This window comes from Hemitrygon akajei, chromosome 13 (genome assembly GCF_048418815.1).
Source record: "Hemitrygon akajei chromosome 13, sHemAka1.3, whole genome shotgun sequence".
NCBI classification, from domain to species: domain Eukaryota; kingdom Metazoa; phylum Chordata; class Chondrichthyes; order Myliobatiformes; family Dasyatidae; genus Hemitrygon; species Hemitrygon akajei.
The window spans coordinates 33,256,436-33,544,793 of NC_133136.1; the positions used below are offsets into that span (position 1 = coordinate 33,256,436).

General features: G+C 39.8%; 1 protein-coding gene and 1 long non-coding RNA gene across 2 annotated transcripts; one reads left to right on the plus strand and one right to left on the minus strand.

Moving 5' to 3' along the window:
• Positions 1-76,698: 76,698 nt before the first annotated feature.
• Positions 76,699-234,365, minus strand: fgf10a (fibroblast growth factor 10a). The gene is made up of 4 exons (XM_073064376.1): positions 234,286-234,365; positions 196,583-197,722; positions 85,049-85,152; positions 76,699-78,174 (listed from the first exon to the last, which is right to left on the minus strand). Exons 2-4 carry the CDS (start codon positions 196,869-196,871, stop codon positions 77,956-77,958), a joined length of 612 nt encoding a protein of 203 aa, XP_072920477.1. The 5' UTR covers positions 196,872-197,722; positions 234,286-234,365; the 3' UTR covers positions 76,699-77,955.
• Positions 234,366-237,252: 2,887 nt separating this feature from the next.
• Positions 237,253-251,563, plus strand: LOC140737755 (uncharacterized). Its single transcript, XR_012101246.1, has 3 exons — positions 237,253-237,479; positions 244,174-244,210; positions 251,348-251,563. It is a non-coding gene; the product is annotated as an uncharacterized lncRNA (long non-coding RNA).
• Positions 251,564-288,358: the final 36,795 nt, after the last annotated feature.

A 288,358-nucleotide genomic window follows, 5' to 3' on the forward strand; every position in this document is an offset into this window, starting at 1 on the left:
TTATTATGGAAGTGCATATACAACCCTTAATTCATTTTCTTGTGGGCATTCACAGGAAGTACAAAGAAACACAATAGAATGAATGAAAGAGCACACACAGCAAGGTGGTCAAACAACCAATGTACTAAAGACAGCAAACTGCCCAGTATAAACATAAATAAATAAACAAACAAACAAATAAACAAATTAGCAATAAGTATCGAGAAGAGGAAATGAACAGTCCTTAAAAGTGTGTCTTTTGCTTGTGGGAACAGTTCAGTGTTGGGGTGAGTAAGGTGAGTGAAATTATCCCTACTGGTTCAAGAGCCTGATGGGTGAGAGGTTAGTAACTGTTCCTGAACCTTGTCACGTGGGTCCCAAGGCTCCTGTATCTCCTTCCTGATGGCAAGAAAAGGCTCAAAGGTTCAAAGGTTCATTTTATTATCTAAGTGTGTAATGAGAATACAACTCTGAAATTTGTGTATTCTCCAGATAGCCATAGAATACAGAAAACCATATAGGTAGGTGAAAGAAATACATCAATCTCCCCCCCCCGCACGAAAAGAGAAAGAAACAAAAACTCACCAACTCTAAATACCCCAACCCCTTCCTTGCACAGAAACTAACAGATCATCCAAAACCCCCAGTCCGCCAATCCACCACAAGAAAGAATGAGCAAGAACATGAATAAAAAACATAGAACTGTAAGAGGCCAATATGCACTACAGTCCAATCCACTAATCTCAGAGAGCGTTGGGAGCCAGCAGAGACTCAAACCAGTGTACTGACTGACATCAGTGACTTGAACTAGCAGGTCTTCCGACGGCAGTGACTTGAACCAAAGAGTATGGTCCGGATGGTGGGGTTCTTGATGATGGATGTTCTTCTGTTGCAACAGCACTCCATGTGGATGAGCTGAGTGGTGGGAAGGGCTTTACCTGTAATTGACAGGATTGAGTCCACTCCTTTTTGTAGTCTTTTCTGTTCAAGGTCTTTGGTGTTTCTATACTAGGCTATGATGCAGCCAATAAATGCATGCTCCACCACACATCTATAGAAGTTTGTCAAAGTTTTAGATGTCATGTCAAATCTTCACAAACTTCTAAGAAAGTAGATGCACTGCCATGCTTTCTTCATAACAGAACTTGCATGCTGGACTCAGGACAGATCCTCTGAAATGATAACACCGAGGAATTTAAAGCTGCTGACCATGTCCACCAATGTACTGTGGCTACTTATCCTACCAATAATTTCTTTAGCCAGAGGGTAGAGAATCTGTGGAATTCATTGTCACAGGTGGCTGTGGAGGCCAAGTTATCGCATATGTTTAAAACAGAAATTGACAGGATCTTGATTAGTAAGGGTTACAGGGAGAAGGCAGGAAAATACGGTAGAAAGGGATCATAAGTCAGCCATGATGGAATGGCAGAGCAGATTGGTTGGGCTGAATAGTCTAATTTTAATTGTGTCGTTGACCTTGTCTTTTGTGTCCCATTTCATCTCAGCTGCCTTTGTCATCTCCAGATTTGTCATTTTCAATGCTCACTGCTGAGCTACCATTTATCAACAGCTCTAAGGCTTTGAGTTATTTGAAACATCCCAGATTATAGGCCTACGGCCTACTCTCTTTTGGCATTGACTTGTGAGAGCAGCTGTTTTTTTAAATCTCGGTAGACGCGGTCCGTCACACTGTAATATATAGTAGGCTATATAGGCCTACGAATAGGCTAGTACTTTGTGATGCTGAAGGAGTTTATAAATCACATCTATTAAATAGGTCTCAAGAAGTTTTATCAACATTTCAGAATCATACTTCGTAAACAACCCTAGTGTCTATGCTTATCTTGAGGAAGCAACTGTTCACTCAGAGTTCACAGGGCAGCACGGCAGCTTCGTGGTTAGCACAACACTTTACAGTATCAGCCACTCCAATGCAGTTTCCGCTGCTGCCTGCAAGGAGTTTGTGTGTTCTCCCATGACTGCATGAGTTTCCTCCGGCTGTTCTGGTTTCCTCCCACCGTCCAATGATGTACTGGTTAGTAGGTTATTTAGTCATTGTAAGTTGTCCCATCATTAGGCTAAGGTTATATTAGGGGTTGCTGGGCAGCGCGGCTCAAAGGGCAGGAGGGCCTATTCCACGCTGCATCCCAATAAATAAATAACTACATTTCAGTAGGGTTTGTGCTTGCTACATTGCTCCGTAAATTTGATATAGAGGTATGTATATTTTTTGCTTATCAGCCAGAAAATCAAATACAGCGCAGGCACTTTTCACATTATTAAGGTAAGATGTTGGTGAAAAGGAGTGTAAAAGCACAAAATTTGGTTCTGTGAAGAGACCTGGGATCATACCAGTTCCACAACAATTAGGGGTATTCCATATACCAATAGGGCGAGGGCATTTGTATTTCCATCTCTGTTTCACACTTCAAAATGTCCTTACAGCTCTAACACCCTTCTCTACGTTGCTAAAAATAGAGTTAGCTGTCTTTGTAGTGAAGTTTTGACATTTGGATTGTATTAGAACAGAGAACATAGAACAATCCCTTTGGCCCACAATACTGTGCCAAACTAATGAAACACCTATCCAAACTAATCCCTTCTACCTACTCAATGTCTACGTCCCTCCCTGTCTCTGCACATCATTGTGATGTCTAAGAGCTTTTAAACTCTAGCAGCCTCTATCATATTTACCTCCATTAACACCCCTGGTAGCTCTTTCCAGGCACCCACCTCTATCTGTGTTTAACACAAAAATGCCCTCTACACATTGCCTTTGAACCTACTGCAATCCTAATGAAGGTTTCAACCCAAACTGCTGACTTAGATCTTTTGCCTCCACATTTGTTGCTTGACCGGCTGAATTCTTCAATTATTCTGAATTTTGATCATATAATCCCTTCTGATTTGCAAGCTGCTCATTGAGTAAGAATGCACCTCTTATTTTCACAAGGTGGCTTGCTGACTGTGCAATACCGTATGCTGTAGCTTACAATGTTGGTTTACAATGTTTATTTCCTGTTAGGTTATATTTTTTGCATTTTATCCAAGTGAGCTGTGGGAAAAGTGGGAAGGAAGATGATGCTGGGAGTTGGTAGATGTGGAATTGGGATTGATTTACAGATTGTCAATTGGATCTCAAGCAACCCTGCCAGGAAATTTCTGCATTGTCGTCTCCTCCGTTTCTCTTGAGCAAGAACAACAATGGAGTTATATAATTAAATGTTTTTACTGAGTCACGTTAGTAATGATACACATTGGGCGACTTACAGTGTGACGGACCGCGTCTACCGAGATTTAAAAAAACAGCTGCTCTCACAAGCCAATGCCAAAAGAGAGTTCCTCCTGTGCGTAGGAGGCCCAATCTTTTTGCAGTGTGATTGGTCAATATGACCCACCTTCCTCTTCTTCCATTTGTGTAGCATGAAGTTGCTTACAAGGTGAAGACGTCATGGTGTTTACGCTGGGCAGAACCCTGCAAACTATCAGAAACTGTGAACACCCCTATGGCAGGCATCCTCCAGGAAGTGATATTCCTTGCCTTAGGGAGAACGTAGCTTGCCCAATATAAATCAGCTGTGCACAGGATTTGAGAGCAAAATTATCAGTGGTTGGTTTTTGTCATCCAGTAGCCACTTTGACTGGTGTATCTGGAAACCCCCCCACCCCCACATTCATTTGAATAGGATTCCAGACGTTTAAAATGCTCATTTCAGATTATGTTTTTGTTTATATTTTTTATTCCTCTAGGTTTTAATTCACGGATTGGAAATAGATATTTAATGTGTTTTTGTTATTTTAAAATATATATACATAATTACTTAAATCCATTCCAACCAATGGTGAACTACCGTTGAGTATCAGAGGTTTGGAAGCAATGAAATAACTTTTTGACAGCTTGCAGCTTCCTCTGCTTGAGAGCTGGGTGCCATTCTACCTCGTGAAAGAGCTGCAGAAAGGAGACTCCTGTGAGGTCCACTTTCCTGGTATTGAGGCAGACAAGAATAGTTGGGATTAGTGAGAGGTCTATGAGAACATGGCACAGAATCATAGAGTCACACAGCTTGGAAACAGGCACTTCATCCCAACTGGTCCATTTCAACCAAGATTCCCATCTAAGCAATTTGCCTGTGGTTTGCCCCCATAAACATTTCCTATCCATATAAAGGTGAGGAGGTCCTGAAGAGAGATTTTAGGGAGTAGGTAGATAGCTGGAAAACTGGACCTCTGGAGTAGTAATCTCTGGACTGCTGCCTGAGTCACGTACCAGTGAGGATAAGAACAGGATGATCTGGCAGGTGAATGTGTGGCTGAGGAACTGGTGCAGGGGGCAGGGGTTCAGATTTTGGGATCATTGGGAATTCTTCTGGGAAAGATATGGAACGTACAAAGGGAACAGATTCCACCTAAATCTGAGGGGTCGAATATCTTGGCGGGCAGGATTACTAGAGTGGTTCGGGAGGGTTTAAACTAATTTGGCGGGGAATAGGAACCAGAGTGATAGTGCTGAGGATGATGTAGTTGGTTTATAAACAAAGGCAATCTGTAATGAGACTCCTAGCAAGGAGGGGATGATGAAGGGGCAAAATTGTAGTCAACAGGATGGGATGCTATGTAAAAGGCAGACCAAATCGAACCGGGTGAATACAGGACTGAAGGTGTTATATTTGAATGTGTGCTGTACATGGAATAAGATACACGTTTGTAGATGAACTTGTAGCATTTTTACAGATTGGCATGTATGATGTTGTAGGTATTACTGAATCATGGCTGAAAGAAGATTATAAGTAGGAGCTTAATGTCCATGGATACACATTGTACCGAAAGGACAGGCGGGTAGATAGAGCGGGAGATGTGGCTCTGTTGAAATGAAATCAAATCATTAGAAAAAGGGTCAGAAGTTATTAAATCATTGTGGTTAGAGCTAAGGAACTACAAGGGTAAAATGACCCTGATGGGAGTTATATACAGACACTCAAAGAGTAACAAGAATATGATCTCAAAAGGGCAATGTCACAATAGTCATGGGGGATTTCAATATCCAGGTAGATTAGGAAAATCAGGTTCAAATGAAATCATCATTCAAACCATACATGGATGCAGTTGAATGAAGCAGCTTTCCTACAGGGCCCAGGTGCATAACATACATTCAAAAGAGCGAGAGAGAGAAAAAACAACACACGTGGTTATGCAAAAAAACACATGCATAGTCCAAGTCCCTGGTTGGAGCTGGATCCCAAGAGGGGGATTTTCTAGAATGCCTATGAGATAGAGCAGTTCATACCTGAGCCAACTAGGGGAACAGCGATTCTGCATTGGGAGTAGTGCAATGAACCAGAATTGATTAGAAAGTTTAAGGTAAAAGAAGCCTTAGGACAAAGTGATCATAATATGATCAAATTCACTTTGAAATTTGAGAAGCAGAAGCTAGAGTCAGATTATTATTATTACAGTGGAGCAAAGGGAATTACAGAGGCATGAGAGCGGAGTTGCTCAGAATGGATTGGAAAAGAACACTGGCATGAGTGACAGCAGAGCAGCAATGGCTGAAATTTCTGAAAGAAATTTGGAAGGCACGGGATATATACATCTCGCAGAGGAAGAAGTATTCTAAAAGCAAGATGACATCACCGAGGTTAACAAGAGAAGTCAGAGTTAACATAAAAACCAAAGAGCGGGCATATAACAGAGCAAAAATTAAAGGGTAGTTAGAGGATTGGGAAGCTTTTAAAATCCAACAGAGGCAACTAAAATGTCATTAAAAAGAAAAAGATGGAATACCAAAGTAAGTTAGCCAATAATATTAAAGAGGATACCAAAGATTTCTTCAGATACATAACTTGAAAAGAGAGGTGAGAGTGGATATTGGACCACTGGAAAACCACACTGGAGAGGTAGTAATGGGAGACAAGTAAATGGTGGACGAAGTGAATTACTACTTTGCATCGTTCTTCACAGTGGAAGACATTGGCACTAGCAGAAATTCCAGACAGTGGTCAGAAGAGTGTGAAGCTGCCATTACTAGGGAGAAAGCTTTTGGGAAACTGAAGGGTCTGAAGGTAGGTAAGTCACCTGGACCAGATGGGGTACACCCCAGGGTTCTGAAAGAGGTGGCAGGAGAGATTGTGGAGGCATTGGTAATGACCTTTCAAGAATAACTAGATTCTGAAATGCTTCCAGAAGACTGGAAAATTGCAAATGTCAATCTCAAGAAGGATGGAGGCAGAGGAAAGGATATTATAGGCCAGTTAGTCTGACGTCAGTGGGTGACAAGATGTTGGAATTGATATTTATGGATGTGGTTTCGAGTTACTTGGAGGCACATGACAAAATAGGCCAGAATCAGCATGGTTTCCTCAAGGGAAAATCTTGCCTGACAAATCTGTTGGAATTCTTTGAAGAAATAACAAGCAGGATAGACAAAGGAGAATATACATGTCCAAGAGACTTTTAAAAGAGGTTAATGTCCGTGCCTCACCACTTTCTCTCACAGCCTATTCCATATATTGAACACTCTCTTGGTGAAAAGGTTGCCCTCAGGTTCCTATTAATTCCCTCCCCTCTCACCTCAAACCTGTTCCCTCAATTTATTGATTCCCCAACCCTGGAAGAAAGACTGTGCATATTCACCCTTTCAGTGCACTTCATAAATCAGTTCACTTTTAAAAGACGCCTCCCCCCAAATGTTCTATGCTTCAATGAAAAAGTGCTCAACCTTTCTCCAACCTGTTCGCCCTCTCTTGATAATTCAGTCCCTCAAGTCCCAGCAACATATTCCAAAACCTTCTCAGCACTCTTTCAGCATAATGCCATCTTTCCTATTGCAAGGAGACCAAAACTGTACACAGTATTCCACATGTGGCCTCAATGATATCTTGTAAGTTACAATTAAGATTTAAATGTACAATAATAGAATTACAGAATAAATTTCAATACTTTTAATGAAGCTATGTGAAATGAATATAAAGAATGCCACCTTGTTAATTCAAAAGGATATTTAATTATGGCTATGTGAACAAGAATGGATAGAATAAGATGCTTGAAGTCAGAAACTGATGGTTAAGAGAGATGTCTATAAAAACTGAATTACACTACTAATCTTGGTTGAGAAGAACATTGGCTGGTAGAATTACTGTGCTGGATCACGTTGCTGCCAGCTTGTGGTTCCACAGGTAATCGCTGAAAGTTGTAGTGGATTTGACAAAGCATTTTAGCCTTTCATATCTGTGCATTGCACCATGGAACATGCTAGAGTCAGGATTCTGTTCACTGTTCACAAGCTCTGCTTCTCTAGTCAATGTTCAGTCCAGGAAAGAACCACTGTGTGGAGTGGCTGGCTGGAGTTTACATTGGCCCCTCTGATATATTACTGTCAATCTTATTATATTATTATTGTCAAGTGTCAAGACACAGTGAAACCTTTTGCTTTGTGTGCCAGGTGGAGCTGCTAGTGTGTTTTTTTGGACATAGTGTCCATGTGGCTAGACTGGGCCAAATGGTCGGTGAAATTTTCTCTTAGGAACTTGAAGGTCTCAACCACCTCTACCTCAACTCCATTGAGACTGGTGTATAGAGACATACAGCACAGAAACAGAGCCTTTGGCCGACCATGTCTGCATCACTCATCATATTAAATCCATTTACTTACATTTGGTTCAAAGTCTATTGTGCCTTAGTGATTGAACAGCTCATAGGGTTGCTTCTTAATTGTTGTGAGCAGTTTATGCTGTCACCTTCATTGAAATCTTAAGTGTAAATAAATGGTACATTTTTGTAGTTTTGTCAAATGTTACAGGTTTTCATGAATTTCCAACAATTAATGGTGCTTTATGCTATATTTTGTAAAAAATCAATACATTTTAATTTGTCAAAAGGAAGAGAAAATCTGCAGATGCTGGAAATCAAAGCAATATGCACAAAATGCTGGAGAAAATCAGCAGGCGAGAATGTTCTGGGCTGAGTCCCTTCATCAGAATCCTTCATCCTGAGGAGGTGTCTCAACCTGAAATGATGATTGATTTACTCTTTTCCATAGATGCTGCCTGGTCCACTGAGTTCCTCCAGCATCTTGTGTGCATTGCATTTTACTTTGTATTAGTTAAAAGTATTTAGTAATAGAAAGTTCTCTAAGGGCTGTTTGGCAGAACCAAGGCTGTCCAGTTGGGTCTGACACTTGAATGATGAAATGGTGGAAGAGACTCGGTTAGCCAAATGGCCTAATTCTGCTCCTTTATCTTATGGTCTTATTTATGTGTCCAAGTACCTTTTAAAAGATGTTAATATCTGTGGTGAACTACATATACCTGTTTGGACACGCCCCCCCCCCCCTCCCCGCTGACTGCTCCTGTGGCTCCTCCCACAGACCCCGGTATAAAGGCGATTGGAGACACCGCCCCGGCCTCAGTCTCCAGGATGTAGTGTGGTGGTCAATTGCTGCTTGTTCTTTCTTCCAGCCAATAAAGGCCTATATCTCGCCTCACGTCTCCGAGAGTTATTGATGGGGCATCAATTTTATTGGCTGGAAGTTTTAAAACATGGAAAGTATTTTATGTCCGGAAAAATTAGACTTGGACCCCCAAGCTCCAGAAGCAGCTCTTGCCTTTGAACTCTGGCTTGCATGCTTCCAATCATACTTGGAAGAGATTCCCGTGACTGAGCCTGCCACAATGCACAAAATCCTCCTTTCCAGTCCAAAAGTATTCTCCCTTATCAGAGACCTGCCGACCTACCAAGGGGCACTGGACGCCCTCAAAAGACAGTACCTGCGGCCGGTGAACACCGTCTACGCAAGACATCGCTTAGCGACGCGGCGAGTCGAGTGCTGAGTTTCTCCGAGCCCTACAGACACTCGTGCAAACATGCGACTGCAGAGGGACAGACGACGGAGCAACATGCGGAGCTGCTAGTACGAGACGCCTTCGTTACGGGGATCAGGTCAGTGTACGTGCGCCAGCGGCTGCTGGAAAATGCCGATCTTACCTTATGCTCGGCGATCGAGACGGCCGACATGCTGGAGGCTGCTCTGCACAACGCTGACGCTGTCCAGCTGCGCGATCCCCCGCCGGTTCCGTGGACACTGCAGACCCCACCACCGCCGCTGCCAGTTGTGAGTCCACGAACTTCCTGAAACCGACCACAGCTGCTGCCAGTTGCAAGAATGCACAGTGTTACTTCTGTGGACTCGGAAAGCACCCCAGAAAACGCTGCCTGGCCTGAGAAGCGATCTGCTCCAGCTGCGGGAAGATGGGCCATTTTGCCAAGGTCTGTAAGTCGGAACCACGAGCGGGGTCGGGCAGCACTGCGTGTGAGACATGGGGGCCGTCATCTTGTCTGCCCGCCTCATGCGAGACATGGGGGCGGCCATCTTGCCTGCCCACCTCGTGCGAGGCATGGGGGCGGCCATCTTTGTCGGCGCCACCTCGCCCCGCCCCTGACCCACCGGTGCTTACTGGGCACCAAGACGGCGGTTCAACTCTGGCCACCGTAACTCTCGACCAAAGAGCCCCACACCAGCTTGCAAGGTCAATGATGGACATCCTGGTGGAGGGGCACAGGACTAGCTGCCTGTTTGATATGGGCAGCACTGAGAGTTTAATTCACCCGGACACGGGCAACGCTGCGGACTCGTGACACGGCCGGTAAGCCAGAGGGTCACCATGGCTTCCGGGTCGCATTCCACAGACATCTGGGGGGGTTGTGTAGCGACATTGGTGGTGCAGGGCACAGAATATCGGGACTTTGCGCTACTGGTCATGCCTCAACTGTGCGCACCTGTGCTATTGGGGCTGGACTTCCAGAGCCACCTCGAAAGTGTGACTATGGCATATGACGGGCCCCTCCCACCACTCACTGTCAGGAATCCTCAGTTTTGTGGGACTTCGTCATATACCCCGCTACTGACCACACACACACACCGACCCACACGTCCCGCCCAGCACCATGCCGACAGCTGCGCTACCGACACCACTTGCAGCCTCTCCACCCTCAAGATCCTTCCCCCACTGCTCTTCGCCAACCTAACCCCCGACTGTAAACCTGTGGCAACTAAAAGCAGGAGGTACAGCGCGGGGGACAGGGCCTTCGTTAAGTCGGAGGTGCAGCGGCTGCTCAGGGAGGGGATCATTGAGCCAAGCACAAGTCCTTGGAGGGCCTAGGGGGTTGTTGTTCGGACCGGGCAGAAAAATAGGATGGCCGTGGACTATAGCCAGACCATCAATAGGTTCACGCAGCTTGACGAGTACCCCCTACCCCGCATCGCGGATATGGTCAACCAGATAGCTCAGTACAAGGTGTACTCGACCATAGATCTGAAATCTGCTTATCACCAGCTCCCCATCCGCCCGGAGGACTGCCCCTACACCGCCTTTGAGGCGGGCGGCAGGCTCTATCACTTCCTGCACGTTCCCTTCGGTGTCACAAATGGTGTCTCTGTCTTCCAGAGGGAAATGGACCGGATGGTGGACCAGTGCCAACTGAAGGCCACATTTCCCTATCTGGATAACATCACCATCTGCGGTCACGACTGGCCGGATCACAACACCAACCTCCAACGATTTTTCCAAGTGGCCAAAGCCCTGAACCTTACCTATAACAGGGACAAGTGTGTGTTCGGAACCACCCGACTCGCTATCCTTGTGTATGTCATGGAGAACGGGGTCATTGGCCCTGACCCCGACCGTATGCACCCCCTGTTAGAACTCCCTCTTCCCACCACCCTCAGAGCCCTCAGACGGTGCCTGGGCTTCTTTTCCTATTACGCCCAATGGGTCCCCCATTATGCAGACAAGGCCCGCCCCCTGGTCAAGTCTACCACTTTTCCCCTCTCTGCCGAGGCCCGCGCAGCCTTCAGCCGCATTAAAGGGGACATTGCCAAAGCAACGATGCATGCGGTGGACGAGACCATTCCCTTCCAAGTAGAGAGTGACGCCTCCGATTTCGCGCTGGCTGCTACCCTCAATCAGGCAGGCAGGCCAGTAGCATTCTTTTCTCGTACCCTTCAAGGCCCTGAAACTCGGCACTCCGCGGTGGAGAAAGAAGCCCAGGCCATAGTGGAAGCTATTAGGCACTGGAGGCACTATCTCGCCAGCAAAAGGTTCACCTTGCTGACCGACCAGCGCTCAGTTGCATTCATGATCAGCAACCAACAGCGGGGCAAAATCAAAAATGATAAGATTTTGCGGTGGAGAATAGAACTCTCCACCTACAACTATGATATCCTGTACCGGCCTGGCAGACTCAATGAGCCACCTGATGCCCTATCCCGGGGAACGTGTGCTAGCGCACAGCTCGACCAGCTATACGCCCTCCATGCAGATCTTTGCCACCCGGGGGTCACCCGATTTTACCATTTTGTGAAAGCCCGGAACCTGCCTTACTCCCTTGAGGACATCAGGACGATGACCAGGGACTGCCAAATCTGCGCTGAGTGCAAACCGCACTTCTACCGTCCTGAAAAGGCACAGCATATCAAGGCCACCCGCCCCTTTGAGCGACTGAGTGTTGATTTTAAGGGCCCCCTTCCCTCCACCGACCGCAATGTCTACTTTCTCAACATTATCGATGAGCACTCGCGGTTCCCCTTTGCCATCCCCTGCCCCGACACCACTGCCACGTCCATCATAAAAGCCCTGCGCCAGCTCTTCACTCTGTTCGGATATCCCTGCTATATCCACAGTGATAGAGGGTCCTCCTTTATGAGTGACGAGCTGCGCCAATATCTGCTGGCTAGGGGTATTGCTACTAGTAGGACCATGAGCTATAATCCCCAGGGAAAAGGACAGGTGGAGAGGGAAAATGCCACAGTGTGGAAGGCCACACTTTTAGCCCTTAAGTCAAAAGGGTTGCTGGTCTCTCGATGGCAGGAGGTCCTCCCCGAAGCACCCCACTCCATCCGCTCCCTGTTATGTACGTCCACCAATGCCACCCCTCATGAGCGCCTATTCTCTTTTCCCAGGAAGTCTGCCACTGGGACCACCCTACCGGCTTGGCTGACATCCCCAGGACCAGTACTGCTCTGGAAACATGCGAGGAGCAATAAATACTCCCCGCTGGTCGAGAGGGTTCACCTACTACATGCGAACCCCCAGTATGCCTACGTGGTCTTACCTGATGGGCGGGAGGACACGGTCTCCGTCCGCGACCTGGCGCCCGCAGGAGCAGCAGACCACTACCCCGAACACTCCACGGTAACTATGAACCCTGTACCCGAGGTGACACTGCGCACACCAAACCCTACACAGACTCCTCATGACACTCCTATACCGGGCGTCTCGCACACGCATATACCAGGCGCCTCGCACACGCATGAGGGATCACTGACGCCTAATGGGCTTACACCTCCAGTCAGGCCGGAACCAGCACAACTTCCATCTCCGGTGCAATCACCACCACCGGCACCTGTGCAATCACAGCTGGTGCTACGTAGATCACAGCAACAGATTCTACCACCTGATAGACTTAACCTGTAAATATACTTGTAAGAAACTTCGCCCCATGGGTACTCTCTTTTAAAACAAAGGGGAGGTGAATGTGGTGAACTACATATACCTGTCTGGACACGCCCCCCCCGCTGACTGCTCCTGTGGCTCCTCCCACAGACCATGGCTCCTCCCACGGACCCCGGTATAAAGGCGATTGGAGACACCGCCCCAGCTTCAGTCTCCAGGAAATAGTGTGGTGGTCATTTGCTGCTTGTTCTTTCTTCCAACCAATAAAAGCCTATATCTCGCCTCACGCCTCCGAGAGTTATTGATGATGCAGATGGTGCATCAATGTCCCTGCCTCATCTCTTGAATTTGACTATCAAGTCTATGGTGGTGGAGAGAGTGTTGAAAAACCCTTGGAGTATGTTAGTCTTATCAAAAGAATTGCCAAGAAATTGTGTTGTGGAATGTGATAATATTACAATTATATCTCCTCTAGACACAAGAACAGAGTGATTTCATATGTTGCTCTGAAATTCTCTGGAATGGTTTGGAACAAAATTAATAACCGCTCTAAAATTGTTAACGTTTTCCTCACCCAATTATGTATTTTAATGAAATCTTTTTACTCAGATGTTTTTTTTACTCTTTTCTCCTCATTTCTCCTCCAGTATAATTATGTTTCAATATTCGTGTTTTTGAAAATCAGTAGCATGTGGGTTCAAATTTTACTTCCCATGTAGCCTGGCACTTCAGTACAGTTTTAAAGGTGTGCTGAATTGTTTAAGTAATGGCGAGATATTAACCTAAGATTCTGTAACCCTACTCAGCTGGTGTGCAAAATGCCTTGCCCCTTTTAAGAAAATCATTTTCTCCTGGCCTGCAACTCCTTCCTTAATGAAAATATTAAATAGCCACATATTGAATTCTGCAATAACAGTGTTCTTCAAGCTGAGCTGAATACTTAATGTTTATTTATAAAACAGTGATTGCACTTCAGAATTAATTATGGAACTTTTTAAATATGTGAAGGAGTGCTCTACATATACAAGTTCTCTCTTTAGTCAGCCTCCAGGCTATTGACTTATCTTGTTATCTTTGTTACTAAGAATTGACATGTTTTGATTGTGAAGGGCTTAGACACCTGTGCCATCAGAAACTCAAGCAAGCAAAAATTCAAATTATTTGCTTCAACAAATTCCCAAATTAAAATTCCACAAAGAGCAATGCACTTCACTAGAAACACGGTATTCCATTTTCCTACAATTATACTTTGTGTTGCGGTAGAATACGTTTAATACCAATTTGAGCATTTTTCCTCTTCTAGCTTATCGCAAATTCCAGTCATATAGAATTCTAAAATATGGGGCCATTCAGCCTGTGGAAACTCTTTAAGTATGTAGAGAATGGAAGGACATAGACGATATACAGGACAAAAGCACTAGTTTAGTTTGGAGTTGTGTTCAGGAAGACATCATGGGCTGAATGGCCTGTTCCTATGCTGTACCGTTCTAAGTTCTTTGATCCATCTACTCCAGCTTGGATCAAACTCATGTTTTATAAAGTGTTAGTAGAACCCCCTGGTTTTAGTACTTTCTGCTTCTATTTAATGTCTGGAATCCATTTATTACCCATTTTCTTAACCTGTCTTGCCACTTACAAGGAATTCTGCATAGGCCTATTTTGAGCTTACTCTGGGTACCTACATTAATGTGTTACCATTTACCATATATTATCCCTTCTTATTTTTACAACCTTACACTTTTCTGCAATGAATTTCTCCCACCTTCAGTCTGCATATCGTGTTCACTTGAAGTCTATTCTTACTTTTTACTAAGTGTCTGAATCTTGGGTAAATTTAATATTTCTGCCTGTGTGCTCACTGAAATCAATGACGTGTTTAAAATTAACAGTGGCCCTGGTTCTGATCCTTGACCATACCTCCATGCAAATCAAAACAGCTGCCATTGATTACAACGTTGTTTTCTAGTGTTTGGTCAATTTTATATCCGTGCTGCAACGGTCATTTTTATCCCATGGCTACAACTTTGCTGAGCAGTTTGATATATGCTTCTTTATCAATATCATTTGAAGTATTGTACATAAAGACAGTCTAAGCTGACCTACTTCTGCTCAACCTCTTACAAGCAGGCTTTTCCCCCTGGGGTTAGGCGAGACTAGAAATGAAGGTCACATGTTTAGGGTGAAAGGCGAAATAGTTAAGTGGAACTTGAGGGGTGACTTCTTCACTCAGCGGGAGGTGCGAGTGTGGAATGAACTGCCAGGAGAGGTGATGGACGTTTGTTCAGCTGCAACATCTGAGAGGTATGGAGGTTTCTGGTCTGGGTGCAGACAGATGGGACTAGGCAGAAACGTGGTCGGCACAGACTAGATGGGCCAAAGAGCCAGTTTCTGTGCGGTAGTGCTCTATTACACTACGACTTGCATCCCTCCAGTCCTTTGGTTTCAGTTTTACCTCTGCAAAGGAATGGAAGAATATGGCAAGAGCCTTCAAATTTTTGAGCTTGACTTTTCTGTCTTTCTCTCATACTGTAAGTACCCTTGATAATTTCGGCTGACCAGAACACTGGCAAATTCCTGTTCATTGGTAAAATTGATTTAAAGTACTCAACTAATACTTCAGCAGGGCCTTTTGGTTCACTAATAGATTTCAAATTTGATCTTGATCAGATAAGACTCTGATTAGTCTTAACGCTCAGCTGATCACTATTTGTATTAATGTACCAATAGAAGCATTCTGTATTTCTCTTTGTTTGCTGTCAGTCTCTAATTGAATCATCTCTCCCTTTATTTTTTTTAATCTGTTCTCTGTAATTTTTATGTACCACCTAATTGTCACATGACATCCAAAGATAAACTTTGTATGCTCATCCTACACTAAAGATGTCATCCATCTCTGGTTTGGATTACCTACTATGGAAATAATTTCTGAAAACATTAATGGAGAATTAAATGGAAGTCTTGATGGTATTAGTATTACTGTTTTCATGTTCTTATCAAAAATGTGAGTGGGAATTTATAAGTTATGTATGCAATCCTTTATTGGGATTATTAAAGTTTAACTTTTGTTAGGAACATTTGAGTCGGTGTGCAGAACATTTTTCCCTTTTGACAATTAGAGATTTTTCATATTTTTATAGAAAATTTATGCAATAATATTAAGTGAATTGATGTTACTTATGTTCCTGCTTGTGCATTTTAACAATGCCATTAGCTAATTCATTTTAAATGTGAGCAATTACTTTTAATTGATGTCAACATGAATTTGGTGGAATAATCAGTGAGATAAAATAGCATGAGAAATATGCCCCTTACTTTATCAGCCACAGAGACATCTGTGAATATGCTTTCTTGATAAAGAAAACTGCACACAAGAAATGAATACTAAATTCAGTTTCTAGGGTCATCTTTAATTGGCAAACAACCCTACAAGAGCCGCTTTCTACTCTATCTGAAATTCTAATATCTGAAACTCCAAGATGGAAAAGAAAGTTCACAGAAACATGATCCCAAAGTTAAAAGAATTCTTTTTGATTATACAGGTAAAAAGATACTAATCCACTCAAGTTTTCAAAAATGAAGAGGTACTTTTCAGTCTCAGATTACAAAAATGAAGCAAATTATGCTCAGGAATTTTCCCTACACTTTTACCAAATTCATTACAAATGAGAAGATGGGAAAACAAGGTTGTGATTTGCTAAAAGGAGCAATTTATGTTCGGCAAAATTTCCTTTCCTTCTTCCCAAAATTTCTTTTTACCTATATTATTTTTTGTGGATCTTTTTTATGTTTCTGCGGTGAGATGAAAAAGACCAATAATCATAGATAGTACACTTAGAGGATTCATAGACTTTAAATTTATTTTATTGGTCTGACACCCACTGTTTTCAGAGACATAGTTTTAATGATCAAATGCCCTATGACCTGCATGAAAAGTTAGAGGATTTGAGTATCATGGTTACACTAATTATTTTCTGTGCTGCCATTGCAGGTAACTCTTGTAGTTCAGTTCAATATTAAAGGCATTGTTCAGATTCCATCACAGGAATCTTCTCAGGTATTAGAGAACAGGAATATCCAGCCATTTTTCAACTCTACTTGCTGTTACTAGTAGGATTCCCTTCTATGAAACCCTCTGACATTGCTACTGAAAAAAAGTGAGGAGTCATTTCTGTAGAGAGTATTTTTTCAGTTTCAGAGAATTCTTCATGCTTATAACAATCATGACTTTCTGGATGAGCTTACAAATGGGAATCTTGTCAAATGCTTTACTAAAATGCATATACATCACATCCACTGCTCTGCATTTATCAATTTGTTTTGTCACCTCATTGAAAACTTCAATTAGCCCTTTAAAAGCTATACTGACCATCCATAATAAGGCTATGATTCTCCTAATGCTCATAAATACTACCCCAAAGAATCCTCTCCAATAGTTTGTCCACCACTGACTAGGATTGACTGGTCTATAATTCTCAGGATTATCCCCATTTCCTTCCTTAAACAACATTCACCATTTTTCAGTCCTCTGGTAGCAACCCTACGGCCCAAGGAAGAGGCAAAGATCATTGTCAATGCCCCAGCAGTCTCTTCCCTCACTTCCTGTAGTAACCTGGGGTATATCTCATCTGATCCTGTTTGTTCTGCCTACTAACCTGCTGCTCAGTGTCCCAGTGGCTATTGACACCTGTAGAATACTCCTGATAGTGTTTGCTTCCTTCCTGTTTCTGATTTACACCCACACTGACTCAATAGATGATTCCTTTACAGCATCCTCCCTTCTGCGGCTGTGATATTAGCCCTGATTAGCATGCTACTCAAACAGCTACACACCACCCACCACTTTTTATCTCCCTCTAGCCCTTTTGAAGCATTCCAGCCCCAGAGCACCAAGCAACCGACTTTGCTAAATCTATTATGGCCACAACATTATAATTCCATGTACCGATCTATGGCCTAAGTTCATCATCCTTTTTCTTCACACTTCCTGCATTGAAGTGAACACATTTTGACTCATCCAACTGACTGCGTTTGTGCCCTATCCACCGACTATCCTTCCCAAGTCTCTACGCACATTAACACCAACTGCTCTATCATCTGACGTATCACTTTGATTTCCACCCCCCCGCTCGCCAACATATTTCAAACCAGCCCCAACAGATCTGCACGGACATTGCTCCCTCTTGAGTTCAGGTTAAACTTGCCCCCATTGTATGGGTAATACCTCCTTGGAAGAGATCCCAACAATCCACAAATCTGTATCCCTGCCCCTTGCACCATTCTTCAGCCACATAGTCATCTTCCACATCTTCAAGTTCTTTGCCCTCACCGGCCTGTGGCAGAAATAGCAATACAAAGGTTTCTACCTTTCCGGTTCTTCTTTCCTAACTTTACATTGCCCGCTTCAGGACATCATCCTTTTCCTATCTATATCAATGTGTGCCATGACTTCTGGCTGCTCCCCTCCCCGTCAAGAATACTGTGGACTCAATACTAAACATCTCAGATCCTAGCCACTGGGAGGCAACAAACCATCTAGGTGTCTCACTCTCATTCACGCTCCTTGACCAATTAATTCCCCTATCAAAATTGCAATCCCTTTCTCCCCCTTTCTCTTCTGAGCCACAGGGCCAAAGACCTGGCCACTGTCGGTCTCCCCTGTTTCTTGCCTCGACCACCAATGGTGCCTGTAGAGGTATACTTGTTACTGAGGAGAATGGTTACAGGAGTGTCTTGTATTGACTGCATATTTCCCCTCCTCCACCCTCACCGATTGTCACCTAGCTGCCTGCTTTCTGCATTCCAAGTGTGATTGCCTCCCTGTAACTCCGGTCTATTAACCCCTCCTAGAATAATCTGGAATTCATCCAGCTCCAGCTCAGGGCCTAAGGTGATCTGCAAGGAGCCGCAATCAGATGCACTTCTTGCAGACGTAGTATCAGGAACACTGGAGGACTCCCTGACTCCCGCATCCTGCAAGAGGAGCAACCCCCCCCCTCTCTCTCTCTCACCGCCCCCCCCACGAGGACAATCTACAATGACCAATTAACCTACTAACCAGTACACTTTTGGACTGTGGGAGGAAAGCCATGCATTCACAGAGATATCGTACAAAATCCTTACAGATGGTGCTGGAATCGAACTCCAAACTGTGGAACACCCCAAGTTGTAATAGCGTCACACTAACCGCTACGCTACCACGGTGCAAATATTGCATACAAATTTGCGGTCAAGTATTCTGCTGATACTAACCAGTGCATACCCATACATCTGTCCCAGTCCCCATAGTTTTCATTATCTATACCATATTCTTTGACTATACAGTTCTGCATGAGAAATGGTTACACTAAGCCCTCACTGTTTGACTTCTCTATTAATCTCAACTCTCTTGTTGCATTCTCCAACATTCTATCTGATATCATGTCTCAAGGGGCCTACATTTTCTCCAGATAAATATTTGCCTATTTAAAGTAATCTTTCTTAGTTATGAATCATTTTATTCATTCATCTCCCTGTCTGAAACAGGAATTGTCGAACTATTTAATTCACGACTCTGTGCTCACCTTCATTGCCTAAATCCACTTCATTTTCAGCTTCTTTTCCTTACACTCTGCTCTCTCCCCAACTATATCTACAGCTCCATTACTTTGAAACTCAGTTTATATAATATTGTCCTTACATAAACTGAAGCATTCACATTTAATTTAAAATGCTCAACCAAAATGCTACACTTTTGCAATCCTCTTGTGGTCCAGCAACATGACTATGGTATTCTTTTATCCAACTGCCCTAATTTAATGTTTTCCCCTGTCTTATATCCTATAGTCATCCTCCTCTTTTGCGTCTCCTCATCTTTGTTCTCTTCACTCTCCCATCACAGATGACACTTTGTCCCCCCTCCCCCCACCACACTCCTTGAAGCTTCCTCTACATACCACTCCCTTCTGTTTGTCTCTGTATCCAGGTTTCTTGAGGAACAAAGAACTGCAGATATCAGTAATACAACCAGAAGAGTGCTGTGAACATCCTGAAGACTTGTCAGTGTCCGTGGAAGGAATGAAAGATTATGTCAGGTCAATGACCCTTTCATCTCTGCCTTCTTCACTCACTGCATTTCCATTCTCTTTCACTCTGGCTGCTGTGGCTCCTATTGAAATAAACTTCGCAATGTGGGCTCACGAAGCTAAAACCATTGATCCTAGTCCTTAAGTTCTTAAGTACTGTTTCCTGCAAAGAGTGATTCAAAATGCAAATGTCTCTTTAAAGTTCTGCTTTAACAAAATGGGCAGGAAAAAAGTACCAACATATCAGTCAGAATTTCCTTGAGAAGCTGGGACAAAGCTGAGGAAATGAAGGAAAGGAGAAATGATCATTTTGTTTAGTTTAAGATTTAAGAGGGAATCCATCTTATTACTACATATTTACCAAAAAGGTCAAATATTTTCTTGACTAAATTAAAGAAGTATGATTTTCTTTATGAAATTGTAAACCTAGTAACAATGTCTAATATATTTCTGATTTTTATGGGAATTGTTGAAAGGCTATAACATTTGAAGGGTATTTGAAAGGTCCAGATGGTGCTGTAAAACAGGAAAATAACCTTGAATAGTTTATCAATGTCATCTGAACCTCAACATGTATTATATCCTGGAAACATTTTCCAAGATGTACTATTATTTCTAATGTAAGCTGGCTGACATTTATTTGGGCAGTTTAATGTCATTTTCAGCCAGATGCTTTTTTTTTTTGGCATTGGTCCGTGCAGTGGTGGAGAACAATAAATGGAAGATTCCCAGAGTTGAGACAGTAATTTGGATTGCAGTGCAACCAATGGTTACTTCACAGCATGCTAAGAAAGAATAAAATGGTCTACGTCCAGAATATAGAGGTACTATACAGCTGTCAGGATCATTTCCAAGCACACTCAGGAAAGGGGGCAAGTGAGGGGACTGTGCAGTCAACACCTCGGAGCCTAATGCCTTCTGCTCTAATACTTCTTAAACCTATTCTTATTAAAAAGAAAGGAACAGAGTAAACCTGTGATTTATGGTACTTAGTTAAAAATATATGTGTATGAAAACACATTCTCACAACATGCAATTACTACCGAGATAATGAAATTTCTGAGAAAAAGTTCTGTGAAATAAGCCGTGAGGCATTTCCTTGGGGATTTTGGGAATATCTAGTCAAAGCTATAAAAAGAAATTGGTAGAGCTGGGCAGAGGTTCGGAGCTGTTATACTTCACTGAGATCCCAGGTTGGAAGTTTCTTGTTTCTTTATGTGGGAAACAACCTGGCAAATAGTGTGTACTTCTGAAAATAAGACTGTAGTAGGTTATGTCCATCCCTCAATTGCAAATGATCTCTACCATGATCCTATGATGGAGCTTGATCTGACTCATCGACATAGTTCTAAATCTACAATTCCATCTTCAGAAATTGCAGATGCTCCCGTCAGAGAGCTGAGCCCAGAGAAGGGTCCTTCCTTTTCCTCCATTCTCTTCTTATGTTCAAGGAGGAGGCATTTCTCTTCAGCTTCGTGGAGATCTTGGCACCAATGAGATCGGCAGATGGCTTGCTCTTCCTGTTCATTACACTAACGTAATGTGTTATGCCTTCATTGTTTTTTTTTAATGTTTCCTTTGAACGTTACAGAATCAATGGCAATAAGGGACATAATGGACATAGGTCTTGCTAAAGGGTTGCACCCCCACACACAATGTCAAAACAATCAGAGCAGCTGCACAATGCCTCATTGCTCGTGACATTGGCTTTTTCTGAGGACAAAGTCTTCACCTATAATATAAAAGGTTTTCCGGAGGCAGCATTGGTAACTGGTAACTGGTTTATTATTGTAATACCTGCCGAGAAGAACTGTTTTGCATGTTTTCTATACAGATAATTTCAAAACATATGTCAGTACATCAAGATAGTACAAAGGGAAAAAGCAATAACAGAATAAGGACATAAGAACATAAGAAACAGGAGCAGGAGTCGGCCATCTGGCCCATCGAGCCTGCTCTGTCATTCAATAAGATCATGGCTGATCTGGTCATGGCCTCATCTCCACCTACCTGCCTTTTCCCCATAACCTTTAATTCCCCTAACAAGCAAAAATAATGTAGAATATAGCATTACTGTTACATAAAGAGTTCACTATAGGTACAGAGTAAAGTGAAAAGGCCATGACAAGGTCAATTGTGAATTCATCTTTATCATACAAGAGGTCCATTCAAGCCTTACAGTAGCAAGTGCAGCTGTCTTTGAATCTTGTGCTAAATGTTTTCAGGCTTTTGTATCTTCTGCCTGATGGAAAGAGGGAGAAGAGAGAATATCCTCGCCAAGAGGGGTCTTTGAATGTGTTGGCTGTTTTCCTGAGGTAGCAGAAACCGAATCAGATTCAGGTTTAATATCACCATATGTGTCATGAAATTTGGTGTTACGTGGCAGTACTATATTGTAATACATAATAATAAAAACTGTGAATTACAGTTAGAAGTGTGTGTGTGTGTATATATATATATATATATATATATATATATATATATGTGTTGTTTTTTGACAATGTCCTTGATCCTTGATTTCAGGGACACTAGAGCCCATGATGGAGCTGGCAGAGTTTGCAGCTATTTCTGATCCTGTGTAGCGGCTCCTCCATGCCCTTTTGAAGCAGGTGGGAACTTCCGACTGTAGCTATGAGTGACTAAAAATGTCTTTGAACACCCCTGTCAGTTGCTTGGCACAGATTTTCAGAGCCCTACCAGATACCCCATAAAATCATAAGACCATAAGAAATAGGAGCAGAATTAGGCCATTCAGCCCATTAAGTCTGCTCTGCCATTCCATCATGTCTGATTCCGGATCCCTCTCAAACCCAGACACCTGCCTTCTCAACATATCCTTTGAGGCCCTGACCAATCGGGAAACTATCAACTTCCACCTTAAATGTACCCCCACGGACTTGGCCTCCACAGCAGTCTGTGCAAGAGCATTCCGGAGATTCACTACTTTCTGGCTAACAAAAATCCTCCTTACCTCTGTTCTAAAAGGTTTCTCCTCAATTTTGAGGCTGCTCCCTCTAGTTCTGGATACCCCCACCATAGGAAACATTCTTTCCACATTCAACCTGTCTAGTCCTTTCATTGGGGCCTGTCACATTGTGAGAGAAAATAGATAGAAGCCATGTGGGGTGGGGTGGGGGTGATCATTGATCTTTGATCATTGATCAATGATCTTCAGTGATCATTCTTGGTGTAAGCAAAGATTGAGGATTATAGTATACTGAAAGCCAATGATGGTACTTTGGAAATGATGGTTTTATAATGAATACCATTGTCTGCATAAAGGAGGTGAGCTGACAGGCCTGCTTCTGTGCTATATGACTTTAGAAACTTTAGAAAATGCTGGCATTCATCTGGTCAGGCAGAAGCCTGATGATGAATTTTGCATGTAGACATAGTAGATACCACCTGACCTGCTAAGTTCCCTCAGCTCCTTTGTGTGTTCTTGTTAAATTTGGCATGGCAGCCAGAACTAAAGGCTTCATGATTTATGGAGTCAAAGCCTTCGTCAGCCTGAGATTCTGACACCCTGATCCTGAAAAATGAATAAAAAGGATTAAAGTAGGTCATTCAGAATAGAAAAACATAACACAGACCTAACGAGCTCAGAGTCTGTTTCTGAACTGCAATAATTTATGGCCATACATGATGAGTTAAAAAATAGAGCCTTTCGGGCAAGTTTCCAGTCATTGAATGAGAATGAAAAGAAGATAGTGCGAACTAGTGTGGATGTGGTGGTGCTTCTTTACCTTCTTGTAATAAATAATATTTGAACACAATTCAGCTTATAATGAAGACAGGTTCTTAAGATCTTAATTGAAAATCGGAGCACTCTGAAATCCTGGCCAGACCCCTTCAAAAGGAAATAGATATTTTAAAAAATGAGCAACATGTTTTCCTGTAGCTATCAGGATAACACCTCAATAGCATCCAATTACTGATTTAACTCACCTCTTGCAGATAAAAATAATGCTGGCATTCCACAACATCTCTGGAACCTCGTCACTTCACTTAAAGAACCAGGGAGATTCAGAAGCATCTCTGCGCCCCCCCAACCTTGACAGCTTCAGCCAATTCGCTACTGCAGCTATTCTCCATGGCTTGATCAAGGACACATCTTACTTTTTATTGTAGAAAAGGGATGCTTAAATCATTAATGAGAGATTTCCTTTCAAGATCTGTACTACGGCAATAGCAAGTCAGCAAGCACTGAAATGAAATTACAATAACTGAAATTCAATTACATGCTGAAGTTATCAGTGTGTGAATGCAGGAATGACTCCACTGTTCTGCCCATCGTAGCTGATCTGTGAACTCATTCTGTGTACTTGTGGAGTAGCTCCAAGTATCTGTGTTTGTATTATCTCCCTTAATTCCATATGTGAACTGAAACGTAACAGCATTGATTTAAAATTAACGGTTCAACTGCCACATGTGAAAAAAATATCCAAATTTCTACTATGATCTTGAGAAATGTGTTTCCTTATGGAGCAGCATTGTAGTATACTGGTTAGTGTAACACTTTACAGCACCAGTGACTAAGATTCATTTCCCACAGCAGTTTGTAAGGAGTTTGTATAATCTCCCCATGACCGGGTGATCCAGCTTCCTTCCATATTCCTCAGGCGTACAGGTTAGGGTTAGAAAGCTGTGGGCATGCCATGTTGGTACTGGATGCACAGTGAACCTTGCGGGCTGCTCTTGGCACTTCTTTGGACTCCTTTGGTCATTGACGGAGAGCAATGCGTTTCACTGTACGCTTCGATGTTTCAATGTAGATGTGACAATGAAAGCCAATCTTTAAACGATCTTTAAAAATCTTTCACCTGTCTAATTGTTCAATCGAATTTTAAAATCTTAAAATTTACCACAAGAGGGTTGGTTATAGGCCTTAGCCATTCTATCCATCTTTCTTTTCATTCTCATTTAAAGATTGGAAACTTGGCTTTTGCAGGTTCAAGAAAACCCCATCAAATTTACAGTGGTGCTAGAAAGTTTGTGAACCCTTTAGAATTTTTTGTATATCTGCATAAATGTGACCTAAAGTGTGATCAGGCCTTCACATAAGTCCTAATAATAGATAAAGAGAACTCAAGTAATGCAAAAAAATATACTTCATCATTTTATTGAGATAAATGATCCAATATTACATGTATTTGTAGGAAACAGTATGTGAACCATTGCTTTCAGTAACTGGGTGTGACCCCTTGTACAGCAATAACTTCAACCAAACATTTCCAGTAACTGTTGATCAGTCCCGCACATCGGCTTGAAGGAATTTTAAGCCACTCCTCCTTACAAAACTGCTTCAACTCTGGGATATTGGTGGTCTTTCTTGCATGAACTGCTTGCTTCAGGTCCTTCCACAATATTTCTATAGGATTAAGTTCAGGACTTTAACTCGGTCATTCCAAAATGTGAAATTTCTTCTTCTTTAACCATTCTTTGGTAGGCCAACTTGTGTGTTTAGGGTCCTTGTCTTGCTACATGACCCACTTTCCAGTGAGCTTCAGTTCATGGATGAATACCTTCACATTTTCCTGTAGAATTTGCTGGTAAAACTCAGAATTCATAGTTCCATCAATGATGGCAAGCCTTTCTGGTCCCTGGCAGCAAAACAGGCCCAAACCATGACACTGGCCAAACACAACACTTCTCATTTAACCCAAAAAGTTCTATTTTGGACTCATTCATCCACAGAACATTCTTCCAATAGCCTTCTGGCTTTCCACATGGTCAATAGCAAACTTTAGAGGAGTAGCAATGTTCTTGGAGAGTAGTGGCTTTCTCTTTACAATCCTGCCATGAACACTATTGTTCAGTGTATGCCTGATGGTAGACTCATGAACACTGACATCAGCCAATCCAAGAGAGGCCTGTAGCTCCTTAGATGTTACCCTGGGGTTCTTAGTGACCTCCTGGAATATGACACGCCTTGTTCTTGGAGTGATTTTGGTTGGTTGACTGCTATGGGCAGAGTAATAAAGGTGTTGAATTTCTTTTACATGAACACTATCTGCCTGATCGTAGATTGGTGGAGCCCAAACTCTTTAGAAATGGTTTTGTATCCTATTCCAGTTTGGTGAACATCAACAGCATTTTTCTGAGGTCCTCAGAAATCTCCTTTGATTGAGGCATGGCGCACTTCTAAAAACCCGTGTGATGAAGATCAGACTTTGATAGTGACGCCCCAGGTTTATGTTCTTTAAATAGGACAGGGCCTCCCACACATACCTGATTGTCATCCCATTGATTGAAACACCTGACTCTAATTTCCCCTTTAAATGAACTGACAATCCTAGAGGTTAATCATTTTTTCTCAATAAAATGAGGAAGTATTTTTTTTGTTATTTATTTCACTGGGTTCTCTTTATCTAGTTTTAGGACATGTGAAGATCTGATCACATTTTAGGTCATAGTTATGCAGAAATAGAGAAAATTCTAAAGGGTTCACAAACTTTCCAGCACCACTGTAAGTCAACCATTATAATTATAAGTGATTAGAAATCACAAATAAGCCTTGAATCCATTAACTCAGTATAATATATTTATATCCTCATTGATACCTTTATTTACTATTCACTTATTTTGGGGGCATTACTTACATTCATTCATTGGCCATCTCAATTTGCCCTTGAACAGAATGGCTTACTAGTCTATTTTAGAGGGTATATGAGAATCGATCACATTGCTGGAGTCAAAATTGGCCATTCAAAATAAGGAGAGCAGATTTTTCATCGTTTTGAACAATGTTTATAAATAGGTTTATTATTTTCACATGTTCCGAGGTAAACTGAACAACGTTGATTTTTCATGGCTTCCATATAGATCATTTACCTATCAGTAAATGAAGGTAATACAAAGGAAAAGAAATAAAGAAATATGGAATAAAAGAGTTATCGATGCAGAGAAAATGCGGTGCAGGCAGACAATAAGTTGTAAGGCTATGACAAGGTAAACTGTGATGTCAAGAGTCCACTTTATTATACATGAGCTTCATTCAGTAGTCTTAAAACAGTGGAATAGAAACAATCCTTGGGCCTGGTGGTACATGCTTTCGATGCTTTTTATCTATTGCTCAATGGTGGGGGGAGGGGGCGGAGAGAGAATATCTGGGATGGGAGGGGTCCTTGACTGTTTTTCTAAGGCACTGAGATGTGTAGACAGAGTCCATGGAGTGGAGGTTGGTTTTTGTGATGTGCGGAGCTCCGTCCACAACTATCTGCAGTTGCTTGTACCAGGGCATGAGACATTGAGATAAGGTGCACCTTTAAAGCTGATGAGGGTCAGTGGGAGCATGCCAAATTTATTTAACCTCCTGAGGAAGTAGAGGCATTTTCTGTACTGGCTGTCAGTGTATTTCCATCAGCCTCATTCCCCACATTTCATGAGAAGCCATTCTCCCACATGTTCATCAATTCCTCCCAGATCTCCTACCATCCATTTACAAGAAGGTTATTTTTTTTCTTCCAAATTAATGTACTGGTACATGTTCAATCCTGTAATTGTAACCCTGGCTGCAGCCACACGGTCAATGGGAGAATGTGCATATCCCCTACAGAGTAGCTGAAGTCACGATTGAACATTGGTTCACTAGAGTTGTGCCACAGCAACACTAATTGCTTCACCACAGTGCTATTGAAATGAATTAGAAAGAAAATGATGGAAATCCAATACTTTCAATGTCTTCATTACTGCCTATTTTAAAAAAAAGTCCAGATTGTGAATTGAAGTTAAATTCAGTTGTTACAGTGTGATTTGAACTCAGGTCTATGGATTGTTAGTTTTTGTGCTATTAACCACTATGACACCACCAGTTTCTTCTTTCTCTAAGTATTTTCAACAGAGTTTGTAAATCTCAATTGCCTCATGATGCTTCTTTGCACTAAAAGTAAGAGACCTTGGGAGAAAACCTACCCAGATGTACGCCCGGTGCAGGTGGGAAGTGAATATGGAAGCCAACAATACCATTCTGTATTTTTTGGAGTCAAAAGCAGCAGTTACTTGCCTTTTATCACCTGGCATCCTCCACAAATAAGCGGCTGAATGTGGGAGTCCCAGAAAAAGGATAGGTCCCTAATTATCACACAGCAAGGCTCCAATGTATTTTTTAGCTTTTGTGAATCTTTGACACTTGAGTATTTGGATAATATTGGCTGACAGAGGAGAGCTTGAAAACTGGCCACAATCCATTCTTCAAATTCTCACTTCTCATCCAAATAAACAGACATAATGTCCGCTTCTACCAAAGAATGTATACGAAGCCTATACCAACCTTTATCTGAGCCAACTTTCCCAATAAGGAAGTATTTCTGGAGTTTTCTAATTATTTTATGTCTGTCCTGCATATGCTTCAAGGCATCTGAGACTTGGGTAAATCTGATACCTTGAGACAATCAAATGCCTCACCTACATAAGACAGACATAAAAATAATGGAATCCTGACCTCTAGTGCTGTCTGGGTAGAGCTTACATATTCACCCTCATGTGCTTCCTCTGGGTGCTCCGGTTACTTCCAACATCCTAAAAGTATGTGGGTTGGTAGATTAATTGTTCACTGTAAGTCACCCATATAGAGTAGGTAAGTGTAGAGTCTGAAGTGGATGGGGGTTTTCATAGGAATGTGGGAAGAATAAAATTGTTTAGGGTAGAATTACGGTAGTCTAAAGAAGGATGCTTGATGGGTGTGGACTCAATGTGACCCTGTTTTCATTCTGTTTCTCTCTATCAATGGCAAATCGATGCATCAACCTAATGCTTCCAGCATCTTTCTTTATAATCACAAAACTGGGTGGAGATTGTACAATTTCCACCTTTGATGCTCTCAAAAAAATTTATAGTGTCAGTGTCAACAAAGAAATCCTTGAGAAAATTGGCCCACAGTTGACACAGATTACGCTGGATGCTTGAAGACTTTACTAGTCGGGACATGTGGCATTCATGCCTTTAGTTCAACTAATTTTGTCGCATCTCCTTTAATCTGTCAGCTGAATTTTCACCATTTCTAAAGAATCAGAATCAGAATTGGGGTTAATATCACCGGCATATGTCATGAAATTTGTTAAGTTTGAGGCAGCAGTACAATACAATACATGATAAATAAACAAAAAAACTGAGTTACAGTAAGTATACGTATGTATATTAAATACCGGTAGTTAAATTAAGATAGGTAGTGCAAGGAACAGAAATTTAAAAAAAAGTAGTGAGGTAGTGTTCATGTGTTCAATATCGGTAGAAATTAGATGGCAGAGGGAAATGAAGCTGTTCCTGAATCACTGAGTGTGTGCTGTCAGGCTTCTGTACCTCCTGCCCGATGGTAACAATGAGAAGAAGGCATGTCTTGAGAGACTGGTTTCTGGAATGAGAAGGTAGTTCTATACAGAGAAATTGAATAAGGTGGCCTATATTTGGCAGAGTCAACGGTAACCTTGTTGAAGCATATAGGTTTCTGGGGCCCTTGATGGTGTTTCTGAGGCACCACTCCTTGAAGATGTCTTGGATACTATGAGGCCTAGTACCCAAGATGGAGCTGAGTTACTTACAACTCTCTGCAGTCTACTTTGATCCTGTGCAGTAGCCCCCCCCATACCAGATGGTGATGCAGCCAGCCAGAATGCTCTCCACAGTACATCTGTAGAGGTTTTTGAGTGTTTTAGGTGATAAACCAAATCTCCTGATGAAATATTGCCATTGTCTTACCTTCTTTATAGCTGCACTAGGTTAGATCCTCAAAGATGTTGACGCCCAGGAACATGAAATTGCTTATTCTTTCCACTTCTGATCCCTCTATGAGGATTTGTTTGTGTTCTCTCTCTGAAGGCCACAATCAGCTCTTTGGTCTTACTGACATAGAGTGCAAGGTTGTTATTGCAACACCACTCAACTAGTTGGTATATCTCACTCCTGTGTGCCCTCTGATCACCATCTGGGATTCTGACAACAACGGTTGTATCAGCAGCAAATTTATAGATGGCATTTGAGCTATGCCTAGCCCCACAGTCATGGGTATAGAGTGAGTTGAGCAATGGGCTAAGCACACATCTTTGAGGTGCCCCAATGTTGATTGTACGCGAGGAGGAGGTATTATTACCAATCTGCACAGTGCGTGGTCTTTCGGTTAGGAAGTCAGGGATCCAATTGCAGAGAGAGGTACAGAGACCCAGGTTCGGTGGCTTTTTGATCAGGACTGTAGGAATTATGATGTTAAATGCCGAGCTGTAGTCAATGAACAGCCTCCTGATATAGGTATTTGTATTGTCTAGGTCAGGGGTGTCAAACTCATTTTAGGTCACGGGCCGGATTGAGCAAAATGCAGCTTCATGCGGGCCGGATCAGTCGGACGCGTGCGAACGCAGCCTTCGTTGCCTCCGTTTTTTCAGCCTGCTCTCATGTGTCTCAGTCTCTGCTATAACTACAAAGTGTTTCACTTTACAAATTCCGTTTCTTATGAAGAAGACTGCCGATCAAGACTGCCGAATAAACACTAAAAACCCTGAAAACCTGGTACCTGAAGAAACTCAGCATTAGCCATATCATACGCCATAGGCGCTTCGATTACTGGGGCCAGCTTTAATAGTAATTAGATATTATCTCGCGGGCCAAAGATAATTCCACCGCGGGCCGGATTTGGCCCGCGGGCCTTGAGTTTGACATATATGGTCTAGGTGATCCAAGTCAATGTGGAGAGCCATTGAGATCATATCTGCCATAGACCTATTGTGGTGATAGACAAATTACGGTGGGTCCAGGTTCTTGCTGAGGCAGGAGTTGATTCTGGCCATGACCAACCTCTCAAAGCATTTCATCACAGTAGATGTGAGTGCTACTGGATGGTAGTCACTAAGGCAGCTCACACTGCTCTTCTTGGGAACTGGTATAATTGTTGTCCTTTTGAAGCTGGGTACTTACGACCGTAGTAGTGAGAAAATTGAAAATGTCTTTGAATACCCCCACTAGTTGGATGGCACGTGTTTTCAGAGCCTTTGCAGATATTCCATTGGGGCCTGCTGCCTTGCAAGGGCTTACCCTCCTTAGAGCCAGCCTAACATCGGCCTCTGAGACAGAGATCACAGGGTCACTGGGTGCAGCTGGGATCCTCACAGATGTAGTGTTATTCTCCCTTTCAAAATAAACATCAGAGGTGATAAGCTCGTGCGGCAGTGAAGGCGAGCCCTTAGCAGACTGAGAACCTCCTAGTCATCCGTGCCTTTTGATTTGGGAACATGCAGTAATTTTTCACAGGCACATATTCTTCCACACATGTTTTAATGAAGACAGTGACAACTACAGCATACTCATTCAGGCTCGAAGACAAAGCCCTGAATGAAGTCCATTCCACTGATTCAAAGCAGTTCCGTAAGAGCTCCTGCACCTCCCTTGTCCATACTTTATTGGTCCTCACTGCTGTTGTTGCAGTCTTCCGTCTCTGTGTATACTCAGGGACGAGAAGTATAACCAGGTGATCAGACTTTATGAAATGTGGGCATGGAAGAGCACGGTAAGCACTCTTGATGGTGGTGTTATAGTGGTTCAGTGTGCTGTTTCCTCTGCTACTACAAGTGATTCGTTGATAGTAGTTATTTAGTGACTTTATCAATCTGGCCTGGTTAAAATCCCTCAAAATGATGGGGAAGGCATTAGGACACGCTGTGTTATGCCTGCTGATTACATTGCTCAGTTCGTCTCGAGCCTGCTTGACGTTGGCCTGTGGTAGAATTTATAAAGTACCCAAATGAATGCTGAAATTTCCTGCGGCAGGTAAAATGGATGACACTTGATTGCGAGCTGTGCCAGATCTGGTGAACAGGAGTGGGACAGCACTGCCACATTTTAACCCCGTAAGGAATTGATCATGAAACAAACCACTTCTGCCTTTGGCTTTAAAAGACACAGCAGTCCTATCTTGGTGGAGTATTATGAACCCATCAATCTGAATTGCTGGTTCAATGTATCTTTCCTTAAGTACAGAAACCAAAACCATGCATAATCCTCCAGATTACCAAATTCCTCTATATCTGCACCAGGACTATACAGAGTAAAAAAAAATGCCCTTATTCACTTCTGACAAACAGTTGTGGACTTTTCCTTGTCCGTTGTGTGATGCTCTTACTGTTCAGTCCCATTGACTATAAAACGAGCACAAAGGATGTGACTAATATTATTCTTGATGAGTTTGGTTCTCTTCCAAAGAATAAAAAACTCTGGTATAGAGTTATAGCTGAGTTGACTTTCTTGAAAATAGTTGTGTAAAGTTCAAAACAATCTAGTTTGATAAAAATCAAGAAGCAAATTAAAGTAGTAATAGCTAAGACAGCTAATTCCTTTATGACATTACAAAATTATTGAATCATGCTTGGATAATGTGCTGTAGTACATTTTCAAATCCCTCAGATTATGTGATGAACTTTATAAAATCTGATGTATGTTTACGCCTGGCAGGAAAAGCCGAGTCAGTAGAGATCTGCAGCAGTCGAAGCAACTCATTAATCAGTACTTTGTAAGAACCTCCAACTATTCCAAATGTGAAAATGTGAAAAGAATGAGAACTGCATACTTTTCAAGTTCTCAAATGGCACTGTTGACGCTCACAGGGGCCATTCATTCAGGAAACATGTTACCTTGATACAAGCGGTAGAGAAGTTCATATTACTGAATAGATTTGAAAATTCCATTCTTAAAATATTTCACTCTTCATAATGTTATAAAGGCATATGGTAATAAAGAATGAATTACAAAAGCAAGTGCCGCACTTCTTAAAATAATCTGTCCTCCGATCAGTCAATCACAGAATCCTTTTGCCGTGTTGTACTCTAGGTATTACTTCATGATTTTCTACAATCTAAATGCTCTACCTGCTGTGCTACTCGTTTTTGCATTTATTTGTCCAACTAGAAGTGAGGGGCTCTTGATTGTGGACTTCTTAATGTCCACTTCCAGTGTCATTCAATGGTCAGCCAACAGTGATCATGATTCATGAGGAAAGAACTAGCCAATGTATTTTTTATCCCCTGAACACTGAATATCTCACCTCTGCAATAGATTGGACTCATGTCAGCATTTTTGTGAGGAACTGATGAATTTTCCTCCAGTGACAAAAAGAACTGTAACCACAAACTGGGGAACTGCAGTTACAGCTTGGTTGGGGATCATATATAACATTGGGCGCATCTGTGCATGTTGCTTTCCAGTTTAATTTGAATTGCTATTTTTCCAAGTAATCTCCTCATTGTAGCTATCAACCACTGCCAGCTTGGCTGTGATCTGGTACAAATTATTAGTACTCAGAAATCTGCTGTGGATTGTGTCGTTAAGTTACATTTATGAGCTCTTCAAGTTTTGATTGAAAGTCCAACTGGACTCATTTAGACTCTGGTCATCACCTTGTAAAGTTGGTCTGAAGGGAGCTAAAACATGCAGAAATAAACTCCTGCAATCAGAAGTCTCATAGAACATAGGAAGCCTCTTGGAAACAACAGTAGGAAAATATCACTTAATATTTCAGCATGCTTGTCCCCTTCACCATTCCTTAACCAAAGCTTGCCACTGGAACTGAATTTCAGATGCAGAGGCCAAAGTGCATTCCATAGTACCAAGGATGTTTGGTGCCTCCAGCCAAGGACAAACATCTTCCTCACTCATGTCTTTTTTGAGAAGTGGTTCAGATATTGGTTTGACTAAACAGGAATGAGTAGATTTCCTTTCTTTGCAAACCTCTGAACTTGTACCTTGGATCTTTATCACAACAGCCCATTGATTCTGTAAATAGCTTGATAATAAAACTCTTCCCCTTGTTTCCAAATCCTGATTATAATAAGTTTTTAGTAGGACATCCCAATTCCTTTCATAATTTCTAATAACATTTTTACATTTTCCCATCCTGTTCATTTTTTAAACTTGCAACTTCACTTCTTTTGTCATTTGACTTCTTTCCATCCTTTCATTTTTCTTTTTGCTCTCTTTTTCTCTATCTCATGCCCCTCAATTTTCTCTCTCTCTCTTAAAAGCTGTTATTATTCCTAGTTCCAGTGAACGTTCAAACTGAAACATTAACTCTGTTCCTCCCTCCACAGATCCTACCTAAACTACAAAGTATCTTTCTAAATTCTGTTTTTCTTTCAAATCTCCATTATCTTCAGTATTTTACTTTTTGCAGATACTGTCAATCTTGTCTCGGACTTACAGCTTGCTGACATGCACTCGTGATATAATACCAAGGTTGATATGATTTTATGGGATTTCTACAAGTTTCGCAGTTCTGTGGGGTTGAGAATATTGTCAAAAAAAATCACCACTGTGCTATTCCAGGAATAATGTTTTGAAATTCAGCCTGATTAGAACCCAACATAATGAAGTGGCTTACATCAGCAGAGTTCTTAGTGGCTCAAAAGCTGATAATTTCCATCGACAGCCTCATGCCTCAAATAGTTTTAATCTTTGGAAACCTTTCTTCCCTTTCATTTAAGACTACTTTGTGGAATAACATTGTTAACAGTTTTGGATTACTGTCAGTTAAGCTGTTGTAAAAGCAGTGATATAAAAGCAATCTTTTCTTTAGATAGATGGGTATTCTATCTAAAGGTATATTTTTTATTGATTACACAATGCTGGACCTGTTATGCTGGGACCCACTTACTTAATCACCTTCTATTGTAAACGTATATTGCCTTCCTTGAGAACATTTTTTTTAACCAGAGTGCATGATTCAATTGAAGGTTTCAACAAATTGAAATATCTTGGTCACTAATCATAACATGAGAGAAGCCTACAACTGCTGAATTGTATAATGGCGTGAATATAGTGTTCAAAGGCAACAGGTACATTAAGTACACATCTAATGTCACAACTTCAATCTGAACATCAACTTTGGATAGTTGTCTTTTAGCACACTACAGCAATTGTTAATTTGCTCCATGAATGTGGACTTCCATACTTAGCTCATCACAATGTTGGAACAAATTGCTTTCTTTTCTTTACTTTCGGTAGATTATCTGTAAAAGTTTGGACAGAATGGCCAAGGTAATCATTAAGCGTCATCAAGTGGTTGTGAAGAATTTATTATTTAGATAGGGTAGAAAACTAAAAAAAACATTACCAGTTCAGATCTACAGTTACTTTGGATTCAACATCCAATGTATTGCATGGTGATCAGATGACTTTTGTATAAAAATTTGTTAATTTAGAGGAGCAAACTGCAGAATAATTAGGTGGATCTGAGCCACCAAGCTATAAGTTATAAACCTTGCTGACAATATATTTGTAACTGGTCAGCCTCTTACTGAAGTTAATCATTTCAAATGGTCATCCATATGTTAGGACAATACAACAGTCTGCAGGTAAAACTCAATTGATTAAACCCATGTATCTGATACATTCCTTTTACTGTTAATGCTTTAAGTTTAGTGGGAATAATTAGTATTAATAATAGCTTTCCATTTTTTTTGTCTTTCTGGTTTCTCTTGTCATACTGAAGTTTTATTTTCTGCAGGAAACAACCTCATCAATTTTGGAAACTGTCTCCGACACCATCACTGATCTCATCAACTCTGGAGAACTCCAATCCACTGCCTCCTAACTCCTAGTTCCCTAACCCCACACTGCTCAGCTCTTCCTCCCGACATTGATGATTGTCTTGGTGTTGCCTCATGCATCCATGCTGAGATGATCAATTTCATCAACTTTGCCTTCAACTTCCATCCTACCCTTAACTTAACTTGGGCCATTTCTGATACCTCCCTCCTGTACTTGATCTCTGTCTCCATCTCTGAAACAAACTGTTGACTGACATCTTCTGTAAACCTATCAATTCCATGGCCTATTTGACTATGCCACTTCCCACCCTGTCTCCTGTGAAAATGCTACTCCCTTTTCGTAGTTCATTTGTTTCTGCTGCATCTGCTCTCAGGATGAGGCTTTCTTTTCCGGGACAGCAGAGATTTCCTCCTTCTTCAAAGAATGGCAGGTGGGGGGTTCCTTTCATCCACCATTGATACCACCCTCAATAGCATCTCTTTCATTTCCCAGACATCTGTGCTCACCCCATCTTCCCATTGCCGTAATAGTGATAGTGCTCCTCCTATCCTTATCTACCACCCCATGAGTCTCTGTATCCAACACATCATTCTCCATAATGTCAAACATTTTCAAAGGAATCCTACTGCCAAACGCATCTTTACCTCCCCCCCCCCACCCCTTCTCAGCAGGGGTCGCTCCATACATGATTCTCTTGTCTATTCATTCCTCCTGGTGCTTATCCCTGCAAGTGTTACACCTACCTATTCACCTCCTCCCTCACCTCCTTTTGGGGCCTCAGGCAGTCCTTCCAGGTGAGGCAACACTTAACCTGCACATCTGTGTCCAGTGCTCCCGACACGCTTCCCTTACATTGGTAAGAGCTGTCGTAAATTGGGGGTCTGCTTTGCTGAGCAATTCAGCTCCTTTTGCTAAAAGCCAAGCATTTTAATTCCAATTCTCATTCCCATTCCAACATGTCAGTCCATGGTCTCCTCTTGTGCTAAGATGAGGCCACCCTCAGAGTGGAGGAGCAACACTTTACGAGGGGTGATTGATAAGTTCATGGCCTAAGGTAGAAGGAGTCAATTTTAGAAAGCCTAGCACATTTATTTTTCAACATAGTCCCCTCCTACATGTACACACTTAGTCCAGTGGTCGTGGAGCACATGGATCCCTTCTTTGTAGAAGTAGTCCACAGCAGGAGGTGATTGATAAGTTCGTGGCCTGGGGTAGAAAGAGATGAGTTATTAACTTCAAACTTTCAACATTATCACTCAAAGAGTTGAACTGCATGTACATGTAACAAGAGTGTCTTGGACCTCCAGGTGGTCCATAGCAGGGGTGATTAATAAGTTTGTGGCCTAAGGTAGAAGGAGATGAGTTAAAGAGCTCACGTTACTTGCATGTGCAGTTCAACTCTTTGAGTGAAAAAGCAGAAAGTTTGAAGTTAATAACTCATCTCCTTCCACCTTATCATGAACTTATCAATCACCCCATGCTGTTGATCACTTCTGGAGGTTCAAGACACCGACTTCTACAAAGAAGGGATCCATATGCTCCACAACCGCTGGACTAAGTGTGTAAATGTAGCAAAAATAAATGTGCTGGGTTTTCTAAAATTGACTCCTTCTACCTTAGGCCACGAATTTATCAATCACGCCTCGTATATTCTATCATCCCACTTTGTTAATGTTAGGGATTTGAGGGGAATTTTGGTCTGCAATTTTTGTTTCTTTTCTTTTTTGTGCCGGCTGGAAGGGGGGGGGGGGGAGTTAATGTCTTTTCTTTCATCAACACTCATGGTCTTTCTGTATTTAATGGCAATCTGGAGAAGTCAAATATCAGAGTTGTATTGTACATGCATACTTTGACAATAAAATGAAACTTTGTATCTTTGAATTCATTTAAAGACTCTTTTATATTGATACACTGTTCCTTCAATACACCCATGCTGAGTTTTTCTGATAATACATGCCTGTCCAAATGATTGCTAATTAAGTCCCTGATTATTATTTCTATAACTTTTCCATACAACAGATTAGCTTGTAGTTATTGTAATTCTGCCCACTACCTTTTTGAACAAGGTATAATCTTTGCGATTTTGCAATCCTCAGAAGGATTATGCCAAGCCATCTGAAATTTCCATCTTTTGGCTAGATAATTTATGCACTCTAATGTGACAGGACTTCTTTGTGCCTCCTCATCAACAATTTTTTTAGCCCATCTGGAAACTCAATGATTTGTGTGTTTAAAGGGACTCCAGAAGCATTTCCTTTCCAGATAAAAACTGAAGTAGAATACACAGCAACACACGGGAAATGCTGCAGGAACTCAGTAAGCCAGGAAGCATCTATGGAAAAGAGTAAACTGCTGACATTTTGGACTGAGTCCCTTCATCAGTACTGGAAAAAAAGATGAAAATTCAGAGTAAGAAGACGGGGGAGGGGAGGAAGAAGTACAAGGTGGTAGTGATAGGTGAAAGTGATAAAGATATGGAGATGGGTGAAGGAGGAGGATCACCAAAAGGAGGGCAAGGGCAAGTAAGGAGATAAGATGAGAAAGGGGAACAGGAATGAGGAATAATGAAGTGGGGGAGGGGGGGGGGGTCAATTACCAGAAGTTCAAGAAATCGAAGTTCATGCCATCAGGTTGGAGGCTACCCAGACGGAATGTAAGGTGTTGCTCCTCCAACCTGAGTGTGGCCTCATCACGGCAGCCGAGGAATGGGAATGTGACATGTTGGAATATAAACGGGAAGTAGAATTGAAATGAGTGGCCACTGGGCAAACCTGCTTTTTCTGGCATAAAGAGCCAAGGTGCTCGGTAAAGCGGTCTCCCAATCTATGTCCCCCTATTTATCCTTGCAAGTAAAACAAGTACCACACCTCCTCCCTCACTACCATTCAGGGCCCAAACAGTTCTTCCAGGTGAGGCAACTCTTCTTTTGTGAGTTTGTTGGGGTATCTAATGCCCCCAGTGAGGCCTCCTGTATATCGGTGAGACCCGACGCAGATTGGGAGACTGCTGAGCATCTTTGTTCCTTCTGCCAGAAAACGCAGGATCTGCTGGTGGCCACCCATTTCAATCGTACTTCCCATTCCCATTCTGACGTGTGGTATTCCTATTCCTCTAGTATTGCAATGAGACCACACACAGTCTGGAGGAGAACCATCTCATATTCCAAATAGATAGCCACCGGCATAATTTCTCAAACTTTTGGTAATTGCCCCTCCCCCACCATTCCTGTCTCCCTCTCTCATCTTCTTACCTGCTCATGACCTCCCTCTGGTGCTCTACCCCCTTCCCTTTTTTCCATCTTCTACTCTCCTATCAGATTCCCCCTTCTCCAGCCCTTATCTCTTTCGCCAATCAACTTCCCCTTCCCCTCACCCGGTTTCATCTATCATCTTATGTTCCTTGTGTTTCTCCCTCTACTCAACCCCCCACCCCCACACATTCTTTCTTGGATTTCTCCACTTCCTTTCCAGTCCAGATGAAGGGTCTCAGCCCAAAACATCGACTGTCTTCTCTTTTCCATAGATGCTGCCTGGCCTGCTGAGTTCCTCCAGTATTTTGTGCGCATTGCTTTGTATTTCCAGCATCTGCAGATTTTTTCTTGTAAAATAAGCACTATGTTTTGCAAACTAGTAACATTCTTTGGCTAGTGATTGGTAAGGTAATTCAGCTTTCTGGTTGGCAGAAGATCTGAGCCATTAACATTTGAAACCTGTCAATTTATTCCTCATATTTTTAATTGTAGCAATAATTATGCTGCAATAACTGTGACAATAAATGATCAGTCACTGTGTTGAGGCTTTAACTGGCAAATTATTCTTAATTATATATTAGCCTCTTTATGGTGTATTTTTCCATTTGTTTGAAACCTGTTTCGGATCATGTCAATTTACCATTATTATTGCTGTTGTTATCAGTCAGTTGGTAACAGCCTCATAATCTGATGCATTTCAGGCAAAACCCTGTATGCAGCACATCAAAATGGAAGTGATACACTAAAACAAGCAACAGAATTTGACACAAACATTTTTTAATTGAAAACAGCAACAAACTCTCTGAAAAGACATGACAGAAACTTAGTAGTCTGGTCAATGCCCCATCAAAGAGATGTCTGGAAGACTAATTAATCCAGGAAAGAAACATACTCCACTACTTCCCATAAAAAAGCTCAAAGCAAGAATAATAAACACATACATCTTAAGTCCTAAACAAAAAAAATCAGTTCAAGATAAACAAAACAACATCAATAACACAAATGCTTCTGTTCAGACTGTGCTTCATTCTATCCTTTTGGTTTAAACTACTGACAGTCCATCTGTTAGTTATTTGCATCTATTACACAGTAGTAGTTGAATAATGAAGTACTAATTACAACCTTTTCACAATCACAACCATTTCCTCAAGGATCCTAATTTGAAAATATTAAAAATCATGCTGGTTATTTTAAAGTTATCTTATAGATTATTAAGATCTACAGTATTTCATTGAAGACATGACTTAAATTGGAACTATTTGATCCTTCTAAAAGCAAATGACTTTTTTTTGGTCACTTTTATTTTTATGTCTATGACAAGGGAGGTAGTGGTTAACCAGAACATAGAATGTACACAGACCGGTTAAAGTCAGTCTCTAATTACTGTGGAGATGGTCACAGAAGCTAGGGAATACAGGAAAGAGAACAGTGATGCCCTCAAATATTTTGACACTATGAAAGAAGAGGTAGTGGTCTTCAAGTGCATATAGGTGGCTATATCCCCTAGTGTATTGTAGAATATTGTAGGAATCAAGGGAAAATATTGCTGGAGCCCTATCAGAATTTTTTTCATTCTATCATTAGCTACAAGTTAGTTACTAGAAGACAGGAGGGTGGCTGATACTGTGCCCTTGTTTAAGAAAGGCTGAAAGGACAAGCCAGGGAACTACAGACCAGTGACTTAATATCAGTGATGGGTAACCTACTGGTGGGGACTCTGCGAGATAGGATCTACCTGCATTTGGAAAGGTAAGGAACAAATGGGGCTATTCAGCATGTACACATGGAAAATTGTCTTATGAATTAATTGAAATTTCTGAAGAGGTGACCAAGAGATTGATGAGGGCAGGGTAGTAGATGTTGTCTACGTGAAATTTCGCAAGGGTTTTGAAAAGACTTGTCATGGTAGGCTGTTCTGGAAAGTGACCTCTCAATAAAATCCAGGGAGAGCTAATGAGTTGGATACAAGATTGAGGCACAAGAGATGGCAGATGCTGATACTAACGGTGAAAAATAATAGCTGGAGGAATTCAATGCGTCAAGCAGTGTCTGTGACGGAGAAAGAATTGTTGATATTTTGGGTTGAGACTCTACATCAGGGCTGAAAATACAGAAGGAAGAGTGTGAATCTAAAGAGGAGGGAGAAGGAGTGAGACAGAGGCCTGTCAGTGACACATGGACTGAGGAGGAGTGAGAAATAATGGATAGATGGAAGGAGGTGTGTGAGGGATGGAGTTCAGAAACAGAGCAGGTGAAACAAGGAGGAAAAAAAATCTGCTACCTTTCTTCATTAATTGTGTTCAAGCAATTGAATGATAACCAGTAAACAAAAAGAGCATGAAAGTAGGAAACATACCCCTCTCATTAAAAACAAAGCATATAAAAGCCTTATAATTTAAAATAACAGTTTGATAGAGTCAGTTAATCTGAACCCTTTTGCACTTGTCTGAAATTCTACAGGATTTAAGGGAGAGCACATAATATATCAATGCTTGGGTTTATTATAATGATAGGCAAAGAAAGAAAATGCCTTATGATGCAGTTTACTGGTTTTGAAGTATGGTTACTGTGGTAACAGAGGAAATATAATGACCAAGTAATTCACAGCAAACTCCGTGAAGAGCCATATGATAAAGGTCAGTTATTCTGCTGGCTGAGGGAAATTTTGGACAGTATAATGAGGATCACCCTGCTTATCTTACAGAGGCTCCCATTGAGAGAATCTACAGAAGGTGCTGTCTCAAGAAGACAGCATCCACCATCCTCACCAAATGTGCCATGCCCTCCTATTGCTGCTACTGTCAAATGCCTGAAGGTCCACAACACCAGGTTCAGGAACCCTACAACTATCCTGTTCTTGAATTGACATGCACAGCCCTAAAACTACCTCAGCAACGGGACACTGCAAATCATTTCTTGCACCACCTTGGACTTGTCTCTGATTGTATCTATTTTTGCATTTATGCTTTGTTTTTGCAATCTTTTTGTCTCTCTCTCTCTCTCTCTCTTTCTCTCTCTCTCTCTCTCTACTGTCTTGTATAATTTATTTATAATTTATATTCTGTATCATCTTATCTAAAAGACAGGGCTTCCAATTGAGTAGTCCTCTACAGAGATGCAACTAAATGGCATTATCACCTGACTTCCTGCAGCTTTCTGACATTTAAGAGAAACCAACACAGATTCTTTTCCTCCTTTGCTGCATTTCCTGCAGGGTGGGAGGAGTGTAGAGGAGAGAGGTAAGGTTGGTGTTTGAAGATTTGTCTTGCTAAGACTGTGCTCTTCTATTTTGCTTCTTTTCATGTCTTGCTGCATTTTCAGGACCTCCAATTGAATTTGTGCCTACTAAGTATCACAAAATTACATAAAACCAAAGATTCTAGTTGCCTAACTTTAATCCTGCACTATATTCCTCCCACCATCTGCATCTCTAAAATCCTCCATGATCCTGGCTCCTCCCCCTTCTCTTGTGCTAGCAACTAGCATAAGCTTATCTGAAACTCTTTAGGTTCATAGCTACTTCTCAACTGGTTTCACCAGAAACCTGACGACTTAAAATCCTCGGCCATTGTATTGACCTAAACATTTTTGTCTTCACATTCTATTTATCAAATTTTTACCTTTTTTTGCTCACAACTAGTGAGAACTAACCCACCATTGAAAAACTATACATTTTAAAATGGGAGCTCATTCAGAACAATGTACCCGATGTTGGGGGAGTCCAGAACCAGAGACCACAGTTTAAGAATAAGGGCCATTTAGAACAGAGTTGAGGAAAAAAAATTTCATCCAGAGAGTGGTGGATATGTGGAATGCTCTGCCTCAGAAGGCAGTGGAGGCCAATTCTCTGGATGCTTTCAAGAAAGAGTTAGATAGAGCTCTTAAAGATAGCGGAGTCAGGGGATATGGGGAGAAGGCAGGAATGAGGTACTGATTGTGGATGATTGGCCATGATCACAGTGAATGGTGGCGTTGGCTTGAAGGGCCGAATGGCCTATTCCTGCACCTATGGTCTATTGTCTATAACAATGAAAAACAATATGATGACTGATTCCAGCACCATAGCTGAATTCAAGAGCGAGCACTTCCCCATCATTTTTAATGAGAACCAGAGATAAAACTCAAGTTGTGCTTGTGGGTGTTTTTGACCACTGGAATTGCACTGGAAGCTCTATACTGGGACGATCATGTTAAATGCTTCAAAGTATCTACAGCCATGTTTAAAAATCTGTTTGCTTCCAGTTCACATTCAGAAAATGGAAATCATTTTCATGATAGCAAGTTGCTGTATTAGTGAATTCATTGATACATAGGGCTCATTTCACCCAGAGGCAGTAAACAGCCAACTTAATTGGAAGCATCCCATTAAACTGAGAAGCCCAGAAAATGTGTGAACCAGCCCCATTTTATTAACTTATCATTGCCTTAATGTTTCAAATAACATTCTAGAAGTGTTAAGCTTTTACTTATAAGAAGATTGCAAACGCATTATTTTTAGAGATCACGTAAAATGCAACTTAGGGAGGGTCTCGGCCTGAAACATCGACTGTTCACTCTTTTCCATAGATGCTACCTGGCCCGCTGAGTTCCTCCAGTATTGTGTGTGTTGTTTAGGGAGGGACAAATGTTTTTTTTAAGGAGTTCATGAATGTCAGCGCAGTACAGGTGTTTCTAGTTAAAAGTTCCCAGGAGATCACTTTAGGTTGTTTCTGTTTCCCTGATGAATACTATAAAAGTGCGTTTTACAACATCAACCAAGGTGCCATTTCTGTGCAAAGGGTGTCCCCATCCTTTAGAAAAAATCATTCATGCTGGCATGTGCAATAACTTTGCCTTTGATCAATTAAACAAATGCTTTTTGCAGAAGGGACTAAGTACTGAGGCCTGAGCTGCTGCTATTCACACCTCTGTCATTGTGCTCATGTTTGCAGATTGGCAGAGGTGAGTGTGAAGTGAGCACACTGCTGTGCCTGATATTATTTCTCTACTGAAGTCATGGAAAAAGGCCTCTTACAACTGAGTAGCTGAAATAGCCTTGTTATTAGTGAAACTCAACAACTGTAAAAGCTTCAACAATATATGCTCCTGCTCAGCAAGACATGCTACTCTATTTGTTTCTAATGTAGAACATAGAACACAGAATATTTTCAGCACAATGTAGTCCCTTTGGCTGAAGATGTTGTGCCAACCCTTTAGCCTCCTCTAACCCTTCCCTCATATATAGCCCTCCATTTTTATATCATTCACATGCCTATCTAAGAGTTTCTTAAGTGCCCCAAAAGTATGGTACCGTGCAAAAGTCTTGGGCACCCTAGATTTTTTGTATGCTTTCAGATGGTATTGCCTCCACAGAGCCCTGATCGCATCACTGAGCCATTTGCAATTATGTGGAGAGACAGAAACAAGCAAGACAACCAGAGTCTGCAGAACTGTGGCAAGTTCTTCAGTCTACCGATCAACACACACAAAATGGAACTCAACAGGCCAGGAGGCATCTGTAGAAAAAAGTATAGTTGATGTTTCAGGCCACAACCCTTTGGCAGGACTCAAACTGCATGACAGTGTACCTCAGAGAACTGATGCAGTTTTCAAGGCACAGGGTGGTCACACCAAATGTTGATTTGATTTAGCTTTTTGCTGCTTACTTCTCTTTGTACTAATTATTTAATATTTAGAAACTTTTCGTTTGATTATTTTTAGAAGCATCTTCGCATTACGGAATCTTTTTCATGTGCCTAAGACTTTTGCACAGTACTGTATCTGCCTCGAGCACCACCCCTATCAGGGCATTCCACACACTCACCACTCTCTGTGTAAAAAAAAGTACCTCTGACATCCCCTCAAGAGTATCCTCCAATCACCTTAAAATTATTCTCCATGTATTAGCCATATCCGTCCTGGAAAAAGTCCTTGGTTATCCACTCTATCTATGCCTGCTATCATTTTGTAAATCTCTATCAAGCCACCTCTCATCCTGCTTCTCTCCATAGAGAAAAGTCTGGTTCAACCTAAAATGCAACTACTGATATCTACCCCAAAATTTGGATTTTCACAGAATGATAAACTTGGATGGAGCTTGTTGTTTGCAATCAGTATGTAAATTGATCCATGCTGTTTGAAAGCACGTACTTTTGATTTTGAACTTCAAGACTTTTTTTAGAGGGTATCTTACCCTGTTTTTATATTATTTCTGTTTTTGCACTATTTTTAATCTATTCAATATACATTTATATACTTACTGTAGTTGATTTACTTATTTCTTCTCTATATTATCTTGTGTTATATTGTACTGCTGCCATGAAGTTAACAAATTTCATAACATATGCTGATGATATTAAACCTGATTCTGATCCTGATTCAAATAACTTCCACAAAACTTCAATGATAATTACTACACATCCATGATTTAAATTACTTACAGGAGTTTTTACTTATATAAAAGGCTTTACCCTACAGTTAATGATGGATCATGGATAACATACATTTTTCATAGATTTTCAGAGCTTGAAAAAATTTAAAATTATGAATAATTGTATGATGACAGTGAACATCCATTTAGCAGAATTAAATGAAACATCGAATATTAAGTTGAAAATCCATATGCTATATTATGACTTATAACAATGAACACTAATATTTATAATGTTGTAGAAAGACGCTTTTTAATTCAAATATAGACCGTGGTTTCCTGCCTTAATTTCTTTGCAGCTGAACATTTCTGTCCAACTCATTTTTTTGCCTCCCTCAGCTATTAATCCAATTTGTGAAAGTTCACTGGGCTGGGAGAATCCAAGGTATTTGATTGTTATTGCAGAGTTCAGACATGCATTTCCTGGAGTTTTATGACTGATGTGACAAAAAATTGTAAAATGATATACGTTTTCATCCAATTACTGCTAGAAGGTTATTAAAGAAAGAAAATTCTTAAAAATAACTATTTGTCACATGTATGTCAAAACATCAACACAGACAGTAAAATGCGATGTTTTGTTTCAATGTCCAACCTGGTGCGTGATGTGCAGGGGATGAAACATCTGCATGTTCCATAGCATGCCCTGAACTGACTAAACCTGACATGCATGCCTTAGGAATGTCGGAGGAACAAGGAGCACATGGAGGAAACACACATGGTTATGAGGAGAATGGGCAAACTCCTTACAGACAATTGCAAGAATTGATCCCTGATCATACAGCTGGTGCTGTAAAAAGCATTATGCTAACCACTACACTACCCTGCCAGTGATGAAATATTATTTTACATTTTAAACAGAAAAGATTTTATATTCCAGATGTTGCAATTAAAATCCAAACTGTTATTAAGACATCAATCTTGAAACTTTGTCTTGGCGCAATCTACCTTTTTGACTCAGTGGTAGATTTATGAACAGGAATTGAATTTCATGCATACTAAACAAAAAGGAAAACACTAAACCTCAAGTGGATATTGACAATCAAATGGGATTTGTGAAATCATGATGGATGAAATTTAACCTACGGCATGATACATCTTGATGGGAACAACAAAAAAAGCAATAAAAAGGTACAAATCTAAAGTAGGTGCAGGAACAGAGAGTACTCCGTGTATACTGTATGTGCACAAATGCTTGGATAGGTTGTGAAAGCAGTTAAAACAATTCAATATGTTGTGTGTTGGAGCAGTGACATAAAAGCAACATGATTATGTTGAACTTCATATAAAGCACTTGTTCAGCTGCAGCTTGATTATTGCATCCAAATTGGGTTACCAAACCATTAGAAGAAGGTGCAGATGACTTAGCAGAGCTATTCAAAGACTGAGTTGTCACGCAGGTGAGAAACTGCTAGAAAATTCAGCAGTCTAATGAACAAGGAGGCAATTAAAAGAGAGAGGGGACTCTGACTTGGACTCTGACTTGCTTTTGATAACACTCTTAATTGTGACGTTGAGAGAGAGAGTACGGCGCCAGCTGAGACACGAGCTGGGAAGTCGCCATGGTAATAGCTCAGAGCGGTTGAGCTAACGGACGGCTGGCATTTCGGGTGGATTATAAAAGTTGATGCTTTGGTGGGATAATGGCAGAGGAGACGCAACATGGGAGAAGTGCGGAAGCTACCTGAGAAACCACTGGTGGAGTTTAAGACCACCACGAGGGTGGAGGCCACGGACCGATTAATTTCGACCCGTGATTACCAGTGGGGGTAAGAGCTTGCCTGTGGGGGGTCTGCTGGTGGTGAACCCATGACTTGGTTAGTAGACCGTTCCCTAGAAGGGGCTCTGTCCATCTGTGTCTGTGTGGGGTTCACATGAAGTGACTCTAAAGACTTCGGAAGCAAGAACATCTAAAGCTGCCAACTTAAACATCAACTCAATTAACTCTCTCTCTCTCCATCAATTCAACTTGATGCAACACAAAGTGAACTGAAACTGCTTAAACTTACCTGACACCGTAAGACTGATATCTACCTCTGGGACTATTATCTTTGTATCCACACACACATTTACGGAGATATATATAATAGTTTATAACCTGTATCGTAATTTCCAGTTTTAATGATATTAATTCATAGTAGTAATAAATATAGTCTTAATTTATAGTAAACCAGACTCCAGGTGTGTTCCATTTCTGCTGGTCCTTTTCAACTTGTCACAGGATTCGTGACAGAGTGTATCTGGACAGAATGAAAAGAGAGGTTTCTTTCCTATTAGTAGTTGGTTTGATAACCAAAGGATATGCACTTGGTATGATTGGCACAAATGCAAAGAACCAATTAACCCAGCCAATTATTACAATCTCTGGAATTCTATGCCCTGAGGGGGGGACAAAAGTACAAATGATTGTTACTTTCAAAGTAGATATGAATAGATTATTGTGAAAGAATGCGTTTACAGTATAAAGGGGAAAGCAGTGTGAAATGGTCTGTCTTAACTTTCTCTTACAGAGACAGGAGATGCTTACCAAGCAGAATGCCACTGCTTTTGTTCTGAAGAAACGTTATGATTCTATATGGTCTGTAACAAATAGTGAGGTGATGGGGGGTGGGGAGTGTGGAGATGGAGTTGGGAAGGCACATACCCGACAATTAGCCACGGTACACTTGAGCGAAACATAGGCAGGTATAGCTAATGTCAACATTTTGCTGTAAAATGCAAGTGTGGACATTGTTATGTAGGCTTGACATCCCTAGTGATGTTGTACTTTGCTCTTTAAGAACACACATGGATAGAACTCATCATCTAAACTTGTACATGAGCAATGGTCCCACAAAGAGGTAGGGTGGATACAGCCAGAGCCTCTGAAATTATGCCCAGCATGCATCAGTGCCCTCCAGACAGGCAAGGACCAAATAAACCTAATTGTAATCAAAACCAAAAATCAATTGCTAACATACTGAAGATATGTCAAATGTTATTAGCTTTCGGAACTGGTCACTTAGTCAAAAGGAAAATGATTATTCTCAATAGCTACTTTATAACTTAACTAAAAGCTGAGAAATACATGACCCTGGTAAGAGTTTATTAAAAATCTTAAAATCTGATTCCAATTAAATGTTATAGATTTGCACATGAGTCAGATTATGTTTTATAAGGTCCATGTCCCCTGTTTATAGTGTAATTTTGTGAAATGGAACATGATGCTCCTCAATTTGATCCAAATGATATAAATGGCATAATACTCTAAAGACTGAATAAGCCAATGACCTTCATAAGAATATGCAAGCTAAATTATCAGACTGAAATCAAAGCTTGCACTTCCATATGGAACCAAATCAATGATGATTTCATTAGCTCATGTTGATGTTTCTTTATGTGTATATTAAACTGTGTCCACATGCATGGATCTGGGCAAACAAATAAACGTATAACAGCAGACAAGCATACACATGGTTTTGTGGGTTCTGGGCTATATAGGGAGGCCAGTATGCAAATTACAGGTTCTTCCATAGTTAGGAAAAGATGGGGTGGGCAGATAGGTAGATTGTGAGGTGGTCTATGTCTTGTGAACTTATGCTGAACCTCTATGTGGTCTTAATGCATTGTCTTGAGATTCTCAATATAGTGTCAAATATTTCTCCTCAACTTTGAGCATTCATGGACTGGGGACTCCCAGAAGTTAGTGGCTCTGTTGCATTTATTCAAGGAAGCTTTGAGCAGTCCTTGAGTCTTTTCCTCTGTTGCCTGCTTCTCATTTCCTAGGAGAGAGCCTGAAAGGAAGGTTGCACAAAGAGACAGACTGTAGAGACGTAGAGTCATACAGCACTACATCACAGAAACAGGCCCTTTGGCCCATCTAGTCTATACCAAACTGTTATTCCATCTAGTCCCGTTGAACTGCACCTGGATCATAGCCATCCATGTTCTATCCAACCTTCTCTTAAATGTTGAAATAAAACCTACATCCATTCTCAGATCATTTCACACTCACACAACCCTCAGGTTCCCCTTAAATATTTCACCTCTCACCTATAATCTATGACCTCTAGTTCTAGTTTCACCAACTTCAGAGGAAAAAGCCTACTTGCATTAATCCTATCTATACCCTTCATAATTTTATATACCTCTATCAAATCTCTCCTAATTCTCTGAAAATCCAGGGAATAAAGTGCTAACCTATTCAATCTTTCCCTATTACTCAAGTTCTCAGGTTCTGGTAACATCCTTGTAAATTTTCTCTGTACTCTTTCAATGTCATGTATATCCTTCCTGTACGTAGGTGGACAGAACTACACATAATAGTCCAAACTTGGTCTCACCAACATGTGAGCATCATTAGCTGCCTAGTGTGATGGAAGAGTAGCTAGGGTCTAAGGGCTGGGAGTGCTGGTCTGGCAGAGGACTCTAATGATGCTTCACTTTTCCTTCAAGATTTTCTAGAGACAACATTGGTGGTATCTTTCTAGTGCCTTCTTCACGTACTTGTCCAGTGTTAGAAGCATATGAAAGGACAGAGATTACTGATGCTTGGTAGACCATGAGATGTGTGCTGGTTCTGAGGTTTTGGTCTTTAAATTGCCAAGAGTCATAGCACAATTCTGTTGTCCAATTTGGCCAAGATGCCTTTCTAAGCTAATCCCATTTTCCTGCATTTGATCCGTATCTCCCTAAATGTCTCCTATCCATGTACTTGTTTAAGTGTCTTTTCAATGTTATTATTATACCTGCCTTATCTCCTATGTCTGGTAGCTTTATTTACATACATATATGTACCACCTTCAGCATGACAAGCTTGTCTTTTATAATCTTTTCCCTCTCATCATTAGCAGTTGACCTCTAGTTTTTGATTCTCCAACCTTGAGAAAAAGATTGTATGCTTTCACTCTATCTATGCTCCATCATAGTTTTATATAACTCAAATGGTCACACTTCAGGCTCCTATGTGCCGAAGAATAAAGTCCTTGCCTACCCAGCTTCTCCCTATAACTCAGGCCCATGTATCCTGACAACATTCTTGTAAATCTTCTTTGCTCACCACTTCTAGCTTTATGACATCTTTCCTAAAACACACCGACCAAACCTGTACCAATAGTCCAGGAGCAACCACCTCAGCATCTTAAAAGCATAAAGCCTTAGACATAGGAACAGAATTAGGCCATTTGGCCCATCAAGTCTGCTATTGAATCATGACTAATCCTTTTTCCCCTCCTTAGACCCACTCCCTGGCCTTTGCTCGTAACCTTTGCTGCTGTGGCCAATCAAGACCCTATCAATCTCTGCCTGAAATACACCCAATGACCTGACCTCTACACCCGCCTGTGGTAACAAATTCCACAAATTCACCACCTTATAGCTAAAGAAATTTCTCCAATCTCTGTTGTAAATTGGTGCCCCTCTATCCTGAGGCTGTGCTCTCTTGTCATAGACTCCCCCACCAAAGGAAATATCCTTTCCACATTTACTCTGTCTAGGCCTTTCAATGCTCGAAAGGTTTCAGTGACTCCCCTCATTCTTCTAAATTCCAGTGAGTACAAACCCGGAGCTATCAAATGTTCTTCATATGATAACCCTTCATTCCCGGTATCATACTTGTGAACACCCTCTGGACTCTCTTCAATACCAGCACATTTTTTCTAAGATGAAGAGCCCAAAACTGTTCACAATACTCAAGATGAGGCCTCATCAGTGCCTTATAAAGCCTCAGCATCACATCCCTGCTATTGTATTCTAGACCTCTTGAAATGAATGCTAACATTGCATTTGCCTTCCTCACCACCGACTCAACTTGCAAATTAACTTACAGGGTGTTTTGCACAAGGATTCCCAAGTCCCTTTGCAACTCAGATTTTTAGATTTTCATCCTATTTAGAAAATTGTCTACACATCTATTTCTACTAGCAAAGTACATGACCATGCATTTTCCAAAATTGTATTTCATTTGCCACTTTCTTGCCCATTCTCCTAACCTGTTCTGTAGCATTCCTATTTCCTCAGTATTACCTGCCCCTCCACCAGTCTTTGTCACATTTTCAAACTTGACAACTTGACATCTTTTCCATCATCTAAATCATTGATATACAGCATAAAAATAAATGGTTTCAACACCAACCCCTGAGGAACACCATTAGTCACTGACAACCAAACAGAAAAGGATCCTTTTATTCCCACTGGCTGCCTTCTACCAATCAGCCAATGCTTGAACCATGCTAGTAACTTTCCTGTAATACCATGGGCTTATAATTTGGTAAGAATCCTTGTGTGGGTGGCTTCTTGTCAAAGGCCTTATGAAAACCCATATATATAATATCCACTGCATCTCCTTTGTCTATCCTACTTGTAATCTTTGAGGGGAATAGCTCTGCACTAACTGCCTATTCATCTTCCCATTCCTTCTCCTGACCCAGCTACCCGCTTTTTATTTCCAAGGAAGATGAGACAGCTTACAGAGGAGAAGTCAACACCCTAATGCAGTGGTTCCAAGAAAACAGCCCCTCCCTCAATGTTGAAAAAATGAAGGAGTTGATCATGGATTACAGGAGTAATGGAGACAGCCAGCAATGACATCAATAGGACTGTAGTTGAGAGGAGATGTAGTTTCAAGTTCCTCAGTGAACACATCACCGAGGATCTCACCAAGACTGTGCATAGAAGCTGTGTGGTGAAAAAAGCACAACAGCACCTTTTTCACGTCAGATAGCTGAAGAAGTTTGGCACGAGGCCCCAGATCCTCAAGATTTTCTACAGGGGAACCATCGAGAGCATCCTGAATGCCTGTGTCACTGCCTGGTACAGGAACCGTACTACCCTCAATCACAGGGCACTGCAGAGACTGGCGTGGACAGACACATTGATCTGATTGCATATTCGATTGTATATACATGTATACAAAACAATTATCTATACAATCTTAGTGTTTGGGTTATATCCTCCCACACTTCCTTTCCTTATTGCTTGTACATAACGTCAGATATTCAACATGAAGATTTTTCACTCCCTGTTGTTGTGAGATGATTGTAAGAAATAAAATTCTAATTCTAATTCTAATTCTCCTGCAGCTCCTGTAACTCTGATCGATGATCTCCTCATTCCCCTGTACAGGTCGAAGGTCATCCAGCTGCTGCTACAGAACCTAACATGTTCCTCGAAGAGCTGCAGCTGGATGCACTTCAAGCAGATGTAGTTTCCCAGGACTTCAACATCCGGCATGAAAGAACACACAACAGCCATTTATACTACTAAGTACCCCAGACAGAGTAAGAGACAAGGAAAACTTAACAGAAACTTACCCAGACCCAACACCTCTTCCAAGCCAAAGCCTGACACTCTCACTCTCACCACTGGCCCACTCCCAACATGGGCCGCTCCAACAATAACTGCTCTGCTTGTCCTTTCTGTACCTTTATTTATTCCTCTCTGCACTGCACCCATCGCTGACTGGGCCTTATACAACTGAAGCAAACCATCCCAACTCCAATTATCAGTGCTCTGACCAAAGAAGGCCAGCATGTCAAATGCTTTCTTCACCATCCCCTCTAATTGTGACACCACTTTCAGGGAACTCCCCAGGGCCCTGTCATTCTCTGTGAAAGCCTTATCTTGTTTTGACTTTCCAAAACGCAACATCTCACTCTTATCTGAATGAAGAGCTGTTGGGATGTTGCAGTGTCAGGGCCTCAGCTGGAGACTCTCTTCTTAGATGTGAGTGAGTAGTTTGCTTCTCCCTGGATATCTGACTTAAATAAATGCAGAGAGTGGAGGTTGGGAGTGGTGGTTCATAGGCAGGAGATATGACCTATTTCGGCATAAATAAATTTATCAGACTGACTTACTATGAGGAGAAAATACATGTTTGCAGTGCTTGACATCGCATTAATAGTCTTCATTGCCCCTGAGCTACTGTTACAAAGGATTTGTCACTGCTGTGATGTAAAAGTCAGAATCATCTAATTGGGCACATGTCAAGGTTCAGATAATTTGTTTTATTGGCGTTGGTTAAAGAATCAATATTGATGAAAATACTGAAGAGTACCATGCACAAAACGCTGGAGGAACTCAATCTTTAGGCAGCATTGATGGAAGGAAATGAACATATGATGTTTCAAGCCAAGACCCTTCATCAGTACTGAAGGGTACAACCTTCTGTTTGAGAAAGGCATGTGGGAACTTTGCACAGAGAAATGAAGGGTGCAGACAAAAGGGAGGTTACCTTGCAACATGGCAGTGACAAGTACCTGCAAGATTCTGTGTCCACGTTGCTGGTGGTCAGAGGAAACCGAGGTGATATCCTGTGCAGGAACATTAGGAAAGCTGTCCTGTAAGGAAATAATGGGGGGGGGGGGGTTCCAGGGCTGCTGGTTACAGAATAAACAGGATCCCCACGGATTTCTCCATCACTCCCTTTTATTCTGACACATAAGAGCTCACCAGGTGTATTGGCTGTTGACCTTTTCGCCACCAGCTAGGAACTGCAGAACTCAGATTTAAAGGGACTGCCTTAGCTGCAATGAACAGAGGTTAAGCTTCTTGTATGTGCAAGAGGGCTTCAGGTCAGCTGGTTTGAAACCAGATTTTACTCTTTCCGATGGACAGTCACTGAAATTATACAGGATTCAACCAGGTCTCTCATGTGCTTTTGGAGAAATGTGGTTTAACATAAAAAGAAAATAATATGTCTAAAACCAACTGTCTAATTCTTATAATCTCCCACATTTCTACTTTAAGACAATATTTTACAATATATTTATTCCAGTTTGTTAAAGTGGCACTATTTCATGATTTTCTTCATCCTTGGCAGACGCCAATGAGATCAGTGTATGAGAGATTACTGCCATGCTGATGATTCCTGACGCCAGCAGTGAAAAATAACGAAATGATTAAATGCTTGTGGACTTATCACCTTAAAAATTGTTACTACACCGCGTCCACTTGAGACTAGTGGAAAATTCATATAGTTTAATGACTGGAGAAAGCTTTAAATGCCAATGATCTGCCAGGAAGTAAGTGAATTTGCTACTTAGCAAAATCCAGCTCTGAATTTCAGTCCATGTCTCCAGATAACTTGTGTGCCACACACAATGCACATCGATACCCTGACAACGATGTGATTTGATTAAAATATTGTGTGCAGCACAGATTGACAAGTACACTTCATCAGATAAATGCACAAGGTATGGTATTATATTCAACAAGAAGGGAGAGACAGTAGAGCTCAACATCCAATACTGTCCTTATTTTTATTATTCAACAAGAAGAATAAAAGATCTCTATTAAACTACTAAGACTTATTTAAGATCTGTTTTACTTTGACTAATTAATTAATTATGTTACACTGCATGACTACTGTTTATGGTAACCTTCTGGATATTATTAACTTAAAGGGCTCTACTGCAATGATGAATAGGAACTAGAGCAATAAAAATAAAGGAGAAGGAACAAAAATGAAAATTAATCTTATAAACATATGGTAAAATGTTGTGGTTTGGTTGTGTAGTGGGTTTGGCACTCCCATCATGCTGTTATGGCTGCTGGCCGAGGTTTCCATCGTGGCTAACACTCAAGTCTGCCGGCCACATGTTCAGGACATTTGAAGAGAGGACAATGGATATCTTACATTCATCAATTAGTTTTCATTGTTTTCCATTATCTTCAGCTCTAGAAAATCTTTATAAATAACATATACTTCTTGTTTATTTCAGAAAGACATTGCAGTGGAACTATGAAGTCCTCAGCAAGGACCTGGACCCATTGCAATTTGCCTATCACCACAATAGGTCAACAGCAGATGCAATCTCAATGGCTCTCTACATGGCTTTAGACCACCTAGACAACACAAACAGCCACATCATGATGCAGTTCATTGACTTTTTTTTGTTTTTGTGTGCCATACTCTGCCAGAGCTTCGGCAACCACTTATTTTTTCAAGCGGCTGGCTTGGAGAAAAGATTCTGTGAGTGATCCCCTACGTCCTTCTCTCAGCGCAGTGTTTTTTTTATTACGAGGCTGAGTTGCGAGCTCAACACTCAACCCGGCACGGATGGAAAGCGTGTCTGGGAGTGGCCTGACTGGATTTGAACTCGGGAACCTTCACTCCGGAGTCTGGTGCTGATGTCACTGTGCCACCAGCCGGACTACATCGACTATAGCTCAGCATTTAATACCATCGTTCCCACAATCCTGATTGAGAAGTTGCAGAACCTGGGCCTCTGTACCTCCCTCTGCAAATTGGATCCTTGACTTCCTAACCGGAAGACTGCAATCTGTGCGGATTGGTGATAACATATCCTCGCTGACTATCAACACTGGCACACCTCAGGGGTGTGTACATAGCCCACTGCTCTACTCTCTATATACACATGATTGTGTGACTAGGCATAGCTCAAATACCACCTATAAATTTGCTGACAATACAGCCATTGATGGTAGAATCTCAGGTGGTAACGAGAGGGCATACAAGAGTGAGATATGCCAACTAGTGGAGTGGTGCCGCAGCTACATCCTAGCACTCAACGTTTGTAAGACGAAAGAGCTGATTGTGGACTTCAGGAAGGGTAAGACGAAGGAACACAAACCAATCCTCATAAAAGTGGAGAGAGTGAGCAGCTTCAAGTTCCTGAGTGTCAAGATCTCTGAGGATCTAACCTGGTCCCAACATATTGATGTAGTTATAAAAAAGGCAAGACAGCGGCTAGACTTTATTAGGAGTTTGAAGAGATTTGGCATGTCAACAAATACACTCAAAAACTTCTATGGTTGTACCATGGAGAGCATTCTGACAGGCTGCATCACTGTCCGGGCTACTGCACAGGACTGAAAGAAGCTTCAGAAGGTTATAAATCTAGTAAGCTCCATCTTGGGTACTAGCCTACAAAGTACCCAGAACATCTTTAGAGAGCGGTGTCTCAGAAAGGCAGCGTCCATTATTAAGGACCTCCAGCACCCAGGGCATGCCCTTTTCTCACTGTTACCATCAGGTAGGAGATACAGAAGTCTGAAGGCACACACACAGCAATTCAGGAACAGTTTCTTCCCCTCTGCCATCCGATTCCTAAATGGATATTGAAGCTTTGGACACTACTCACTTTTTTTTTAATATGCAGTATTTCTGTTTTTGCACATTTTTAAAAATCTATTCAATATATGTAATTGATTTACTAGTTTATTTATTATTATGATGTTGATTCAATGATTCAGAAACAGCTTCTTCCCCTCTGCCATCCAATTTCTAAATGTACATTCAACCCATTCAACCCTTCACTACTATTTTTAAAATTTGTTTTGCACTACTTATCTTAATTTTACTATTTAATATACATATTTACAATTACAGTAATTTTTTCTATATTTATCATGTATTGCTGCAAAGTTAACAAATTTCACAACATATGCTAGTGATTCTGATTCTGATAAATACAATGGATTTTGTCACTGGTCCACACAGCAATTCTCTGCGTACTGTGTTAAAGGGAATGAACATTTGAATGGTGAATAGGTGCTAAATTAAGCACGTTGCTATATCCTTCATGAGTGGGCTTGGAGTTGTGGTCATTCAGGAAAGTAGAGAATATCAGATTTATGCCGTGTGAATGATGGAAAGGGTTTAAACATCAGCAGGTGGAACTCCTTGCGTGTTGCTGAACTCCTTCCTGCTTTTGTAGTTATAGTTTTTGTATGTTGGCCCTAATAATTTACTGATCATTGTAGCTGTGTGTGATTTGCTGGTGGTAATGCCGTTGAATCCTAAGCATAGGCGGTTAGCTTTTGTGCTGTTTGCAGACACATCTCTGCCCATGCCTGAATGTTTTCCAGGTCATGTTACATTCAAGCATTAGCTGCTTTATTTGCTAAGGAAATGCAAATGCACTTCAACCTAATGTAATCATCAGCGAATGTCCCTACTTCTGTTGCATGAAAGCAGCACCAATCATTAAGGGCCCTTACCATCCAGACCATGGTCTCTTCTCACTGTTACCATCAGGAAGGAGATACAGGAGCTTTAAGTAGGTCCCACACTACCAAGTTCAGGAACAGTTATTACCTCCCAACAGGCTCCTGAACCAGAGTGGATAATTTCAGACATCCCAACAATGAACATATTCCATAACCTATGGACTCAATTTCAAGAATCTATGCTCTCCACAACTCATGTTCTCAATATTATTTATTACTTATTAATCTAATATTATTGTTTTGTTTTTCTTTTTGTATTTGTACTATTTGATGTCTTTTGCACTTTGGTTGTGTGACATCTTTGTGTATAGCTTTTCACTTATTTTATTGTTTCTTAGTAGTTACTGTGAATGCCCACCAGAAAATTAATCTTAGGAGAGTAAATGGTGACATATATTTTTAAAATGTATTTTATTCTAGCGATACAGCCAGGCCAGGAAACACTTGACAAGCTTGATTAACCCTAACTTAATTACGGGATTATTTCTATTGACCAATAACCCACACGGTACATCTTTGGACTGTGGGACAAAACCGAAGCACCTGGGGAAAACTATTGCATTCCGCAGAGAGGACGTATAGAAACTCCTGATGGAAGAGAGCTGGGATTGAACTCTGAACCCTAGACGGCCTGAGCTGTAATCACTGTGCTAGCCACTACATTGCCATAGCACCATTCTTTGTACAGTTAAATTGTACTTTGATAATAAATTTAGTTTGAACTTTGAACTTAGCAACTTCAGTTTTACCAGAATTCCATGATAAACATACTTAGTGAAATTCTACTTGATATTAAAGTCATTCCCAACTTTACCACCGAAATTCTGCTCCTCTCACTCTGGATGAAAGCCATCATTTATTCCGACCGAGCATTTGTGAACATTTTAAAGGTGACTAATATTCTTTGGTAGAACTATTAGCAAAGACTCCCTTCTTTATTCTGCTCAGTGAATGTAGATTAATGATTCATAATTAGCTGGTTAGGATTTATCTGTCTGTTTTGTGGGCAGGACATCTCTAAACAACTTTCCACAATGTTGGGTAGCTGCCATGTTGTAATTGCATATGAATATCTTGGTGAGTGGTGTGGCTTTCTGTGAGGCCCATGAGAGCCGTACAGTTGGAAATTTATCTAATTCCATTCCCTGGGTCGTATCCAGTATTTTCAACCACTCCTTCTTGATCTTCTGTATAGAAAAACAAATTGCAGGCTGAGTGCCTTCTGTGATGGTGGGATATCAGGAGAAAGCCAAACTTGAAGATGGTTTTCGATTTGTCTTAGTACTCGTATGTTGAGTTCTACTATTGTCGAGGATGTAGCCCTCTCAGACCTTCACTAACTCCACTGCCTGGGCTGCAAAACCTTGATTAATCCAAACACTAAGTACACTGCAGATGCTGTGGTCAAATCAAGGCGTACAAACAAGCAGGATGAACTCAGCAGGTCGGGCAGCATCCATTGAAATCTCTGCCCAAAACGTTGACTGCTCATATCAATGGATGCTGCCCGACCTTGATTAATCCAATTGTGTAATGGCTTAGTTCTGACTATTATGGTCACCCACCATTCAGGCCACGCTCTCTTTTCGCAACTGCCTTTAGGAAGGAGGTACAGGAATCTTAGTCTGACACCACCAGGTTCAGGAGCAGTTATTACCCCTCAGCCGTCAGTATGGATAACTTCACTCACCTGAACTCTGAACTGATTTCACAATCTATGGACTCATTTTCAATGACTTCATAACTTGTATTCTCCATATTATTTATTTATTGTTTTTTTTTGGCATTTTCACTGATTGTCTGCTTTTGTACATTAGTTGTGTGTCAGTCTTTGTGTGTAGCTTTTCATTGATTTTATTGTATTTCTTTGTTCTATATAAATGTTTGTAGCAAAATGAATCTCAGGGTAGTGTATGGTGACAGATGCATATTTTGGTTACAAATTTAGTTTGAACTTTGAATTTGGATCACATTTGTCTTTGAGTCTGCAAGAAATCCTGTGTTATGGTATTACATATTTTTACATCTTTTTGCTCGTGACATGCCTTTCTAACTGATGAAGGGTCTCAGCCTGAACCATTGACTGTACTCTTTTCCATAGATGCTGCCTGGCCTGCTGAGTTCCACCCGAATTTTGTGTGTGTGGCCTTTCTAACTCTTCATTAAATCAGTGTTAGTCTCCTGGACAGATTTGAAGACAAAGTGCTGGGGCCATGGCATCTCAGTCAAGCCTGGTTTTAAAGAATTTTGATTAATAATGAACTCATCTTTTAACACAATGTGAATGTCACTCAAATGATTGAGGTGGTGACACAAGGACCTGCTGACACAGTAATGTAGAGCAAAAAGCAAACTGCTGGATCAGCTCAATAAGTTGTACAGCTTTTGTAGAGGAGCTGATGGGGCTTGACCCAAAATGTCAACTGTCCATTTTCCTCCACAGATACTGCTTGACCTGCTGATTGCTCCAGCTGTTTGATTTCTGATGACAGATGTGGTCTCTAGTGTAAAGACAGTACTCATTACTTGCCACAAATGTAGATTGGTGATGCTTTACTTTAGGATTCAGCAAGCCTTGATGATGAACATTGACGTCTGTCACTACATGTTAGCGGAGTGGTTAGCATAACACTATTACAGCACAGGCAACCCAGATTCAATTCATGCCGCTGCCTGTAAGGAGTTTGTACATTCTCCCTGTGACTATGTGGGTTTCCTCCAGGTGCTCCAGTCCATCCCACATTCCAAGTCTTGCTAGGTTTACTCTTAGAACCCTTTTTAAACAACGGAACCACATGAGCAATCTGCCAATCCTCCAGCACCATCCCCGTCTCTAATGACATTTGAAATATTTCTGTCAGAGCCCCTGCTATTTCTACACTAACTCCCCTCAAATTCCTAGGGAATATCCTGTCAGGATCCGGAGATTTATCCACTTTTATATTCTTTAAAAGCACCAGTACTTCCTCCTCTTTAATCGTCATAGTTTCCATAATATCCCTACTTGTTTCCCTATCCTTACACAATTCAATATCCTTCTCCTTAGTGAATACCGAAGAAAAGAAATTGTTCAAAATCTCCCCCATCTCTTTTGGCTCTGCACATAGCTGTCCACTCTGATTCTTTAAGGGACCAATTTTATCCCTCACTATCCTTTTGCTATTAATATAACTGTAGAAATCCTTTGGATTTATTTTCAGCTTACTTGCCAAAGCAACCTCATATCTTCTTTTAGCTTTTCTAATTTCTTTCTCAAGATTCTTTTTACATTCTTTATATTCCTCGAGCACCTCATTTACTCCATGCTGCCTATATTTATTGTAGATCTCCCTCTTTTTCTGAACCAAGTTTCCAGTATCCCTTGAAAAGCTTGCCTCTCTCAGACTTTTAACCTTTCCTTTCAACCTAACAGGAACATAAAGATTCTGTACCCTCAAAATTTCACCTTTAAATGACCTCCAATTCTCTGTTACATCCTTCCCATAAAACAAATTGTCCCAGTCCACTCCTTCTAAATCCTTTCGCATCTCCTCAAAGTTAGCCTTTCTCCAATCAAAAATCTCAACCCTGGGTCCAATCCTACCCTTCTCCATAATTATATTGAAACTAATGGCATTGTGATCACTGGATCTGAAGTGCTCCCCAACACATACCTCCGTCACCTGACTTATTTCATTCCCTAACAGGAGATCCAACACAGCCCCTTCTCTAGTTGATACCTCTACATATTGCGGCATAAAACTATCCTGCACACATTTTACAAACTCCAAACCATCCAGCCCTTTTACAGAATGGGCTTCCCAGTCTATGTGTGGAAAATTAAAATCTCCGGCAATCACCACCTTGTGCTTACTACAAATATCGGCTATCTCCATACAAATTTGCTCTTCCAATTCTCGCTCCCCATTAGGCGGTCTATAATACACCCCTATAACACCCCTACGTTCTTTTCTGCCTTTTTTATACTTCTTATGTGTTTTGTTTGATCCTAACTTCCAAAATTTTGCATACTTCTTCCTTTCCCTCTTGACTAAATTCATCAAAGTCAAAGTCAGCATGGTTTCTGTAAAGCAAAGTCTTACCTGACAAACCTGCTCTTCCAGGAAGTAACAAGCAGGGTGGACAAAGGAGAGGCAGTGGATGTCATTTACTTGGATTTTCAAAAGGCATTTAATAAGATGCCACACATGATGCTGCTTAATAAAATAAAATCCTAAGGCAATACAGGAAAGATACTAGCATGGAGAGCAGAATGGCTGGCAGGCAGGAGGCAGCAAGTGGGGATAAAAGGGGCCTTTTCTGGTTGGATGCCAGTGACTAGTGGTGTTCCTTAGGGCTACTTTTCACATTTGTCAGTGATTTAGATAATGGAATTGATGGCTTTGTGACAAAGTTTGCGGATGATACAGAGATAGATGAATGGGTAGGCAGTGCTAAGGAAGCAATGCAATTGCAGCAGGACTTAGGTAAATTGGAAGAATGGGCAAAATAGTGGCAGATGGAATACAGTGTTGGGAAATGTATGATAATGCATTTTGGTAAAAGGAACGATAGTATCTATAGTATAACATTATCTAAATGGTGAGAAGGTTCAAACATCAGAGGTGCAGAGGGGCTTAGGAGACCTCATGCAAGACTCCCAGAAGGTTAATTTACAGGCTGAGTCTGTGGTAAAGAAGGCAAATGCAATGTTGGCATTTATCTCAAGAGGAATAGAATATAAAAGCAAGGAGATAAAGCCTAGGCTTTATAAGACACTAGTCAGGCCTCACTTGGAGTATTGCCAACAGGTTTGGGACTCATATTTCAGAAAGGATGTTTTGTCATTGGAGAGAGTCCAGAGGAAGTTCATGAGGATGATTCTGAGAATGAAGGGGTTAACCTATGAGGATCATCTGTCAGCTTTGGGCCTGTACTCACTGGAATTTAGAAATATGCAAGGGCATCTCATTGAAACCTACCAAATGTTGAAAGGACTAGATAGAGTGGATGTGGAGAGGATGTTTCCTATGGTGGGGGGGGGGATCCAGAATTAGAGGGCACAGCCTCAAAATTGAGGGGCAACCATTTTAGAACAGAGGTAAGGAGGAATTATTTTAGCTAGATTAGTGAATCTGTGGAATGCTGTGCCACAGACTGTGGTGCAGGTCAAGTCTGTGGGTATATTTAAGGCAGAAGTTGATAGTTTCCTGATCAGTCAGGGCATCAAAGGATATGGCGAGAAGGCAGGTGTATGGGGTTGAGTGGGATCCAGGATCAGCCATGATGGAATGGTGCAGCAAACCCGATAGGCTGAATGGCCTAATTCTGCTCCTATGTCTTATGGTGTTTTGGTATCACCTCTCTGAACATCCAAGGTTCTCTTATCTTTCCATCCGTGTTCTTCTCTTTAGCAGGAACTTTACAGTACTCTGCAATTTATCTTTAAACACCCTCCACATGTCTGATGTGGGCTTGCCAGAAAAAGGGTGTTCCCAATTAACACTTCTTAGTTCTTGCCTAATGCCGTTGTAATTTGTCTTGCTCCAATTTAACTCTCCTGCAAAGACCATACCTATCCGTATCTATAGCTATCCTGAACGTTAGGGAGTTGTGGTCGCTGTTCCCTATCTGCTCACCACTGAAAGGTCTGTCTTCTGGCCAGACTCACTACCCAACACCAGGTCCAGTACGGGCCCTCCTCTTGTTGGATAGTCCACATATTGATTTAAGAAACTTTCCTGGACACACTTAACAAATTCTGCCCTCTCTAAGCCCCTCACACTAAGAAGGTCCAGATTTATATTAGGGAAGTTGAAACCCCCATGACAACAACCCTATTCATTTTTACACATTTCTTTAATCTGATCCTCAATGTCCCTATGGCTATTGTGGGAACTCTAGTCAAATCCCATCAGCATTATTGCAGACTTCCTATTCCTGAGTTCTACCCAAATAGACTCAATGTCTAACCCTTTCATTATGTCTTTCCTGAGTGTAGTTCTGATATTGTCTCTGATTAGTAGTGCAATTTCCATCACTCCCTTTTACCTCCTCCTCTATCTTTTGTAAAACTTTGAAAACATGGTACATTAATCACCCACTCCTGTCCCTCTCTCAAACTTAATAGACAATAGGTGCAGGAGTAGGCCATTCGGCCCTATGAGCCAGCACCGCCATTCAATGTGATCAAGGCTGTTCACCTACAATCAGTACCCCGTTCCTGTCTTCTCCCCATATCCCTTGACTCCGCTATCTTTAAGAGCTCTGTCTAACTCTTTCCTGAAAGCATCCAGAGAACTGGCCTCCACTGCCTTCTGAGGCAGAGCATTCCATAGATCCACAACTCTCTGGGTGAACTCCTTTCTAAATGGCCTACCCCTTATTCTTTTAAGTTTCAGTAATGGCTACAACATTGTAGTTCCATGTACAGATCCTTGATCTAATTTCATCACCCTTAGCTATAATACTCCTAGCATTAAAATATACACACTTCAAGCAATCGGACACATCATACCTGTTATTTTGATTTTGGCTTTCAATACTTTCCCCGATATCTATCTTCCCTTACTGGCCTGGGTTCTGGTTCCCAACCCTTGCAAAACTGGTTTAAACTCTTCCAAGTAGCATTTGCAAACCTCTTGATCAGCATATTGGTTCACCTCCAGTTCAGGTGGAACCTGTCCCTCTCATCCAGACCTTCCCCAGAAAAGGTTGCAATAATCCAAGACCTTGAAACCCTGTCCCCTGCACCTTAAGGCATAGGAGTTGAATTAAACCATTTGTCCCACTGAGCCTGTTCTGCCATTGAATCATAGCTGATTCTTTTTCCCTTCCTCCACCCCACTCCCTGACCTTCTCCTGTAATCTTTGATGCCGTGGCCAATCAGGAACATATCAACCTCCACCTTAAATACTCTCAACAACCTGGTCTCCACAGCTGACTGTGATAACAAATTCCACAAAATTCACTACCCTCTGGCTAAAGAAGTTTCTCTGCATCTCTGTTTTAAATGGACGCCCCTCAATCCTGAGACCATGCCCTCTTGTCCAAGACTCCCTAACCATGGGAAACATCCTTCACCAATGCTATTGCCCTATTCCTTCTGCACTAGCCCGTGGCACAGGGAATAATCTGGAGATGACTACTTTGGAGGTCCTTCTCTTCAGCCTCTTTCCTAACTCTATATACTCACTGTGTAGAATCTCTTCCCCTTTTCTGCCCATGTCATGGGTGACAATATGTACCATGTCCTCTAGCTGCTTGCTCTCCCTCTTGAGAATATCCTGCAGCTGCTCTGATATATCCTGGACCCAACACCAGGGAGGGAAAAAAAAAAACCCATCCTGCTGTCCCTCTTGCGGCCACAGAACCTCCTTCCTGTCCAACTGACTATCAAGACCCCTATAACTACAGCACTGTCTATCTATACCTTTCCCTGTTGAGCCTCAGAGCTGGCCACAGTGTCACCAGCCTGACAACTGCTGCTGTACTCTGATGGGTCAGCCCTCAAGCAGTATCCAACAAGGTATACTTGTTGCTGAGGGGAATGGCTGCTGGGGAACCCTGCACTGACTTCTTAATCCCTTTATCTCTTCTGGTGGTCACCCATCTACTCTCCAAAGCCTGTACCGTGGGTGTGACCACCTCTTCCAAAGTCTCATCTATAATATCTTCAGCCACCTAAATGATCCTGAGTACATCCAACTCCAGCTCCAACTCCTTGACCTGGTCAGTCAAGCACTGAAGTTAAGTGTACTTTCCCTTGATACAGTCATCAGGGAAACAGTCAGGTATCCTGAACTTCCACCTCTGACAGGAGGAACATTCCATCCTGACTACTCTACAGAACACAAGGCTTGCCTCCTTTAACTGTGGCCTTGCCCAGCCTTCCCACTCTATCACTGCTCCACTCAAACAAAGACTGCTCCACTTGATCCTAACTTCCTTTAATTTAGGCCTCTGACACTGACACTTACTGTGCCTGCATAGCCAAGAAATATCAGCCTTACCCAAATCTGTTCCATTAATGCTCTCTCCTGTGACTTCCATTTATTTATTTATTTATTTGTTTATCTATCTATCTATCTATCTATCTATTTATTAATTATTTGTTTTCTTCTGTATTTGCACAGTTTGTCATCTTTTGCACATTGGTTGTTGGTCAGTCTTACGTGGTCTGTACATACCAGCTATGTGGTGAAAAATGCACAACAGAGCCTCTTTCATCTCAGACGGTTGAAGTTTGGCGTGGGCCCCCCAAATTCTAAGAGCTTTCTATAGGGGCATGATTGAGAGCATTCTGACTGAATGCATCATTGCCTGGTATGGGAACTGTACTTCCCTCAACCGCAGGACTCTGCAGAGAGTGGTGTGGACAGCCCAGCGCATCTGTAGATGTGAACTTCCCATGATTCAGGACATTTACAAAGACAGGTGTGTAAAACAGGCCTTAAGGATCATTGGAAACCTGAGTCACCCCAAACACAAACTGTTCCAGCTGCGACCATCCGGGAAATGGTACTGCAGCATAAAAGCCAGGACCAAAAGGCTCTAGACAGCTTCTTCCACTAGGCTATCAACTGCTTAATTCATGCTGATGTAACTGTATTTCTATGTTATATTGACTATCCTATTTTACATAATATTTATTATAAATTACTATAATTGCACATTTGAACGGAGATGTAATGTAAAGATTTTTACTCCTCATGTATATGAAAGATGTAAATAATAAAGTCAATTCAATTCAATTCAATTTGTGTGTAATTTTGTATTGATTCTATTGTTTTTTTTTGTTTTACCCTGAATGCCCAGAAAAAAATGAATGCTGGTGTATTATATGGTAGCATATATGTACTTAGAAAATAAAGTTACTTAGAATTTTGAACTTTGAATAAAATTGGCTTGACAATAGGAGTCAGAGAGTAGTGATAGAAGATTGTTTCTCATATTGGAGGCCTTGTAGCAGCAGAGTGTTGCAGGGATTGCTGCTGGGTCCATGGTTGCTTGTCTTTCATTTTAACAATTTGCATACGGCCTGGTTAGTGAAATTGCAGATGACACTAAAATTGGTGTCGATTGCAATCTTACCAACCATAATGGAGGTACAGTAGGAAGTGAAGAAAGTTATCTAAGATTAGAATGGAATCTTGATCAACTGGGGTGGTGGGCTAAGGAATGGAAGATGGATTTTAATTCAGATAAGTATGATGTGCTGCAATTAAGGAAGGACATACTGCCATTACAAATATTACAGGGTAGTGAAGAAGGTCCTTTATTAGTCAGGATACTGAGCATAGGAGTTGGAACATCATGTTACACACAATGGTTCCCAACCTGGGGTCCACTGACCTCTCAGTTAATGGTAGGGGCCCATGGCATAAAAAAAATTGGGAGCCCCTGTCATAGCTATACAGGATGTTGGAAGACCACCTTTGGAGTACAATGTACAGTTCTGGTCACCTTGCTGAAGGAAGATTGTCATTAAATAGGAGAGATTACTATGAGGATGTTACTGGAATTAGAAGATTAGACTTATAAGAAGAGGATAAATAGGCTGGGAGTTTTATTTCCTGGAATGTAAGAGGCTGAGGTTATAAATTATAGAGTTACATAAAATCATAGTTAAGGTAAATAGCCAGTCTCTTCCCTAGGAAGAGGAAACTAGAGGGCATAAGTTTTAGGAGAGATTTAGTGAGTACATGGAATGAGATGCCAGGGGAAATGTTAGAGGCAGGTACAATTACAATGGTTAAAACATATTTGTATAGGTAGGTGAATAGGAAAGGTTTACAGGAATACAGACCAAGTGAGCCTAGCTCACTTCGATAACTTGGTCAGCATGGAGAAATTGGGCCAGTAGTCTTGTTTCCAATCTGACTGCATGATTCTAGATTCTAGTCCAGCTTAATAGTCCTTTTGAGTTGTGGAGACAAACTGAATCCAGTAATAAGCCAGAAGGCTTCCAGCTGTGGTGCTGATGTTGTGGTGTACCAATGCTTATCCAAGTTTCTTTTAAATGTATCATGGTTTTGCCACCACCACCTTTTAATCGGTAAGATCTCTTCCATGGTGAAAATCAGTTGTGGGATTTGGAGATGTGATCCAGAAGGCTCTTCAGAAGTCAAACATGAGGCATAAATTTTGTGTTTTATAGCTATTTTATTAGGTGTTCATAACAAAGACATAACAGTAACCAACCTAATGTACTGAGAGGAAGGGAGAGAACAGAGAATGGATAAAGAAAGAAAAAGAACAAAGAATTTGTGGTCATCTTATACTAAAAAAAACTAGCTCAGATGAAGCTAGTTAGGAATAAGCTAACTTCCACAGTTAGGAATAACTTAGTAAATAATCAGGTTCAATGGCATGACATGTGCTGCAGAGAAACTTCTGGAAAATACAGAATTAGCTGTTCTACAATTACTGAGTATTCACTGAACAATGACACATGAACAGGTGATTATATAAAAATCTAAGCAAGTATCAAAATGCTAAACTACAAGAAAAATAACAATTTTAGTTTTTAATCCAACACATTATTCTTCACTTATCCTCCAGTCTTTATATTCAATAAGCAATTTGATATTGGAGGATATCCTTTATTGTTAACGAATAATGTATATGTGCAAATGTCAGAGGGTTATAGAGAATTGTTGCCAAGAAGTTGATCTCATTTTATGATATTCTGTTCATATGTTGTTCCTAAATCCAATAAGTTCTGTATTGAAAGGATTCAAGGTTGATGACCCAAAGCATTATGTATCGCTTAGTCTTCACAGATGATGCTTGACCTATTGAGTTCCTCCTATAGTTTGTTGTCTGCTCTATTTCCAGCTTCTGCCAATTCTTGTGTCTTCATCATGCTAACTTGGTTGGTTTTTCAATGAGGAAGTAGAAGTGGCTGGTGAAGGCAACGCGCTTGATTTTGTGTATGTATTTAGAACAGTGGCACATAATTAGCTTATCAACAAATTTGCACAATGTAGTGCAAAATGAAACATTTCTTAAGTTAGAAGGATGGAAGGAAATGTAAAGCATAAATTCTAATGACACCTAGGTTTAATGACAAAAACAAAAAGTGCTGCACGACCAACTGGGTCCTTCTAGTAGAATGTCTGTTGCTCCTGAAAGTGGCACTACAGCTTGAGACGACTATTAAAAAGGAGCAGAGAATCCCTGAGTCATTGAGCCATAGACTACAAAGACAAGACGGTGAAGTTGAACTTCTGTAAAGCACTGGATTGGCTGCAACTAGAGTACTGCATCACATTTTGGTCGCACTACTTACGTAGCATGTGAAGGGCTCTGAGAGAGTGCAAGAAAGATTTAGAATCAGAATCAGGTTTATTATCACCAGCATGTGACATGAAATTTGTTAACTTAGCAGCAGCAATTCAATGCAACACCTAATATAGAAGAGAAAAAAATAACAAATAAATAAGTAAATCAATTACAGTATACATATATTGAATAGATTAAAAATAATGCAAAAAATAGAAATACTGTATATTAAAAAAATGAGGCAGTGTCCAAGGGTTCAATGTCCATTTAGGAATCAGAGGGGAAGAAGCTGTTTCTGAATCACTGATTCAGGCTTCTGTACCTCCTAGCTGATGGTAACAGTGAGAAAAGGGCATGCCCTGGGTGCTGGAGGTCCTTAATAATGGATGCTGCCTTTCTGAGACACTGCTCCCTGTGTCCTGGGTACTTTGTAGACTAGTACCCAAGATGGAGCTGATTAGATTTACAACCTTCTGCAGCTTCTTTCGGTCTTGTGCAGTAGCCCCTCCATACCAGACAATGATGCAGCCTGTCAGAATGTTCACAAGGATGAGAGACTTCAGACTGAAGACTACTCTCCTTATAGCAAAGAAGGATAAGAACTGATTTGAAAGAGGTGCTCAGAATTATCGAGGACCTAGACAAAGTCAATAATCCATAGGCAAAAGTTGAGGATCTGATTTAAGGTGACTGGTAAAGGAACCAGGTGTGACATGCAAAACAGCTTTAACATGCAGAGATGTGTCATGATCAAGAACTCACTGCCTGAAGGGCAGTGAAAGGACACTGAGTTGTAGCTTTCGAAAGGAAATTGAGTAGTTAACAGGGAGTAAAAGCTTTAAGTCCAGGAGGAAAGAGCTGGGAAACTGGACTCTCTGGATTGCATTTCCTAGAATTTTAAGGTCATACAGCATGGAAGCGGAGCCTTTGGCTGACTGCATCCACACTAATCATGAAGCACTCATTTACACCAATCCTCCTTTTCCACTTATATTCCCATTACCTTGCCTCTTACTCATCCCCTTCCTGAATCTCATAGTACACACTCGTATTAGGGGCAATTTACAATGAACAATTAACCTACCACCTAGCACATTTTTCACACGTAGGAAGGAACTGGAGCACCTGGGGAAAATTCCAGATAGACAGCACCCTGTGTCTCTGGGCTGTGAGGAAACAATGGCGGATCACTGCTGTCTGTAACTGCCAAGCGGACTCCGTGCTGGTCATAACAGGTCTATGTTTCTAACAAAAATAAGCTAACCACTTTACAAAAATAAATCATTTAGAGATTGGATCATCAACATGATGCTGAATAAACATGTCCTCATAGGTTGAATCTAATGAATGTTGATGTAATATTTAATAAAATCACTTTTACTGGCTTTTCGGCAGGGAAGCACATAGCCAGCATTTTTTTAATAGCTGCTTCTCAGAGATTACAATAATAGTAAAGACTGACCAGTGGCAATTAATAGCAATTACATTGTGATACCTGTGGTTAAAAATATTATGTGGTTAGACTAACATCCACAATGGTTAACTGTCTTGTATTAGACAGTAGAAAAAAATAGGTGATTATTTTCAACTACGATCAGTACTCCACTGATGAGTAATCGACCACTTGCTGTCCAGATCCCCATGTTACTCAGGTAAGAAACTGAAGCATTGTCAATGATTGTGGAACTTATCTGTAAAGCAGGTCTTTGCTGTCATCTTAGAGTGTCTGAAGAGAAGATTGAGAATAAGACAATAGCAGTTCTTGTGAGTTCTCATGTTTTCAAATTCAATATAAAACCTACAAGTACATTTTCCTGAATGTGGTGAAACAGCTCATTTGTGTAGTTGTAGTATATGTAATATTACAGTGTTATTTGGGTAATATTGTAAATACGAGGGGTGATTGATAAGTTCGTGGCCCAAGGTAGAAGAAGTCAATTTTAGAAAACCTAGCACATTTATTTTTCAACATAGTCCCCTCCTACATTTACACACTTAGTCCAGCGGTCGTGGAGCATACGGATCTTGGATCTCCCCACAGCAGGGTTGATTGATAAGTTTGTGGCCTTAGGTAGAAGGAGACGAGTTATTAACTTCAAACTTTCTGCATAATCACTCAAAGAGTTGAACTGCATGTGCATGTAACAACAGCTGTATAACCCATCTCCTTCTACTTTAGGCCACAAACTTATCAATTACCCCTGCTGTGGACACTTTCTGGAGGTCCAAGATCTGTATGCTCCACGGCCACTGGACTAAGTGTGTAAATGTAGGAGGGGACTATGTTGAAAAATAAATGTGCTAGGTTTTCTAAAATTGACTTCTTCTACCTTGGGCCACGAACTTATCAATCACCCATTGATTAAGCATCCTTCGTTTACATAATTCCATTTATGTTATATTTAAAAGTACTTGAATGGTATGTGTCATTACCCTGCCACATCATAAGTACATGCATCACTAAAGCAAAGGAAAGTAAAACAAAGTAGAGAGGTTTCCTGGCTCCTGTGTTTTTATTTTGATTAGTTTTTGGAGTTACCAATTATAACTATGGTGATGAATAAGTTTCTAAATGAACCGGAGACAACTACCTACCTGATAAAGTGCAGCAAGACGTTCGAGTAAAAGAAAGTACTGCATGTTTCTTTTCATTAGGAGGAAAGAAAGACATCTGAGTTTAAAAAAGGATGAAATTCATGGGTTCATAAAAAGTGTGTATCAGGTGATAATAATAATAAATAAAAAATGCAGAAATGGCTGGCTACATCAGAAAGATGGATGCATTCAACAGATAACTGGATGATCTATACTGAACAAATTGAGCAGTATTTTAAAGCAAATGGAATAGCCAATATGAAACAAGTGCTAGTACGGCTGAGTGTAATTGGTGGAAAAACAAACCAGCCAAAATAAACTTTGCTGATATTGTGAATGTATTGCAGGAACAATTAGAACAGAAAACATTATTGATTGGAGAATGCATTAGGTTTCATAAGTGGAGTCAAAAGGAAGGGGAGTCCATTTCATCTTACGTGAACTGAAGACATTGAGCATTTTCAGTTTAGTGATGAATTTAATGATGCACTGAGAGATTATTTAGTTTCTAAAATTTTACAAGAAAGCATTCAAAAATGGCTCCTAACTGAAGCAGAACTCACAGTTAAAAGAGCAGTTGAAATTGCTGTATCAATGGAAACAGCAGCCAGAGCTGCAACTGAGTTGCAGTCAGGAATGAAACTGAATGTGAACAAAATTGCCACGTATAAACAAACCTGCATGGCCAAATAAATTGTGTTGCTGTTGTTCCAGGGCCTCACATACATCAGACCAGTGCAGGTTTAAAAGCGAAACTTGCTGAAAATACAACAAAGTTGGACACATGCAAAGAGCATGTTGGGCAGACAAAAAGCTGCAGAGGGAAGAGAAAAAGATAAAATGTAAATTTTCAGTTTCAATAAAACAATAATTTGTGTGCTGTTGATGAAAACTCATAATAAAGAGAGTAACACAGGACTGAGTAGTCTTGAGATTTACAATGTGAAAACTAACATAAGTTTCCTTATACCATCCTTGATAAAGTAGTCAGTGAGCTAAATTGCATGGAGGCTGAAGGAATTCTTTCCAAGGCTAAGTGGAACCAATGGACAATGCCAGTGGTCCCAATAGGCATGAAGGATATGTCTGTCATGATATGTAGTGATTTCAAGGTCACCATCAACCCTGTATTGAAAAAAGATCAATATCTTCTGTCCAGGATAGAGGATATCTTTGCAAACCTTCCTAGAGGGGAACAATTCAGCAAAGTGGACTTAGTTGAGGCCTACTTACAGCTGGCGATAGAAAAAAGTGTCCAAAGAGTTTCTCACCATAAACACTCACAAAGGGTTCTATTGCTACAATAAGTTTATTTTTGGTGTAACATCTCCACCTGCACTCTAGCAGAAAGGAGATGCAAGGCCTCCCAGCCATCCAGTGTTACCTGGATGACATTGTTGTTACCAGAGAGGATGGCAAGGAACATCTCCAAAATCCCAGCAGTGTTAAAAGGATTAGAAGATAATGGAATCAAGTGTGAATTCTTTAAATCAAGCATCACTTTCTGTGGTCACACTATTGATGCATAAGGATTACACAAGAGTGCTGAGCAAATTCTAGCAGTGGTGGATCCCCCAGGGATAATGAATGTGTCACAGTTGCAGCCCTTTTTAAGATTTGTCAGTTACTATAACAGGTTGTTGCCAAGCTTGGCTAATGTGCTCCTCCGCTGAACTCATTACTAGTGATTGCGAAGAAATGGCAATGGACAAAGCAGTGTGAGGTGGCTCTCAGAAGGCGAAGGAAATGGTAGTTGCAAATGTTTTTCATACCGTATGATCTACATTGTCCAATGAAGCTTTCCTGTGATGCCTTGCCTTATGGTATAGGCGCATTCATGTCACATGTTATGAGCGGAGGAAGTAAACACCCCATAGTCTTTACATCATGTTCCTTTACCACTCCAGAGAAAAACTACACAGAGATTGACAGAGGGGCCTTTGGTCTGGTTTGGGGTATAGAATGTTTCAATCAGTACTTGTATGGGAGAGAGTTTACCCTCATTACTGATAATCAACCACAAGTGTCCATTTTCCATCCACAGAAGGGTGTTCCACTAACAGCAGCAGCACCAATGAATTGAATTCAATTGACTTTATTACTTACATCATTCATATACATGAGGAGTAAAATTCTTTACATTACGTCTCTGTCTAAATGTGCAATGCTCAATTTATAGTAATTTATAATAAATAGTATGTGCGACAGGACAGTCAATATAACATAGAAATACAATTGTATTAGCATGAATTAATCAGTCTGATGGCCTGGTGGAAGAAGTTGTCCTGGAGTCTGTTGGTCCTGGCTTTTATGCTGTGATATTGTTTCCCGGATGGTAGCAGCTGGAACAGTTTGTGGTTGGGGTGACTCGGGACCGCAATGATCCTTCGGACCCTTTTTTACACACCTGTCTCTGTAAATGTCCTGAATAGTGGGAAGTTTACATCTGCAGATGCGCGAGGCTGTCCGCACTACTCTCTGCAGAATCCTGCCATTGAGGGAAGTACCATTCCCATACCAGGGAATGATGCAGCCAGTCAGGATGCTCTCAGTTGCACCCCTGTAGAAAGGATTTGGGGGCCCATACCAAACTTCTTCAACCATCTGAGGTGAAAGAGGTGCTGCTGTGCTTTTTTCACCATGCAGCCGGTATGTAGAGACCACGTGAGATCCTCAGTGATGTGTATGCCAAGGAACCTGCTGTTCGCCCTCCCAACCCCAGATTCATTGATGTCAATAGGGGTTAGCCTGTCCTTTGTTTTGCAAAGATAGCAGAGATGATCCAATGGGACACTAGAAAAGACAGCACAGTGTCTCAGGTCTACATGGCAACCCAAAATAGCTGGAATGTGCAGCAGAAATCCTAATTTGCCCATTTTTACCAGCACTAGAATAAACTTCCCCCTGACAAGGGTTGCCTTAAAAGGGGATTAACTCCATTACATCTGAGTAATATTGTCTGATTAAGCACTTCTTGTTTATATAATTATTTACCTAATTCATTATGGGTTATACGTAGAAGTATATGAATGGTATATGCCATTATGCCACTACATCATTGTGCCACCACGTCATATGTGCGCGTCTCACTAAAGAAAAAGAAAGTAGATAAGTTTCCTGGCTCCTGTGTTTTTCTCTCGATTAGATTTTGGAGTTACAAAAATTAACAGCAGTGATGAAAGCATCTGGCATATTTGCCTTCATCTAAGTGGAAAACAATTACCAGAGCTGGGACATATAACAGCTGTACATGACGTGGGTACGAATGCACCTGGAACATTGTGTGCCATCCTGGTTGCCCTGCTATAAAGGCATAGCTCAAATACCATCTATAAATTTGCTGAGGATACAACCATTTTTGGTAGAATCTCAGGTGGTGACGAGAGGGCATACAGGAGGGCATACACTCCAATTCTCTGGAGTGAGATATGCCAGCTAGTGGAGTGGTGCTGCAGCAACAACCTGGCACTCAACGTCAAGAAGATGAAAGAGCTGATTGTGGACTTCAGGAAGGGTAAGAGGAAGGAACACATACCAATCCTCATAGAGGGATCAGAAGTGGAGAGAGTGAGCAGCTTCAAGTTCCTGAGTGTCAAGATCTTTGAGGATCTAACCTGGTCCCAATATATCGATGTAGTTACAAAGAAGAGCAAGACAGCGGCTATACTTTATTAGGAGTTTGAAGAGATTTGGCTTGTCAACAAATACACTCAAAAACTTCTATAGTTGTACCGTGGAGAGTATTCTGACAGGCTGCGTCACTGTCTGGTATGGGGAGGCTACTGCACAGGACCAAAAGAAGCTGCAGAAGGTTGTAAATCGAATCAGCTCCATCTTGGGCACTAGCCTACAAAATACCCAGGACATCTTTAGGGAGCGTTGCCTCAGAAAGGCAGCTTCCATTAATAAGGACTGCCAGCACCCAGGGCATGCCCTTTTCTCACTGTTACCATCAGACAGGAGATACAGAAGCCTGAAGGCTTCAGGCGATTCAGGAATCGCTTCTTTCCTTCTGCCATCCAATACCTAAATGGACATTGAATCTTTGGACACTACCTCACTTTTTTTTTAACATGCAGTATTTCTGATTTTGCATTTTATTAAATATATTGAATATATGTAATCAATTTACTTCTTTATTTATTATAATTATTTTTAATTTTTATTTATTTATTTATTATTTTCTCTGCTAGATTCTGGATTAAGTTGAACCGCTGCTGCTAAGTTAACAAATTTCATGTCACATGCTGGTGATAATAAACCTGATTCCGATTAAGCTACTGAGAGGGTGCAGAAACAACTCACAAGGATATTGGCAGGAGTAGATAGATAGATAGATAGATAGATAGATAGATAGATACTTTATTCATCCCCATGGGGAAATTCAACTTTTTTCCAATGTCCCATACACTTGTTGTAGCAAAACTAATTACATACAATACTTAACTCAGTAAAGAATATGATATGCATCTAAATCACTATCTCAAAAAGCATTAATAATAGCTGTTAAAAAGTTCTTAAGTCCTGGCGGTAGAATTGTAAAGCCTAATGGCATTGGGGAGTATTGACCTCTTCATCCTGTCTGAGGAGCATTGCATCGATAGTAACCTGTCACTGAAACTGCTTCTCTGTCTCTGGATGGTGCTATGTAGAGGATGTTCAGAGTTATCCATAATTGACCGTAGCCTACTCAGCGCCCTTCGCTCAGCTACCGATGTTAAACTCTCCAGTACTTTGCCCACGACAGAGCCCGCCTTCCTTACCAGCTTATTAAGACGTGAGGCGTCCCTCTTCTTAATGCTTCCTCCCCAACACGCCACCACAAAGAAGAGGGCGCTCTCAACAACTGACCTATAGAACATCTTCAGCATCTCACTACAGACATTGAATGACGCCAACCTTCTTAGGAAGTACAGTCGACTCTGTGCTTCCTGCACAAGGCATCTGTGTTGGCAGTCCAGTCTAGCTTCTCGTCTAACTGTACTCCCAGATACTTGTAGGTCTTAACCTGCTCCACACATTCTCCATTAATGATCACTGGCTCCATATGAGGCCTAGATCTCCTAAAGTCCACCACCATCTCCTTGGTCTTGGTGATATTGAGACGCAGGTAGTTTGAGTTGCACCATATCACAAAGTCCTGTATCAGTTTCCTATACTCCTCCTCCTGTCCATTCCTGACACACCCCACTATGGCCGTGTCATCAGCGAACTTCTGCACATGGCAGGACTCCGAGTTATATTGGAAGTCTGATGTGTACAGGGTGAACAGGACCGGAGAGAGTACGGTTCCCTGCGGCGCCCCTGTGCTGCTGACCACCGTGTCAGACCTACAGTCTCCCAACCGCACATACTGAGGCCTATCTTGAGTTATAAGTTATAAGTTATAAGGAGAAATTAGATAGCCTGAGACTATTTACCTTACAGTGAAAAAGGCTGAGAGGTGACATTATAAAAGTCTATAAAATCACAGAAGAGTTAGATGCAATAGATTTTCACACTTTTTTTCTGGTCTAAAAGTAGAAGACATAGGTTTCAGCCTTTTTTCCTTGGAGCAATGGAGGATGAGAGGTGACCTGATAGAGGTGTTTAAGATGATGAGAAGCATTGATCATGTGCATAGTCAGAGGCTTCTTTCCAGGGCTGAAATGGCTAGCATGCGAGGGGACAGTTTTAAGGTACTTGGAAGTAGGTACAGAGGGGATGTCAGGAGTAAATTTTTTTACGCAGAGAGTGGTGAGTGCGTGGAATGGGCTGCTGGTGACGGTGGTGGAGGTGGATACGATAGGGTCTTTTAAGAGACTCCTGGACAGGTACATGGAGCTTAGAGAAATAGAGGGCTATGGGTAACCCTACGTAATTTCTAAGGTAAGGACATGTTCGGCACAACTTTGTGGGCCAAAGTGCCTGTATTGCGCTGTAAGTTTTCTACGTTTCTACGTTTAGGGTGAGAGCAGAAAGGTTTCAACAGGACCTGAGTGGACAGGTTTTAACACAAGGGTGAGTATGTAGAACAAACTGTCAAAGCAAGTGTAGAGGCAGGTAAAATTATAACATTTACATTTGCATTGCTACAGCAATAGTAAAGATTTAGGGATAAATAGGCCCAATGCAGGCAAATGCGATTTAGCTCAGGAGTGGCAGACAGAAGTGAGTTGGTCTGAAGGGTCTGTTACTAGACTGCATGACCCTGAGTCCATAACTTAGATACACTGATCCATATTTTGGAGACAATCAGCTTTATTAAAAAAACAGTAAAGTGGACAAATGGTTTTCACTATGCAACATAGAAAACATCTTTTGTACAGTTAGTGATCAAGTAACAGTTTAGACGCCTGATGTGTTGGACAGAAACGCCAGGAATGGTACAAGTTAAATAATAATGAAATACCAGCAATAAAGGGGTTAAATTTGGGAAGAAATCTACAGTCCATCTTGCCAAAAAACTTTTCTTCATACCAAAAATACTATTCCCGAACAACAAAATAAACAAACTATTTTACAACAACCAAGTATGAAGAGAATGCAGCATCAATATTAATCTTAATAGAAATATCTTTAGAAGTATTTAGAACAAAATACAATTTAACTACTAGTGTTTTCTACTCACACTGCGATAGGAGCTTAATGCAACTCAGTGTGTTACAATGAAAAATGGATGTATACTGGCATTTTTCTTTAGGTTGCTCCATCAAAATGAATCTAGTTTTGAACAAAACAGTTGAGGACATTTTAAGATTAATATACTGTGCCCTAATCTTAATACTAATTTAATTATAAAGTACTGTATTTGTTTTCTAGAGATTATTTTCAATCAAGGTTCAATATCAAGTTTAATCTTGCAACAATATATTTCATGAAGGTTTACAGGCTTTGTAAAGAAACAGTTTACACATTAAGCTTAGAATTGATAAACTGAAGAGCAAATCAAGACTCATTTTGTTAGAGCAGATTAATATCTCCTGTATTTGTTGGGTCCTGTCTGTTGCACTGAAGTGCAGTACAAAAACAGTTCTTCTCACATCTGATCCAAAGTGCTTCCAGATAAATGCGTGTTTAACCATTCAATGGATAATCATGCTTGGGTGAGCATATGTCTTTGATATGGGTTAGGACTCCATAAATAACATCTTCTCACGAAGATCATTCGACATTGTACAACTGGATTGTCTCTCGTGCCTCAGGTTACATCACAAGGCATTTTGACATTGGCTGCCAATGAAATAAGTTCTCATCAATTTGCTTCATTCTTTACTGGCATGGAAACCCCTTGTGCCAGTAACGATCATTTGAATATCAAAGGCTTGTTCCAAGTTTTACAAGCAGATGTCTGAGAGTTTACTGCCTGTGCGCCGATAATGTTCTTCATTAAGACTTCAACACTTTAATAGAGTCATGCGATGCAAGGAAAGAAATGCAGTGTTGAATTAAGACCAGGACTCGTTAATGTGGTGCTGGCTGCATCTTCGCTGATTCTAGTCTGATATGATAGAGACTTCCTGCCTCACCACTATTGGCAGAAAATGGGCTGATGGGTGTTTCCGTCTTGTTTTGCGTCCTCTCCGTGGAGCCCCTTTTCCATTCAAGGCCACAAACATTTGCTGTTCATTGTGTTTCCATTTCATGGAAGCATAGGTGTTGTAACCATTCTCTTCTATCCTTTCTTTAAGTTTGCAGTCAATGTTAAAGTCTTTCTGCAAAACAAAAAACAAGCAGTTGCAAGCATAAATCTTCACTTTATTATCTGTGCTTTAGTGATAATGAATTTTGCAATTTATCGAATACTTTTTCAAATTAAGATCTGGATCATATTCATCAATGTTAGTAAAGCAAGTTACAGATAAATAAATATATACCTGTATCAATTTAAAGTCCTAGAGGTTCATGGTATTGTAATAAATTAACTTTACAGCTAACACGAGGAAATCTGCAGATGCTGGAAATTCAAACAACACACACAAAATGCTGGTGGAACACAGCAGGCCAGGCTAGTCCTGATGAAGGTTCTCGGCCCGAAACGTTGACAGTGCTTCTCCTTATAGATGCTGCCTGGCCTGCTGTGTTCCACCAGCATTTTGTGTGTGTTGTTTTAACTTTACAGCTTGGTTGTTCAAACACCATTATCCATCTGCTATCTAAATGGAGAAAGACTGCTGCTGTGGGAAGTACAGAAGGTTACATCCAGAATACTCTGCATATTTTTGGTCCTCTTGTTGAAGAAATGATATAAAGTCAATGGAGAAATTGAATATAGATTATTTTTAGAAGGCGTACTAGATGACATAGGTGACGGGGTGGAGATATGTCGCGATCAAAGGAGGTGTAAGGTGCTCCTTTCCACCATTAGCGTGAAGATCACCCTTGGGCAAGGTGTAACACCTGCTTAGTGCCCCGCCATCAGGGTTACGTGAAACCATGGGTGCAGGTGGTGGGTGGTCATATGAGCAACTGGTGCATATCACAAGTCCTGGTTATGTGACCACTGACCCCAGGCAATTACTGAAGAGTATTAATAATGGCTGGATTCATCTGTGAAGACACTGCCCAGAAGAAGTCAATGGCAAATCACTTCTGCAGAAAAATTTGCCAAGAACAATCACGTCACATGGCATATAATGATGGTGATGAGGCATAGATAAAGACGTTTTCTCAGGGCATAAACGGCAAATATGAGGAGAACATAACTTTAAGGTGTTTGGAGGAAAGTGTAGGAGAGGATGTCAGAGGTAGTTTTTTTAACAGGGAGTGGTAGGCACATGGAATGCACTGTTAGGGATGGTGATGGGGCATTATGATGATATTAGGGACATTTTAGATAGGTACATGGATGATAGAAAAAATAGAAAGCTATGTGGGAGGGAAGGGTTAGATTGAACTTAGAGTATGTTAAAGTGTCAATACAACATCATGGGCCAAGGGCCTTTACTGTTCTATGTTCTATGTTAAACAGATTGTTATGGCAGACTCTTATAAATTCGTAAAAATGCTCTCTTCAAGATATCCTGACTGGTTACATCATGGCCTGGGGTAGCAATTCCATTGAGCAGCAGCTAACTCAGTCAGAACTCTCATCTCCACTGAAGTGCTGCCTCAAGATTCAAGATTTTCAGTAGACAAGTGCAAAAGAGAATGAAATACAGTAATTGCTACTCCAGATCCAATGCAGCGCAAAAAACACAATGGATAGCTTGTATACACAGATTGACTATGGACATAAAATGACACCAGATACGGGAGTGTCTGTACACAAGGCGACCCTGACAGGAAATGATAAAGTAGTGGTGGTTGGGGTGTGGAGATCTTGATCAGCCTTACTGATTGGGGAAGTAACTGTTTTTGTGTCTGTTGGTCCTAGCGTGGATGTTACGTAGCTTCCTGATGGTAGTGGGGCAAATAGTCCAAGAGCAGGGTGGGTGGGATCCTTCATGATATTGCTGGCCTTTTCTGGCATGTTTCTTTATACGTCCTTGTTGGTGGGTTGGCTGATGACAGTGATAAGTTGGAGAGTTTTGATTATCAGGGATCCCCACCAACCACAGTATCCTGTCTTCTTACTGCTACCATTGGGCAGGAGGTCCAGAAGAGAGGAGTCCCATACCACAAGATACAGGAACAATTACTTTCCACAACCATCAGATTCTTGAAATGACGTGCACAACCCTAATCCTACCTCTACAACAGAACCCAATATGCCACTTCTTGCACTACCATGGACTTGCCTCATGTTTTAATTCTGCATTGAAGAATTATTGCCGTCTTATTCTCCTTCTCTGTCTTGTATAATTTACACTCAGAAGCCACTTTATTAGTCACAGGAGGCCCCTAGTAAAAGTGGCCACTGAGTATATGTTTGCGGTCTTCTGCTGCTATAGACCACACACTTGAAGTTTCAACATGCTGTGCATTCAAATATGCTCTTCTGCATACTACTGTTGTAATGCATGGTTATTTGAGTTACTGTCAGCTTCCTGTCAGCTTGAAGCAGGCTGGACGTTTGCCTCTGACCTCTCTCATTAATAAAGTGTCTTCACCCACAGAACTGCTGCTCACTGGACGTGTTTTGCTTTTTTGGACCATACTCAGTAAACTCTACAGACTGTTTTAAATGAGAATTCCAGGGGATCAGCAATTTGAGATACTCTAACCACCCCATCTAGCACCGACAATCATTCCACATACCATATATCACATTTCTTCCCCATGTTGAAGCTTGGTTTGAACGACAAGTGAATCTCCTGACCATGTTAGTGTGCTTTTATGAATTGAGTTGCTGCCACATGATTGGCTGATCAGATATTTGTATTAATGAGGTGTACAGGTGTACCTAATAAAGTGACGACTGAGTGTATACATAATTTCTGTGTTTTGTCTGGATCTATGTGCCTGAAATACAAGCACATGTTTCATCACACCTGTACCTTACCGTACTTTCACATAGGCCAATAAACTAGACTTGATTTGACTTGACACTGGGCTAATTCCTTGGATAAGGGGGCCATTCTATCATGAATAGTAAAGGAAATTAGAGTGATATTCTTTGGAGTTCATGAGAGTAAGGGATATCGAAAGACATAATATCCTGCTGGGGCTAGAGAGGATAGAGATTGAGATATTTCCTCTAGTGGGAGAATCTCAAATGATGTGACGCAGTTAAATTTGAGGTGCATGGGGGGTTCTTCTCACAGAGGGTGATGAACCTCTAGAATTCTCTATGCTGGAGTTTAAAGAAGCAGTAGATAATTTTTTGAAAGTTGACAGAATTGATGTCTGAACAATAAAAATAAGCCTTTAACCTCTCAGTGTAACTCACCGTGGCCCTTTTATTCTATTTATCCACCTGCATCGCACTTTTTCTGTAGCTATAACACAATATTCTGTATTCATTTTTTTTCCTTTTGTACTACCCTGATGTATTTATGTATGGATTGATCTGGATGGAATGCAAACAAACGATTTTCACTGTATCTCGGTAAGTGACAATAATAAACCGATTACCTTGACTAAAAGTGTGCAGACTGATTTGCGAATGGATGGTTTCACTCAAAATGATTGCTCATGCGATTTATTTCAGGTAAAATTATTTAGGGCCAGATGATCAGGAAATCATATCTTATGTTCTGTGGTTAGACTCTACCTGCTTTGACTAGCTGTAGTTTTGCCAGTTATCTACTAAATTGAATGGAGATGAGATTTTTGATGAAGATATGTGCGGAAATTCCTATCCTAAATTAATTGTTTGAACTTCCTCTCTTTCTCCATTGACTAATAACATACAAGTTAACTTCTTGTATTTTTCCATTCTCTCAGTCAGGATTCATCAGTCCATATACATGCATCTCTTGTTTTCTTACCAGGTCCTCAAACATTGGAACATCTCATTCAAGCTTGACAAAATTTGAACATGGTCCTATAACCTAATTTTTATCTCATGTTCCTTTTCATTTTTGGCAATGCTTCCCACTGTGAATCGTCTCTAACAAATAGTAAATGCACGAAAGCAAATGCCTTTGCATTACATCATGTTTGCGTGTCTCATAAAGCAATGACTAACTTTAGGATAGCTTGATCATTTTAACCATCTTAAAAAGTCAAGTTGAAATACAGTATTTCTTGACTGACTACTGTTGCTCATAAAAATGGATTAAAATACAAATAAAATAACCGTAAGATATAAAGTTCAATGAAAAGAAAATGAAATAACATTAATTTGACTCTTGAAGACTCGTATGACATTATTTTCTTCAGAATGATCTTGTGGATAAATTGCTCTCAGACTGCAAATTCATTGCCAGAGGTGGTCTTTCAAGTTCTACTCCACAGGGAGGGTTAATCATGTTAAATAGAGTGTGACCAGGGTCACGATCTGAAAACATCATTTAATGGGAATAGCAATCAGAGAACGTGTATTAGATAGAATAATTCAGCTATTACAGTTGTATTGCCAAGACTTCGAGAGCGAGCTGCATGAATGAATACAAATACATGGCATTTATTTCAGACATACAGGTAATAGTTGAACCATTTTCATCATAGCTTTTTAACAGTGTTAAAACCATTACATGGATAGCAGAATGGTCCTCTTGTGGGATGTGGGAAGGCAGGGAGACCTCCAGTGTCTCTGATAACCTTGCCTGCATGATAGGTCATGTCTAACCAATCTTATAGAGCTTTTCAAGGAAGTTACGAGGGAAGCTGATGAAGGCAAAACAGTGGATGCTGTCCACATGGGAGGTTGGTTGAGAAGGTTCAATCCCCTGGCATTCAAGATGAGGTAGTAAATTGGATTGGACATTGGCTTTGTGGGAGAAACCAGAGAGTGGTGGTAGATGGCTGCCTCTCATAATGGAGGCCTGTGACTAGTGGAGTGCTGCAGGGAACGGTGCTGGGTCCGTTGTGGCTCATCATCTATAAGGCTTGGTGTAAAGTAGAGTTACAGGGGGATGTGAACCAGCGAGCCAGAACAATTAGTGGAGGCAGATGTTCATAAGACCTCAGACAAAGTCTGGAATCAAAAGGTTGAGCATGGTGCCACCAGTGTCCTGAGCTGTGTATATTTCAATGCAAGGACTATCTTAGGAAAGGTGGATGAGCTCAGGAGATGGATCAATGCCTGATTATGATGTTGTAGAAATTAGTGAGACTTGTTTGCAGGAGGGGCACGACTGGAAGCTCAATAGTCTGCCCTAACCCATTTGAGGTTGCTCAGCAACAGTTCAATAAGAACAAACTTTTTGGTTTAAGTAACATTACATTTGATGAATTGGAGTGATCACATGGTCCTCTTGAATGTAATTTTTCACTACTGACTCCAGGACTCCCTTTAAATTAAATAGATTTGAAAAGCCTTGTAAATATAATTCTCCAGATCTCCTCTTCGAATTGCCACTTCTTAAGTTTTTTAATGGATTTAAGTATTTTCAGTCACACATAATTATAATTATGAAAATAGAAAATGCTTAACATTTTTTGGCAAGTCAGACAATATCTGTGGAGAGAGAAACAGAGTTAAAATTTCAGGTCATGAAATGCACAAGCCTGAAAAGATCAATCTGTTTTTCTTTCTCACAAGTTGTTGCCTGACCTGTTGAATCTTTTCACAATGTTCACATTTACAGAATCTGGATTATTTTGCTCATGTTTGACAGTTCTAGTTGTTTTAAGCAAAAAATCTCAAGCGCAGACCACTACCATCTTACAGACAAAAGAAATTGGCTCTGGTTTTCTTTAAAATACCAGAATTTTCATGTGGGCAACCTTGCATTTCTCCATATTAGTGTCAGGAGATTTGAGACACCATGAGAATACAGAAATAATTAAGTTCTTGATGAGTGTTTGGTGTGGCTTTGCAAACTACATAAATTCCTCAGCCCTTGTGCTAAGGAACTTTCCTTCTGAACTTGAGCCAGGTTGGAACCAACACAGGATCAGAGCATTTAATTTCATTCGAAAGGAACTGATGCAAGGGAACAATGTGTGTACTGGGTCATTTATACGTTTCAATAAACTAGTCTGTTTCAGTATTTCAATTGTTTTGGTGTTTATTTCAGAAGGGAAAAGAATATTTTTACTGTATGAAGAATGCCAAATAGATTTAGGCTTTTCCATTAAGAAAGTTTCAAAGGTTTTGATAGCTTTGACAACTGGCTAAGCAAGGAGGCACACCGAGCCAGTTGTTAAATTTATTAATAGCTTTGGTGTTGCTGTATGATTAGAATTATATTGAAAGGGCTGTACTGTGATTCTTAGATAGATAACAAATGGGCATGGAATCTCTTGCAAAGAACCATCTCAAAGTAAGTGAGCACTTAATAGCTCAACACCTAATCCTATGATAATGGTGGTGAAAATTGATTTGATAATTTAAGTCATCAAACATACATAATTCAGGTTACAACTGCAGTGTCCACAGTACTGAAGTATTATTTTAGTCGTCTTTATTCTGCTTGCATATTCAGTTTATAATTTTGCATTATTTTCAAATTAAGAATTAGGGTAACTACCATTCTGCTTCGATTGTTCTACACTCTACAAATGACTTTCAATCATCCGGCCTAGAAGGAGGGGTGAATCAAATGTGATTACTACTCCAAACTGTTGCTCTGAAGGCAAATTCAATTAGTTTGGGGTGCATTTCTGAAGTTCTGAGGTCATATATGAAGAATGTCCCCTTGGAGAAAGAGGAGGTTCCACTCAATGGATCTATAACTGAGTATGAGCTGGCATTTTCAGGACAAATAGGGAATAAAAACCGAATAGTTTTTTAAAAAAAATTTCAATGCATTAAATAGAGGAAAGGCTTATTTAGATCATAGAGTACCCCTGAAGCCACAAGAGGGCTAAAGTTAACACAGTAATTTTTCAAGCAATTAGTTCAATTAAACCTAATCTAATCAATCCAACCAAACCAGCAGTAATCCGACAGTTGTTATGTTCTGTGATTTAGGTTTTGTCTTATTTAAAAACTAAGTCAATTATTGACCTCATTATAATCTGTAGATAATGAAGCCATTAATCACAGTAATCTCTGTTAAATACTTTATAATTGAAATACTTTTAAAGAATACTTACTGAGCCATAGATCTTTCCTTTCTTGTCCATAGCCAAATAATAATTGCTGTTAATTGCTTTAATAGCCACAACCCCGACTTCCACAGAAGTAATTTTCAGTATACCTGAAACAAAACACAAATGATTTGTTACCATACTGACTATAGTGGAGGAGTGGTATTTCAGAGCAAGTAGTTTATTAATTACTTATTCAAATATGGAAAAAATCTGAAAAATAACTGTAACAATATCACTTTGCACCTGAGGCACATGTGCACTATAGAAATAACAACGGCAGTTCAGGATGTCCTGGAAATCAATTTTGGTTGGCATTATTTCATTCATAGTTTTAATTTCCTTAAAATATACTGAAGCAGATTAAATAAATGTCCAAAGAAGTAGAAGTTTTCTTTCAAGTCAGCATACTAAACAAAGACATATTTAGTTTTAAACAGAAAAAATCCGCAGATGCTGGAAATCCAGAGTAGCAAACATGAAATGCAACAGGTCAGGCAGCATCTATGGAAGGGAATAAACAGTCAACATGTCTGTGAATCTGTTGCATTATTTGATAAGCAGGAATGCCATATGACTATACAATAGGATGACAATCAAATTCTATATCCAAATTTAGAAAAAATGTAACATGTTGCTTGCATGAAATACACACAATTTCCCTTGTTTTAAAAAAAGCAGAGATAAAAAGCAATGAAAATGTATATTTAATGAAAAACAACTATAAGTTTCATCTGGTAATACATTTTCATTATTTTCCTGATCTCCTTACAAGTTTCGGTGTTGAATCAACTTTGGAGCTTTGAACTCAAATGTTCCGTTTCCTTTTGGGACTTGCTACTCACGGTCTCAAACCTCCAATAGGTCCAACTCACAAACAATTTCTTTATCGAATGGTTCAAAATTCAGACTTGGTTCATCTTTAACAGAGATCATTTGATCTGAATTAAATTTTCAGATTTTTATCACTAATTTCAACAAATATCACTTGGTTCTACAAATCTCTGTGTGAGCTCACCTTAGTAAATGCACTAAGAACACGAACACACTCATTTTGCTTAAAAATGTGTTCTTTCTTGGATACTTCTGCAAAGACAATGTTGCTTAACTCTTAAGTTAGAGTTTCAAAACACTGCTTATTCACAATTTCATTGTGAGTTCTACTAGTGTGAACTTGTGATGATGTTCAGGGTTGTTCTGTACTTTCTCAAGAAATAGGCCAAGTGATATTCATTAAACACAAGAATTCTTGAAATGTTTTAAGCGCCCTTGTAACACTTGCCTCTTGGCAGCTTCCTTCACAATTTGACTGAAACTTCAGCTGATTCACTTGAAGTCAGATAATATCAAGGAATTATATTTGATACAATTTTATTCCAGAAAGTTTCCCAAAGGGCAAATATGGGACATTGTCAGAGAAAAACTCTTTAGGTAAGTCCTAAAGAGCAAATTTGGACTCAATATAGTTTGGACAGATATGGACTAAAAATAGTCTGTTCAGCAGTGGTTCAGGAATCCATGTTCTTTCTACTTTGACAGACCATTGGCTAGTATGATAAAATTTAATTTTGCACAGAAGTCTATAGTACATCTGCTTTCTGAAAATGTCTAGTCTGTGATTGCAAAACCATTTATGAAGGATTATTCCAATTGCTATATGTTCTTAATACTTCAATTGTTGAACAATGATTTGATCGATACAAGGCCGGTAGAAAAGGCTTACCATGATTGCTATCATAGAGTCATAGAATACTAGAGTGCAGAAACAGGCCATTCGGCTCATCTAGTCTGCGCCAAACCGTTAATCTGCCAAGTCCAAATAGCCTGCACACTGACCTTCATACCCCTTCCATCCATCTAGCTATCAAAATTTCTTTTGGATATTGAAATCAACCCCACATCAATCACTTGTGCTGTCAGCTCATTCCGTATTCGCACTCCACTTGAACCTATAGCTTTTGGTTGTAGTCTCACCCAACGTCAGTGGAAAAAGCCTGATGCATTTACCCTATCTCCCAACAATCTTCTAGTTCTAGGGAATAAAGTCCTAACTGATTCAACTTCTCCCTATAACTCAGGTCCTTAAGACCCAGCAAAATCCTTGTAAATATTCTCTGCAATCTTTTGATCTTATTTCCATCATTCCTGTAGGTAGGTGACCAAAACTACACACGATACACTAAATTAGGGCTCACCAGCGCCTTATACAATTTCAGCATAACACCCCAACTCCTGTGCTCAATACATTGATTTATGAAGGCCAATGTGCCAAAAACTTTCTTTACAACCCTATCTACCGTTCACACCACTTTCAAGGCATTATGGATCTGTTTTCTTAGATCCCTTTGTTTTACCAGTCATCATGTAAGACCTACCCTGACTGGTCTTCCCAAAGTGAAATGCCTTGCTCTTGTCTGCATTAAATTCTATCTGCCATTTTTCAACCCTTTGTTCCAGTTGGTTCAGATCCTGTTGCAAGCTTTGATGGTCTTCCACCACATGCCCACTACAACCCAATCTTGGTGTCATCTGCAAATCTGCTAATCCTGTTTACTACATTATCATCCAGATTGTTGATATAGATGACAAGCAACAATAAACCCAGCAGCAATTCCTGTGGCACTCTGCTACTCAGAGACCTCCAGACAGAAAGCCAATGATCTACAGCCATTCTCTGGCTTCTTCCACAAAACCAAAGTCTAATCCAATTTACTACCTTGTCTTGCATGCCAAGCAACTGAACCTTCTTCACCAACCTCCCATGCAGGACCTTTTCAAGGGCCTTGCTAAAGTCCATGTAGACAACATACACTGCCTTGCCTTCATCAACATTTCTGGAAACTTACTCAAAAAACTCCATAAGATTGGTTACCATGCACGAAGCCACATTGACAATCGTTAATTAGCCCCTGTCTATCCAAATACTTCTATATATCCATTCCCTTAGAATAACTTTCCAACAACTGATATCAGGCTTACCGGCCTATAAATTCCTGGCTTATTCTTTGAGCCTTTCTTGAACAATAGAACAACATTAGCTGATAGCTCTCCAGTAGCTAGGAGTGTTTTAAATATCTATGCTAAGGCCCCTTTTATTTTTATATTACGCTCCCACAACGTGTGAGGGAGCATATTGTCAGGCCCTGGGGATTTATTCATCCTGATTTGCCTTAAGATAACAAATATCTCCTTTTCTGTAACCTTTATAGGGTCCATAACCTTGCTGCTGCATTGCCTCACATCCATAGACACTGTGTCCATCTCCCAAGCAAATTCAGATGCAAACAATCTATTTAAGATCTCCCCCATCTCTTTCAGCTCCACACATACAGTAGATAACCACTCTGATCTTCCATAGGACCAATTTTGTCCCTTGCTATTTTTGCTTTTAATAAATCTGTCTTAGCCCTTAGGATTCTCCTTCCCCTGTCTGCTAGGGCAACCTCATGTCGTCTTTTAGCCCTCCTGATTTCCTTCTTAAGTGTTCAGATGCATTTCTTATATTTTTCAAGTACCACATTTGTGTAACACCCTGGGAAAGGTTTCACTGCTGATGTAATGGTTTTTCTGTAGAAGCAGTGTTTGGGTTGTGGTGAGAGGTAACGGGTGCTTTGGAATGTGAGCTGTCCAATGAAGGGAGTGTGTTTTTTGTGTTTTTTGTGTTTTTTGTGTTGTGTGCCTGGCACCGAGGTGAGCTGGGTCTTTTGTTCGGTGGGAGATGAAGGGAGAAAATGCCGGAGAGAAGAGATCGGAGCGGGGCCATGATCCAACGAAGCCCGAGGATCGGCGAAGGGGAAACCGTGAGCACCAACTTGTGCACGTTAGACTGCTTCATTAAAATGGGTTCTTTTCTTTTTTTTTGTTTTTTCTTACTAACCCTTTAGTCACATTAAGAATCATAATGCTAAATCATTTAATTGCATGTGTATACTGTCTGTTATTTCATGGAACTTATTTGTAACAGGTTAACGAATCAGGCAGCATCCACACAAATGGGGTTTCAGGATGGGCTTACACCTCAATCTCACATGTTTGGCGGAGCCAGAGATTGTTGTCCCTAGCTGACAGAACTAGAGTGTTTCATTTGTTTCTGCCTTCCTATACCTTCTATGCACCTCCTTCTTTTTGTTGACCAGGGCCTCAATACTGTATCTCTTGAAAACTAAGGTCCCTAAACCTATCAGCTTTCTCTTTTATTTTGACAGAAGCCTGCAAACTCTGTACTCTCAAAATTTCACTTACCTTTGCCAGAAAACAACTTGTCCCAAAGCCACACTTACCAAATCCTTTCTGATAACATCAAAATTGGCCTTTCTCCAACTTAGAACCTCACCTCAAGGACCTGCTCTGACTCATTCCCTGACAGGAGATCAAGTATTGCACACCCTCAGTGGGACTTCTATGTACCATCTTTCCTGAATCCACCTGACCAACTCTTTTCTATCCAGCCCTTTAACAGTATGGGAGCTCCAGTCAATATGTGAAAAGCTAAAATCACCTGCTATCACAGTCTTATGTGTCTTGCAACAGTCTGTAATCTCTCTACAAATGTGTTCCTTTAAATCCCACAGACTGTTGGGTAGTCTATAATATTAACGTGGTCATACTTTTTCTTATTCCTCAGTTGCACCCATAAAGCCTCACTAGACGAGCTTTCCAGTCTGTCCTGACTGAGCACTGACTAGTATTGCCACCACTCCCCCTGTAATCCCTCCCGTTATATCGCATCTAAAACAATGGAGCCATGGGACATTGAGCTGCCAGTCCTGTCCCAGTAACCAAGTCTCACTAATGGTAACAACGCCATAATTTCATGCGTTAAAATCTCCCGTGCATTTAAATATACTCAGCTGGCCTGCTGTGTTTCACCAACATTTTGTGTGTGTTGTTTGAATTTCCAACATCTGCAGATTTCCTCGTGTTTGCTCAGAATATTAGTCCTATCTTGCTCAACCTTTTGATTCTTGACTTTGTATATAGGTGTAAGAACACCATTCTCCACAAATACTCCTCTATCTGTTCTAGTGCACTAGTTCCTATCTCATGCAGCTCTAATTTAACCCTTCCCCCTCCTCCCTGTGTGGCACTAGCAAACCTTCTTGCTAGGATATTAGTTACCCTCCAGTTCAGGTGCAAGCCAGACTTAGTGCCAGAGTGTCATAATGACTATTCCTGTGTATTCCATATGAAGTTCACCAAATTCTCTTCTTTCTGCTTGTTTGATGCACCTCGTTGCATCCAAAATGCCATTGTGATGTATTGGGTTGAATGGTAACTTTCTTGGGTAAAACAACCGATGGAACATATCACATGCTTCCTTCTCAAAGCTGCAAAGTGATCTTGCTCTTGCTGATGATGTGAGAAGCAAAATTTATGTTCTTTTCTCTTGCCCATTATTCATCCTGTGGTATATTACTGTATCTACAACACAATACTGCATCACTCATCATCTTCAATTCATGCCTCCTATAGTATCGAGTAAGACTGTCTTCAATTTCTCAGCCTTCAACATATGCACTTTGTGGCTCTTTGCTCTACATCCATTTTTTATATTTCTTCAACAGTTGTTGCAGTGTTCTGAGCAAGATTGTAAGATCTGGAATCACGTGGAACACTGAACCAACACCTAGCTATAAAGTTAGTTGTGTTATATTTTCTTTCACTCTTTTTATGCATTGCTGAAGGCTCTTAATGTTTTCAATGTCAACAACCTTTAAATTAAGATATTTTACTTTTCATTACAAATGAAGATGCTTCATGCAATTTCCTGAACTCATCATCCAAAGTTAGATGATTTTCTTTGCTCTTGACAATTAACAGTTTATTGTAATTACACAATCAATGATTTAGTTTTTGCAAAATTATCTATCAATTTAAAATGACAATTGAAATAAAAAATGAACTCACTAATTATCTCATCGTACTTCTGGGTTTTGACTCAAAATTAAAAATTACAGTTATTTCTGGAAACTTTGGATTAATCTTCCAGATAATGCACAAGTTAATTCGCTTTGCTTTTGATCCAGTCTAAACCAAACTATTTTTTTATGCTTGCAATTCTTCACGATATGAGTTCTAACAATTTCATCTTCTCCTTCAATCTCCATGATATTTACGACACATGCATAGTTTGGAATGTGAGTTCAATGGTTTTTAGCTTGGTCACACATGTTGAGGCTCCCAGTATTATTCATTCGGGCAACCAGATTCTTCCTTTCTTATTCAATGGTAATATCCTGGGGCATGCTCCATTCTGCTGATATATTAAACACAAAGTACACTGCAGATGCTGTGGTCCGATCAACACATACAACCAAGCTGGAGGAACTCAGCAGGTTGGGTAGCATCTGTGGAAACGAGCAGTCAATGTTTTGGGCCGATACCGTGACGAAGGATGCTGCCCGACCTGCTGAGTTACTCTAGCTTGTTTGTATATGCTGATATATTAAGTCTGCTGCTCTCCTTGTCACCAATTTTTAAGATTTTCATAGGTCAATTAAGACAATGTAAGTGTATATAAAAGAGGTAAAAGAATAAAAAAAACAAATACAGAAATCTGGAAAAAACAGAAATGCTGGAAACACACAGTATGTCAGGCAGCATCTGTAGAAATAGAAGTTGAGCTGATTCTTCAAGTTGGATTCTTTGTCAGGACCGGGAGAGATAATGATGAAGGAATTTTGACCTGAAATATCAACTTAATTTGTTCTTCCACAGGAACTTGTGACATGCTGAGTGTTTCCGGCAATTTTTGTTTTTATTTTATATCTGGCAATAATTTATTTACAAGGCAGATAAATGTGGTTAGTCTTCAATCTTCTGCTACAGACTGCTAGTTCTTTACATTGTTTCAAAGCAGGCACCCTCATGTGACGTCCTAGAAAGTAAAAATGGTAACCAGGTACGATTTTCTGTTTAAAGTGACATCATCTGTACATGTATCAAAAGTGTGAATTAACAATAAAACAGTTTTTCACATTTTTTGAAACATTTCAGCCCTGTGTTACTGCAATCACTTCTTGCTTTTTTACTTGAGACTGCTCGCATTAAAGCAAACATACTGTTTGTCATCTGACTTACATACATGTCCACTTCATGACGTGATGAAATAATATTTTAGAAACATTATCAAATGAAGTCAAAACGGAAAAAGGACCCAATTTTCGGAGCCTCTAAACCTGCTTGCATATTGTTTTGCTTTGTTCTGGATTATTGATTAATGAACTTAATTTGTGGTCTTGTGTATTTGTTGACACATAGAATGCAGACTGATAAGAAACTGAATTCTGCAGTGACAAAGTAATTTTCTTTGTTGATGCATTCATATTTCGTAACAATTGCAACCAACTGCAGGCAAATGGTAAAATTCAGCAGAAGTCATGGGAAACAACAAATGGTAGGTGGTAGCAATTTTAGCTAATGATTTCTCAGATTATCTTGTGACTCCTTGGGGCTTAAAGAGATATACACATCACATGCTCCACTTTTGTGTGCAAGAACTACTGTGGGCTTGTTTTAATGTGTTATATTTGAGCTATTAATAATTATATTTAACTTCAACATAAGAGTTGCACATTTTTAATCAAGCATAGTATCAAGTTAATTATTATAATTTTAACCATCTATTTTGTCGCTTTGGAGGAGGAAGATATCACTTTCTTGTCATAACTGGTCATCATTAAGATCACACTCAGTACAGACATCATTGCCAAAGATAGAGACTCTGATCTGATCGATGTTCCATAACAGTTATGTGTACTCCAGAAGTTGACAAAATGCAAGAACACAAGAAAAAAGGGAGTAGGAGCAGTTCCTCACGTAGCAAAGAAAGCCGGCACATCATATTTCATTGTATTCAGAAGATAACGAAAGTACAAGTTAAAGTACAATAAACAACATTGGAGTAGAGAATCTAAAATGCTGTTTTAATAGTCAGATGACCGAATAAATGGCTGGATTGAGTAACAGGTGCTAGCCCAAATTCATAGCTGGCCAAATAGAAGTAGTGAGTTTGCTCTGTCTGATCGAAAGGCATTTTGCCAGACTGTATTGGTGTAACATCAGACTAGTTTCAAGACAAAAGCAATTTTATTTTTCACTTTGGATAGCCTCTGTTTCTGCTCCTTCAGCTTCGACTGAGTGTAGGTTCTGCCGCAGAAGCTTTCCTGAATGAAGAGGGCTTGAGCTTCAATCCACACAATCAGATCATCTGAGACAGGCACTTGATTCCAATGCTGCTGTGAAGCAGAACTGTAGGAGTAAGGGCCACTTCAACTTTAACTCCTGTAACACCTGATTCTTGTCGACTAATGTGAATAATAATTCATTTATACAATGTAGATTTAATGCTTTAACAAGTTTGTCAGTTAAATGTACATTGATGGATTACTCCTACTTCAATGATTTTAAAAAGTAATTGCTCAATTAAATTTTTTACCCTGTTCAATTTTATGTGCTTTATAAATATTGCATTATATGTGACAGGTGTCCACAATAGATATTTCACCCACCTACGAGTGCGTTTCATTATTAGGTAGGTTATGAGGTCAACCTTGTTTGAAAAAATTTCCACATATTGTATCTATTATACATCTTTCACTTACCACTCAGAACCTAACCCAAATTTTTTTTATGAAGATGTCCTTGGCAAACCTTCTCTTATTGGAGAGAGAAAAAGAGGAACCAGTAAAGTGATGTGCTGAGTTTTAGTTAGAATGATTTTGAAAAGGTTAGTTTTGTAAATTCATTCCTTAGATTAAAACAAATAGGAACGGGCAATAAAAATCACTATCTCTGATGTTTTGACTTTGGGAGTGGCCTTTTATCATGTAAAATTGTCAAAATGTGTTGATATTTCTATTGCTCAATGGAATTCCTATTGAACAATGAATAAATCAATTATTTACTAAAATCACTATCTCTGGTGCTTTGATTCTAAGAATGGCTTTTTAACTGATGAAGAGTTATAGAAATATATTGCCATTTCTATTTGCTCAATGGATTTCCTATTGAGCAATAAATGAAGCAACTATGTCACTAAAATGACACTTGTTTATGCAGATATTTGGAAGATGAGCTCCAACTGTCACTGATATATTACTTGAAGCACGAGAGTATAAACTTCACATAAAACAAAAAGAGAAAGTCTCTCCACAAATTCCATTCCTCAACACACAACATCATTCCTTGACAATAAAAATCTGCAAGAAGAACATGGAAAAGATGGTTTATTTTCAAAAGCTTGGGCAGGCATTCATGACACAATTCACCACTGCACTGGACCAGCACAGCCTTTAGATCTCTGAGTAAAAGAGTGCTTGAAGATAAAGACCACAAGCTTGAACAAAACATGATCTGCTGGGCAGTAATTACCTTTACCCTTCTGAATGCCGCTGGAGGTCGGATCATTTAGGGCAGGCATTTCAGGTCATTTGAGAGGTATTACCAACACTCTCTCTGCAAATAACAAAAGCACGGTAACAACCTGATCTCAGTTATCTCTTCCAGGCCATCACCTCAGCTCTGAGACTCTAATTTCACTCAGCTTGCTCTGATCGACATGCTATGTCATCGATATTCCGAACACCGAAGTCTTGAAACAGGTATTTTGTTCTGAGCCCGTCACAGCAAAGGGTTGTCAGAAGTACAGAGTAAATGATCCAAGGATGCTTTCAAAGCCTCTTTTAAGAAGTGTAAGGTCCCGTTCAACTTGTGAGAATCTGAGCCCCATAACAACTCAAAATGAAAAGGGAAGCATTGGGATGGCATTAAGAACCTCAAGTATCTATATTGGAACACATGGAAACCTGGTTGAAATGGTGGAAGAGGCCCTCGACATGCCCTGTAGATACTAGCAGCCACCTCAGAATCCAAAGAATTAGACTGCATGATCATTAGATATTGACTATGGAGTGGAGGCTACTGGACAGACAGTTCAGATGTCTGCACGAATAATCCTGAGGACGAGAGCGCAAATCACATTGTGGCAGCGGAAGAATGAATGCTCACAATAAAAAGCTGATATCAGTCAAACAGAAAATAGGCTTTGACAACCCCCAACAGACTAAAAATCTCCCTACCTTGGATGTACATATTCAACCTCTTCAGCTCACTGGGGGAGAAAACTCCAAACAATTGTGACCCCGCAGATGATATCATTGAATTAATACAGTTATAATTTCAGAGTGAACACTGATACCAAGGGAGAAACTAAATAAAAATGGTTACCTTCTCCAAGTACATTAAACCTCCCTCTACTGAATTACACATAATTTAGAATAAAGTCTGAGACATAAATTACATGCTAATCTAGACATTCCACATGAGAATCTATTTGTTCTTGTATGAATTATACATTAATTGGAACATTCCCCTTGTGAACAAAATTAATTTTGGTACATGAATTATATACTTATCTTAAATCTCGCCATTTGAATGGCTGCGGAAATTTTACAAATGAATAGCTAATTAGTTGTGACCATGAGGTATTGCCTAAGGAGAAGGAGGCTACGAGATAGACATTTTATATGTCTGCACTAATAATCCAGAGAATGAGAGTACAAATCCTATTGTGAGAGCAGAAATATTTTGAGTTCAGTTCAAAAATTTTCTTCCCCTGTAGTATGAGTCAACCTGATTCCAATGCACATACTATATATATATGTACAGTATATCTATTACATCTACTGTATATATCACAACAATCTTCATTTGAATTAGTGTGTTCTTGATAGGTGATTTACACACTAATTAGAATAATTAATCAGTCTGATGCTGATGTCTTTTACAGAATAAACAATCAAGTGAATCAGTCCCACCCTGATACAAGAATTATACACCAATGAGAATTTGATCATCACACTTCAGTTATGCAATAAACAGAATAGTTCCCATACAAATGAGGCCATTTCTTATACACAAAATAATCATGACATTCCTCAAGTAAATCTGTCATTAATCAAGTCTTTGTTGATTTGAATTAATCAGATCCCGGTATACTATTGATTTATTCACAAATCAAGCTACTCTGCATATGAATCGGTCCAATCTTGATTTATGAATCACACACTAATCAGAATAATTCTTGTGCAAGTCAGTTTAATTACAGTACACAAACAGTCACTAATCAGAATGTTCCGCCAGTGAATCTGACTGATCCAAGTATATGATTTACTCACTAATGGGATGTGTGAATCTATTCAAACCTGATGCATAAAGTGAAGCATGATATGTGATTTCACACTAATCAAACTATTTTGCAATGGATTTCTGTAATTCTTCTAGGCGAATCATATAATAATCAGAATTCTCCCCGCTAAAAGCAATCTGACACTGATTCATGAATTACTCACTATCCTGACTGATTCCTTTGAGAACCAGGCTGATCCCAATTACTATTCATGAACAATACAATAATCAGAACATCCCTCAAGTGAATTAATGTGAACTTGATATCTGATTTATACACTGATTAAGATGTTCCACACATGTCTGATGTTGGATATGAATGACATACTAATCTGATCATTTATCATGTGGAACCATCTATTCGTGATACACTAAATTACTCACGAATCAGATCGCACCGTGTGTGATTCAGTCTGATTCTCATACATAATTCACACACTAACCTGAGCAGCTCCGATGTAAAATTGACAATGCATGAAACAAATTCTTATATGAACATAACTCCTTGAAAATCAGAGTCAGAATCAGGTTTATTATCACTGATATATGTCGTGGAATTTGTTGTTTTGCGACAATAGTACAGTGCAAGACAAAAATTACTCTGTTACTAAAAATAATAAGTCAAGTTTATTGTCATTTAACTAGAAACATATATACCATCAAACGAGACATTTCTCCAAACTTGGCTGTAAAGCACAGTAGTACACATAGCACACATGTAACATACAATAACTTATGAAAGTTAGGATAATATCTACAGACGAATTACAGGTATAAGCAAGTGCATAAAGTAAGTATTGTAAGATACAGAACAGATTATCTGGTGACACTTTGAACGGGATGTGACAGGGAGTTCAGAAGCTTAATGGTCTGAGGGAAGAAACTGTTTCTCACCCTGACCATCCTTATTTTTATGCATCGTCATGTCCTGCCAAAGAGGATGCTGGATGGATGGATGGGACTCCTGATAATACTAAGTGACCTGCATACACAGCACTCCTGATGAACATCCCCGATCGATGGAATAAGTAAATAAATAGCATGAAAGTGAGACAGCAGGATAGCCTGTTTTATTAAATTAGTCTGTTTTTGATATGGAGATCCATGCTAATCAGAATAATCCTCCTGTGAAATCAGTCTGATCTCAAATAATGGAACTATACGTTAGTCACTTCATTCCACACGAATGCATCCAATCCTGAAGCATGATTTATTTACCAGTTTGGAAATGTCTACATGGATCAGATTCATGTAAGCTATCACTTATAAACTAAACAGTTTATTTAATCTGTAGTTCACTCTGATTTCGATATAAGGATTTTGCAATTGATGCATCATTCCTTATGCGTATATTCCCAGGCCTCTTTCCCCTTCTCTTTTCTCACTGCTGCCATTAGGTAGAAGTCACAAGAGCCTCAGGACTCACACCACCAGGTTCAAGAACAGTTACTCCCCCTCAACCATCAGGCTCTTGAACAAAAGGGGAAAACTACACTCATTCTACTTCTCACTTTAAGGAAACTTTCTCTTGTTATTTCATGCTTGTTATTTATTGCTATTTATTTATATTTTCATTTGCATAGTTTGTTGTGTATTGATCCTGTTTACAGTTACTATTCTACAGATTTGCTAGTATGCCCGCAGAAGGAGAATCTCGGGGTTGCATGTTGTGACATATATGTATTCTGATAATAAATTTTACTTTGAACTTTGAAGTTTGATGCGAATCTTTCTGTTCTGTTGGATATATCACATATTATTTATTCCATGTCCCATGGGAATCAGTCTGGCCTGAATTATGAATTACAAATGAAACAAGCAATGAGACTGACCTTGTTACGAGATGTTCTCACTAATCTGTACATAACACTTTGTGAGGTGGAGACAGGAGAAGCAGAATCTGTAACAAAAAAATTTACTGACAGAGAGCTAAGCAGCATCTGTGTGGTGGCGGGTGGGGGGAAGGAGAGCGAAGTAAGTGTTGATATTTCAGATCAAAACCGTGCATTAATGAGCCTGTCATGATATGGGGGGGTTACTCAGTAATCAGAATACTTGCCACTTGAAAACAACACTTGACTGAGATTAATCCCGATACACGGACAACATACTTAGCATCGCACCTGTGATTAAGTCAGAGCCTTATATGTGAATAATTCACTTAAAGCCGTACATAATCTGGTGTGAACTAGACTGCTCTTGATGCAGGAATCCACATTATTCAGATACTAAGGACAAGAGATTTTTCAGACGCTGGAAATCCACAGCAACACACACACACAATGCTGTAGGAGCTCAGCAGGCCAGGCAGCAGCTATGAAAATGAATAAACAGTCAACTTTTTATGCTGAGACCCTTTATCAGGACTGGAAAGGAAGGGGGAAGATACCGGAATAAGGTGGGTGGAGGGGAAGGAGTACAAGATAAAAGGTTATAGGTGAAGCCAGGTGGGTGGGGGAGAGTGATGAAGTAAGAAACTGGGAGGTGATGGGTGGAATAAGTAAAGGCTGAATGATTCCGATGATTCCTGTTAGTATACGCGAGTGCATCTTATCCAGGTACATGACTTATACTTCCCTATGCGATAATGATAAATGATTTACATAGTGATCAAATTTTTCTGCCCAAGGTACCTTCCAATCCCAATCAAATCATTGTTTACGTAGACCTTTCTGTTTCTAATACATAAGTCAAACGTAAGTCATAACAACCCCTTGTGAATCAGTCTGACCCGATGTCAGAATTACACAAAAGCTAGATCATCTTCTGTGCAATCTGCACACTAATCAGTGCAAAACTGTTTGATTTAGTCTGCTTTTCCTATATGGTTGACATACGAGACATAATATTTCCACTGAGCTTCCATTTGACCCCGAGACAGATATTACACACTGATCAGAACACTCCTCTTGTGAATGAGATTGATCAGACATATAAAGTGCTCATAACTCAGGTGACTCAATACTGGAATTAGGCACCTATCAAAACATCCAATCAGTCTGATGCTAATGTAACATCTAAACACCAATCATTTGTCATGTGAACCATTTTGTTCTTCATATATGAATTATGCACTTATCAGAAAATATGCAAAATGAGTCAAAATTATTTCTGGATATGAATCGCATACTTGTCAGAATACACTGGTATATTTGCTCTTGGTATTGAAGATTCAGAATAATCAATGCAGTCCCTGTGTGAATCAGACTGATCTGATACATGACTTACAACTAATCAAATTATTCTGTCTGTGAACCGGATTCTGGTAGAGGAATTATGCACAAATCAGGATATTCCTTATTTGAATCTCTTGACAGACATATCAAAACTGTTGATACAAGAACTGGGGTCTTTCTACATGTGAATCAGATACTAATTAATGAATTTCACACTAGTTACAATGTAACCTTGAGTAATTAGTTCACATTTGAGATGTGAATTATAAAGTCCTGGTGTGAATTAGACTGATCTTGAAACATACTTACAGTGAAACCAGAACGTAAGCCTTTGTGAATCATTCATAGATTGTATACTATTCGGGTTATTTCCCCTTTGAACCAGCTTGGCATATAAACTAGACACTATTCAGGTTGTACAATCCTAATACATCAAAGATATATGAATCAGAACACAACTCTTTGTGAATCTGTATTCCTTTCTGAAATATATACTAATTGTCATATGATGCTTTTTGATCTTGATAAATTAGTTATACGCTGATCAGAAATAAAATTTGTCTGAATTATAACAGAAAATGCTAGAAATAGATAACAAGACAAACAGCATCCCTGGGCAGAGAAACAAAGTTAACATTTTAGATCAGTGAGTGAGTACACAATACTCTGATCCTGATATGTAAATGAGAATGCCCAGTAAAACTGTGAGATGCCTATATGTGAATTTCACACACATTGTAATAGTCACTGAAATAGTCTGATTTTGATGTGAGATTTATTTGCTAATCAGAAAATTCCCTCTGAATATCACTAAGATTGTGATAAATGAATCTGAACTAATCAGCATATTCTCTATGTTAATCAGTATGATCTCGATATATCCATTACACATTGATTCAAACAGTGAATCAAATCAGAAAATGCTAATAGGTGTCAGTCTGCCAAAAGCAAATAGAAGTAATGCTTTAGGTCAGTCATCCATCTTTGGAAGCATATGAGTCAGCCTGGACCTGAAATCTGAATCAAACTAAATCCAATCCTGATTTATGTATTACTCATTATTGCGTGCATTGCCCATGTGAATCAGTCAGATCGTGAACACCAGTTATGCATTAATCAGAAAAGTCTTTGTGTGAATCAGTCTGAATTTTGAACATTGCATTATTTGGGATATTCAGCATGTGAGTATATCGGATTTCGATACATCATTTACACAGTAGTCAGCGTGTTACTCCTCGTTCTCTACTTAATTGTTGAATTACATACTGAAAGAACCAAAGCTAATGGGTGAGATTAGGCTCTAATATTCCTTATGGACCTGCTGTCTAATCATTTTCCATTGTTCTCTGTGTGGCCTTGACTTCCACATTTGTGCATCACTGCAAACGTAAGAAGTGAAACCGGGATAGGCCATTCAGCTTCTCATGCCTCCTCCGTCTTCATTAAGGTTATAGCTTCTTTCATGCACTAAATCCATCTCCCTTGAACCTCTTAATACCCAAAGGCTCGTTGATCTCGTTTTCAAATATACTCAGTAACTGAACATTTTTTGGGGGAATAAAATTCCAAAGATTCATTGTCCTGAAGATGAAGTAATCTCTTCTCATCTCTGTTCTGAATGACCTATCCTTATTTTTAGTCTAATGTCCCTAGTTCTCGAAAACTCAGGTGAGACAAAATATCATCTCACACCCAACCTGTCAAATCTGGCAAGACTTCGTATATTTCAATGCAACAGAGAAATACAGAACGTGCTGGATGTGAGACATCAATGCAATGAACTTTCTGCTCCACTGCTAATCTCATCAAATGAACTTCATATACAGCCTTCACAGTCATAGAATCATACAGCATAGAAACAGGCTCTTTGGTCCACCATGTATATACCTACCATTATGCTTATCTATAGTTACACTTGTCTACATTAATTCCGTATCTATCTATGCCTTGCTCATTCCAAGTACCTGTCAAGATGCCTTTTAAATCTAATACTACTCCTGCCTCTATCACCTCCATTGGCCACTCATTCCAGATACAAATCATTTGGTGATTCATTTACCCTTTAAGCCCTCTCTTTCTCACCTTAAATCTATCCCCTCTAGTTTTGGACGCCCTACAGGGACTGGGTATGATCTATAATGATATATTGATTTTGCTTTTCATTCAATTAATATGAATGTTTCTAATTTACATCTGTTAAATGTGTTTATATACATTTTTTGAATTTTTTAATTTTTTAATTTCTTTTTTATTTATATCTATTTTGACTTTTCTTAAATATCTCTATTAATTTGAGCACCTTTGACAGTATGGGTTACTTTATATTGTGGGATGAAACTTTAGGTTCGACTAGGTCCATTGAGTGACTTATGCCTAATGTGGTTGCGGAGATCAAATCAGTGGGAAGGAGGAAGTTGATAATTATGAGCGGGCAGTGGACATGAAGCATGGTGACATTTAAGTGTAGAATCAGGCGGATTCCTGATGCTTCAATTATATTTCAATCAGGATATCCTCCGTGTGAAACAGACTGGTCCTGAAACTTGCATTCTAATTAGAACATTCCTATGGTGAATATGCAAAATCCTGAAAAGTGCATTAGGTACTAATGGGGGAAAAGATATTTAGGAACAAAATTTATCCTGATACATAAAGTTCACACTAATCAGTACTTACCTTTGCAATCAGTCTGATCCTGATACATGAATTACACACTAATCAGAACAAAAACCCGTGTGAATCAAAACAGATAATGGAAATACTCAGCGGGCCAGGACGCATCTGTGGAAAGAAAAACAGAGTTAACGTTTCAGTTCTATCTGCCGAAGGATTTGACTCAGTCTGATTCTCAAACATGAAATATAAGCCAATCAGAGTACCGTATTCATCTGTGAATCTTTCTGATCCTCATATGTGAAGGAGAACATCATGCATCAGCCTGAAACACTCTGAATTACACACTGAAACTCTATCTGAATCGAAACAGATAATCGTAGAAATAGTCAGCATAGAAGGCAGTTTCTGTTGAGTGACAGTTATCCATTCAGGTCAAGGAACTTTTGCAGAAGCTTGTGAGGCAGGTTGTATCTGCTTTATGGTGGCAGACCTATTGAAACAACTCTGTGAAAATAAGTATAGACCTCATACCTGAAATATACATTATCTGAAATATTCCTAAGTGAGAAGATCTAATGCTGATACATGATCCACGCACTAAGCATCTAATTTTCTCTTTAATCCATCCCTGTGTGATAAATGCATCACTCAGGAATCAGAACCGTAACCTCCATTAATCAATCTGATTCTGTCACAGGAATTACACACTAATTAAAACATCCCCTGTGTATATCATTTTGATCTAGATGGAAGATTGACAAAGCCTTCAGAAGATCATTCATGTAACTTATTCTGATCTTGAAACACGAGTGATATAATATGCAGGTCAACACTTCTTGGGATTTACCTTGATCCTGATACATGGATTACAATAGTCAGTTAAGTTCAAACTCTGTGAACTTAACTGAGTTTGAAACATGAGCTACATGCTATACAGAATGATTTCCTGCGTACTTCAGTCTTGTAAGACCATAAGACATAGGAGCAGAATTAAGCCATTTGGCCCATCAAGTCTGCTCCACCATTGCATCATGGCTGATTTACTTTCCCTCTCAACCTCGTTCTAACTTCTCCCTGTAAACTTTGATGCCCTTACTAATAGAGAACCTATCAACCTGCAATTTAAATATACTTAATGACCTCTCCACAGACATCTGTGACAATGAATTCAACTGATTCACCACCTACAAGCTAAAGGCATTTCTTCTTAACTCTGCTGTAAAAGGACATCCTTCTATTCTGAGGTTCTGCCCTCTGGTTCTAGACTCTGCCATTATTTGAAACATCCTCCTCATGTTCACTCTACTTAGACCTTTCAATATTTGGCAAGTTTCAATGAGATTCCCCCTCACTCTTCTAAATTCCAGTGAGTACAAGGCCAGAGCTATCAAACATTATTTCATTTCTGGGATTTTTCTCCTAAACTTCCTTTAGATCCTCTTCAATGCCAGCACACCCTTTCTTAGGCATGGCCCCCAAAACTGTTCATATTACTCCAAATACGTTCTAACCAATGGCAACAATAAATTTCGTGACATACGCCATTGATAAAAACCCTGATTCTGATTATAAAGCCTTTGCATCAATCGTTTTTATATGCTAGTCCTCTCAAAATGAATGCTTACATTGTAGTTGCCATTGTTACCACCGAGACAACCTGCAATATAACCTTTAGGGAATTCCAAGTTTCTTTGCACCATTGATTTCTGAATTTGCTCCCCATTTAGAAAACAGTCTACACATTTATTCCTTCTACTAAAGTGCATGACCATACACTTCCCAACACTGTATTCCACCTGCCACTTCTTTGCCCATCACCTTAATCTGTCCAAGTCCTTCTGCAGACTTCTTGCATGCTCAACACTCTTTGTCTCTCTACCTATCTGGGTATCATCTGCAAACTTGGCCACAAAGCTAATCAACTCTGTCATCCAGATCAAAGTTCAAAGTAAATTTATTATCGAAGAACATATATGGTTGAAGAAATGAAAGGGTTGACTATTTTCTAAATGGAGAGAAAATACAAAACACTGAGGCACAAAGAGACTTGGGAGTCCTTGTGCAGGATTTGCTAAAGGTTAATTTGCAGGTTGAGACTGTGATAAAGAAGGCAAATGCAATGTTAGCGTTCATTTCAAGAGGATTAAGATATAAAAGCAAGGATGTAATGTTGAGACTTTATAAAGCACCAGTGAGGTCTCACTTGGAGTATCATGAGAAGTTTTGGGTCCTTTATCTTAGAAAGGATGTTCTGAAACTGGAGAGGGTTCAAAGGATGTTCATGAAAATTATTCCACAATTGAATGGCTGGTCAGATAAAGAGCATTTGATGGCTCTGGGACTGCATTAACTAGAATTCAGAAAAATGAGGGTTGACCTCATTGAAACCTATCAAATGGTGAAAGTTCTTGATAGATACACTAGACATGAGACACTAGAATGCTACAGCACAGTACAGGCCCTTTAGCCCTCGATGTTGTGCCGACCCATATATTACGTTAAAAAAAGTACTAAACCCACACTAGCCCATAACCCTCTCATTTTCTCTCATCCATGTGCCTGTCCAAGAGGCTCTTAAGTACTCCTAATGCTTTAGACTCCGCCACCATCCCTGGCAAGTCATTCCAGACACCCACAACCCTCTGTGTAAAAAAATTACCCCTGATGTCTCTCCTAAGCTTTCCTCCCTTAACTTTGTACATATGCCCTCTGGTGTTTGCTATTCGTGCCCTGGGAAACAGGTACTGGCTATCCACTCTATCTATGCCTCTCATAATCTTGTAGACCTCTATCAAGTCCCCTCTCATCCTTCTATGCTCCAAAGAGAAAAGTCCCAGCTCTGCTAACCTTGCCTCATAAGACTTGTTTTCCAATCCAGGCAACATCCTGATAAATTTCCTCTGCACTCTCTCCATACCTTCCACATCCTTCCTCTAATGAGGTGACCAGAACTGAACACAATACTCTAAGTGTGGTCTCTCCAGAGATTCGTAGAGTTGCAACATGACCTCTCTACTCTTGAACTCAGTCCCCCTATTAATGAAGCCTAGCATCCCATAGGCCTTCTTAACTATCCTATCAACCTGTGCAAAGACCTTGAGGGATGCATGGATTTGAATCCCAAGGTCCCTCTGTTCATCCACACTCTTAAGTAACCAACCATTAACCCTGTACTCAGCCTTCTGGTCTGTCCTTCCAAAATGCATCACCTCACACTTATCCAGATTGAACTCCATCTGCCACTTTTCTGCCCAACTCTGCATCCTGTCTATATCCTCTTGTAACCTTTGACAACCTACAGCTCCATCCACAACTCCTCCAATCTTCGTGTCATCCGCAAACTTACTCACTTATCCCTCCGCCTCTTCATCCAGATCATTTATAAAAATCACAAAGAGCAGGGGACCCAGGACAGATCTTTGCACACTCCACTGGTCACTGACCTCCAGGCAGAATACTTTCCTTCCACTACTACCCTCTGCTTTCCTCCTGTAAACCAATTTTTTATCCGAACAGCCAAGGCTCCACTGATCCCATGCCTCATGACTTTCTGAATGAGTCTCTCATGGGGGACCTTTACAAATGCCTTGCTAAAATCCATGTAGACCACATCTACCGCCTTACCCTCATCAATTTCTTTTGTTACATCTTCAAAAAACTCAATGAAGCACAACCTTCCCTTCACAAAGCCATGTTGACTATCCTTGAGTAGACTGTACTTGTCCAAATTCTCATAGATCAGAACCTTAAGAATCCTTTCCAATAGTTTGCAGACCACCGATGTAAGACTCACTGGTCTATAGTTCCCAGGATTCTCCCTATTATCTTTTTTAAACAAGGGAACTACATTTGCCAATCTCCAATTCTCCGGCATCTCCCCTGCAGCCAAAGAGGATTGAAATATCTTAGCTACTGCTCCAGCAATCTTTTCTCTCACTTCCCACAGCAACTTATGGTATTTCACGTCTGGCCCTGGGGACTTATCAATCTTGATGTTTTTAAGAAAATCCAACACTTCTTCCTTAATCTCCACATTGTCCAGCACACAGGCCTGTTCTATTTCAACCTCATGGCTTGTTTTATTTCGACCAGTGGATGTGAAGAGGATGTTTCCAAAGACTAGAAGACACAGCTTCAAAATAGAAGGGCGTTCTTTTAGAACGGAGATGAAGAGGAATTTATTTAACCAGAGAATGGTGAATCTGTGGAATCCTTTGCCACGGACAGCTGTGGAGGCCATGTTTTTATATATATTTAAAGCAGAGGTTAATAGATCCTTGATTGATCAGGGCATCAAGGAACATGGGGAGAAGGCTGGAGACAGGGGTTGAGAGGAAAATTGGATCAGCCATGATGAAATGGCAGAGCAAATGGCCTAATTCTGCTCCAATATCTTATCGTCTTATGTCATCATATACAACCCTGAGATCCATTTTGTTATGGGCATACTCAACAAAACTATAGAATAATAACTATAACAGTCAATGAAAGACTACAACAACCTGGACGTTCAACCAGTGAGCAAAAGACAACAAATTGTGCAAATACATAAAAAGAAAAATATAATAATAATAATAAATAAATAAGCAATAAATATCGAGAAGTTGAGACTCAGTGTCCTTGAAAGTGAGTCCATAGGTTGTGAGTGCTTTTTAATGATGGGGCAAGAGAAGTTGAGTGAAGTCATCCCTTTTGGTTCATGAGCCTGATGGTTGAGGGATAATAACTGTTCCTGAACCTGGTGGTGAGAGTCCTGAGGATCCTGTACCTTCTTCCTGATGGTAGCAGAGAGAAGAGATGGTCCTGGATGGTGGGGATCCCTGATGATGGACTTTCCTGCGGCAATGTTTCATGTAGATGTGCTCAGTGGTGGGGAGGGCTTTATCTCTGATGAATTGGGACATATCCAGTACTTTTTGTAGGATTTTCCATTCAAGGGCATTGGTATTTCCATATCAGGAGGTGATGCAGTCAGTCAATACACTTTCTATTACACATCTATAGCAGTTTGTCGAAGTTTTGGATGTCGGAATCTTCACGAACTCTTAAAGAAGCAGAGGCCCTGCTGTGCTTTCTTCATAATTGCACTTAAATGCTGGGCGCAGGGCAGGTCCTCCAAACTAATAACACTGAGGAATTTAAAGTTGCTGACCCTCTCCACATCTGATTATATAACGTGAAAAGAGGCAGACGCAACACTGACCCCTGTTGAATAATTACAGTCACCGGCAGCCAACCAGGATAGGCCTTTTTATTCGCACTCTTTACCTCCTCCCAGTCAGGCTGCCTTCTTCAATTCTAGTAACTTCCCTGTAATACCGTTGAACCTTAACTTTCTTAGCAACCTCATATGTGGTACCTTATCGAAGACTATCTGAAAATGTAAATAGACAAAATCTGCTGACACTCCTTTGTCTTTCCTGCCTGTTATTTCCTTAAAGAATCCCAACAGATTTGTCATGCAAGGTTTCGCCTGAAGAAAACCATGCTGACTTCAGCCTATTTTATTCTGTGACTCCATGTACCTAAAAACATCATCCTTAATAATGGATGCTAAAATCTTGCCAACCACTGAAGTCAAGATTTTAAGATTTCAAGATATCCAGATTGTTTAAGGTCACTTCTAGTACACAGGTGTAAAGAAGAGTGAAATGATTGCTAATCCAGATTCAACACAGCAGATAAAAACACAATAAGTTAAGAAGGCATATGGTGCATTTGCCTTCATCAACCATGGAACTGAGTTTAGGAGCTGAGAGGTAATGTTTACAGCTATATAGGACCCTGGTCAGAGGATGTGAAGTACTGTTGGTGTACTGTGCTCAGTTCTGGTCGCCCCACTACAGGAAGGATGTGGAAACCATAGAAAGTGTGCAGAGGAGATTTACAAGGATGTTGCCTGGATTGGGGAGCATGCCTTATGAGAATAGGTTGAGTTAACTAGGCCTTTTCTCCCTGGAGCGACGGAGAATGAGCGGTGACCTGATAGAGGTGTACAAGATGTTGAGAGGCATTGATCATGTGGATAGTCAGAGGCTTTTTCCCAGGACTGAAATGGCTGGTAAGAGAGGGCACAGTTTTGAGGTGCTTGGAAGAAGGTACAGAGGAGATGTCAGGGGTAAGTAATTCACGCAGAGAGTGGTGAGTGCGTGGAATGGGCTGCTGGTGATGGTGGTGGAGGTGGATAGATAGGGTCTTTTAAGAGACTCCTGGACAGGTACATGGGTAACCCTAGGTAATTTATAAGGTAGGGACACGTTCAGCACAGCTTTGTGGGCTGAAGGGCCTGTATTGTGCCGTAGGTTTTCTATGTTTCTATATTTCTAACAGAATAAAAAAACATAATGAATATAAATACACAAGATTGATTGTATGTATATAAAGTGACACGGTGCAGGATTATCTGTACATAAGGTGACTGACAGGAAATGATAAGTTAGTGGTGGGTTAGTGGTGGAGGTGTTGATCAGCCTTACTGCTTGGGAAAGGTAACTGCTTTTGAGTCTGGTGGTCTGGTGTGGATGCTACATAGTCTCCTCCCTAATGAGAGTGGGACAAACAGTCTAAGAGCAGGGTGGGTGGGATCCTTCATGATATTGCTGGACTTTTTCTGGCACCTTTCTGTATAAATGTCCTTGATGGTTGGTAGGCTGGTTTTGATGACATGTTGGGCAATATTGACTATACATTGTAGAGTGCTCCTGTCTGCTGCAGAGCAGTTTCCATACCATGCAGTGATACAGCTTGTTAAGGTGCTCTCCACTGCATACCTATAGAAGGTTGTGAGTACAGATGTGCAAACTCCAGCTCTCCTCAGCCTCCTCAGAAAGCCGAGGCATCGGTGAGCTTTCTTGATTGTGTAGGATGTGTTCTGAGACCATGAGAGTCTGTACGAGATGCGCACTCCCAGGAGTTTCAAACTGATCACAGTTTTCACTGCTGCGCCGCTGATGTAAAGAGGGAGATTTGAGTGGTGTGAGTTCCCCTGAAGTCGGTAACCACCTCCTTTGTCTTGTTGACAGTAATGAAGGGTTTATACATCTGGAGCCTGACATCGAGTTCTTTCATCTCCTCTCTGTTGGCTGTCTCATTGACGTTGGTGATGAGCCCCAACACTGTGGTGTCATCAGCAAACTTGACAATGTAACTCCTTGGGTGCTTGGCCATGCAGTTGAGTGTGAGCAGTGTGTACAGCAGTGGGCTCAGCACACAGCCTTGCTGTGGATAATGGGGAGAGAGGAGCAGTTGTTCATCCTGACTCAGGCTGTAATTTTCTTTGCTTTGCCTCAGAATCGCATTTAATATCATGGGATTACGTTGTAAAATTTGCTGTTAACATCATGGGGTGCAGTCCACCTGGTCCTGGTGACCATACCTTCAGACCTTTCAGCCCCCAAGTATCTTCTCCTTTGTAACAGTCAATAAAGTCACTTCTGCCCCCGGACTCCCTTGAATTTTCGATATGTTGCTGGTGTTGTTCATAGTGAAGACTGACACAAAATAGTTATTCTGTTTATCTGCCATTTTTTTCCCCATTACATGTCATTTTCCAGTGGTCAGGTGTGCACTCTTGGCTCTCTTTTATTCTATATAACTGGGAAAAACTTTAATTTTACTCTTTTGTATGATTGGTTCGCTTATCCTCATACTTTATCTTTTCTCTACTTATTGCCTTTTATTTGCCTTTTTGTTGATTTAAAACAAAACTTCACAACGATGTAGCTTCCCACTAATTTTTACTATATTGTATAAATTTTGTTGCTCTTATGCTGTTTTTGGTTTTCCTTGTCAGGCACAGTTGCCTCATCTTCTTTGGGATGAACAATCCCATGTCTTCTGACATACTTCCAGAAAACCCAACCATTACTGCTCTACCATCATCCATGCCAGTGTCCCCTTTCAATCAGAGAGTCATTGAGTCATAGGGTAGTACAGCACAGAAACAGGACCTTCAGCTCAACTACTCCATGCTGAATCATTTGAACTGCCGACTCCCATTGACCTACATTGGAACCATTGCCCTCTCTACCCCTACCATTCATGTGCCTATCCAAACTTCTCTTAAGCACTGCTCACATGTACCCCTTGTGCTAGCATTTCATTCTACTCTCTCACTACCCTCTGAGTGAAGAAGTTTCCTTTCATGTTCCCATGAAACTTTTCACCTTTCACCCTTAACCTGTGATCTCTAGTTGTAGTCCCACCCAACTTCAGTGAATAAAGCCTACTTGCATTTACCCAATCTATACTCATCATAATTTTGTATACAGAACCTCTGTTAAATCTCCCCTCAATCTTCTACATTCCAAAGAATAAAGTCCTAACTTATTCAATCTTCCCTTATAACTCACGTTCTCCAGTCCCAGCAACATCCTTGTAAATTTTCTCTGTAGTTTTTCAATGTTGTTTACATCTTTCCCGTAGGTAGGCGACCAAATCTGCACACAATACTTCAAATTGGGTTTTACCAAGATCTTATACACTTCAACATAATATCCCAACTCCTGTACTCAGTGCTTTGATCTCTGAAGGCCAATGTGCCAAAAGCTTTCTTTATGAATCTATCCACCTGTGATGCCACCTTCAATGAATCACTTTGACCCATTCCCCTCTCATGCCTCTGATGCTGAGATTTGAATTATACACTAACCAGAACATTTTACTTGAGAATCAATATGATCCCCATGTATTAATTATGTACCAATTTAAACAAAACCTTTGTAAATCAAAACAAAAAAATGCTGAGAATTGTCAGCATCTCCTGCTTTAATGAAGTCATAAAATGAGTTAGCGCATATCAGCAGAGTTAGTCAGTGTGATCTGATCTGTACTCCAACTGGAAACTTCTCCTCTTGAGCTTGTGACACTGTGACACATGATTTTCTTATTAATCAGAACAAACGTGAATCCTTTTGATTCTGAAACGTTAATAATACCAAGCCAGATGAAAACCTGATTTCCTTCTGGTGAAATACGAGTGAAAGAGACCAATCCAATATATGAAAATGAAATGTCATTTCCCATGTGAATCAGCAGTCTGACTTATAAAGTGAACACCATTCCGAATTGTTCACTCTTCCTTTATCTGATCGCTTACATAGACTCCACTCTGCTTACACTAGTTCAGAACAAATCAGTATGATCTCGATACATGTAAAACACACAAATTAAGCAATACAAACATACCACATTATGTGCCATCTTCTTGATGCACTAATCAGTTCCCTAGGCAAAGATTTCTGATGTAGAAAAATTAGTCATAACTCAGTCTGCTCCGGACACATGATTTACATCATGACCTTGACATGAACTTGTCAAATTCTGACACATGAGCCATACATGAGTCAGATCATCTCCGTTAATCAGTCTGATTCTGATATGTAAATCACCTCACCGCTCATCAATATCTATCAACAACTAACCATTTTCCAGGGGCCAGAACTCTCCCCACCCTCCAAAATGAAGCTCTTCTACTGAGCCTCCACAAACAGGCACCTTTTTGTTGGACACCCCACCCATCTGTTGGGTTCTCTCCCTGAAACTGGAAGCAACAACAGACAGGATGCGTCACAGAATGCCACTGTCCTGGAGTGTGCAAGTACAAACAGAAATGTCCGTGCTCTGCGTTGGCCGAGCTTGTGCACTCAATAAGCATAATGTCAGCACTGCCAGACAGGGATAATGAAAGTTACGGGGCTATTGGGGGAGAGGAGAAATTACTTGTGACAGAGCCGCTCTGTCACCATTACACACCATTTGTGAATGATACAAAAATCGGTTATTTCTCACATGAGAAGCTTTGAACCTGTATTGTTATTACGTACAACTCAAAGTAACTCACTTGTGAATTACTGTGAAACTCATATGTAAATTGAACAATACTTAATATAAAGTCTGGTGTGACTACTAATTCTGATATTTAAACTGCACAGTCATTAGAACATGCTGCCTTTCATCAGTCTGATTCTGGACAAAGCCTGTGTGAATCTACCTGAACCTGATACGTTAATTACATATATCTCAAAGGATGGCCCTGTGTGAATCAAACTGACCTTCATATATTAATTACATGACAACACGACTATTTCCCGTATTAATCAGTAAGATCCTGATAAATGCATCACATTTAATGAACAATCTCTATGAATCGAACTTAGTGCTGAAAGTTGACAGGCCCATGGGCCGGGAAGTTGGATTGATCCCCCACAATAAACCCAGGGCTACACTCACTGAGCTGAACGTTCCAGACTTCTACACTGTAATGTGAAGGTGCAAAGTGGGGGAACGCTTTGACCCAGAATGAGGTTCTCTTCCAAACTGCTCTTTAAAGTAAATATGTTTCAACACATTGTTCCTGGGTGAATACCTTACTGTAGAAATATTTGTGAATCAGTTTGATCCTGAAACATGATTAACAACAAATTGGAACAAAGCCCTTTATAAACAGAGATTGATATGTGAAATACAAATCATAAATAGCATCATAAATATTCAGCTTGATCTTAGTACAGGAATTACACTGCATAGTCATTGTCCTGCTTAGTATGACTGTCTTGATTAATGAGAATTATAGTCTGGAAATCAGACTAATCCAGATCATCATTTCCATACCAATTAAAGATTCCTTATAGGAAACGTTTTGTTCTGATATGAGTACAATGTGCTACTTATAAGAGGCCCTCTGTGACTGTTTCCAGTATCTCTGCCAACCTACAGGTTCTTATGCATAAATCTAAAGATTGAAGATTATCAGGCTATTTGACCAAGTAGGCATCACTAGCATATCTATTGTTCTTCCTACCCAATATTCATAAACCTACAGTACGGTGCAAAAGTCTTAGGCACTCAAGGTTTTTAATATAGTTTTAGATGTTATGGCCTCCACAGAGCCCTGATCTCAAAATCGTCGAGGCTGTCTGCGATGACCTGGAGAGACAGAAACAAGTGAGAAAGCCAAAGTTGCAGAAGAACTGTGGCAAGTTCTCCAAGATGCCTGGAACAACCTACCAGTTGACTTTCTTATAAAACTGCATGACAGTGTCCCTAAGAGAGCAGATGCAGTTTTAAAGGCAAAGGGTGGTCACACCAAATATTAAATTGATTCAGTTTTTTTAACTGTTTACTGCTCTTTATAGTAAATTTTTCATTTCAAATAATTTTGACATCATCTTTGTTTTACAGAATTTTTTAAACATGTGCCTAAGACTTTTGCACAGCACTGTAGCTCTTTCTGCAACTGGGTAAGGAAAATATCTATAACTTAAAAATAGTAAAAGGACGATAAAGGGCGATATATTGTTTTCTGCATGCCTGAGATCAGTGCCAGACCCAAGTACAATGAGTTGTCCTTTGAAGCAAAATGCTCATCGTACTTTGATTTTTCATTTTAAAGTTAGGCAAGAGTAAGAACTCTGCTGTGTTGTGACTGGATAGTTAAGGTATAGGTTTTGACCTCAAGCCACTTGGTCATCATTATTCTCAGTAATAAAGGAAATTGAGGAATCCACAGGGAATGTATTATTTTCAGAAATCTCAGATTACAATGAAACATATGTGTTCTAAGAGTACACCTGTTCTATTAGGTCTCAGAGTCCATTTTCAACTTTTGTATCTAGTTACAAAATAGGGGTAAGGTGCTCTTTTTGTTTGCCTGTAGGATAAATGTGGTGTGCTTGTGGGAACATCAAGCCACCTGTGTCTAAGGAAGGAGATTAAATCATCAAGACCCAATTCACTGTTTGGCATTTTGTGAGAAAGCTGGTTGAATTAATGGCAAAATATGCAAGATGTAGGAACCTTGGGGATGTCTGTCATTCACAGTATACTGGCACCTACTAATGATTAAATGTGTTACCGACTGTCTGTTTCACAATGTGACTTGGTCACTGTGATTACCTTACTGATCTTACCATCTGCTTCCACTTACAGATTGTCTAAGAGAACATTTTCTGGCCAAGTATGGCAAAGAGTCAATTTGCTGCAGAAGATCTCTTTGTCAATATCTCAAACAACTGAAAAGTCTCTTGTCAGTTGAAATGAATGCTTATTGTATTTGTGGATTTAGCATTTGTATCTCCACATAGTCAGGTGCTCTGTAAATGGACACCTTTATAGCCATACTTCTCCATAGAACCTCCTGACAAAGTGTTTTACAGTTTCTTATAAAGCTCATACAGCAGAGCAGCTAGAGCTGAAGCAGCTGCTTCCTGTCACAACATGTGCATTGTGTTACTCCCCACAAGTCATCTACCTAAAACTCAAGAGGGAGATGGGGTCAAGGCTTTAGACCCAACGCAATAATTAAACTTGACTTTACACTCACTGAGTTCAGACAGCAAGCTAGTTACTATGAGCGATTGCTCCTTTCACCCCACTATCCATTGCAATAATGAACTGAGCCAACTAAAGACATACACTGGGGCAGATGATGATAATGTTTGGTGAGAGCAAAATTAGGTGGATTTAATGGGAAAAGGCAATAAAAGAGATTACACTGCCCTTAATTACCTTCATATATTATTACTTGCTTGCATCCTCCCTTCATAACCTTGGACTGAAAAATAATGCAATAAAACTTATCCAAGCAGATGGTCAGGTCAAGAACAGTAATAACTCATTAGGCTTCCATGAAACATTCGACATGATGGTGCTACTAAGTTACTTTCGTACTTTTTACTTCACATCCTCTGAGACATTATAGAATATTTGTAGGTTTGCCAAAAGATCTTCTACTTTATTTATTTATTCATTCCGAACCCCTCTCTTGTCTACACCTATGTTTTATCACAACTTGCAGTGACCACATCTACAAAGTGACCGTTCTGATAGGACCCTCACTTCTGTGACACGTAGCTGTCACTGTAGCACTTCTAATTAAAACCACCAGATGAAATCATGTGTATGTTAGCTCAGTGGGCTATGCTATATAAAATGTACACCTTTTCCCTTACTTCAAAAACCTCCAAAAACATATGCTTGAAACATATGGCCTCAATATTAATTTTTCATTTCCTGCTGGGTGCTCACAAGGACAATTTTAACTGGTCTTGTGACCTCTGAAAACTACTTGCAAAATGGCGTAGGAAGTACTAATTACTTAGTCAGGGACCTAGGAGGAGCAGGAAGGATCCTACCGAGCTCATGAGAAAGGACATGGCTGGTTTAACTGCGACCCCAGCTGGCACTGGTGTTAACTCCTATCCAGGGTCGAGATTTGGCCAGCTAGTTGTCGGTGGAATGGAAGTGGGGGCTGGGTCAGTACTTGTTGGTGTTAGGGTCGGGAGTGCCTGCTGCCATCTGTACCCTGCTCTTCATCGTACCTTTTACTGCGGCCACCAACTAGTTCCAGACACTCACACCTCTCTACCCATCACTTGTCGCCCAGTTGTCATCAGCCGGTTATTAAAACCATCTCATCCGCCCCCCCGACCCCCACACCTCTGAAGTACTTTGGGATGCTGGCCTGAATGCCAGTTGCCAACAGATTTCCAGTATGAAACTACCTTGGCAAGTTAATTCTTACCTGGGTTGAAGTTCTGCTGATTTAAACCTCAAAGGTCAACAGCTCAGCTGCAGCAACTTTGGCCAAAGACTCCTTCTTGGTGGAACAGGTGGTATCGTGGATGGGTAAGATACTTGTGACCGAAATTTGTACAGCTTTAGTTAACTGAACATGCGCTGGGCAAAGCACTAACACCAAACTGTTTAACCTACAAATATTTGTGAAATATTGCAGAAGCTCTCACTGTAAAGGCAAGGCAGTGGTGTTTTTCACACGGAGTCCGAGAACGACAAAGGACCAGTACAGTCAATGAGACCTCAGGCACTTAGCACAGTAAGCAATGTTGCTACATATCACATCACTAAGAAGACAGAGGATGCAGAAACACATGAAAGAGAAGAAGCACTCTGCAGGAGGAACTCAGTGGGCTGAACAGCATCTGTGGGGAAAAAAGAAATTGTCAACATTTTGGGTAAAAATCCTGCACCAAGACTGAAAGTAGGAGAGGTGAGTGGAGAGGAGAAGTGGTGAGAGAGGATTCCAAAGCAATAGATGGACTGAAGAGGGGTGTGAGATGACAGGTTGATAATGTCGGGTAGGAGAGATGAGCAGAGTGGAGTTGGAAGTCTATGACACTTGCATGACGTTGTTGTGAGAAATAGAGAGAGAGGAAAAAGGAAATAAAAGATGGTGAGGGGATGGTGAAGATAAGAGACAGCTGCTGAAGTGAGATAAACTGGAATACAAAGCACTGCCAGAGCTAGGTTGGGATAAGTAAAGGAGGTGAGATGACTATTGGTAAAGGGGAGGTGAATGACAATTGGAACCACATGGTTTGGTGGTTGGGGGGGGGGGGGGTGTGCTCTGTAAGTGCACTGCATGGATAGAGCGAGAGAAGCAAGGGTGAAGATGGGTAAAAGAGGGTTCAGGATGATGGGAAAGGGGATAAAAATTGATGGACAGGAGAATGAAAAGGTGAAAAGGTGTAGAGGAATGAAAAGGGTGAAAAAAAGTGGGGAAGTTACATAAATTTGAAAAACTCAGTATTCATTCCAATGGGTTGTGAAAACCATGTGCCCCTGCCACTTGAGAACTATCATGCCTCTCGTGTAGCACACTCACAGGCAGCAATCGCAGATGGCTCCTCTTGTTGGCCCAGGCAGTGGCATTAACTCATCCCATCTGGGACAGGATCTCCTTGCAGATCATTAAAAATGTTCATGTTAACACAACAAGAAAGGGGACTAAAGAGACTCCAGGCGCTAGAGTCTACAACGAAAAAGAAACGTGGAGGTTTACGTGGGAAAGAAGGGTTAGATTGATCTTGGAGTCCAACATTGTGGGCCAGAGATTCTAGGTTCTAACTAGACGCTTTAAGAGCTCAGTGCATCAAGCAACATCCATGGAAACAAAAAGGTGGAAGTCGATGTTTCAGGTCGAGACCTTGTGTCAAGTCTCGGGTGGGGCCCTGATGTGGCTTTTCAAATCATTGACTTATACCTTTCTCTTCCCAGATACTGCCTGACCCACGATCCACCTTCCAGATTGTAGCCACACAAGTGACATTGCAGCACATTGCTACAGCAAAAAGAGCTGCGTACAATAAACAAAAGAGATTCTGCAGATGCTGGAAATCCAACGCACCACATACAAAATGCTGTAAGGGTTCAGCCAGTCAGGCAGCATCTGTAAAAAAAATAAAAAGTTGATGTTTCAGCCTTCATGTGAGGCCCACATAATATGTTGCTCTGAATTGGGAATAGGCTAGAGTGTTTTGTCTAGAACATGATTTCTATATTTTTATTTTTGCTTATCACATTTAATGCCAATGATGTACTTATTAGTACAGAAATAGTCATCTAGGTGGCAGCTGCTGCTTTTGCCCTGATACTAAATCTGAAGATCTCCAGTCAGACCTCCTGTTGTCAAAAGTGTCTCTAAATAGATAAACATGGAAAAAGTGCCATTTACCTATATATATATAGTGAGTGAAATATAAGAACTGTGGCTCCTAAAGATTTCATCACTGGAGTGAGTATTCCTTGCCTTGTTATTTAGTCTGTATTAGATTGCTATAATTAGAGAAAAAGATCTTTCTTGTTGGATCATGTGATCACCAAGATGGCAGACAGCAAATTCGATAGATATTTGTGACTTTTCATCTACCAGGTGTCATTGTAATCATACTCTGCCTTTCCTAACCATGTCACAGATGTAGATATTTTTCTAATTATATTGTAACACTACTTACAGAATGAATGCATGCAATATTTACAATCCACATAATGCCCATGCTGCAGCATTCATTTCTGTTTCTATTGATATCTTATGACTTTATGAAGTGCATATTGACTGTATTGTCTCACTGTAATTATCATCACTGGCGATGTTGTATAAGGCAAATGTTGTGTTACTCCTTTTATCATATTCATATAAAGTCTGAGGGAAGCAGTACATCCAAAAGTTACAGTGCAATCAGGAGTTCAATAGCTTATCTCTCTATTCAAATTAATTGGCTAGAGTTTCTCAACTATTATCTCAGTATCTTTAAGGATCATATTTCTATCTTCTTTTAGAAGTATTAGAGAATGCGAAGAAAACAGTGTAACAAGCACCTGGAATTAACCAATGCCAATTTATAAGAGTTTTTAGTATGATATAAAAAATAAAACAATTCTTTCTGGGTACATATACAACATTAGTAAAGGAACATGTAGTATAATGCTTTGCAGTCATTGTCCTTTTGCATTTGATAGAATATTTACATATTTGTCATCCCTGATAGATATCAGCGTCAGGTAGTATTCAATATAAAAACAAAGATGATTAAATCTAATTATACATTATATGGTAATATGTTTGTAGTAGCTGCTTAATAATTTATTCATTAATGTAGTGTAACAATATTAGAAATGGTTAAGAGAGAGTAAAGAGTTATTTTGCAGGGCTTCTGCCTTTCCGAATGTATCAGGTTCCCCACTATCTTTGGAGATGTAAGTTAATAGCTTCCCCCTCCCAACCCTCAGGTTCAAGAACACAAGCACAGAAGAGAAGGAAGATGAAATGAGATGACTAAAGATGCTGAGAGATTTTTAAATCCTTTGCGATCAAAGGTAAGCAGTCTTCAGGAAACAAAGGAGGCAGCATGAAAAGTCCTCAGTGCCAAGTAATTCCTGAGAATGCAAGCACATCTCACATCTGAGAGTAAAAAAAATCTCTTCTCCTGACCTCTTCGGGGAGTAATATGCTATTTCTGATACCTCAGACTGGAAAATCAGATGCAATTCAGAGCATTTTGAAGCATTCGTACAGGGTGCTTTGTTGCAAAAACTTTGATGTGGTTTTTAAACTGTCAAATTTCACCCCTTTCTCCCTTTTTATTTGACTGCACTCAGAACAGAAAAATACATAAGGCAATTGCACTGTGACATAGATCCAAATACCTTTTGAAATTGAAAACAAAGCTTTGCTATTTACCTCTGCAGTCATATTTAGCAGAGAGCGTACACAGGTGACCGAAGTACCTCGTTTTTATCAATGGTTCAGCAACTGCATTGTTCCCTTTTCATATGATTCTTCCACACAACAAAAATGACGGGGATTTTGTTACTACTTTGAAGAACAGATGAAGGTAGAGTTTGAAAGAAGTTCTATAACCACCTGCTTGTGGTTATATGGAAGAAAAATGAATACGACATTTCCTAAAGGCAAGATATAGTTAGATCAAAAATAAGTTAGTTTACAAATATATATGTTCAAAAATGATATGAAAAGGATTGTCAGTTATAACGTTAACTGTTTGAAGAGGTAGAATTTAGCATTTTCTTTGGAGAATGAGTTAGGTATTATTCTGTTGTGATTACAAGATCCCATATATTTGTACTTCAGGGAGCGCGAAGCGCAGAAACAAATATCACTGTGATGATTGTACTCTCTAGTATCAATTGTTTGGTGACAATGAAGTATTTGTATTTGTGTATGATATACTACAAAAATTGAATAGCACTTTAATGTGGCAAGGAAGGTGCTTAACAGGAGCCTTACCAGACCAAATTTGCCACAATTTATCAACATTAAGATAAGATAAATAGATATGGCGCAAAGAGGCAGGCTAAAAGATTCAAGATTGTTTAATGTCATTTCTAGTACACGAATGTAAAGGAGAACGAAATAATTGTTACTCCAGGTTCTGTGCAGTACAAAAAAAAACTCAATAGAATAAAGAATGCAATAGTAAAAAAAAAACACAACAAATATCAATACATAAATTGGCTTAGGTACGTGGATTGTTTGTATGTTCATAAAGTGACACTAGGTATGGGAGTGTCTGTACGGGAAATGATAAAATAGTGGTGGCTGGGGGTGTGGAGGTATTGATCAGCCTTATTGCTTGGGGAAAGTAGCTATTTTTGAGTCTGGTGGTCCTGGCATTGATATCCTCCTCACTGATGGCAGTGGGACAAACAGTCCATGAGCAGGGTGGGTAGGATCCTTCAATTTATTGCTGGCCTTTCCCTGGCAGCTTTCTGTATATGTGTCCTTGATGGCGGGTAGGCTGGTGCCAATGATGTGTTGGGCAGATTTGACTGCCCGTCCATTGTAGAGCCTTCCTGCCCTGTGCAGTGCTGTTTCTGTACCATGCAGTGATTCTGCATGTTAGATGCTCTCTACTGCGTATCCGTAGAAGGTCATGAATATTGATGCGCATTGTCCAGCCCTCTTCAGCCTCCTCAGAAAGTAGAGTCAATGATGAGCTTCCTTGACTGTGTAGGACGTGTTCTGGGACCATGAGAGGTTGTGAAAGATATGCACTTCAAGGAGTTTGAAATTGCTCGCCAATGTTAAGAGGGGTGTGAGTGGCGCCATAAGTCGATAACTGTCTCTTTTGTCTTGTTGACATTGAGGAAGAGATTATTTGCTTGGCATCAGGCCTTGAGCTCTTCCAGCTCCTCTCTGTAGACCTTCTCATCATTGTTGGTGATGAGCCCTATCGCTGTCGTGTCGTCGGTGAACTTGACAGTGTGATTAATTGGGTGTCTGGCCATGCAGTCATGTGTGAGCGGAGTCTACAGCAGTGGGCTCAGCACACAGACCTAGGGCACTCTGAAGTGAAGAGTATGCTAATTTTTTAAAATATATGAATAATTATTTTATATAAATAAATATAAAAATTGAGAACAGTTTTTGTAACACATATCTTTAAGATACTTCCACATCTTTTTAAACATGTGGATCATATAAGAAAATATTGTTAGCAGAGCTGACTGACTAGAGAGAATAATGGTTCCAGCAGCTAAGACAAATTTTGTAAAAGTGCAGTGTGAGGTGGATATGTGAAGTTTCCAGCCATTGTGCCAAATTTCCATTTATGCCGGCAGAGACAAGGGTAATTTATCATTAAGCTCTTCACCCACAAATGAAGCAAGCAAGGGCTGTAAATGAATGTGGATTGTTTCCTTACTTTGGCTCTTTAATTCCGGCTTTCTATGCATGGTGTGAGCCACTAGTAAACATTACTGAGGCCCAAGTGCTTGGCACATTCTAGTGCAGATCAGTGGAGCAGCGTGACAGAAGTTGTGGCACTAAGTGAAACTCTGGTTTCCCTGTTCTTTTCATTTGACATTATCAGCTGGGCTAATATCAGCTTTTACCATTTATCTTTTCCTGGCAGGCTACAGAGGAACATCTGAGCGAGGAAAGCAGGGAGGCAACGAAGGGCAGAAAACAGAGGAATTTCAAACTCTCAGAGAAAACAATATTATTCTAACCTATTGGTTGCTGCCCTTAGTGGAAACTAATCCTTTTAAAAATAGACAGAATGATAACTTATGGAGGTCAACACTGAGGAAAATAGAGGGAGTGAAGAAAAACATTTTCATATATGTTCACATTGTTGAATAGAATGCAAACTTCATAATTTTCCTGTTAAGATGCAAGGGTCTGATTAAATAATTTTTCCTTCCACTGCCCTAGAGTTGTTTGACTAGAGCTTGCAGAGAGTATTATGCAGAATTGTAATTAACTATATTACATTAGAAAATGCATATGATTTTCATAGCTTTTACACTTTAATCGGAAGAGTTTAAATTTATAAAATATGTAATATACTCTACTAACAAACTAACAACCACAGGAAGGTGAAGATCCTTTGGCCCATCTAGGATCTCCTGTGAAAATTGTTGAGCCTTGGGAAAAGGAAAAGACTGAAATGAGGAGAAATGTCTGCACTCATAGAATGTTGAACCTTTGAAATTCTTTAACCCCAGAAGGCAGTAGGGACTAGTCGTTGAACTTGAACTTTCAGATTTCTGTAGGTATCAAGCGACATTAGTTAAAGTGCAGGAACATGGAGCTAAGCTGGAAGAGCAGCCAAGACACAGGGAGGAGATGGACCAAGGGCCAGATGGACACTCCTGCTTCTCGTTCTTATATCCTTACAGCAGACTTGGGGCATTATATTACATCTGCACTGGATACTGTCGAGCCTGTACTTGGAGCATTGTGTGCAGTTTTGTTTGCTGTGTATAAGAAGAATGTGATTAAACTAGAAAGGGTTCAGAGAAGATTCACAAGGGTGTTGTCAGGACTGGGAATCTGGAGTTATAAGAGAGAGTGGATAGCCTGGGGTTGTTTTCTCTGGAGCGAGGAGGACGAAGTGTGATCTTACAGAAGTTTATAAAAATCTTGAAGGAGATAGATAAAGTTGATGGTCACAAGCTTTTTCCCAGGGTGAAGAAGTCTAAAACTGGAAGGCATAGATTTGAGGTGAGAGGGGAAATACTTAAAGGGGACCTGAGTGATAAATCTTTCCCACAGAGGGTTGTGGGTTCATGGAATGAACTGCTAGAGGAAATGGTGGGAAGAATTGCAATACTCAATTGACATTTTGGCAGGTATATGGATAGCAAAGATTTAGAGGGATAAGGGCTAAATGATGGCAAATGGGTAATCACTGTTGTGGCATGGACAGGTTGGGCTCAAGTTTCCATTTCCATGATTTATAACACCTTGATTCAAACAACAATGATATAGAATTGCTTTATGAGGAGTGCCTGGCTGACAATCTGAACCACTCCTATGATTGTAGGAGTCCTTAGAGCTCTTCACTACAGTTATTTGACCCACCTATCCCCCACATCCTCCAAGAAATTTGAGCACTTATCATTTCTGGAAAAGTTTAGGTGACTGTATTGTACTGGTAGAAGTATGCAAGTGAAGAGAGCTGATGTCATGTCACCAGAGATAGCTGCAGGTGTTTTTTTCTTCCTCTAATATCTTTTTAAAATTCATTTTTGGGCTATGGGGTGCTACTGGCGAAGTTAACACATTGATCCCTTTGCCAGTATAGTAAAGAACTGCTTTTTTGAAGCACAGCACTATTGTATGAAGAGTTGTTGGATTTTGGCCAGCACCTGTGAAAGAACATGTAGTATATGTTTAGTAGAGATGTTTGCACCCATTTCAAGAGGACTAGAGTATAGAAGCAAGGATGTAATGTGGAGATTTTCTAAGGCATTGGTTTGACTTTACTTGGAGTATTGTGAGCAGTTTTGGACCCGTTATCTATGAAATTATATTCTTACATTGTAGAGGGTACAGAGGAGGTTCACGACAATGACACTGGGAATGGAAGTGTTAATGTAGAAGGAGTGTTTGATGGCTCTGGGCCTGTACTTGCTGGAGTTTAGAAAAATGGGGAGGAGGGCTTCATCGAATATTGAAAGGCCTAGATAGAGGTGATGTTCCCTATAGTAGGGAAGTCTTGGACTAGAGGGCACAGCCTCAGAATAGATGGATGTCCCTTTAGAATGGAGATGAGAAGGAATATCTTTAGCCAGAGGGTGGTGAATCTGTAAAATTCATTGCCGCATACAGCTGCGGAGGCCAAGTCATTGTGTATATTTAAAGTGGAAATTGATATTTTCTTGATTAGTAAAGGCATCAAACGTTAAGGGAAATAGGCAGAAGTATGGAGTTGAGAGAAATAATAAATCAGCCATGATGGAATGGTGGAGCAGACTTGATGGACCAAATGGCCTAATTCTGCTCCTATTTCTTATGTGTTACCACGCACCTTTTCCCTTTCCCTTTCCAAATGCTATTCCTTGTGTACTTGGGAGGTGCTGTTGTATTAACCCCTTCGTTGAAACTATCTCTGTACAACTGCTGAACCCTTAGGTTTCTACAGCTACATAAAGTGGTAGCACAGATTTAGATGAAAATTGATCAATGCCCTCTTCACTCACTGCAAACACTGTGTCTTCTGAATCAAAATCAGCGGCTCTAAGTCCATTCCTGGACAATGACACATCTGGGTACAATTCTAAAGGAGTTCTGCATATTAGAAAGTGGTGTATTTTATTTAATATGTTAAAATGATGTCCGTCCTGCTTATTCAAGTGAACTGAAGATACCAGGGTTCTATCTGAAACAGAAAATAGGGAACATTCCCTATATCTTGCTAACATTCATTTTCAGTCAACACTACCAGAACAGGTTAAGTGCAAATATCTCCAAAATACTGATTCAATCTGGCTGCTGTGTCTGCCTACGAAGCTTTGACTACACTTCAGCAACAATGATTTCAGTGTGACATCTCCTCTCTCCCACGTTGCAGTAAATTGGCTGTGGTGTGTGGATGATTTGCAGAATTGGTGGGGGGGGGGGGGGTGTGTGTGGTTGGGTAGTTGACGAAAATGTGAGGATAACAAAGAAATGGCCTAATGTAGGATTACTGTGAACAGGTTGGCACAAGACATGGTGGGAAAAGGCTCTGATTCTATCATAGGTCAAGAGAAAAATATTTTGTCTAGACAACCAGCACTACTTTACCCCCACTGTACCATATCCTATCAAAAGTATCAAAGGTTTGATCATCACTGACTCCTAGTGCATACCTTGCAGGGACCATAAATCAGGAAATTGTGGTACATTTCCTGTGACTACAGACTAATTCTGTTTGGCACAAAAGAAGTCTTCCAAAACAAAAGTTTTCTAGAATCTCTAGGCATTCCATTTTGCAAAATCATTGTTGTCTGACTACATAACTGAAAATGAGAATAATGCAATTTAACAGTTGTGCTCACTGAGAGAGATTGGTTAAGCTAGTGGAATCATTGAATTGGTACAGAAGAGGTCACTTCACTGATCGATTCTGTGGGTTCAATGACCTTTGGGACCTTTGTTTTGAGCTGTGCTGTGTAAAGCAATGGAGTCAGCATCATTCTCTGCTCTTTCCCCATCACTCTGTAATGTTTTTAGCTTTAAATATTCAACTAATTCTCTTTCTGAAACCACATTTACAATTTTCACTTCAAGGCATTGTATCTACTGTATATCACAAGTACTCGAAATGTTTACTTTGAGTCAATAACTTTTATATTGTAGAGGAAATTTAAAAAAAATTCTGGGAATTCTCAGCAGGTCATGAACACCTATGGAAAGCAAAACTGTTAAAATTTATGAAAGTAGAATTTATGAAAATATGTAAAATATCCTCCAGACCTGTCAAAGGTCGGGCTGAGATGTCGGCTGTACTTTTTTCTATAAATGCTGCCTGGCCTGCTGAGTCCCTCCAGCATTTATGTTGTGTGTGTTGCCAAAATTTATGAATGTACAAATTTTTTTTTGCACAGATACTTCCTGACCTGCTGTGTGCTTCACAATAATTAAAAATCAGTGCCTTTTGATTTTTGATCCATTTCCTAATGGGAACAATTTCTCTCCATATATTAAAGCAAATCTGAATTTAAACACTCTACCTCTCTCGAACTTCACACAACTAAATGTTCATTTAAATGCAGACATTGCTATGATTACAAGCAAATTTCAAATGGTAAGTTATTGTATGTGAACAAAGGTTTTTGCCACAAACACTTCAAATGAATTGAATTAGAAGCAAAATTTATATAGTGTTCAATTAACTTGCAAGACATTTAATGATCAACAGTCTATTTGTTAGTAACACATAAAAAGCTGGGGGTGCTCAATGGATCCAGGCAGCATCAATAGAGGGAAATGGACTGTAGACGTTTCAGATTGAGACCCTCCGTAGAAGCTGTCTGATCCGCTGAGTTCCTCCAGCGCTCTTTGGGTGTTGCTCAAGATTCCAGCATCTGCAGTCTTTTGTGGTGCCTGTTCATTGTTTTAAATGTTTATGCCAATTTATGTGCTACAGCAATAAAATTAATGAAAATTTGGTGTTTGAATTCCAATAAATTTCCCCCCAGGAAATGAATATGAAAACATCTATAATATAGTTACCTTAAAGTAGAAAAACACCTCAAGGCACTACACAGGATTCTTATCAACCAAAAATTATTGTTAAGGCGCATGAGACAATATGGGGCAGTTGACCAAAATCTTGTTAGAACTGCAGATTTTAAGGAACTTCTTGAATGAGGGTAAGAGAACAGGCAATCGGAGAGTTTGGGTCTTGACAGTTGAAGACTAAAGGTGAACCAATTAAGTGTGAGAATGATCAGAATTAGAAAGGTCCTGATACCCTGTAGGTTTGTAAGGTTGAAGAACCTTAGAGAGGTATACAGAGAAGGGGTTAAACTATGCAGAGTTTTCAAAACCGTCATCAATATGAAGTAAGTTCAGCCGCATTCAATAGGTTCTCCTCACGCTTGGATGTAGCATTCAGTTGCTGGGAACTCAGTTATAGCCTCAGTATGGTTCTCTGATTTTAGCTTCTGATTGACATGTCTTTTAAATTGCTTCACAGTTTGCTCAAGAATAAAGGAAGGAGCTTCTTTTTAAAGTGGTATTTATGTTGACTTTGCATTGACTGGGAATGATGGTGACTAGCACCTTTGATCTTGTCTCAGCTGGTCTCTACACTGGCCTTTTGTTATGAATGGTGGGGGTGGTCTGACTTTTGTTCAATGAACTGTACCCTATAGTGGCTGCTGTATCACACTTTCATGTGTCAACATGAGATTTAATTAACCCTCCAGTGCCAAATAGAACCAAAGAGAGTAGGTGCGATCATAATTTTCCACACTTCTCCTATTTCTTTGTCTTTCATTGCACCCTCCGTGTGGAGTGTTGTCTATCCTTGCAGCAGGATACATTCTTTCCTGGAGGGAATATGGGAGTACAATTCAACGATACAGCTTGCCTGGTATCATATTGTTATCTTCCAGTTTCTTTTTTTTTCACCCCCCATCTCATCTTTAAGGCCAGTTGGTAGTATATACCATCATCTCCAGAAATTCTGCAGTATCCTGACTTTGTGCCATTTTAATATGTCTGTTGCATCAGTGAGAGAGAGTGAGAGAGAGCATGCTATCACATTTGAGTACAAACACTACAAAACCTTTCTGTAGAATGCTACCCATAGAATGAATAATAAAGGTAATATAATTTTTAACTGCAAAATTTGGTTCAAAGAGAAATATGAACAAGAGAAAATATGCAGATGCTGGAAATCCAAGCAACACACACAAAGTACTGGAATAACACAACAGGCCAGGCAGTGTCGATGGAAAAAGGTACAGTCAACATCTCAGCCCGAAATGTCAACTGTACTTTTTTCCATAGATGCTGCCTAGCCTGCTGAATTCCTCCAAAATTTTGTGTGTGTTTCAAACAGAAATACACATTTTTCTACATTGACCAGAAGCTGGAAGTTCATTTTATCTTTACTGTTTTTATTAGTCTTTCATTTATCTCATCTTCTTTTTACCTTTACTGCTTTTGTTGAAACCAAGAAAAAAAAATGTTTATTTTATATGTATACTTAATTAATATAAGAAAAACACAGAAAGAAAGAAAAAATTACAATGGGTCTACTGATAAAATCTTCTATTAGTATAATCTCCAGTTATACTATATGATACCTGAATCCATTTAAAACATCCTAATATTTGCTCTCTCTTATAGATATTGATGCTGTGGTGTAGCCATTTTGGCAAGAAAACATTTATTATGCATTTTGCATTGACTTAAAAGTATTAAAATCCAACTACATGGGCTGTTTCAGTCAGACATGATCTGTTCCTCACGCTGATTGATGCATGGAAATTTGATTTGATGGCTTGTATTTTAAGTGCACAGTCTGACTTTCTGACAAGAGATTCAAGTGACTTCTACACAAATAACCTTCGTAATTTTTGAGGAGGTTGCTACCACAAAGTTTATAAAGACTTCCAGCTTTTTCATTGAAATGGTTCTGTGCAAGAGATTAAGCATAATATTGAAAATGAACAGAAACGGAGATGACTGTGAAGCATGTGTTGGAATTACTTGATTCTTCCTTCATTCTTAAATAATGAAGACATTTATAATTTTCTGATTAAAAGGCACAAGAGATCATAGGAAACTTATGGATCTTGTACATGCTGACTTAGTTTTTTAATCTTCTGGGATGGAATCCATCTGGGGTGTTCTCTGGCTTAACTCTCAATGTAATCTTCATTAATTATCTTTTAAACATATTTCGTCAACGTTATTTTTAACTTCGTTTGTCCATCTTCCTCCATTGTGAAAACTCACATAACAAATAAGTGAGGCAACACTTCACCTGTGACTCTGCCGGTGTCCAGTACTCCTGATGCCGCCTCCTCTACACTGGTGAGACCCGTCATAAACTGTGGGGCTGTTTCACCGAGCACCGCCGCTCCATCTGCCAAAAGCAGAACTTCCCAGTGGCTAAAAGTTTTAATTCCCTTTCCTGTCCTGAAATATCAGTCCATGGCCTCCTCTTGTGCCACAAACAGATCACTGTCAATGTGGAGGAGCAACAACTTATATTCTGACTGGCTAGCCTCCAACCTGATGGTATGAATATTGATATCTCTTTCTGGGTAAAAGAAGATTCCCTCCCCTTCTCCTATTATTCTATTCCCCACTTTGGCAGCTGCCCATGAGTCCATTCCTCCATCCCTTTCTCCTATGGTCCACTCTTCCTCTCCTATTAGATTCTTTCCTTTTTAGTCCTTTACCTTTCCCACCCACATGGCTTCACCTTAGACCATGAGACACTAAGATATAGGAGCAGAATTAGGCCATTCTGCATTGCCTTTTCATCATGGCTGATCCATTTTCCCTTTCAGCCTCAATCTCCTGCCTTCCCCCTGTACCTCTTTATGCCCTATCAACCTGTACCTTAAATAAATATAATGATTTAGCCTCCACAGCTGCCTGTGGCAACAAATTCCAGAGATTCACCACTCCGGCTAAAGCAATTCCCTCGTCATTCTAAAGGATGCTCCTCTATTCGGAGTCTGTGTCCTCCGGTCTTAGACGACTCTCTACATCCACTCTATCAATGCTTTTCATCACTCAATAGGTTTTGATGAGGACACTCCTCATTCTTCTGAATTCTAGTGCGGCCTCACCAGTGCTTTATGAAGTCTCAACATCACATCCCTGCTTTTAAATTCTAGTCTTCTTGAAATGAATGCTAACATTGCATTTGCCTTCCTCACCACCGACTCAACCTGCACATTAACCTTCAGAGAATCATGCACACAAACTCTCAAGTCCCTTTGCACCTCAGTTTTTTGTATTTTTTCTCCATTTATAAAATAGTTAACCCTTTCATTTCTTCTACCAAAGTGCATGGCCATATACTTCCCCATACTTTATTCCATCTGGCACATCTTTGCCCGTTCTCCTAATCTGTCTTAGTCCTTCTGTTGCCTCTCTACTTCCTCAAAACTACCTGCCTCTTCACCTATTTGTGCTTTGTCTGCAAACTTTGCAAAAAAAGCCATCAGTTCCATCATCTAAATCATTGACATATAAATATTATCGATCCCAACACAGACCTCTGTGGGACACCATTATTCTCCAGCAGCCAATCAGAAAAGGCTTCCTTTATTCCTGTCCTTTGCATCCTGCCAATCAGTCTCTGCTTTATCCATGCTGGAATCTTTCCTCTATTACCATGGGTTTGTTGCTCGTTTAGCAGCCTCTTGTGTTGCACTTTGTCAAAGGCCTTCTGAAAATCCAAGTATACAACATCAACCAATTCTCCTTTGTCTATTCTTCTTCTTATTTCTTCAAAGAATTCCGACACATTTGTCAGGCAAGAATTTTCCTTGAGGAAAGCATGTTGACTACCGCCTATTTACCATGTGTCTCAAAGTACCCCAAAATCACATCCTTAACAATCAATTCCACCATCTTCCCAACCACTGAGGTCAGACTAACTGGCCTATAATTTCCTTCCTTCTGTCTCTCTCCCTTCTTGAAGAGTGGAGTGACAATTTTCCAGTCTTCTGGAACCATTCCAGAATCTTCTGATTCTTGAAAGATCACTATTAATGTCTCCACAATCTCTTCAGCCATCTCATTCAGAATTCTGGGTGTAGACCATCTGGTCCGGGAGACTCAACTACCTTAACACCCTTCAGTTTCCCAAAAAACTTCACACAGTTCATGACTCCTGACATCTGCAACTTCCACCCTACTGCTACTGTCTTCTGCAGTGAGGACTGATGCAAAATACTTACTTAGTCCATCCACCATTTCCTTGGCCCTCATTACGACCTCTCCAGCATCGTTTTCCAGCAATTTGATATCTACCCTCACCTCTCTTTTACACTGTAAGTATTGTAAGAAACTTTTAGTAGCCTTTTAAAAATAAATAGCTAACTTATTTTTGTATTCCTTCTTTACCTTCTTAATGACTTTTAAATTGCCTTCTGATGATTTTTAAAAGCTTCCTAATTCTCTAACTTCCTACTAATTTTTGCTCTATTATATGCCCTCTCTTTAGCTTTTATGATGCTTTGACTTCTCTTGTTAGCCATGGTTGTGTCTTCTTGCCTTTAGAATACTTCTTCCTTTTTGGGATGTATGTTTCCTGTGCCTTCCAAATTGCTTCCAGAAATTCCAGCCATTGCTGCTCTGCCATCATCCCTGTCAGTGTTCTTTTCTAATCAATCCTAGACATTTCCTATCTCATACTTCTGTAATTCCCTTTTCTCCACTATAATATGATATATCTGACTAGCTTATGCTTCTCAAATTTCCATGTGAAATCGATCTTCTAACTATCCTCCTTCCCCTCTCCCCACCTTTTTATTTTGGTGTGTTCTGTTGTCATTTCCAGTCCTGAAGAAGGGTCTCGGCCTGAAATGTTGACTGTTTAATCATTTCTGTAGATGCTGCCAGATCTGCTGAGTTCTTCCAGCATTCTGTGTGTGTTGTTTACGATTTTCAACATCTGCAGAATTTCTTATGTTTATAACAAATATGTTTAACCCTAGTTTCACCTGTAACTGACTTTAAAAGATCCCACGTTCCTTTACTTTTAAGCTTTCACTGATTTTAAGAGAAAGAAAGGCTTGCTTTCTTGTAAGTTTGTGGTTAATTTATTTTCTCCCTTCCTTTCATTGTATATGTCTGTCAACCTGTTGAATTTCTCCCTGTGACTGTATGGGTTTCCTCTGGGTGCTCTGGCTCCCTGAGACATACATTCTTGCTCTTCCTGGCCCGCAAGTATTTTAAAAGGAGCAGCTCAATGGGTGCTTCAGACATAGATTTCATATTGATATTCCTAGTGGTTAGTTGATGCATATGGTGTTACCACACAGTATATATTTTTCACCTTATATTTTATATTATGTAACTATTATTTAAAGTTATGTGAATCACCCCCTTACAATATTTCAAGGTGTAATTTGCTTTCATGGGCATGTGTCTGACTCTGACAAGAAGCTAAATATTTAACCCGCTTGTTCTTGTTTTTCGTTAATGACTTTTGAAGCCGCATTGGCTTTTCCCACAAAATACACAGAGCGAGAGAAATGGCAAACATGTGTTCAAAATCACACAGGATGCATTTCATTTTCTAAAAATCAGGACCACAAGTAGTTTTTAATGAGAGTGAAAGGAAGATTTAACTTTACTTTGTAACATTGTTATCAAATAGAATCTCATTAAAAATTAGATTTTTAAAACCCATTGCATGACGAAGGCTAATTTCCTATCACGTTTCCTCTCTTGGCTTTGATGACGTAATGTTCTCTTGTGTTCTGATTGAAATAAAACCTGAGCTACTTTAACAGACCTAATTAAGTCATACGAGCTCCTTGCCAAAGTTTTAATTTAATCGATGACATTTTCAAAATTAAAAGTAGTCTGTGGTTTTCATAGTTTTATGCTTTTGAGGAAACATCACGCCCCTGTCATCAATATATGTTGATCATCTCTGAATTACTGGCTAACTGAATTATTGGTGTTTACTGGTGATCTCATCCCAAATACTAAGAAAGGTATCTTGACCCCAAGCTTTAATTTAAGATAACTATTTTTACAAAACTTTTTCTGTGATTCTAAATTTTATATTATTTATCTGATCTTCTTTAATGAGCAGGTTGAGGTTATTCTTGGTCAGGTACATATTTTTCATTGTTTTTATTTCTGACCAAATAACGTGGGTATTTCCTGGATGTCAATATCATAGATATTCTGTCTGTCCTGGGCCCAGCTCATTGATGCCATCACGAAGGCTTGTAGGGGCTGTACTTCATTAGGAGTTTGAGAAGATTTGGTACGTCATCAAAGACTACATTCTAGGTGTACAGCGGAGAATATTGTGACTGGTGACATCACCATCTGGTAATGGAGGCACCAATGCATGTGATTGCAAGAGCTTCATAGTTTTGCAGACTCTGTCAGGTCCATCATGGGCACAACACACCCTGCCATTGAGGACATCTTCACATTCAAAAGGCTCAAGAAGGCTACATCTATCATAAAGGACCCTTATCATCCAGGACATTCCTCTTCTCATTATTGCCATCAGAGAGAAGCAGGAATCAGAGGGACCACACTCAATGATTCAACAACAATTCCTTTCCATCTGCCATTCAGATTTCTAAACAATCCATGAATCCATAAACACTGCTTCATTATTTCTGTTTTGCACTATTTAATTTAGACCACAAGACATAGCAGCAGGATCAGGCCATTGACTCTGTTCCACCATTCCATCAGATCCCACTCAACTCTATGCATCTGACTTCTTGCCACATCCTTTGATGCCCTGACTGATCAGGAAACTCTTCATTTGCAATTTATAGTAGTTTTATGTGTTTACACCATACTGCTGTTACAAAATAGATTTAATTTTATAAGGCAGTGATAATAAACTTAGAAATATAGAAACCTAGAAAACCTACAACACAATACAGGCCCTTCAGCCCACAAGGTTGTGCCGAACATGTCCCTAGAAATTACTAGGCTTACCTATAGCCCTCTAATTTTCTAAGCTCCATGTACCTATCTAAAAGTCTTTTAAATGACCCTATTGCATCCGCCTCCACCACCGTCGTCGGCAGCCCAGTCCACGCACTCACCACTCTCTAAGTAAAAAACTTACCCCTGACATCTCCTCTGTACCTACTCCCCAGCACCTTAAACCTGTGTCCTCTTGTGGCAACCATTTCAGCCCTGGGAAAAAGCCTCTGACTCTCCACATGATCAATGCCTCTCATCATCTTGTACACCTCTATCAGGTCACCTCACTTGATTACAATTCTTAAGTAAGGGGAATTAGAAAGGAGTAACGAAAGAACCAGCCGAAGTATATTGGGTAAATAAGTTCAGTAAGACAATAGATAAGTTGTAGAAGATACTTAAGTAGATATTTTGTGTCTCCCCACAGGAATGTACCTCTTTGACCATAGCTAACCAGGCAAATTAAGGAGAACATTAGTTGAAGGAGAAAATATATTGGGTGCTAAAGTTAGTGGTAGGCACAAATTTCCATTAATTTAGCAAAGAATGACTAACAAAAATAATGTAGAATTAGTATATAAACTACAAGGTAAAACCATTGAGAAATATAAAAACACTACTAATTAGTAGTAGTCTTTCAGAGAGGTGAGAGAGAACACTGGGCAAGGAGGTAAAGATCAAAGTACATTTATTACCAAAGTATGTATAACATTTGCAACCTTGAGATTCACCTTCTGACAGGCAGCCACTAAACAAAGTTACAAGAAGATGTATCTCAAGGTTATATATGATAAACATACTTCGATAATAGAAACTAGGTATGGAGACCAAGGAAGTGGCAGAGGGATTAAATGAATAGTTTGCATCATTCATCTCTTTTATATTAGGCAAATTAATAGGGCTAATAAGTCTCTGTGCTGAATGGTATACACCTTAAGATCCTAAAACTGATGGTTACAAGGCTAATGAATAGACACAAGAAGTACTGCAGATGCTGGAAATCTAGAGTAATATACACAGTGTGCTGGCAGGGCTCAGCAGATCAGGCAGCATCTATGGATGGGAATAAACAGTCAATGTTTCAGGTCAAGACCCTTCATTAGGACTGGAATGCTTTGATTATGATCATCTTGTTACTAAGGAATGGGTTGGAGGCAAAAAACAGTGACAACAAATAAGGTGAGCAGAGCTTTTAAAAGCATGATGAATCAACAATCATTAGCCAAGGAAGCTAGAAACCACAGGCAGATCCGTCTAAAGTACATTATTGGAATGGTGTTAGAATTCATTATTAAGAAGCTTATAGAAGAACATTCGGAAAGTCACAATGTGATCGAGCAGAATCATCATAAGATTATAAGATGTAAGAATAAAGTTAGGCCATTTGGTTTATCGAATCTGCTCCGTCATTTCATCATGGCTGATCCATTTTTCCTCTTAGCCCAAATGTCCTGTCTTCTCCCCATATTTCTTCATGCCCTGACCAACCAAGAATCTTTCAACCTTTTCCTTAAATATGCATAAATACTTCTTCACAACTGTTTGTGGCAACGAATACTACAGATTTACCATCTCTGGTTAAAGAAATTCTTCCTCTTCTTCATTCTAAAAGACATCCCTCTATTCTGAGGCTGTGTCCTCTGGTCTTTGACACTCTCACCATAAGAAACATCCTTCCACATACAGCCTACTAAGGCCTTTCTCCATTCGATAGGTTTCAATTAGGTCACCCCTTATTAACCTAAATTCCAGTGAATACAGACCCGGAGCCATCAAACACTCTTCACATGACAAGCTATTTAAACCTGGAGTTATTCTCGTGCACCTTCTTTGAACCTTCTCCAGTTTCAGCACATCCTTTCTAAGCTAAGAGGCCCAAAACTGCTCACAATATTCCAAGTGAGGCCTCACCTGTGCTTTATAAGTCTCAACATTATGTCCTTGCTTTTATATTCTGATCCTCTTGAAATGAATGCTAAGACTGCACTTGCCTTCCCCACCACAGACTCAACCTGCAACTTAATCATTAGGAAATCCTACACAAGGACACCCAAATCAAATCACACCTCAGATTTTTGTATTTTCTCTCCATTTAGAAAATAGTGAACCATTTCATTTCTTCTACCAAAGTACATAACCATACACTTCCTGACACTGTATTCAATCTGCTACTTCTTTATCCACTCTCCTAATCTAAGTCCTTCTGTAGCCTCCCTATTTCCTTAAATTCTCCTGTCTCTCCACCTATCTTCATATCATCTGCAAATTTTGCAGTAAAGCCATCAATTCCATCATCCAAACCATTGACATATGGTGTAAAAAGAATCGGTTCCAACACAGACCCCATGGAACACTGCTAGTCACTGGCAACCAATAAGAAAAGGCTCCCTTTATTCCAACTCTTTGCCTCCTGCCAATCAGCCATTGCCTTACTCATGTTAGAATCTTTCCTGTAATACCATGGCCTTGTAGCTTGTTAAGCAGCCTCATGTGTGGCACCTTGTCAAAGGCATTTTGAAAATCCATGTAAACAACAGCAAGCAGTTCTCCTTTGTCTATTTACTTCTTATTTCTTCAAAGAATTCTGATAGATTTGTCAAGCAAGATTTTCTCTTAAGGAAACCATGCTGACTGCAGCCTGTTTTATCATGTACCTTCAAGTACCCTAACACCACATCCTTAACAATTGACTCCAACATCTTCCCAACCGCTGAGGTCTGACTAACTGGCTAACAATTTCCTTACTGTGCCTCTCTTCTTCTTGAAGAGTGGAGTGACAATTTTCCAGTCTTCCAGAACCATTCAAGAATCTAGTGATTCTTGAAAGATCATTATTAATTCCTCCACGATCGCTTCAGCCACCCTTGTGTGTATACCATCTTGTTCAGGTGTCTTACCTACCTTAAAATCCTTCATTTTCCCAACAGCCTTCTCTCTAGCTATGGTAACTTCACACATTTCATTACCCCTAACCGCTGGAACTTCCACCATACTGCTGGTGCCTTCCGTAGTGAATACTGATGCAAAATACTTATTCAGTTCATTCTTCATTTTGTTGTCCCCCATTACTACGTCTCCAGCATCATTTTCCAGCAGTCTGATATCTAGTCTCACCTCTCTTTTACACTTTATGTACCTGAAGGAACTTTTGGTATCCTCTAATATTATTGGCTGGCATACTTTCATATTCTATCTTTACCTTCCTGATGACATTTTTGTTGCGTTCTGAAAGTAATTAAAAGCTTCTCAATCTTCCAACTTCCCATTCATTTTTTTCTCTATTATATTCCCTCTCTTTGGCACTTATTTTGGCTTTGACTTCCCTTGTTAGCCACGGTTGTGTTACCTTGCTTTTAGAATACTTCTTCCTCTTTGGAATGTGTATACCCTGTGCCTTCCGAATTGCTTCCAGAAATTCCAGCCATTGCTGCTCTGCCGACATCCCTGCCAGTGTTCTTTTCCAAGTAATTCCTGCCAGCTCCTCTCTCATGCCTCTGGAATTCCTTTACTTCACTGTAATCCTGATACATCTGACTTTAGCTTCTCCTTCTCAAATTTCAGGGTGAATTCAATCATATTGTTATGACTTTCCCTTAAGAGTTCTTTTACCTTAATCTCTAATCAATTCCAGTTCATTGCACAACATCCAATCCAGAGTAGCTGATCCTCTGGTGGGCACAACCATGAGCTTCTCTAAAATGCCATCTTGTCAGCACTCTAGAAATTCCCCCTCCTGGAAACACACACCAACCTGATATTCCCAATCTATCTGCATATTGAAATCTTCCATGACTATTGTAACATTGCTCTTTTAGCATGCATTTTCTAACTTCCATTGCACATTAATTTGTAGAGCACATCCTTACTACTGTTTGGGGGTCTGTAGGTATTTAACTCCCATCAGGGTCTTTTTACTTTTGCAATTCCTTAGCTTTACCCCTTCCAGCCCAATGTCGGCTCTTTCTTATGATTTAATTTCATTTTTTACCTACAGAGCCATGCCACCCACTTTGCCTTCTTGCCTATCCTTTCGATGCAATGTGTACCCTTGGACATTAAGCTCCCAGCTATAATCTTCTTTCATCTATGACTCAGTGATGCCTGTAACATCATGCATGCCAATCTGTAACTGTGTGACAAATTCATCAACCTTATACCATATTCTGCACACATTCAAGTATAACACCTTTAGTCCTGTATTTACTTTTTTGATTTTGTCTGCCCTGCTTGCCACAACCCATCCTGCTGCCTGCAACCCTGCCCCACCATCAGCCCCTCCTTGCTCGGAGTCTCACTACACACTGCCTCTGCTTGCAAACCAACCAGCTCATCTTCATCACTCTGGTTCCCACCCCACTGCCAAATTAAATTAAACTCACTCCAACATCTCTAGCCAACCTACCCTCAAGGATATTAGACCCCCCTTGGGTTCAGGTGCAACCAATCCCTTCTGTACAGGTCACATCAGAGGAGATCCCAATCATCTATACATCTGAACCCCTGCCCCCTGCAGCAGTTACTCAGCCACACATTCACGTGCCAAATCATCCTACTTTCATGGCTCCATGAAAAGAACAATGTACCTGATCAAGTTAGTAGTAGATTTTTTTTTGATGAATCATTGTTCAAAGTGGATAGAGCAGAGCTAGTAGATATAATGCATTTGGATTTTAAAAGGGCAATCAACGAGGTATCACACAAAAGTTTACTTTGCAATTTAAGAACGAATGGTTTTGGAGATAATATCCTTGCATGACAGAAAAGTAACTAACAGCAGTAAACAATGAATAGATAGAGATAGAGATAGAGATAGAGGTAGAGACTTTATTGATTCCAAAGGAAATTACAGTGTCACCCTAGCATTACAACTGCACAGATATACTAATATACAAATATTAGAAGAGAAGATAAAATGAACATTGTTACCACACACAGTCTAACAGGAGGGGGTCATCACTACCCCTGCTATAGGTTGACTCATTGTAGAGCCTAATGGCCAAGGGTAAGAATGGCCTCATATAGCGCTCTTTGGAGCAGAGCAGTTGTCTTAGTCTATTACTAAAAGTATTCCTCTGTTCAGCCAAGGTGGCATGCAGAGGGTGCCAGAATTGTCAGGAGTTTCTATAGGGTCCTTTGTTCTACCACAGCCTCCAGTGTGTCCAGTTGGACTCTTATAACAGAGCCAGCCTTTCTAATCAGTTTATTAAACCTGTTGGCATCACCTGTGTTGAAGAGGGATAATGGCATAAGTTTCTAGTTGGTAATCTGTGACTAATGGGGTTTCTCGGGATTCAGTACTGCAACTGAGGCAGTTTAAGAAGCAAGAATACTGTAGACCAATTTTCAGATGATATAAAAGTGTGGAGAGGAGGCAAACAAATACACCCTTGAGGATTTAAATATTTTACCAGGAGATATTGGCCTAATTCTGCTCCTTTTTTTATGGTCTTATGATTGGTTGAGTGACGGGTAAAAAAGTTGACCCATCAACTTTGTGTGAAAAAGTGGTTTGCTCACTTTAGAATGAAGTGTAATAAAAATATTTATATGGATAAAGAACTGAAAGTTACAGCACAAAGGAATTTATGAGTCCATGTACACAAACCCAGAAAGCTACCGCATTGGTGCAGCAAGTAGTCGGAAGTCTTATCACAAATGTACAAGGTACTAGAGTATTGTATCTAGTTTAGGTCTACTTATTAAAGGACAGATACATCACTACTAGGGATGGGCAATAAATGCTGACTTAGCTGGCAAAGCCCACGTCCTGTAAATAAATAAATAAACAATTGGAGGAAGATCAGGTATGGTATATTATGTTTCTACATATATGGAAAGTTTTATATGGAAAGGTTGAGTGGGTTGATTCTGTTCTCAATAGAGTTTAGAAAGATGGAAGATGGTTTCATTGGTCATGTAAGATTATTGAGGGGCTTGACAGAGTAAGTACTGGGAGTTGTTTGCACTTTTGAGTAAGCTATGGGTCAAACAGTATAGTCTCAGAAAGGAGGCACTCAAGAATAAGAAGGGGAGGAATTTCTTCTCTCAAAATGGTATGAGTCTTTGGAAATCCTTGTCCCAGAATGTCATGGAAGTCAAAGGTTGAGTCCTTTAATTTGTTCAAAGGATAGATTTTCATTCAATAAGAGAATCAAAATTTGTTGTTATAGCATGAGGAAAAAGGACCTGGGGAAGGCTGGATCTGCAATAATTTCCAGAATCAGAATCATGTTTAATATCATTGGCATATGTCATGAAATTTGGTATTTTGCAGCTGCAGTACAATGCAAAAACTAATAATACTATAAATTACTATATATATATATATAATTAAATTAAGTAAGTAATGCAAAAAGAGAGCAAAAATAATATATTTGTGGGTTGCTTCACTGTCTGTTTAGAAATCTGATGACAGAGGGCAAGAAGCTGTTCCTAAAACATTGAGTGTGTGTCTTCAGGCTCCGGTACATCCTCTCTAAACACAAAGTACACTGCAGATGCTGTGGTCAAATCAAACAAGCTGGAGGAACTCAGCAGGTCGGGCAGCATCCGTTGAAATGAGCCATCAATGTTTTGGGCCGAGAACTTGCGTCAGGACTCACAAAGTACACTGCAGATACTATCCTGACGAAGGCCCGAGACGTTGACTGCTCATTTCAACGGATGCTGCCCGACCTGCTGAGTTCCTCCAGCTTGTTTGTACGTGTTGTTCATCCTCTTTGAATGTAGTAAGGAGAAGCGACCATGTCCTGAGTGATGGGGGTTCTTGATGGTGGATGCCACCATTTTAAATAATCACCTTTTGAAGATGTCTTCGATGGTGGTGAGACTAGTTTTCATGATGGAGCTGGCTGAGTTTACAACTTCCTGTAGCTTTTTCTGATCCAGTACAGTGGCCCCTCCATATCAGATGGTGATGCAACCAGTTAGAATACTCTCCAGATGCATCTGTAGAAATTTGCTAGAGTCCTTGGTAGTGTGCCAAATCTCCTCAAATTCCAAATGAAATATAGTTGATGACGTACCTTCTTCATAATTGTATCAATATGTCAGGCCCAAGATAGACCTTCAGAGATGTTGACACCCAGGAACTTGAAACTGCTCTCCCTTTCCTGTGCTGAGCCTTCAATGAGGACTGGTGTGTGCTCCTTCAACCTTCCCTTTCTGAAGTCAACAATCCCTTCTTTGAATGGTGGAGCAGAATTAGTCTGCAACTTGAAAAGGAAAGTTAAACTAAAACTAAAACTTGACTTGGATGACAATTGGCTTAGTTATATCTGAAGGACACACCATACCTAATCAGAGTACCACACTGAAGGACTAAATGGATACAAGAATTTATAGGGCAAGCAGTTTTCAATTAAGTTGCTGGACTTGGAAAAAACGTTTCAACGTTCTACATGAAGGCAAACAAGGTTCTGGTTATTATAGCCTGAGAAGTGCTTGAGTGAATGATTCAGACTAACACTTTAGTGCAATGCTCAAGCAATTTTGTATTATCAACAACACTAACTTTTTGATGAGATGTTAACTTGAGGCATTGACTGATTACTCAACAAGTCAAAGATTCAAAGATCCAAAGACTTTCCTTTTTTCTTAAATGATATAAAAACCTAATGAAGGCACTTTCTTCAAATAAATAGACCATGACAACATCTGGAATAAATTACTTTGAGATGAAAAACTGGTGGAGCTCACTACGCCAGTGTATAATAATATATGAAAGTATCATGGAAGCTCACCACCTGAGCTTGGCTTTCATGTTAAAGAACACTTCTCTGATTTGTGTATACTAAGGTGGCATGATACTGATATTGTGACCTAAAAGAATATGTAACCCCACCGAAAATCAAGAGATAAATTTAATGCCTGTTATGATTCCTGCTGGCAATATGTCAGGAAGTTGATAGAACACACACCAGTCCCCACCGAGGGGTCAGCAGTAGAACAGGTGAGCAGCTTCAAATTCCTGGATGCCAACATCTTGGAGGATCTATCCTGGGCCCGACATACTGATGCAAGCTCGAAGAGGCTCACCAGCAGCTATACTTCATTAGGTGTTTGCAGAGTCTGGTATGTAACCAAATAGGGTACTCCAGCAAATTTTTACAATTGTACCATGGAGAGCATTCTGACTGGTTGTACGAGGGTCTGGTATGGAAGCTCCAATGCACAGGATCAAAAACAAAGCTGTAGAGGGTTGTAGACTGAGCCAACTCCAATGAGGCTACTAGCCTCTCCAACATCAAGGACATCTTCAAAAGGTAGTGCTTCTTGAAGATGGCATCCATCACTGGGGAACGTCACCATCTGAGACATGACCTCTTGGGAGGAGATCCGTCCCATCAGGGAGGAGATACGAGAACCTTAAGGCCCATACTTAATATTTTAGGAATGGCTTCTTCTCCTCCATCATCAGATTTCTAACCAGTTCATAAACCTATAACACTACCTCACTATCTTGCTGCCCTTTTTGCACTATTTATTTATCTTTTTACAATTTTCTTATTGAAACTTAAAGTAATTTCTATATATACAATCACACTGTACTGCTCCCATAATGCAACAAATTTCATGACATCCAATCAGTGGCCACTTTATTACATACACCTGTACCCCAGCTCCTTGATGAAAATCTCTAATCAGACAATCATGTGGCAGCAACTCAATGCATAAAAGCATGCAGACATGGTTAAAAGGTTCAGTTCTTATTCAGACCAAACATCTGAATGGGGAAGAAATGTGATCTAAATGTCTTTGACTGTGGAATGCAAGTTAGTGCCTGACAGGATGGTTGAAGTATCTCAGTAAACAATTGATCTTCTGGGATTACTATGAGCTTTCTAGAGTTTACAGATATCAGTGTGAAAAACAAAAAAAAGACATCCGGTGACTGGTAGTTCTGTGGTCAAAAATACCTTATTAATGTGAGAGGTCAGAGGACAACGTCCAGACTGGTTCAAGCTGACAGGAAGGCAATAATAATTTAAATAACCACACATTACAACAGAGGCATGTAGACGTGCATCTCTGTATGCACAACAGGTTGAATTTTGAAGCAGCAGAAGAGCTCTCGTACGTAATAAAGTGGCCACTGAGTGTATGTCAGTGATAATGATTCTTGATTCTGATACTAAGGATTCACAGACCATGGGAACCAATGCAATGAGAGCAAGGCTGGTGCTCTGAACGTAGTCCATGTGCTCTGTGATTGCCCTGCATTACGGAGGGCAGAACTTAGTATTATGGCACCTAACGGCGACTCCTTTGCTTGCATCTTCGGAAACAACTTTATTTCTATCTTTAACATCTCTTTTTTTCCCTTTTCAGGGTTCATTTGAAGACCCTGACCTGGAGTTACACGCTGACATCGGTTCTTTGCAGGAATAGGACCCACTCTCAGGGCCTCACTACCTGCCACTTTTCGATACACCAAGGACATGGCCTGGAAGACGAGTGTGCCTTCAGGGTGCTGGATTTTCGTGGCTCTGGAGGCAGGCGGATTCAAGGTCAGTGCCACTGCCTGATGTGTTGTGGGAGAACATGGTAGATCAAAATCAGTGAGCTGGCTGCTGGCTGTATACCCAGAGAGCTGAGATCTTTGAGCACAGAGCTTGGAGAAAGGGATGCAACAGACTTTTAACACCATAAATCAGTGAGTTGCTGAGAGAGGGAGAGGGAGAGATCAAATTACCGGGTGATTGATTAGTCTTTGTTGGGGGTGGGGTCATCACTTTTCTGCTGCTTGTGTGTGGGAGGAGGGAGTTGGGGGGGCTTTGGGGTTCTAACATTTAACTCTTCCATTCTTTGGGGCACTCCTCTGTTTTTGTGGATGTTTGCAAAGAAAATAAATTTCAGGATATATATTGTATACATTTCTCTGACATTAAATCTGCCTATTGCCGGGGAAAAGCAGGATCTAGGTAGGTCAGGAATCCACGGCAGGTGGGTGCAAAATTTGTAAGTAAACCAATGACTGTACCAACATTCAAGCTTTACAAAGTAGAACATCAGGTGGAACCTTTCAAGGATGAACTTTAAAAGTTTTTGCATTATATAAGTTTCTAGTAAACAGAAATCTCAATGAAATATCTGTGTTACCCAAGAAAAACAAACCTTAGTTTCAAGGTCTACTTTATTTGAAGTTGAAATTGTTCTTGTACACTAGCCTGGTCATTTGCCTTTGTAGTGGTACTAAGCATTAGAGACTTTAGTGTAGATAAAGAAAACATTAGTTTGATGGGAAAACCAGATGTAGTAGAAGCTGAGTAACCGATACACACTTGAGACATTAAATTCTGTCACCACTTAATGAAGAAATTTAAAGTGTATTTCCAGGAATGCACATTTTTCTCTTTGTTTGTGAACATCATTCATACTTAGAGCTTTTCCTCCTGCACTACTTTAACCAAAGAAGTATGAATCATCAATGCTCATGGAAAGCCATTCTACATTATTGTAGTGCCGTTAATGAGGATCGAGTGTAAGGAAATGTGTTGGATCACCAGCTTCCAAAGGGTTAATTACAAGTATGTGCAGCCAGAGCTATTTAACTGATAGGGGATATATTAAAAAGTATTTACTACCTGAATCGAATGGATGGTTGTACAGCGAAACCTCCTAACATGCTACTTTATGGCATGCTACTGTATTAGAAAGCTGTAAAGCAGCTGGAGATTTCATGTAGAATCTATAATGGAGACATTCCAGTGCTACTGGCTACACTACTGCCTGCTTTCAGTCACACCATCTTCCTGCAATACAACACATGTAAAACATTAACAATACAAACCATTAGTATACATTTTTGTCTGCTACATAAAAGTTTACCCACAGACGGTTTGACCCTGTCTTTACTACCTTTGATAAATCACTGTTCTTTGTTAAGTTGACCTGTTTCTGTTCACTACATAGCTACAAATCATGACAATTGCAGGTGATTTTTCCTCTCCTGCTGTATCTAATCATGCCTATTTGGTTGAGGGAAGCTTCTGATATTTTTGTGTGTTTGTAGCCAAACAAACATTGAAACATTCCTGACTCAATTCTTGGAAATGAACTGGATAAATAACAAAAGAGAGACAGAGAATTTGTGACAAATTATTGAAGGATGATATCCAGTCCAATATTTCTATGTTTTTAAAAGAGATCCATTCATTATAAATACACTGTCTCACACTTGGTCTGTAACCCAGAAGCTTCAAGTAAATTATCAAGAATATTTTAAATATGATGACATGTCTTGCCTGCAGCATCTTTTCAGGTACTGAGTTCTAGAGACCTTAACATCATCTGAGTGAAAGCATTTGTCACCATTTTCCCTGTTATCTTTTAATAATTACTTCACATGAAAGTTCTCTGGTTTTTGACCACTCAGCTAAAGGAAATGGGTCATTCTTATTTCCTCTATTTTTTAACTCTCATGATTTCTCACATCTCATCAAAGTGTTCCTTAAGCCATATCTGTTCCAAAAACAATTCCAGCCTATGCAATTGTTCCTCTTTGCTAAAATGTCCCAGTTTTAACAACTTCCTTGTAATCTCACCTCCCCAGTCCAATGACATTCCTCCTTTAGTTTGGGCATCAGAACTATAGTCTAACTAGGACTGAATATAACTCCAGCATTATCACCTTATTCTTCTATCCTATGCATCAGCTAATAAAGAAAAGCAGCCTCCTTTCCTATTCCAAAGTTCCAATAAACATATAAGACCATAAGATATAGGAGCTGAATTAGGCCAGTCTGCTCTGCCATTAAATCATGGCTGATCCTTTTTCCCCTCCTCAAACCCACTCCCCAACCTTCTCCCCGTAACATTTGATGCCATGTCCAATCTAGAGCATATCAAGATTTGCCTTAAATACACCCAGCAAGCAATCTATTCCATTAACTATATCATTTATATACAGCATATAAAGAAGCAGTCCCAACACCGACCCTTGCAGAACACCACTAGTCACTGGCAGCCAACCAGAAAAGGATCCTTTTATTCCCACTCGCAGCCTCCTACCAATCAGCCAAAGCTAGTAAATTTCCTAAAACACCATGGGCTCTTAAGTTGGTAAATGGCCTCATGTGTGGCACCTATCAATGGCCTTCTGAAAGTCCAAATATACAACATCCACTACATCCCCTTTATCTATCCTATGTATAATCTCCTCAAAGATTTCCAACAGGTTTGGTCAGAAAGAATTTCCCTTGAGGAAACATTACTGACATTGTCCTATCTCCTGTGTCTCCAAGTATTACATAACCTCATCCTTAACAATTGACCCTAATATCTTCCCAACCACTGAGGTCAAGCTAACTGGTCTACAGAAAACGTAGAAAACATAGAAAACCTACAGCAAAATACAGGCCCTTTGGCCCACAAATCTTAGAACTACCTAGGCTTACCCATAGCCTTCTATTTTTTTAAGATCAATCCAGGAGTCTCCTAAAAGACCCTACCATATCCGCCTCCACCACCGCCACTGGCAGTCCATTCCACGCACTCGCCACTCTCTGCATAAAAAAACTTACCCCTGACATCTCTTCTATACCTACTTCCAAGCACCTTAAAACTATGCTCTCTCATGCTAGCCATTTCAGCCATAGGAAAAAGCCTCTGACTATCCACATGATCGATGCCTCTCATTATCTTGTATACCCTATCAGGTCACCCCTCATCCTCCATTGCTCCAAGGAGAAAAGGCAGAGTTCACTCAACCTATTCTCATGAGGCATGCTCCCCAATCCAGTCAACAACCTTGTAAATCTCCTCTGCACCCTATCTATGGTTTCCACATCTTTCCTGTAGTGAGGCGACCAGAACTGAGCACAGTACTTCAAGTGGGGTGTGACCTGGGTCCTATATAGCTGCAAAATTACTTCTCAGCTCTTAAACTCAATCCTATGATTGATGAAGGCAAATGCACTGTATGCCTTCTTAACCACAGAGTCAACCTGCATAGCAGCTTTGAGTGTCCTATGGACTCGGACCCCAAGATCCCTCTGATCCTCCACACTGCCAAGAGTTCTACCATTAATGCAATATTCTGCCATCATATTTGACCTACCAAAATGAACTATGTCACACTTATCTGGGTTAAACTCCATCTGCCACTTCTCAGCCCAGTTTTGCATCCTATCAATGTCCCGTTGTAACCTTTGACAGCCCTCCACACTATCCACAACATCCCCAATCTTTGTGTCATCACAAATTTACTAACTCGTCTCTCCACTTCCTCATCCAGGTCATTTATAAAAATCACAAACAGTAAGGGTCCCAGAACAGATCCCTGAGGCACACCACTGGTCACAGACCTCCATGCAGAATATGACCTGTCTACAACCACGCTTTGCCTTCTGTGGGCAAGACAGTTATGGATCCACAAAGCAATGTCCCCTTGGATCCCATGCCTCCTTAGTTTCTCAATAAGCCTTGCAAATGGTACCTTATCTAATACCTTGCTAAAATCCATATACACTACATCTATGGCTCTAACTTCATCAATGTGTCTAGTCACATCCTCAAAATATTCAAACATGCTGCATCGTCCTCATTTTTCCCAGGAACTCGCACCTTTGCTGCTCTGCTATCATCCCTGCCAGCATCTCCTTCCAATTTACTTTGGTCAACTCCTCTCTCAGATCACTGCAATATTTTTTTTTACTCCACTGAAATATTGCTATGTCAGACTTTACTTTCTCCCTATCAAATTTCAAGTTGAACTCAATCATATTGTGATCACTGATTCCTAAGGGTTATTTTACCTTAAGCTCCCTAATCACCTACAGTTCTTTTCAATCCAGTATAGCTGATCCCCTAGTAGGCTCAATGACAGACTGCTCTAAAAAGCCATATCACAGGCATTCAACAAACTTACTCTCTTGAGATCCATTGCCACTTATTTTTCTCAATTGACTTGCATGTTGAAATCTCGTATGACTATCATAACATTTTCCTTTTAACATGCCTTTTCTACTTCCTGTAATCTGTGGTCCACATCCCAGCTACAGTTGGGAGGCCTGTATATAACTGCCATCAGGGTCCTTTTACCCTTACAGTTTCTTAACTCAACCAAAAAGGATTCAATATCTCTGATCCTGTGTCACATTTTTCTACTGATTTGATGCCATTCTTTACCAGCAGAGCCATGCCACTCCCTCTGCTGACCTTCCTAGCCCTCTGATACAACATGTAACCTTGGACGTTTGGCTCCCAAATACAACCATCCTTTAGCCACAATTCAGTGATGGCCACAACATCATCCCTGACATTCGTAATAATGCAACAAGATCTTTGACCTTATTTCTTATACTGCGTGCATTGAGATATAACACTTGAGTACTGTATTTGCTACGCTTTTTGATTCTGCATCGCTAATGCACTGATACTCACCCTGCTGGCTGCAATTATCTCCTATCATCTGCCTGTCCTCCTTGACAGTCTGACTGCGCCAACTTTGATTTTTTTACCATCTGTCCTATCCTGACTCCCTTCACACTGGTTCCCACTCCCCTGCCAAATTAGTTTAAACTACCCTAATAAACTTGCCCACAAGAATATTGGTTCAGGTGCAACCTGTCACTTTTGAACAGGTCAAATCTCCACCAGAAGAGACCCCAAAGATTCAAGAATCCGAAGTCCTACCCCCTGCACCAGCTTCTCAGCCACACATTCATTTGCCAAATCATCCCATTTCTACTCTCACAGGCGCCTGGCACAGGCAGCAATCCAGAAATTACTACCCGGGAGGTCTTGCTTCTCAGCTTTCGACCTAGCTCTCTAAATTCACTTTTCAGGACCTCTTTGCTTTTTCTTCCTATGTCATTGGTACCAATATGTACCAAGACATCTGGCTGCTCTCCCTCCCTCTCCAAAATGTTGTGGATGTGATCTAAGACATCCCTGACCCTGGCATCTGGGAGGCAACATACCATCTGCATGTGCCATTTACATCCACAGAATTTGCTGTCCGTTCCCCTGACTATTAAGCCCCCTATCACTGCCAGTCCCCTCTTCTCCTTCTTTTCCTTCTGCACCACAGACCTTTGCCCAGTGCCAGAAACCCGGTCTCCATGGCATTCCCCTGGGAGATCATCCCCAACTACAGAATTCAAACTGGTATACTTATTTTTGAGGGGACTGGCCACAGGGATGCTCTACTTTAACTGCTTCTTCACATTTCCATTTCTCCTGACAGTCACCCAACTACTCGCCTCCTGCAACTTAGGGGTGACTACTTCCCTGTAACTCTGATTGATTATCTCCACATTCTACTGTACAAGCTGAAGGTCATCCAGCTGCTGCTCCACATCCCTAACACGGTCTTCAAGGAGCTGCAGCTGGATGCACTTCACGTAGATGCAGTTTCCTGGGAGACTCTGAATCTCCCAGGACTCCAGTATCCGACATGAATGACACACAACAGCCATTTACTACACTGGGTACAGTAAGAGAGAAAAACAAAGGGGAACCTTAACAGAAACTTACCCAGAGACAATGCCTCTTTTGAACCAAAGCCTCCTTTGAGCCAAAGACGGACACTCCTACTCTCACCACTGTCCTGCTTTCAACAACGGCCACACCGCTTGTTCCTTCTGCACTTTTAAACAAGCATTGCCAACCTGTGAGAAACCTCATCACTATGGTCTGCTCCTGCCACTGAGTGGGCCATCGGAATATATAATCCGATGGCATTGTGTCTGAAATATTAATAGATCGAATGGAAGACAAGCACTCTGGATTTAAGAAAAGCAAGTTTCACGATATTTTGTATAAGTGAACCAGAGTGAACCAGTTCAATCAGCAGTGGGAAATATGAGAAGAAGAAAGTTCAGAATGGTGATCACAATCACTAATTGTGCATTGCGATATTCCTTCTGCCTTTTCTCCCCTGTGTGTTTGCCAAGGGCTGACCTTTTCTACCTCCTGCTGATCCCAGCTCTCATCCCAGTGTTGGACTCTAAAACCAATCTGGCTTTCCATCCCTATTACTCCAGAAGAAAGAAGTCTCAGCCATTACAAACTTACTAAAGATGATCTCCTGAACAACTCACACTGGCACAGCTGAAATATTATGTAAGTATAAATGGTCTAGAAACTGCTAATGTCAAATGAAAACAATGAATACTGAACAAGTCAGGAGGTATCTGTGGTGAGAAACAGTTCCTTTTTCCTGCCTTACTGAACTTGGTTAGTCTCTTCACTGATGCTGCCTGATCTACTAAATATTTTTTAGCATTTTCTATTATTATTTGTGAATAACTCTTGCTTAATTGAACTTTACTGTTTGCTGTAAAAATATTCTTATGGTCATTTGGGATGGAACTGTAGTTAATTGTTCCCAACATGTGTGGTCTTGGGACCTCCAGAGTGGCTCAGATAGTGTGGTTCCAACTGACTGCTTGATGTTTCCAAACCAGCTCGTCCTTTGTCTCCCACTTCAGCAGTGCTTTTGCCCTTTTTTAAATAATTCAGACCTTGCTCTGTCTCTATATTCCTCTGAACTTTTACGCACATTTCCTCTTCATGCTTTGCATTTAAAACGCCCAACTTAGAAATGTAATTGAGCGTGAAAATGTGTGCTACAACGTGATTGTGTTGTAGACTTGTATTATTTTGTTTTTGGTCCCACTTGCACAGAATTTCTGAGTAAGCATAGATTCAGTTGCTTAAAAGGCAACCTTAACAATGTTTACACTTTGAGAATCCCACTCAACAAATGATATGACCCGACGCTTGTTAATGTTACAACTAGATTTTTTGAAGGGGAGGTAATCACTGACTGAGCACTGATGGAAAACATTGTGCAACCTAATAAGAATTATGGATAAGAACAGCAGCAAGGACCTGGTATCTTGAAATCCATTTTACAGACAGCAATCTTGATATCCTAGTTGAAGACATGAACCGACCAAGTTTCAGGAGTCCTTCCAAATACTCTCTTTAACATTAAAATGCTCCTTAGCATACACCATCCTAACCAGCCCTATACTTTTCCTGTGAAATTGTGTCAAATTTTGTTAGTAGATTATAGTAGGGCAATATATATGAAAAACTTACTGGATCAGAATGGATTTACTAATGAAAGGAACTCCTGTAATAATAGAGGCCTTCACAAATTTATAATTTTATAATTACAATCACAGTTGTAATGTAGAAACCTGGCATCCACTTTGCACACAATATGCACTCACAGACAACAAGTAGGATGGCCACTTTTTTTTAGATACACCTGCTCGTTAAAGCAAGTATCTAATCAGCCAACCATGTGGCAGCAACTCAATGCATAAAAGCACGCAGACATGGTCAAGAGGTTCAGTTGTTGTTCAGACCAAACATCGGAATGTGGAAGGAATGTGATTTAAGTGACTTTAACCGTGGAATGATTGTTTGTGCCAGATGGGGTAGTTTGAGAGTTAGAAACTGTGGATCTCCTGGGATTTTCATGCATAAGAGTCTCTAGAGTTCAAAGTTCCAAGTCAAACTAAATTTATTATCCAAGTACATATACGTCACTTAATGCAACCTTGAGATTTGTTTGCTTGCAAGAATTTTCAGAAAATCCACATACCATAATAGAATTAATGAACGACTGCATGTGACGGCCAAACACCAATGTGCAAAAGGCAAAAAACTGTGCAAATATAAAAGAAAAAAATAATGATAATAAATAAAAAAGCAATAAATATCAAGAACATGAGATGAAGGGTCCTTGAAAGTGAGTCCATAAATTGTGTGAATAGTTCAGTGATGGGGTGAGTGAAGTTGAGTTCAAGAGCCTGATGACTGAGGGGGTAATAATTGTTCCTGAACCTGGTGGTGTGAGTGCTGTGAATCCCACACTTTCTTCCTGATCACAGCAGCGAGAAGTGAGCTTGGCCGGATGGTGGGGGTCCTTGATGGTAGATGCTGCTTTCCTGTGATAACACTCAGTGTATACGTGCTCAATAGTGGGAGGGCTTTGTCCACGATAGACTGGGCCATACCCACTACTTTTTGTAGGATCTTAAGTCAAAGGGCATTAGTGTTTCCGTAACAGTCAGTGAAGCAGCCAGTGAATATACTCCCCACCACACATCTATAGAAGTTTGTCAAAGTTTTAGATGTCATGTTGAATCTTTACAAACTTCTAAGGAAGTAGAAGACACTGTTGTGCTTGCTTCATAATGGCACAGACCTGCTAAGCCCCAGACAGGTCCTCCGAAATGATATCACCAAGGAATTTAAAGTTGCTGATCCTCTCCACCTCTGATCCCCTGACGAGTACTGGCTCATGGATCTCTGAGTTCCTCCTCATTAAGTCAATAATCGGCCCAATGTCTTGCTGACATTAAGTAAGAAGTTGTTGTTGCACCACTCTGCCAGGTTTTCAATTTCCCTCCCATATGCTGATTAGTTAACATCTTTGATTGAGCCAATGACAGTGACAGAGTGGACAAAGAATGGTGCAAGAATTAAAAAAAAATCCAGTGAATGGCAGATCTGTGTGCAAAAATGTTTTGTTAATGAGAGAGGTTAGAGAATGGGCAGACTGGATCAAGCCGACAGGAAGGTGACAGTAAATTGAGTAACCATACATTACAACAGTGGTTCTGAATGCACAACATGTCAAACCTCAAAGTGGATCAGCTACAGCAATGGTAGATCACGTTGGTTTTCACTCCTGTACCGAATAGAACAGCCACTGGGTGTAATTCTGACCAGCTAGCTTTGTTGAATTATATTACAGGAGGGGAATTCTTCTTCAAAATGCTGTGGGATCTTTCATTCCACCCAGGGGAGGCATCCGATAACTAACATCATATGGGCCCTTGGGTAATATCTTAGCTAAAAGATGGCAGCTCTAAACATGCCATACACTTTTAGTCCTAAACTTATGAGACAACTCTAGCCAAATACTCTTCAGTGGAAATTGAACCCAAACCTTCTTGTCAGAGGAAAAACTGCTGTCACTGAGCCATGGGCATCTTTTAAGATGGACTGGGGATGCAGTGTCATTCCATGTTAGTGTTCCCGGCCAGGGAGTCATTCAGAAATACTTGTTAAAGTTAGATAGCTTGGAGATAACCAGGTAATTAAGTAGATGAAGAGTTAGGTGTGGATTTGTCATTCATGTGCTTGGGATGTGCAGTGAAGGCACTTACGAGGAGAGAAAGGGGATGCACCACACTGCTAATGCTTCTCAAATTATTGCAATATACACAAAGTGCTGAAGGAACTCAGCAGGTCAGGAAGCATCTCATTCGGTTATTATGTGCCATATCGTATGACATGGGCAATCCTAGTCTTTCCTTGACCGTGGTTGTTCTTGGAAAACTTTTCTACAGAAGTGGTTTGCTATTGCCTTCCTCTGGGCAGTTTTTTTTACAAGACGGGTGATCCCATCCATTATCAGTATACTTCAGAGATCATCAGCCTAGCATCAGTGGTCACATAACCAGGACTTATGATATGCACCAGCTGCTCATAAGAGCATTCACCACCTCCTCCCATGGCTTCATGTGACCCTGACTGAGGTGATAAGCAGGTGCTGCACCTTGCCTAAAAGTGACCTGAAGGCCAGTGGAGGAAAGGAGCTCTTTACTCTTCCTTTGGTAGAGATGTAGCTCCACCATGCCACCCCAAGAAGCATCTATGGAAGTGAATAAACAGTTGACGTTTCAGGCTGAGTTCCATCAATAGGACGGGAAAGGAAGAGGACAGAAGCCAGAATGTCTTTTGCATCCACATTGCAATCACTTGGTCTCTTCGACCAGACTTAAAATAACTATCTGGCTCTGGTAATGTTGTTGGAATCTGACTTATAGGAGAAGCCAACAGATTCCACACTTATTTTTTGGGTAGACAAATTTGGAACCAGCATTTAAGAAATGTAAATGTTGGGATTGGGGTAGAAATAGTTCTGCTCAGACTCTGTTGCCTGTTAGGATTAGGGGTAATCCACATTGGCAACATACAGTGAAACACCCACTGTGTCAAACCATTGCTGCAACATCACAATCAATATCCCAATCAGGTTTATTTTCACTGAAATACATCATGAAATATTTTGTTTTGTGGCAGCAGTACAGTGCAGGACATTCATCTCTGTAAGAAGGATTCGGGAAAAAGCAGATATGAAAAGTTAACAATCCACACCGTCACTTTTTTATATAAAGACAACCTCTCCTGCTGAATGTAGAGCCCTTCAGTGATGTTGGTGAAGTATTTTGTAGACGTGTTTGTGATTGCTGCGAAGAGATCTGAATTGCCGGCTGCATGTACCTTCTGCTTGAGACGTGAATCATTGAATGAAGTCTTGGAAGAAAATAAATGACCAAACACAGATCAGATGAAAGGCATTACTTTTTGTTTCTTGTTCTGGGTTTTGAAATTAAGCCATTTGCCCTTTAGTTATTTCACTGCTTTTTAAAAACTGGCTCTGCAGCACATTACCTTTAATATTTACCATGTGTAAGTTGGACCATACTGAGAAGAATCCATCTATGACAACATTCATTAAACCTAATCCACTTGTCTGTTTGATCTTCACGCAGTGGCCACTGTATTAGGTACAGGAGTGGAACTTGGAGTGGACTTCTGCAGCTTTAGCCCATCCGCTTAAAGGTTCGAAAAGCTATGAACTCAGAGATGCGCTTTTGCACAATACTCTTGTAACACAATTTTATTTGAGTCACTGTTGCCTTCCTGTCAACGTGAACCTACCTGGCCACTCTCCTCCAACCACTCTCGTCGGCAAGGTGTCTTCATGCATTGAACTGTCATCAGATGTTTTTTTGGGTTTTTTTTCACCATTCTCTGTAAACTCTAGAGACCGTTGTGTATGAAAATCCCACATCAGCATTTATTGAAATATTCAAACCACCCTGTCTGGCACCAACAATAATTCCAAATTAATCTTTGATCTGAACAACCATGTCTGCATGTTTTTATGTACTGAGCTGCTGCTACCTGGTTAGCTGATTAGATATTTGCATTAGCGAACAGCTATACAGGTGTATCTAATAAAGTTCCCACTGAGTGCTTATTATTTAGACTTCATCTTCACAAACTATTACCTTCCATGTCATATTAACATCTCCTTCTTTCTTAAATTCAAAATGAGAATCAACCCATATCATTTTGGAATAATGACACCAAAGAAATTTTCCTACCACAATTACCTTTTAATACTAAAGCACACAAGTTGTGAAAAAGGGATCACAGAGTCATTTGATCTAATTCTAAGGCACAATTGCTTACCTTAATGTGCAAGTCATGTTAATGTTTACATGAAGGAGGCAGAAATGATAGGCTTGATAATAATAACATTAACCAGATCCTTTGTACCACCTTGGACCTGGATTCGAGGCTCCAGTACTAAATGAAAGTTAGTCACCTCACGGTCACATGTGATTTTGTTGTAGACAACATCCTACAGGACTATTTTATTTTCACAAGATGATTTTGTGTTGTAAAATGAGATCACACTGGGCTTGTCTGAATATTGTAGCATTAAACCACTATACACATACAATAGGATTTATTCTTCAAAGCAACTAAAAAAAATAACAGGACTCTGTTCTTGTGGGTGACTCTAAGGACAGGAATAAATGTTACTGGTATCTCTATGATAAGGTGTTTTCTAAATAGAGAGCATCTCTCACAAGTAGGTGATATCCTGGGGCTCAAGCACATTGTTATCACCTTTATGGTATAAGCAGTATGATGCCAGTGCCAGACATTTCTACCAATGACTCCACCAGGGTATCCCAGCTAGGGCCTGTGGGGGCCTGAAGGAGTTGTAATATTTGTGTAGGTAGAATTGGCGGGATGTTATGCATGGAAGTTATAGTGTACATTACAGTTCCTATCTCAGATCCACCACTGCTCTCCTCTCCTGACATTCCAGCTACCCAGCAGAAACTGATGCTGAGAGTGACGAAATTCCAGAGCTGGGAGATCCCCCTCCTGCGTCATTCCCTCTGCTTTAATCCTCTAGATCTTCCTCTACTCACCCACTCTGTTTACACGGTGAAAGCAGAAACACCTCTTTCTCCCTTATTAGGGGAGAGAGAGAGAGAGCCTGAGAGATGTTGAATGCCAGGTGAGCAATGTAGTCTTCGGGGTAACTGCAAGTCTGTGTCTTTACTGTTGCTTTTCTCACACTTGAGTGCGCGGTGGCGGGCGCCGATGCTTTTTTTTTTGGCAGTGGGGGGAGGGGGATTGTTGTTTGCTGCTGCTTACACGTGGGAGGGAGGGGGAGCTGGGGGGGAGGGTTGTGGTTTCAACATTTAACTGTCATTCATTCTCTGGGGGCACTCCTCTGTTTTCATGGATGGTTGAGAAGAAAAAGAATTTCAGGATGTATATTGTATACATCTCTCTGACAGTAAATGTACCTTTGAATCCTTTGAAGATTCCACTGCAGTGTCCACAGAACCTCATGGAGGGCTTGTACTGAAAAGGTCCAATTCAGCTGAAGATATGAGAGTCAGTAATGGAATGTAGAAAAATCATAACACTCAGCTGAAGTAGTTCAAGAGCTCAGAACTGTTAGGTAGGAAAGTTTAGGAAGACTGATGATTCGAGATACATGGAATAAAAGAATGAATTTCCAAAAAAATTAGGCAGGAGTGGAATGTAGGATAGTTAGGATATAGAGAGCAGGGTTTTCATAAATGTAATCCTGATTAGATTCATATTTATTTATTGTATGTAAATTGAAAAGTACAGTGAAATGTGTTATTTGTGTTAACAACCAAGGATGTGCCCAATTCTGGTGCCAACATAGCATGTCCACAATGTTCAACACAATAACAACGAAACATAGAACAACACAAGCAGCAACAACAATAGAATAAAACAAGATAACATCAAAGCAAGCCCCTTTCCCTCTTTTCCACCCCCTAACGCACACAGATCTCCAACCCCAGTACAAGCCACTTCTGGGCCATGTTCTCTCAATCTCTTAGACTCTGGGCCCCTAGAATTCAGCCTTTGGCCTAGACTCCTGGAATTTCAGACATCGGGCCTCCAAACTCTAGACTTTGGCTCAGGCTAACTCCCTACCTCCAGTCTTGATAACTTTGTCCTTCAATCTTTTGGGCTTTCTACCTCTGGACTCATAAAGTTCTGGACTTCTATCTTCAGCTTTGGTTCTCGGACACTGCCGACCTCTGGGTATCTACCCTCGACTCCAGGGCTCTCTAGTCACAGGTTTGACCTTCTGGCCTCATAACACGTAAGGGCCTGGAAACGCCACATGATAAAAGGCTGATCAAAAAAACGATTGTGATCAGGTCTACCTTTAACAAAAGAAGTATTTTCTAGCAGGTGACCAAGCAGAATAATGGAGATGGAAGTATGTGGACAAGGTTAGGATATGGAGAGAATACGTTGTTAGAAACTCAGCTCAGTGTCAGGTAGGAAGGAAATGAAGACAATCGAAACTTGTATTCCTTGATGTAATTGGAGAGAAGTTCTAGCCATGATTTATTGGAAGTCAGAAAAGTAGAGTAGAAAATCACAGGCACATTAGTATAGGTGATGGTGGTACAGCATAGTTATTAACCTTTCAATGGATTGAGTTGAGAAAACATCTCACTTTAATAAAACTGTAATGTTCTTTGTGTATCCTGAAATCATAAAAAATCACCACGTAAATGTTAGTTCTTTTCTTTTGTCAGCAGAGTTAACACTAAATTAGTGAAGCAAGATGCAAGCCCAGCATTCTACTAACTATTACATAAATTATACTTCCTATTGGTGAACTAACTGCAAATTATTCCCCAGATCATACTTGCTTTTCTCCTCCAAATTTATACTCATGCCTGCTTGGTGAAGCATAAGCTCTTGCCCAAACTTTTGCAATCTAGCAGTATTTGAAAAATGGTTTTTAACAAATAGTTCTACAAGAGAATTATTCTGCATAATTCTGCATAGAGCCCATTGGAAATAGCAATCCACCTCACTGACAATCAATGCCTGCTCACCAAGAAGAATGTGTGCTTAGCCCACTGCTCTACACTTTCTACATCTACAATGCGTATCTAGGCATAGCTCAAATGCCATCTATAAATTTGCCGACGACACAACATGTTGGCAGAACTTCAGATGGTGACAAGGAGGCTCACAGGAGAGAGATAGATCAGCTGGTTGAGTGATGTTGTAACAACAACCTTGCACTCAGCATTAGTAAAACCAAGGAATTGATTGTGGACTTCAGGACGGGAAAGTCAAGGGAACATACACAGTCCTTGTATAATGATCAGCATTGGAAAGGGTAAGGTGTTTCAGATTTCTTGGTGTCAACATCTCTGATGCTCTATTGATATTGCCCAACATATTGATGTAATTGCAAAGAAGGTACAACAATGGCTATATTTCATTAGGAGTTTTAGGAAATTTGGTATGTCACCAAAGACATTTGCAAATTTCTACGGATGTATCGTGGAGAGCATTCTAACTGGTTGAATCACCATCTGGTATGAAGGGAAAAAATTGAGGAAAACATTGTCATGGGCACTAACCTCCCCAACATCAAGGACATCTTCAAAAGGTGATGCCTCAGAATTGTGGCATCCATTATTAAGGTACCCCATCACCTTGGACATGCTCTCTTATTGCTACCATTAAGGAGGAAGTGCAGGAGAGTGAAGACACACACTCAGCATTTCAGGAACAGCTTCTTCCTGTCAGCCATCAAATTTCTGAAATGAGAACCAACCCATGTACACTATCTCACTACTTTTCAAGGTACTGCTGGTACAAAATAACAGATTTCACCGCAAATTGCATGCCAGTGATATTGCACCTGATTCTGATTCTGATATATTTAAGTGTATTGAAGATTGATACATGGTGCTGAAAATAGGTTTGTCAAAAATAAATTAGCAAATCAACCTATCAGGATTAAGAAATCTCAGTGCACTTCTGCAGCTACCAGCTTGGTCAAGTGAGACTTCTACATATTCACAATTTGTTTACCCCACCTTGCTCTGTTTTATAGGAAGGGCATTTGCTCACAGTAATGAAGGTTCAGTTGGCTGTTGCTGGTAGCAAGAATCTCTTGTGGTGCCTTGCTGTGGCATAAATAGGCTCTGAGTTTCAGCCTCTGCAAGTGCAGGAGTTGTGGAAGTTGAAATGCCCTGAGTTTAAATTCAGCACTTTTCCAAAAGCATTCAGTTACTTATAGTCATGGATGCATGAACCTCACTTTATGAATGAAGAAATCAACAGCATGGTAAGCATGGTAAATGTCTATGTAGGTTAAGACCTACAAGTATCTGGGAGTACAGTTGGACGAGAAGCTAGACTGGACTGCCAACACAGATGCCTTGTGCAGGAAGGCACAGAGTCGACTGTACTTCCTTAGAAGGTTGGCGTCATTCAATGTTTGTAGTGAGATGCTGAAGATGTTCTATAGGTCAGTTGTGGAGAGCTCCCTCTTCTTTGTGGTGGCATGTTGGGGAGGCAGCATTAAGAAGAGGGACGCCTCACGCCTTAATAAGCTGGTAAGGAAGGCGGGCTCTGTCGTGGGCAAAGTACTGGAGAGTATAACATCAGTAGCAGAGTGAAGGGCGCTGAGTAGGCTACAGTCAATTATGGAAAACCCTGAACATCCTCTACATAGCACCATCCAGAGACAGAGAAGCAGTTTCAGCGACAGGTTGCTATCGATGCAATGCTCCTCAGACAGGATGAAGAGATCAATACTCCCCAATGCCATTCAGCTTTACAATTCAACCGCCAGGAGTAAGATATGTTAAAGTGCCGGGGTTAGGACTCAATGTATTTAAGTAAACTACTTAAGAACTTTTTAAAAGCTATTATTAATGCTTTTTGAGAGGGTGATTTTAGATGCATATCATATTTTTACTGAGTTAAGTATTGTATGTAATTAGTTTTGCTACAATAAGTGTATGGGACATTCTATCTATCTATCTATCTATCTATCTATTCTTAAACTTATTTCAGACTCCACCTTCTTTGATAAGCATAAATTTATGATAGGACAGAGATCCAGATAATGGAATATAGATTATATGGGATGCATCCCACATTTAGAAGGTAAAGTAATAAGATTATCGAACACTCCCTTTTCTATTGGACGATTTGAAAATTCCAGTAATATAAGCTGTACAATTAACTTAAAGTTTTTTCCGTGGTTCCTATCCATCTACATTATCCTAGCAATGTAAATAAGTGTCTGGGGTTCAGGTTCCTTCCCTAGGCTCTGTGCTTTTTATTCTCCACTGATGCTAGTTAGTCTGCTAAAAAGTTCTCAGCCTCACTTGTTTTTATTTTTGCTTCAGTTTGAAGACAGAAGTGGCTCTTCTGAGAATGTGCAACCATTGCACTTTCAAGTCTCTTTACTAAGTGGCTCAGTTTTGTTTATTTATCTAATGTTTGCAGTACAGCACACAGTTGGCTCTTCTGGACCTTTGAGCCGTGCATCCCAGCAATGCCAGACGCTCCTGATTAACCTTAACTGAATCACGGGACAACTTACACTGACCAGTGAACCTACCTGGTATGTTTTTGGACTGTGGGAGGAAACCAGAGCACCTGAGGAAAACCCACACATTCGAACGGGGGGGGGGGGGGGGCGGGGGGAATCTTACTTTATACGCCAGAATTGAACTACGAACTCCAGAACACCCCAACCCGTGATAGTGTCACACTAACCACTCTGCTACCATGGCATCTGGCAGACAAGGGTAAGTAAAGGTGCATGAAGACAAGCACTTAACCACTGTGGGACAGAATGTGCCCTTTATTCTGGGGATAAAATGTCTATGTATTATTTTTAAACTTATTTCAGACTGCACTTCTTTAATTATCATAAATTTATGACAGGGCAGAGATGCAATCAGTACCTGCTGGACGCAACACCAAAAATGTTCTCAAACAAGACTTTGTGCTTGACATGAATATTGACTTCATTCCACAGCTAACCAATGTAACGGTATGGTGAGACCATCCCACAGCTGAAAAAGAAACTTTGTTGTGAAGAAACAGATAGAAATAAGAAGCAGAGAGCTTCCCTCCTTCCTTTCAGCTTCCTGAGGTAGCCATGTCAGAGAAATACTTTTGGCATAATACCATAATTGCATCTCCTTTATCTGAGCAGATAATGGCTTATCAGGGTCTCACAAATGGCATACTGTGACTATTTCAAAAAAAGGGGACAAGTCTGACCATGCTATCAGCTTCAGGAAAATTCACTGTGAAAGTCCTCCTCAAAGCTTCCTCCCACTGGCTAAAGAGCTCCTCCTAAAATCGTAATACAGATTCAGTCACCTTGTAGTAGAGACAATGTGCATGGTCTTTATTCATGAAGAATCCAAGAAAAATATTAGGAGCAGCCTTAGTAGTATCACAAGACTTTGATTTCATCACCAAGAAAGAATATTGGAGAATCCCTCACAAATGTGGATATCCTTATAAATTCACAACCATTCTTTCTATGCTATACAATGTCACACAAGACATGATCCTAATCAGCACATCCACCTTGGATGCTATCTGGATCTAGACTGGGGTCAAACAAGCTCTTCTCTCAATTATCTTCTCTGCACTAATTGGCTGGTACAAAACAGTTCAACCTTCTCCACATCAAATCCATGATTTCTGACAACATTTACATATCTGCGGATTCAGAGAATGAGCTCCAAGTTACACTAAGCCTCCTTATTGTGGACTTCTGTGGTTCTTAAAGTCTTACCAGATGCACCTTGAAGAAGGGTCTTGACCCAAAACATCGACTATTTATTAATTTCCATGGATACTGTATGATCTGCTAAGATTCCCCAGCACTTTGTGTTAGTTCCAAGTTACCATTCATTGCCATATTCACTGAAGCAAATGAAAGGAATGGCCTCACATGGAATATCTGGGTGGCAAAGGGTCTTTACTATTCTGATGCTGCTATATAACAATACCCTATACCAATCAGATATTTCCGGATACCAAGAATCTAGAAAACATGGACGTACAAAAAAGCTGGATGAACTCAGCAGGTCGGGCAGCATCCGTTGAAAGAAGCAGTCAACGTTTCGGGTCGAGACCCTTCGTCAGGACTGGAAAACATGGATTTCTTTCCATCTCTAGAGTCAGTGAAGACAGATATTGATATTAATATTTACCTTATTCCCAGTACACTAGCACAGACTTCAGCTGACTGAGGAAGCAAAGATTCAAGGCCATCACTTCTAACAGGATATGAAGCTCTTAGTTAACTGAGGCACAACAATCTCAGCCCTCCTGTAATACCTGAAGGCAACCTCAACCTGCAGTAGGATCTAATGCACTGGAGAAGTATCATCATGGCTACCTTTGGTAAATCCTCTAAATCTATTGGCAGAGTAGGAAAACCAATAGTTTTCCTCAAGTCAACATCCTAAAGATTAAGTATTTATCATAACTATTCCAAGTGTGTGGATTACTTAATCTACATGCCTGACACCAAACTCTGCTCTAAGTTGCATCACAATACGGGATTTCCAGCAGCATAAAAAAGTACTTCATGGACAATCTCAAAAATCTCCTATGAAAGGTATCACATTTCCAGTAGATAATGGCAACTGTTGGCCTATAAATGCTCGGATGAAGAAAGGTACATCTGGGAAGACTTTGAAGACCACAAGTGTCACAACAGGAGAATGAGGAAGCCTTGGTTAAACAGAAGAAGCAGCCTCAGAGACACCAGAGGCTGAAGATGCTGAAGTCTGATGTAAGGTAATCCTTTCCCGATACACGTTTCAACCTGAAACATTGACAATTCCTTTCGTCCTACAGATGCTGCTTGACCTGTTGAGTTCCACCAGCAGACTGCTTGTTGCCGAAAGAACATACTATTTCCCTAACTACCGGTACACCCACCAACCCCATCAAGCTCTTTCTCCTTCCTTCTTCAATCCCTCAAGATTAAGGGTGATTTGCGTAGAAGAAGGAGTGGGAGTTGCCTGTATGTGGTTTCTTATAATGTGGGGTAGCTGTTGTGCACTGGCTACCACACAGGCTTCACAGAGCAAGGTTTTCACTGAGCATCCAGGGAATGGAGACATCTGGAGACCAGACTCTGCTGCTTGGACATCAATACATTAACGCTCACATATAAAGTTGAACACATGCGCAGTCTCCATCTGGCACACTTCCTCGCAGAGAAACACACATGTATACTCACCAGCTCCTGAGCCTGACTGCTTGCCATGCCCATTTTCGGTCCTTGGCTTTGGCAACAAAACTACGATGGTTCCTGTCTGGTGCAAATTATGCGATCAAAAGTCTGCACACCCCACTGTGAGCATGACTGTAACTTGCAGAACCAGACTAGAAGGAACTTGTCCTCCAGTTCTGGGATCTGTCTAAACCTTAAAAAAATAACCAAATGTAAAGAAATTCATCACTGTTATTTGCATTTCCCAATCAAAGAGAGAGTCTCTCTCCTCTTATTTTTAGAGTTCTCTATAAGATGGAAATACAGTGTATTCTTATGTTATTTACTGTGACAATGACTATTTTTGTCATTGGGCAGAAGTCTAAACTAGGTGACATATCAGCCTGGAATTTACATCTGTTCTTATTTTATTTGCATTGACCTTAAAATTAAGCCGATAAAAGATACTGCATTTTTTTTACTGCACAAGTTCCTTGCTTGTTTTAAAATTATTTGCGGATGTAATAACCATGGAGATACTGTATGATAAACAAAAGAAATCCTGGCTATTTCACTGTCTGTACTATATATTTACTTGTACAAAATGCTGACGTGTTAGTAACACATGCTTGGGCTGATGGATTATGTAAGCCCAATCGGTGACTTTATGGTGGAAGAATAATTGCAAAAATACTTAATGATTTTAAGAACAGATCCAAAGTATATGAATGTCTTAGCTATTGTAATTCATAAGCCAATAAGGTTGGAAGGATCTTCCAGCAGCACATAAGCTAACAAATAAATTGAACCTTTGGGGAAAGAAGTCATTGAACCTGTCACCTTGAAAAATTTCATATGAGGAGACGAATTCATCATTTGTGAATTAATTGGCCACTAAATCATGGGATTCATGGGATAGTTGAGAAATTGGTGCAATTTTAGAATGCAAACTAAAAGCTGAGAACTCCTTGCACACATATATAGAAACAAAAGTAACCACAATAACTGAACAATCAATGTTATGGTCTGTTTGGGTCTCCAGAGTGACCAGGAGCAGAAAAGGGTTGATCTACCAGAAGAACCCATCAGAGGAAGGATTCAAGATTCAAGATTCAAGTTTATTTATCAACCGAACATCAAAGCATGCAGTGAAATGTGACATTTGCTTTAACAGACAACACCTGAGGGTGTGCTGTGGGCAGCCAGCAAGAATCATCACATGTACCTGTGCCAAAATAGCATGCCCACCAATCTTGGCAGAATCCAGGAATTCCAATCTAGGAATAACAGTGCATAGTTCCCTGAAGGTGGAGTCTCATGTAGATAGGGTGGTGAAGAAGGCTTTTGGAACGCTGGCCTTTATAAATCAGAGCATTGAGTACAGAAGTTGGGATGTAATGTTAAAATTGTACAAGGCATTGGTAAGGCCAAATTTGGAATATTGTGTACAGTTCTGGTCACCGAATTATAGGAAAGATATCAATAAATTAGAGAGAGTGCAGAGACGATTTACTAGGATGTTACCAGGGTTTCAGCACTTAAGTTACAGAGAAAGGTTGAACAAGTTAGGTCTCTATTCATTGGAGCGTAGAAGGTTGAGGGGGGATTTGATCGAGGTATTTAAAATGTTGAGAGGGATAGATAGAGTTGACGTGAATAGGCTGTTTCCATTGAGAGTAGGGGAGATTCAAACGAGAGGACATGATTTGAGAGTTAGGGGGCAAAAGTTTAAGGGAAACACGAGGGGGTATTTCTTTACTCAGAGAGTGATAGCTGTGTGGAATGAGCTTCCTGTAGAAGTAGTAGAGGCCAGATCAGTTGTGTCATTTAAGGTAAAATTGGATAGGTATATGGATAGGAAAGGAGTGGAGGGTTATGGGCTGAGTGCGGGTAGGTGGGACTAGGTGAGATTAAGAGTTCGGCACGGACTAGGAGGGCCGGAATGGCCTGTTTCCGTGCTGTGATTGTTATATGGTTATATGTTATATGGTTAACAACACAGCTAACCAAATGCAACAAGCAACAAAACAACAACAGCAAAACAAGAGGGGAGTTGTATTTAAACCTGACCTATACAAGAGCTCTGGTAATCTTAAACTGTCCAAGGTGCAAAGTATGATGAAACGCAGATAATGCCATGAGTAATGGCATAAATTCTAAGGCCTAGTCCCTAGAATGTTTTGATGGTCCTTGAGGTTCAATTCCCTCCACAGTCTGTAAGGAGTTTGTGCTCCCCATGACTGTGTGAGTTTCCTCTGCGTGCTTCACTTTCCTCCAATGTTCCAAAGAAGTATGGACTAGGGTTTGTAATTTATGGGCATGTGATGTTGGCACCAGAAGCATGGTAACATTTGCGGTCTGCCCTCGACACATCCTTGGACTGTGTTGGTTATTGATAAAAAGTTGCATTTCACTGTATGTTTTCACATACATTTGACAACCAAAGCTAATCTTTATCTTGACTTTAAAGCGGTTTGCCTATTTTCCAATGTCTCTGATTAAATTAAAGCAAAATATATATATTTGCAAATAGGCATTATGAAGTGCTATAAATTAATTCAAGCTACAAAATTAAACATAAACAAATCATGAATTTGCTCTTTTATTCTTAGTCAAGGTAGCAACCCCAATCAATAAGTGGGATAGCTCGATGTAACTGATCAGATCCAAAGTGCATCAGGCTTTGTCCATGACTCAAAAATGGCTCCAGCAATGCAACAAGAGACCAAGTGTGCTCATCAATATTTTGTGTACTTTAATCTGAGTGTACAAGTCATAGCTGAAGTGACCAACGAAAAAGAAATTGATGGCCATTCCTGATAAAGCCTCACCTATAGCTCAGTAAGTTTATACCTAATGTCTTTGTGGGCATTCTCAACCCAAGCACATCAACAGAACTCATAAGACTGATTTTCTGATAATAAGACATGTCAATTTACATTTTAAGTCAAAGTTTGCTGACAGCAACTCTGCCTGGGCTTCATATTGCTTCAGTTACAGCTGCCAACATTACATTGGTTGTTCCACACAAGAAAGTGCACATTTCTCTTGGATTGCTGTACTAAAAATCCCTTTGTAGTCTAATGACTTGTCTAATTCTGGTAACCTTTGACATGCAACTTGGAAACAGAGCAGCCACCTAGTAGGTAATCCATTGCTATAGTTTCTCTGGAGATTATCCATGTTACCACAGCTTTTTTTCATAACTTCTGTGGTTGAATTGAATCCAGTCATTTTGAATAACTTACAACCAATAGTTCTCTTTTGTTTGATATTTTCAAAATATTTAGATTTCATTGCCATTCTGCTTAGTAAAATGACCTTGGTGTCTATAATGGAATAATTTCTAGATTTTTGTTGTGTTACTTACATACACCCTTCATTTTCAGGTTTAGAAATGAAGCAAATTTTCTCATGCTTTGCACTGTGTAATATTAATCCTGCAATCGCACAGCATACAGTAGGTCCATAAAATAGAAAAATAGTATACTCTAAGCTCTTGCCAATGATATCCTAAAACACATTATGGATGGCTCTCACCTGGCCATATTTAAACCCTCTCAGCCCACTGTGATTTTGATGTTTCAGTCTGTAGTCTCCCAATGAGGCTTAGTGTAAGCTTGTTGAGAAGAATGTACTTCCTCTTCTGTCTGGGGACATTGTGATCTGAAGGACTCAGTATTGAATTGTCTGGCTTTTAATATCTCACTCTTTCTCTCCTTTTGTATCAAGACCACCCATTTTTGCTTGTCATCATTTTGCCTCAGGACTTCCTTATATATAGTCTAACCCACTGAACGTGTCCCACAACCTAAACATTAGCAAAGCATTCAACAGAAAATAAGTTTCATTTCTACGTGATCTCATAGCATTAGATCCATTGCCTTTGTTCCACCTGCCTCCTCTTTCACTTTCTCTTCTCCCTAAACCAATTTGTTTCTCTCTTTTCCAAAACATTGACAGGTGTTGGACCTGAAATTTTAACTGTTCGTATTGCTACAGATTCTGGCTGATGTGTTGAGTGTTTCCAACGTTTTTCTATTTTGTTTTCTAATTCCTCCCGTCTAAGAACATGCTTGACTTCAATTCTGTTTCCATGCATTTTTTTAATCTGTTTGTATCAACAAATATTAAATCAGGAACTGTATAAGATGGATTTAAAATGTTTCTTCTTTTTTCTCCTATTAATGAATCTCTCATGTATTTCCAGCATCTTCTATCATTTTGTAAATAATTTTTTGGAAATATATCTTTGTGCCATCAGAGCCCCTCTGCCTATCAGCTCCAGTGGATTTAATCACTACAAAAAGTAGTATTCAGATGTTGATGTTGACTAAAACATTTGATTATTTCCCTCAGATTGTTAAGCTTGCATTCTATTTGAGGCAGATAAAATTGGTGCCTTTCAAGCACAATTAAACTTTAAGTCTTTTTAGTGTGAGTTTGTCAACAAGCCATATTTTCCACACAACATAAGAGACCCATTACCAAGGCAGACAAAAACAAGATTGAAGTATTTAATTAAACTGTTCCTGATGGAAACCAGATGAAGTGATCTGATATAGCAAAGGTCATGAATTGGTCTTTTTGTCTTTAATACTATGTCATTTCACTGACAATTGACCAAACTCGGAAATAAACATTTTGAATCTCTTCAGTTATTTAGCTGAAAAAAGATCAAAGGAGAGAAGACACCATGAAATCATCATGTTTACTATGACTTCATTTGTAATTAGTTATGTATGGTGCTTATTACAAAAGATTTCCTATTATTTACTAGGAATATGAATTAGAAATTATCATATGGTTATAGGATTTATTTCTCTAATATTTACTGTTTAGCAGGATATTATTCCTTCAAATGTATTGCTCAATTCCTTATCCATCATTTTCACAGATAGGATGATTTTTAAGAACCCAGCTTTACAAATGAACCTGGCCCAAATTCATTAAGGAAAGGGAGCACAATTTCTGGGCAGGTCACCTTTTCTTGCACATGTTGAATCGTGGTGCCTGTCCCATAGGGATTGTGGCACTTGGTAGCCTAAGGCAAAGAGCAGACGTATCACAAGATCAGCAGGAGGAAGGAAGTAAAATGTTATTAATTATACTCTGACCCACTAAAAATAAAAGAAAGTGGCACATCATTATTGAACCGGTAGAGAATAAGCCATTCCTATTGATCCATGTGAATTGTGTTCAAAAGCTGCATAAGATTTACAAACAGGTAATAATTCTTTCAGCTGCACACTCCTAGGCAGCAGTGGACAGCATCCTGTTCTCATAAGGATATTTGCTCACTCTGTAGAAGGTTGCGCGTGTAACATGGTGATGAGGTGCAAGGCTCAAGTGGAGCCAGAAACCAGAGGAAAATAATGGTCTTTCAAAGTGAATAGCTATGAAGCTGGCAGGTTCGTTTGCATCCATCTTGCAACTGGAAAGTCACATCCCGGAAGTTAGGCAATATTGAATTGAATTGACTTTATTACTTATATCCTTCATATACATGCGGAGTAAAAATCTTTATGTTATGTCTCCATCTAAATGTGCAATGTGCAATTTATGGAACTTTATAGTAAATAGTATGTACAACAGGATAGTCAATATAACATAGAAATACAGTTATGTCAGCATGAATTAAGCAGTCTGACGGCCTGGTGGAGGAAGCTGTCCTGGAGCCTGTTGGTCCTGGCTTTTATGCTGCAATACCATTTCCCAGATGGTAGCAGCTGGAACAGTTTGTGGTTGGGGTGACTCGGGTCTCCAATGATCCTTTGTGCCCCTTTTACACACCTGTCTTTGTAAATGTCCTGAACAGTGGGAAGTTCACATCTACAGATTTCTGGTTTCTAGCATAACCAAGTACTTGCTTTTCAATGAAATGATGGAAGTGCTTCTTACAGATGAAGAGTTAAGCATTGCCTCACTGCTCAATCAAAATGAAAATATTCAATGGCATTATTTGAAGAAGAGCAAGCAGCCTCAAACAGTATTAACAAAAAGCATGTCACCTGACTGTTAACCACATTGATTCTCTTGAATGTTTTTGTGAATATCCTGGTTGCCACATATCCTTGCAGTATTCCTATTTCAAATGTAAAAATCATTAGCAATAAAAGTGTGAGTGGTTCATTTTGGTAGGTCAAATATGACGGCAGAACATAGTATTAATGGTAAAACTCTTGGCAGTGTGGAGGATTAGAGGGATCTTGGGGTTCAAGTCCATAGGGCACTCAAAGCTGCTACGCAGGTTGACTGTGGTTAAGAAAGTGTTACATGCATTGGCCTTCATCAATCATGGGATTGAGTTTAAGAGCTGAGAGGTAACGTTACAGCTATAAAGGACCCTGGTCGGACCCCACTTGGAGTACTGTGCTCAGTTCTGGTCACCGCACTACAGGAAGGACGTGGAAGCTATAGAAAGGGTACAGAGGAGATTTACAAGGATCTTGCCTGGAATGGGGAACATGCCTTACGAGAATCGGTTGAGAGAACGTGGCCTTTTCTCCTTGGAGCGATGGGGGATGAGAGGTGACCTGATAGAGGTGTACAAGATGATGAGAGGCATTGATCATGTAGATAGTCAGTGGCTTTTTCCCAGGTATGAAATGGCTATCACAAGAGGGCACAGTTTTAAGGTGCTTGGAAGTTGATACAGAGGAGATGTCAGGGGTAAGTGAGTATGTTGAATGGCTGCCGGTGATGGTGGTGGAGGCGGATATGATAGGGTCTTTTAAAAGACACCTGAATAGGTACATGGAGCTTAGAAAAATAGAGGGTATGGATAACCCAAGGTTATTTCTAAAGTAAGTACATGTTCAGCACAGCATTGTGGGCCGAAGGGCCTGTATAGTGCGGTTGTTTTTCTATGTTTCTAAATTCCTAAAATTGTGAAGTATTTTTTGCAGATTATTTCTGAAGTTTACTGTTTGTGAAGTGGAAGGAACTGATGTCTGATCTCAATTCTGCATTTATTTTCATTCACTCTGAAACTGATGTATACATATAATTAAATGCTGTAATCATTAATATTGATAATAGTGGAGAAACCATCTCAACAGAGTTACTTCTTCAATGGAATGGAAAAATTCCATGGATGGTACAGTTGCATAGCAGCTAGCATAATACTCTACATCGTCAGTGATTGGGATTTAATTTCAAACTTTCTAAGTTCTCCTTGTGGCCATGTGGGCTTCCTCTGGGTGCTCCAGTTTCGTTCCTCTTTCCAAGGGAAAACAGATTAGTAAGGGTTATTGAGTTGTGGACACACTATGTTGACGCTGGAAGTGTGATGACACTTATGGGTTACCCCTAGCACATATTTGTGCTGTGTTGTTTGTTGATACAAATGCTGCGTTTCACGGTATGTTTCAATGTTTTGACGCATATGTGCCAAATGAGTTTAATCTTTTATATCTTTATCTTTAGAAATGGTCAACTGGTATTCCAAATTATTTAAAGCATTCTGAGATTGAACTGCATGATTCAATGCTAATAGTTACTTCAGAAGAAATTTGCAACTTGCAAGCCACTTTGCCTGTACTATATGAATAATTCAAGATGTACCAATAAACAATAGACAATAGACAGTAGGTGCAGGAGTAGGCCATTCGGCCCTTCTAGCCAGCACCGCCATTCACTGTGATCATGGCTGATCATACACAATCAGTACCCCGTTCCTGCCCTCTCCCCATATCCCTTGACCCCGCTATCTATAAGAGCTCTATCTAACTCTCTCTTGAATGCATACAGAGACTTGGCCTCCACTGCCTTCTGGGGCAGAGCATTCCACATATCCACCACTCTCTGGGTGAAAAAGTTTTTCCGCATCTCTGTTCTAAATGGCCTACCCCTTATTCTTAAACTGTGGCCTCTAGTTCTGGACTCACCCATCAGTGGGAACATGCTTCCTGCCTCCAGTGTGTCCAATCCCTTAATAATCTTACATGTTTCAATCAGATCCCCTCTCATCCTTCTAAATTCCAATGTATACAAGCCCAGTCGCTCCAATCTTTCAACATACGACAGTCCCGCCATTCCGGGAATTAACCTTGTGAACCTACGCTGCACTCCCTCAATAGCGAGAATGTCCTTCCTCAAATTTGGAGACCAAAACTGCACACAATACTCCAGGTGGGGTCTCACCAGGGCCCTGTACAGCTGCAGAAGGTCCTCTTTACTCCTATACTCAATTCCTCTTGTTATTAAAGCCAGCATGCTATTAGCATTAGAGTACCAGGCTTGCAGAGGCCTAAACCAAGACCCAAATGTGCTTTAAGTTCTCTTAAGATCATGCAATTTTTTAGGGTTTCACGAAAGTTCAAATATGCCCATGCCAGTGCACAGTGAAAAAACTTGTGATGATTTTTAAATTCTGAAGTTGTGGATAGATTGATGCAGTTTTTTATATAAATTTTTGATGGAAATTTCTATCACATTTTCTTTCCATCATTGTCAAAGATAACTTGCATATCTTGACGCTAAATACTACCAACATTTATTGAAAGGGTCAGTTGCTCTCTGTTTTAATGTTGAACTTCTCGCTTATTGTCTCGAATGAGCTTTCCACATACAGTAAGGAGCTTCAGTAACCTTAAAAATACTATTTTGCATGTGGGCAATTTGAGAAATTTTAATCTGATAAAATGCTTCATCAATGCTGTAATGTTTTATGCTTGTTATTCTTTCATTTATGTTTGCTCTAAAATATTAAAATTACTTTAAGGATTATTTTCATGCCTAAAACATTAGTTTAAATGATTTGATAAGTTGAGTGATTCATGACCTAACCATGTAAATGCAACATGATATGTGAGATGGTTATTAAGCTATAATGTGTAAAATATCATTTCAATAATTCCTTAAATTAAATTAATTACAACAAATGTGTTCTGTCATCAAGACCCAGCTTGCAGCTATATATATTGTGGTAGCAATTTTACACACAACTACAAACTACATGCAGATTCCAAATTACAAAGCAAAGAATGCATCACTCAGCTTCAGAGCATCTATAGGGTTTGTTCAGAGACACTTCACAACTTGTAATTCATATCGTTACACAATACTCACCACTATTTCTCAGGAACATCCACAGACCCATGACATCTGTGATAATATTTAATATAGAGATGTGGAATTTCTTCATGGCTGAAATTCAAGTTCTTCTTGCGTTCAAGAGAAACATTGGGGTACCTTGATTTTATAAATCTCTTTTTTTTTTAGTTTAATATTTTTGACTTTAAAAAATTCTGATATTTCACCTGTTTGTAAGTCATAGGCAAAATGGCATGCACCTTCTTTTAGCTCAAGGAACAGAAAGCCATTCACTCCATTGCAAAAAGCAGGATCCCCTGGCAGCTATCAATTCCAGTTCGTCTTCCCTCTTCCTTTCTGACATGTCTATCCATGGCCTCATCTACTGACATGATGAGGTCATATTCAGGTTGGAGGAGCAACAGCTCATTTTCCATCCAGGTAGCCTCCAGCACAGGCAGAGCCAGAGCTCAGTGGTTCGTGTAACACTTTACTCCGCCAGTGATGGAAGATTGGGGTTCAATTCCTGCTGCTGTCTGTAAGGGTTTGTATATTCTCCCCATGACCACATGGGTTTGCTTCGTTTCCTCTTGCATTCTAAAGACATATAGGTTAGGGTTAGTAAGTTGTGGGTATGATATGTTGGCACTGGAATTATGGCAATATTTGCAGGTTACCCCCAGCACAACCTTGGACTGTGTTTGTCGTTAATGCAAGATGACACATTTTACAGCATATTTCAATGCTTCAAAGTACATGTGACAGATATCTTTAAACCTGATGGCACGGACATTAATTTATCTAACTTCTGGTAATTACTCTCCCTTTTCTTTCTCTCTTTTTCTTTTTCCCATTCTAATTACCCTCTCATTTCTTCTCTTCTCCACCTGTTCATCAATTTCCTTTGGTTCCCTTCCTCCTTCCCTTTCTTCAACGGTCTACTGTCCTCTGCTATGAGATCCTTCTTCAGATCTTTACCTCTTCCACCTTTCACTCCCCAGCTGTTTCCTTCATCACTGTCCCACCACCTTCTCCCTCTCTTGGTCTTACCTATCAATTGCCAGCTTGTACTTACCCACCTTCTTATTCTGGCTTCTGTTCCCGTTCTTCCATGTCCTGCTGAAGTGTCTCAGCTTGAAACGTCGGCTGTTTATTCCGCTTCATAAATGCTGCCTGGCTGGCTGCGTTCCCACAGCATATTGTGTGTTGCTCAATATTTTCAGCATCTGCAGCTTCTCTTAAGTTTATAACCAATAAATTCCTCTATCAATACTGTTTCTTCACTGAATCATTCGAATCTGGCAACTCAAATGATTTCTTCAATTTCCCCATCTATGAACTGAGCACATTTAGCAGATCATTCTGTTGAAAGGCACGAGTGAGAATTTGAAAATACCCAGATGGAGAGGCCACATTTAGTAACAATCACCTTGGATTTATTTTTAATATGATTTTAATACCTGAGTAATGGGACTAAGTACTCACTTTCCATTTTACAAAACAGAATCTAAAATACAATGCATTTTTTAAGGGCCACTTCTCTCAGCTGGAGCTAGTGTTATTGGCTGTTGTCTGGCCCTCATTAGATTTGAGTAGGTCAGCCAGTGTTTTTTAAAGACAAGTAACACACCACCACAAGCCTGCTGTGGGATTCTGACAATTTTAGTGCCTTGTGACATATGATCTGTGAAGACTGGACCTTCTTCAAAAAGAAAAGCCAGGTCAATATGTGGAATGTCAAAAACTATGAGGAGCTACAATTTCACACACTGACCTGGCAGCATTAACCTCTACTTGAAATGAATAGAACACAGCAAAAAGAACAAGGGCTTATGTAAACAGATGCAAGCATTACTGACTAATCATTTCTTTAAAATATAATGCTTTTGAGTACCACATATTCATCAAAAATATTGCAATCCGAAAGAAATATAAAAGCTGAAAATAAAACAGCAAGTAAAAACTTTTGGAATTTCTACAAACTTGCCTGTTCTATACCCACAGTAATAGTCTAGTTTTGTGTCTTGGCTCACGGGGAATTATTTATGTTCCATTTTCAAGTTAGGCCTACTGTAACTCATGTTTTTCTGAACTGAAGTATTACAATGACTCCAAAAACTAAGTTAAAATTAAACATACCCATTGAAATCCTTCTTGTAGCTTGTAATACACTAACAATGGTTGTGCCTTTAAACTAATTCTCATGAAAATGGTAATGAGAATTTCAAAATACTCAGAAATGAACAAATTTGATAATTTTTAAAAATGCATCACAAGATTGCAGAGTCATAGAAGTATTTGGCACTGGAAGAGGCCCTTTGACCCATCTTGTGCATTCTGACCTTTAAGTACTCATCTGAGCACTTAGTCCACACATATCTGTGCCTTCCTGATTCATATGCTTGACTAGATACTTGAATGTTGAAACAGCCAGCACCTTCCAAGGAAATACATTCCAGTTTTCAACCACTTTCAGGGTGAAAAACATTTTACTCAGATGCTGTCTAAATCTTCTATGACATCCTGTGAACCAATACGCACCAGTTTTAGACATCTCAGAATCAGAATCAGGTTTATTATCACCTGCATGTGACGTGAAACTTCTTAACTTAACAACTATGTTATGTTTTGTAAGTCCAAAACATAAACACTAATGGAAGGATAAAAGACAGGATTCCAGAGATAACATGTCTAGTTTCTTTCCTTACTTTAGCGAGGTGTTCACATATTACATATGCCATCCATGTACTTTTACATGTAGCCTGTAATGAACTATTTAAATGAACAAGAATGCTTAATCAAACTATATAATTACAATATTACTCAAATTTTAAATACACTACACTCCTCCCTGTTCAGCTATGAACTCCAACTCAATACCAAATGCATCTCAACTTATAAATGAAGACTGTATACAAGCTCCAACTCATTATAGTATGAATACCTATATATATATATATATATATCTACTATATAGACATCCACAGCATAGTAACTTTTAAATTATCCCATTCAGGCCTAAGGATTTAATCTCTGTGGAGGCTTTCTTACTCTTGTGGAATAACGTCTTTCCTGACAAGAGGAAGTTCTCTGCTTGACGGGTAAGACTTCTAACTTATGCCTGTGAAGCAATCTCAGTTTTTGCGGCCTCCTCCATGTTGGTTGTTGACTCTGGGACTTCAGGACGTGGTTCTGACAGAACTAGACACCTTGCTTCTCCCTTCTCCAAGATGCTCCATCAGCACTTCCATGACTAGTCATCATTTTGAATATGATCTTGTAATTGTGTCCTCCAAGAAACGGAGCTCATCTCTGCAGTTGTGTTGCTGCTGTTAGTGGAACACCCTTCTGTGTGTTGAAAATGGACACTTGTGGTTGATGATCAGTAATGAGGGTAAACTCTCTCCCATACAAGTACTGGTTGAAACATTCTATACACCAAACCCCAGAGTAAAGGCCTCTCTGTCTATCTGTGTATAGTTTTTCTCTGCAGCAATAAGGGATGGTGATACAAAGACCAAAGGGGTGTTCACTTCCATCACCCATGTCACATGACCATGCCCATATCTTAAGGCAAAGCATCACCGGCAAGCTTCACTAGATGATGTAGACCATAATGTGTGAGAACAGTTTCTGACAAATCCATTTCCTTTTTTTTTTGGAAGCCAACTCATACTGCATCGTCCATTGTCATTTCTTCCCTATCTGCAGTAATGAGTTCAAAGGGTGGAGAACAGTAGCCAGGTTTGGCAGGAACCTGTTATAGTAATTGATAAATCATAAAAAGGACCACAACTGTGACACATCTTTTGGCCTTGGGGCATCCATCTCTGCTTGAGTTTTCTCACCATACTTGCGACTCAATGGTGTTACTGCATAAGTGATGCTTGATTTGATTTGAAGAATTCAGATTTGTGTTGTGCTCTGAGCCCATAATCTTCTAATCTTTTTAACTGTCTTGATATTTTGTAGATGTTACTTTATTGTGAGAAACAGTTTGGACTTCCATTCCCATCTGTAGGTAGACCTCAGCTAAGTCCACTTTGCTGAAGTGTTTCCCTCTCAGTAAGGTTTGCAAAGATATCCTCTATATTGGGAAAAGGGCATTGATCTATTTGTAGTACTGTGTTGATTGTGATCTTAAAACCACAGATCCTGACAGATCCATCCTTATTGCCCATTGGGAGCACCAGCATTACTGCCGGGCTCCACTCAACCTTGGAAAGTATTCCGTCCGCTTCCACGCGATCTATCTCACTGGCTACTTTAACATAGATGGTATATGGAACTGGACAGGCCTTGCAAAACTTGGGTGTGGCATTTAACACTATTTTATCTTTGATATGTTTGAGTTTTCCAATGTCATCTTTGAACCCTGCTGTGGCATTATCCCCAGTATCTTTCTTAATTTGCTTTCGGTTGTCTTTATTGTAGGGGATGTAGCATGCAAATGGTGGATTGATCTCCGAAGAAGTTGTAGTTGTCTCTGTCAATAAAGTCCCTACAATTCTGCCCCTCCTGTTTTTACCACATACAAGTCGAATGTGGCTTGTTGGTTGTTGCACTTCACTATTGTCATTCCTTAGGACTTACTTTGTTTTCTCCAGTATAAGTTCTTAGTTGGATGTCTGCAGGCTTCAGTTCAATATCTTTGAAATGCTGTTCAAACTCATTTTGTGGAATGACTGAAACAGTCCAATTCCATTTTTATTAGTTTGCTCTTCACTTTTGGTATAAGGCATGTTGCTTGTCTATTGTTAGTTTTTAACATTATAAATCTCAAGGCTATCCAGTCTGTGTCACTCTCATCATGATCAGATTTTTCATCAATAGCACACAGATTAGTGCCTTTTTGAAACTGCAGCTTTACTTTTTATCTTTTTCTTTTCCCTGTGCATTTCATGTATTTTTATCTGCCTGACATTCTCTTTGTATGTGTCTTACTTTCTCACATTATCTGCAAGTACAATATCCTCAATACCCGAAGCCTGGGCTGACACCTTGCCCTACTGTCCTGTTTATTATTTATTGTAATGCCTGCACTGTTTTTGTGCACTTTATGCAGCCCAGTGTAGGTCTGTATTCTAGTGTAGCTTTCTCTGTGTTTTTTTTTATTATGTAGTTCAGTCTAGTTTTTTGTATTGTGTCATGTAACACCATGGTCCTGAAAAACGTTGTCTCATGCTTACTATGCACTGTAGCAGCAGTTATGGTCGAAATGACAATAAAAGTTGACTTGACTTGACTTGAAGTATTGCCTTTAAATCTGCATTGGTCTGGTGTATGTGAGCCACTACCACAACAGTAACACAATTTGATTGACCAGGCTGGTTTCTGTTTAGATATTGCTATTTTGTTCATGCTCACTTTCATTCCTGACTGCAGCTAATGTGGGCCTCTGTCTGCTGTTTCCATTGATACTGCAATTTCAACTGCTTTTTTAAATATGAGGTGTCCTTCAGTTAGGAGCCGTTTTTAAATCCTTTCTTGTAAGATTCCCCAAACTAATCAATCTCTCAGTGCATCATTAAGCCCACCATTGCACTGGCAATGCATGGACAACTTCTTCAATTCAGCCATGTATGCTAAAATGGACTCCCCTTCCTTTTGATTCCACTTATACGTTCTGCAATCAACAATGGGTTGCATTACTTTAACAATATCAGCAAACTCATTTTGCCTGCTTTGGTTAAACTTCTAAGCAAACTGCATGCCTTTAAACACAATGCACTCAACAAAACTGGCACTTGCTTCTCATTGGCTATTTTCTTTCCTTCAGAAACTGCTCAATTCACTCAGTATACATTGTCTAGTTATCGCTTATGCAGTTGAACATATCTATCTTTCTGATGAAGCCAGCCATTTCTGCTTTTTAAAAAAGTTATGATAATTATCACCTGGGACTCATTGCTTTTAAACCCATGACATTTTCTGCCTTTCTTAAAACTCCACCATTTCTTGCAGTGCTCTTTTTTAAAAATTCAAATGCCTTGTTGTGCTACTTTTTTTAAAATTTGAAGTCTCACTGCGCTTCAACAGGTAAGTAGTCATTTCAGGTTTATTTGAAACTTCCTCATCATCATTGTTATGTACTGTAACTCCAAAACATAAAAACTATTTGAAATAAAATGAAAGGGGCCCAGAGGTAACATGTCTAGATTTGTTCTTTACTTCAGCGAGACATGCATGTATGATGTGATACCGAGATGACGTATGCCATTCACATACTCTTACATATAACCTATAATGAATTATTCAAAAGAATAAGAATGCTAAATCAAACAATATTACTCAATATTACTGAAATATTTAATATGCAACAACCTACTATGGGAAAATCCTCCTCTTACTAAGTACACTAGTGTGATGTGAAGGGATTTAATGTGACTCAGTGAGACTGAAATGAGCATTGGTGGGAGCTTAGTGTGCTGCAGTAACATGAAAAGAGTGAAATGTGCTGCATCTCAGCTTTCAAAACTGATCTAATGGGTTTTAATTAAAATCGTTGAGAAATTGGTGGAAAGAATATTTCAATTTGATGAAGTTTAAAGGGTTAAGTAAAAATGTAGCTGCAATGCTATATAGCTTTGACTAAAAACTGCACATTCTGTGTTACTTCAATTGCCACATTTCTATTATGCCAGATGACCTGAAGCTGAACTGGAATCAGCTGGGTATTTTCCACTTTGCCTGTGTTATATCTTCAACAGCTGTAAAGTGAATATTTTCTTTTACAAATTGCCTTTTAGTGCCCGGTGAGAGAAAAGAACATTATGTCAGTACTTCTCTAATATTAGAGGCTTGACACACATCATTGATTGATGAGGGGATTGCAGCATAGCTGAGCATTGTAGTTATTATAGTGGTCTGAGATCTAGAGACGCGAGTTTGATTCCCACCATCACAGGTGGTGAATTTAAATTAAGGTAATTGAGTGAATCTGTAATTTTCCTTTTTTTAACAAATGCTAGCGTCAACGATCACAAAGCTATTGAACTGCTGTTAAAAACTCATCTGCTTCACCAATGAACTTAAGGAGAAAATCTGCTGACCTTAACAAATATAGCTTGTGTATGACTCCAGGCCCACCACTGTGGTTGACTCATATTTCAGGGATAATTAGGATGAGCAACAGGTACTGGCATTGTCAGTAATGTCTGTACCCATGGAAGAATAAATGAAAAACCTCTGCTTTGTCCCATCAGCAATCAGAAGAAATAGGCAAAATGAGAATGAGTCCATAAGACGGTAAAACAAAGGCAGGATTAGGCCATTTAGCCTATTGAGCCTGCTCCATCATTCCACTATAGCTTATTTATTATCCCTCTCACCCCCCTCCCCCTGCCTTCTCCCCATAACCTTTGACACCCTGATTAATCAAGAACCTACCAACTTCCGCTTTATACATACCCAATGACATGGCTTGCACGGCCATCTGAGGCAATGAATTCCACAAATTCACCAGTCTTTAGCTAAAGAAAAATGTCCTCACCTCTGTTCTAAATGGATAACCCTCTATTCTGAGGATGTGCCCTCTTGTCCTAAACTCCCCCACTGTAGGAAATATCTTCTCCAAGGCTTTTCAATATTCAATAGGTTTCAATGACATTTCCCCCCGACCCCCATTCTTCTAAACTCCAGTGAGTATCGGCCAAAAGCCATCAAATATTCTTCGTACATTAACCCTTTCATTCCTGAGATCATTCTTGTGATCTTGGGAACAAACTTGGGTTTATTCTTCCTCCCACCATCTTCCTGACCCCCTCATCAAACTTTCACTTCACAACTTAATATTTGTCAGCAATGTTTTCCTATACAAATGGAGGATGATCAACCAGAATAATTTTAACTTGATTTCTTCCTCCACACATGCTGATTTGACTGCTGAATATTACCATTTTTTGTATTCAGTTTTAACCTGCATTTGAAAGTTTAAAAGATTACTTTTTCTGTACGCTCTCTAATGCCAGCACATCTTTTCTTAGATAAGGTGCCTAAAACTGCTCACAATACTCCATATGCGGACTGCCCAGTGCCTTATAAAGCCTCAGCATTACATCTTTGTTTTTACAGTCATATGTTTTCAAAACGAAGGTTAAAATTGTACTTGCCTTACTTACCACTGACTCAATATGCAAATTAACCTTCAGGGAATTCTACACAAGGACACCCAAATCTTTGTACCTCCGATTTTTGAATTACAATCCAGTACTTGGATGAAACGATGTGAGTGTACTGTAATCAGGTTTTCTGATGATGTAAACATAAGCAGGTGAGCAACTTGTGAGGATATCTCAAAAACAGATTATGTGAGTGTGGATGAAGTTGGTAACAGGAATATAATGAGGGACAATGATGTTATTGCCTTTGGAAGGACGAATGAGAAACTAAGTTATTATTTAAATAAATGAGAAAAAAATGTGGCACAAAAGGATCTGGGATTGTTTCCATGTAAAACATAAATACAATAAAGGAAATGGTCAGGAATACGAATGGAACGCTGGCCTTCAGTGCAAGATGTATGGTATATAAAAGCAGGGAAGATTTGATATGAGTGCATGGGACATGAATGAGACCAGGCAGAAGTTCTGTGCACAATTTTGTTCTGGAAGGCTATACTTGTATTGGAATCAGTGCAAAGTTATTTGCCTGTGGTCTCATCATTATTGCATCGAGGGCAATTTATAGCTTGTGGAGAAACATCTTATCTTGCTGAACCCCATCGTCCCTTGATACCTTTAGAGCCTTAAATTCTATCAGTCACAGCCTTGAGTAGGGATAACTAGCCCACATTCAGAGCTGAGCATTCAAGAATCAAAACTCCTTAATTTTAAGAAATCACTGCTCAGTTCCACGTTGCTGATCGGCTAATCACGAGTCTGCCAGTGATATGAACCTCTTATGCTTCGTAGAGTTCACTCTTCCTTCCATGAGCTGACTGCCAGCTGAACACATCAGCCTCTTATGTCAAGTTACAGCCTACTGAGCCATGGTTACCACATCTCTAAAGGTAGTTTATCATTCATTAGGTATATGATCAAAACTGCCCTTGTACAAATGTGACAAGATCTCTTACTCCAATCCTCCTCCAATACAAAACCAACACACCATTGGCCTTGGAGTGTCTTCATGTAAAGTTGTAGTGTTCTTAGACAGAACAACACACAATTCCTGCCTCCACCACCTCCTCTGGCAACCTGAATATTCTTAATTTTTTTCTGGTATACAGAAATAAATAAAAATCTTCAAAACTAATAACAGCTTTTATCTTAATCTGTCAAAACTATTTTCTTCTGTAGAAATGAATAGAAAAACTATGCCTAAGCAGTTCATCAGAATATGCTGAAGGAACTCAGCAAGTCGGCAGCATCTATGAAAAAGAGTGACCAGTCGATGTTTTGGGCTCGGGCGGTGGGGGGAGGGGAGGAAGAATTACAAGGTGGTAGGTGATAGTTGATGGGTGAAAGAGGTAAAGGGATGGAGAAGGGGGCACCTGATAGGAGAGGGTAAGTGGAAGAAAGGGAAGGGGGAGGAGCACCAAAGGGAGGTGCTGGGCCGGTAACATGAAAAGGTGAGAGATGGAAACAGGAACGAGGGAATGGTGAGGTGGGGGGCATTTACCGAAAGTTCAAAAAATTAACGTTTCTCATGAACGTGAAGCTCAGATAGGATCAGCAGAGATCCTGACAGAAATTCAATTTATCTCTGCAAATCTCTGCATTCTAACACCATGAGCAAACTGTTGTCAGAGTACTGTTTTAAGTGTCATTTTTCTTCTGCTAAATTCTGTCCATTATGATCTTACATTTTTTCAGAATTCGCTATGAATGTCAGTGTAACTCTGATCTGCTCTCCCACATAAGTAATTGCAATCTGAACTACTAAATACAGAGTTATCATGTGATAAATTATTTTTCACTGACCTTGGGTTGAATGTAGATTAAAATATTAATTTATCTATAAATGCAACAATTAGCAAAGGTAAATATTTGCAGAAGGTTGTAATTTTAAAAAGGCTTGGACCTCTGTAATTAGAGATATTCATGTAAACTTATTGGCTTACATACTATAACAGGTTACAAAACAAAATTGGGCAGCATTGCCAACAACAGCACATCCCTTCATGCTGAGCTTTACACATAGAACATAGAATAGTACAGCACATTACAGGCCCTTCAGCCCACAATGTTGTACCGACCCTCAAACCACCAACCACTCTCTGAGTGAAAAACCTTCCTCTAATATCCCCCTTGAACTTCCCTCCCCTTACCTTAAAGCCATGTCCTCTTGTACTGAGCAGTGGTGCCCTGGGGAAGAGGCGCTGGCTGTCAACTCTGTCTATTCCTCTTAATATCTTGTAAACCTCTATCATGTCTCCTCTCATCCTCCTTCTCTCCAAAGAGTAAAGCCCTAGCTCCCTTAATCTCTGATCATAATCCATACTCTCTAAACCAGGCAGCATCCTGGTAAGTCTCCTCTGTACCCTTTCCAATGCTTCCACATCCTTCCTATAGTGAGGCGACCAGAACTGGACACAGTACTCCAAGTGTGGTCTAATTAGAGTTTTATAGAGCTGCATCATTACATCACGTCTCTTAAACTCTATCCCTCAACTTATGAAAGTTAACACCCCATAAGCTTTCTTAACTACCCTATCTACCTGTGAGGCAACTTTCAGGGATCTGTGGACATGTACCCCTAGATCCCTCTGCTCCTCCACACTACCAAGTATCCTGCCATTTACTTTATACTCTGCCTTGGAGTTTGTCCTTCCAAAGTGTACCACCTCACACTTCTCCGGGTTGAACTCCATCTGCCACTTCTCAGCCCACTTCTGCATCCTATCAATGTCTCTCTGCAATCTTTGACAATCCTCTACACTATCTACAACACCACCAACCTTTGTGTCACCTGCAAACTTGCCAACCCACCCTTTTACCCCCACATCCAGGTCGTTAGTAAAAATCACAAAACGTAGAGGTCCCAGAACAGATCCTTGTGGGACACCACTAGTCACAACCCTCCAATCTGAATGTACTCCTTTCACCACGAACCTCTGCCTTCTGCAGGCAAGCCAATTCTGAATCCACCTGGCCAAACTTCCCTGGATCCCATGCCTTCTGACTTTCTGAATAAGCTTACCATGTGGAACCTTGTCAAATGCCTTACTAAAATCCATGTAGATCACATCCACTGCACTACCCTCATCTATATGCCTGGTCACCTCCTCAAAGACCTCTATCAGGCTTGTTAGGCATGAGCTGCCCTTCACAAAGCCATGGGGTCTGTCCCTGATCAGACCATGATTCTCTAAATGCCTATAGATCCTATCTCTAAGAATCTTTTCCAACAGCTTTCCCACCACAGACGTAAGGCTCATTGGTCTATAATTACCTGGACTATCCCTACTACCTGTTTTGAACAAGGGGACAACATTCGCCTCCCTCCAATCCTCCAGTACCATTCCCGTGGACAACGAGGACATAAAGATCCTAGCCAGAGGTTCAGCAATCTCTTCCCTTGCCTTGTGGAGCAGCCTGGGGAATATGCTGTCAGGCCCTGGGGATTTATCCATCCTAATGTATTTTAACAACTCTAACACCTCCTCTCCCTTAATATCAACATGCTCCAGAACATCAACCTCACTCATATTGCCCTCACCGTCATCAAGTTCCCTCTCAGTGGTGAATACCAAAGAGAAGTATTCATTGAGGACCTCACTCACTTCCACAGCCTCCAGGAACATCTTCCCACTTTTATCTCTAATCGGTCCTACCTTTACTCCTGTCATCCTTTTGTTCTTCACATAATTGAAGAATGCCTTGGGGTTTTCCTTTACCCTACTCTCCAAGGCCTTCTCATGCCCCCTTCTTGCTCTTCTCAGCCCCTTCTTAAGCTCCTTTCTTGCTACCCTATATTCCTCAATAGACCCATCTGATCCTTGCCTCCTAAATCTCTTGTATGCTGCCTTCTTCCACCTGATTAGATTTCACTTGTCACCCATGGTTCCTTCACCCTACCATTCTTTATCTTGCTCACCGGGACAAATTTATCCCTAACATCCTGCAAGAGATCCTTAAACATTGACCACATGTCCATAGTACATTTCCCTGCAAAACATCTTCCCAATTCACAACCACAAGTTCTAGCCTTATAGCCTCATAATTTGCCCTTCCCCAATTAAAAATGTTCCTATTCTCTCTGATTCTATCCTTTTCCATGATAATGCTAAAGGTCAGGGAGCGGTGATCACTGTCCCCCAGATGCTCACCCACTGACAGATCTGTGACCTGATCCGGTTCGTTACCTAATACTAGATCTAGTATGGCATTCCCCCTAGTCGGTCTGTCAACATACTGTGACAGGAATCCATCCTGGACACACTTAACAAACTCTGCCCCATCTAAACCCTTGGAACTAATCAAGTGCCAATCAATATTAGGGAAGTTAAAGTCACCCATGATAACAACCCTGTTATTTTTGCACCTTTCCAAAATCTGCCTCCCAATCTGCTCCTCAATATCTCTGCTGCTACCAGAAATCTCTGCTGCTATGTTATCTCTGCTAACATACCATGCATGTTTTAAACAGAAGGGAATAGGTACATCACCACCCACCCTAACAGTCTCCAGTGTGCCTGAATCTACATTCCCCATCGTGGACATAAGATCAATATTCCAGAGGGTCAACTTATGGAAACCATTGAGCCCAGAAGGTGTCTTCCCCAAGTCCTTAGATTCTATGTGGATCTTCTGGCAGAAGTATTGCAGACATTTTTAACCCCTCCCTGCTCCAGGCTGTTGTTCGCTCCTGCACTAAAAAGACCACAATCATCCCAGTACCCAAGAAAACAAAATAGCATGCCTTAATGACTACTGACCAGAGGTTCTAACATCTAGCATTAAGAAGTGCTTTGAGAGGACTGCTATAATGACTACCACCTAGTGGTTCTAATATCTACCATTATGAAATGCTTTGAAAGGCATGCATCAACTGCAGCTTCTAGACAACTTCAACCCAATGCTTCTTGTCTACAGTGTACACTGACCCCCTGGCCCTTACACTCATCCCTGGAGGAATTTCGACAATGAAAAACCAATCTCAGACTATTGTTTATTGACTATAGTTTTGGTGTCAATACTACAATTCCAAGCAAACTCACCAGCAAACTCCAGATCCTGGGAGTTAATGCTTCCCTCTGCAACTGGATCCTTGACTAACTAACCAACAGGCCACAATTAGTAAGGATAGGCATCAACATCTCCGCCACAAAAATCCTAAAGACACATTCTCCACAAGGTTGTGTCCTCAGCCCATTACTCTGCTCCCTGTACACTTCTGACTGCATGGCCAGATTCTGCCATAACTCCATTACAAGTTTTCAGATGATACCACAATAGTGGGCTGTACCTCACATAATGGTGAGTTGGAGTACAGACAGCAGATAGAGCTTAGTGATATGGTGTCATGTCAACAGCCTTTCCATCAATGTCAACAAATGAAAAGAGCAGATCATTGGCTTCAGAAAGCCATGGCCTGGCATGGCACCTCCTCCTGTCTAACCAACAATGTTAAGTTGAGAGGGTGGAGATCTTCAAGTTCCTAGTTGTAAGCATCACCAATAGTATGTCCTAGGCCAAACACCTTGATGCCATGATCAACAAAGCTTACCAACACCTTTCCTCAGAAGGCTAAAGAAATTCGGCATGTCCCCATCAACTCTCACTATTTTTATTGATGCCCCATAGAAAATATTCTGTCTAGATGCATAGCGGCTTGGCGTGGCAACTGCTCTGCACATTAATACAAGAAACTCAGAGAGGTGTGGAAACATCTCAACACATCCCAGGAACCTGCCTTTCTTTTTTGGACTCTGTCTACACATCTCATTGCCTCAGTAAAGCAGCCAGCATAACCAACCCACCCTGGACATTCTCTCTTCTCCCCTCTCCCAGTGGGCAGAACATTCATAAGCCTGAAAGAATGTACCACCAGGCTCAAGTTCAGCTTTTATACCGCTACTATCGGATTCGGCAAACACAACTCTTGTATAAAAGATGGAACCTTGACCTCAAACTCTACCTCATTATGATTTTGCACTTTATCGCTTACCTGTACAAAACAACTTTTTTGGTTGTTTTATACTTCGTTCTACAATATTATAGTTCTAGCTTATTCTAGCTCAATGCACTGTGTAATTATTTAATCTGTATGAACAGTACACATGAAAAGCATTTCACTCTATCTTCAAAGTTCAAAGTAAATTCATTATTAAATTACATATCTGTCATTAAATACTACCTCGAGATCCATTGCCTTGTGGACATTCACATTAAATACAAAGAAACACAAAAGACTTAATGAAAAACTACATACAACAAGATGAACAAAGAACCAATGTGCAAATACAAAATGAAAAGTAACAATAATGAAAATAATAAATAAATAAATAAACAAACATTAAATATTGAGAACGTGAGATGAAGAGTCCTTGGTACATGTGACAAAAATAAACCTATAAATCAACATGTCAGTATTCATTGGATGTTCTTCTACTATTTGGAAAAAAATATTGGTAACTGCTGACAAAATTCAATGAAAATTGTCTAGGGAATGAACAGTTTGCCAGACTGTGACTTCAGCTGGTTGGATCTGGTGAAATTAATCCAGAAAATATATGCTCTAAATATTGAAAAATTCTTTAAAAATAGTTTACCAAATATTGGTTAATTTTCCAGGATTGATATTGTCTCAAGTTGGTTTCCAAGATGGCGGCGCGATGCAGCTTGCAGCGGCCACTCCGGAGCTGATTATCTGTTATTTGTGAAGTGGGGTGCCGTGCGCAATCATAATCGATTGAAAACGGACGTGGGAGCACAGAGGAACATCGGGAAATCTCCAGGAAGACCTTCTTCGTTGCTGCTGCTGCTGTGAGGTCCGGGACTCTGCTGGGAAGAACAGGCTCCCAGTTCTTGGGGTCGCGTTGCCGATGGCTGTTGGCGGGGCTGTCTTAATACGCTCGGCAGAGGATGGAGCTCGGAGAAGCTGTGCCGGAGGGGATGGTCGTCGGCTCGGAGGTTCGACGAACTCGGAGTCCGCTGTGGTCAGGTCGCTTTCGGTGTGTGCTGCGTCTGCGAGGCTGAGCTGGGTGGCGCCGTGGAAGTCCATAGTGGGGGTATTCCCTTCTGCCGCTGGCGTGCGATGGCGAGTCTGTTGGGACCCTGGGGACTTGTGGAAACTGTGTGGTGATTTCTTTTGAACTTATAGTCCTTTAACATCTTTGGACTATTTTTACTGTGCCCATAGTCTGTTTTTTATCAATTATGCTATTGTTTGCACTGTTGTAACTATGTGGTTTTGTGCAGGTCTTGTAGCTTTAGTTTTTGGTCTTGTTTGTCTGATGGATTTGGAGCTCCTTTCCGGGGAACGCACTAAGACAGTAGCGCGATATTAATACGCAGCAGCCTCTCCGGACTTTGGATTGGGGATTGCCAAACGTTATGTGAATTTTCTAGTGTAGTCTGTTTTGTCATATGCTTTTGTGATATCATTCTGGAGGAACGTTGTCTCATTTTTTAACTGCATTGCATTTGTGGTTTTTAAATGACAATAAATTGAATCTGAATCTGAATCTGAAGTGTTTATCATTACATCACAGGATATTCGATTAAATGAATTTGTCATTGCAATATGGTGAAAATAATGCAAGTAAATGAACTACATGAGCTAAACCCAGCAGAAAACCTTGGTATGACAGTAGTTGACACACAGTGCAGGCAAATATTGAATGAATGTTTTCCAAAATACATTTGCCTCACAGATATATGATGGCAGAGAATGCTTAAGGCATATAAAAATACATTGATAAATCTAATGACATTTGTGAATCACAATTGAGAAAACAGAACACAATATAAATTCAAGGCATAACGCCTCACCAATTTATTCTTTATATCTAATTATGTTATGGAAATTACCATTTAAGTAAATATATCAAAGATACGTTATCCTTATGCATGAGACCCAAGGGCATTGCGATCTACTGGATAGATTTTAACAAGTACTGTAACAGCTATTGATCAGAATGTGTATAATCAGTAGGAGATAGTGTTATAAAACTGGCCATATAAGTCAAATAAAAGTGAAGGGCAATAGTTAATTTGAATTTCATTAATGTCTATACTATCATGTAATTTGATAACGCAGAATGTACTGTAGAAAATAAGCAACAATATTGTACAAGCACAATCACAATTTAACAAATATGATTGAGAAAGATATTTTGATATGTAATATTAATATCCTAGCAACCTGCTGTAAAGAATATTCTTGTAGCTCATTTGCTGATTTATGACATTATGGCTTTTAGAACGACATTACCTTTCTTCCTACTACAGTAACAAAAATAGGAATGGCTTTAAGTAATCATCATTATGGATTATTTTTAATAGCAAATGCTGAGAAAGTTAAAAGATTGTAGTGTAATATGTACTTCTGATCTCATTTACCCTGCAATGGTATGATCAGAGCCCTTTAACAGACATCACTGCAACTTTGTAAAGCAATCTAAGTGTTGTGTCACTGCAGTTACAACGCAAGTAATTGGATTTTGCTGGCTATTCAGAACCCTTCAATTCAAAACCTGCAAGTCCCAAATTTCTGCACATTCACTGTCAAATGCAGAAATCCAGGTCTTGCTAAACATATGAAAAGCTGAATCTGCTAACTCTTCCCATCTAGGCTTGCATTACTGAGGCAGTGCAGTCAACCTTGAGAAGATTAATCAGAATTTATATTAGAGGAAATGCCCCTCAGATCCTGTGCCAGATCTGACATATAATTCATTGATTTCAATAGAGATTAGAGCACTTCAAATCAGGAGGCAAAGGAGAAGGTAAGTAACTTGTTAAAATTATTTTAGTATGTTAATTTTAGCTACTAATATATTTTCAGTGATTTAATAATCTTCTTTCCAAAGTTCAAAGTTCAAATTTAATTTATCACCATCTACAACCATCAGATTTGTTTTCTCCTGGGCATACTTAATAAATCTATAGAATAATAACCATAACAGAATCAGTAAAAGACCGCCTACCCTTGGACAATCAACAAAAGTGCAAAATAAATAAATAAAAATAATAAATAAATAACAATAAATACGTATATAGAAAATGAGATGAATAGTCCTTCAAAGTGAGTCCATTGGTTGTGGGAACAGTTCAATGATGGAACAAGTGAAGTTGAGTGAAGTTATTCCCTTTGTTCAAAGGTTCAAAGGTCATTTATTATCAAAATATATAACTCTGAAATTCCTCTTCCCATAGTCTACTGGACACTAGAGGCCAAGAGGTCTGTCATCCAATGAGCAAAGACCAGAGATGCTTAACCTTTTCTTCATACTTCAAACCCCTTCATGCTAGGAATGAACTTAGATGTGTGTGTGTGTGTGTGTGTGTGTGTGTGTGTGTGTGTGTGTGTGTGTGTGTGTGTGTGTGTGTGTGTGTGTGTGTGTGTGTGTGTGTGTGTGTGTGATGGGCTTGTTTTGCTTTTGTTATTTTATGCTTGTTGTGTTTTGTGTTCTTTCACTAAGCATTGTGGGTATGCTATGTTGCCGCTGGAACATATAGCGATACTTGTGGTCTGCTTCCCTGCCCCACACATACTTAGTTGTATTGGTTGTTAATGCAAATGGCGCATTTCACTGTATGATTCAATGTACCAATGATAAATAAATCTGAATCTGAATCTTAATCTAACGTAAATCCCTCTATAGTTAAGAATCACACTGATTAGAAAATGTTATTGCAGCAGAATCTGAATTTGTGAAGGAGAGAACTTAAAGAAAGAAATTGGTTGGACAGTCTATAAATATATCAGGAGCGAGAGGGTAGCAAGGGAAGGTGTAGGTGCTTTTAATTACTATAAGAGCACTCTATGTGTAGAGCTAGCTAAGGTCAGTGAGTGAACGCCTGCAAGGTAATGGATCTCAAGGTCACATATATGTACTTTGATAATAAATTTACTTTGAGTTTTGAACTTTGAAAGCTGTGTGCACCAGGGAGAAGGATGTGAAAGATGAGGAAATCAGTAGGTCGGTATTAAGAAGAAGGAGCTGTTAGCTGTCATGGGATGCGTTAGCTTTGATAAGTCCTTGGGCTTGGGGAGATCTATCGCAGGTTACAATGGAGACGATTGCTAAGGCTCTGATGTAGATTTGTGCAACTTCATTGGCCACAGTAAGATACCAGAAGACCAGAGGAGAGCTATACTGTTCCATTATTTAGGAAGGGCAGTAGAAAGTTATCAGGTAATGACAGACTGGTAAGTTTTACATCAGTGCTAAGGAAATTGTTGGAGGAATCCTAAAGGATAAAATTGACACACATTTGGAAAGGCAGGAGCTGATCAGGAATACTCAGTATTGCTTTCTATGGGAGAAAACTAGCCTCACTACTTGATTGTGCTTTTTGAGGAGGTAATTATGAAGACTGATGAAGGCAGGGGTAGATATTAACTTAAGTAAGCATTTGATAGGGTGCCACATTTGGTGGGCTGGTCCGGAGGGTTAAAACACTTGGGATCTAAGGCAGGCTAGTTAATTTGATCAAAATAGACAAGATGCAGAGGAAAATGGTGGAAGGATATCTTTCTGATTGGAATTTTTTGATCAGCGGTATGCCCCGGGGAGAAGTGCTGCTGCGCTCATTGTTAACAACTTGGATGTGAACATAGGAGGCATGAATGTTAAGTTTGCAGTTGGCACAAATGTTAGTGGTATTGTGGATAGTGAGGAAGGTCGTCTAAGGCTGCAGTAGGAAAGAATTCAGATGGAAAGTTGGGCAGAGTGCTGGCAGATAGAATTTAATCCTGACAAGTGCATTTTGGGAAGTCACATTCGGGCATTATGTTAATGAATGTCAGGTCTTTGAGGATCAAATCTATAGTTCCTTGAAAATGGCTACACTGCTAGATAGATTGCTGAAGATAGCATATAACATACTTGCTTTCATAGATCGGAGCACAGAAAATATAAAAGTTAGGATTAATGTTACAACTTCACAAGACACTAAGTCAGACTGATTTGGCGTATTGTGTGCAGTTCTGGATGCAGAGAGAGTGCAGAGATGATTTACCAGAGTCCAAAAAGTTCAAAATAAAATTTTAACTTTAAATTGTCTGATTTGGTGGATTTTAATTATGGGGAAAGATTGGATAGGTTGGGCTTTCTTTTTCTGGACTGTCGGAGGCTATGGGATCAACGTAGATAATGATGGAAGGACATAACGTTATAAGAGGCATTGTTAGGATAGATAATCAGAGTCTTCCCACTGCAGGGCTGTGAAAGCCAAGAGGGCCTAGGTTTAAGGTGAGAGGAAGGTTTAAGGGGATTTGATGGGAAAGGTTTTCAAACAGACTGATACCTGGAAATCACAGCCAGTAGTGATGATGAAATCAGATACAATCTCTACATTATAATATCCATGCATAAAAGGACAGTGCATGGAAGAATACAGACCTAGTGCTGGCAAGTGGTGTGGAATGGACATGTGAGCTCTGCTTTTAGATTTTGAATGGTTATGTTCAAAAATATAATTAACATAGCACAGATGGGAGGGAGGGTATTTTTATAAATTTCTTTGTCAGATAGTTAGATAGCGTATATATAAATATATAAAACACATAATCATTTTAATTAACACAAACTCTATGTGCTATAAATATGTTTCTGATATCATACACAGTATGAAAGTATATCAGGAATGAGTACTGAGCATAGTCATAATGAGGTCTGTCAAAATATCAAAAGCTCCAATTCAGGGTTGTTGCTGGAAATCACTCCTGTTTATCTGTTCTTTATTATAATTGACATACAGGAGAGGTAGGGGGTACTTTATTTCATTTTCATTTTGGTTGCCTGAGGCTTCCTGAGTTTTGACTGGCCAGCACAGCTCTTTGTAGCTGATGTATTTTGACATCCTTATTGAAAAGAAAATGATCACTGCAGGTTTATTGATCATCTGCAGCTGGTTACTAATCATTTACTGTCAGTTCAGATTATATCATGATATGCATTATCCTGGTAATCTTAAACAACCAAACCCAGTCATATTGTTCTGTATTTAAAAATTACATATATATTTAATTTGACATTTTTTTTCTAGAAATCGCTCTGTGTTAGTCAGTTTCAAGAATTATTTACTTTTCAGAAACAACTTAATTGCTATTTCAGAGCTGGAGTTATAATATTGCACTGCAGAGTGCATTAGCTGTTGAAACAGAGCGCCTTTCCTCTCATTAACATAAGAAATGCAATTAAGAGATTGTTACAAATGTACCTTCATCAACCCTAAATGCAATGCCAGCTGGATATCTGCAAGATTGAGTAAGGAAGTGCATGATCAAAGTGTTAAAGGCCATCCCCACTAAACCTGAAAGAATATCATAAAATAGCAGAGGAAGATGTAACATAATTAGACATAATCCCTTAATAATGCACCACTTATTCAACTTTTAACACAGAAAATAATTCTTAATGGTGTTTACGGAAGCACGAGGAAAAGAAGGAACTGTGCCAAAGTGTCTTGGCTTTGCAGAGGTAACTTCAGTACAAATTAAAATGACATTTTTTAGAGAGAGTTCTGCCTTTTTGGGAACTCAAAGCTAACCAGAAGGTAAAACCTTTTTCATCACTTACTATAGGAGAAGTGTGATTAAACTGCAAATAGTACAGAAAAGATTTACAAAGATATTTTGAGGATTAGAGGACCCAAACTATAGGGAGAGGATGGTCAGTCTTCATTCCTTGGAACATAGGGGAATGAGAGATAGCCTTATAGATTTGTTTAAAATTACAGGAGGCATTGGGTTAGAGTGAAAGGGAAAGGTTTAAAATGGACTGGAGGGGTCCATTTCAGCAGAGTATACAGAATGAACTGCCGGAGGAGGTGGTTGAGAAGGGTAGAATACTATCATTTAAGAAGCAACTGGATAGGTACATAGTATTTGTACTTGTTATATTTTCCTGATTTGGATCATTATTTTATTTCTGATTACTAAATCTCATTGCTTAATTGTAAGTTCACAGCTGTTGTTGATTACTCTATGGTGTTGTTAAGCAATAAGCTTTTTTTGTCAGGTTGCCCATTATATAATCACTTGTACATTCGTTAACTCATCAGAAGCTCTTGTAGAAGTCAAAGGAACTTCAATCAATAATTGAATGTGCTTTTTGATAGAATGCTGAGAAATACTGAATTTTCACACCTGCTCCTTCTGTACTATAATGGTTTCGTGACCAAAAGTTTACCAGAGGGTAAAACCTGTTTTGTCACCCTGTTTTAGGACAAGTGTCGTTAAGCTGCAAAGCCGCCTTCAACTACATCTACACCAGGACTGGAGTTATCTATCTGTCTAGCTTAAGAAAATGGGGAAAGCTCTTGAGCCAGGACAGAATAGTAAAAATAGAGAGACAATACTTCTGTGTTCAAATGAAAGGCAGATTCAAATATTGATAGAAATTCCTTCGAGTTCCAACAAGTGCTTCTGATGAATTAATGAATATACAAGCAACAGCCAACCTGGTGACAAAAGCTAATTGCTTAACAATGCCGTAATGAGAAATCAACAACAGCTGTGAACTTGCAATTAAACACTGAATCTAGTAATTAGAAATAAAATAACACTCCTTATCAGGTAAGACATAACAGAACTTATAGGTATATGGTCTCAGAGAGATATGGCCTGAACACAAAAAATTGTGACTAGCCGGGTGGCACCTTGATAGGCATAGACTCATAGAACCAAGGGGTCTGTGTCTATGTTGCATTGCTTTAGTGTGAGTTTTAATTGCCTGAAATAATGGTGGTGACTTCACATTCAGAGCACATTTAATGCAAAATGCAAGCAAAGCTTTGGCTATCATAACTCAGCAGGTCAGTCAGGAATTATTAAGATGGAAGAGGTTCCTGTTGGTTTTAGAGCATACTGCCCTGTTCCTCTGTCTACCTGATTGCCAATGTTAATAGCAGTTTTGACACATCTGTATAGTACTGGTCAGTAGTACATGTCCTGTAAAGACTTGACAGAATGAACAGTAGTGTTACTAATGGACCTTACCTTCCTCGAGGTGGTAGGAAGGAAGCAAAAACTATACCATGTGAAAGTGAGAGATTGTTGGTATGATTCTGGAATCATATTGAAGGATTCTCCCAGGGTCTCAAACACTCCTGTCAGCTGAAATACCAATTTGCTTGTTTCATTTTTCAATTTAGTGTTCTGTATTTCCTACTATTTTTGCTGTCTCCTCTAAAACTAGAATCAAAAGGAAGTTGCATGAATGCTTTGCAGAACTCCTTCTCTCTGAACGAAAACTTGAGCCCGAGCTTCTGGGCACCTGTCACTTTAATTCTCTGGTCCACTCCCACCCTGACTTTTCCATCTTGGCCTCTTGGGCTATTACCACAAAGCTCAATGTAAACTCATGGAATATCACCTCATCTTTTTCATTCAACGAGTTCAAGAAATTCAGACAATAACTGCATTTCTTCCAGAACCATTTTTTTGGTATCTTTACATGTCTCAGTGTCATTTTGTTTTATTTTGATACATCATTAATTTTACTCTTTAATCCACTTCATCTTCCTTTTGATGTAGAAGAGGCTTTTACATCAGTGATTATTTTATTGCTACTTGACTGGAATAGATCTGAAAATGGAACTGTTTCGTAAAGAGCTTTGCTCTGCTTTTTCTAATATTTTACCATATCTCTTTCTCCACTTTACTCATATCTTGACTGTCTACTCCTTTTTAATTTTTATTTCTGTCCTTTTATAGTGGTTTATGCCAAAGATGTGATATGTTGAAACATACCATAATTCATCTATTAACTACAATAAAGCCAGTGAGTTGACAAGTGGCCTGTGCCTGATTCTCCAGATTTGACTTTAAAAATGGAATTAATATAGAGGCAAGTATTCTTACAACAGTCCAGAACTAAACACCTAACTTGATGTTCAGCATTTAGTGAAATATTGTTGCTTTGATTATTTAGTAGGAAGTAACTGAGCTAGGTCAGAGAGAAGTATTCTTTTGGCTTTTCTTACCTTTGATGTCGAGGGAAGTTCCAGTCCCAGCAACAGACCCATACTCCATACGTCTTGAGACGAGTGAAGTCCACTATTCAAAGAGTTGTTGCTAATTCTACAATATCCTTTAAACCATTTTTCATCAGCTGAGCCAAACATTTGGATACAGTATATTGCTTCATGGTAGCTTCATTCTTTCAGTATGGCAGTCAGTTTAAAAAATAAATGATGTTACAGCGCTTAGCTTATGACAAATCACGACTAGGTATCTCTTCCAATGTGTAATACAACTTTCTGAATTTAGGTTGTCCTATACTATACATAAACATTGCAGCTACAATTGAGTCAAATAACAAATATACTAATAGTTGTTATACATATTGGATCTATATTCAATTGAAACAGAGTAATATCTGTCTGACTTCTAAATGGTCCTAATGCAGTTAAGATTAAAAAGCCAGCATTGCACCTTTGTTCAAAAAGGGATATAATATCACAACTAAATGACATTTATTACTTATTCTGTAGAGAATAGACTTAAACATACTATTCAACATAGGACATATTGGAAACCATAACACAACAACAGGTAGAAGGGTTGTCCTAGTAGTGACAAGGCTTTGTTCCCTTGTAATTACAGAGCGTTATGATAACATCACAGACATAAGATTAATGTTCTAGCCCAATAGTCATGTCAGTGCTGTAAATGTCACATGGTCATATGTTATTCCTTTGCCCAGCATTTTGCTTGTTTATTATATGTTGTTCACAGAGATGAAAACACAGAAAGTGAGAACTGCTTCAGGTTATGTCAGACAATTTAACATTCAGGAAGCAAAGATGACGTCAATCAATCAATTCCCAATTCACTTATCTGACAATTTTATGCAATTCATTCAGCCTTCTGGGGTTTGAAGAGGCATATATTTTAAACATCTTAGAAGTACTTGACAGAATTCTTTAGCATTCATGAAAAATGAACAATACTTGAGATCAAGCAGATGGAAGCATTTTATGATAATCACAAGTACATTCAGATTTTATTACTACATTGTTGTTTATTCTACAATAAAAATGTCTTTATGGTATACGGATATGAATTCAAATTCTAATATTTCATTTATGCCCCAATAGCCATTGTTTCATAAATGATTATTAGTATAAAATTACAGACGTAGGAAACCACTAAACATGATTGAAGAGGTGGTTTATTCAAAGTCAAGAGTCACAGTTTAATAGAGCAAGTTACCACTAAATGTGGTGAGTGAATCACTGACAAAAGACGTAGACACGTTTTTGATTAGTGACTGGAAGGACACAAAGTTATGTTGCTGCAGGAAACAAATAAAATTGCTTGTAAGGGTCACAAGTGCAAAATGTTGGCAAACAGCAATGTGAGCTGGATAAACTAAATGGATTGTTCACATTCTCCAGATTTAATATCTTCTGCCAATGAATAGTAACTGAAGAAATATTTAATGACCTTGAAATCTGCTCTTTTTTATTGGTTACAAAAGAATAACACTTCATCCATTTAGCATTATTTACTGATGCTTAAAGTATCAGTTCATTTATGAGCGAAAGCTGTTGTCAATCTAATGTGCATTTTCTTTTTCTATATATTTTACTCGTTGCCCAGTTTCATTAGTAGGTTTTTCTTGAGCCTGCTTTATATCTGATACAATATCACACACTTAATAAATTTCAGAACACAGCATCAAGACTTGCACACTCTTGGAAAAAAATAAATATGGACAGGCAGGACCAGGGAGACTATAATTAATCTATTCTAGTCTACACATTCAAGATAACTATTATAACGCAGAGGCAAGATCCCAAAATATTGACACTCATAATGTCAGATGTTGTGTTGAAATAAAAAAACTTCCATTAACTGGTTGAAAGCCTCATTCTACTCCAGTAGAACTTAAATGAAATCTTTCATACTTAACCATTTAGAGGAAACTTATTTTCAAAATAATTCTGTATTGAGATGTAATTTACTGATTATTATGTTTAGAAGTGTAAAATGTGACAGAGGAATATGACAATGACTTATAAAATTACAGAATACCACTAAGAGCCACAAATTGCCACATATGTTACTGACAATACAGGCATGGAATAGTATCAAGTTACCAACAAGAAGGCATCTGAGAAGACAAATAGCTGTAGTGGTGCCTTAACTTTGCCTCTTTAACTGCAATCACTCAAAGCAACATGCGGAAAAAGAAATCAGAAACAGAACCAGACACTGTTGTTAAAACTTGTAAAGGATGTAATATTTTCAGAGTTATATAAAATGGCTTCAATGGCACTCAGTGATTACTCTGAGGCTTGCATTTCAATTTAGAGGTCCCTCGCGTAATATTAACAAGCATAAAAGAAAACCGTTATACAACAATTATGCAAAAATTGACAATACAGGCAGCCACTTGTATTTTACAGCTTCTCTGGGTGCATGGAATGAGCTGATAATTATAAAGCAGCATTATTGCTGGTTAAGTAAAAATCAACTGTTCCAGTATTTTAAAAGAAACCAAACAGAAGTAAATATTATAACTTTCTACTATCTGAAAGAAAATGCATAAACATTTCCATACTCACTGAAGGGAGAATTTTCCTTCTTTGTTCCGCCGACTTTGCCATTCCTATCGATCTTGAGAAAGTATTTGGTGAAAGAGAACAGCTTCCTCCACCGCACATCTCCTTCCAGGTACTTGTAGCTGCGCACATGCCTTCCCAGGCTGTACGAAGAGCTTGTGATATTTGGAGACAGCATATCTCTGCTGATGTCATTGCAGGCAACAGACGAAGAACAGAGCAGGAAGAGGAGAAAGACATAAGCCAGGTGTGTAAAGGCTGAGGCACCCTTTGTCAGTATCCATTTCCACATTGTACTGAAGCTCTTGGCGCTAGAAATAGTCTCATAAAAAGAAACATACTGGAATACCAAGGACACTTAAGCTGCAGGTTGATAGTTTGTTACTGGTCTTCTCTGTTTGACCTCTGTTATCCTTTGAATGAACTTCATCAATATCCATACTTCAGGTGATAAATCATATCCAATGTTGGATTTCCTGCACTTCTTTCCACGCTTTGTAGAATTACTGTGCTCCTCAAATATCCCTTTGGTGCTTTTATTATTATTTCATTAGTCATGTAAGGATAATTTCTGTGAATGTCCTTTTCTGAATATTAGTTGATAAAGTAACTCCAGAAAGATGAATCGAGTCCTGAAATAACTTCGCTTTCCTCTGATAACGGCACACAAAGTTAGTTCAGATCTGTTGAGGATACCGGACAGATCAAGGGAAGCTGGTAGCTTTGAATAAGACAGAAGTGTTTTGCCTTATGGTTAAACAGGTCAAAAACCAGTGAAAAATGTTAGTGATTACCACACTGAACTGGGATGTGCTTACCACAGTGGTGCGTCAGCCAGTTATTGGTCAGGCAGCGGTGGACATCTGAAACCATGTACTGGAAGAAAATTCTTCTGAGGGAACTATGCAGATCACTGATTGTAAGCCTTCTGGAGCTTTCAGTCTTGCTAATTGCCGTTACTGTTCCTCTTCCCTCTGACAGCCGGCCACCAGCATGGGTTGTATAATCATGCTTTACTAATCTCACTCTCTTCCGGGCTAAACCCAACTCCCTCTAGGGAGCCCCTTTGGACTTTCCAGCGTGGGCTTTTTTGGCAGCAAAATACTTGAGAGCCACCTGGAGCTTGCTGCTTTCTGACTGTTCCTGTAAAAGAGACCAGTCGCAGAGTCCTAAAAACCAGATTATATACTGGTCAGGAAGAGCAGACAGATACTATTAATTTCTATTTTAACCTCTGCTAACTTTGAAGGAAGCCCTAATTTTATAAATCATTTATACTTAGCTTCCATAAATGAAACATTCACACTTCTTCTAGTCACTGCCTTTTAATCCCTTTTTTAAATCATACTGTATAAGGTATTCTAACTTAGAGCTTCTTTATATTTACAGGATTATATAAACCTTAATGAACAGATTGTAACTGTTAACATGAGTCATACATTGAATACATTCTCCCTTCAAGCTCATGCACTTTGTAGCATTAGAAATGTTTTGATCTTAAAAATATGAATCTGTATTTAAACAGCATGCGCCAGAACACATAGAAAAATCTGTTCCTAATCACTTTATTATGTTGCCTATAGTACACATCATGAGTCATTGAAAAGTTGTAGACATCTCCCTGTCTTTCACCATTAGTGAAGCATCCCTCAGTGTCCTAGTGCATTGTATTACTGAGTTACCTCAGGATTAAATTGAGAAAGCCTGAGAAAAGTTCCAGAGCAAAGATGCACTATGTAACAGAATTCAATCTTACCCAATAGATTCAGCTCCTAACATAAATGTATGAATGCAGATTATATCTCTGTAATGAGGCCTGATTCAGGCTCTGTTACTTCAAAGGCCTGAAATTCTACCTCCCTCTTAGTGGCAACAATCAGATCTTAATAGACTCCATTATTAATTGTTTTGCTGCCCTCTTTGAAAAAAGATTTGTCCTCAATATAAAGTTTCAAAGTTAAGGGTTACATTTAACTTTTATTATTTTTCCTTAAAATACCACACCTTTTTATTGTTGAATGTTTATAGAGTCATTATAACAAACGTTAGTGTATTTAGTCAGGTAGCGATTAAGACTTAATTAATTTATTTCTCAGCCTTTTATAATGCATATGTGTGTAAGTGTACATATAAAGTACATACACTATCTATGATCTGATTAGTGAGCCCCAGATCTGCTACTGCTTTTATGTGTTCTGGTTAAATGGGGAACGTTGTTGCAATTCACGGCAGAGGTAGCTGCACTCTCTTTTGTGAAAGAGTCACAGGAGACAGAAAAGGAGCCTGAAAACTCCAGCAGAGAGGCTGCGGACTCTGTCACTCTGCTATCTAAGTTCGGACAATAACATTCTTCACTAAAGAATTAACTCTCTGTGAACTAACAGACGCATCCCACCTTGACCACTAAGCAAGACATTAAACCACTCAGCTTTGCGACGACGTTACTGAGAATTCCTTGCCTGTATGGTCCTTTCAATGATTTTCCAGACCTTTTGTTAATGCTCAGTTTTGATCTAAGAACATATATAATAATGCCATACTCTGGGGTGGAACAGTAGCATGGCGGTTAGTGTAATGCTGTCAAAAAACCAGTGAGCTGGCTTCAATTCTATTGCTGTCTATAAGGAATTTGTACATTCTCCCCCGAGACCACATACATTTCCTCTGGGTGCTCTGGCTTGCTCCCACCTTCCAAAGACGTACGTGTTAGTAGGTTAATTGGTCACATGGATGTAATCGTGTGATGCAAGCTTGTTGAGCCAGCAGAGCCTGTGCCGTGTCTCTAAATAAATAAATCAATAATAAGTGCAAAGCTTTATGTTCCGTACGGCAAAGGTACACCTTGGCTGTTCTTTTTGGCCATATGTATAAGCTTCTTCTTTTCTTTCTTTTCAAATCTTTTTATTAAGCAGCTTCTTTTCAGTTTTTATGACCAATACTGAAATAAACGTAACCTGCGTACGGCAAATGCCCATTGTTCACAGAGGTAAGATGGGCAGGAATCCTGCTTTCAGTACTGTACAAGATTTGCCCTGCAATACACTTGAAAGGAAGTCAAATTGTGAAAGCTTATGCTGTAAACATTTTTCATTGACAACGGTACAACAACTCTCCCTTCTGGTCATGAGTTCCACACCAGTGGAATACTCACTGCTTTTCTTGTAGTGTACAAATTATCCTATTGAAATATAAAAAAAAGCTTGTCATTTGTTCTTTAAGTGGCTGGGCATCTATACAGCTGGATGTGCATTACTATTCTGATGTGCAAAAATACTAAGAGTCCATATCTCAGATTTTATTCAGAAGCATCCAGAAGAGGTTACAGTACATTAGCAGTTATGTTGGTTACTAATGAAAGCATGATATACCCTTGCAACACACACAAAATTCCGAAGGAACTCAGCAGGCCAGGCTGCATCTATGGAAAAAGTCCAGTTGACGTTTCAGGCCAAGACCCTTCGGCAGGAGTCCTGGCCTGCTGAGTTCCTCCAGCATCTTGTGTGTGTTCTTCGGATTTCCAGCATCGGCAAATTTTCACTTGTTTGTGATGGTATACCCTTGATTTTTTTCATCCATTTCTCATTTTCCACATGACCACCATTCAAAATTCTGGATTTGTAATCATTGTTCCATGAGTTTGAAAACAGCATGATTCTAAAGGCTGTTCTAACTTGTGCTAATGGTTCTGTATCAGAGGGAAGTTTTGAATGGAGACTGAAAAACTGGATAATAGCAAACCTTGTTTTTTTAGCAACTACAAACTTAAACCAATTGCTAATGTTATTTGTATTCAGAGTAAATGCTTGAAATTTTAGGAAACTTTGCAGATCTTTCACTGAAACCTTGCACTTTATCTTTCAAAGGTATAAATGGTACCTCAATGTCAAATATTTGCTTCACTTTTGAACTGGCATCAAAATTAGCCTGATGTCAATTATCAAAAGAAAAAAACACTTAGACAGTGCTTCAAGTGGAGACTTTTCCAAAACCAAAATTCTTAAATACGTGGGGATTTGTGAATCATCTCTTACTAATTTGTAATTCCTAATTAGCTCAACTAATTAAGAATTATAATTTTGTATGATAAAGACCAAATGCTGATTTTGAACTCAGTAAATAATGAAAATGGACACATTTGAAAATTAGATTTAAACATTGTTCCTCAATTCCAAACTGTCACAAAATGTAAAATTAAAGGTTGCTGTGTTGGCTGATCCACTGTGTATTTGACACTGGTACTAAAGTAATTGCATAAAGAGAATGAATCAAGTTCTTTGGGTTGAAATTCATCAGATGCAGATGTTGCACTATGCACGCCCTGTAATTAATTATAGTTCACAATGAAAGTGATAGAGTTTCTACAATTTTGAGTTTGGGTCAAGAATATCTTATCTCAGCAAAACCCTAATCCAAACATAAAGTCATATTATGGCATTCTACAACATTTCAGCTGTATAGAAGCCCAGATGTTTTGATTGAATTTCATGGCAAATTGATTACACATTTTTAGTATACAAATACTCTCAGCATCAGTAAAGTAACAAAACATTTCTAAACAATGGCACTAGAAAATCCCAACAGTGTTGGAATGCTCTCCACAGTACATCTATAGAAGTTTTAGAGTGTTATAGTTGATAAACCAAATCCCTTCAAACTCCTAATGAAATATAGCCACTATCTTGCCTTATTTATAGCTGCATTAGATCTTCAGAGATTTTGACACCCAGGAAATGGAATTGCTCACCTTCTCCACTTCTGATCTCTCTATGAGGAATAGTTTGTGTTCCCTCATCTTGCCCTTCCTGAAGTCCACAGTCAGCTCTTTGGTCTTACTGACATTGTGCAAAAGGTTGTTGCTGTAACACCACTCAACTAGCTGGTATATTTTGCTCCTGTACGCCCTTTCATCTCCATCTGAGATTCTACTAACAATGGCTGTGTCATCAGCATATTTATAGATAGTATTTGAGCTAACAACTTTCTTCAGGACCACCTTTGGGAGTGTGCTGTCTGGTTGTGTCACTGTGTGGTGTGCAAGTAAAGGCATTAGACCATAAGACCCTACAGGGGATGGTACAAATCACCAAGATGATCACTGAGGTCTTCCTCCCCTATATTTGTGATACTTACTAGGAATGTTGGAGATGTAAGGGCCCAAATCATTGTTGAGGATCCTTACCATCCATCCCACAGTCACTTTGACCCATTACCATCAGGAAGTAGGTACAGAAGCATCAGGGCTAGGACTGCCAGACTGTGATACTAACCACTGAGGTCCCATCACTAGGACAGCAAGCTGTTTACTGTTTACCTGTGTTGTACACTACATGCACTTTGAATTATATTTTATTAGCTTAGTTATGGTAATCTTTTGTTTTATGAACTGTGTGTGAGATATGGTTTGTAGGTGCACAGTGATCCACAGGTATATTTGGTTGTGCAGTCAAATGACAATAAATTTGAACTTGTACTTGAACTTTCACATGTACAGTACATCCTTATGAATCCATACAGTGACAGGTCTTTAAATCATGTGAGCTAAATTATTGACTTAGAGACATGCGCCAAATCCCCCCTTGGATGTTAGAGAATTTAAATGACTATTATGTAAATCTCTAATAAAAAAAGGCCAAAGAGCAATAATGGTATCGATGGGCAATACATTGGTGGCTGTTGTTAGTGTTTCACATTATTCCCTATATTCAGCTATTTAACTGGGGATGGTCTCAGATTTCTGTCCTGTCAAACACGGTAGTCCAAGACTTAATACAGATTTGGAAAACCAAATCCATGAGTCTGGCTTACTGCTAGATTTCCCAGTGAGAGAAGTGACAAGGCCTAGTTGTGCTGATTTTAAAAATCAATACACTGAGGAATCACTGATATTATCAAATAAGATCTCACAGAGGATCCAAAATCCCGATGATTTCAGTGGAATTTATTAAGGGTGGGTTTAGGACACAAGAGATGATCCTTAAAATTATTTTGCCTGAGTTTAATGATGTAAATCATTCCTTGACATTTTTATGTTTCTAATTTTCTTTATTACTTTAATTGTTAAATTATTAATAGACTTTAAAATATTTATTTTATTATTAATGTTAAATTGCCATGCTTTGCACTGGCTTCCTCCAGCAAAATGTAGTCATTTGAAGCTGTTGGCTTGTTATATTTAAAAAAATCCCTCCTTCTTCAGGGAAGAAAACAAATTGTGATTGGATAATGTATGTTTCTTATTTCTTGTTGGCAGTTGTATTAAGTAGACAAATTGAAATTGTGATATCAGCTTCTGGTTACTCCTCGCACAAAATTCATTCATTAAGGAAGTAATACTTTACTAGAGAGTTATAAGACCATAATGACATAAAAAAAGGAACAGAATGAGGCTGTTTTACCCATCTAGCCTGCTCCTCTATTTCATCATGGCTGATCCAATTTTCCTCTCAACCCCAATGTCCTGCCTTCTCACCATCTCCCTTCATGCCCTGACCAATCAAGAATCTATCAACCTCTGCCTTAAATATACAAAAATACTTGGCCTCCACAACTGCTTGTGGCAATGAATTTCACAGATTCACTACTCCCTTGCTAAAGAAATTTCTTGCCATCTCTGTTCTAAAAGGATGCCCCTCTATTCTGAGGGGCTGTCCTCTGGTCTTAGAATCTCCCATCACAGGAAACATCTTCTGCACATCCACTCTTTGCTGTTGTGTGCTGGGGCAGCAGGCTGAGGGTAGCAGACACCAACAGAATCAACAAACTCATTCGTAAGGCCAGTGATGTTGTGGGGGTGGAACTGGACTCTCTGACGGTGGTGTCTGAAAAGAGGATGCTGTTCAAGTTGCATGCCATCTTGGACAATGTCTCTCATCCACTCCATTATGTACTGGTTAGGCACAGGAGTACATTCAGCCAGAGACTCATTCCACCGAGATGCAACACTGAGCGTCATAGGAAGTCATTCCTTCCTGTGGGCATCAAACTTTACAACTCCTCCTTCGGAGTGTCAGACACCCTGAGCCAATAGGCTGGTCCTGGACTTATTTCCACTTGGCATGATTAACTTATTATTATTTAATTATTTATGGTTTTATATTGCTATATTTCTTCACTATTCTTGGTTGGTGCGACTGTAACAAAATCCAATTTTCCTTGGGATCAATAAAGTATGTCTGTCTGTCTGTCTATCATTGCTTTTCACCATTCTATAGATTTCCATGAGGTCACCCCTCATTCTTCTGTGTTCTAGTGAATACAGGCCCAGAACCATCAGACGCTCTGCATATGACAAGCCATTCAATCCTGGAATCATTTTTGTGAACTTTCTTTGATCTCTCTCCAGTTTCAGCACATCCTTACTAAGTCAAGGGGCCCAAGATTGCTCACAACACTCCAAGGGAGGCCTCACCAGTGCTTTATAAAGTCTCAACAGTTTGTCCTTGCTTTAATATTCTAGTCCTCTTGAAATGAATGAAATCACATTTGCCCTCCTCACCACAGACTCAACCTACAAATTAACCTTTAGGGAATCCTGAACAAGGACTCCCATGTCCCTTTGTGCCTCAGTTTTTAGTATTTTCTCTCCATTTAGAAAATAGACAATCTTTTCATTTCTTCTACCAAAGTGCATGAGCATACACTTCCCGACATTGTATTCCATTTGTCATTTATTTGCCCATTCTCCTAATCTGTCTAATCTTTCTGTACCCTCTCTATTTCCTCAAAAATTACCTGCCCCTCCACCCATCTTCAACTCCATCATCAAAATGATTGACAAGTACTGACACAGACCCCAGAGGAATACCATTAGTCACTGGCAGCCAATCAGAAAAGGTTCCCTTTAATTCCACTATTTTCCTCCTGCCCATCAGTCACTGCTTTGACTATGCAAAATTCTTTCCTGAAATACCACAGATCAAAGTCTGTTTAGCAGCCTCACGTGTGGCACTTTGACAAAGGCCTTCTGAAAGTTCAACAACCCAGAATCAACCCATTCTCCTTTGTCTAACCTGCTTGTTACTCCTTCAAAGAATTCCAACAGATTTGATAGGCAAGAGTTTCCCTTGAGGAAACCATGCTGCCCACAGCCTTTATTATCATGTGCCTCCAAGTACCCTGAGACCTCATCCTTGATAATCAACTCCAACATCTTCCCAGCCACTGAGCTCAGACTGACTGGCCTTTATTTTCCGTCCTTTTGGCTCTCTCCCTTCCTGAAGAGTGGTGTGAATTTAGAATTTTCCAGTCTTTCAGAACCATTCTAGAACCTAGTGATTCTTGAAAGATTATTATTAATGCTTCCATGATCTCTTCAGCCACCTCTTTTGGAACACTAGGATGAACACCATCTGGTCCAGGTGACTTGTCTACCTTCAGACCTTTCAGTTTCCCATGAACCTTCTCTCTATTAATGGTGACTTCATACTTGACACCCTGATACCTGTAACTTCCATCATACTGCTAGTGTCTTTCATGGTGAAGGCTGATGAATAATATTTATTCAGGTTGTCCGCCATTTCCTTTTTCCCCAATACTACATTTCCAGCATCATTTCCCAGCATCTCACTCTTGCCACTCTTTTATACTTGATTCTTATTATTATTACTGACTTCCTTATTTTTTTATTTAATCTTTACCTTCTTAATGAGTTTTTTAGTTTCCTTTTGTTTGTTGTTAATAGCTTCCCAATTCTCTAACTTCCCACTAATGTTTGCACTATTATATGCCCTCTCTTTGGCTTTTATGTTGGCTTTGACTTCTCTTCTTAGCCACATGTGTGTCATCCTGCCTTTAGAATACTAGAGAGGTGCTTCTCCAGCTACAGTGCGCATTCAAATATAACAGTTTCAGTCCTCTATTCACCCTTTTCGATCTTATCCACCTTTTACATTTTAACTCATGCTGTTGACTACGATTTTGCCCTATCAACAACCTCCCCTCACTACACATTGTCTCTGTTTGTAAACCAGCTACCTCATCTTCAGCACTATCATCTGCATTTCCTACGATACTACTTGCAATGAAATATACGCAGCTCAGGACACAAGTCACACCATGATCAACCTTTTGATCATTACTTTGTCTGAGGTCTTACCAAAATCTGCCTCCACAAACTCTCCACTAACTGTTCTGGTACTCTGGTTCCCATCCCCCTGCAATTTCAATTTAATCCCCACCATGCAGCATTAACAAACTTTCCTACTCAGATATTAGCCCTCCCCCCAGTTCAGGAGCAAACCATCAGTTCTGTACAGATCCCACCTTTTCTGGAAGAGAGCCCAATGATCCCAATATCTTCTGCCCTTCCTCCTACATCAACTCCTTAGCCACTTATTAAACTGTATGATCTTCCTCATTCTGGCCTCACTAGTACATGACACAGGTAACAATCCTGAGATCACAACCCTGGAGGCCCTGCCCTTTAACTTAGCACTTAACTCCGTGAACTCCCTATGCAGAACCTCATCACTTGTCCTACCCATGTCATGGGTACCTACACGGACCATGACTTCTGGCTATTCACCCTGCAATTTAAGAATGCTGTGGATTCACCCTGGCAGCTGGAAAGCAACATACCGTCCAAGAATCTCATTCTCACCCACAAAACCTCCTGTCTGTCCTCCTAACTAATGAATCTCTTGTCACCACAGCATGCCTCTTCTCCCCCTTTCCCTTTTAAGTTGCAGAGTCAGATTCAGTGCCAGAGACCTAACCTCTGTGACTTTCCTCTCTAGGTCATACCCCTGACAGTATCTAAAATTATATGTCTGTTGTTGAGGGGAATGGCCACAGGGTTACCGAGCACTGGTTCCTTAACTCCTTTCCCTTTTCTGACTGTCACCCAATGCCCTGTATCCTGCATCTTGGGTGTAACTACCTCCCTACAGAAGAGCGTAAGACAGTGGAGCAGAATTAGGCCATTTGGCCCATCGAGACTGCTCCACCATTCAATCATGGCTGATCCTTTCTTCCTCTCCTTAGCCCCACTCCCCAACATCCCCCCCGGAACCTTTGATGCCACGAACAGTCAAGAACCTATCAATCTCTGCCTTAAATATACCCAATGACTTGGCCTCCACAGATGCCTGTGGCAACAAATTCCATAAATTCATCATACTCTGGCTAAAGAAATTTCTCCACATCTCTATTTTAAATGGATTATCCTCCAACCACATCTTTTCCACATCTACTCTGTCTAGGCTGTGCCCTCTTGTCCTAGACTCCCCCACCATGGGAAATATCCTTTCCATATCTACTCTGTCTAGGCCTTTCAACATTCAAAAGGTTTCAATAAGATCCCCCCTCATCATTCTAAATTCCAGCAAATACTGGCCCAGAGCCATCAAACGTTCCTCATATGATAACCCTTTCATTCCCAAAATCATTCTTGTGAACCTCCTCTGAGCCCTCTCCAACGTCAGCACATCTTTTCTTAGATGAGGAGCTTAAAACTGTTCACAATACTCAAGGTGAGGCTTCACCAGTGCCTTATAAAGCCTCAGCATCACATTCTTCCTCTTATATTTTAGACCTCTTGAAATGAGTGCTAACATGCATTTGCCTTCCTCACCATTGACTCTGCCTGCAGTTAACCTTTAGGGTGGTCTGCACAAGGACTCCCAAGTCCCTTTGCATTTCAGATTTTTGGATTTTCTCCCCATTTAAAAAATAGTCTGCACATTTATTTCTTCTACCAAAGTGCATGACCATGCATTTTCTAACATGTATTTCATTTGCCATTTTCTTACCCATTCTCCAAATCTGACTAAATCCTTCTGCAGCCTTCTTGTTTCCATAACACTATCTGCTCTTCCTCCAATCTTTGTATCACCTGTGAATTTGGCAAAAAGCCATTTTGTCCATCATAAAAATCATTGAAATACAGCATAAAAAGAAGTGGTCTCAACACTGACCCCTAGTGGAGCACCACTAGTCACTGGTAGGAGCCTTTTATTCCCATTTGCTGCCTCCTACCAATCAGCCAATGCTCTAACCATGCTAGTAATTTTCCTTTAATACTGTGGACTCTGAACTTGGTAAGTAGCCTCATTTGTTTCACCTTGTCAAAGGCCTTTTGAAAGTTAAAATATACAACATCCACTGCATCACCATTACCTGTTCCACTTGTAATCTCCTCAAAGAATTCCAACAGATTCCTCAAGCAAGGAAGGCGTGCTGACTTTGTCCTATCTTGTCCTGAGTCACCAAGTACTCCTTAACCTCAGCCTTAACAATTGAATCCAACATCTTCCCAACCGCTGAGGTCAGGCTAACTGGTCTATAATTTCCTTTCTGCTGTCTCCCTCCTTTATTAAAGAGTGGAATGACATTTTCAAACCTTGCCAGAGTCCAATGATTCTTGAAAGATTATTCCTAATGCCTCCACAATTTCTACCGCTATCTCTTTCTGAACCACAGTGTGCAGTTCATCTGGTCCGGGTGACTTATGCACCTTTAGGTCTTTCAGCTTTTTGAGCACCTTCTCCCTTGTAATAGTAACTGCCCTCACTTCTCATCCCTCACCCCCTTCAACAGCTGGTAACATTGCAACTGTCTTCCACGGTGAAGATTGATGCAAAATACGCATTTAGTTCATCTGCTATCTCCTTGTCTCCCAGTATTATTTCTCCAGCCTCATTTTCTAGTGGTCCACTCTCATATCTGTTTTATTTTTTATATACTTGAAAGATCGTTTTCTATCCACCTTGGTATTGTTTGCTAGCTTGCTTTCATATTTCAAGTTTTCCCTCCTCATGATTATTTTAGATGCTCCAAAAGCTTCACAATACTCTGTCTTCCCACTATTTTTTGCTTTGTTGTATGCCCTCTCTTTTGCTTTTAAGTTAGCTTTGACTTCTCTTGTCAACCATGGTTGTACTATTTTGCCATTTGAGTATTTCTTTGTTTTTTGGAATGCATCTATCCTGCACCTTCCACATTTTACCAGAAACTCAAGCCATTGCTGCTCTGATGTTATCCCCACCAGCATCTCCTTCCAATTTACCTTGGCCAATGTCTTTCTCAAACCACTGTAATTTCCTTTACTCCACTGAGATACTGCTACATCATACTTTATTATCAAATTTCAAGTTGAACTCGATCATATTGTGATCACTGTTTCCTAAGGGTTCCTTTACCTTAAGCTCCCCAATCACCTCCAGTTCATTACATAACACCCAATCCAGTATAGCTGATCCCCTAGTAGGCTTAATGACAAACTGCTCTAATAAGCCATCTTGTAAGCATTCAATAAATTCACTCTCTCAAGATTCATTACCAACCTGATTTTCCCAATCTACCTGCATGTATTTCCTATGACTATCATAACATTGGCCTTTTGCACACCTTTTCTATTTCCTGTTGTAATCTGTGGTCTATATCCCAGCTACTGCTGGGAGGCCTGTATATAATTGGCATCAGCATCCATTTACCCTTGCAGTTTCTTAACTCAACTCACAAGGATTCAACATTTTCTGATCCTATGTCACAACTTTCTACTGATTTGATGCCATCCTTTACCAGCAGAGCCATGCCACCCCCTCTGCCTACCTTCTTATCCCTCTGATATAATATCTTGGATATTCAGCTCCCAACTACAACCATCCTTCAGCCACAATTCAGTGATGCCTGCAACATCATACTCAACAATCTGTAAAAGTGCAACAAGATCATCCACCTTGTTTCTTATAGTCCATGCATTGAGATATAACACTTTGAGTACTGTATTTGCTACGCCTTTTGATTCTGCATCCCTAATGCACTGATCCTTATCCAGCTGGCTACAATTTTGCTCTACTATCTTTTGCCCTGACTGCATGTTACCTTTGCTTTTTACCATCCATCATACCCCGATCCCCTTCACTTCAGTTCCCACCCCTCTGCCAAACTAGTTTAATCCCTCCCCAACAGCTCTAAAAAACTTGTCCATGAAGATATTGGTCCCCCTCAGGTTCAGATGCAACCCATCCCTTTTTGACAGGTCATACCTTCCCCAGAAGAGACCCAACAATCCAAGAACAAGCCCTGCCCCCTGCACCACCTTCTCAGCCACACATTGATCTGTCAAATCATTCTGTTTCTAGCATCTCTAGTGTGTGACACAGGTAGCAATCCATAAATTAGTACACTGGAGGTCCTGCTCCTCAGCTTTCTGCTTTGCTCTCTAAATTCTCTCTTTGCTTTTCCTTTCTATGTCATTGGTACCAATAGGTTCCAAGGCATCTGGCTGCTCTCCCTCCTCCTCCCAGTATCCTTTCTATCACCCCCTCTACCTCCCAAATGATCCAGAGTTCACCCAGTTCCAGCTCCAACTCCTTCAAGCAGATTGTTACAGCTGCAGCTGGATGCACTTCTCTTGGTTGTAGTTATCAGGGACACTGGAGGTTTCCCTGGCTTTCACATCCCTCTAGAGGAGCTTTCCATTCTCCTACCTGGCATTTCTACTGTCCTAGGTGAACAGGTATAAAGAAGGGAAGGGGGAAAAAACTTACCCTTGAGTTTTTCTTTCCTTTGCTTTCTCTGGCGTGATCACTGCTCTGACTCTATCCACGCCTACAATGGCTGCTCCACTTGCCTCTGCCTTCCTTTAATTTGCTCTTGCTAATCAATCCCAAATGCCAACCTGTCACAGGTCAAAGCTTTTTTTTCGCTGTAGTGGCCTGCCGCTGGCTCTTCTACTCCAGCAGTGGACCTGAGATAAATACCCACCTCTACTGTGTTGTACGTAGGACATGGGGAGTTTTTAAGACCATCCGATATTGGAGCAGAATTGGGCCATTTGGCCCATTGAGTTTGTTCCACCATTTCATTATGGCTGATTTATTATTCCCTCTCAAACCTATTCTCCTGCCATCTCTCCAAATCTTGTCATTCCCTGACTAATCAAGAACCCATCAACCACCACTTTAAATATATCCAATGACTTGGCCTCCACAGAGTCACTACCTTTGGCTAAAGAAATTCCTCCTCATCTCTGTTCTAAATGAATGTCCCTCTATTCTATTCTGTGCCCTCTGATCCTAGTCTTCTCCACTATAGGAAACGTCCACACCACATCCACTTTTATATAGGGCTTTCAATATTCGATAGGTTTCAATGAAATCCACTCTCATTCTTCTAGCTCCGGTGAGTTCAGGGCTAGAGCCATCTAACACTTCTCCAATGCTAATTCTTCCTTTCCTGGAATCATTGTTTGATCCTCCTCTGGATCTTCTCCAATGACAGCACATCTTTTCCTCCCTCTAGCTAAAGAAATTTTTCCTCATCTCTATTCTAAATGGATGCCCCTCAGTTCTGAGGTTGTGCCCTCACATTCTTGACTCATCCACTATGGTAAATATCCTTTCTGTATCCACTCTATCTAGGCCTTTCAATGTACAATAGGTTTCAATGTGACTCTCCCTCATTCTTATAAACTCCAGTGAATATAGGCCCAGAGCCATCAAAAGCTCCTCATATGTTAACCCTTTTATTCCTGGGATCATTCTTATGCACCTCCTCTGGAACTTCTCCAACTCCAGCAATTAGATATAGGGCCCAAAACTGCTCACAATACTCCAAGTGCAGTCTGACTAATGCTTTATAAAGCTTCAGCACTACATCCTTGCTTTTATATTCTAGTCTGCTCAAAATGGATGCTAACATTACATTTACCTTCTTTACCACTGACTCAAACTGCAAGTGAACTTTAAGGGAATCCTCCACGGTGACTCCCAAGTCCCTCTGCACCTCTGATTTCTGCATTTTCTCCTGTTTAGAAAATAGTCTACCCTTTATTTCTTCTACCAAAGTGTATGTCCACACACTTCCTGACACTGTATTCCATCTGTCACTTCCTTGCCATTTCTCCCAATCTGTTTAAGTCCTTCTGCAAACTCCTTGCTTCATCAACACTACCTGCCCCTCCACCTATCTTCATATTGTCCATAAACTTGGCCATTGTAATACCATGGGCTCTTATCTTGTTAAACAGCATGTGGCACCTTGTCAGACCTTCTGAAAACCCAAGTAAATAACATCCACTGACTCTTCTTTGTCTATCCTGCTTGTTATTTCCTCAAAGAATTACAACCGATTTGTCACGGAAGATTTCCTCTAAAAAAAACATGCTGACTTTGGCTTATTTTATCATGTGCCTCCAAGTACCCCAAAATCTTATCCTTAAAAATGGACTCCAACCACTGAAGTCAAGCTAACTGGCCTATAATTTCCTTTCTTCTGCCTCCCTCCCCTCTTAAAGAGAGGAGTGACATTTGCAATTTTGCAGTCTTCTGGAACCATTCCAGAATCTATTGTTTCTTGTAAGATCATTACTAATGCCTCCACAATCTCTTCAGCTACCTCTTTCAGAACCCTGGGGTGTAGTCCATCTGGTTCAGATGATTTATCTACCCTCAGGTTTTTCAGCTTCCCATGCAGCTCTTCTTTAATAATAGCAACTATACTTACTTCTGTCCCATGGCACTCCAATTCACTGTCATACTCAGTGAAAAATGATGCAAACTATTTATTAAGTTTGTCTGCCATTTCTTTGTCCCCTGTCTTTACATCTCCAGCATAATTTTCCAGTGGTCCAATATCCACTCACGTCTCACTTTTACTCTTTATTGATCCAAAAAAAAACTTTAGATATCCTCTTTTATATTATTGGCTAGCTTAGTTTCATATTTCATTATTTTCTCTCCTTATGGCATTTTTAGTTGCTGTTCTGCTGTCATCCCTGCTAGTGTCCCCTTCCAATCAACTTTAGCCAGCTCCATTCTCATGTCTCTGTAATTCCCTTTATTCCGCTGTAGTGCTGATACATCTGACTTTAGCTTCTCCCTCTCAAACCGCAGGGTGAATTCTATCATATTATGATCACTGTCTCCTAAGAGTTTGTTTACCTTAAGCACTTTAATCAAATCTGGTTAATTACTCAACACTCAATCCAGAATTGCCTTTCCCCTAATGGGCTAAATCACAAGTTGCTCTAAAAAGCCATCTCACAGATATTCTACAAATTCCCTCTCTTAAGATCCAGAAAAACCTGATTTTCCCAATCAACCTGCATATTTAAACCCCCTGATGACTATTATAACATTGCCCTTTTTACATGCCTTTTCTATCTCCCATTGTAATTTGCATCCCACATCCTGGTTGCTGTTCAGAGGCCAGTATATAACTCCCCCTTAGAATATTTTCACCCTTGCAGTTTCTTACCTGCACCACAAGGATTCGACATCTTCTGATCCTGTCACCTCATTGTGAGGATTTGATTTCATTTTTTACCAACAGAGCCACCCCACCCTCCTTGCCAACCTTCCTGTTCTTTGAATACGTATCCTTGGATGTCAAGTTCCCAACTATGATCTTCTTTCAGCCATGACTCAGTGATGCCCACAACCTCATACCTGCCAACCTCCAATTGCACTACATGATGAACATTTTAATACTGATGTACATGCTGACAAAAAATACATAGACTTCAGTAAGGAAAAATAGACTGTGGGATATTGTTTTGGAGGGTATATCAGTATTTGTACTGCAAATGAGCTGGTTCAGAGCTGGGGATAGCAATGGCAAGTAATGGTATGGTCAAAGGCTTTGTCAGGTGATTTAGTGTTCCTGGAGTCAAGAAAGTGATGTGAGGAGTCAGACAGCTATGGAGTTGAAGGTAAACTTGTCATGTGATTGTAGGCTGTGCACCTGATTCATCCTGCGTGAGTGATAATAATGAATGCTTCTACAGTATTTTTAACATTTGGATGAACTTTAATGCTGAGCAGTGGTGGATAAAGAAGTTGGCAGCCCACTGAAAGTAAAGTCACGGATGTATATTTAAAGGAGGAACAGCAGACTTGCTTTAAATTTTGATTTCACTTAACTTTGCAGAAAGAACAAGATGTAAAATCAGACCCACTTTCTCACAGACTCTATCCATGTCATGCTTTGTAGCTAAACACTGAAATAGGAAACCAATAACAATGGTATTTTGTCCCTCCTTTAATGGCAAATAGATTAAGTTAGGATAAAGTAGTGATTCTGTTTGTCATAACATAGAGCCAGTAAAATGAATTTTAGCTTGTATGCTCATCTTGATCTCCTTCAATGCAACAGCACAGCCTTGAGGTCAAAGACTTGGATGAAAATTCATGATTATTTTTGGGCAATAGTGATCCCTGCTCTCTGAAAGTGGGCCAGAGCTCTGTATGCCTCTGACTTTTGAGACATGAACCATTTACAGTAGGCACCTTCAGGTGTTCGAAAGATATCAGCAATGCTGTCACCACAAAATTCTGAAAATTCATTGGATGGATAAGTGGTCCAATAACAGCGTCCTCTCTCAGCGTAACATCTCAAGCACTGAAGGCTGAATTACACTCAGTCTACTCTACCCTGCGTGACAAGTCACACACATACACACCAAACACTCTGGGAGTGGATGATCCATTCTGAACTCTGTCACCCCGTCACTGGGATTTCCAGGCCAACAGAAGAAAAAAAGCCCGTTAGAAAAAAACTGAAATCTCTCCTCTGACTCCCAGGAATCCTTTGTCCATAACAGCTGAAATGGAGAAAGAGCATTTGGGATGATGTGATTTTTAAATCAAGAGCATACAGAATCTCTGAATAAGTGGCATAAGGAGTGCATACTTGAAAAACTGACCATCAAACACTGTGGAAAATTCTGCAGTTTCCTCTGTCTTCAAGGATTTATCAAGAAGAACATGGAAAAATGAAAGTGTTCCACCTATCAAATTCTCATTTATTCTGTTCACAGGTAAAGCCATGGAAAGCACTTTGTACAAAATTGTACTCTAAAATTAAGGAAACTTACATCAATCCTGGCATTTCTTATTGTGTGTTGACTTGAATATTTCTTTCATTTTTAACTCTGACAGAAGTTAAGCATCTGGACCTCTCAGTCCCATGAAAAATATTTTACCATCCTCACTTAGCTGTGGGCTCTAGAAATGAAGCTTTAGGTCCCATGCCATCAGGTTCAGTGACAGTTATTATCCTACAACCTTCAGGGTCTTGTACTGGTGTAGATAACTTAAATAATCACTGAGTCTTTGACTTACGGATTCACTTTCAAGAACTCTTTGCAACTCATTGTCTGAGTTTTTTTCCCATTTGCACAATGTACTTCCTTCTGCTCATTGTTTGATTGTCAGTCTTTTTAGATTTTGTATAGTTTTTTTTGTAAATTCTATTGTATCTCTGTTTCCCTACAAATAACTGCAAGAAAATGAAGTATGTATATGGTAACATATACATTCATTGATAATAAATTTATATTGAACTTTGAACTTAGTTTTTACCTTTCACTGCTGATAATTTAATTATTTTCACCAGCTTTCAGAGTAGTACTTCTTCAGACATTTCCAACTATATATAGAATAATAAAAAGAAAGTGAATTGTGTATGCTTTGGTGCAGGTAGAGTATACGGTACAGGCCATTTGATGGAATATCATTTGTCAGCCTATATGCACATTCTGTCTACTTCATTTCAGTTTAATCAACATGTCTGTTTAATTCTTTGTCCCTCAATAATTAGCACAGATCTCCCTTAAAGACTTAATGTGGCAATGAATTACTTGTTCTCACACTCTCTGACTGAAAATAATTCTTATAAAAATTTTACAGATCTTATTAGTGAGTAGTGTTTATTTATGGCCCTTAATCTGAGGTCACATCAGTGAAGGGTTAACTTTTATCTGCAGTATTTAATTGCAAGTTTATTTCTGCAAGGTGTTTCTATGATACTTGTTCTCTTGATGAACATGAGAGTTGATGTATCATGGTGGATGCAGGGTTCTAAACAGTCAATGAAAGGACTATAAATAATCCAAATGGAGCTCAAACTGTGATGAAGTTCAAAGCTAGTTAATGTGGATTTTAAGAAAATGTTCATGATATGCATTATACTAATGTGATGCTACATGTCTCTGCCTTCAGTGTATAGACTGGTTGAGTTAGAGCCATCCCACCTGTCTTGAAGGTTAGGGAAGGCAAATCCAGAAATGAGGACTTCCAAACTCAAGCTTTTCAGGGAATTGAGGGCTGTATAGAACTGGCACAGAAGAAAAGTTAGGTCCTGTGGAAGATCATCTATGAATGTATTGAATGGCTTGAGGGATCAGATGGGCGCTTCTCCTATTTCCTTGCGTTTTATGTGTTATTGTGCTTTCTCTTCAAAGCTTCCATATCTGGAAAGTGCACAATTGATATACAGATGCGTGAAGTATCGGGATATTTATGAATATTTTAATTGTTGAAGAATTCTGCCAACAGAATAATTTTTAATTCTTAGAAACTGTTTTTATTGAAAAACTTAAAATATGAATCTTTTCTCCATTCTATTTCATGTTAATTAAAATATAGCGGTATAAAGTGACTAATTCCATACAGAAAACTGTCTGTTTATTTAAAATTAAATAGAAAAAAATATTTTATGCATCTGTCATACAGCTTCACAAAATATTTTGGGCCTTAACCGAGAGAGGAGCCTGATTGCATTATCAGTAGGTGTTGAATATGGGAGAGTGATAAAGGGTTAAAATCTGTTCTTATTTGAATTCTGCCTTTCGTGACTTTCTTGGATTAAATAGTTCTGTCACTAACATGCAAAATACATGACTTCAAAAATATTGGAATTTTCTGATGAAACATAAGCAAATCAAATTTCCTAGCGATCTACTGAAATTAATCACAGAGTGAAATTTTCCTCTGCATCCAAAACTCCAGGGAGCATTGCCAGTTTGACAAGTTGACTTGAAGACTCAAGTGCTTGTGACTAAATATAACAAAAAGAAGCGATGTATCAGAAAACCAGAAATGTCTAAGAATGCCTGTTTGGTATTTGAATCAACAAGTTTCATAACATATGTCAGTGATATTAAACTGTGATTCTGAACCGTAGTACTTGTCATCTATTTAGAGCTACTAAAGAAGTACAAGTACTAGATCATGACAAGTACTGTAGTTCAGAATCAGAATCAGGGTTTAATATCACTGACATATGTTATGAAATTTGTTGTTTTCAGCAGTAGTACAGTGTTGTTAATAATAAATACTACAAATTGCAATTATATATATGCACAATATAATTAAATTAAATAAGTAGAGCAAAAAAAGAGCAAAAATAGTGAGGTAGTTCATGGACTGTTTCATTGTCTGTTCAGAAATCTGAAGGATTTCTGTTGGAATGATTTATGCCTTCTAAAGGCTTTATGCTTTAACTGCTGAATACTTCCTTCATTTTCTGCTGTGCACCTTTGCTCTCTCCTTCTCTTTTTAAGCAGTCTTTGTTCATTGTATTGAGAGCTCACAAAAGAAACTGCAAATCTACCCTTTTGTGCTGACAGTTGGATACCATGTCAAAGTGTTCAGTTAAGCCAAATGGAACTTGCATCATTTTAGCCATTGGTTGGTTCTCCATTTGTGGTTTGAGACTTATCTGAGTAACTTGAGAGTTCTGTTCAATTTCCCTTCACTTGCTTTCACAGACCAGTACTTTTTATTTCACCTCATCTGTCTGCTATCATGTTAACAAGCTGAAGTGAATCTCTGCAGTGTATTGACAACATAATAAAACAGGATTTGGATTTCATCCTGTGAAGAATGACTCACTTCTTGGGTTTTAAAATTCTAGCTAGGTGCTTTCATCTGCTTCAGTGATCAAAACAGCTGACATAGCATATGTCTGAATGAGAAACAAAAAGGTAACTTAGTTTCATTGCCCAAATAAAAGGCTTGTCCTCTATATCTGTCTGCCTGCAGCTACCTCGTGTAAAAAGAAGGGAGCAATGAGTACGTTTTTTATGAAGCATACGCAGGCACATCTGAAAGGGTGGGGAAAGCGGTAGATTGATGGAAGCAAGAATCTGCATCACTTATAAGCAATAATTTCCTCTCAAAATCAAGACAGGAATGAATAACCCTTGGAAGTGGCAAGAAGACCAGAGAGCGATGATGATGTATAACACTTAAATTACTGCTGTTGCACTTATTATTAAAAAAAATTAAAGCATTAATGAACATGAATTGAAGCTATCAATTAGTATTGCTGGCTGAAATTATACTGAACACTTCATGAGATTACTTTATTTCTCCCTCCCACTTCCTGAAGAGAATACCTGTATGCTGTTTACTCTCTGGCCCTTTGTCACTGTAACCATGCTTTAGCCTAGACAATGAGCACTGCTGTAACATCTGTCTGTGGGAACACATGGCTTATCTCAGCCCACTTCACTCTCAACATCAGTCATGTGTTCATGAGTGTGAACTTTGGCCGAGGCCATGCATAGATCCTCAGTCTTTGGTGACATTAGCTAACTTAAGGCAGAAGCTATGAAATTCAGACACCCTGGTGGGATTATATTTACACAGATCAATTAATATTAGATAAATCAGTTATGAGTATTCAAATGCAATATATCATCTTCGGCATTAGACCTCAACTAAAGTAAGATTGTTTTCTGTTTTTGTATTCAAAATGTTTTTCTTGATTCCTGCATTCCATGAATTTTATAAGTAAGGGCTTATGGGGCTGTGGAAAATATAAGCAAGTTTGATAGTGAGAAGGAGGGATAAAACAGTTCAATGAAATGATATCATGTGGGAGGCCTCAGGGACCTTTGAGGTGTTCACAACTTTTTTTTACAATCTATATTAATGACAGATAAAGGGGCTAGGGGCTGGCAATTCTGCTGCTAAAGGATACAAAAGGTCTACAGGTTAAGTGAGTGGGCAAATATTAACCGACAGAATAAAATAAAGAGGAAAATAGGCCATCAACCCTGTTCTGTCATTCAATAAGATCATGGCTGATCTGGCCACGGCCTCATCTCCACTGACCTGCCTTTTCCCCATAACTCTTAATTACCCTACTATGCAAAAATATAAGAAATAAGGAAGCAAAGAAAGTAAAGAAATGCTTGGTATTAGTTGAATTCTGTGAGAATATTCTATGCTGATATTCCGAGAGGTCAGAAACATTGAAAGTTAGCATGAGGCAGATGCAAGAAATAGGGTAAATGGAATGTTGGCCAGTATTGCAAGGGAGATACAGTATAAGGCCAGGAAGGTTTGCTATAGCTATACACAGCATTTTTGAGACCATATGTGGAGTATGGAGTGTTGTTTGAGTCTCCTTATTTAAGGAAGGATATACACACTTCCATCAGAGCCAGTGTATTTATTCCCAGGAGAGAGGGCTTGTTCTCTGAAAAAGCATTGAGCCTGATGTACCTACACTCTCTGGAACTGAAAAAAATGAGAAGTAATCTCTTCAAATATATATAAAATTCTGAGCAGTTTTGCTAGATTATTTGCTGGGATGATAATTCTCTTGGTGGGGGATTAATGCTCAGGCTAGTAATGGTGATGGAAGGGACTTCTTCTCTTAGCAAGCTATGGGATCCTCTGTCTAGAGTGCAATGGTTGCTGATTTTTGCATATGCAAAGTTGCAATGGACAGATTTTTAGATCACAGATGAATCAAAGCATTTGAGGATCTTGCAGGAAAATTAAATTAAAACCAAAGATCATATGAACCTTATATTCTTACTTAATAAAACTGTAGTTTAATTATTTCATCAGTTGTACAGACCTTAAGACAATAAAACATACAAGTAGAATTTGGCTATTCAGTCCATCTAGTCTTCTCTGTCATTTGATCATGGCTGATTTATTTTCCTGCACAACCCCATTCTCCTACTTTCTCTGAGTAATCTTTTGTGCCTTTATTAATCAAGAACATATCAACTTCTGCTTTGATATATCAAATGTCGTGGCCTCCACAGACATCTGTGGCAATGAATTCCTCAGATTCACAGATCCCCGGCTAAAAAAAATATCATCTCCATTTTATAAGGATGTCCTTCTTTTATGAGGCTGTGCCCTTTGTTCTTAGACTCTCCACTGATGGAAACATGCTCCTCATCACTTCTATTTAAGCCTTTCAAAATTCACCATGTTTCAATGAGATCCCACCCCCTCACCCAGTAAAGCACACCCAGTATGTCATTTGCAACTTTCACATTCTTCTGTCTATGTTCTTTTGTCCAATTTCTCCCATTTACTCATTGACCAGATAACCTTGTTTACAGCGTATCCCCACTTGACAGTGTATGGTCACCCCAGTTTTATCTTATCCATCACGGACATTTACACTACACGCTGCATCTGCAAAGGAAACAGCATTATGAAGGACCCCATGCACCCCACGTACAATCTCTTCTCCCTCCTGCCGTCTGGGAAAAGGCTCTGAAGCATTCGAGCTCTCACGACCAGACTATGTAACAGTTTCTTCCCCCAAGCTATCAGACTACTCAATACCCGAAGCCTGGACTGACACCTTGCCCTACTGTCCTGTTTATTATTTATTGTAATGCCTGCACTGTTTTTGTACACTTTATGCAGTCCAGTGTAGGTCTGTAGTCTAGAGTAGCTTTCTCTGTGTTTTTTTTAATTACATAGTTCAGTCTAGTTTTTGTACTGTGTCATGTAACACCATGGTCCTGAAAAATGTTGTCTCATGTTTACTATGCACTGTACCAGCAGCTATGGTCGAAATGACAATAAAAGTTGACTTGACTTATTAGAGACTTTGCCCTCTCCTTGCGACTCTGCAGCTTTAAATGTCAGACATCTAAACTTCTGGTGCAGAGTTTTGATCTGAAACATTGAAAATTCCTCTCCTCCCACAAATGCTCTTTGACTCATTGAGATTGTTTGTTGCTCCTTCCAGCTTAACAAACTTCTTTTGTCTCCTTTTCATTTCTTATGAAGGGTCCTTGACACGAAACATTCACTCTGTTTTCTTCCCTCAGATGCGGTCAGTCATGCTGAGTGTTTCCAGAATTTTCTGTTCTTATTTTAGATTTCCAGCATCTGAAGATTTGTTTTTTGAGTTTTGGTTCTTGCATATCATTGTAAATGTGCAGGATCTTTGATGCACAAATAATGCACTGAAAGTCAAATGCTTAAAAATTCTCTTCCCCATGTAGCTGTATGAAATGGTATTGGTCTCCTGCTTGGAGAAACATTAGGTAGGATTCCCAATCTCAATGGTATTGTAGGGTCAGTGTTTTTCAGCTTTCTAATGGAGTCATAGAATTGCAGAGTAGTAAAGCACAGGTTGTTTCATCCATACTGACTGGGGTGCCTCTCAGTCCCTTGCATTTCCAATGAGTATTAACACACCCCATCCAATGTCTCTTTGAAAGAAGAACACTCCATTCTGGGAATTATCCTAGTGAATCTTTTCTGCAATATGCAACATGCCGAAGAGAATGTTATGGATGTGGTGGGAGGCAAGGATCTCAACACAATTGCCGTCGCTAAGAGGTTAGTGATATGCAAACTACTAGGCCGAAAGTGAGACAAGTCCCCTGATTCTGATTGATTTCATCCCAGAGTACTGAAAGAAAATGGCTTCAGTTATTGTAAATGGATTTCTGATAATTTACCAAAATTCCCTGGAAACTGGGCTGGACCTAGTGATTGGAAGACAGCAAATGTCATGTCACTGTTTAAAAATGGATGTGGGTAAAAGATGGGTAATTATAGGCCAGTTAGCTTACCATCTGTAGTTGGGGAAAATACATGAAGCTATCATTAAGGACAAAACAGCAAAATATTTGGTTGGAAGTGGTTCATCAGGCAGACACAGTATGGATTCATGAAGGGCAGGTCCTGTTTGACAAACTTACTGGAATTACTTGAGAATATAATGAGCTCAGTGAATAGAGAAGAACAAGTGGATATTGTATACTTGGATTTCCAGAAGATGTTCGATAATGTGGCTTAAGAAAGGCTTATCCATAAGATAAGAATGCATAGAGTTAGGGGCAATCTATTAGCATAGAGAGAGGATTGGTTAACAAAGAAAAGGCAGACGGTTGAGATAAATGAGTTGGCAGTTAATGGTCAGCAGAGTGCCACAGAGATCAGTGCTGAGACTACAATTGTTCATGATATATATTAGTAATGTGGAAGAGGGAACCAAGTGCAGCAAATGTAAGTTTCTGATTACACTAAATTGAGAAGAAAAGCAAATTGTGCTTAGGATGTGGAGAGTTTGCAGAGAGATATAGATAGGTTAAGTGAGTGGGCAAGGGTCTGACAGGTGGAGTACCACATTGGTAAATGCAGGATCATTCACAGCATTGTGGGCAAAAAGGCCTATATTGTGCTGTGATTTTCCATGTTTCTATGTTTCTGTATCTCCTACCTGATGGTAACAGTGAGAAAAGGACTTGCTGTGGGTGCTGGGGGTCCTTAATAATGGACACTGCCTTTCTGAGACACCACTTCTTGAAGATGTCCTAGGTACTTTGTAGTCTAGTACCCAAGATGGATCTGACTGAATTTACAACCTTCTGCAGCCCCTTTCGGTCTTGCGCAGTAGCCCCCCCTCCCATACCAGACAGTGATGCAGCCTATTTAATATTTATGTATACTTACTCTAACTTATTCTAATTGATTTACTTATTTATTTTTTCCTGTAGTATTATGCGTTGCATTGAACTGCTGCTGCTAAGTTAACAAGTTTCATGATGTATGCCGGTGATATTCAACCTTATTCTGATTCTGATTTCTCGACCAGCCTACCACAATTACCGTTTACCAATCTGCCTTCATCACTTTTCTTAGTTATCTCAGTCAGTTTTGTGTGATATGATCTTCTCTCCAGTTTTACTTTTTTTAATTATTCCCTACCAATTCAACTGAATATAAATTCTGTTCCTTAAGATTTCTTTCCCAATAGTTTCCAACTTGTGACATACAATGTCACCAGCCCATAGTCTCTTGGCTTATCTCGACAGTGCTTTTTGAATAAGGGTGTGAGCTTTTATCCTGTCTTCCAATAGTTCATCTTTAATAAAGATGTAAAAATCTCAGTTGGAGCCCTAGCAATCTCCTCCTTTGCCAATATCCAACCCTTCCTCCATCCTAATCCAGACATTTCTGATATGTCAGTGTACCCTTCCTTAATGCTCTCTTCTCCACATGCGTGCTATTGAGAAGTATTCATTGTGGATTTTACTTATATCCCTGGCTCCACACATTTATAGAGGAATAAACAGTCAATGTTTCGGGCTGAGGCCCTTCATCAGGAAGGAGCAGTGCTTTATACCTTTTGCTAAAGTAAGGGTGTAGCTGGTTGTGAGGATGTGTATAAGAAGGACATAGTTCACATATGTTTTGACTTCATTTGTATTCCTGAGATGTGCATTCAGCCTAATACGCTCCTACATACAGTGGATGAAAATATCAAAGTTGATTTTGCTTTATTTACTTGCTCCACAAGTCATCTTGTCAAGTGCAACCCACCCAGTGAAGGGCAGTTTCTAACTCTTTATCAAAACTGAATTTATTCTACCCTGATAGATATTTCTAGGGACATTTAATTCCTTAAAATAAATTTGCTGTGAGCTTCCTTTCAACAGATCAACAAGTTTGTGAAATGAAGATATATGAGACCTATTCCAGAATGTCAATTCTCCAATAAACTGATAGCATTTTGAGGAGACAAACTTAAAACTGTCAGGACTAATCTTATTCTGGACATAGCAAGCAGAAGAAATGGATACGCAATCCTGGTGTTCAATCCAACAGGCATCCGGTTGTAAAGCAGTGTTTGAGTTGGGGATGCTGACCTCTCCGAGTCACTGAATACATGCAGCTCAGTGTACAAGGTGTCTTGTGATTTTTGGTGGGCAGCCGGAGGTGAAAGTGTTTTTGATTAACTTTAAGCAATAATGAAAACCACAGCAGCTCTCTTACTGAGGCTTTAGCTCCTTCTGATGTCTCATATAAAACTACGGAAGTCTGAGAGCTAAACACTAATCAATTATGGCTTTCTTTAAGTATGAATTCACCAGATACTATTAACCTTATCAGATGTTCTAGAAGACAAAGGTTCGACGTTGCCACGGAAGATGAGGAAATTCAGCGTGCTAACGAGGAAACTGACTCCATTATTTTTTCAATCTATGATGGGAGTTTGGAAGCTATTAGGTGCCAGAAGAAAATCAAAGTTTATTAGCTGTGCCTAGATGTCAAATTAATAGTGGCGTTGGGGTAGGGGAACTAAAAATATGACCGTTCTGAGATCATTCTGTTACTGTGACAGTGTAAAAAAGATTAGCTTTATTTGTCACATGTTCAGGATATCAAAACATCGAAATGTACAGTGAAATGCATTGTTTGCTTCAATTCAAATAAGTGTGGGTTGTGCTGGACAGCCCACAAGATGCAACACTGAGCGTCATAGGAATTTATTCCTGCCCATGGCCATCAAACTTTACAACTCCTCCCTCTGGGTGTCAGACACCCTGAGCCAATAGACTGGTCCTGGACTAATTTCCACTTGGCATAATTTACTTATTATTATTTAATTATTTATGGTTTTTACATTGCTATATTTCTAGACTATTCTTGGTTGGTGCGACTGTAACAAAACCCAATTTCCCTTGGGATCAATAAAATATGTCTGTCTGTTGTTTCCAGAAGCAACATAGCATGCCCACAACTTACTAATCCTAACTTGTTTGTCTTTGGAAGGTGGGAGAAAACCAGAGTACCTGGAGGATACCCATACAATTATGGGGAGAACATACTAACTCTTTACAGACAGCAGTGGGAATCTGTGATCGCTGCAAAGTGACGTGCTAACTGCTTTGCTGTCATGCTGCCTCCTGTATGGAACTATACATTACCTGTATAGAAGATAGAGATTGAATTTCATGAGTTATCACCATCTGGTGTATAGGTTTCTCCCCTTTTGTATTGTGAAATATTTCTGTTATGATCTGCGATCAGGAGGCCACAGGCTATAAGGATTTGTTCATATTGTGGGGCACTGCATGTTTTCAAACAAATACCTGCCCTTCCAGAAGGAGCAAGTTTGCAAACAAATTGCTTTTGCTAGCGAAAACTTTATCAAAGCATGGAATAGTATGACAAAAAAAAGCTTTTACAATTTAAATTTTAATTATTATTCTGGCTTTAACACTGTTTTACTTACAAGAGTATACAGAGAAAATTACCAAAATAATGAGAAACTGGTATTTATGAAGAGGAAAGAGGATATGAACAATATCTCTTGTTGAAAAACATAAGAAACTTTGGAAGTAGTTGAAAGAGTTACCTTCCCAACTTCAGAAAAAGCATGAATTTAGTCTCATAAAATGTATTCAAGGTTTCATCAGTTTTACTTTTCATAGAAAATGATTCCATGAAACTAAAAATGCCACTATATTCAAGGAAATCCCAAATTTTGATGGTCAAGTACCTAGTTAGAAATTGGTAAAGCTTTAACATAGATGAATAATGTATGCCTTCTTGGACTGAACTGATGCTTTGCCATAAGGCTTTTGAACTGACACATTTAACACTAAGTGCAGTCAATAAACAGGGATTAGAAAACTAGAAAAGGACCTTTGGCTAAACTTCACAGTCCATTCACACCACTGAAGTAAATATAAAAGTGAAGGAAAACTGGTAACAGGTATTAAAAATGATATACAGTAATTTTCAACTCCATCTGTTGCAATGCAATGAGGAGTTGTTTGAAGTCTGCTTCATAATCACTGCAACCTTTGCATTAGATCGAATATTAAGTATCGGAAGTCAGAGGTTGCTCACTGTAAACCATTGTGGATAATACTGGTGGCACAAGTTTCTCACTGCATAACACTGTAATACAGGACTGAAGGTACAAGTCATTCTCTGTGTAACACTAACTCAAGAGACCTTGCAGATGCTGAAAATCCTGAGCAACACACATGGAATGCTGGAGGAATTCATCATGCCATGCAGCATCAGTGGAAATGAATAAGCAGTTGATGTTTCCGGCTGAGACCCTTCTTCAGGACCGGGAAGGAAAGGGAGAGAAGCCAGAATTTATTCTGGCGTCTTCCCCCTTCTTTTTCAGTCCATGATGAAGGATCTCAGCCCAAAATGTTGACTGTTTGTTCATTTCCTTAGAGGATGCCTGACCAACTGGTTTCTTTCAGCATTTCATGTGTGTTGCTCTGTGTAACACTGCTGTGCAGTACGAGAGAGAAGAACTCTCTCACTTTTTTTCTTTAAATGGTAGACCAAGACAAAATGTGCTGTATGTTTCTATGAGTCATCATCCATGCCACAGCCAAGCTCTCAAGTTTTATTCTTATTGGAGGCAGATATATATATATATATATATAAACAAACCTGTTGATTGTTTAAATCACTGACTTACTCTGAAATCTTATTGAATGGAGATAATGAAACATGACACCAGAAGTCCAGTTGGCAAAATATTGAAACTTAGGTGTTATTGTAGATTGAGAACATTGAATCCTCAGGTTTATTCCATTTGAGATAACATGAGGATGTGTTCCAAATGAGCTGTGTGATGTAATAAGAAAATATATGGTGGAATAAATAAGGCAGCTCAAGGCTTTGGATTTCCAGGCAGGTAATTTGATTGTAGAAAGAAGTTGGAGGAACTATTCCATGTTTTATTGAGTTTCTTAATCTACTGGGTAACAGGGAGGCAAAGAACACTATGTAGCTTGCCAAGAGACTTATAACAAAAGTTTAAATCATGAGAGTTGGACTTCTGATGCAGTCCTCCAGTTCAAGTGATGGTGAGCAAACCTGGAAGTCCACTCCCAGCAACAGAACACCTGGTAGAATGATAATTGAACAGGCTAAAGAAAGTTAATTTGGAACAATTGAAGACAGCAAAAGAAGACAGGCACACCACTGCATACAGATAGAAATGATCTGTCATTGCAAAAGGCTAGAGGAACAGTAAGGATGAAGTTTATCTCAGAACAGCGCCACATGGGGGCCGATGACTCAAATTACTCCAGATAGTGAAGCCATGGGGAGAAAGATATCCTATATTAGAAAAATAGGCACTGTCATGGAAAGAACACTGAGGACACTCATGACTGAAGCAGAAATGGAGATGTGGAGGATTCACCAGTAACCTTCCCAAACAAAAGTACCATTGCCTCACAATCTATTGGAGACCTTCAATCATTTAGGACCAGATCAGGAAGGACAGTCTATCAATACAAGTATCTTGGGGATCCTGTGCTAAAATAATGCACAAAAAAGACTACAGAGTTTATTTAGATATTTTGTTTCTATCTCTTTGTGGATTCATTATTTAAAAAATGTAACATGTTTGATTTTGATCCTTGGACAAAAAGGCTTGTGTAGCGTTGTCACCCTCTTAAAGATTGCTTCATATAACTAATCTTATACTACTTCAAAAACATTTGTGTACAGGAAATTGCTAAGGGTGGCTATATAAAGAAAGCAACTGCAAAGATGACGACTGGCTCAATGAACTATTTCATGAATAAAGTTGATAGTTAAATGGCCAACGATTTATAATAGCTCATGTGATGCATAAAGGAGACTCTGAGACTTCCTCAGCCACAGTCCCTAGGTTCTGGAAATGAATCACCAGCTGGTTAAATTGCATTTCAACAATGTTGGGAAATGTTGCAATTTTAATAACAAAACAGTAACCAGACATAAACCTCTGGAAAATAACATGAGAAAATCAATGAATGAAAGTAATGTTTTCCTATGATTGCCCTGTGGTTGCCTATTGACTACCATTTTTCAACTGAGGTTCATAGCTCTTTATTGCTGATTAGAATTTTACTTTTGTTTGAACATTTAAAATCTCACTTATTGCTATTCCGCTCAGAACATTATAACTAAAAATGAAATATACCAAAGGAGAAAAGAAGAGGAAATTAAAACTGTATTAAAATAAAATTACTTAAAATTTGCATTCAATCTCATGAAGGCAAACATATGTTAACTGGCACCAGCATATTCTGGTTTTAATCTCTCCTAGTTTTACCCCACAAGCCCTTTCAAATGCATGTTTAAGGGTGTATTCGGAACTGTAAGGCAACATACAGCATCCCTGAAATCTTCATGTCCCTATTTAAATTATCAGACCTATTTTCATATCTATCAGAACAAGAAAACTAAAATTAATTCAATCTTTTCTACTATCTGGGAACTTTATGATTGTTGCTTACTTTTTGTTATTACTCTACTTACAATTAATTCATTAATTAGACCAGAAGACCATAAGATTCAGGATCTGATAATTCGCTCCATTGAGTCTGCTCCGTCATTCCATCATGGCTGATTTATTATCCCTCTCAGACCCATTCTCCCACCTTCTCCCCATGACCTTTGACACCTTCACTAATCAAGAACCTACACTCTCCACTTTAAATATACTCAATGACTTGACTCCCAATCATCTATGGCAATGAATTCTACAGATTTTCTACCCTCTGGCTAGAGAAATTCTCCTCACCTCTGTTCTAAATGGTCCTCTCTATTCTGAGGCTGTGTCCTCAGATGATAGAGTCCCTCACAAAAGGAAATATCCTCTCTACATCCACTCTGTCTAAGCTTTTCAATGTTCAATCGGCTTTAATGAGATCCTCCCCTAATTCTTCTAATTTCCAGGTAGTACAGTCCCAGAGTCATCAAACACACCTCAGACATTAACCCTTTCATTCCAATAATCATTCTCATAGGTTTCCTCTGGACTCACTCCAATGTCAGTACATCTTTCCTCAGCGTTAAATCCTTGCTTTTATATCCTAGCCCTCTCAAAATGAATGCTAACATTGCATTTGCCTTCCATACTACCTGCCAGTTAACCTTTAGGGAATCCAGGACGAGGACTCCCCAGTACCTTTGCACCTCTGATATTTGAAACTTCTCCCTGTTTAGAAAATAGTCCACACCTTTATTCTTTCTACCAATGTGCATGACTATACACTTCCCTACACTATATTCCATCTGCCACTTCTTCATCCAATTTGTCTGTCCTTCTGCCGACTCGTTACTTCCTCAACACTATCTGCCCCTCCATATATCTTTGTATCATCTGCAAATTTAGCCACAAAGCCATCAATTCTGTCATCCAAATCATTGACATATAGCATGAAAAGAAGTGGTAAAAACGACAGTGCCTGAGGATAACCACCAGTCACTCGTAGTTAACCAGAGAAGGACCTCTTTATTCCCGTTCTTTGCCTCCTGCCAATCAGCCAATGCTCTATCACTGCTCGTATCTTTCCTGTAATACCATAGGCTCATATTTTCTTAAGCAGCCTTATAGATGACCCTTTATGAAAGGCCTTCTGAAAATCCAAGTAAACAACATCCACTGACTCTCCTTTATCTATCCTGCCTGTTATTTCCTTAAAAAATTCCAAAAAAGATTTGTCAGCAAAGATTTCCCCTTAAGGAAAATATGCTGACTTTGGCCTGTTTTATCGCATGCCTTCAAGTACCCTGAAACCACATCCTTAATAGTGGACTCCAACATTTTTCCAACCACGGACGTCAGTCTAACTGACCTATAATCTCCTTTCTTCTGCCTCCTTTCCTCCTTAAAAAATGGAGTGATATTTGCAATTTTCCAGTCCTCCTGAACCATTCCAGAATCTATTGATTCTTGAAAGATCATTACTAATGCCATCACAATCTCTTCAGACACCTTGTTCAGAACCCTTGAGTCTAGTCCATCTGATCCCGGTGATTTCATATTTTTCAGCTTCCAAGCACCTTCTCCTTAGTAGTATGAACTACACTCACTTCTGCCCCTTGACACGCTAGAATTCCTGGCATGTTGCCATTGTTACATGTATTTTTTAAATTTCCCTTTGTAATTTGTATTCCATATCTTGGATCCTATTTGGAGGCCTATATCTAACTCCCATCACACTCTTTTTACTCTTGCAGGTTCTTAACTCTACCCACAAGGATTCTACACCTCCTGATCTGTGTCACCTCTTTCTAAGGATTTGATTTCAATTTCTACTAACAGACAATTTCCACCTGTCCCCTTTGCTTACCTGCCTACCCTGTCGATACAAGCCCACAGCTATAATATTCTTTCAGTCAGTTACTGTTCTATAGATTTGCTAAGTATGCCAGCAGGAAAAAGAACCTCAGAGTTGTATGTGATCACATGTATGTATTCTGATAATAAATTTTACTTTGACTTTCACCATGACCTCATACCTTCCAATAATTTCACTATAAAATAATCTACCTCACTCTGTGTACTACATACTTTCAAATATAACACTTTCAGTCCTGTATTCATTACATTTTTGAAAAAATTTTCCCCCATGTTATACTTCAACTCATTCCACTGGCTGTAATTTTGCCCTATTATGTACCTGTCCTTCCTCACAGTCTCACTACAGACTACATCTACTTGTATACCGATGTCACATCCTCAGTCCTATCACTCCAGTTCCCATGCCCCTGCCAAATTACTTTCAACCATTCAGAACAGCTCTAGCATACCTACCCACAATTGGTCCCCTTTGGGTTCAGTTGTAACTCATCCTTTTTGTACAGTTCATAACTACCCCAGAAAAGATCGCAATGATACAGAGATCTGAAACCCTGCCCCCCCCCCGCACCAATTCTCAGCCCACATACTCTATTCATTTACCAGGTCATCTTATTCTCACACTTACCTGTACAATCAGGCAGAAATCCAGAGATTACTACCCTGGAATTCTAAATTTTCAGCTTTCTACCTAATTTCCTATATTCTGTCTTCAGGACCTCTCCCCTTTTCCGAACCTATGTCACTGGTACCAGTATGTACCATGACTTCCAGCGGCTCTCTCTCCCTCTTTTGGAATGCTGCGAACTCGCTCTGAGCCATCTCTGACCCTGGCACCTGAGAAGCAACATATCCTCTAGGTGTCTCTTTCATGCCCAGAGAAACTCCTGTCTGCTCCTCTAACTATGGAATCCCCAGTTATTACTCTTCTGTGGAAAGAGAAACAGATAACATAAATCAGTTTTGATGAAGGATCCTGGACCAGAAGCATTATATATTTTCTCTTTCCACAGAAATTGCCTGACCTACTAAGAATTTCCAAGATTTTCAGTTTTCCAACATCTGCAGTTTTAACTCTTGTTTCCTTTGACAGAATGATAGGAAATTGTACTTCATATGAAAATATGTCCACAATTTTCCATTAATGCCTTTGCAAAAACGGCCAGCAGCAGAAGTGTAAATCAAGAGCAGCAAGATGTCGAGAGCAGAAGTTTGTTTCTTTGAGATGGAACACACTGTTTCTGCAAAATTGGTGGTCGATGAAAATCACCAAACAAGGTAATCAACTGAAGCCCAACTGCTTTCCTATTTGTGAGAATCAAATACTCATTGATTTTGGTTACCAGTTCACCAGATTAATTTACGTGTGCATGAATTGTTTAAACACCAGCAATTTCACAATATTCATTGGAAGTTTCCTGATAAATTGAGATTACCATTCCTGACTCTGTAGATTATATAACCTTTATTATAATTAATAATGATTACCCTCTATCATCTCAAAATTCTAATGAAATGCCATTGACCTAAAATATTAATTCTACTAGTCTCCCTGCAGATTTAGCCTGACTTGCAAAAATTTCCGATTTTTTTTGTAAGGTTGTGACATATTTTTGGTATTAAATTATATTTTATGCTCTTGACACATCAAACTTATTCAATCTCTTAAAAACTCTGCCATGTGCTCTGGTTAATGTCCTATCTAAGTTGAAACTGAAGTGTGCAACATTGTATTGAATCATTTTTTATATGCAATGTATATGATATGATAATGGTCAGAATAAAGAGTTTATTATTTAAGAAATGTAATGACTACTCTCTAATGGTATCTTGACAAAGACTACAAAGTTACAGGGACGGTTTATTATCAGGTGAAATTACTCATTATGTCGGAGCTAGAAAATAGAGAGAGAATCATTGCACAAAGCTCTGAGGAGTTTTCCCCAATTGAGAGGGCAAATATGAATTTGGTTTAATTAATCTGAAGAATGGCACAATTGAAAGTGCAATACTCTTTTAAAACTACTCTGACTTTAGCTTGTGCTAGTTTTCAGTTAAACAGTCAGGGCTTTATTGGAGACATCAGGTTGGGACTCTTAGGCTCACTGTAGAATCACAGAACTGTGAACAAAATGAGGTGCCTGAGATGAAAAGAGAAAAGGGAGAAAGAAGGAACACAAGGAAAGATCAAATGCACCAACAGGGATGGATATCATGCTCCACAATCTTTAATATAGAACATAGAACAACATAGCACATTACAGGCCCTTCGGCCCACAATGTTGTGCCAACCCTTAAACGCTGCCTCCCATATAACCCCCCACCTTAAATTCCTCCATATACCTGTCTAGTAGTCTCTTAAATTTCACTAGTGTATCTGCCTCCACCACTGACTCAGGCAGTGCATTCCACGCACCAACCACTCTCTGAGTAAAAACCTTCCTCTAATATCCCCCCTGAACTTTCCACCCCTTATCTTAAAGCCATGTCCTCTTTGATAGTATTGTTTCAGAGGGAGGCAAGAACATACATTTTGCATATTAATAGACATACTTTAAATTTTTGTTTATGAGCCTCAAGTATTTTAGTTTGGTTAAAGTCCAAATACTGGCATTACATTTCTAGGGAAGGAAAGGAGATTGACAAATCTAGAGATTGGTTTTATGGTGGTATCATCATTACCTTGGCTCCAGATGTAAAGCTCAGCGATCCTAGAGCAGGAGACAATACTTGAAAATGTGATTATTGTGAGTATCTAACTTTTTTATTTAAGTTCTTTTTGGCTTGGAGCAAACTAGTGTTTGAGTTTATGGTGCTTAGTTGCATATGTTCCAATACATTTTGGGTGGCTATAACATACAATACAGAAGGATACAACACTTGGACAAGTCATTTGGCCCATTATGTTGGACCAATCTTGATGCCAATTTATATTCTTCTCTACCATCCATATGCCTCCGTTCCATTCATAGTCATATGTCTAAATGCCTCTTAAACTCCACCAAATTACTTGCTTCTACTACGACTCCTGGTACCCAATTCAAGTATATATAATTCTGTACATAAAACCTTCTCCCTCATATCAACCTTATATTTCCTCCTGTAACCTCAAAAGCATGTCCTTTAGTGTGCGACATTTTATCCTGGGAAAAGATTCTGACTATACCCCATTTTTATTTTTCCTTGTTTTGTAGCTTCCTCCTCGCAATTATTAAATTTTAAGAGCCCATTTGTTCTCAAGATTCTTACCCAAGATATAATTTAAAAATATGCTACCTTGTTGCAACTTTCTTGCAATATACAACTGCCATCTGCTTCTTTCCTTGAAGGCAAATGTAATATTTGAAGCTCGAGAAGCAGGTGAAATCAAATATAAATCAAGACCCTATTTTCCTCCATAATTTAAACCACTCTACTGTCAGAAAACGAATGAACCCCAGTCCATTCCCTGCTGTCCATTTTATTAAAAACACGTATTTTAATCGATGCATTTCAACATCAGAATATTGTTTGTAAGATCTGAAGAAAGAGTCACGATTGTTTGCTGCCTCACTCCTGCTCCACAACATCCAATTAGTAGCACTGTTTCAGAGGGTTGACCAGGCACATGGTCTGCACATTCTCAAGCATGCTTTCATTACGTGACATGAGCCTCAAAGTACTTCTCCCTGATTAAAGATCTAATATATGTAATACAACTCAGACTTTGGGAGGTGCTGATAAACAGACTTTGAAGGTAGATGAAGAGCTGGGTGCAATAACACTGAAAACCAGCACTGGGTTAAGGGGGTGAAGTATACAAACTCCGGATGATGTAAAGTGCCTTTGTTTAACAAATTCAAAATTCAATGATTGATTAATTAGAGATGTCCTTAAAGCTCACAACACAGGTGTAAAATTGAAGGGTAGAGTTACAAAGTGGAATACCTTCTGAAAAACCCTGGAAATATATACTAGTTAGTCAGCACCTGAAAAGGAAAAAAAACAAGCTAACCTTTCGGTTGAGGAATTGTATTTTAGATGCTAGAACTTCAGAAAGAACATTACCCTGCAATTCCCTTTCAAAAACTGAGTCACCAAATGTAATGTTGGTCTTCGTTAATTATGAAAGAAGCAGGGACAACAAATTCAATTAACTTACACCATTCTTTAATTTCAGGTAAATGGAAGTAAAAAAGAATTCAGAAATAACTATCTTAAACAGATTGTTACTATATCAATCTAGTTATCCCTGAAGATAGAGAAGGTGGATAGAGTCAGAGAATTCAAAAGGTAGCTAAACAGCTTGTTATGAAAGAATCATTAAGGGATATAAAAGAAGGATATAACTGGTATTTTAGATCAGATTGAAGTTTGAAAGGTTTTCATTGGGTTTGCTGCTTGTTCTGATATAAATTCAGTCTCCACTAGACACAATCCTACCTCAAGCAACACAGCTCTGCTGTTCAAACTAAAGTGTGATTTTGCAAATCAGTGTTCAAGTTCAATATTTAGGATAAAATAAAATTGTCTTTCCTTCCAAATTATAGCAGAATTGGTAAATTTTCAGACAAGATTTAGCGTTGCCTGTGCTTCAGTGAAGAAATGTCTGCAATGTAAGCCTATGTCCTAAACATTAAGTGGGAAAAGTTCCTCTATGTTAATATTTGAAAAGAAATTAAGTCAGAGAAAGAAACCTATATTTAGCTCATATTTAATAAGCTCTTCCTATTCAGGAATGTGAAAATCTTATTCGCCTTTGAATATTTCTTCACACTTCAACTTCAAACTTGGTGTAATAGATTAATCTGAGACATAGTTACCTGTGACATTAGTATGATTCTTGACCAACAGGAAAAAATGTTTCTATATCTGTGTCCAAATTGATGCTTGTGGCCATTAACTATTGAAAAAAAAAGTGATATCACAATGAGATGCAGCTAAGCTCTTCACTGTTCTTAACAAAGGTTCATGTATACAATTTTTTACAACAATTGTCACCGGACAATGAAAAGATGTGGCTGCATTTGCAAGTACTAGGATAGTAGTATCAGCCAACTTAGAACAGGGATCAAAATTGTGATCTCTTAGGGTGTTTGACTCATTAATCTATTTAGGCAGTGCACGTAACAGTTGACAAGCATTTTATTTCTGAATAAAGCTTCAACAATTTGCCTGAGAATTGAATAAATTCCCTGTAATCTCAACAACATGAATTCAGCTAGTAAAATTATTGAACCAACAATTAATTCTTGACATTTCACATTATTGGAGATAATGTGGACTGTGCCATGTACATGAAGCTTCCTTATAACTGGATAATATTACTAAAGGTTTATAAATCTATGCATACTTCACAAAATGCCATATCTGTTTTTAATAGTTCATTTAGTTCCTTATTGAAGATCTATTATGTGATGATTATAAACAAAAGGGAGAAACTCAAGTCAAAGAATTTATTTTATCAGATCATCTTATCTAATTACATATTGATACTAAACAAAAATTTAAAAATTCTAAAGGTGTTTGCTGATACCTGTACTTTGTGGAAAACAAATGTGATCAAATAAAGCATGGTGGTAGTTTATAATCAAGACCTATCATTATATACTGTTATTTAATATGAACATTTGACTCAAGTTTTAATACTTGCTGGAAAGAATGATCATGGTGCAAAACATTTATCAATTAAATCAATTTTACTTGTATTACATCAAAGGTATTTTAATACAGGTTGACGGAAAGGTATTTAGTGCATGACTACCTTTATTTTCGTCTGCACCAAGTAACTATTTAACAACCAAACAGTAGAATTAAATAAACAGATGCCTTGCGTGATTACTTAAAGCCTCTCTCTCTCTCTCTCTCTCTCTCTCTCTCTCTCTCTCTCTCTCTCTCTCTCTTTCTTTCTCTCTCTCACTCTCACACACACACACACACACACACACACACACACACACACACACACACACACACACACACACACACACACACACACACACACACACACACACACACACACACACACACACACACACACACACACACCTTCTATCTCACTTCCTTTTCCTATATAATAATAACAGAAGTGCTAAATTACAATGCATCAATTTGACCAGCTGTAGTTTGAAATATTTTTCTTGAATTAACTCAGGTTTCTAAATTGGCATAGCTTTAAACAATTTAATGTCAATGTCCGTGCACTGCAAAGCAAAATACATCCAATAATGTCACTTCACCAAAGACAATGATCCAAATCTTTTGGAAAGCAGGTATATGAGCTAATGTACTGACTTATTTTGAGTCAATGCTTCTAAAGTAAGTAATTCTACCATGCTTCACAGATCTAAAGCCAGTTGGAAAGAACCTAAACAATTGGAAATTTTGGTTGTATTTTATTCATGCAGCAATTTTCCCTTTCATGACACTGAAGCATGAATATGCATTAAACAGCCTGGTATATTCAGTAAAATCCATTTGCTGTTAACATGGTGAATGCAAGTCTGAAGATTGCAAATGATATTCTACTTGCCTAGAGAAATGGACAGTAATAATACTTCTAATCGGTGGTACTTCAATTAGTAGCGTTTTATTTTTTTTCCGACTAAAAGAAGAGCTCTCTGAAACCATAAAACCATTAACTTTTTCTTCCATTGAAAGTGTTCACCTATTGAACAATCATGTTTGATGGAACATTAAATCAGATGAAAGCTATGCCTTGTGACAATAATGAATGGAATTCCAAAGGGCTTTACTATGTCTCATGTGGTTTGCGTACCCATAGAGAGCACAAAAAAAATACAATTGAGGATAATGCGTGAGGCAATATGGGCTAAGAACTCCTTTAATACCATTACTGTCAGGTGTGCAAATGAACCTTTCACACAGTTAATCTATATAATTTAATATGAAGTGGTATCTAGAAAAAACACAGCAATTTCTTCTAAAAAGTAAAATGTATCAATTTAGGAAATGCCACGTGTATATACAGCAAATAGTTTTAAACAATTTCACAACTTTTTATTCTATTTTTCTTTTCTAAGCTTGCCCAAGAAAAGTGGCTGTCATCAACTTGGCAGAATCTACGCAGATTCTTTGAAGACACCCTTAAATACTGCAAAAGCATTAACAAATCTGTCAGGAGATTAACTAATCTGGAATGAGTGTCAATTTTATTGTTAGCTGCTTTCAATGTAATCTTGCACTTTTATTACTTTCGATAACTTCATCCAGTTATACTTAATCATTACAATTATTTTTGCAAAGCAGAAAAAAAATCTAACTAAATTTTTCCAAGATATAATTTATACATGTCATAAGATTTAACTAATCTTGGAATAAGGTCTGTTAACATCTTGGCATTTTTAAATATTTTCGACATCGTTTTAAGATAAAAACAGATACATACTCACCCTGTAGTGTAGTAGTTAAGGGATATCACAGCAGTCGAGCCTCTCAATCTGGAACTCATTAGTATCACAGAACAGCAAATCCTTCTTGGCAGCAGGTTGGTGTCTCCACAGTTAACAACCTCAGTGAACTGCACCCCACCAGCTTGCCACAGTTAAGTAATCGGACCATAGCTCGAGAGTGCCTTACTGCAGAAATTGTAATAAAAAGATCGGTGTTAGTACAGCAACCATTGTTCAGCTGAAGTCTTTAAATTGACTCTAGTATTACAGTATTTCATTTGTGGTGGAAGGTGGGGGCGGGGTGCGGGTGAAATTGATGCTCCTCCTCCAAGACTTTCCAACCTGCCCTCTTAACTGAAGCATAAGATATGTCAACTTGTCAACTCTGTACAGAGATGAGACATTCTGTTGGTGTTACTGCAGTTTAGCTCCTGCCTTTATTTTCTTTTGGTATTTGAACCATATTTGACTGTCTTAGCACTGGAGCTCTACACCCATTACATAACCAGCTGAGGGAGCAGAAGAAATCCTAACATGAGAGCCAAATGCAATTGCCGTAGGGCAAAATGCAGTCCTTTGAACTGTGCTGTGATGTTACTTTACAGGTAGGCTAAAAAAATGAAATTAATCTTCAAATAAATTATAATGCTGACAGATGGTATAAAGTTGATACCTATTTAATTGAGCAAGCAAATTCCTATTATTCAGTTCAGAATTTTGGAAACTTAGGAGGTTTCTTTTTTTAGTTGCAACTATTTTAATGACCTGCACTGCCTGACAACTATTGCAGATATTGAGATTATAATAGCTTGCTATGAAAATAGCAGTATGATCAGCAGTGCATACTGGTATTTATGAATGGCAATTTTTGAGTTGGGACGGACCCTCAGTTGAACTCATACATTCTGCTATGTACCACTTCACTTTTAAGTTCATGAGAGCATTAATTTGTTGATTGGCCTATGATTGAAGTGTGCTGAATGTTGTGAAATTGCTGCATCTACAGCGTAGTTAGAAACTATACTCATCATAGTAAGTTGGGTATTGTCCTTTCAATCTAAATACACTTAAAGTGATGATATAAATGTTACTGATTGCTAGTTGTCCCATTGCCATCACAGTTCTGATATTACAATTCCTTCAGATTTTACTTGTTAGCAGAAGCTTCATTTAACTGAGATTAGCTGCAGCAGTGTGTCTCACTGCTACCTTCACCAGCCGCCTGTTCACGATGTGGCACTCTGAAAGCATTCTGTGACGTTTGGATCAATAGAATTTATTCTTCCCTATTCTCCTGAGCCTATCTGCAGTCTTTGAAGCTGTCGATTGGGGTGTATTGAGATAGGACTAGACTCAAAAGGGTAACTAATAGACAGTCACATAAAAGAAAAAATTGCTGAAACAAAATTGAAGGAAAAACTGGTCAGAGAGGTGGTGAGCAACACACATACAAAATGCTGGAGGAACTCAACAGGTCAAAAAGGAAATGAAATAAAACTATATTTGGTTAACTCTGCATGAATGTGAATGTGTGGAGTGTGATAAATATTGATTATTTACAGCTACAGGTGGGCATGTGGAAATAGGATGTGTTGTTAATAACAGAAACTTAGCTCGACGTGTGCAGGACTGGGCACTGAATACACCTGGCTACCACAGGAAAGATAGGAGAAATGAGTAGCATTATTAATTAATAGTGCTGGAAAGTGAGGAGTCAAAGACAGAAGTTGTTATTTGGTCCTATAGAGTGGAGCTAGAAAACAGTGAAGAAAAAGTTACAAACACAAGAAAATCTGCAGATGCTGCAAATCCAGAGCAGCACATACAAAATGCTGGAGGAGCTCAGCAAGTCAGGCAATGGAAGAGTAAACAGTTGACGTTTTGGGCTGAGATCCTTCTTCGAGACTCACTCACTTCTTCAGAACGTTACACAATGGAGCTGTTGTTGTTGTTCCTTTTCGCGCCTTGTGGCGCAGAAGGTGGCATTTTTTGCCATTTCCTTAGCGTTTCTCTGTTATCGCGAGTGTGGCCAGAGCACAGGTGCTCTGCAAAATGGTCACCTAGTCTATACTTGACCCTGCCAATGTAGAAGAAACAGTATTAGCCACAGAAATATAGAAGGAACAGTCCAAGGTAAAAATAATTAATTTGAGTAAAACCAATTTCAGTGGAATGAGAGTGGTCTGGCCAAGTAAACTAGAGCTAATATTTGACAACGAAAACTGATATGTAGGAATGTGCTACCTTTCAAAGATGAGATGGTTCGGCTGCAATTGAACCACTTTCTCATGTGGGTCAAGAGAAGAATAAGCAAATCGTAACTCCTTGACAGAAAAAAAACAGGAAAATGTTGACCAAAAAAAGGCTGCTAATGACAAGTGATGTGAATACCTGAATCAGGCTGATAACAAAAGAATCAAAGGTTAAGTGAAAATTAAAATAAGAAAGACAACATGTGAGAAAAGTTTATCTCCAAACATAAGTGGGAATCCAGAAGTTTTGCAAAGGCATGTAAATTGGAAAGGAGCAATCCCATGCAGGAATGGGGCTCAGTCAGCATAAAAATCAGAACATTTGTGGGTTCTGTGGTCAGCGTTCAAGGTATGAAATGAATTCTTTGCATCTGTCTTCTCCAGGAAGTGAGTGCTACCAACATAAAGGAGAGGGTAGTTGAGACACAGGCTACATCAAAAATTAGTAGCAAGGAAGTATATTTAAAAAAAAGATTTTGTATTCAAAGTAGTTAGTTTACGAGGACTGGATGAGTTGCATTCCAGAGTTTTAAGGGAAGTATGGGAGAAAATCTCAGAGGCACTGACCAAAATCTTCCACAACTCTTTAGATATGTGTGTGGTGCCAGAGGACTGGAGACTAGGTAATATTACTCCATTGTTCAAAAAGGGAATAAGGATAAGACCAGCAGCTTCAAATCATTCAGTTTAATCATAGCGGTGGGAAAATTCTTAGAAAAATTGATGGTGCAAATGGATTCATGAAGGGAAGTCAACATTGACATGCAATAGGCAAATCATTTTCAGATTGATAGAATTTTTTGATGAGTTAGCAGGTAAGGTTGAGGGGCTACTTCAGATTGTATGGTTGGGAATGAAAAATGGAAATAGTTCATACTTACCACATGTGCTCAGACACAGTTAAACAAACATAGTTTTGTACTCCATCCATACATATAATTTCAAAATGTAAATACATCAAAGTAGTACAAAAGGAGAAACATTGCAGAACATAGTTTCACAATTATTGTTACAGCTAAAGTGCAGTGCAGGTAGACAATGAAGTGGAAGGGCCATACTGAGGAAGATTGTGAGGTTGAGTTCATCTTTAACTGGAGTCTTATAACAGCAGGTTAGAAGCTGTTCTTGAGCCTGGGTGGTGCTTGATTTGAAGATTTTGTATCTCTGAATGACGGAAAGAGGCAGGACTGAGAATGCCCGGATGATAGTTGATGCTTTTCGGAGTCAGCGAGAATTGTAGACAGAGCTTATAGGGGGCTGGCTGATTTTCATGATAGACTAAGCTGTGACAACAACTCTCTTCAATTTCTTGTTGCGTTGAGTAAGACAATTGCCAAACTATGATGTATCTAGTTAGCATGCTTTTACTGGTGAGGGTCAATGGGGACGTGCCAAATTTCCTTAACTTTCTGAGGAAGTAGTAGCACCGGTGCGCGTTGTTGGCCATGATATCTAGGTGGTTGGATGATGTTTACACCTCAGAATCTGAAGGTCTCAACCATCTCCACCTCAGCACCATTGGTACATATGGGGACATGCTCCATACTGCTTCCTGAAGTTGATGACCAGCTCTTTTGTTCCAGATGACATCAGCAAAGTTTAAACACTTAGCAGAATAGACATCAACCTAGCTGAATTAGCAGTGGTAAGTGGTTTCATTTCAGGAAAGAAGTGTTTTTAAAAATTTGATTTGAGAAAAGTTGTTTTTCAATGATCAGGGCCATTGCTTTATTTTATTAATGAATGATGTGGACAGGGGCTGTGGGAGTTGGGGTGGTACAGGCCACAACTAATCCTGCAAATGTCATAAAAATTGGGAGTTTTGTAAACTGAGAAAAGGATAGTGATATATTGCAGCAAGATATAAACAGGCTGGTTTATTATGCAGAAATAAAATGTGATGCAGTTTGGTGAAAAGGGTTAATATAGAACAAAACATATGCATCTGAAAGTTGTAGAGGACAGAGAATGCTGAATATATCTGTGCATTAATTAAAGAGGTAAGGCAGATTTAGTGTAGGACAGAGAGCATAAGATTTTGGGATCACTGAGCTCCCTTCCAGGAAAGATGGGACCCGTACAGAAAGAATGGTTCGGTCCTGAACTGGAGGGGACTAATATCCTAGTGGGAAAATTTGTTAATGCTACGCGGTGGGATTTAATCTAGAATTGCAGGGGAATGGGAACCAGAATGCCAGAACAGTTAGTGGATCGATTGTGAGGTATATGTTGGTAAGATCTCAGACAACGTCTGGAATCAAAAGGTTGAACATGGTGCAACTAGTTTCCTGAGCTGCGTATATTTCAATGCAAGAAGTATCATAGGAAATGCAGATGAAGATGGGGTAGCTAGTTTACAAACAGAGGCAATGTTAAGTGAGGGGAAGCTGTTGACAGAACAAAATTGCAGTCAACAGAATGAGGTGCAGTGTAAGAGGCAGACAAAATCGAAATAGGGTGAATACAAGACTGAAGATGTTATATTTGAATGCATGCAGTATATGGAATAAGGTCGATGAACTTGCAGCACAGTTGCAGATTTGCATGTATGATGTTGTAGGCATCACTGAATCATGCTGAAAAAGGATTATGTCTGGGAGCTTAAAGCCCAAAGTTACACATTGTATTGAAAGGACAGGCATGTAGACAGAGGGGGTGTTGTAGCTCTGTTGGTTAAAAAATTGAAATCAAATCATTAGAAAGAGGTGACATAGGGTTGGAAGGTGTTGAATCTATGTGGCTAGAGCTAAGGAACTACAAGGTTAAAGAGACCCTGATGGAAGCTATATACAGATCCACAAACTGTAGTAAGGATGTGGTCCACAAATTACAATAAAAGATAGAAAATGCATGTCAAAAGGGCAATGTTACAATAGTCATGGGGATTACAACATGTAGGTATATTTGGAAGATCAGTTTGGTGCTGGATTCCTAGAAGGGTGTTTCTAGAATATCTGTGAGATGGCTTTGCATAAATCTCGCATTTGAGCCCCCTAGGGGATCAGCTGTTCTGGATTGGGTGTTGTGCAATGAACAAGAATTGATTAGAGATCTAAAGGTAAAATAACACACAAATGTGAGTGATCATAATATGATCAAATTCAATCTGAAATTTGGGGAAGAGAAACTAAAGTCAGGTTTATCAGAATTACAGTAGAGTAAAGGGAATTACAGAGGCATGAGAGAGGAGTTGGCCAGAAAAGAGAGAAGGTTATTGAGAAACTGAAAGGTCTGAAGGTAAATAAGTCACCTGGACCGGATGGCATATACCCCAGTGTTCTGAAAGAGGTGGTTCAAGAGATTGTGGAGGTATTATTAATGATTTTTCAAAAATCACGAGATTCTGGATGGTTCCAGAAGACCGGAAATTTGAAAATGTCACTCAACTTTTCAAGAAAGTCAGAAGAAAGGAAACTATAGGTCAGTTACTCTGACTTCAGTGGCTGGGTAGATGTTGGAGTTGATTATTAAGGATGAGGTCTCAGGGTACTTGGAAGCCCATGATAAAATAGGACATAGTCAGCATGCTTTCCTCAAGGGAAAACCTTGTCTGACAAATCAGCCGGAATTATTTGAAGAAATAACAAGCAGAATAGACAAAGGAGAATTGGTTGATGTTGTGTACTTGGATTTTCAGAATGTCTTTGACAAAGTGCAGGATTTCCTATAGGTTTGTTTGAATGCTGAGTCTGTGGTGAGGATGGCAAATGCAATGTTATCATTCATTTCAAGAGGACTAGAATATAAAAACAATTATGTAATGTTGAAACTTTATAAAGCACTAGTGAGGCCTCACTTGGAATATTGTGAGCAGTTTTGGGCCCCTTATCTTAGAAAGGATGCGCTGAAACTGGAGGTTCACGAAAATGATTCCAGAAATGAATGGCTTGTTATAGGAAGATTGCTTGATGCCTCTGGGCTTATATTCCATAGAATTCAGTAGAATGAGGGATGACCTGTTTGAAACCTATTGAATTGTGAAAAGCCTTGATAGAGTGGATGTGGAGAGGTTGTTTCCAAAGACCAGAGGTCACAGCCTCAGAATAGTGGTGTATCCTTTTAGAATGGAACGATGAGGAATTCCTTTAGCCAGAGAATGGTGAATCTGTGGTGAGAGGGTCAACCGTGGAAGCCAAGTATTTATGAATATTTAAGCCAGAGTTTGATAGATTCTTGATTGGTCAGGACATGAAGGGGTATGGGGAGAAGGCAAGAGATTGGGGCTGAGAGGAAAATGAGATCAGCCATGATGAAACGCAGAGCAGACTCGATGGGCCAAATGGCCTATTTCTGCTCCTGTATCTTGTGCTATTATCATCTTATGGTCTGATATGGAAGAGAAAAATATCCAAGGTGGCAGGGAAACTGCTCGGTGTAGAAGTGGAGAGTTGCCAACCATTCTATTATTTCATGAATGTACAATATGACATGTCTGCCATTCCCTGAAGGAGCCTCTCACCCAGCTCCAAATGCTAGAAACCCCAAGCCACTCCACCCTTACCCCATTGTGAAACAACCTGGTGAAGAGGACCCGATGTACTGTCCCATTGGTCAGCCCACTGTCCACTGTATTTCTGATATCCTCCTCATCACTCTAGAAGCAAACCTTAAGCATAATTTTCAACAGAAATCAACTTAATATGGAAAATGTAATCCAAATTTGCTATTTTAAATTTGTAGAATTCAAAATATGACAGGAATAAAACAGAATTATACCACTGTTTCAGAAGCAGGCCACTAATGTGGCTTCCTGGATTTTTTTGTTCACGTTTGTAACTTTAACAAGCTTATCTGGTTAAGCCTGCCTACTGTGATACTGTGTCAACTCCTCTGTTTAAATATATAAGTAAAAGTTACTTACTGTAATGGAAGCTTTTTATTCTCCCTATCTTCTGCTGAATATGGAAAAAGTTTGGTTAAAAAGGAATCTTACAAAGTTATAACCATTTAGTTGCAATGCTTTAAATAATGAAACAAGCAATTTTCTAATACTCCATCTTTTTCTATTTTTCAATCCATCATATATTTTTTTTTGTTTTTATTCCAGATATTGTCCTTGTTTCCTGTGTGGGTTATATGCATTGGTAAGTCAGTTTTAAGGGTAAATGTTAACCCAAATGAAGGTATGCACAGAGGATTAAAGTTGGTGATAACTAATTTCTATGCTTGATTCTCAGACTAAACTTTGTTGTATGTATTAAACCTGTTCCAGTAAATTTCTGTGATTGATCTAATCAGCATTCATGTTTGATGTCAGATCCTTGTTTTCCCAAAGTTTTCCATTAAAACCAAGGTAAGAACTGAACATCTTTAGAGATCATTCAAAATCTGGCACTGACAGCTGTTTTGTAACCACCGGAAAAGCTTTAGAAGGAAAAAAATGGAAAGAGCTGTATGTCACACAGCCACATTACTGAGACAAGATGTACTCCACTCAAACTCCAGACCCAGACTCTTGCATCCCTTGGTGGTAAATAAATATTGATTTTTCTTGGTTATATTCAATAAATCTAGCATTCAACACAACAGGGATATCCAGACATTTACAGTACGCTGAATATAGAAATATCTCTTCATCTCAGCTCTAAATGGTTAGCCTCTTTTTCAGAGACTCTAATTCTAAGATTACAAGAAACAGTCTCTTAAAATGTACCTGTAAATTCCTCTGATAATATGGATATTTAAAATAGATTATCTATGTATCTTCTAAATTCCATTGTGTCTCAACTAATCTCCTTCAACCTCTCTTCAAAAGGTAAATCTTTCATTGTCATAATACATCTCGTGAATTTTGACTGCATTGACTCCAAGGTATATAAGATACAGTATATTCTTGCTTAGGTATGGGTACCAAATCTACCCGTAGTACATAAAATGTGGCTTCATCATAACCCTTTATGGTGAATAAGACTTGATTCTAACCAAGTAAAATAAAGTCCAATAGCAAATCTTCCTGCATATTTACTGATTTTGTTTCATTAACTGGTTTATTTATGTATTTATTTATTTATTTATCTATTTATTTATTCATTCATTCATTCAGCAATACAGTGCAGAACAGACACTTTTGGCCCTTCAAACTGCGTCTTCCAGTAACCCATCTATTTAAACATAGTCTAGTCACGAGACAATTGACAATGACCAAACAGCCTACTAATTGTTATGTCTTTGGAGCACCTGGAGGAATCACAAGCACACATTGGAAGGAATGTACAAACTTGCTTACAGAGGACATTGTAACTGAACTCTGTAATCTGATGCTTCCAGCTGTAATAGCATTGCCCGAACTACTACGCCACTGTGGTGCCCCAATTTAGATCAGTTTAAATATGGCAAGAGATTATTTTTGCACTGGTGATGTTGAGTCTTTGATGCCCATAGATTGGTCAGACAAATTAGATTCCCACGGGGTGAAAATCGGACACCACATTGTGTCCGTACTTAATAAGGCAGGTGCTCCTAAGTGGAAAGGGAGCTAGAAGGATGATTTCTGTCTTCTGGCAGCCATTGTAAAGTACCATTAAAATACAATTGCACAGAGATAGCAGGAGATAATAAGTTTCAGGAGTGAGGTGGAGGTGCTGCCCAGTCAGTACAGACTTGGGCCAAAGAGCTATAAGGCAATGGTATGGATATAGCCTGTTGGCCAGTGAAGGTGCAGCACTTAGAGGCTACCAGATGGATTAATTGGCAACGGGTTCCCATTAAAGTCCAAAGCTTGATGCCGCGAGAAGTTGATTCCAAAATGTGGATGGGAATGGGGATACCTGGCTGAATGATGAGGATGGGGGAAGAGAAAGTAGAACAGGCCCTCATGATCCTTTCTCAAAATGATCGTCCATTTCCCATACACCTGGGATAGTACAGGCCAGAATAATTACCATGGAGTCCCATACCTGGCATTGGGGGTGGGGGGGGGGCTTCGGCCTGTGGTTCCTCTGACTCTCACAGAACAGGAGGAGGATGAGGAATGTGGAGAAAGTAGTACAATAGACCCCACAAAGATGACAAAGAGATCAGGGAGTTCTCCATTAAGGAACTGGTGGGTTTGGGGGATAGTTATAGACTGAAGCCAGGAGAGCCTCTGGCCACATGGTTGTTGAGGATATAGGATGAGGAGGTACTGGAGTGAGCCCTAAGGAGGCTGTTGCCCACACATGCAGTCAATAACACCCTGAGGATATTTGCTCGCTACCCATGAAGGTAATAAGTCCTTTTGTGATTGGGTGGCAGCGATAGTCAACGTTGCTATCCTTCCATTCTTGAGTAGGATTTAAAGCCCTGAGCAGAATGGAGCACAGAAGAGGAAGGAACCAGAGCCCTTCAGCCCTTCACCAGTGATCTCTAATTACAGGTTATACACAATAGTAATAGGATTCTGAACTAACTCCTGCCATCATAGGGCATTCAGTTATGACAGCAGCACTCCCCACTTGAAAGGAGTGGTGCTGCCTTTAATGGGATCGGCAGTTGGGGACACTGTAAATGCAGTGATTCAGTTGCTCGAAGGGTCGGAGTATGTGGGAGAAGGTACGCAAACTGAGGTCTGGAAATCAGAGATGATGGGGAATAGTGGATCGCATGTGACCCATAAAGCAATGCTTTTAGTGCTGCTCAGAAATAGGGTCTGGAAGGAGCAGGTAGGGTTCGTTCTCTCACCCTCCATTCCATGTGGTACGAGCACAGCCAGGAGAAGAGAGGTCGGGGGCTATTAAAGGAGAGAGGTTCCTTCTGTCCTCTGCAGCATTCTTTGCATTCCCTTCAGGGTTCCTTGTATGCGTTGCTGGAGGCTCTATAAAAGGTACTGGTCAGTAAGATGGCAGCGCATTCAATCTCAGCAGCTTCTACAGGGTAAACCAAAGGTGTTATTGTCCTTTCTAAATGGATTTTTTCACAATCACAAGACCCTGCTGAACATTTAAGATCTTAAAATGCTACTCCATCAGTGAGAAAAACTAAAGGAGCTAGATTTGGCATAGATTGTGTTGATACCTGCATCAGAGAGGCATCAGTGCACAAAGGCAGTGTGCAGTTTAACAGCCAGTGATTGTTTTAGTCATTTTTCCTGTGATCGCTAGACCCCGTTGAACGCTGTTATTGAACGCTGCGGGTCTGAGTCATTGATTTATTGGCAGATGGCGGGGGAGGTGTGTGGCCTTGGCTACAATGAGGTCTAGACCTCAAGCCATGGTGCTGCCTGTTTACAGCCGCCCAGGAGGGAGGTGTCGGAGGCAGTACACTCCACTGGAGGTGGCATGGTGTGGCATCCAAGCTGGACTCAGTGCTGCCCCCGGGTGTTCACTCAGCATAAGACGCTGTATTGTGGTTGACTGTCGACTGCTGCACCATTCATGGACTCAGGGTCCTGGATTATATAGTTTTTTGTGTGGCTGTATTTTACTCATATTTTATATGTGCTTTCTATCTTATATGTGCCTTGTGGCTCTCGAGAGTTGGAATGCTGCAGGAAGTGCCTTAACTTACCTGCTTATCGAAAGCCATTCTCCTGTGGGAGGCGGGGACTGGCCCATGTAAGGAGCATTGCAATCCCTCCCACTTGTTTCTGTTTAGTTGAGAATGTCACGGCACTAGTAGGGTTTAAATCTTATGCGTGGCAACCGTGCAATCTCCTCTCCTATCACGTTGCCATGCTCCAAGAAGATGAGGGTGCTGCGGAAACGGTAAACAGTGGGGGTAGGCTGTAGCGCACAAGGCCTGCGCGCACAGTTTAGCTATGTCATTGCTGCTGTGTGTATGTTTGGTGTCTGTTTTGACCTGACACTTCGGACACTAAGTTCGGTTAAGTATCTGTATCCAAATTTAGCTTGAAGGGTTATTGGGTGTTTAGTGTTGTAGCCTCATAGCTTAGGAGGATTAGATAAGTGCTTGCTTGACTTAACTGCTTGGTTAAGTGTTTCACTCTGTGTGTTGTAAATAAATAGTTACTGTGCTTACTTGCGATCGGTGTCTTCTATCCCATTAATGAATCCATGTATCTGCTTCCCCACAACAGATGCCAGCAGCTGTTGAACAGTAAGAGAAGCAGCAGGGGGATGTAGGCTCAAGGGGCATCAGGTACTGGAGTCTGAAACACTCTGATAGAGGAACACAGTGGGTCAAGCAGCGTAAATGGGAGGAAAGGACGCTGCCCACATTAGATGGCATGCTGTGGTGAACTACATATACCTGTCTGGACACGCCCCCCCCCCCCCCCCCGCTGACTGCTCCTGTGGCTCCTCCCACGGACCCCGGTATAAAGGCGATTGGGGACTCTGCCTCGGCCTCAGTCTCCAGGATGCAGTGTGGTGGTCAATTGCTGCTTGTTCTTTCTTCCAGCCAATAAAAGCCTATATCTCGCCTCACGTCTCCGAGAGTTATTGATGGTGCATCACATGCATCATGAGGAAAGCTTAAATGAGAGTGTGCTTTTTTCACTGGAGCAAAGGAGGATGAGAGGTGACTTGAAAGAGGTGTATAAGATCATTAAAAGATGGACCGCCGGTGCCATTTTCCCAGGATGGAAATGACTAATAATTGGGCATAATTTTAGGGTGAGTGGAGGAAAGTATAAGGGGTTTTTAGAGTAGTTTTTTTACACACAGGCCAGTGGATGTGTGGAATGCCCTGCCATGGAGTGGCAGAGGCTGAAACATTTGGGACAATTAAGTCTCTCTTAGACATGCATATGAATGAAAAAGAAATGAGGAGTCTTGTGGGATGGAAGTGTTAGGTTGAACTTGCAGTAATTTACAATGATGAAACAACATAGTGTGTCAAAGCATCTGCCTTGTGCTGTACTATTCTACGGTCAGTGTTCTTTGAATTGTTGATATTTCAGGTCAGGACTGAGATTGGGGTGGCAAGGTGACTAGTGTAAAGAGGAGAAGGGAGGAGTGTAAGATTGCTGGCAGGGTTTGTGATATAGAGGCGTGGAGTAGGGATACAGATGTACGATGTGTACAAAGAATTTAGTAACACATTTGTCAAATTTCCCTCATGATCCTGAAGATTAAGATGCATGGGATCCATGTGACTTGGTAGTTTGGATTCAGAACTGGCTTGCCCATAGAAGACAGGGGGTAGATGTGTAAAGGTGTTATTCTGGCTAGACATTTTGTTCCAGACTAGTACAGGGATCTATGCTGAGGCCACTGTTGTTTGTTACGTAAGTGACTTGGATGAATTTATAGAAGGGAGAGTAGTTAAGTTTGTGGTTGACACTAACATTGTTGCAGTTTTGGAGAGTGTCAAAGATGCAGCAGAGAATGCGATAGATCGGTTACCGATATGGAAGGAGAAATGGCAAATGGGTTTCAATACAAGCAAGTGTGAGATGTTGCACTGTGCGAGGTCAAATGTAATGGGAAGGTATGCAGTAAATGGCAGGAATCTTAACAGCATTGATGTCTATACTGCTGCAAAAATTGGCCAAAAAGATAGATATGTGGCGACCCATTTCCTACCACACTCGAACCGGCTCATAATTAGCCAGCGTGCAGGCACAAAGGCCAGGTCCGCAACAAAGGGAGAAAAGCCTGCGGGGTTTGCGAGTACGTGTCTCTTGGAACATCCGCGCCCGGGGAAGGCGGGGTGAGGGAGGCTTTAAAGCAAGGCTGTGAAGTTCGAATAAAATTAACTTTGACTGCAGTTTATCGACTCCGTGTCGTTATTTTAGCGCTGCATGTAGCACACCGTTACAGATAGTTCAAAGTAAATTTATGATCAAAGTACTTATATGTCACCATATACAGCCCTGAGGTTCATTTTCATTTGGGCATACTCAACAAATCTACAGAATAATAACGATAACGGAATCAATGAAAGGTTGTCCAACAAGAATGTATACCCAGACTGCAGAAGGCAATAAGCTGTGCAAGTACAAAAAGAATAAACAATAATAATAATAATCGATAAATAAGCAGTAAATATTAAGAACATGATAGGGTGGTAAATAAAGTGTATGGCCCGCTTGCTTTCATTGGTCACAACATTGAGTGTAAGAGTAAGGAAGTCATGTTGTAGCTATATAAAAAGCTTTGGTGAGGCAAGTCTTAGAACATTGCATGCATTTCTCATCACCCCATTACAGGAAGGATGTAAAGGATTTGAAAGGTGCAGAAGTGGTTTTCCAATATGCTGCTTGGATTAAAAAGTAAGAGCAATAAGGAGAGGTTTGAAAACTTTGGTTGCTTTCTCCGGAATGTTGGATGCGAGGGGAGGACAGATAGAAATTTATCTAAGAGACATGGGTAGACAATTGATTTTTTGTTTACCCCCAGTGTTGAGGACATGCATTTAAGGTGACGGGGAATGTAAAGATTAACAGAAATATGTAGGCAAGTTTATTTTTACAAGAGTGGTAGGTGCCTGGAATGATGGTGGTGGGAGCAGCAGATACAATAGTAGCATTTATGAAGCTATTATATAGTTAGATAGACATGTGAACACATGAACATACAGGGAATAAAAGGATATGAAAGCATGCACAGGGAGGAAAGATTTTGTTTAATATTGCATTATTTTTTGGTGCAGTCATTATGGGCCTGCAAGCCTGCTCCTACACTGTACTGTTTTACGTTTGTTCTAAGTTCAAAACAGGGACACTAGTGTTTTCTTTATGAAGGGCAATAGAAACATGCCTTAGTAACTGTGTCTCAATGTTGGCTATAGTTTCAGTTTTACCCAAGTAACTGAAGGATTATCAGAATGAATTGAAAGACAACACTGAATAATGCATTAGTTTATCACTCATGAGGCTGCACTTTCATTGGATAATTGCCACTTGTTTAGTGATGTTTGTATAAAGGCATTGAATATGATACATAATGCATCAAACTGAAACCTTAAGGCCGAGTTCTTGCTGGTGAACACTTTGGTTCTGCCATAAAACTCCTCATGGAGTCAAGTGATGGATGTGATTCATGCTGAGATTCCCCAGCATTTACTATTAAACAAAATAGTTTTTTTTAAAAAGAAACTTGCATGTTCTTTGTTTCTTAATCCATTGCACTAAAATTAATGATAATTTTAATCAATGATAATTTGAGTTTGACCTGTGTTCCTCTCCCTCGTGCTGCCTGCTTTCTGAGGAAAGTGCAGACGTTTTGGATTCCACGTTGCAAGAATTGATTGGAGAGGCTGCGGACTCATTTTGGGGGAATCTGAGGTTCATGTTGCATGTGTTTCTGGATTCTAATGCCTGTTTGCTTTCTGTTTTCCAGTGATTTGATCAGTGTGGACTGGAGTGCTTCGGCCTGCAGTGGGCTAGCGGTGCAGCATTGAACTGAACTACACTGAATACTACTGCACTCCTGGTTTGATACTCTGTATGTTGTCCTCTTCTTGCGCATTGTGCATTTGATGTTTTCCTGAACGGGTTCCATGATGTTTCATGGGTGCTTGTGGGAGGACAAATCTTGGAGTTGTATTCTCTATACATACTTTGATAATAAATGTACTTTGAAACTTCAAATACTGCATTAAGTCTGAGCTGGTGAAGGATGCAGGAGCTAACTCCCATGTGAGTTGACATGATTATGCCCTGACAGAATTATCCTTGCAAATGTGTCAGCAAGATATGGGTCTCTGCATTTGACAGCTCAATCATGGAAGTCTGGGACTTATTTCAGCTTGAAAGACTAAATACCAATAGTTTCAATTAAAATCACTGCCAATAATCAGCAAGATCCATCACAACTTTAATAAGGACATTTCTTAAGATCAAGTAGCAAGCATACTAATATCAAAGGCTAATGAAGGTAGAGATACAGTATAATATTAAGTTACATGGCATCATAGAGTGTAGAAGTGCCCAAAACAATAGGATCACTGTGTATAAACCATCAGTCCAACAGACAAGTAGTATAGTTGAAATCAGTTTTATGAAGTCTTCTCCTTAAAGTTTTCTGAAGATGCAATTTTTGAGATTGGTAACTTTCAGTATTATCAAATTGAAGAGATCTATAATGAATCAGCATTCTTTTTAACTACTAACTTTCAATTGGGGCAATTTAAGTCTTGAATAGCTTAAAAAACACACCCTTGATTGGCAACCAGATATCGCTCTGCATTGTGTTGGAGACTCACGATGGCATTTCACCAAGAGAATAGTGCCTTCATAATGTCCTGAGTTATATGAGATGACAAGATAAAGTAAGTGCATGAGCAATGAAAAGATTGATTTTACTGGGTTCCAAAAACGGGTCACAGCGAGTAAGCAAGTATAATTGTCCATTTTACAAAAATTTTTGAAGAGCTATTTGCAGTATATCTTTTCGTTTAAAAAATCAAATTTTAGTTCTGATACACTTATTGGGTACTATCCTGGAGAGTTGACTATCTGGAGCATGAACATTGCCTTGAGAGACGATATATCGTGAGAACATATTGGGTTAAAGTGACCAAAACAATAGCTCTGTATATAAACAGCTATTGTCTAGTTTAGATAGGCAAAATTTCAAAGATTTACAAGGGACTGTCAACTAAATCCTTAGGGAGAATAGTACCTGTATTTTATGCGACATTACATCTCGCTTTGGTACATGAAAATCAGATAGGTTACGAGGGAGACGGTTCTCCCTAGTCTCCTTGAAAGGTCTGAAGGTAGATAAGTCACCTGGACCAGTAATTGTTCACACCAAGGTTCTGAAAGAAGTGGCTGAAGAGATTATGGAGGCACTAGTAATGATCTTTCAGGAATCACTAGATTCTGGAATGGTTCTGGAAGAGTGGGAAATTGCAAATGTCACTCCACTCTTCAAGAAGGGAGATAGGCAGAAGAAAGCAAATTTTGGGCCAACACGAGGAAATCGGCAGATTCTGGAAACTCAAGCAACGCACACAAAATGCTGGTGGAACACAGCAGGCCAGGCAGCATCTATAGGAAGAAGCACTGTCGATGTTTCGGGTTGAGACTCTTTGTCAGGACTAACTGAAAGGAAAGATAGTAAGAGATTTGAAAGTAGGAGGGGGAGGGGGAAATGCAAAATGATAGGAGAAGACCAGAGGGAGTGGGGTGAAGCTAAGAGCCGGAAAGGTGATTGGTAAAAGTGATACAGAGCTGGAGAAGGGAAAGGATCATGGGACGGGAGACCTAGGGAGAAAGAAAGGGGGAGGGGAGCACCAGAGGGAGACAGAGAACAGGCAGAGTGATGGGCAGAGAGAGGAAAAAAAAGAAAGGAGGGGGAAAAAACTAAATATATCAGGGATGGGGTAAGAAGGGGAGGAGGGGCATTAACAGAAGTTAGAGAAGTCAATGCTTTTAAAAAGCAAACACGAGGAAATCTGCAGATGCATTGACTTCTCTAACTAAAATAAATCCTAATGGGAGTTGTATGCAGATCCCCAAAAAGTAGTGAGAAAGTGGCCGACAATTTACAATGAGAAATAGAAAATGCACACCGAAAGGACAATGACACAATAGTAATGGGGAACTTCAATATGCAGGTAGATTGGGAAAATCAGGTTGGTGTTGGATTTCAGGAGGGTGACTCCTAGAGTGCTTATGAGATGACTTTTTAGAGCAGCTCATGATTGAGCGCACTAGGGGATCAGCTATTCTGGATTGGGAGTTGTCCAACGAACCAGAATTGATTAGACAGCTTAAGGTAAATGACGACTTGGGGGCAAGTAATCATAATATAATTGAATTCACACTGAAATTGGAGAAGGAAAAGTTAAAGTCATGTTTATCAGTATTATAGTGGAATAAAGAAAATTACAGAGGCATGACAGATGAGTTGGCCAGAATTGATTGGCAAAAACACTGGCAGGGATGATGGCAGAGTAGCAATAGCAGGAATTTCTGGAACCAATTCAGAAGGCATAGAAATCCTAAAGAGGAAGAAGTATTCTAAAGGAGAGATGACAAAACTGTAACTAACAAGCGAAGTCAAAGCCAATATAAAAGTCATTGGCATGTAATACAGCAAAAATTAGTGGGAAGTTAGAGGTTTGGAAAGCTTTGAAAAACCACCAGAAGCAACTAAAGAAGTCAGTAAGAAGGTGAAGATGGAAAACAAATGTAAGCTAGCCAATAATATTAAAGACAATACCAAAAGTTTCTTCAGATACATAAAGTTTAAATCGGAGGTGTTGGCACGTGGCCAAGTGGTTAAGGCTTTGGGCTAGTGATCTAAAGGTCATTAGTTCAAGCCTCAGCCAAGGCAGTGTGTGTGTCCTTGAGCAAAGCACATAACTAAACACTGCTCCTGCACGTTCATAGCCCAGTAGCGGCAGTTGGTGCGGTATGGACAAGACAAGAGGTGAGAGTGGAGATCAGACCACTGGAAAATGATGCTGGTGGGATAATAATGGGGGACAAGGAAATGACAGATAGACTGAATAAGTATTTTGCGTCAGTCTTCACTGTGGGAGATACGAGCAATATGGTGGAATATACTGGTGTCAGGGGCCATGAAATGTGTGATGTTACCATTACTAGACAGAAGATTCTAGGGAACATAAAAAGTCTGAAAGTAGATAAATCACTTGTACCAGATGCTGTACACCCCAGGGTCCTGAAAGAGGTGGGTGATGAGATCGTGGGGGTGTTAGTAATGATCTTTAAAGAAACAGCAGGTTCTAGAATGGTTCTGGAAGAGTGGAAAATTGCAAATGTCACTCCTCTCTACAAAAAGGGAGGGAAGCAGAAGAAAGAAAATTATAGGCCAGTTAGTCTGACCTCAGTGGTTGGGAAGGTGTTGGAGTTGATTATTAAGGATGAGGTCTCAGGGTACTTAGAGGGACCTGATAAAATAGGCCACAGTCAGCATGGTTTCCTCAAGGCAAAATCTTGCCTGACAAATATGTTGGAATTCTTAGAAGAAATAACTAGCAAAATAGACAAAGCAGAATTGGTTGATGTTGTGTATTTGGATTTTGAGAATGCCTTTGACAAGGTGTCACGCATGAGGATAGTTAACAAGCTACAACCCATGGTATTAAAGGATAGATTCTAGCATGGATAAAGCAGTGGCTGATCGGCAAGAGGCAAAATGTAGGAATAACAGAAGCCTTTTCTGGTTGGCTGCAGGTGTCTAGTAGTGTTGCACAGGGTCCTGTGTTGGGACCGATTCATTTACATTATATGTCAATGATTTTGGTGATGGATTTGATGGCTTTTTTGCTATGTTTGCAGACAATATGAAGCTAGTAGGAGGGGCACATAGTTTTGAGGAAGTAGAGAGGCTACAGTTGGACTATAACAGATTAGGAAAATGGGCAAAGAGGATGTTGATGGAATACAGTGTCAGGAAGTGAATGGTCATGCACTTTGATAGAAGAAATAAAAGGGTTGACTATTTTCTAAATGGAGAGAAAATACAATAAAAAATTAAGGCACAAAGGGACCTGGAATCCTTGTGCAGGATTCCCAAAAGGTTAATTTGCAGTTTGAGTCTGTCGTGAGGAAGACAAAAGAGATATTGGCATTAATTTCAAGATGACTAGAATATAAAAGCAAGGATGTAATGTAAAGACTTTATAAGGCACTGGTAATGCCTCACTTGGAGTATTTTGGGCCACTTATCTTAAAAAAAGATGTGCTGAAACTGGACAGGGTTATGAAGAACGTTTGATGGCTCTGGGTCTGTATTCACTAGAATACAGAAGAATGAGGGGTGACCTTATTGAAACCTATTGAATGGGAAAGGCCTTGATCGAGTGCATGTGGAGATGATGGTTCCTTTGGTGGGAGATGCTAAGGCCAGTAGACACAGCCTCAGAATAGAGGGATGTCCTTTTAAAACAGAGATAAGGAGGAATTCTTTAACCAGAGAGTGGTGAATCTATGAATTCTTTGCCACAGGCAGCTGTGGAAGCCAATCTTTATGTACAGTATATTTAAGGCATAGGTTCATAAATTTTTGATTGGTCAGGGCATGAATGGATATGGATAGAAGGCTGGAGATTGGGATTGAAAGGAAAATTGAATCAGCCATAATAAAATAGTGGAGCAGAATTGATGGGCCAAATGGCCTAATTCTACTCCTATGTCTTATGGTCTTAACAAGTTATGAACACATAGCATTACAGGAAAGATACTGTCATGGATAAAGCAGTGGCTGATTGGCAGGAAGCACAGTGTGGCGACCCAATTACTAGCACACTCGAACCGGCTGACAATTAGCCAGAGTGCAGGGACAAAGGAAGAAAAGCCTGAGGGGGTTTCAGTAGGGCCTCTCAAGGTATCTGGTGGGAGAGACAGGCTTTAAAGCAAGACTGTGGAGTTGAAATAAACTTAGTCTTTGGCTGCAGTTTACCGACTCCGTGTCGTTATTTTAGTGCTGCGTGTAGCACACCACTACAACAGTGTGAATAAAGGGAACCTTTTCTGGTGGGTTTCCTGTGACTAGTGGTGTTCCACAGGTTTCTGTTTTGGGGCCACTTCTTTTTATGTTATATCTCAATGACTTGGTTGGTGAAATTTGATGGCTTTGTTGCAAAATTTGGGGATGATATGAAGAGAGGTGGAGTGGCTGGTAGTTTTCATGAAGTATAGAGGCTACAGAAGGACTTTGATAGATTACGGGTATGAAAATGGTAGATTGAATCCCCCAAACTCTACTAAAGTTCATGTCCATATACTTCCCAACACTGTATTATGCTGAAAGACCATGAGACAGAGCCTACTTCTGCCCCTATGCCTTACGGTCTTATAATCTAAACAGTTTTGGGAAGTGTATGGTTATGCACTTTGGAAGATAAATAGGAAAGGAGAATATTTTCTAAATGGAGAAATAATTCAAAAAATCTGAGGCAGAAATGGACTTGGAAGTCCATGTGCCTGATTTCGTAATGGTTAATTTGCAGGTTGACTCTGTGGTGAGGAAGGCAAATGTGATGTTAGCATTCATTTCAAGAGTACTAGAATATAAAATCAAGGATGTAATGTTGAGACTTTATAAAGCACTAGTGATGCCTTACTTGGAGTATTGTGAGGAGTTTTGGGCCCCTTATATTAGAAACAGTGTGCTGACACTGGAGGGGGTTCAAAAGAGGTTGAAGAAAATGATTCCAGGATTGAATGGCTTGTCATATGAAGAGCATTTGATGGCTCTGTGCCTGTATTCACTAGAATACAGAAGAATGAGGGGTGACCTCATTGAAACCTATCAAATGTTGAAAGCCTTGATAGAGTGGGTGTGGAGAGAATGTTTCCTGTGGTGGGAGAGTCTAGGACCAGAGGACACAACCTCAGAATAGAAGGGCATCCTGTTTGGAATGGAGATGAGGAGGAATTTCTTGAGCCAGAGAGTGGTGAATCTGTGTAACTCATTGCCACAGATGGCTGTGGAGGCCAAATCTTTGTGTATATTTAAGGCAGAGGTAGATTGGTCAGGCAGGAGATTGGGTCTGAGAAGGAAAATAGATCTGCCATTATGAAATGGTGTACAGACTCAATTGATCCAATGTCCTAATTCTACCCCTATATCCTATGGTCTTATAGATGCAGTTTATTGATTGACATGACCTAAGAGCTTACAAAACAGGAGCAGGACTAGATCAGGCCTGATCTGATATTCACAACTCCTTCATCCTAAACTGTACTGTTTCACAGCAAAAGACAAATGGGTATTGAATGCACCTTATCTTCAATCTTTTATTCATCTTCTCTTGATAACTTACTACTGAAATTATGACATCAACCTACCTTGTTGAAAGTCTTGGAAGTGTAAAGAAAGGTAACCGTTTATACAGGATGTCAGTACTTCCCTTCACTTAGAATATGTTGCAGTTGTCTAGAGCTGAGGCTGCAAATCTCTGAAAGTCCACTGGGGAGATCAAAGCCTAATGTCTGCAGGCTCAGGTCTGAGTCTCCTCAGGTTGGGGGCTGGAAGACTGTTCTGGTGTTAAACCTGAGAGAAACATCACATCTGAACTGCAAAAGAAGTAATATTTGGTAATCCATGACAGCTGGCCAGAAACATGGAAGAATACTTGCAAGACTCACAAATGTTTGAGCCAATCCTTTTGGAAAAGTGGAGCCAGAAAAAAAAAGTTACTAAGCTTCAACTCCTCTGCAAATGTCTTTTCTGAAATTTTAATGTTTCCAGTCTACACTCACTTCCTTATATAACCCCAGGGCTGGCATTCTCTGATTATTTTCCTTATGAAAACTCCTACAAAGATTTTAGTTTCCAATTCTTGTTTTTTTATTGTGTGTGGGAGAATTCTTCTCTGCAGCTGTTATGTATCTTTGGCGTACTTGAAAAAAGTGTCACTTAAGTTTTCAGGTGCTTGCTTCCTGATCCTTCTTTACAGCTTTTAATAGTGTCTTGGCAATCCTCAACCCCAGCTTTAGAGATCTACTTATCCTCTTCCTTTCATGAACATTAGCAAACAATATTAATGTACTCCCACTCCCTTCTCCTCTTCATAGTATTGCTATTGAGCCAAACAGATCTTATTTTTTATATTTTCTGGCACTTCGGAAATAAATTCCTTTGAATGTTAAAAGTAATCATTTTTCCTTCTGTAGCTTTTCATTCCTACATGTTTGCAGATTTTATAATTTCCATGCCTTTTTATACCTCTAAAATCAGTTTGTTTGAAACAGCTTTTTAGTTGTATCCGATTTGTTTCCTTCCTCCATATCCACTTGGAATACAGGTCATTATTGCTGCGGAGAACTTGCAGAAAGAAGCAGACCAGGGATGGATGTATGAATGACTATCTATATGTATGAGGCCATCTGTTGGTTGAGGTCAAACTTAGATGTTGTGCGCTGGCTGTCTACTGGATGCACAAGCCGGGGCAGTATGATATGGGGAGCAAGCTATTGCCCATGGAGCAGGCCTCTTCTCTCCACGCAGCTGATGAATCTTAAGGATCTTTATTTTATCTTTATTTTAGGACTTTATTCCCTGGAGCTTAGAAGAATGAGGGGAGATTTGATAGAGGTATATAAAATTATGATGGGTATAGATAGAATGAATGCAAGCAGGCTCCCCTAGTGAATGCTAGGGGAGAAAAAAAAAGAGGACATGGGTTAAGGGTGAAGGGGGAAAAGTTTAAAAGGAACATTGTGTGGGGGGGGGGCTTCTTCACACAGAGAGTGGTGGGAGTGTGGAATGAGCTGCCAGTTGAAGTGGTGAATGCGGGCTCACTTTTAAAATTTAAGAAGAACTTGGACAGCTACATGGATGAGAGGTAACATGGAGCGATATGGCCCAGGTTCAGGTCAGTGGGACTAGGCAGAAAAATGGTTTGGCACAGCCAAGAAGGGCCAAAAGGCCTGTTTCTGTGCTGCAATGTTCTATGGTTCTATATTTCTATGATCAGTAGAGACTGATATAGTTCAGCATCAGCGGCATCACAGAAGTTGCCAGTCAGTGTTGAATGTATGTCCGCAGTTCCAGATACTTTCCCGGGTTTTATTACCAAGGCCTTCCTCGTGAGTGTGTATAGCTGTAAGGCAGTGGAGGTTTGAGATCAGAGTTTTCCTTCCCCTAGATGAGCTGCCAACCATGGCTGATGAGCCCCATCTGCCCGATGCTGAAATCCGGAGCAAATGAAGGGCTTTGACCTGAAACGTTAATTGTCCACTCTCCTCCACAGATACTGTCTGACACTTTGAATTCCTCCAGCAGATTTTTTGCTTAGTATGTTCATAAGCTCCTGGTATGTTATCCTCACAGAATCCTTATTGGTATTATTAATTATACTTTAACTTTTGTGTTTCTGATTATCTAGTGAAAGCGCATTTCTCTACACGCAATTGAAAATATTTTCCAAGCATGAGTCATTAACAAATGCACATTCTTACATTTTATTTTCCATTTAGTCCCTCAACTATTAATGTCACTGACAATACCTGAACCTCTTAATAGCAACCAATAGTTCAAATGACTTTCTATCATGTTCTCTTTTATTTTGTTACATTTTGTACAAGATGGAATTCATCCTGCGGGTAGATTTATTCATTAGCCCTAGACAACAGGTATAGAAAATGATAAAAACAAAAATTCTAGAGCTCTTGCTAATCCTGCATTCACATTGAATCTCCATTTTCATAGGGTGGCAGCTCACTTGAAAATCTAGTGTACTTCAAGTGCTTTAGAAAAAGCTGAATGGGTAACCAAATACCAGCATCAAAGAGCACATTTATATTTGACTGGATTCACCTGTATGATTCTTTTCAGGGTTTATCATTCCTTTTCTTTTTAAATATTTTTATTGATTTCTTACAAAAAAGAATACAGAGTGCAGGAGGATATATATCATTTATTAATTACAGTGTATTTGAATCACACTTATAGTCTCATTACCCCATATTCATGTAAATTAAATTGAATCATAATATTGAAAAGTAATAATTTTATTATACAAAAAAATCAAAACCCACTACCAAGAAAAGCTGTTTGGTAAAGAATGAAAAAAGGAAAAAAAAATCCTTATCATATAGAAAACATACTATCAGTCAACATCTGTACTTGATAACAAATCAAAGATTTTGAAAATAATTCAATAAAGGTCCGGGCAATGTTAGAAAGTCTTGTCTTGATTCAGAAATTGAACAGCGAATCTTCTCTAAATTTAAGCATGACATAACATCGCTTAGCCATTGAGCATGAGTAGGTGGAGCAACATCCTGCCACCTAAGCAACAATGCCCTCCTAGCTATTAGCGAAATAAAAGCCAAAATGTGCAAATCAGGTCTCTCCAAGATAATATCTTTTCCTCCAACAATACCGAATAAGGCAGTCAAAGGGTTTGTTTTAAAATTTACTTTAAAAAGTACAGAAAAAGTTTGAAATACTTCCTTCCAGTATTTTTCAAGACTCAGACATGTCCAGAACATATGAATTAATGAAGCTTCTCCATTGTTACATCTGTCACAATAGGGAGATATATCCAAATGAAAACAAGACAGCTTATCTTTAGTCATGTGTGCCCTATGGACCACTTTAAATTGAAGGAGGGAGTGATGAGTACACAACGATGAGGTATTAACCAATTTAAAAATTTCATTCCAAGCCTCCGCAGAAAATGAAGTCTGTAAATCTTGTTCCCAGAGATTTTTAATTTTATCTAAAGGAACGTTTCTCATTCTCAACAACATACTGTAAATATTAGATATTAATCCATTATAAAAAGGTTTCAAATTAAAAATTACATTTAATAAATTCTTATCAGGAGTTTTAGGAAATTTATTTAACTGAGATTGCAGAAAGTCTCTAATTTGTAAGTATCGAAAAAGTGGGTTTTTGGTAAGCTATACTTAGCTGACAACTGCTCAGATGAAAAGAGACTTCCTCCAACATATAAATCCAGGAAGCATTTAATACCCAGTCTATCCCAATCTTTAAAAATTACATGAGTCATAGAAGGTTTAAAAAAATAGTTAGAAAAAATGGGACTTGAAAGAGAAAATCTCAATAAACCAAAATATTTTCTAAATTGTACCCAAATCCTCAAAGTATGTTTTATCTACAAAACTATCAGTTAGTTTACTTAAAAATAAAGGAATTGAGGATCCGAGAAGAGAGATGATAGAAAATTTATTAATAGAGTTAGCCTCTAAAGAAACCCAAACCGGACAGTCCTCTTGGTTAATGTAATATAACCAAAACGTGAGATTCCGTATATTGACTGCCCAGTAATAAAACCTAAAATTTGGTAAAGCTAAACCTCCTTTTTTTTTAGCTTTTTGAAGATGAACTTTATTTAGTCGAGAGTGTTTATTTTACCATATATATGAAGATATGATAGAATCAAGAGAATCAAAAAAGGATTTAGGAATAAAAACGGGTAAGGCCTGAAAAAGGTATAAAAATTTAGGCAATACACACAAAATGCTGGTGGAACGCAACAGGCCAGGCAGCATCTATAGGGAGAAGCACTGTCGACGTTTCGGGCTGAGACCCTTCGTCAGGACTAACTGAAAGGAAAGATAATAAGAGATTTGAAAGTAGGAGGGGGAAGGGAAAATGCGAAATGATAGAAGACCAGAGGGGGTTGGGTGAAGCTGAGAGCTGCAAAGGTAATTGGCAAAAGGGATACAGAGCTAGAGAAGGGAAAGGATCATGGGACGGGAGGCCTAGGGAGAAAGAAAGGGGGAGGGGAGCACCAGTGGGAGATGGAGAACAGGCAGAGTGATGAGCAGAGAGAGAAAGAAAGAAAAGGGGAGGGGAAAAATAAACTAAATATATCAGGGATGAGGTAAGAAGGGGAGGAGGGGCATTAACGGAAGTTAGAGGTCAATATTCACACCATCAGGTTGTAGGCTACCCAGCCAGTATATAAGGTGTTGTTCCTCCAACCTGAGTGTGGCTTCATCTTGACAGTAGAGGAGGCCATGGGTAGACATATCAGAATGGGATTGGGATGAGGAATTAAAATGTGTGGCCACTGGGAGATCCTGCTTTCTCTGGCAGACAGAGCGTAGGTGTTCAGCGAAACGGTCTCCCAGTCTGTGTCGGATCTCACTAATATATAAAAGACCACACTGGGAGCACCAGACGCAGTATACCACACCAGCCGACTCACAGGTGAAGTGTCGCCTCACCTGGAAGGACTATCTGGGGCCCTGAATGGTGGTGAGGGAGGAAGTGTAAGGGCAGGTGTAGCACTTGTTCTGCTTGCAAGGATAAGTGCCAGGAGGGAAATCGGTGGGAAGGGATGGGGGTATGAATGGACAAGGGAGTCGTGTAGGGAGCGATCCCTGTGGAAAGCAGAAAGAGGGGGGTGGGAAAGATGTGCTTGGTGGTGGGATCCCGTTGGAGGTGGCGGAAGTTACGGAGAATTATACATTGGATCCGGAGGCTGGTGGGGTGGTAGGTGAGGACAAGGGGAACCCTATCCCGAGTGGTGTGGTGGGTGGATGGGGTGAGGGCAGATGTGCAGGAAATGGGAGAGATGCGTTTGAGAGCAGAGTTGATGGTAGAAGAAGGGAAGACCCTTTTTTTAAAAAAAGGAAGACATCTCCTTCATCCTGGAATGAAAAGCCTCATCCTGAGACCAGATACGGTGGAGACAGAGGAATTGTGAGATGGGGATAGCATTTTTGCAAGAGACCGGGTGGGAAGAGGAATAGTCCAGGTAGCTGTGAGAGTCTGTAGGCATATAGTAAATATCAGTTGATAGGCCATCTCCGGAGATATGGACAGATAGATCAAGAAAGGGGAGGGAGGTGTCAGAAATAGACCAGGTAAAGTTGAGGGCAGGGTGAAAGTTGGAGGCAAAGTTAATGAAGTCAATGAGCTCAGCATGCGTGCAGGAGGCAGCGCCAATGCAATCGTCGATTTAGCAATGTAAAAATTTAGGCAAGATATTCATTTTAATAGAATTAATTCAGCCAATCAACGATAATGAAAGGAGCGACCATTTTGTTAGTGCCCTTTTTACATAATTCAGCAGGGTAAAAAAAAATTTCTTTAAATAAGTATTTATAATTCTTAGTAATTGTTACACCCAAATAAGTAAATTGATTTCTTACAATTTTAAAAGGAAGGTTAGTATTAATTGACAACAAATTATTCAAAGGAAAAATTCACTCTTATGAAAATTTAGTTTATATCCTGAAAACTGACAAAAATAGGAGAGTAAGGAAAGTACGGAAGGTAATGAAGTCTCAATATTAGAAATATAAAGCAAAAAGTCATCAGCATAAAGTGAAATTTTGTGAGTTATACCTCTCCTTAAAACACCAGTGATATCATTAGATTCTCGGAAAGCAAAAGCTAAGGGTTCTAAAGCCAGATCAAAAAGCTAAGGGCTCAAGGGATAACCTTGTCTAGTTCCACGTTGAAGTTTAAATGGTTTGGAATTCTGAGAGTTAGTAAGAACCCGAGCAGAGGGAGATAAATAAAGTAATTTAATCTATTTAATAAAATCGGGCCCAAAATTAACCTTTTCTAAGGTTTTAAATAAGTAATTTCATTCAACCTGATCGAAGGCTTTCTCAGCATCTAAGGATATCACTCATTCTGATAACTCCTTAGAAGGAGAATAAATAACATTTAATAAACAATGAATATTAAAATGGGAATATCGATTTCTAATAAATCCAGTCCGACCGTCAAAAATAATAGATGATAAAATATTTTCAATCCTACGAGCCAGAACTTTGGATAGGATTTTAGTGTCAACATTAAGTAAGGAGATAGGTCTATATGACAAACATTCAGTTGGGTTCTTATTCTTTTTAAGAATAAAAGACATAGAAGCTTTTTAAAAAGATTGTGGCAACCTACCCAACTTAAAGGAGTCTGAGATGACTAAATATAAGTGAGGTATAAGCAATGAGGAAAAAGCCTTATAAAATTCTCCAGAAAAACCATCAGGATTTGAAGCTCTCCCCAAGTGCAATGAACATACAGCCTCAGCAACTTCCTCATAAGAAATAGGTTGATAGAACTGTTTTCGGTTATCATCAGAAAACGTAGGGATGCTTAATTGATCTAAGTAATTATTCATTACAGTATTATCTTTAGGAGAATCAGAACTATAAAGTTTAGAATAAAATTCTCTGAAGGTATCATTTATTTCTAACTGGTCACTTATCCTATCACCATTAGCTTTACAGATTTCTTTAATTTGCCTTTTAACTATAAAGGTTTTTAACTGGTTAGCCAGTAATTTACCTGTTTTGTCTCCATGAATATAAAATTGACTTTTATCTTTTAGGAGCTGAGTTTCAATTGGATATGTTAAAAGAAGATCATATTTAGTTTTAATTTCAACATGCCTTTGATATAAAGCGGGTTCTGGAGCCAAGGCATATTTTTGATCTGATTGTTTCAACTGATTAGCTAGTTCAATTCTCTCTTTGTTAGCTTATTTCTTAACATTTGCAATATAAGAAATAATTTGACCTCTAAAATAAGCCTGAAGGTATCCCATATAATAAGACTAGAAGTCTCTTCCTGCATATTCTCTTCAAAAAATTTTTTATCTCTCCAAAAATTTTTAAACATCATTATCTAATAGCAAAGTTGGATTAAAATGCCAAAATTTGTTTATTTGAGGGAAACCAAGGAGATTTAAAGATAGAAACACAGGAGCATGATCTGAAACAGCAATCTCTTTATATTCACAGGATCGAACTAATGGAATCATTTGGCTGTCAACAAAAAAATAATCAATCCTGGAATACGTATGATGGACATGGGAAAAAAACGAGTACTCTGTATCTATTGGATGTAAGAGATGCCAGATATCAACAATATCACATTTCATTAGAAAAGATTGAACAAACAAGGCTGATTTACTAAGTATTGCTGGCTTAGAAGATGATCGACCTAAAACTGGGTCTAGATAACAGTTAAAATCTCCACCAAGACCAATGAGTAAAGACTCAAATCAGGTAAAAGTGAAAAAAATGGCTCAAAAATCCCTGGATCATCTGTATCTGGGGCATGCAAATTACAAAGTTCATAGCAAATCCTATTAATTTATTATCTAATTTTCCTGATACTATAACAAATCATCCATTGGTATCAGAAACTACTTTATGTTGAACAAAAGAAACTGTATCATGTATAAAAATTGAAACACCCCTAGACTTAGCTTGAAAGGAGGAATAAAATCATAGTTCTTCCCAACAACTGAAGAGGCATAAATTATCACATTTACGAACATGAATTTCTTGTAAAAAAATAATTGGGACCTTAAGTTTTTTTAATATAGATAAATATCCTATTCTCATTTCATGGGGTGGTTTAATTCGTTAACGTTAAGACTAAGTAAATTAATAATATGATCCGTTTTTAATACTACTTAAAAGAAAGGTACAAATAGTAACCACTGAAATGCATATTAAATCCAAACAATGAACTTTGAGATAAAGTAACCAGGCAACAAATGTGGCTAAGAGACCAAACCAGTTCCCAGAAAAGAAAACACCCAACCCCCTCCCCACCAACCTCCCAAAGTCAATAAGTCGACCAATAGACAATTGACAGCTAAACCCAATATGATTACCCTCCCAAAAAAACCTACTGGTATAGCTCCAAATAAATTTTCAAGGTTAACTGCATTCCAACTAGACTAAATAAGAGAAAAAGCAAACTAGACCTTATTGAAAGAAAAAAACCTCAAAAAATAAGCATAATATAAAATATTTTTTAAAACCTATCAAAATTAAAAACATATTAACACACAAAGTATTAACTCATTAAAATCGTATTTTCTAAGTAAAGCATTAAAAAGTTCAAAAAGAGAGTTAGCTACAAAGGCTTATCTAAAGTAAAAGAAGCAATTATTCATGTAGGAAGATATTGAACAGTCAAACCCCTGCATCTAAAATTTCTTGAGCCTCCTGTGTCGAATGAAGCCATTTCTGAGAACCATCCCTCAAAATAATTCTGAGCCAGGCAGGATTATGGCTTAAAACCTTTGTTATACATTTCCGATATAAGCTTTTTAAACTTGAAGCGCTCATTCATCACCTCAGGTGAATAATCCTCGACGATTCTGATCTTCTGACTGTTGTAATCAACCATACCTCTTCGGTGGGATTCACAAATTAAAATTTCATTTGTTTGAAAATCATGAAGACAGATTATCACTTATTGGGTCTCTCTCCTGCAGCAGGTCTGGGCATGAGTGATCTATGAGCTTGATCAATCTTAGGTGGAGATTTTAAAACTTTGGGGAATAATTTTGGGAAGAAATTTGCAAAGAATTCCATAGGCTGATTACCTTCCATTAACTCTTCAAGACCCAGAATTCATAGATTATTTCTTCTACTTCTGTTTTCCAAGTCGATAATCCTCTGTCTTAATTTTTCATTTGAATTTGACTGTTTTTCACAAAGCTTTTGCAGGACTTCAATTTTTGCGTCCAAAATAGTCAGAGTATCTCCATTCTCTTGTAATCATTTATCATGTTTACTTAAGGTTTTTTGAATAGAATCAAATTGTAAATCAATTTGTTTAAATTCAGAGCTGAGTTGCTGGAACTTCTGCTGGAATTCCTCAGAAAATTCTTTTTTATGTTTCTGAAGCATCTCCATAACAGATTCCAAAGTTACAGGAGGGTCCTCTTCTTTTTTAGTACCTTTGGCAGCCCTCATAATAAAACAATATTATGTTTAACAGCAAGATTTAAGAACAGGTTGGAAACAGCAAAGTGAGTAATATAGGAGCAGCTACAAAAAGCTGTTATTCCATCATCAACCAGTAGGCATGTTCTCTATCATGTTCTCCTTTATTTTGTTACATTTTGTACAAGATGGAATTTATCCTGCGGGTAGATTTATTCATTAGCCCTAGACAACAAGTATAGAAAATGATAAAAACAAAAATTCTAGAGCTTTTGCTAATCCTGCATTCACATTGAATCTCCATTTTCATAGGGTGGCAGCTCACTTGAAAATCTAGTGTACTTCAAGTGCTTTAGAAAAAGCTGAATGGGTAACCAAATACCAGCATCAAAGAGCACATTTATATTTGACTGGATTCACCATTATGATTCTTTTCAGGGTTTATCATTTCAATGGGATTAGCAAATTAATATGAGCTCACTGACAAATTCTTTGTAGCAAAGTTTTTTTTTCCTGTTTTAAAGAGTCAATGTGTAAGAGGAACTCTCCAATTGTGTGTTCACTTGATAGCTAGTACATTTCCTTCTGTCCTCCAGGGTTGGATTGCACTGTCTGTTCTCTGCCCTGTGAACGATGATTACATTTGCAAGTAGACATCAGAGAATCAGAACCAGAATTAGGTTTATTGAAATTTGTTAACTTAGCAGCAGCAGTTTAATGCCATACATAATCTAGCAGAGAGAAAAAAAATTTAAAAAATAATAACAAATAAATCAATTACATATATTGAATAGATTTTCAAAAGTGCAAAAATAGAAATACTATATATTTTAAAAAAGTGAGGTAGTGTCCAAAGCTTCAAAGTCCATTCAGGAATCGGATGGCAGAGGGGAAGAAGCTGTTCCTGAATCACTGAGTGTGTGCCTTCAGGCTTCTGTACCTCCTACCTGATGGTAACAGTGAGAAAAGGGCTTACCCAGGGTGCTGGCTGTCCTTAATAATGGATGCTGCCTTTCTGAGACACCGCTCCCTAAAGATGTCCTGGGTACTTTGTCGGCTAGTACCCAAGATGGAACTGACTAGATTTACAACCTTCTGCAGCTTCTTTCGGTCCTGTGCAGTAGCCCCTCCATACCAGACAGTGATGCAGCCTGTCAGAATGCTCGCCATGGTACAACTATAGAAGTTTTTGAGTGTATTTGTTGACATACCGAATCTCTTCAAACTCCTAATAAAATATAGCCGCTGTTTTGCCTTCTTTATAACTACATCGATATGTTGGGACCAGGTTAGATCCTCAGAGATCTTGACACCCAGGAACTTGAAGCTGCTCACTCTCTCCACTTCTAATCCCTCTATGAGGATTGGTATGTGTTCCTCTGCTTTACCCTTCCTGAAGTCCAAAATCAGCTCATTCGTCTTACTGCCATTGAGTGCTAGGTCGTTGCTGCAACACCACTCCACTAGTTGGCATATCTCACTCCTGTGCGCCTTCTCGTCACCACCTGAGATTCTACCAAAAATGGTTGCATCGCTAGCAAATTTATAGACAGTATTTAACTGTCCAGAGTAGGAGTTTAATATTTATTATGTGCTTTATTGTTACTTAACCATCCTCCCACCCGAACCTAAACATTTTAAATACAGATGTTTCCAGTTTCATTTTTGTTTAGTCCTTTGGAATGTTCTCTGTGGTGTCCTGCAATGAATTTTATGAACTTGCATTTCACCCACACTGATTTCCGTAATTGTGCACCTCAGCCGACTGTCTTTATAAAGCACCGTATTCAGGAAATACCACATCATTTCATCACATGTACTTGTTATTTACCATAATATAAGTCTAGAATTGGAACTACTGAATGGAACAGCAGTTGAAATGTATCACAAAGCATGGTCTAAGCAAACTAAAGTAAAGCTGAATTCAGATCTAATTAATGATATTCTGTCAATATCCTTTTCATCAATGGTACAAACCAGAAAATAATCTACCCTGTTAGGCAAAATACAACTTTAAACAAACCCAAAGAAACATTTTACATTGTTTTGGCAATATACCAACCATCCTAATTTCAGATTATAACCTTAATCTCTTTTCAGATAGTAGTGACTTAGATGCATTAGAAAACTATTAAAATTTCATTCTTCAGCTTAGTTTTTAAACATGTGTGAAGATTTACAATGTGGTGAAGTTTATTTATAACTTGAAATGCCAGAGTTAAATTAACCGACAGATTAATTTTATCATGTCTACGTGCAAAGTCATAGGGTTGAAGGGAGTTCACATCAGAAATATGCTTTGGGGAAAATTTCTACTGTTGTTCTCCACTCCCCTTTGACAATTCCTGCCAATGTTGAGTCCAAAAAATGGTATATACACATTAATAGGTTTTCCATTATAGAAATACATCATTGCCACTGAAGCAAGATAAAGACCTCCTGTAGCAGTTATCCCTTTACATTACCAGCAGTAGTCAGAAAAAATATGTTGGAGGAACTCAGCAGCCCTAGCAGCATCTATGGAAAAGAGTAAACAGTTGATATTTTAGATCAAGACCCTTCAACTGGACTGGAAAAAGGCATGAAGAAGGGGGAGGGGAGGAAAAAGTACAAGGTGGCAGGTGAAAGAGGTAAAGGGCTGGAGAAGGGGGAATCTGATAGGAGAAGGTAGAAGACCATGGATTAAAGGAGAGGGGGAGGAGCACCAGAAGGAGGTGACGGGCAGGTAAGAAGATAAGGTGAGAGAGGAAAATGGGAATGGGAGAATGGTGAAGTGTGGTAGGGGCAATTACTGGAAGTTCGAGAAATCAAAGTTCATGTCATTAGGTTGGAGGCTACCCAGACGGAATATAAGGTGTTGATCCTCCAACCTGAGTGTGGCCTCATGGCAGTAGAGGGGAACATGGACTGACATGTCAGAATGGGAAAGGGAAGTGGAATTGAAATTGGTGGTCACCGGGAGATCACGCTTTTTCTGACAGAAGGAGCGTAGGTGCTCAGCGAAATAGTCTCCCAATCTATGTTGGGTCTCACCAATGTACAAGAGGCTACCACTGGGAGCGCCGGGTACAGTAGATGACTCCACCAGACTCACAGGTGAAGTATCACCACACCTGGAAGGACTGTCTGGGGCCCTGAAAGGTAGTGAAGGAGGAGATGTAAGAGTAGGTGTGGCACTTGTTCCACTTGCAAGGATAAGTACCAGGAGGAAAATCAGTGGGCAGGGACGAATGGACAAGGGAGTTGTATAGGGAGTGATCCCTGTGGAAAACAGCAAGTGTGGAGCAGGGAAAGATCTGCTTGATGGTAGGATCCCATTGGAGAAGGGGGAAGTTATGGATAATTACGGAGAATCTCTGTTTCTATCTCTGGACCATTTCTGAAACCCACTCCCCTTTCTTGATCTTTCTGTCTCTATCTCTAGAGACAGCTTATCCACTGATAGCTTTTATAAACCCACTGATTCTCACAGCTACCTGGACTACACTATACCTTTTCCCACCCTGTTATTTGCTAGAATGCCATCCTATTCTCTCAGTTTCCCTGTCTCCACTGCATCTGCTCTCGGGATGAGGCTTTTCATTCCAGAACTAATGAGATATCCTCTTTCTTCAAAGAAAGGGGCTTTCCTTCCTCCCCCATCAACACTGTCCTCAACCACACCTCTTCCATTTTGCGCATGTCTGCCTCACCCCATCCTTCCGCCATCCCACCCAGGACAGGGTTCCCTTTGTCCTCACCTACCACCCCATTACTTTAGCACATAATTCCCCATAACGTCTGCCATCTCCAACAGGATCCCACCAGCAAGCACACCTTTCTCTCCCTCCCCCCCCCACCCACTTTCCATTTTCCACAGGGACTGTACCCTACGTGACCCTCTTGTTCACTTGTCCCTCCCCACCGATCTCCCTCCTGGCACTTACCCTTGCAGGCAGAACAAGTGCCACACCTGTCCCTACACATCCTCCCTCACTACCATTCAGGGCCCAAACAGTCCTCCAGGTGCGATGACACTTCACCTGTGAGTCTGTTGGGGTCATCTGCTGTATCCAGTGCTCCTGGTGTGGCCTCTTGTATATAGGTGAGACCCAACGCAGATTGGGAGACCACTTCGCTGAGCACCTACACCCGGACTGCCAGAAAAAGTGGGATCTCCAGGTGGCCACCCATTTCAATTCTACTTCCCATTCCCATTCTGGCATGTCAGTCCATGGCCTCCTCTGATATCCCCCCCATACTTCCCTCCAATCACCCTAAAATTATGTCTTCTCATATTATTTGAGAGGTGGCCTACTACTGTGGTATCATCGGCAAATATAACTGGAACCAGAGCACAACATGTTCACACAGCCGTGAATGGACAGGGAGTGCAGTAGAGGGCAGAGGGCACAAACCTGTGGGGCACCAGTGTTGGGGATAATCATGGCAGAGGTTCTGTTGCTTACCCTTTCTGATTATGGTCTGTTGGATGGTAGTCAATAAGGCATGTTATTTTGTTTTTCTTTGGTACCGGATGGTAGTGGTCTACTTAAAGCAGGTGAGAATATCAGACTGAAGCAGGGTGATGCACCATCAATAACTCACTCTGAGACGTAAGAAGCGAGATATCGGCTTTTATTGACTGGAAGAATGAACAACACTACATCCTGGAGAATGAGGCCGGGCTCAGGCCTCAATCACCTTTATACAGGGGTCTGTGGGAGGAGCCACAGGAGCAGTCCAGACAGGTATATGTAGTTCACCACACAGGGAGATGCTAAAAATATCTGGAAATATCTCACCAGCTGATCTGTGCAGATATGAAGACAGTACAGGGAAGAGATATGATCCGGGCCAGATGCCCTCATGGGTTCACTTTCCAGAAGACTGATCTACTGTCTGCAATGGTAGGTTCAATGCACTGGAGGCTGTCAGGATGGGTAGTGATATTCCAATCAATTAGGTAACGTGTTGTTATGTGTAGCCTTAGAAATTTTCATAAGATTCCTCTGCTACTTTAATGAAGTTAAGAAAGTTGTTGAATTTATTAAATTTTGCCATGAGACTGCTATCAATCATTACTATCCATGGTGTTTTTCTTTATCTCAAATATCCACACAATGTAAATTTAATAATATCACATGTTCATTTTTGCAAAATCAAATTCTTCTCATGATTTATTTTTACTTACTACTTTGGGCAGTCTACATCACTACACATGTCCTGAAACAGACACCATATACCGAACTCTGTTTTAGGAAGAGATTACCAGAGAGAGGAAAAGATTCATGGATGTTCTCAATGATCTCCTTCAAGAAATAGAACATTCTTACTGCACATTGGATACAAAATTGTCTTCATGGAAGGACACAGAGATAGTGGACAGTTGTTAATCAGATTGGAGGCCTGTACCACTGGTATGCCACAAACTCCAGTGTTGAGTCCACTGCTGTTAGTCATTTACATTAATTATTTGGATGGAAATGTTGTTTGCATGGTTAGTAAGTTTGTAGAGGACACCAAAGTTGGTGGTGTAGTGAACAGTAAAGAAGATTATCTAAGATTACAACAGGAATGAAATGAACTGAGGAAGTAGGCCAAGAAATAGCAGATGTAAATTAACTTAGACAAGTGTGAGATGTCATATTTTGTTCCATTGAAATGGGGCTGGACTTGTGCATGAATGGTAAGATGCTGGATAATGTTACACGATAGTGAGATGTAGGGGTATGGGTACATACTTCTCTGAAAATGATGACATAGGCACACAAACAAGAAAAAATCTGCAGACGCTGAAATTCCGAGCAACACACAGAAAATACCAGAGGTACTCAGCAGGCCAGGCAGCATCTACGGAAAAAAGTACAGTCGACGTTTTGGACCAAAACCCTTCGGCAGGACTGGCTTACTTCATCAGTCCTGCCAAAGGGTTTCAGCCCGAAACGTGGACAGTACATTTTTCCATAGGTGCTGCCTGGCCTGCTGATTTCCTCCAGCATTTTGTGCGTGTTACATAAGCACACAGGTTGAAAAAGAAGGCAGTTGGCACTCTTGGTATCAACAGTCAAGGCATTGAATACAGGAGTTGGAATATCAAATTACAACTGGACAAATTGTTGATTCAAGATTATTTAAATGTTATTTCCTGTACGCTTGTGTGAAGGAGAACAAATAATTGTTACTCTGGATCTGATGCAGCACAGAAAAATACAGAATAAGATAAAGGTAAACATAATGAAAAAACAAAGACAATAAATATAAATACATAGGATAGCTTGTGTACATAGATTAATTGCATATCCATAAAGTGATGCTAGGTACGGGAGTGCCAGTATGTAAGATGACTCCGACAGGAACTGATAAAGTAGTGATAGTGGGGTGGGTTAGTGGGTGGAGGTGTTGATCAACTTTATTAATTGAGGAAAGTAACTGTTTCAAAGTCTGGTGGTTCTGGTGTGGATGCTTTGTAGCCTTCTCACTGATATCCATGAGCAGGGTGGGTGGGATCCTTCATGATATTGCTGGCCTTTTTCCAGCATCTTTCTATACCGTATAAATGATGTTGCTGGTGGGCAGCCTGGTGCTAGTAATGCTTTGGGCAGTTTTAACTATCTGTTGCAGAGCCCACTGTTCTGCCACAGTGCAGTTTCCATACCATACGGTGATGCAGCGTGTTAAGATGCTCTCTATCTTTAAAAGGTCCTGAGAACTGATGTGCCTAGTCCAGCTCTCTTCAGCCTCCTCAGAAGGTGGAGTTGTTGGTGAGCTTTCCTGATTGTGTAGGATGTGTTCTGTGACTATGAAAATTTGTTCGAAATGTGCACTCTCAGGAGTTTGAAAGAGGGATGTGAGTGATGAGAATTCTCCTGGAAGTCGATAACCATATCTTTGGTCATGTTGACACTGGGGAAGAGAGTTTTTTGTCTGGCACCAGATCTCAAACTCTTCCACTTCCTCTCTGTAGGTCGTCTCATTGTTTTTGGTGATGAGCCCCACCACTGTCATGTCATTGGCAAGCAACAATGTGATTACTCGAATGTTTGGCCATGCAGCCACGTGCGAGCAGAATGAACAACAGTGGGCCCAGCACACAGCCCTAGGGAGCACCTGTGCTGAGACTGATGGAAAGGGAGAACTGATTGTGCATCCTGACTATCTGAGATCTGTTTATGAGAAAGTCAAACACATTTGCACGGTGATGTATTTAGACTGGGGAGTAGGAGTTTAACCACTAAAGTCTGTGAGACAATAGAGTTGAATGCCAAACTGAAATCCGGCAACAACATTCTCACATAAATGTCATTTTCTCGGTGTGTCATGGGGTCAGGTCCATGGCAGATGCAATGGCATCTGTGGTAAGCATTTTGGTGAGTGTCTAGTAAGGCAGGAATGCACTTCATGATGTTTGGCGTCAGTGCCACCACACAGTAGTTGTTTAATTCTGAAGGTGTAGCGTTCTTTGGTACAGGGGTGACAGCAGCCTGGATGAGTAAAGTGTTGAAGATGTCAGTGAACTGGTGACATCACTCCCTGGGTCCTCATTCTGGGATGTTGTCTGGCCCGGCATCCTTGGGGGTGTTGACTCTCTGCGGAGTCTTTCTCACGTCAGCTGCTGTTACAGACAATGGCTGCTCACCTGGAACTGGGGTAGCTTTCGTGGCAGGTGTTCTGTTGAACAGCTCAAAGTGTGCATAGTAGTTGTTCAGGGTGACAGCGAAAGAGGAATCACTGTTGTTCTTCCTTGTGCTGTGTTTCCTTGCATAAGCAGTATTGCCCTTGATGCCCAGCTATGTATGCTAGGAACATTATTGGACAGGTGTTTCTGAATTTTTTGGCATTGGCAATCTTTGCCCTCTTGATACCCTCTTGTGCCAGGCTATCGGTAGGAGTGCACCTCTGCATTCAGCCAGGGCTCCTCGTTAGGCCATTAAATGACTGTTTGTGAGATACTGACATTATCTACACACTTACTTATGTAGCCGGTGGCGGGCGAGGCATGTTCCTTGAGGTCTATGCCTTCTCCATTTGTGGCAGCCTCCTTGAACGTCTGCCGGTTAGTACATTCAAAGCAATCCTGAGACTGCTTCACAGTGATGGTCCTCAAAAATGGTTCCACCATTTTCAGCTGTGCCAGTACTGGCATTAACATCATAGAAATGTGCTCCCAGAGCCAAGATAAGGGCACGGTGTTGGTTTGTAAGTATCATGTTTAACTGTATGAACATGGTCCGATCTGTTTTGTACCCCTAGTGGTCATGGTGATAGGTTGGTGAAATTTGGATAAAATGTCCTGCAGGTTAACATGATTAAAGACTTTTGCAATTACGAAGAGATCATCGTAATGCTTGTTTTGTAGAGATCTGTGCAGATTGGTGATAATGTCTCCTCACTGACGATCAACACTGGTGCACTTCAGGAGTGTGTGCTTAGCCCACTGCTCTACTCGCTCTATACCCATGACTGTGGGGCTAGGCACAGCTCAAATACTATCTATAAACTTGCCGATGATACGACCTTTGTTGGCAGAACTTCAGATGGAGATGAGGGGGCATACAGGAGTAAGATATGCCAACAAGTGGAGTGGTGTTGCAGCAACAACCTGGCATTCAACGTCAGTAAGACAAAAGAGCTGATTGTGGACTTCAGGAAGGATAAGATGAAGGAACACATACCAATCCTCACAGAGGGATCAGAAGTGGAGAGAGTGAGCAGTTTCAAGTTCCTGGGTGTCAAGATCTCTGAGGACCTAACCTGGTCCCAACATATCGATGCAGCTATAAAGTAGGCAAGACCGTGTCTATACTTCATTAGGAGTTTGAAGAGATTTGGTATGTCAACAGGAACACTCAAAAACTTCTGAAGATATATTGTGAAGACATTCTGACAGGCTGCATCACTGTCTGGTATGGGGGGTGGGGTCTACTGCACAGGACCAAAAGAAGCTGCAGAGGGTCGTAATTTTGTCAACTCCATCTTGGGTACTAGCTTACAAAGTACCCAGGACATCTTCAAGGAGTGGTGTCTCAGAAAGGCAGCGTCCATTATTAAGGACCCCAGCACCCTGGACATGTCCTTTCTCATTGATACCATCAGGAAGGAGGTACAGAAGCCTGAAGGCACAGACTCAGCAATTCAGGAACAGCTTCTTCCCCTCTGCCATCCAATTCCTAAATAGACATTGAATTCATGAACACTACCTCACTTTTATAAAAATATATTATATATGCTTTTGCACAATTTTTGATCTATACAATATACGAGTACTGTCATTATTTATTTATTTATTTATTTATTATTGGATTTTTCTTCGTCTATATTAAGTATTGCATTGAACTGCTGCTACTAAGTTAGCAAATTTTGCAACACATTCCGGTGGTAATAAATTGGATCCTGATTCCGATTCTGATTCCGATCCTGATCTCAGAATCAGAATCAGGTTTAATATCACTAGCATCTGTTGTGAAATTTGTTTTTATGTTCATGGGGTTCATTGTCCATTCTAAAATCTGATGCTAGAGGGGAAAAAGCTATTCCTGAAATTGTGGCTTCATGCTCCTGTACCTTCTCCTTGACGGTAGCAATGAGAAGAAGACATGTCCTGGTTCATTAATGTCCTCAGTGATGGATGGTGCCTGTTTTTGAAGCATTGCCTTTTGAAGGTGTCCTCAGTGCTGGGGAGGCTGGTGATGGAGCTGGCTGACTTTACAACCTTCTGCAGCTTTTTCTGATCCTGTGCAGTGGCTCTTCCACACTAGATGGCAATGAAACCAGTTAGAATTCTCTCCATGGTACATCTGTAGAAATCTGTGTCATTCATGACATTCCACGTTTCCTCAAGCTCCTAATGAAATATAGTCACATTGTAATTACATCAGTACTTTTGACCCAGGATAAATCTTCAGAAATGTTGACAACCAGGAACTTGAAACTGCTCACGCTTTCCACCACTGATCCCTCAATGAGAACTGGTGAGTGTTCCCTCAAGTTCCTCTTCCTGATGTTCACAATCAATTCTTTGGTCTTACTGATGTTAAGCGCAATGTTGTTGTTGCAACACCACTCAACTGGCTGATCTATCTCGCTCCTGTGCTCCTCCACGTGACCATTTGAAATTCTGCAAACAATGGTCACGTCCTTAGCAAATTTATGTCTAATGATTCTGTAAATCTCTTTCAGTGTGTCCTTGGCATTTGTTCTATGCTTGTGTTGGGTGGGAGGGGTGGTGTAGCAGCAATGGTGAACAGAACTGTAAACTCCCTGAGCAGGTAATGAGGCCAGCATTTAATTGTAAGATGTTCAATTGTCACAGAACAGTGACAGCCAACTACAAGTGAGTTTGTACACCAACCTTTATTAATGTACACACAGAGTCCATCTCCCTTGGAGTTCCCCAGTAGGAAGTTCCTATCCACGCAGTATAGAGTCATTCCATCAGGTTGAAATGCTGAGTCAGGCATGTCGTTGTTCAGCCATGTTTTGGTGAGAACCACATTGCAGCAGTTTCACATTTCTTTTTGTGCATTCGTTCTCATACTCAGTAAATTCATTTTGTTGTCTAGCAAGAAGACATTTGCCAAGAAAAATGATGGTACCACTGGCTTGGTTGGATGAACTCTCCTCCTAGCTACAGCCCTGGCTCTTGGCGCATCTCTGCTTCCTCTTGCACCGCCTGTCTCTGCTACTTCCTCCGCTGAGCTGTCTAGGCCAGGTTGCTGTCACTGGGCCTGGTGTCCATAGATTCCTTAGTCTGTTGCGAGCCACTTTTAACTCTGCTGCCGGCGGATTAAATGTGATGTTAAGAGTTCAGTGGTGCTGTATTTGCAGAGCTTTGATTTCCTGAAATCCATGGCTAGAATCTTTGAAAGATTATCTAAAAACTTAATCTAAGATGAGGCCACATTTGTGTGCAGTCCTGGTTGCTCAGCTATAGGATGGATGTCATTAAGTAGAGAAGGTATGGAAAAGATTCACTAGAATGTTGCTAGGGCTTGAGGGCTTAAGTTATAAGGAGAGGCTCAATGGACTGGGACTTTGTTTTCCCTGGAGCTTAGGAGGTTGAGGGGGTGACCTTATAGATGTATACCAACTCATGAGGGAAATAATTAAATTGAATGGTGTTATGTTTGTTCTTGATAAGGGAAAAACTTGCATGGATATTTATAGATTTAAAGAATGGCTTCTGCTCGACTAGGATTAGGTACAGGAGGTGTATCTCCTTATATGAAGAGTGAATGAATTCTGAAGAGTGAAGTGTGATCTCATTGAAATCTATTGAACGTTAAAAGGCCTCAACAGAGTAGATACGGAGAGGATGCTTCCTATGGTGGGGGAATCTAAAACCAGACGACATAGCCTCAGGATAGAGGGGCGTACTTTTAGAACAGAGATGGGGAGGAATTTCTTTTGCCAGCAAGTGGTGAATCTGTGGAATCTTTTTGCCACAGATGGCTCTGGAGGCCAAGTCATTGTGTATGTTTAAGGCAGAGGTTGTTAGGTTCTTGATTAGTCAGGGCATGAAGGGAGATGGAGAGCAGGCAGGAGATTGGGGCTGAGAGAGATAATATATCAGTCATGATGAAATGGTGGTGCAGACTCAATGGCCCAAATGGCCTAATTCGGATCCTATATCTTAAGGCCTTATGACCACATTTTACTCGCGAACTTCAGCCTGCCAGGAGCGTCTCTGTGTGTGTGTGCGCGCGTGCCATTCATTATCTGCATTGCACACTGGGAACTGTAGTTTTTTATTATTGGGACACATAATAAGAGAGATGACCACCATTTTTATTCCTGGGAAAGGGGAATCTAAAATGAAAAGGTGTAGATTTATGGCGAGAAGGGAAAAAATTTAAAATAAACCCGAGGTGCAGCTTTTACACACATGGCCACTGATCAAAGAAGGGAAATTCCAGGATTGTATTGAACATGTGAATCACAGCATCAGGAACACAAAAGGCTCTGTCGTGCTCCACCTATCTACCCATGACCTCAGGCGTCTCCTGACCCATTTGTCATAGAAGTTGTCAGTTCCATTCCAGCCAAATCAGAGAGTTGAGAGGATGCAAGTCATCCCTTGAGCTAAGAGACTGCATAAGACAAAGGAGGAAATGGAAGAAACATTGGCAAATAAACAGAAAACAATGACTTGGGGAACAGCTGTTGTTCAGGCTGGAGATGATTGTGGTATACACGAACAATCATTTTCGAAACCACGACTGCCTTTATTGTGTACTTGTGCCAATTAGTTAGTGGAAAGGCTTCAGGGAGATGTCGACATGTTTTTGGAATCAGCTCACTTGTGAAAACTGAAAACTTGAGGCGATTAAGTATGTGGTAATATATTTTGTAAGGAAAGCAAGAATTTGGAGATTGTGCAATAGGAAAACACTGAAGGCTATGTAAGAACAAATTAGAGACCTAGTTTCTATCAACTGCAGTTATGAATTGCAAATCTAGAGTAATAGAATTTTGAGCTTTTCAAACAGGCATGTACCTCAGTCAGAATGGAAACTAACTCAGAATGGTGAAAAGGAGTGGTGAGGCTGAGACTCCACTGGCAAGCTGCAGTGTACCAAGCCTGTTACCGATGTAGCTTTGTAAATCGAGCTCACTGAGGTAGGGCGGTGTGGTCGTCTATCTGCTGGGTCCGGGGATGTTACATTTTTGGAAGGAGGAGTCACAATTTTGAAAAGGTAAGTTGAAAAGGAACTGAATAAGTGAAAACAAAATGTTGGCTTTATTTAAACTTTCAAAACTGAGTGGGTCACAACAGATTCGGATTCACGTACATCAAAACGTACAGTGAAATGAGTCATTTGCATCAACAACCAGCACACCAAATGATGTGCTGGGGCCACACCATAAGCATCGCCACACATTCTGGCATCAATGTAGCATGCCCACAATGTTCAGCAGCAACAACAAAAGCAAAGCAAGGCCTTTCCCATGTCACCCACTCTCTCTCTCTCTCTCTCTCTCTCACACTCTCACACACACACACACACACACACACACACACACACACACACACACACACACACACACACACACACACACACACACACACACACACACACACACACACACACACACCTCCCCCCCCCCCCCCCCCCAAACCACAGGACAGGCTTGTTCCAGACCTCCAGTCCTTGGATCTCAGGTATCAGGCCTCCAACTTCAAGTCCTTTTCCCGGTCTGACAGATGTCAGGCTTCTGACCTTCATAAAGTAGACTCAATGGCTTAGACCTTTGGTCTTACTGAGTGCTGGGCTTCACTCTTCAGCTTTGCCCTCCAGACTTCACAGACCTCTGGTTATCGACACCAGATCTCACCAATTATGGGTTTGACCTTTGGCCCTCAACCTCACGATCAAGGATCTGAACTTTGATCCTTGACCTCCGGACTTGCATGGACCTCTGATCCTCTTGACCTTTGGGGTCACCAGCCCTCATCACTCCAACCCACATGGAGCTGCAGCCCAGGAGTCATCTACCTGAGGATCACTAGTCCCCTCAGTACCTACCAACTCAACCTCCGGGATCATTGACCTTCAAACATGAAGAATTTTGACCTGGATTCTGAACACAGGCTCCTGCCCCTGACTCTTCATTTACTGTCTCGGACTTCTACCTCATCCCTGACCCTAAACCCTAAACTAACACCTAACCACTTACTGTGCTGCTTTGTAACTTCAAAACATTAAACTAATTCACAAACATGAGAAAGTCTGCAAGTACTGGAAGTCCAGAGCAAAACATATAAAACACTGGAGGAACTCAGTGGATCAGGCAGCATCAATGGAAAAAAGTAAACAGGTGACTTTTTGGGCCGAAACCTTTCTTCAAGATTCATTCAAATTCAGAGAAAACACTTCAAGTTTACTTTAAGCAAGGCACTCACGTATCACGTGGTAGCGCGATGACATATGCAATTAACGTATTTTTACATATAAACAGCGATGAATTGTTTAGCTGATCCAGAATGCTTCATCAAACAATATAGATATCTTATGGCCACCCTTTTGCCTTCACCGATGCTGCTCAACCCAGTGAGTTTCTCCAGCAATTTATCACTTGCTTCAGAATCCAGAACCTCTTGTTTCTCCACAGCCATGGGAGAAACTCTATGGGGAAAAAAGTGAGCTCTTTTGACTCCATGACCTTAAGACTAGTTTCAGGTTTAAATTTTGGTACTACATCTATTTTCACAAGGGCAGAAGTTGAAAAAGAAGACCTAAAAGAAGATTCTAGAATCTGCAGTTTCTTGTGTCTCCTTGGTTAAAAAGAGATTAATAAATATCTTTACAACTATGAACCTAGTACTATATATGTATATATGTTGGTTAAAAAAACTTCTGAATATATTATGACTGTTAAAGTAACATATGTTGTTCCTGTTTTGTAGCAATGACACTGGTTAGAAAGCAGGAGTGTAAGGAGTCATCATTTTGAAATCCTGACTTGCAGATAAATAATAATCTCTTTTGATAATGCGCATTAATGAAAATTAGCAATGAAGATGTGATCTCAGGTCACTCTTCAGACAAACTGTCGGTCACTAATTCTCAATCGATATGCATTAGACAAAGCTGAAGTATTATTGATACTTTGTGGTGCTTTTCTTTCACCGTTGGAATGGAATCTTGCAGTCAATGGTCCTAACATACCATAGAAAAATAAGAACATGAAATTATGAAATTTAGAAACAGGATGAGATATTTCACCACTCTGATCTTGCTTGAACATTCACAAGGTCACAGCTGGACTACTTCAATGCAATTTTCCTGTATGATTCCCATTTTTCTTGATTTCCATAGTAATAAGGAAAAAAAATAAATTAGTAATGTATATAGATTTCAGCAAGGCATTTGACAAGGTACCCCATGCAAGGCTTATTGAGAAAGTAAGGAGGCATGGGATCCAAGGGGACATTGCTTTGTGGATCCAGAACTGGCTTGCCCACAGAAGGCAAAGAGTGGTTGTAGACGGGTCATATTCTGCATGGAGGCCGGTGACCAGTGGTGTGTCTCAGGGATCTGTCCTGGGACCCCTGCTCTTTATGATTTTTATAAATGACATGTATGAGGAAGTGAAGGGCTGGGTTAGTAAATTTGCTGATAGTACAAAGGTTGGAAGTGTTGTGGATAGTGTGGAGGGCTGTCAGAGATTACAGCGGGACATTGATAGGATTCAAAACTGGGCTGAGAAGTGGCAGATAGAGTTCAACCCAGATAAGTGTGAGGTGGTTCATTTTGGTAGGTCAAATATGATGGCAGAATATAGTATTAATGGTAAGACTATTGGCAGTGTGGAGGATCAAAGGGATCTTGGGGTCCGAGTCCATTAGACACTCAAAGCTGCTGTGCAGGTTGACTCTATGGTTAAGAAAGCATACGGTGCATTGGCCTTCATCTATTGTGGAATTGAATTTAGGAGCTGAGAGGTAATGTTGCAGCTATATAGAACCCTGGTCAGACCCCACTTGGAATACTGTGCTCAGTTCTGGTCACCTCACTATAGAATGGATGTGGAAACCATAGAAAGTGCACAGAGGAGATTTACAAGGATGTTGCCTGGATTGGGGAGCACACCTTATGAGAATAGGTTAAGTGAACTCGGCCTTTTTTCCTTGGAGCGATGGAGGATGAGAGATAACCTGACAGAGGTGTATAAGATGATGAGAGGCATTGATCATGTGGATAGTCGGAGGCTTTTTCCCAGGGCTGAAATGGCTGGCATGAGAGGGCACAGTTTTAAGGTGCTTGGAAGCAGGTACAGAGGAGATGTTAGGGGTAAGGACATGTTCATCACTGCTTTGTGGGCTGAAGGGCCTGTATTGTGCTGTAGGCTTTCTATGTTTTTAACTTCATGTGTAAACTTCCACAGCCCTCCATGGTACAAAATTCCAAAGATACAAGCACAAAACCTACATTTGGACTTAAGAAAACATTCTGAAGTAATGGAAATGGCATCTAAGCATGTCACAAAACTTTGCTTGTTATGAGTTGATGAAAATAACTTGTCGTCATGGTAGCACAGTGTTTACTGCAATGCTATTAGAGCTCGGGGCTCTCGGATGCTCAAAGTTCAATTCAGGCATCATTTGTACATTCCCTTGTGAATCGTGTAGGTTTCCTTCAGGTGCTCTGGGTTTCTACCAGAGTCCAATGACATACTAGTTAGTAGGTTGATTGGTGGTGGGTTTCTGGGCGATGTGGCTTGTTGGACTGGAAAAGCCTGATATGCATTGTACTTTGAACCAGTCTGAGCAACCTACCAGACCTCTCCCATTTTCCCCCACAGAACTGCCGCTCACTGGATGTTTTTTTGCACCATTGTCTATAAGCACTAGAGACTACAAGGAGATCAGCAGGGTCTAAGATACTCAAACTACCCCAACCGGCACTAACAATAATTCTATGGTCAAATACACTTAGATTACTTTTCTATCCCATTCTGATGTTTGGTCTGAATAATGACCGAATCTCTTGATCATGTCTGCATGCTTTTATACATTAAGGTGCTGCCATATGATTGACCGATTAGATATTTGCACTAACAAGCAGAAGTACCTAATGAAGTGAGTGAATAAATGTATTTCAATAAGATAACTATCCATAAACAGCAATTAGTTAATTAAAGACCATTGCTTCATATTTTTCAGAATGGTTTGCTTTCTTATCTTTCTTGACAATGATCCTTCAGTTTATTGCAGTCACAGTTCGTGCTAACATTTCATTCAGAACAGTTTTTCAAATATCCAGTTTAACAACCATTCCAGGAATGGAGTTCTTCATATTGACAATTTTAATAAAAACAAAAACAAATAAGAAGCAGATCTTGTGAAGAATTTTGAAATTGTGTGCCATAAGCTTAGCAAATAAAACAATCTTCAGTACTGGAAATACCTGTGGCTACATTGGGGAATAAAATTACAGCTGTTTCCCGCTGTAATGGATGGGAAAAGGTCAAACATCACATTCTGAATTTCACATTCAATACGTTTAATAGATGTCAATGCATAATAAATGAGAAGCATGATATCTCTTCCACCAACAAAGAGGTAGCATAAGGCATCTGGTTTTGATCACATTCATTACTGCACACACATGTGCCAAGCTCACTCAATGTATGTTTATTTTTTGGCATGGTGTAGTGTAATTCAAGATGTCAAAGTGTTGGAACAGCATCAGAATCATACTAATTTGTCGAAACTCAAATGCAACTTGTTACAGGAATAGTGAACCCGAGGGTATATTGAGAATAGATGCAAATTGTAGTTTATTGAACAACACAGTCCCTCAGCAATATATATTATGAAATCATAGATCTTCTCTTCTGTATGGCAATAAAGAATCAAACTGTAAACATACAGTACATAATATTAAGGTCTATAAAATGCCTGGAAGTACACAATGCTTTTTGAAGTGGTATATTTATTCAAGATAAAGGTGTGTAGATAGAGGAAAAAAACCAAAACAAACTGTTCTCTGCTTAGGTTGTGTTTCATATGCATTACTAATTAAACTTTTCTCAAAATAACATTGTCTTGCTTTTTTTTCATTTGAATTCTTTTAATTTTGGTATCTGAGGAAAATAAAAATGGTGGTGACTTGAAAATACAGCATCTGAAAATAAGCAAAAGAAACACGTTATTAAAGCTTTGCTTTATAATTCTTAATTTTTAATTTTAAGCTCTTTCTTCATTTCTCTTTTTGAATTGCTATATATATAATTAGTAATACAAAGTTTGGCAGATAAGATAATGATTTTAAAGTTGCCTGGTGCCAGTAACATTTGGCACCAAAGATACTGAAAGGATATGGAGAAATACAAAGTCAACTATTGGCATTTTTACCAACATCTTGACAGACATTAATGTTTTTAATTTCGTTTAACTGCAATATTGCCTTTATGCTGATTACTTACTATTTCTTTATTTTGACCTGCTTATGAATTATAATCAAGGAGATTGCCTCATAATTTTATATGATTTACTTGGATGAAGGGGACAAGGTTTGACAAAATAATGAAACGTGGTCAAGGATTTATATCAACACATGTAAAACACTGGAAGAACTCAGCAGGTCAGAAGTGTCCATTAAGTCCCTTGCTTACTTAATAAGTGAGTATCTGTACATAGTTTGCTTTAGTAAGGCCAGTTTATAAGTAATTCTGATCTTTTACTGTAAATGAAAACCAGACCACATTGCAAATGACCCTGGAGCTAAATTCTGAAGAGATTAATCTTTACAAATTCGAGATGAAATTAAGTCGTTAGGGTTGACTGATAAATGTCTGGATCAAGACTTGCAGTTTATGATGAGCCTTCATTAACGGTAGTGAGTAAGCTGCTTATACAAAATGCTAAACATACATTACAGACTAATTTCAATAAAACTTCTTTTAAGGTAGAATTACACTGAGCAGATGAATTTTATATTTGTTAAAATAAATGGGATTTCATCTTAATTGCCTCTTATTGTCAGCCAACAAGTTATCTAATTGCCAGCACTCTGAAGCTTTTCTTGGCATATGAACATGGGAATAATAGTTCATCATTTGGTCCATGAATTTACCCAGCCATTGACAGGATCGTGGCTGATTTAATGTCTACATGACATAAACCTTTGAACATTTGTCCCATTGCCATTAATTCATTTGGTTACAAAAATTTATCAACCACAATGTTAAAATCACCATAAAGAGCAAAATCAGAATCAGAATCAGTACCAGATTTAATATTACCAGCATATGTTATGAAATTTGTTGTCTTTGCAACAGAAATACAATGCAAAGCCCAATAATAGAGAAAAAATGTGAATTACAGGTATATATTTATTGAGTAGTTAAATTAAATAAGTAGTGTAAAATTGATAAAAGTAGTGAGGTGGTGTTCATGGGTTCAATGTCCATTTAAAAATTGGAGAGCAGAGGGGAGTAAAATATGCAGTAAATTTAACAATTAATCTTAAATCAAAATTGTATTTGAGAATCAGAATTCCAAACTTCTCCACCCATGAACAGAAAAGTTGCCTAATTTCATTCCTGGAAGTCCCTTTCTAATTTTTAGAGTATGGCACCTGAGTAGATTCCCATTTCTGTGGCCATATTCCTATCAATTTCTATTTAATACTAATATATTGAAAACCTCAAACAAGTTACCACCTACTACCAGGAATACTTAGGAATTCCATGAATACTTAGGTTTTTAGTGATCTCTTCTGAAAGAATTGAAAAAAGTGATTTGTAAGGATAAGTAATGGTCTCCTTAGTTGGGTGGATGGAGAACATTTGTTAAATGTGACAAAGGATATCAAAATCGAAATCAAGAGGGCTGTGCTGTAGTTGTGAATAGAATAATCAGTGTTCAGCCATTTAAACTGAAGTAATTCTCAGACCAACACACATGAGGAGAGATTGTGTTGTAAGACTTTTATACCTGGCCCAAGCAGGTGTAGGTACACTGAGATGAAAATCAGTGATTCTAGGTAGTGAGCTATTCCTGGTTAATCTGGCCAAAAATGCTTGCAAACATGTTAAGAATAGAATTATATTGTAGAAAAATAAGTCAATGAAAATGAAATGATATTGTAAATGTTACGTAGGAGATTTAATTTGTGTTTCTGTTCACCACTGTTATAACATTTGGTTATTTGAGTTACTGCCACCTTCCTGCCAGCTTGAACCAGTCCAGCCATTCTTCTCTAACCCCCTCTCATTAATGAGACGTTTTCTCCCATAGAACTGTCGCTCACTGGATTTTTTCATGCACCATTCTCTGTAAACTCTAGAGTATGTTGTGCATGAACATTCTAGGAGATCAGCAGTTTCTGAGAAACTCAAAACACCATGCCTGGCACAAATAATTATTTCATGGTAAGATGCACTTAGATCACATTTCTTCCCAATTCTGGTGTTTGGTCTGAATAGCAACTGAACCTCTTGACCATGTCTGCATACTTTTATACATTGAGTTACTGCTACATGATTGGTTGATCAGATATTTGAATTAGTGAGCAGGTGTACAGGTGCACCTATTAAAGTGGCCACTAAGTGTACATGATTGTTATTTGCAAAATGTTGTTGGAAGAGGTTTAATGATTTTTTAAAATAAAGATGTGCATATTTTAAAGTTAATGAGCTTTGAGATTTAAATATATAGTGCAAAAAGCATACAAAAATAATGAGGTAGTTTTCATGGGTTCATAAACACTTCCTCATGACTCTAAATCTCTCTGCCTACATCACACCCCAACATCACATGATCCCAGAACATTTCTGAGGTCTTCTCAGTAAACCAAAAACCTGAGCCCTGTCCGCACTGTGATTATAATGAAGTGAGCAGCAGACAGAAAGGATGCTGATGGTGATGAGAGCTTATGCATGTCAAGTCTGGCTGATAAAATTCTCAGTTTCAATTCTAAATTCCAGTAGTAACCTGCACCCACAGGTTAAACCAACAAACAGGACCGTCAAAGTTCAGCCAAGTAGTCACCTTCCATGTACAATTGTGTTCTTAGTTTACTCTTCAAAGTTTTGGAAATTTGATGCCTAGGCCACTGAAATATGATCAAACCATACAACAAAATTGGCATAAGGGTCACAAATATAGCTGTTTCAACATTTTCAGAATATATTAGATAGATAGATAGATAGATAGATAGATAGATAGATAGATAGATAGATACTTTATTCATCCCCATGGGGAAATTCAACTTTTTTTCCAATGTCCCATACACTTGTTGTAGCAAAACTAATAACATACAATACTTAACTCAGTAAAAAATATGATATGCATCTAAATCACTATCTCAAAAAGCATTAATAATAGCTTTTAAAAAGTTCTTAAGTCCTGGCGGTTGAATTGTAAAGCCTAATGGCATTGGGGAGTATTGACCTCTTCATCCTGTCTGAGGAGCATTGCATCGATAGTAACCTGTCGCTGAAACTGCTTCTCTGTCTCTGGATGGTGCTAAGTAGAGGATGTTCAGAGTTTTCCATAATTGACCGTAGCCTACTCAGCGCCCTTCGCTCAGCTACCGATGTTAAACTCTCCAGTACTTTGCCCACGACAGAGCCCGTCTTCCTTACCAGCTTATTAAGATGTGAGGCGTCCCTCTTCTTAATGCTTCCTCCCCAACACGCCACCACAAAGAAGAGGGCGCTGTCCACAACTGACCTATAGAACATCTTCAGCATCTCACTACAGACATTGAATGACGCCAACCTTCTAAGGAAGTACAGTCGACTCTGTGCCTTC

Excerpts from the sequence above, each read along its gene's own strand:
- fgf10a (XM_073064376.1), bottom strand. The coding sequence starts at position 196,871 with ATGTGGAAATGGATACTGACAAAGGGTGCCTCAGCCTTTACACACCTG. Across the intron at positions 85,153-196,582 it reads GAAGGAAAATTCTCCCTTCA|GTATACTGAAAATTACTTCT; the intron begins GTGAGTATGGAA and ends GTTTTGTTTCAG. Across the intron at positions 78,175-85,048 it reads AAGGAAAGATCTATGGCTCA|AAAGACTTTAACATTGACTG; the intron begins GTAAGTATTCTT and ends TTTGTTTTGCAG.